Below are 284043 nucleotides of genomic sequence, written 5' to 3' on the forward strand. Positions count from 1 at the left end.
AGAAATGACATAGGCAGTCATAAACTAAAAGCTGTGTAAATTCCAGAAAATGTACCCTAGCTTGTAGACGCTATAACTTTTGCGCAAACCAATAAATATACGCTTATTGACATTTTTTTTACCAAAGACATGTGGCCAAATACATTTTGGCCTAAATGTATAACTAAAATTGAGTTTATTGGATTTTTTTTATAACAAAAAGTAGAAAACATCACTTTTTTTTCAAAATTTTCGATCTTTTTCCGTTTATAGCGCAAAAAATAAAAACCGCAGAGGTGATCAAATACCATCAAAAGAAAGCTCTATTTGTGGGAAGAAAAGGACACAAATTTCGTCTGGGTACAGCATTGCATGACCGCGCAATTAGCAGTTAAAGCGACGCAGTGCCAAATTGGAAAAAGTCCTCTGGTCCTTAGGCAGCATAATGGTCCGGGGCTGAAGTGGTTAATGAGGAAAAAAATTAACTTAAATGATTTTAGCAAATGGCTGCAATATAACAAAGAGTGAAAAATTTAAGGGGGTCTGAATACTTTCCGTCCCCACTGTAAGTTCATGACTACCTATCACACTTTTGAAGGCCCTGGAGCACCAGGACATTGTAAACGCCCAAAAACTGACCCTATTTTGGAAGGCAAACACCAGAACATATATTATATGAGGCATAATGAGTCTTTTGAACGTGTCATTTTTTTCCTCAAGTTTTTGAAAAATGTGGAAAGAAAATTAAAATGTATTTTTTTTGTTTTTACACAAAGTTGTTAATTTTTTAACATATTTCTAACACATAGCATGTACATACCAAGAATTACACCCCAAATTACATTCTGCTACTCTAGGAGAATAAATTACACATATAATTTTCTGACAACCAATCACATCTGTGAAGGCCCTGGACCACCAGGACACTGTAAAATGCCCACAAAATGACCCTAAGACCCCCTTCACACCAAGGGCATTTTGCAGGCGCTATAGCATTAAAAATAGCGCCTGCAATCCGCCCTCAAACAGCTGCTCCATCATCTCCAGTGTGAAAGCCCCAGGGCTTTCACACTGGAGCGGTGCGCTGGTAGGATGTCAGGAAAAGTCCTGCCAGCAGCTTCTTTGGAGCGTTGAAGGATGAGTGTTTTTACCACTCCTCCCCACTGAAATCAATGGGGCAGCGCTGGGCTATTGCGGCGCATTGCGGGCGGTTTTAACCCTTTCTCGGCTGCTAGCGGGGGGCTGAAATGCGCCGCAAATCCGATGGTAAAACGCAGCTAAAAATTAAAGGGGTTTAAAAGACAGTTACTTATGTACTCTGATGGCTGGAAACAGGTACTCATGTACTCTGGTGGGATGCAGATAGGTACTCGGGTACTCTGATGGGCTTGAGAAAGGTACTCCCCGCCAATCAGGAGGCAGGTCGTGAAACTTGCTTCCCGATTGGCCAAAGCATCAGGCGATCCTATTGGATGCCTAGTGCTTTAGCGGAAGAGGAGACAAGCTTGAGGAGCGGCACCGGAGCCGCCACTGCCCGCACTCCAGGAGAGGCGGAGAGGACACCCCACAGCCCTGCCACACGAGCAGGTAAGTGCCGGAGGGAGAGGGGGGTTGCTGTCAGCACCGCATCCCCCAGCAGGGGGGTTGCTGTCAGTGCTGCGCCTCCAGGGGAGTGTTGTTTGTTTGCCACCACCCCAAAAGAGGAACCCACCAGCCACCACTGAAACTGGTTAGAGCTACGGTAAAATATTTTTTCAGACCATTTGTTATCCGGACTTCACAAACTACAGTGGATACAAAAAGTCTACACACTCCTGTTAAAATGTCAGGTGTCTGTGATGTAAAAAAAAAAAAAAAGAGACAAAGATAAATAATTTCAGAACTTTTTCCCCCTTTAATGTGACCTATAAACTGTACAAATCAGTTTAACAACACACTGAAATCTTTTAGGTAGAGGGAAGTAAAACTAAAATAAAAGTATGCACACCCTTGAACTAATACTTTGTTGCAGCACCTATTGATTTTATTACAGCACTCAGTCTTTTTGGGTAGGAGTCTATCAGCATGGCACATCTTGACTTATATTTGCCCACTCTTCTTTTCAAAAACACTCACATCTCTGCAGCATGCCACCACCATGCTTCACTGTGGGTATGGTGTTCCTTTGCTGATGTGCAGTGCTGTTTTTGTACCAAACATATCTTTTGGCATTATGGTTTATCATACCACAACACATTTTCCCACATGCTTTTGGGAGACTTAAAAAAAATTTTGCTAAATTTAGCCGGGTTTGGATGTTTTTCTCCGTCTTGCCACTCTACCCCATAGCCCAGACATATGAAGATTACAGGAGATTGTTGTCACATGTACCACACAGCCAGTACTTGCAAGATATTCCTGCAGCTCCTTTAATGTTGCTGTAGGCCTCTTGGCAGCCTCCCTGACCAGTTTTCTTCTCGTCTTTTCATTAATTTTGGAGGTAGGTCCAGATCTTGGTAATGTCACTGTTGTGCCATATTTTCTCCACTTCATGATGACTGTCTTCACGGTGTTCCATGGTATATCTAATGCCTTGGAAATTCTTTTGTACCCTTCTCCTGACTGATACCTTTTAACAATGAGATCACTCTGATGCTGTGGAAGCTCTCTGCGGACCATGGCTTTTGCTGTACGATGCGACTAAGAAAATGTCAGGAAAGACCTACTAGAACAGCTCAACATTATTTGGGGTTAATCAGAGGCACTTTAAATGATAGCAGGTGTGTACTTGACTCCTATTTAACATGAGTTTAAATGTGATTGCTGAATTCTGAACGCAACCAGTTATAAGAGGGTGTGCATACTTATGCAACCACATTCATTTTTGTTTTTTATTTTTACTCCCCCCTCTAAAAGATTTGTGTGTTTTTCAATTGAATTGTACAGTATACAGGTCACATTAAAGGTGGAAAATGTTCTGAAATGATTTATCTTTGTCTCATTTTTTTACATCTCAGAAACCTGACATTTTAACAGGGGTGTGTAACTTTTTTATATCCACTGTATGTGAATTGCTGTGCTTGAACAAATATGGGAGACAGGAGACTTCATATTTGTCCTAGGTCAATGAGGCAGAATTAGGATGACACCACCATTGCCTGCAAGCTTGAGGGTAAAAAAATGTAAACGCAATGGTAGCTTCTATATTTTCTGGCAGGCTTCACTTCATTTAGTTACACCTTCCAACAGACATTTATTTTGCTGCAGAGGTAATGTATGAAATCTCTGAGAACCAGTAATAAAATAAACATCACTTACACCTATGCCATAGCCCAGGGCCTAGGTGGGCATTATAAGCAGCATAACTTCGGCCTCATTTCTGAGTCTTTTAAATGGGCATGATAATTTATTAGCTAGGATTGGCTGTAAAATTAGCCTGTTAAACAGATTACTGGAAAGTCCTAGGCTAGTTAACATTTACATTAACTCCCTGTAAGAATTGAGCATTGTGTGTCAGGTTCTCTACTACATCCGAGACTGAATAAACCATTAGAGGATGTTCTATTCTAGCCAAATGGAAAATACATTTACATTTGCATAAAAGCACTAATGTGTGTACTAAGCCACTTCAGTGTTTAAAGCAAGAGAAATGTTTCACCCCTCTCCAAATTCCATCCCCTGACAGCAGTGGAAAACATGTCTTATCAGAAGCAGGCATTATAATGCACGGGCCCACCCACTACCCTTATTAGTTCCCCTCTTTCCTGGCCTTATGTGCTCCTGTCAACTATACACAGTGAAATCATATAGTGAGCTCACTGAATTAGACTATTGAATCATAAGATACTGACAATGATGAGCCCGATACACAAAAGTAGTTTCAGTTTACTTGGAATCTCAGTTTAACCTATGAGCATCTTCACCATACCCTGTAACAGGTGCACTTCAAAATTTACAATGTCAAATGAGAAATCCCTATATATACCCCCTGATATTTACTTGTGGGGCTTAGAAGCTGTTCAGATCATTTGCTCGTAGACTTATGCCTAGTACACGCGATTAGAAAATCGGATGAAAAATACTGCTTTTGAAATGATCGTACAATAATCTGATCATTAGTACACCGTTTTCAAAAGCCGATCAGGACAGTTAATGCAAAATTATCTGAAGGGACACAAACATTTTTCTCATACTATACCAGAACATACAATTCTAATCAGTACAGTATTCATTCGAGGAAAAAAAAAAAAAAATCAGAAGACCAAGGCCACGCATGCTTAGAAACAACAGAATACATTACAATACAATATATAACTTCCGAAGTTGTATTCTTTTCTACTTAAGTAACCTCTTCATTTACGATAGGAGACTAGCGTGCAAAAATAAAAATGGATGATAATTCATCCGATATTCTCATGGTGTGTACAAGGCATAAGAAAAGCAGTTTCATCACTAGTGATACTTCTTGTGATGGGCTAGTCAATCTTCAAAACTGTCACAAGCCCAATCTATGTATTTCCCTTTGGTCTTTGCCACTGAAATGTTACCATAAATCTTGCAGTCAATTTTCACATTTTCCAGCTGTGGTGGAACCTATGCAGATTATAAGGTTTATATAAAACAAGCAAAATTAGTAAACCATAACAATCCAGTATCATCTGTCACAGTCCTGACTGCTCCAAGAAGTTCCATAGGTGGCCCTATAATCATAAGTGATGAAATCGGTCAATCATTTGAAGATGGCAGTGGTATGAAGGGAAGTGCAGATACACCACAGCAGGAGGGCATTGTGTAGGGCAAGTTTGCAACAAGCAGACATCAAGAGTGGTCTGATGACTGATATTACTTTAGTTCCATTCAAAATCATTTTTATTTCTCATTTCAGCTAGACTAGGAAATGGCTACAACACATTTTATTTTCTCTTTTGCTGTGTTTCATTGGGGAGATTTTTCCCAATTTCTTATCTCGAGACATAAAAAAAAGTGACACAAGATAGATCGTCTAAGACACTTGTCACAGAAATAGGTGTCCTACTTTATTACATTTTTAGCCTTTTCCCTTAAAGTAAAAACATGTAAAGGTAACACTGGATAACCTCCCCAACCCCCCTGGTCCCTACTGTACTTACCTCTGAAGTTCCGAGCTATCAGCTACTGCAGCAGCCCAGGAATTTGAAATATCTGCTCTTCTCCATTAGCCCTTCAGGGATGGACCAAATGGATTCTGATTGGTCAGAATCAATGTGATGCTGCTGACGCCGATCAGAATCAGTGTAGTCAGTTCCCTTAAGTGCTGCATGGTGACTCCCCAGATTGCTGGAGTGACTGGAAATGTGCTGACAGCAAGGCAACCCCAGAGATATGTACAACAGGGACTGGGGGGGTGGGGAGGTTGTCTAAAATTTTAGTTCACCTTTACGGAGAAAATGTAATGGTGAACACCAAAGTATATGTAGTCTTGGTTACAATTATCATCAGGACAAAGAGAATGATTCTCCCCATAGAGACACAGACAGCAATATAAACCCGATAGAGGTTCTAGTCATTCCACTATCAAAATAAGTAAAACAAATGTGAAATTTATACTTTTTTCTTGGAGTCGTTAAGGGACATAGGAATTCAGATAGGTTATACTGCTGCCTACAGGAGCATTGGACCTTGGCAAACAAAAAAAAATATGTAAGCCAGCCCAGGATAACACCTCCTCTACCTAGCATGGCTCAGACATTTTAGCTAGTGACCTGGGAGGATGGGCATCTTTGTTTAGCTCTGCTGTGAAAAATTCAACTGGTTTTTGCTAGCCTTTTGATTGATTTATGTGGCAGGGCAAGGCCATGACACTGGCTAATATGGGCCAGGTTTTCTAGAACAGGTACACTAATGGTGCAGGTGTGTGCTGCATTCATCTTAGAGCCAGAGTTAGAGCTCATGGCCCAACCCTTCCAAAGGGGTCAGTGTGTTAAAGTGGTTGTAAATCCACTTAGTAATTATCAGGCAATCCCGTCTTCCATAATGCTAGGTGTCCTGTACATTATATGAGCCTTATTTAAAAAATGCTGTTCTATACCTTATTTCCTAGTACCGCTGGGGGCACACGTGACCGTCCGGCTCTCCCCTTTCCCATTCTGACAGCTACAGTGGGAGGGGCTGAGAATCCCCGGCTGACGTCAGTTGGAAGGAGGGGAAGAGAGAAGGAGAGAGGCAGCCAGTCACGTGAGGTACAGAACATTATTTTTTTAATAAGGGACATATACAGGACACTTAGCATTATGGAAGACAGGGGATTGCCTGCTAATTACTAAATTATTTCAGCAGCAGGAGGGCGGGCCCTGACACAGAGCTCACAGGCAGGGAGAGGAGAGGGCAGAGAGGACAGAGGAGAGCTGCAGATAGCTGTGGATGACAGAGGCATGTAAACTGACCATGGTGTCAGAGCTCAGCAGCCATGATACACCGTGGTCAGTTTACAGCGGGGAGGGCAGAACCAGGAAGAATCAGCCAGGTATTTCAAGTGATACAGGGGGCCAAATTACACAGCACAAGCACTGTGTGTTATTTATACTTTAAAGCAGGTGTCAGCAACCTACAGCCCGCAGGAAGCACCCGGCCCGCCGCCGCTAAATGTCCGGCCAGTCAGTGCACATGATGAATTCACGTGCGCCCGGCCTTTGGACATTTTAACCCCGGACGGCTTTCTTGGGATAACAAACGATGTGGCTAAGAAGCCGCTCGGCTGTTATCCCAAGCAGCGGGAGGGGACGCCCCCCGCCTCCCACACATCCGCCAGCTGGCCGGAGACTAGAATGAAGCCGCAATTGGCTTCGATAGGGTCTCGGATCTAGTAACCCAGAAGCGATGTGATGACATCACTTCCGGTTATCTAAAGACTTAAAGATGCCAAATAAAAAAAAAATAACAGTATACAAAACAGCCAAACCCAGTGTTTTGAATGCTTTTAAGTGCAAAGGAGGGATTTGGGGTCTTATAGACGCCAGATCCCGCCATAAAAAATACCTGTCACTGCCTATTACTTTTTTTTAAAGAGACAGTGTAAAAAATAGATAGATTAAATAGTTAAAAAAAATTAAAGCACCCCATCCCTTCGTGCTCGCGCGCAGAAGTGAACGCATACATAAGTCACGAGCACAAAATGTAAACAGTATTCAAACCACACGTGTGGTATCGCCACAATCGTTAAAGTGAGAGCAATAATTCTAGCACAAGACCCCCTCTGTATCTCTAAACAGGTAACCTGTAGAAATTTTTAAATACCATAGTTTGTTGCTATTCCACGAGTGAGCAATAACATGGGGGGCTGTGTGAGGTGTAGGTAGGCTGTGCAATGTAAAGGGATCCAGAGGTGCAGGGCTGTGTAATGTAAAGGGCTCCAGGTTATCTTAATTTATTAGCAGATGAATGCAGCCCTCTATGCATTCACATGCATTGAATCCGGCCCTTAAGTGGAAAAATGTTGACGACCCCTGCTTTAAAGTAACGGGATCTTTTTTTTTTTTAGGGTAACAAACACTTTAAGGAAGCAGAGAGAGGTGCATGTCTGCACCATGCTGTCCAGGTCAGGACAGACCAGGGCCTGAACCTGAGAGAATCTAGGAGAACTGGAGTAGCTGGGAAGCTGCAGGAAAGCCCAGTTGACGGAGGTACAGTGTGGGTGCACGAGCACTGGAAAGTGTGTTTGATGGTCAGGACTGAGGTACGAGGCTTGAGCTGCAGGGCTGATAAAGAGCTGGGAGGCTGATTTTTTTGTTGCATTGATGACGTGAACCCCCTGAGTGGGAAGGCATTCATTTGTGAACTTTTTTTTTGTTTAAATAAAAGCAGGCAGAAAAAGCCCTGAAAGAAAGACACTTCTGTTTGGCACTACCAATGAGCTACAAAACCCCCAACTTGTCACATTATGATTAAAAAAATTAGGTAAATCCTAATGCTAAGCCCAACAGGCCTACTCAACAGAGTGATTCTTCAGAGACCATATAAGCGCTGAGGTAATGCTTTGGCTCTGGACATGGAAAACGATACTTAATTTTTATCAGTACTTACAATCTATAAAGCACCACAAGCAGAACCATGTGACTGAAGGTCACTTCCAGGTTACCCCCCACGTCCAGTCCACCAGGGTCTGGGCATGACACTCAGGCCATTCTCCTGAGACACCATCAAAAAACTAAAGCATGCTGGATAGTGGAGAGGTTATCTTGGGATGACCTGTAATCTGTTTGCCAGTGTCCTATCCTCCTATAGGTGGAAGTATAATCTAACAGTATCTGAATTTCTGTGTCCCTGAATGGACAAAAAACAAAACATGCATTCTGAGGCACTTTAATAATTCTATAGGCATTTATAGATCATCATTGAATTCGGAATATCTCTGACCAGTGATTTGAAGCCTAAAGGCATTTTGAATTAAAATTTTAAGTGCCATTAACATAAAAAGGGTCAGGAAAGGATAAAACATCCCTTTGTATGAATAAACCAACAAATGCAAACCCAGACAGTGCCATATTTTGCTAGCTAGCTATTGCACTGAACAACGCTCATTATTCATAATACACATGCATATTCTTTTTTTCTGATATAGCCTGTGTGTGTATTAAACCATGCCCTTCTCTTATCCATCTTCAGGCCATGAAATGCTGACATGTTAAACAGTGTAATGTAACAATGAACAGAACACAAGGGATGCAGTGTTTCGTAATTTATGTATATATTACATGTTTATTACAGATGCAACATATTTTGTAAAATTTACATTATGAAAAAAAATCAAATATATTTACATAAGTCTTTTGTAAGATAAACATGTTTTTGTTTTAATTTACAATAAAAAGTAAGAACATTCCATAAAAATTCTGGTGTAGTTTAGCTTTTCAGTGTTTACAAAGTCATCTAAACAAGAGGCAGCTAGGAGGATATCACTGTGTATGAAAGCAAGGGCCAGCTCGCTAAACATTACACTTGGCAGATACCAGCATCGACCTGTACAATCCCAGTTCATTCATTACTAATGAAAATTCCCATAGAAATCTGGATGGCTTCCATATTGTAACCTGTTCTTTAAACGAATAACATTTCTAAATATCAAGGATAAAAAGTGCTAAATGTTACAAATATGTATTACCAAATTGAGCCACAAATGCATTCAAGCAATTGATGAACTACCAGAATCAGCAATTACTGCCGGGGCTGGCCAAAACATATAGTTAATCAGCTGTTAGTGGACTACAGGACACCCAAAGCTGTTATATTACGGAAGGTGAAAGGGCTTAACTACATGCAAGGGTTTTTTTTTTTTTTTTTTTTTAATGCTTAACAAACATGTTTGATCTTTTGTTGTCATGTTACCAGTGATATTAATGTGTTAACAAAGAAAAACTGTCAGCAAAGTATTAAAATTCCATGTGTAGTTTTACAATAAGTCCTTTCAGACAAAAAAAATAGCTTCTGTTAGAACAGTCAAATAATGAATTTTGCATAACATATTCATTACATCTGTTGTTCATTTATGCCTGTTAACATGTTTGAAATAGTCATTCTACCTAATAATTGTTTTATTTTGCTGGTTGCTATGGATTACGGAATACAGCTGCCTATAGATAATAATGGAATGCTCACATGGACAAATCATTTCTTAATTTAAAATCACTGGTCCAAAGCTGAAAGTGGTTGTAAAGGTAAATGTTTTTTTCTTTTACCTCAATGCACTCTCTGCATTAGGGGAAAAAAAACTTTTAACAGTGACTCCCCTCCTGCATACTCACCTCAGCCTGACCTCGAACCAGCGCTGTGCACGTCAAGCAGGTCTTCTCCCCTGACGCTGTCAGTCAAAACCTGTAAGCAGAGAGAGGGGAGGCAGGGCCGAACAGCCCTTCTCAGGATCAAGCAGGCATGAGTATGCCCTTATTAAGTGGCTTCCTATGAGGGCACTCGGCAGAGGAGTAGCCAGGAGGGACAGCAGGGGACTCCAGAAGAGGAGGATTGGGGCTGCTCTATGCAAAACCACTGCACAGAGCGGGTATGACATGTTATTTATTTTAAATAAAAAAAAACTTAAGGCTTTACAATCACTTAAAGCACCTATCCAAGGAAGCCAGATTTATTCTTTTTTTTGGAGCTCTACTTTTGTTGAGCTAAAAGAGTAGTCTATCCTGGCCATTTATATACATTTTAAGGATATTTTCCCACTTTTGCACTACATATCCTTACATGCATCTGATTTTCAGATACTAATAGAATTAAGCCAGCCATACAAGGATTGAAATTTGTCCGGCTCATAAAGGACCAGATGGAATTTCGATCCATGTATGGGCTAGATGATTATACACAAGCCGATCTATTGATTTATGTACAACCAGCCTGTCATCTTTTTTTTGAACAATCGGTTACGCCGGCTGCAGCCAGCAACACTGATCATTGTATTCTGCCGGTGGGGAAAGCTCCCCACCGGCAGAATACAATAGCTCAGCAGGGGCGAGTTCAACTCGCTGGTTGAACAGAAAAAAAATTATTCATGTATGGCCTGCCTTAGTGCTTGTCACAAAATGATTGGTAAGTGGGAAAATCTGCTTGCTGCAAGCACACTTCTAGCTCCAGTGTTATATAAAGAGAAAACCTGCATCTCAGCATTACTGGAGAAACGCAGAAGAAATAGACATATCACTAGAGATAAAAGGCTCACTTCAACAAATACTAAGGATAGAATCGATGATACCTGAAATTTTATCTCAATTCATGTGCCTGAGCCAGTCACACACCAGAATACGATTTATGGGGCTTGTACACAGAATATACTCAAATGTTGCCACGGGTGCATGCAACAATTACATTTTTGGTCAATTTTAGGATAACAAAGCTGGCTGCACATTCGGTTAGGGATTGGCTGGCACAAAGTGTCTTGTGTAGAAATTCTACAAGTTATATACATTTTTAGAGTTTTTCTCCGTTTATGAAACCATACTGAATTCTAAGCTTCTCTGATTTCCCTCCAGCTTTGCAAATCATGTTATGGAGCTGTCAGTATCTGACTACCTTGGAAGTGTTTTAATCCTGGGTTCAGCACTAACCATACAATAAAATCCCAAATTCTCACCACTTCCCAATGTTCTCTGTGATAAGTCCATTCAGTCATTGCATTGCTGAAATGACTAAAGAAAACAGAAAACAGCATTTCAAGTGACTTTGATTACATCAGGTATAGGATAAGAAAACTAAAAAAGGACTTGCTGATGCTTCTGTCAATTCGTCTATGCATATGATGCATTTTAATAATGATCTTCAGTATGAATATGTTACCATCTACTAAACATTTGCGAAAAAAAAAGGCTATGCTCTCACTTAGCAGAAATGACAGCTGGGTATTTTAGCTTTCCTCTGTGAAACAGTACTGTACATAACAAGCTTAAATACACCAGCTCAGCAGCAATCGGGGCATTGAAATCTATACAACGTTGGTTACAAAGCATTCCATCTGTCTGCAGCAGAGCTGTAAAACATGTGGAGAAGAGGAGCTAGATTTGAATCTGAGTGACAAACTTTAAGGAGACAGAATATGTGCTTCCACTGGCTTCAATAGAAACGTCTTAAAGGAAAATTGTAGTGAAAAGTACGAGGACTGCCATGTCTGACCTCCTAGGATTTCTAGTTGTCTGCATGTCTCAATAGTGTCAATAGTCACTGGCTACTGGCCCTGAGCAAACACAGAAATCAGGAGAGAAGTCAGAACTCCTGGAATTGTTCCAGGTCACTGCCTCCAAGTACTGAAGCTCCAAAATCAATATGGCAGGCAGGCAACTAGCAGTTTTTTAAGGAGTGTTCAACAATGGCAGCCTCCATGATTTAGGTGCATTGGCTGTCTCATTTGGCTTTGTCTAGTCCTGATCTAAAGTTTCCACGTAGCAATCAGCAAAATTTGAACATTGTGCACTGGGTATAAAGCTTACCTCAACAGACCATCCAAGCATAAATGAACCAGTAAAACACCACTCGGCTTCTGCTAACAAGCCTTACAACGTAATTTCTAAACAGAAGGAATTATAAGCAACCAAACATATGGGTATGTTTTCTCTAGGTTTGCTTCAAATAGATACGGATTAGACTACTAAACAGGTTACAACAGAGATGGCCAGAAGTGTCAACCATTAGCTTTTCAAACTGTTAAAAAAAGTTAGAGGAAAGTGTTGCCCCAAAATAAATGTACAATAAATGTTTTTATTGCTTAATTTTATTGCAAAAAAAAAAAAAAAAGACTTTTCATACTGACTAAATATGAGATCAATAACTATTTCCAAGTAGTGGAAGGTTGATTTTTGCTATAAAGTACTTGCGCATCTGCAGAATTTACAAACTGTAGTGGTTTATGTCTCCGTAGAGTTAACTGGTTATATATAAAAGACAGTATACTGCGCAATTCTTTTTAATGTGATATTTGTTCTCTCTAGTTTGACGATCAGAAAATCATCATGTTAAGGAGATGAGCTACTTACAGGTATGTTTAATATCAGTTCAGCTAAAATCTTGAGAACATTTCTTTTTGGAAGAATTACAGTTAGTTTACAATAAGCTGAGCAAAGAAGAGTGATCTATGGAATACAGAAAACAGAATCTGGCAGGTAAAATGGCAAGGATTTGACTTGTGGATAGTGCTGCAGGAAAATACAAGGTAAATGATATATTTAGGTATATGGTTTATTATCAGACTAGCAGTTAGGCTTTCAGGCAATACTAGCAGTAAAGGACCATTTACTTCCCTGGAATTTACACTAGTGAGTGAAGAACATTTAGCCTAAGGGACAGAATAATGCTCAGGATTAAACTGCATTTTATTATTTACTTCCTACACAATGGAGTACAATATGTGCAGAAAAGAGGTTAATAAATTACATTACATAGGGTGCATCAAGTAGAATTCTAGAAACTCTTTTCATCATTTAAATGGCAGACGTAAACAGGGAGTACGCAGTATCTTTTTTTCTGACTTCTATATTTTGCATAGGATAGAATGACCAGGCAGCATGTTATCAGATACAAGAACGTTCCCTATACTGAGCACATATGACTGCGTGGCCTTTATTTCTCTATACAGTCTTTCAGTAGACTCATGCATGTGTTACATTACATAACTAGCCTGCTTAGCAAGGAATGAGTATAATGATTGACAGGTATGGAAAGTTTCTTAAACATTGACTTAAAAATGATACAAAAGCACAAACATAGCTGACCACAGTATTGTCAACTACCAAGCCTGTTCTCAAGTTTTACTGACACTACCTCTTTATGCTGAAAGGCAATTATTAATATAATGTTATAGTTTTCCAGTTGAATTGATATATGGACATAACTATATGTGTTATATTACAAGCAGTGTTATATAAAGCAGCACCTATTATCTGAACAATGTCTACATCTGAAACCTTTTCCTAATAAGGTTTAGGATTAACCCCAATTTGTTTAATATACATACATTGTTTATTAGGATTTACACTGTAGGCATTTCTTTTTCACTGTCATACTTAGGATATCTGTATACTAATTGGCTTAAACCTGGTGACTTCCAGTAAGCAGACACAATGATGGTTGTGGCCATGGACAGAAGATGCCCTGCTTATTCTCTCGCCAAGGGATGTAAAGAATTAACTACATTCTAGCAAACAGTATACACGGGCACTTATTACATATAAGACAGGGGGTTTTACCCGCAAAGCCCAAGTCAAGTCCATTTTTTGTTAGTTGCTATAGGTAACTGGACAGTTGTTAAAGACATCCATAAAAAACAAAAAATTTAATCGTGTGCATTTAAAAAAAAAGTGAATAAATCTTAAATGTAAGTGTTCTTATATATTAAATTAAAATGGAAGATTATCCTAAAATAACTCTATGAACATTTAACGGCCATATAACATGTACCTTGTACTATGTTTGACTTCTGTCCATTTTCAAGTTGGCCAGCAATCAGCATTGAAAACCCCCCCACCATTTACCGGTGACACCATGCAACTGGTGTTGCTGAGCCCCCTTAATGCTATTTCCATTTCTGAAAACCCCCCTAATGCTATCTACGTTTCTGAAAGCCTCCCATGCAAAAAAGAACAAGGTGTTCCCAATCAGGTATTGCAATTCCTATGCTATCTACATCTTGTGATAGCACAGCCTGACTGGGAAACGCTTCCGCCGTGCCCTGATGCTGTCACTGGTGTAGATTGCATAGGGGGGGGGGGGGGACACCTAAAAGTTGTATGGTTTTGCTGGTAAATAGCTGGCATCTTGCAATGCTGATTGCTGGACAACATGAGCACAGATAAAAAAAGCATAGCACAATGTTTTTCCTCTAAGGTACATGTGTTATATGGCTGTTTAAAGAGGCGGTCCAGCCCCACCCCCCACAAAAAATGTAAAAGTCAGCAGCTACAAATACTGTAAATACTGACTTTTATTATTAGAACACTTACCTGTCCTGAAATCCAGCGATGTCCGCATCCCAGTCGATGTTTCCATCAGCTCTCGGGTGCTGCTGCCGCCATTGCCTGTAAGAAAAACTGGCAGTGAAGCTTTGCGACTTCACAGCCGGTTCTCTATTGCACATGTGTGAAGCGCACTGTGCTTTGTGAATGGCCCGGCGGTGGGAGAAGGGGGAGCGAACTTCCGGGAGATCTTGCAACTGTCAAAACCAGGTACCCGTTCCCCCCGAAAAGGTGCCAAATGAGGCACGAACTCCGCTTTAATCACGTAGAGGAATTCTAGGGAGAACTTCCACTTTAATAAAAAAAAATAGCCTTGGGCAAGTGAAAAAAGGTTCAAAGGGAATATAGAAAGTCTAATACGCTTATATTTGTGCTCAGTCACTAACAATATTTGCTACATATATTAAATCAATCAGGCAGTGGACTTATGAAACGAACACGATTAGGATTACACTTTGGGCAGTACTTAAATAGTGATCACATATAAACATTTCATCAGGCTTATTCTCTCTACTCTTTCCTGAATTTCCGATTATGTTTGGTCAGTGTATTTGTGCTGCCCCCCTATTCCCTTCCCAGTGCAAAGTAACCTGAAAACTTCTAGTGAATAGCATCTGCCATAACAGGTGAGGTCTGTGCGTGGTGTTTCAGAAATTTGCATAAATCAGAATGAAGTAGCCCTTTATATATCAGTTACTAAATCAATTCTCAAGTAACAACGATGGTGACTGGAGCAGGCTGGGGAAAGGCACAGAAGTCAAGGCATATACAAAACTATTTTGCCTTTAAGAATAAATTCACTGACAGACTTAACAAAAATCCTTTTTTTTGTTTTTTGTAATTGCACTTGTGCTGAACTTATTCAAAAAAGTAATACAAAAGCAAAATAAAGACTTGGATATTGTTCCTTGTTCCGCTTGAACAATAAGAGGATAAATCAATGACAACTGTCTTGTAGAAAAGGACTTGCGTATATTGATGACACAGTGGACCTTTTGCCTCCACTATAAAGAAGCAGCCATTTTGTGAGCAGAGCCAATGCCATGTATTGCTGTAACTGAGGCATTCTGGGTACCATTTAATAAACTAACAGAGCCAAAAAAGGATGTTTACCCACTTACCCAACTCCCAGAATGAACAATAAAGTTAATAACTGTGCAGACTTAACATTGTTTTGTGAAGTAATTTTCAAGGAAACATTGTGTATAGTATTTTTTTTGCAGAAGAATCTATTCTATAATACAAATTGTGCAGAGCTAATAAAAATAAACACAAGTGAAAAAAAGAATAAGAAATAAGACCAATGAAGGAGTCCCAAATCAACAGTCCATATGTAGAAAGATGTAAACAGAGACTAATATCCGTGCTCTGTGTGCATAAAGAGCTGTAAGTGAGGAGAGAGTGATAGTTCTTCACACAAGATAGAATCCTGCTCCACACCCAGTGAGAATAAGTATATTCTGCTTACCAGTTGTCTGTGACCACTGAAAAGTGGTCTCACCAAGCACAGGGAATTGGGTCTCCCCAGGGACCTTAATGCTTGCGGGAATCCCCACTATTTATATGGAACTGAGAGACAAGAGAAATGTCTTTCAGAGCCCATACTGTTGGCTCTACCAAGTGATGCTGATACCGGCACTACTGACAGGAGATCAGTCCACCACTGCCAAAGGAAGCCTAGTCACCCCAAGATTGCACCATCCGCAGACACCGGATGGCTGGGAAGAGGCCCTATTCTAACCAATCAGCAGAAATTATCCAGCATATTGAAAGGTTTTGATCAATGCGAGAGATTCAGGATTATCTGAGCAGCTTTTTTTTTCTATTGTTAATCACATGTTATTAATAGCATTACAATACTGATCTCTTTAGCTTTGCTATTAGAAGTTTAGTGTTATCAGACTATTAAACTACTGACTGGTTATTAAGGGTTACTACTCCCCATCAAGAGACCTCTTTGATGATACATATTAACAGCATGACATCAGATAATGAAGTTTAGACCACATCAATAAAAGCAACCAGTTTCAATTTTCAAAAGAAAATCTGGTAGCTATGGGACTGTGCCACTTTCATACATGGTGTAAAACACTTGTCACATAGAGCATAATACTTGCTGATAAAACAGAAATAGAAAGATCAGTGTTACCAATTGTGTACTCGGGGAGTATTGAAATTTTGATCTGTGAACGGTACATGTGGGCACAGTCTTGTCCAAAAAGCTAACAATTTTACTGGTTACCTCACATGCACTCAGTCAAATAAATATTTATTGCGTTAGAACAAGAATGACAGGACACCAGGGTTAGTAAAGACATGGTTGTCCTTAGGGCCTGGGTAGCCTATTGTGTGGATAGCCTCAATTTGAGATATTTCTGAGATCATTCAAAATTCATTGACAGGTGTATTTATTCTTCTTTTGACCCGACTCAAGTGGGCTTTGCGTTCCCATAGACTGGTATGAGAATTCAAAATCTGCCCGATGTTAACAAATGCCCTTAAAGTCATCACTAAGCCAAAATTGAATGACTGTGCTGCATTGTCATTAAAATCAGATCCATTCACAAAATGGCCGACTCCATGATGTTAAGCAATAGGTCCACAAGAGGCGGTTAGACATTACCCTGAATTACTCAGATGAAGGCTTGTAAAAAAAATGGTATTGTTAAATATTAATGCCTTGGCTTTTTACAACTGTATAAAATCTTGTACAAATGTATACGATTGCTCATATATGTTTTGGATTTGTTACAAAAAGGTAACAGTTTAGACTTTTTGATAAAACAATGGCGGTTTGTATAGGAAATTTTTGTCTTTACACAAAAACAGAATTTTTTATACATTTTTTTTCTATAGCTGAATTTTTAACACGACTGCAGAAAACTTCAGTGCTACAACATAAATTGATGAGATAATCCACAAAATGACTCATAAAAAGTGCATTTGTATACTCTGTAGTTGGCAGCAATATAGAAATACCTTCTAAACAAGTCAAGAATTAAAATATATATATTTATATATATATCTATAATTAAAACAGCATGTGGAAGATTTCCGATAAATTAACAGGAAAGCGGCTTGCTTACATCCCACGATTAAAAATTAAATTAAGTTAAAAGCATCAACAGTCAGCCATGTATCTTCCTGGAAGAGAAAACATTGAGAGTGAATGTCAGCATATACCAAAATAAGAAACTTATTTAAGATTTATACATTATGGAAATTGTACTATTTGTACGACAATACAAAATATGCAAAATACGTGTGCAAAATGTGACAATGGATTAAAGTGTTTGTTCACCAATGGCAGTAGTCTGCCAAGCAAAATAAATGAGTTGGAAGCTTTGGTGCACAAAGAGAACGGTGATTTAATTGGTATTGCTGAATCTTGGCTTCATTCTTCACATGAATGGGCTATTAAAGGAGAAGTATAGCCAAAGCTTGTTTGGCTGTACTTCTCCTATGAATCACAGAAGTACAGTTCGTTTTGCACTCCTGTGACCCGTTTTCAGCAGAGAGCGGGCTGAAGTCCGAGCATGTAGGCCCTTTACAAAATAATCTAAAGTGGGTGACTGGGGACAAAAAGAAGGCAAATGTATTAAATACCTTCCACAGCTCTGTGTATACAAAGGAGCATGGGGGAGCTCATGTCCATAATGGGGATGGTATTGACACAGCCCAAATGATCCACATTGAGCTCATTTATTTTTAGTCTTTGAGGAGTTTGGTTGATGTACTGTTCGGATGCATACCTCTTGGTGACTTCTGAGGAAAGATATAACTAATGTCAGTGTACATTAGTTAAGCCTTGGTGACCACTCTGAGCAAGGGGTCATAGTGGTCTGGTAAACCCGCATCTTTATTGGTCTTGGTGATGGTGGATTCTGCTAACACTCTTCAGGAATAAGGAATAAGGAAGAATTTCCTCATCTTACACATTTAAAGAGGGCTCTATTTTTTAAATTTTTAGGACACTCTTTACTCTTGAGTACTTTTTTGTTTATTGAATTTCTATACTGGCACTGTATATAAGCTCGATTATGTATATGTTGGATTCATTGAATTTACTCACTGATTTAGCGCAACACAGGTAATTTATATTATAAGGTACAATGCCCAACTGCAGCATTTCTGGGGTCTACACGAGCCAGTTCTATTGGAGTACATGGAGCTGTAATACTGTACCTGTGCAAAACCTCTTTTTCACTAAAGAAAGGCGATAACCTGTGCCCACTAGTTCAATGTCCACACCAGATAGGGTGCTGCCGTCACTGACAAACTGCACTGCCAGAGTGCTTGGATTGCTAGGTCCCTCTGAGAGATCAAATTTTGCCCTGAGTGATCCAGATCCTAAAAAAAAATAAATGACAAAACCAAAGTCATATTTTCAGTCTTAAAAGGTTAGTCTCTTAAAAAAACCTGCATTTTCAACAAAGTTACTCATGTTACTATATATGCATTACAGGATAATGGACTCCAATCAGGAAATCATGCCCAGCATGCCTCAGTTTGTAGCAAGCAATAACAAGAGCATTATCACAAGCACAGAGGGATCGGACCTCTGAGGAAACTCCAGAAAAGGATTTTACAGTGAGTACAAAAATCCTATTTTCTTTCTGGTCTGTTGAGGAACACAGGAATATACTGTTGGGACATCTGAAAGCAGTCCGACTGAAAAGTAAGCAAACAGCAACATACTAAGAGACCCAACAAATTAAAACTGGGGAGTGCCAGCAGCTCAAAAACCACCTGAAGGACCAGCGCCCAAAACGGACCCTGGAACCTGCCCCATAGGTAAACCTGGGGGGGGGAGAGAATGACTCCCCATTGAAGCAGCATAGTGTATAGACCAACCAACATGACAAAGGACCTGGGACAAGAGCAGCCAGTCATGAAAGAAAGCACTAAGTCTCTATTTACCTGGGGGCGTGGCCTGGAGCGGCATGAAGTAGGACGCAGTTAGGCAGAGCTCCGCCGGTCACTTATCCGTCCTAACATCCTGAGACCGTCACACGGATCCACAAGCCCATACTACACAGCCGCCAACCCAGAGACCAGCCAGGACATGTCACCGCCGAAAAAGACGTCCACGGCGGCCTCAAAACTGGATCAATACCGCCGACAAGGCACAGACCCCTCCAGCCAAGATGGCGCCGCCGCGCTGGAAGAGGAGCCCTCGGCCGGAACAGACACAGCAAGGGTACTGGAGGCTATATCATCCTGCCAAGAAGCCATCACAGCTTGTCAAACCTCCCTTACAGCGCGGATTGAGGAAGTAAAGGTGGACATCTCACTGGTAAGACAAGACTTCCAGAAACTAAAAGGCAGAGTCACAGAAGCTGAGAATCGGCTAGGCACTGTGGAGGACTCCCTCCCCCCCTTGCAGAACACAACATCAGAACTGCAGCATCAAGTGAACCAGCTCCTCCAGAAGCAAGACGACATTGAGAATCGCCTTCGCAGGTGTAACCTCAGATTCGTCGGCCTCCCAGAGGGGGTGGAAGGGAAAGACCCCCCCACGTTTTTGGAAAATTTACTCTGCGACACATATGGAAAGGAATCATTCTCCCCAACATTTGTGGTCGAACGTGCACACCGCCTCTCAGGCAGACCACCACCATCCGGAGCCCCCCCACGCACGTTCATCGCAAAATTCCTGAACTACAGGGATAGAGACACTATTCTACGGCTCAGCAGAGTGAAGGGCAATATCCCCCTGGGAAACAAAATGATTGCCATATACCCGGATTTCTCTGCAGAAGTGCAGCGTAGGCGCCGCACATTCACCGAGGTCAAAAGGCGCCTGCGCATCAAGAACATCAAATACGCCATGCTTTTCCCGGCCCGGCTACGTGTAGAGGGCGAGGACAGGGCACACTTCTTCGAGGACCCGGAGGCTGCCATCGCCTGGCTGGAGCAGAGAGAGACTCACAGATAAGTACCACTTTACAATTTACTTGTCTGCCCTATGCAACATATATGTCCCCTCAAAATATTCCACCCTATAATACCCTGATCCTCCGGACGCAACACTATTTAAGTCCAGACATTTCCATATATATGCAAGCTGATCAGTCTGCCCCCCCAACATTCTCCACATGATCAGCACCTTGAAATGCTGCAAGACCGTTCATCTGATTTACCCCACCTGGATAAACCCCTCAATTATAATAATAGAACGAATAGACTTTATCAAACACCACAACCGCATAATACATTGGGGGACTCCGACAGGATACAATCCGCAAGATTTTTAACTGACCATAACAAACACCATTTTCCCTAATGGACTTCCTATAAGACCCTACCCCAGCAACAAGTTCACCCTAAAATCGCACAGCAAGGTCCACATCTATAACCGACGGAGCACGCTTGACTTAATAATGATCCTCACCAGTGAAGGTGAGTCGAGTCCTGAACTCTACAACGGTACGCAGCGTATTTTCGCCCTATGTACCACGGTTATCCACCTGAAATGGAACGCTCTGATCATGACAGCACTGCTCGAGACATTTCAGCTCCCTGAGCTCATTACTATCCTGGATACAGTGACTGTCTCTCAAGAAACCTTAACATACCACTTTTTTTCCACAGGTTGGACAAGGTTAATGCCATGTTGGCAGTTCGGGAACAAAGCCCGCACCAGGTTTGGGAGGTGCAGGGCAGGGAGGGGGGAAGGGAATGTTAGAGTTATGCAATTCTCATTGTGCTATCTAACGTCAAAAGCAAGTACCTGTCTATGTATGATTCCCAGGGTGCATCAGAAATTTGCCTATAATATTGTTACCTGTGTTGAGACACTGCAGAGTGGGGTGGCCTGAGTCCTGGAGCTCAATACATAACATAAATACTTAGATGACCAACCTAAAATTTGTCACGTGGAATATCCGCGGTATCAGAGAACCTATCAAGAGGTCAGCAGTATTCTCGATCATTAAAAAACTAAAAGCAGATGTAGTGGCTCTGGTCGAAACACACGCCGAGGGCCTAGCACATAAAGTACTCCAGAGACCATGGATTGGATGGGCGTTCCATTCAACACATACTACCCTATCTAGAGGAGTTTCACTCCTAATCGCCAAAAGCACACACTTCGAGCTCCAGGACTCAGTAATCGACCCATCGGGCAGATATGTCCTCATAAAGGCCAAAATCTATGGAGACCCAATCCTCCTTATGGCATTCTATGTTCCGCCACCATTTAATGCAGCCGTTATTGTTGAAGGGTTTAATTTCATGGCACTACACCCCAGCATCCCGGCAATATGGCTAGGAGATTTCAATAATGTCCTAGATCCCGCACTAGATAGACTTAATGCCTCATCTGCCGAACCTATGACATCACACCCCACAAGATTCGCCAGACTTCTATCAGATTTTGGCCTAATAGACACATGGAGATTCAGGAATCCTACAGATAAACGATTTTCCTGCTTTTCCACGTCGCATAGGGCTATGTCACGAATAGACCTCATATTAGTGTCCAAAACACTCCTCCCAAGACTGACGGACGCTGGCTTCTCTCCTAGGTCCCTCTCCGACCATTGTCCCTACTGGGCCACGCTCAAAGTTCCTCACAACCGCCCACCAGCGACATGGAGACTGAACCCTTTCTGGCTGACCATATTGCCGGAGGAGGACGATCTCTTAACAGAATGGGATAATTATTTTCAAATTAATGAAGGCTCCGCCCCAGTCCAACTAGTGTGGGAAACTTTTAAAAAACATGCCCGAATGATCCTTACCAGTAGAATTAACAAAATTAAAAGAACTTCAGAATCTGCGATAGCTAAAGCGGAGGCTGGTCTTCGAGACTCTGAAAAACTGTTTCTCGAGGCCCCCACCGCAGACAAAGCTGACAATCTTAAACTATGTACAAGGGTATTAACTCAGCTACATTATGAAAAATCCAAAAGAAAACTTTTTTTCCATAGGCAACGATCATTCGAGCACGGGGAACGGGCGGGGAAACTGTTGGCCTATTTGGTACATAGTGAAGATAGACCCCCCGTGGTAATTTCACTGCGCTCACCCACTGGGACCGTAGAGACAGAACCACACAAGGTAACAGACATCTTTAGAGAATTCTTCAGTAAACTCTATACTTCATTAGCCCCCACAGACACTTCCCTGATGGAAACATTCCTGGGGAAATTAACTATTCCCCAACTCTCCACAGAACAGGTTGAGGAACTAGAGGCTCCATTGACAACAGATGAGATATCCAGTGCCTTGGCGACACTCCCTGGCTCAAAGTCTCCAGGCTCAGACGGCCTTCCGGTGGAATTTTATTCCACCTATGCAGCAACACTGACCCCTAGATTGCTACAGCTATACGAAGCCATATTTAAGGATCTCAGTCTGCCAGCCTCCATGAGAGAGGCTACTATAGTCTTAATCCCCAAGCCAGGGAAGGATCCATTAGTCCCAGAGTCATACCGCCCCATATCTCTACTACAAGTAGATATTAAAATTCTCGCAAAAATATTAGCCATTCGCCTGAATAAAGTAATCCTCTCCCTAATCCATGGTGACCAGGCAGGATTTATGCCTGGCAGAAATACTTCCTTCAACCTCAGGAGACTATTCATAAATCTACAAGCCACCCATGAAAATGTAGGAGCTAGAATGATCGTCGCCTTGGACACGGCCAAGGCGTTCGACTCAGTAGAGTGGAACTACCTGTGGAGCTGCCTGGCCAGGTTCGGCTTCGGCCCCAACTACATAAAATGGGTGCAGCTCTTATACCAATCCCCATCAGCGAGGGTACTGGCGAACGGGTGGCCATCCGAGCAATTCCCATTGACCAGAGGCACGCGGCAGGGATGCCCTCTGTCGCCGCTGCTGTACGCTCTGGCGGCAGAGCCCCTTGCCATCGCCATTCGGGCACACCCGGGCATAAAGGGACTCCGCAGGGGGGACGTGATTGAAAAAATCAGTACCTATGCGGACGACACCCTGCTATACCTAGACGACTCTGAAAACTCTTTGCCCCTTACACTTGACCTAATAAAACAGTTCGGTACATTTTCAGGCCTTAGGATAAATTGGGACAAATCCCAAATATTACCCCTTGACAGTTTCCCACAACCTAAAGACAGAGCACTGCTACCCCTACAGAGAGTTGACACCATCAAGTATCTAGGTGTAAGGACTACAAGAAACCCAGCTGACTACGAAACACTCAATATAACACCGTTGTTTGCGATGCTTAAACACAAGACACAGATATGGGCTCGTCTCCCGCTGGGAGTAACAGGGCGAATAAATCTAGTTAAGATGGTCCTCTTACCCAAAGTATTATATATGACTTGGCATTCGCCAATATACCTAGTCCTTAGACATTTTAAGCTAATGGAAGTTATACTGAAACCATTTATCTGGGGAAACAACAGACATAAAATCGCCTGGCAAAAACTCAAAAACCCCACAGACCTAGCGGGAATGGCCCTACCTGACCTCAATGCCTACTATATAGCTGCACAGCTATCCCAAATCTTTCATATAGACAAGACAGATAGCGAAAGATTCATGCACTTCCTATGTCCCAGGTGGGCTCATCCAACACAAGACACACTGGCTGTAATAGCAGGAAAAACCACTAGAGAAGATAAAAATGCAAGAGGAAAAACACTGCTATATCATTACACTAAGATTTGGAACCTAGCCATGGACAAACTACAACTGTCAGCAATTAATGAATTCACCCCCCTATGGCATAATATAAACCTCCCAGAATTTAACATAATACCAGATAACGAGGTGTGGAGTTCTAGGGGGATCTTCTACATGTCACATATCATTCACAACGGCAGACTAAAAACCTTTGAAAGATTGCAAACAGAATTTGCATTACCAAACCAAATGCTTTTCAGGTACATACAACTACGCCATGCCTTCTATACACAATTCCCGCAGGGGGAAACAAATTTGACAAACAACCCATTAATGGAGGCACTGAAATGCCCTGACCCTAAAAAACTAATATCTCAATTCTATCAGATGCTGACACTGCCGCAGGCTACCAAAGCAGCCTACGCCCTAAAATCAAGGTGGGAGGGAGAAGTTGGCACAATAGCAGACGATGAGTGGAGCGATGCCTTAGATGCATGTAAACTAGTGTCCCCTAAGTTGTCAGACCGCCTAACCCAAACCTTCCTGCTACATAGAGCATACCTCACACCACTCAAGCTAGCAAAATTCAAGAGTAACCAAACAACAATATGCCCAATGTGCAATCAGGCCACAGGTACTTTTTTTCATCTACTATGGCAGTGCCCTCGAATCCAAGCATACTGGGCGCAGATAGTACGCTTCCTACATGATACTATGGGTTCCCCAGTAACACTACAACCCAAGCTCTGCATACTGGGAATCCTATCAGACCCAGAGATAAATAAACTCAAAAAAGTCTCTATTTACCTGAGCTCATAAAGGTCAGGAAACCAGAACACCGTACTTCGAGACATTGTCAGAACAGAAAATTACTTTACCAAGATGGGAATTACCAAGGTAGAACCCGTAGGCTCGGTTCACACATGGGCGGCACGACTTGCAGGTCGCCTCAGCGAGGCGACCTGCAAACGACTGCCGGGGCGACTTGCGAGACGACTTCTGCATAGAAGTCTATGCAAGTCGCCCCAAGTCGCCCCCAAAGTAATACAGGAACCTTTTTCTAAGTCGGAGCGACTTGCGTCGCTCCGATTAGAACGGTTCCATAGCACAGAACGGGAGGCGACTTGTCAGGCGACTAGGTCGCCTGACAAGTCGCCCCAGTGTGAACCGAGCCTTATTGGAAATATAACCTGCAAAGGATGTGAGAATAATTCCCAAGTCCAGAAGAGAACCCAGGATTCAATCCCAGAAAGTCAGCATGACTGAAAGAGCAAATACATGAAAAAATCCAGCAAAGGCAGGCAACAGAGTAAAATCAGAATCTAACCATAAACTGGTGAGATGAGTTATAAATCCTGGTGGAGCAAAAGATAAGCTAGACACACTCACCAGATACACAAAGGGCACCTCTGGGAAAAACCCTAAGAGGAACCCTGTTGAAAATATATTAAGCGCCTAACCTTAAATTCAAAGGTCTCAGGGCTAATAATATGTCAGCCTCCCCAGATCCCACAAAGCAGCACAAGTCAAATCCGGGCAGCAGAGTAAATCTAGAACTGGGAACAATGCCAAGAAAAGCCATTTTCACGAATCTACAGATCAGCCAAGGGAAGAATAGGACATGAATCTATAGATCAGCCAAGGGAAGAATAGGAATCTACAGATCAGTCAAAGGAAGAATAGCACAAGACAGACAGCTTAGGTAGACCCTAGTTGTACTCACACAGAAGTAGATGAAAGAAAACGCTGGAACTCAGCTGACATTCTTAAGGTTTCTTACCCCTAGGCAGGTATATTCATTGGCCCCTGGTAATATCCTTGAATACAATATCTATGTCCCAGCATCTTAACCACAGAGCTCTGTACATAAGGCTCCAGATTTCTGCTTCATGTGTTCTATTAGTCTATGCTGGCAGTGGAGGGATCTAATCCATGTCTGTCTGTCAAAGGAAGCTGGGATTTGATGAGGGATTCCAACTGCTGGTCAGTAGAATCATTTAAGGTGAGCATGCACTCTGCTGGCCCAGTTGTTTTCCTATTAATATAAGATAAGAGACTGGGCAAGGGCTGAGGTGATTCCAGTGGCCCTGGACCTGCCAAGTGCTTTATGGCTAACTAGTAGTAGAGGGTCTGGAAAGCACCAGAATCAGAGCTCAGTGCCCAAAGTCACTAACAGACTAGCCCCACAATGTTCAGTCCAGTAAGGCCCAGGTTTGTCACTCCAAAGATAGGCTAAGACAAGGCAATACAGATAGCTGGCATGTAGAAAGGAACTCAAGCAGCAATGGAGTGATGAATCTTGATTGAGATCAAATTTAAGATTTCAAACATTAAAAAAAGGCTAGCAAAAAACAGTTAGATTTTTCTCAGCAGAGCTAAAGAAAAGCTGTCCATCCTCTTAGGACACTAGCAAAAAGTCTCGTGGGCGGGGGGGGGGGGAGGTTATCCTGGTCTAGCAACCAGATTTTGTTTGTCCCTGTACAATCCTCCTGAAGCAGCAGTATAACCAGACAGCAGATGACTGCTGTGTCCTTCAATGGATGAGAATGAGAAAGAAAAAGGATTTTTTAAATTAATAATATAAATATATATATAATAATTAATTATAATTAAAAAATCTCCAGTAGGCTCCAGCACTACTCTCCTATCCTCCTGTGGGCAATCCCTTAGAGTCATCATGCACAATGCAGGGCTATTATCCCTGCATTGTAATTGGAGGAGGTAAACGTGCACACACATATACATGTTATCTGTGGCTCTAAATGAATAAAATGAGTACTCCAGTTTGTGAGCTCTGTTGATACAGCTACTGGTTGGTTCTACTGCCCCCAAGGGAGGAGAGAACATTACATTTGTCACAGGCTGATGCTGGCATGACCAAGCTAACTATTCTGTTTAATCAGTCTGTTCTTGCTATAATTATGCAGGTATTATTTCTGGTGAGAGTGTGATTCACCGATTCACTTGGTGGTTGGCAGATACTATACACTAGAAGATTGTGGTTCACAATTGAGGTAGCAGATATCACAAGATTGACTTGTTGTTTGCTCACTGGGAAGAACTTTGATATAAAGAATACATTATTTGCAACACTTTTATGGGGATGTATATTGTCATTTTTGCACTCATCTACACAACTGTTTTTGTCTTTTGATGCTTGTTGATTTTGTTGTATTGGATAGGATCACTTTTTATTGCGGAAATACCTGTTAATGTTTAACATTTTGCGGTGTGTATTTCAAACTTTTTTGCTGGCAGCCAATATATTAACTTACTAGCTCTGACTTTACATATTTTTTTTTCTAGATTTTGTTTTTTAATGCATGGGCAAGGCAGATTCACTTTGAACACCATGCACATATCTGTACTTGCCTCCATTTTCAGATTTTTCTGAAATTGCAGATATTTTCCACAGGGCTTTCATCTGTTCAGAATTCCTGGAAGAAAAATAAATATGAGATATTTCTTATTAAAAATAATACATAGGCTTTATTTTGTTTTGAAAGAAAGAGAGAACCACTGAGCCCTATGATGTAACAGGCTATGCTACAATGTGTATAAGGGAAGATTAGAGGCAGAGATAATGGAGTAGAAAAGACAGTAGAAGGACCCTAAAGCTCTTACTCAGCTACATTGCTCAAATTGTAGCATGCAACGTGAACAGAACTGATTGCACTGGTTTAAACTCCACCAGACAAGTTCATTATCATAGGGCAGGATGGAATTTGCATCAGCGTGAACTAAGCCTAATACTTCAAGAGCCAGCATGTGCACAAGAGAAAGATCCAAGACAAACATACTGTGTTTGTGATGTCATTAAGAATATATTGATACCCGCAGCAGATCACACAGGCATTTTGGGAAATGCGCACAGAATACACCTTTCCCACACAGTGTTCTAGTGTGAACCGGCCCCGATTATCGCTTCTTTAACTGCTTGCTAAAAAAATTTGTTTGGGTACAGTGTAGCATGACCGCGCAATTGTCATTCAAAGTGCGACAGTGCTGAAAGCTGAAAAATGGCTTGTGTTTAAACACAGCTAAACACATGTAAATGTACCTAATAGCAACACATCTAAAAGCAGTAAAAAGTGATAGGGGAGGCAAGGTGCATGAGGCTCCAACATTTAGGTGCGAGCAGAAGATGCCCTGATCAGCCCTGCTCCTGGAAGTCCATTAAACTCTTTGAGAGGCTGAAAACTGCTGTGGCTGGATGGTGAACTGAGTGGTACTAACCCAAGGATGAATGCCTATAGTGCAGACATCTTGCGTTCGAGGCATCCTGGGCACATACTGTCATAAAAGTTAGTACCGCTCGTTTCACCATCCAGCCGTAGCAGCTTTCAGCCCTCTCATTGAGTTTAAAAGGCTGCTGGGAGTTAGGCCCCTTTCACACTTATACGACTTGTCCCACGATTTTGTACTGCAAAATCGTATGACAAGTCATTCTCCATGATTTTCAATGAATACCATTCATATTGGCACGACTTTAAGTCGTGCCGACTTGAAAGTAGTCCCTGCACTACTTTGGTCCAACTTCTATGCGAGCTGTACTCCATAGACCTCAATGTTAAACCATGAAGTAGCATGCAAGTCGTGCCTGAATAATATAAACACGACTTCAGTACGACTTTGTAAGCACAAGCCTGGCCTCGCTATTTGGGAAAGGAAAACTTTTCTTTCCTTTCCCGATGAGCGACAGGCAGTGCTGACAGCTGCCTGGTATTAATCCAGAGGGGGAACACCGCGCCAAGTTTTAAATGAAAAAAACGGCGAGGGTTCCCCCCCGGGGGCATACCAGGCCCTTAGGTCTGGTATGGATTGTAAGGGGAACCCCCTACGCCGAAAAATCGGCGTGGGGGTCCCCCCAAAATCCATACCAGACCCTTATCCGAGCACGCAGCCCGGCCGGTCAGGAATGGGGGTGGGGACGAGCTAGCGCCCCCCCCCTCCTGGACCGTACCAGGCCGCATGCCCTCAACATGGGGGGTGGGTGCTTTGGGGCATGGGGGGCGCAGTGCGGCCCCCCCCACCCCAAAGCACCTTGTCCCCATGTTGATGAGGACAAGGGCCTCTTCCCGACAACCCTGGCCGTTGGTTGTCGGGGTCTGCGGGCGGGGGGCTTATCGGAATCTGGGAGACCCCTTTAATAAGGCGGCCCCCCAGATCCCGGCCCCCCACCCTATGTGAATGAGTATGGGGTACATGGTACCCCTACCCATTCACCTAGGGAAAAAAGCGTCAATAAAAAACACAGTACACAGGTTTTTAAAATAATTTATTAGGCAGCTCCGGGATCTTCTTCCGACTTCGGGGGTCCTCTTCCGACTTCGGGGGTCTCTCCGCCGTCTCCTCCCGTTGTCCGCATCTTCTGCCGGCTCCTCCGCTATCTTCTGCAGCTCAATTGCTAGCGGTGGTCCGGACTTCTGCCTTCTTCTTTTCTTCCAGAGATGTTGACACGACGCTCTCTCCAGCCAGAATGGTCTCTGTGCGCTCCGCAAGGGACTTATATAGGTGGTGACCCCGCCCCCTTATGCCGTCACAGTCCCTGGGCATGCTGGGTCCGTGACGTTTTAGGAGGCGTGGTCACCGGGTGATGACCACGCCCCCTTATGACGGCACAGTCCCAGCATGCCCCGGCACAGTGACCTCATAAGGGGGCGGGGCCACCGCCTATATAAGTCCCTTGCGGAGCACACAGAGACCATTCTGGCTGGAGAGAGCGTCGTGTCAACATCTCTGGAAGAAAAGAAGAAGGCAGAAGTCCGGACCACCGCTAGCAATTGAGCTGCAGAAGATAGCGGAGGAGCCGGCAGAAGATGCGGACACCGGGAGGAGACGGCGGAGAGACCCCCGAAGTCGGAAGAGGACCCCCGAAGTCGGAAGAAGATCCCGGAGCTGCCTAATAAATTTTTTTAAAAACCTGTGTACTGTGTTTTTTTATTGACGCTTTTTTCCCTAGGTGAATGGGTAGGGGTACCATGTACCCCATACTCATTCACATAGGGTGGGGGGCCGGGATCTGGGGGCCCCCTTATTAAAGGGGGCTCCCAGATTCCGATAAGCCCCCCGCCCGCAGACAACCAACGGCCAGGGTTGTCGGGAAGAGGCCCTTGTCCTCATCAACATGGGGACAAGGTGCTTTGGGGTGGGGGGGGCCGCACTGCGCCCCCCATGCCCCAAAGCACCCACCCCCCATGTTGAGGGCATGCGGCCTGGTACGGTCCAGGAGGGGGGGGCCGCTAGCTCGTCCCCACCCCCATTCCTGACCGGCCGGGCTGCGTGCTCGGATAAGGGTCTGGTATGGATTTTGGGGGGACCCCCACGCCGATTTTTCGGCGTAGGGGGTTTACCCTTACAATCCATACCAGACCTAAGGGCCTGGTATGCCCCGGGGGGGGGGAACCCACGCCGGTTTTTTCATTTAAAACTTGGCATGGAGTTCCCCCTTATGATTCATACCAACTACTGCATGTTTTCATTTGTTAATGCCAAAAACGTGGCAAAGTAGTACTGCTCCCAAATCGTGGTAAAATCGCGGCAAATCGCTGTAAAATCGCGGCAAAATCGCGGCCGCGAAATCGCGGTAAAATCGTGCGACTTTGAAGTCGTATAAGTGTGAAAGGGGCCTTAGTCTGGACAGTGCACGTGTACCTTCCATCGTCTAGATTCCAAAGCCTCATGTACTAAGCTAAATACCCATTATTGTGCATGGGACCCAGTTGTTTACATTTCCCAGATAGTTTCTCCTGGGTTTAGAGAAGCTAAATGCAGGAGTGGCAGTGTGAACGAGGCCTAAGCTGTTGGAAGAGAACTGAAACCTGACAAAGTCATTTTTACCTACAGGAAATCCTATAATAAGGATTACCTGTAGGTAAAATGAATATATCCTAAACGTGCACCGTATAGGAGATATTTAGCCTGCATGCAGTAAGTGACATCACTGGTGCATGCACTCTGAAGGTCCGACATACCTTGCCGGAACTTTGTGCCAGAACCAACGGCTCCCGCACAAACCTGCGGGAGTGACGTCATCGCAGCTCCAGCCAATTACATAGCCGGAGTGTGCAAACCCGGAAGATGGGGGAAAATGTCAGCCATCTCAGCGATGACAATACAGCGCTGGAGGGCTTTGTTCCAAGGTATTTCATAATGTGCTAGTATGTGATGCATACTACGTTATGCCATTGCCTTGCGGTTTGTTTTTTTGCAATATCCACGGTTTACAACCACTTTAAGAATCTTTGTTGTGATCTTTGTGAAAGAATAACTTCACAGAGCAAACAGCTAAAAAGGTCATTTGTTTGTTTTAAAGCCCCTTTATTGCTTTTTAAGAAGATTTACATATTTTAAAGTAAATAGTTGGGACGAAGGTGCACTTTAAGTATTCCAGATGTTGTTAAAAGCAGATATTTACTAAGCATGGTACATGACTGATGTCTAATTAAATTTAGGAATTGATTAAATGAACACATCTGAATTTAAGAACAGAAAAGGTCTATGAATAAATTAGTAAACAACTATAGAACCAGCTTACCATATTGCAGTTGGTAAAGACTGCATGTTTGTGACACCGCCATCCACTGGAACCACAACCTGTATATTCGATAATGCACTGGGCACTACCATGGACTCTGGGTTGTACTTATAATCTAGCCTGACATCTGTAGTGGTGGGGTTACACTTCCAGTAGGTGGCCAGGTTTAGAGGTGTGGACTGAATTCCATTTGACGATACCTAGAATGAGAACTCACATTAGATTTTTTTAGCCCAGGACAATTTAGGTGAAAGGCTTTGTATACAGAACTACGTTCAATGGTGCAAGAGAAACATCATAAAACTTAACGAACTAAAAAGGCAAATAAGCATGACTGATTTCCAGTTAAAAACTGAAAGATGAAATGTATAAATACTAGAGTAAAACCTTTGTAGTGTACACAGAAGTTGTTTTGCAATTCAGCAATGCCTGAGCAAAGGTCACACATTCTTGGACTGAAAAACTACGGCTGCAACTCTGATGTACTGGACTCGCTTGCACACTGATATTCTGCATGGAGCTGGCAGGGAGAGCTTCGGCTTTCAGCCACAATCCAGAAGATACTAATAATGGTTAGGACTTTTTCAATCAAGAAAAAGAGAAAACTATTTATGGTGTTGCTCAGCCTTACACCCCAATAATCACTGGGATGCATATGGACGATTTCCAAGGCAGACGGAGGGCTCTGAGCCAGTTTGTCATTTCTGGCTCCATACGGCTCTGGCTATGAAATCTGATTTCACAGCAATGCTTAGATGACATGCTGTGCGAGGAACATTTTGCTCATCAGGGAACAAAACTGAAAGTACAAGTTTACCGATAGATTAAGCAAATTGTTCTACTGTGTATACATTTCCAGGGATTTAAGATTTGGGTGGCCACTTTTATTCTAAAGCAGGGCTACATTATCCTGCATACAGTCACACTAATCTACATCTATGCCAATGTAACAGAGGTATGTTTCTTTAGCACAGCACTATTTAACTATTAAAAAAAAATGATTAACGATTCTTAAAGTGTTACTAAACCCAGGAGCCTGCATTCACTATATCTGGTCTCCCACAGTACACAGAACATGGAAATGCAATTCTTTTAGTAAATATATACTGCTAAATATCTTTTCTCATCAACAGTATATAGCAGTCTTGTGACTTCTATCAGTGTCTGGCTGAGCACTGGTTGAAGCTTGTAGGAGGAGTTTTCATTCTCCTGACTGTCCTATGAGGCTGCATAAGCCCTGACCCTCTGTCAAGACAGTGCTGATTGGCCCTATGCTGATCAAATGCACCCTCCCAAAAAAACTCTCTAGCAATACATAACAAACTGAGCAAGTGCAGACTGCCCCCAATGCTCTGTGCTATCAGGAGTAAGGATGAGCTCTGGCGTGTTTGCATGCTGCACGTGCAGAGCCCGCCAGGAAGTCGGCACGGCGCAGCGCTAATAACAAGCAGTGAGACATTTCCCAATGTGCGGAACGTACAAAGATTTTTCGTATGAATATTCTCGTCTGAAAATTGATCTGTGTGACCAGCATAAGGCTCGGTACACAGCTATGCAGTTTGCTTTTGATCTGTTTCTGTAGTGCTTTTTGCTGTGCGTTTTGATTCTTGCACATGTGATTTTGCTGCGATTTGTGTTTTTCATTTTTTTATGCTTTATTTTTTTTTTTTGCAAATTTGTTGTTGGGCAGATTAAAAAACACAAATTGCTGCAAAAATGCATTACATGCATCTCCATTTAAGTATATTGAACCAAAAAATTTTGCATTGAAAAAAGTCATTGACCCTTTCCAAATATGAAGCAGCTGAAATAAGCATAGATGTGAACGGGTCCAATAGGAAACCATGTTAAATGAACTGTAGTGTGTTTCTGCAAAGCGCACCAAAAAACACATAGATGTGAACTAGGCCTAAGACATTTAGTAACTTAATGGGGTTAAAAAAAAAATAAAATTAGCCCTTTATAGTACAAAAAGAGCAAATAATCTCTACTGTAAGGGGTTCATTTTTTTTACTGTGGAACAGTGAAAGTAATATTTACGGTAGCGATTATTTGCTCTTTTTGTACTATAAAGGGATAATTTTTGTTTTTTTTAACCCCATTATGTTACTGGCTGATTAATCTATTATGAAAATACTAGTAATCGATTAAATTCATATTCGATTAATTGATTACTTGTTTCGGCTCTACAGCATATACTGGCTGATTTTACTCTTGTGGGTTTAGCAACTTTAATTTGCTTCTTTTTCCTTTGGTAACAGACTGTAGACATTCTATTTCCTCTGTTATATGCCCACAATATACACATTAAAAGGATAAGTTCACCTTTTGTAACACGTTACAAGTTACACCCATATTTAGGGTGTAACATGTTACAAATGGACTGGCCCCCCGCACCTACCCGATCTGACAGCTAGCGGGGATCTCCCCCCACAAGTTGTCAAAACTTTAAAAAAACACATGGCCAAGTGGGGCTCCACCTGTCCGGCTGCGTCACACATTAACAATGTCCTGTGAATGGAAAATTGCCAAGGTGCGGCAGCCTTTGTGGCTGTTGGCTTGTAGTTTTCAATGAACTACCACAGTGCTGTGGAGATCCATGGTAGTTCATTCTCTCTTCTTGTCAGTGTATCTGCTTGCCTGTACAGGATGTACGGGCACACAGATACACTGACAGATCTGCAGGAGACCTACATGGCATCAGCGATTTTCTGATTACTGGTGCAATGCTTTACAGGCTCCAAAAAAAAAAAAAAAAAATATTAAATGCACACTTTTTTTACCTGCCAAAAAATGTGCATTTATTAATTCTTCTAAAAAGTGAACTCATCCTTTAAACATGAACACTTGAATGCTAGGTAGGCAAAACAAGGCCTGTATAGCATCACTCTGAGGGCCAGTTCACACCATATGCAGTTCCGTGTGCTTTTTTTCTGCACTAAAAATGCATGCACAGTGTTTTCCATGTATTCCAACGGCTCTAGTTCACACCATGCAGTCAGTTTCAGGTGCATAAACTGACCGGAAACTGACTGCGTGGTGTGAACTAGAGCCAATGGAATACATGGAAAACACTGTGCATGCATTTTATGTACAAAAAAGCACACAAAACTGAATGGAACTGCGTCTGGTGTGAACTAGCAGTAACAGAGGATAGGAGGAAGAGTGTTTTACAGTGTACTTTTTTCTTTACTAGCAATGTGTGCGGTGAGGTGCAGACTCCTAGTACACACAAAAAAAAAACAACAAGCAAAGACTGCACTACTGAATGTACAGTCAAAGCAGGCACAATGAATCTGTCTCAACAAAAAATGTAATGCTATTTCTTTTGGTGAAGTGGCTACCACGATACACATGAAATGTCCACCAGCTCAGCTATACCATTCTGACACATAGGCAGATCAGGGGAAGCACCACCTCTTCAAAATTACAAACATTCTATTTTGTATTTATTCAATGTTTTCAGCCTCAAAGAGATGTTGTCCTTTGAATGGCATGCAAAGGAGGTGCTTATTGCATTCCGGTTCAATAGACCAACACTTTACCCAAAGAGAAACTTCTAAAAACCTATTCACAAAGTAGAGCTGCACGATTAATCGTCAAGAATCGTTATCGCGATCTTGACTAAAGTGTTTCCCAATTCTTTCTATGCAAAGAATTCTCTCTCCTCTTCTGAAGCCAGAGCCATCAAAAGAAAGGAAGAGAAAAACTGGGCAGTCTGCCAAGAATCAATACATTCTTTATCAGTTGAACTTAAAGTGGATGTAAACCCAATGTCATCCTTTCTAAACTACTGCCATAGGGGTTATCTATAAGGATATACATGCCTCCTGCATGTATCTTTACCTGTCAAATGTCTCCCCTCTGTCTGTTATGAGACCCGAAAACTGCAGATTCTGTGGGTGGGTCTGTTGTCTGGAGCTCGGTGGGTGGAGTCGTGATGTCAGACTCCCCGCCCACCTCTACACTCCCCTTGTCAATATGCATTTTCTCCTGTGTATTTCTTACACTGAACTTCTGCTATGATCTCTAACATCCAGTGAAAAGACAGGAAAGTAACCACATGACTTCAGCATGCCAAATCATGCTGAGGTGTGGAACAGCCAATCCTTGCAGAGCTGCTGAAGAAAGGAGTGGGGGTGGGAATTAAAAAATAATGCATGTCTTAGGCTAATGCACAAGATATGTAATTCACCTGTCACTCACAGCAAGGGGGAGGATTTGACAAAGTTTTTCTCTGTTTGTCAAGATTTATCTCACTGAACAATAAAAGAGGATTGCTTAGAGCTAGATTAACTCTTTGTGGCAAGACTGGGCTCAAATGTTAGGAAATCTTATACTCTACAGTAAGATATCAAAAAAAAAAATAAAAAAAAATTATTTCGGGTTTACATCCACTTTAAGTATAAACACTGTAACAATTTGTCAATGGAATAGACTTTCTAAGTGAAAAAAGTTTAACCATTTAAACACTAAACTTTTTTATGATATTTGTTGGTTTGAAGTTAAAATCATTTTTTTTTGCTAGAAAATTACTTAGAACCCCTAAACATTATATATATATTTTTTAGTAGACACCGTAGAGAATAAAATGGTGGTTGTTGCAATATTTTATGTCACACTGTATTTTTGCAGCGGTCTTTCAAATGCAATTTTTTTTTGTTTAATTACTTTAATGAATTTAAAAAAAGAAAAACTAATCAGTAAAGTTAGACCATTTTTTTTTTTGTATAATATGAAAGATTTTACATCACGGGAATAACCCAGGTACGGGATAACCCAGGTACTTCATACCGCATTGCAATGATCACAAGTATTATGGAGGTATGCTGTCAGGTTTCCCATCCTTATTAGGAGGCATATCTTGGCGACCCAGTCCTTGAATTAAGGGACAGTGCCTAAGAATTATGGTGCCCATAGCAAAAAGTGTAGTTTTATGTGTGGACAGTTCCACCATATATTTAGCATGCTGCCCAATGAGGAATTGCGGTGCCAACAGGTGCAGGGAGTTGTTGGGAAAATGTTATGCATGTGTGTCTTTATACCATCAAATCAATATTTCACATTTCCTGATCTGCGATAGATCTACTTTAGGTTATGGGCAAGAGTACATGCGAACTGGGCAAGGGATTGTGAGCTCTGAGAGAATTTGGATGCCTTCTGATGAGAGGGAGCCCGGTGAATAGGACACCGGACAATGATCACTAAAGGAATGTGGGGCTCTTGCAGTCCAACTGGATTACCCATGATTTGGCCCCATGAATGAGGGGATCTTCAAGGACGATTGAATGGGGTGGGAACCAGGCGAGAGAATATGGGAGAAATTAAGAGATATTGTTTTCAAAAGGCAACGCACAATTTGTTGTCTTTCTGAAATCAACAGTCACATATATGAGAAAGAAGACATTGCTTACAGCAGTTTTAAATCCACCTGGCTCTACCTGTATTCGCCTTCATAGCAAGCTCCCGCTATGAGGGTAGACGTGCAGACTTTCATACTACGTCAGCTGCCAATATGTATGGATCTTTTTATTATTTTGATATGGGTTTTACTTAATTCTGCTTACGCATTTTTTTTTAAATCACAGATTCATTCTGAATTGCTCAAACTTATACCAGGTGTAGTTTAATGGCTTTTCATTCACAATTTGTATAATAATGTTCCTTAACATGATGCCCCTTGCTGAAGGAACATGAGTGTATGTTCCACTGTGGATACTAGGAGCTTGCAGCAGTGTGGGCTGCTTGTTCCCTGTGTGTCCCTGATCATGTGATCACCATAACAGCCAATGATAGAAATCATGTAAGCCTGTATACAAAGCAAACCAGCATGCTCAGCTCTCAGGGTGCTCAAATGGTTTCTTTACTAAACCATTTGTATAAGCACAGCACCCACTCATGGAGTTCTAACTTACAGCAGGCAGTGAGCTGAACCTATTCTTATCCAACAAGGCTGTCCATTTACAGCTTTCCTCTCCAAGCCAGAATGAAAAAGCCTTCTACACGTAAGCCTGCTGGACTATCAGTGGATTAAAATGAAGCTCTTATTCCATTCAGTAACATACATGAAAGTCTGTTACCAATATGTTTCTGCTCAACATAAGGGTCTGTGTAACTCACTTATCTCAGACTATAACTGCAACCATACATTTACACGAAAACCAGCATGTATATGATGCACATTGCTCAGCACTGTAATCAGTATGCTTATTTGTTCACGTTAGTCATGCACAGAAGGTAAATAAACCAACTCAACAAAAAATGTACACAAATTTCATGACTTCCTACAAATTGATTCCCTGCCACCTGGATCCCAAAGTAGCCATCTTTACTTCAGAAACACAAGTAAGCTCTCTTCATACTCATGCCACCAGCTATCAGTGTAAACATTTTACTGATCATGACAGTTGCCGCTACATTCCTCTAATCCAAAAAGTCAAGTATGAACTTCAGCTAACAAGTCACCCACATCCAGTAAATTAGATACAGACACCCTGTCTTCCAACAAAAGAAACACAGCCAGACTAAACCCTCGGTGTGCACATGTTACAAGCTTTACCTATGCCGTAAGACGTCACAGCGAGCAACACTCTGAAAATGACCGTGCACACAGTACAAAAACGTCAGCTCTAAGGTCCTGTCACACCAGCACTTAATTACGTCAGCAACAAATTCATTAAAGTGGTTGTAAACCCCATTCATGAAATCTGACCTGGGCATATATACCTGTAGTGCTTACATCTCTCTCTCTAAAGCTCTATATGCTGTGTCTTTCCGCTGCTTCATTTCTCTGTTATCAGCATAACTTCTGACAAGTTCTCTTACACACAAGATAACAGCAGCTGGAAATTTGTGTCGGGGACGGAGCTTAGAGAAGGATAAAGCAGAGAGCTTGTTTATTCAGACTGCAGTTCTGCAAGTTTCTTCATTCCTCTATGTGGAGGGGGGAGGTGTGCCTTTCCTCCAATCAGCTCTCACACAGTGTATGCCCAGACTCCCCACCCACTGCTGAAACAGGAAGAAAGATTTGTAACATGGTATGCACTTTCTAAAGAGTGTAGAAAGGGGAAGACAGCAGATAAACACGTACAACTTATGTAGGGAGATTTATTTCATCTCTGTTTATCAGCTGAGGTTATTCACTTCACTGGGTATAGGAGAGGGCCACTTTAAAGTGGAACTAAAGTCCTGCTGCAAAAAACTGTGAGCAGGCAGGCTCTTTATTGCAGAAAAGACATGCAATGTCTCCTCTTCTGCATTAAAAGAAACCTACCTGCTTGCTTTCAGTCTTCTTTAGAATGTACACTGAGCTGCACAGGCGCAGTTCAGTGCACATACCCCGTTTCCCCGAAAATAAGACCTAGCGTGAGTGTCGGTGCTGGCTCCTTGTAGGTCTTATTTTCAGGGTAGGGATTATATTGCAGCCATCACTGACAATCACGCTAGGTCTTATTTTCGGGGAAACAGGGTACCAGCACAGCACAGCGTGCCGGAATGACTGCACTCATGCGCATGAGTGATATCATCTCCCCCAGCGATCAATGAAGATAGCCAAAGACTGGCGCCCAGCAGAAGATGTCAACAAGGGATGCAGGAAGGAAAGGTAAGTTTAGCTGCTCAAGCCCACTCTACCTTCGCTTACGCTGTTGCTTTCTCACTAACAAAAAACAAAAACAAAACACAGATCTCTAACCTATTTTGGCATAAAAAGCATCTAATGATAGACCTGTTTTTGTCAGCACACAGCAAAGATTGGGAATTGTCACTCCACTGAAGAAGTCCACACCCAGGACGCAACCTGCATGGAGTTAGGAGCTGATTCCTTGACTCTATCCTGCGGCAATTCATTCCAAATCACATGGCGGGGAGCAGGTGGAGAGTAGACTTCATATACCCTGGCACGGCTCTTAGTGCCTTTTTTTTTCACTTCAGATTTTATGCAAAGGTTTTCAGAGAACAAAGATAATATGGCAGTTAGAATGATAGTTTTGAGTCTGACGGAGCATGCAACTCAGTGTCATAGGTAACAATTGTGAACTTATAACAACTATGCAGTGATGCATCAAGTACTAGGTATCACTATTATAAGGGTAAGGGGGGGGGGGTGCAGGGAAATACCCAGGAGTTTTAGTGGGGTGACAATTTATTTGAAGGCAGCAGAAAAAAAAAGAAAGAAAAAAAAACAAAATGAAAATGTAACTTGTACTTTCATAGAGTAACATCTTTACATCAGAGGATCTAATGAAATACTCTTAGGGGCTGTTGATATTTGCGGACTGATTGGTCCATGAGACCCAAAGTTCCAGCAGTTTAGGTACTGAAAGATGTGCTTTTGCATACGTGTTCCAGATGGAAGTTCTTAGTTCCTTTTATGTGAGTGTGACGGCATATGTTTTGTCAATAATAAAGCTTTTAGACAGAGAGCACTAGATGTTGTTTTCTGTTTTATATTGCTATGATCCTGTGAAAGCACCTGTGAAGGAGGGAGCCGGGTTGAGCTTGCTGGAGGAGTCTTATTTATACAGGATTGATTAGACCCCCAGGGGGAACAGCAAGTTTTAACGACCAGAGAACACTGGTGGTGGATTGCACAAGCACCTTTTTTTATTGTTTATGATATATTGCAGAGGTGGAAGAGGTTGATTCATGGCTGAGACCAAGAGACTGTTTTGTTATTGATTGATCCAAATGTTTCTTTTACACGTTTATGGATGTGTTTAAGAGATTGTTTTGATACAATTTTTTCTATACTGTAAAACCTTGGATTGCGAGCATAATTCGTTCCAGAAACATGCTTGTAATCCAAAGCACTTGTATATCAAAGCAAATTTCCCCATAAGAAATAATGGAAACTCAGATGATTCATTCCACAACCATTTATTCATAGGTCCTTCAGTTTATAGTCCATATAAAAAGATTATAGCCATGTGACCAGGTTGTGTAACCATAAAATGTCCATCCACAAATGGAAGCCTCCACAAGGGGTTAAGAAGCAAAATCCATAAAGATCTACAGAGTATAAAAGAGAGGAGAGGCGCCTCTAAGTGTAGCAATATGTTGCTAAATGTTGTACCTTCATTAAATGTAACCATATTGCTACACTTAGAGGTGCCTCTCTTCTCTTTTATACTCATACAAGTAGCATCATGTCACAACTATCAAGACATCGCTTGTATATCAAGTAAAAATTTTATTTAAAAAATGTTGCTCGTCTTGCAAAACGCTCTCAAACCAAGTTACTCTCAAACCAAGGTTTTACTGTATATGTTTTGGATTATTATATCAACTGAATGGAATATTACGTAATACGTGGATACTATGTTGCACTTGCACTTTTGAATCATTAGTATATTATATTGCATTTTGGATGTGTCATCTTAGGTAACCGGAGATCTCCTTGCACCATGCTTTCTTCATCCCCCCTATATACACCCGTCCTCACCTAACCTGCCTTGCACTATCCCTTCACCTTGTTCGCTTGGTGTTGTGGTGGGCTCTCTTTGTTCGTTCATTCCACCGGTCTCCCGGACACTATCTGTCTGTTTTTCCTATGTTCACTTCACTGTCACTTCACCTTGTCCCACACTTGATCTTCCACCTAGTGGTCATCCAACATTACTTGTTTTTTACCTATACGTATTTTATTTTATTTATCTACAGTTACCTTGGGTCAATGCTCTATCTTACACCACCTTGTTGGAAACCTAGGTGAACTTTTTCACTACCCATTGCTCTACGGCGTCCTGAGCTGCCTCGCCCTGCCGCCTCTTGGTTGCCTCCTCAGCTCCCGTGGGGTTGTTGTGTCCACCCCTGGTTATCTCCTACCATCATGAACTTTCCTATATATGCCCTACTACTATTATACCCTATATCTACAGGTAAGAGTGTTAGGACTAGCGGTTTTGCTTCCCCTCTTCCTGTTGTAATTAAATATTAATTAATTACTACTTTATACGTTACTTTAGATATTTCCAGATAGCTGCTCCTGATGAGTGGACAAACTTCCACGAAACGCGTCGAGCAATACAACTGAACATTCATAACTTCTTGACATGTCACAACGAATATGTATCTATCATGGGCATTTTAGTGTTTTAGCCATCAGTTGGATTTTAATACAATATGAATTACGTATACACATGTGGGGTGTAATTTTGATGATGCTGCAATCTACCTATGTTACAATGTATAACATGTTACTATGCTACTATTATATGTTCTACTGCCATGTTTTACATACTTTGTACCTTATCTATTGACTATATGCGAGTGTCATCTATTGCACCTTGTTTCTCATGTGGTATCAATAAATTTACATTTTTTTACATCTGATGACTCAGCCTGCCCTAGTGATGTGTTTCATATAAAGTCCCCATTGTCCCCCCTTTTTTCCCCTAGTCCCCTTATTTTTCTCAGATATAATTGGATGGAGACCTGTGTACCGGATGGTCATGGTCTCATATAAAGTCCTAACCTATACCTCTTGTTTCAATATTAATATGGGATGGAAACACACACTAAATACTATATATACCATTGCTGTGGTCTTGTGTCATATGCTTAGTTATTATATTTACTTGCTATCACTGGAACATCTTTGTTTTATCTTAATCATGTTATCTATTCATGTTGATACTCGGGGGGTGGATCCTTTCCATCCCCGGGAGCTGCGACGCGCACCGTTGCTATCCCCCTATCCCCCTGATCCACCAGTCATGGGATCGGGGGCGGGTGTCCGCTGTGCGTCGACGCCACGATCCGCACGTCGGCACGTTTGGCGTCAATTGACGTCACGTGCCGTCGTGACGCTGTTTCCATCTGGCGTGCATAATGATGGAGGCCGGAGGTTGCCTATATAGGCGCTAGTCTCCTTAGTGGGCTGCCTCCTCTCCTCCCTCCTAGCACGTCTTAGCGTGACGTTGGGGGTTCACCTCGTTGGCTGGCGGGCTGAGACTCTGTCATCTTAGGTAACCGGAGATCTCCTTGCACCATGCTTTCTTCATCCCCCCTATATACACCCGTCCTCACCTAACCTGCCTTGCACTATCCCTTCACCTTGTTCGCTTGGTGTTGTGGTGGGCTCTCTTTGTTCGTTCATTCCACCGGTCTCCCGGACACTATCTGTCTGTTTTTCCTATGTTCACTTCACTGTCACTTCACCTTGTCCCACACTTGATCTTCCACCTAGTGGTCATCCAACATTACTTGTTTTTTACCTATACGTATTTTATTTTATTTATCTACAGTTACCTTGGGTCAATGCTCTATCTTACACCACCTTGTTGGAAACCTAGGTGAACTTTTTCACTACCCATTGCTCTACGGCGTCCTGAGCTGCCTCGCCCTGCCGCCTCTTGGTTGCCTCCTCAGCTCCCATGGGGTTGTTGTGTCCACCCCTGGTTATCTCCTACCATCATGAACTTTCCTATATATGCCCTACTACTATTATACCCTATATCTACAGGTAAGAGTGTTAGGACTAGCGGTTTTGCTTCCCCTCTTCCTGTTGTAATTAAATATTAATTAATTACTACTTTATACGTTACTTTAGATATTTCCAGATAGCTGCTCCTGATGAGTGGACAAACTTCCACGAAACGCGTCGAGCAATACAACTGAACATTCATAACTTCTTGACATGTCACAACGAATATGTATCTATCATGGGCATTTTAGTGTTTTAGCCATCAGTTGGATTTTAATACAATATGAATTACGTATACACATGTGGGGTGTAATTTTGATGATGCTGCAATCTACCTATGTTACAATGTATAACATGTTACTATGCTACTATTATATGTTCTACTGCCATGTTTTACATACTTTGTACCTTATCTATTGACTATATGCGAGTGTCATCTATTGCACCTTGTTTCTCATGTGGTATCAATAAATTTACATTTTTTTACATCTGATGACTCAGCCTGCCCTAGTGATGTGTTTCATATAAAGTCCCCATTGTCCCCCCTTTTTTCCCCTAGTCCCCTTATTTTTCTCGATTATAATTAGTAGCACTAAGCACTTTTGATATAATTGCGCTGCACTACTTTTGATGTTTATATTGGTTAAAAGTGAGGTGAGAACATGTTTTTTTGGTGCTGGCAGCCATTACTGCGGATTCACTCCTGTGTTATTTTATATTTTTAGTAATATATATCTTTTTATGACTTTTTTCACAGTATTGTTTTACAATCATTTACAGTGCACAAGTTTTTGAATTATAGGTTAATAGGTTGCGCTGATTAATATATAGACACTATATTGTTAGAATATACCTCCACATAGAACAATTTTTGCAACAGAGAGGGGATTATACCACTGCTCATCAGAAAAAAAACGGTGACTACAACCAGAACACCATGCCCTTTTCATATATATGCATCCCTATTATTTTCACAAAGAATGGATAAGATATCAATGCAGCCTACCTGGTATTTTAAGATGTCCACATTATAATAAGAGGCAGATGGGTTCTGCTCAGAAGATTTCTTGAGGTAGGCAGTGACTGCTTGCATATTCATCCAGAAGTCTTTACAGTTGTTATCGCTCTGGGAAGGATCACTGTAATAGAAGTGAATTCAAATAAAAGACACACGGTACAATTTATAATGAATTCCAAACAAAAATATAAAAAAAAAATTGCATGTAAGATCACAAATCATTTGCAACAAATGTACACCCAAGTCTAAACTCCAACATTTAAAGTGTCATTAAACCCATAGCCAATGTCTGATATCCACGAATAGTTACTATATCAAGAAAAGCTACTGTATGCTGAACATAGTGAATAATTACTTCCAAATATAGTCTTTGGAGGTCAGGTGACATTTATTTCCATGCTCCACACCGCATTATACGATTGGTGTTGAGACGAAGCAGGAAGTCTCTTAAGTCTTCCTTCACGTCACTGCAGGAGGCTGTGTTTCTCCTGACCACCCAACGCTGCCCCAGTCCTGTGGTTTAACCGCTTTCCATTCCCCCTAAAGCAGTTTTACTGGTACAGGGTTGCTGCTGTGCGCCGGATCACTTATATATACGTGATCCCACACTTCCAGTAGGGGGCACTCATAGCAGAAGCCAATGGGTGGGTGCCAGGTATTACATGTCCTCCAGCACCTGACGATCATCAGGCAGAGAGGCAGAACTGCAATCTGCCTATATCAACAAGGCAGATCACCGTTCTGACAGAAGGGAAGGGATGGAGTCTGTGTTCCTGCAAAGCAGGGAATAAATTCCATCTCTTCCCTAGTGAAAGCAGCACATACAGTATAGTAAAATACAGTTAACCCTTTAAATGCCCCTGATGTAACCCCTTCCCAGGCAGTGTCATTAGTATAGTGACAGCACGTATTTTTAGCACTAATCACTGTATTAGTGTCACTGGTTCCCAAAAAGTGTTAAAAGTGTCAGAATGTCTGCCGCAATATCGTAGTCCCGCTATAAGTCGCTGATCGCCACCATTACCGGTTAAAATTAATAAATAAAAATATTCCATAGTTTGTAGATGCTATAACTTTTGCGCAAACCAACCAATATACGCTTATTGGGATGTTATTTATTTTTTTTACCAAAAATGTGTAGCAGAATACATATTGGCCTAAATTAATGAAGAAATTCGATTTTTGAAATTTTTTCAATTGGATATGTTTTATATCAGAAAGTAAAATTTATTTTTTTTCTCAAAATGGTCTGTCTTTTTTTGTTTATAGCGCAAAAAATAAAAAAAACACAGAGGTGATCAAATACCACCAAAAGAAAGCTCTATTTATTGAAAACGACACTGGAAAGGTACAGTGTCGCACGACTGCGCAATTGTCAGTTAAAGTAATGCAGTGCCGTATCGCAAAAAATGGCCTGGTCACAAAGGGGGGTAAATCTCCTGGAGGTCAAGTGGTTAAAGTGGAACTTCTCTCCCAATCAACATTGATTATTTTTAATCCTAATGCTGCTAGCATTAGTAAATAGATATCATATTTACTACAGTGGAACCTCGGATTACGAGCATAATCCGTTCCAGGAGTATGCTCGTAATCCAAAGTACTCGCATATCAAAGTGAGTTTTCCCATTGAAGTCAATGGAAACGAAAATAATTTGTTCCGCATTGACTTCAATGGGATGCAATACTGCATGCGGCCAGAGGTGGGGACGCCAGAGGTGGGGACGCCGGAGAGCCTCGGAAACGGCCGAAAAGGCCCGAGCACACTTCGGCTGATCTTGGCAAACCTCGGAAAGACTCCGCTCACAAGCCTTTCCAAGGTTTGCCAAACTGTCCTTGGGCCTTTCCGTGCATTTCCGAACGCCGACGATCAGCGCTGTTCGGCTTTGGCTTTGCCCTTAATCAAGATGGCCATGGCCAGAAATGCTAAGGGGTTGTTTTTCAAAGTGACTCCTCAACAAAAAGCATGGAGACATGGATGGATGGGGGAGTTTCTTTTGAATATTAAAAATTAATTAAATGGTGTTTTTGGTTTGTGGTGCTCAGATGCAGTGAAGATCTGCTTTAAAGAGGAAGTAAACCCCAATGGGTTTTACTCCCTTTTTTGCTCCCCACAAGGCCTGCAAATTACAAGCATAATGGGCTAGTATGCATCGCATACTAGCCCATTATATGACACTTACCTGCAAACGAAGCCCGTGCTGTCCCCTGTGCAGGCCGCGTCCATCTTCACCCCTCTTCCTTCCGGGGCCGCGGACTCCGGCTCTGTGACTGGCCGGAGCCGCATGACGTCACTCCCGCGCATGTGTGCGAGAGGCGTCAGTCACGGCACACGCTGGGGGAAGAAATGGCACGATGGTCCATTTCTTCACAGCGTGGTGCTCTACAAGTGAAATATCTCCTAAACGCTGCATGTTTAGGAGATATTTCCACTACCTATAGGTAAGCCTTATTCTAGGCTTACCTATAGATAAAAGTAACACAAAAGGGTTTACAAACACTTTAAAAGACCTGTCAGGACAAAAACACTGCAGAATTTAATGCCAATTTACTTTTAAAAGTGCATTTTCCAGGGCTTTTTTCCCTGTACTCTACCATTTAGCAAGTCACTGACCTGAAACAAGCATGCAGGTCAGGGGTTCTGATTTTACTGGCTACATGCTGGTTCCAGTTCAAGTACTACATTTACTCAAGCTTGTAAACAGAAGAGTGTCTGCTGCAGTAAGACCCAAACAGACAGTACAAAACAGTTCTGGTACTAAATCGATTAAAAAAATAATCACAGACGTACTGTGTGGAATGTAAGGGAGCTCTTAATACATACCTGTATAAAAGTTGAGTATTTGGTAGAATTTGCTCAAGCTTGCTGGTATTTTTTATCCTGAAGCAAAGCACTGCTGGAGAAGGGTTACTTGTGAACACTTTAATAATTCCACTCGGAAATGACACGGTCATATCCCCTGTAACCTTGACAATACATCTGTACAGAAAGAAAGGTATTATATGCAGGAAAATTATATATATATATTTTTTTTTTAATCATAATATTCAGTCTGAACAAAATATACCTTTAACATAGAATAATGAAACCCTGAAAATGACTTACTTTGCTGGGTCTGCTCCTTTGAAGTAAGCATTAACAGACTCTGACAGCGCTACAGCAACAGGTAGTGTGTCCTGGGATCCTAAGGTAACTGGACTGGGCCCACGCGATATACCTAAACAAGTGAAAAATAAGTTACCTGTGTCTGGATAGCGAAACCTCATACTACACAGCATCAGTTCACCAAAAAGTGATCAGTCTAGTTAGAGTAGATAACTGTGGGTTGAATTATCAACTGACCCCTAACCATACCCCCAAAGAAAGTGCTCCATTATTTCCATTAAAGTGGATCCCCCAAATTATGTAGCTTGTGCTGAGCCAGGAATATTTCACTATTAGAGTACTTACACTGTTACAGCCTACGGAATGCAGCTCACCACACTAAGGCTCCGTTCACACCTAGGCATTCCAAGATCACGGGTGCAATCATCGCAATTCTGCCCGCAAATCCCAAATCGCTGCAAAATGCTGGACACGCGCTTGCAATCCTGTTACTTTCAACGGCACCCCAATCATGGAGTGATTTTGCTGCAATTGCCGGCCCCACAAATTGCGGGATGCCTGTCGCCCAAAAGAAGTTCCGGGGTGCCATTGAAAGTAACAGGAGCACAAATGCGCCCACGTTTTGCGGCGACTCGGGAATCGCAAGCAGAATCTCGCAATCCAGAATGCCTAGGTGTGAACAGAGCCTAACTGATGTCCCATCCCTGTGCCAGGGCGAACAACAACAATGCTTATTTTTGCCTTTTTCAAATACATTCTCCTAAAATTATATTATTATTATATGGGATTTATATAGGGCCAAAAGTGTGCGCAGCACTTCGGAATATAAAGGGGGACAGTACAATTACAATACAATAGGAATAGGTGGTCCCTGCTCATGGAGCTTACAATCTAAAGGATGTCTACTAGTGCTTGCATTAGTGTGTGAATAGCATGAACCAAGGTGCATACAGTGTGTCCATGCAGAGCAAAGCGACATGTTCACTTTATTTTGCGCTCTTCTCCAGCCTTCCAAACGTCGGCACCCACTGACCAAAATGATTAATCACTGTGATATTATATTCACTTTTGAGTCTAGGGTATTGAGTTTTTTCAATGCTTTTTATATTAAAGAGGCAAAATAAGACCAGGGAAATGTAAAAGAAGCCTAAACCTCCACCAACTAGATCAAAAGTAGAATGCAATATGTTAAAGTGTTTTCAACCCAACTGACAAAACCTATTATTCTGTAGGCTTACTTTGATTATTATATGCTTAAATCATTTGGTTCCCAATGGCATGTATTCTGCTCTCCGTATTTAGGGTCCCTACATTCACTTTTGGGGTCTCTATGGAGCCCAAGTAAAGCCACGACGTGTGTGCTCCTCTCAGGGATTGCAGACAAATGTGAAGTTGTTTCTGTGCAGACATGCATAGGAAGCACAGAGAGTCTACAGTGAAGGAGGATGTCTGCTACACCCACCTGATTTTGAATGACAGCTAATATCATTCAGTTTCAAAACAGAACTTGAAAAAGATGGTGGTTAAAATAAAAAAAATAAAAAAGGAAATCTGTATTTTATTAAATGTATTTAATATGCAATATATTATATTTTACTGACTATTTTTTTTTTTTTTTTAGCCCCAACCAAAACACCATTGGAATGTGTGAAGCATGTTTCTGTGGAATTCTGGTGTGAACCAGTACTTAGAGCAGTAATGCTTCTTATGATATGTTTCCACATCGAAACAGCAGTTTGTTTTATTTTTTTAATAATTACATTTTTCAGTATATAATACCGTTTCCCCTATGTTTCTGTTTATGATATATTTTTAATTTTTTGTAAATCATAATTTTAATGTTAACACGCTATTGTAATAAATAATGATGCACACTTCTGGAACAGGAACTAGGAGCGTTTCCATGGTTACAACATGATGTAAGAAAAAGTCTTGACAGGTACATGACAAATGCACATAGCACTTACCAAAAGTGGGAGTATTCGCTGCACTAATTGAAGCAGACGAGGATATTGAAGAAGAGCTTTCTGCACGAGGCAATGAAGCAGAGGAAGGGGGGCTAGTGTTAGATGTCACGGGAGGGCTGAACGGTCGTGGCTTGAAAGGAAGCAGAAATAAAATGAATGAAATACTAAAAAATAACTTATCTGAGTTAATCAGTTAAACCTGATTAATAATAATAATTACTAATAATCCCAGAAAAATCTAGAAAACCACTTTTTAGCTTTCATTAAAAAATGTATTTGTTAGGGAAACTAAAAAAATAAAATAAAAATACTTTGGGATGATATAGGGGGAAAATAGCACAGGGTATACAAATGCAAACATCTATGCTTCAGTCACGTCATAACACATGGTCTAGGAGAAAAAACTAAATTTATGGAGTTTTTTGATGAACAAATTTGTTTGCAAGGTGACAATACAGGAGCCCCAATTTCTACAAAAACCCATAAACACACCAAAAATGCAAGATTAAAAACATACTATTATAGTACTGTAATTTGTGAATTTTTACTGTACTTACTGTAATATTTTGTAAAATAGTTAAGGCGGAGCTAAACCCACCGATTTCACAGTTTCTGAAAATGGGTTGATTCACACCAGGTGTGGTGGGACTGCATTGGGTAGCTAATCAAGCGCAGTCCCACCGCACTCTGAGTGCAAGACAAGACAAACTGCCTGGTCTCCGGTGTGGCTGGATCACATCACTGTGTTGCGGTGGTGTGCAGTAGAAGAAAAAAAAAAAAAAGTATTGCATGCAGTCACCGCACCCAATAGAACTTTATGAAATGTCACCGTATGACATTTCAATAAAGTTAATTTTAAAAAAAAAGGTCAACAGTGTGTCTCACCAGTATCAGCATTGGCCTTACCGCAAAGTACACCAGGCACACCATGCCCCTTCTTCGGGCAAGTGGCCCTGCGTGGCTCCGAAACGTTGCTGTATATGTGTACCGTGTGACAATGTGAATAAAGCTTTGGGCCCTTCTGGGGAATCCTTGGTGTGCTGATGACATTTCTCCATTCAGATTGTCTGTTTCCAGCCTGTCGGCATTACAGCACCCAGCATTATTACAGCCATTTCCATGAACTTGTGCATGGAGAATATTGCGAATGGACTTGCAATTACTAGTGTTCTAAAAGTAAGCTCTCTAACAAACTATCAAGCCATCAAATGATTGGGGTCATAGCTGATCACATGTGCAGGGCCATGGCAATGGCTAATCAAACAGAGGCTAAGATGACCCGTGGCCTGGGGGTTGGGGACCCCTGCTATAGAGGACAGACAGATGTCACCCTGACCAGAGGGTGAAACCTGATTTACTATTATCAGAAAATGAGGAATTACCATTATTTTTAACATGAATTAGAATCATTACTTTATTCACCTAGTCTAATGTACACATGAGCGGAAATTCCGCCAGCAAAAGTCAGATGAGAGCTTTTGGTCCGAAAATGTGACCGTGTGTATGCTCCATCGGACTTTTGCTGGCAGAATTCCAGCCAGCAAAAGATTGAGAGCATGTTCTCAATTTTTCGGTCTGAAAAATTTCCGATCTGAAATTACGATCGTCTATACCAATTCCAACGCGCAAAATTCCTACGCATGCTCGGAAACAATTTGACGCATGCTCGGAAGCATTGAACTTCATTTTCTCGGCTGGTCATAGTGTTTTACGTAACTGCGTTCTTGACGGTCGAAAGTTCAGCGAACTTTTGTGTGACTGTGTGTATGCAAGCCAAGCTTGAGCGGAATTCCGTCGGAAAAACCATCCAAGATTTTTCCGATGGAAATTCCGCTCGTGTGTACGCGGCATAAGACGACACATCATACTATATTATCAACTAATATTTCTGCCGTATTATTGTACCAGGCTTCTAACAATACTCACTACTTCATTTATTCCACTGAGTTTGGCTGAGGGAAGCTTTGGTCTTGATGGAGGCCGCGGAGGGGGTACAATTGTGCCTACCGAGAGTGGTGTGGACGGTCGTGCAGGTGGCGACACTGTTAGAAATAAACATGTTTTAGCAACGATTAATGAATGTCAAAAGTGCTATAGAATGTTTAGCTCCTAGTCTGGGAGGACCCCAAGGTACAGTATGTTTTTAAAAGCAAAGCAAATAAACTGTCCAATTAAAGCTTCAATCTTACATTAGATGGAAAATGCTTATTGTAATAAAATATATGCTTGCCAAGATGCTACATTGCTCTTTGACCAGAAAGTTACTACATGGGTTAGATTCTATGCTTTGCCCACAAGCAGGTTCCCTTAGCTGGTGCACTCCCCAGCTGGCACATACAACACCCCCCCCCCCCCCCCCCCCAAACAGCCAGTTGAGTGAACCTGTTGTTTTTGGCCTGCAAAGGGCAAGCACAAGTTCCTTTTACATTTTAGAATTCTCCATTTTAAAAAATTCAGGATTCTTGCATGAACAGTAATCAGGGTAGAGGGTAACCAATGATAGTCTTTTGATCTCTAATAATGCTATCCTAACATTACTTTAAGATGCCTGTCCTACCAGACAAAGGTCTCTTTTCACAAGTACGGACAAAGGAGCAAGAATGTACAATTACTCAAAGTCAGAGGTTTTCGGAGATGGTCTAAAATGATTTGTCTTATTAAATAAAAGACCAATAAATTATTAGTTGACACTTAACAACTTGGGTCCAATTAAAACTCTACATTCCTTTAACATGGAAAGGGTTTTGCAAATTACAGTCCTGAGGACAACATAAGTATTGCTTTTTATCTTTTGCGTTTGTCCCTACTCTTGCTTTATTAGCATATACACAAGGTACAAAGATTAATATGCCGAGGAACGTGCTTACAATCACAAAAGCTCAAAGTTAGGTCAGCAGGTGTCATTTTTGCTCCTAAAGGTTGCCTGGCTCTACATGCAAAAAAGCAAACTGTCAAAAAAAAAAAAATACTCATATAACTTGGTGTGAAAATTCTGTATCAAGCTTACTACAAAGCTACACCTACTGAAATATTAGCAAATGTTTCCAATCGAATGCAAAGTCCAACAGCATCCCACTCCCTGAACTCTGCCTGTCAATACAAAATAATTAACTATGGGCAACAGGAACAGGCCTGTTTATTTCTATAAATCAATGTGACACATATGATGGCTAGCTTTTTCAGATTTCAAGAATGTAGCATCTAGCTTTGAAACTGTAATATAGAGGGCCATAATTATTTTGTACTTTTTTCTGTTCTGCAAGTGTTTTGAATTGTTTAAGACTAAGTGCACCTTCATGATAATGTTAACAGTCACAATGATCACTGCATCTGGTTTGTTCAGTGTGTCTATACGCTATATGCCACCAGTCTGGTATCTCTGGTATCTTTACAAAAGGAAGGCACAGAGGGGATGAGACAGACAGAAGTCTTAGCGTTTATTGGTGTTCTATGAAAAGTGTCATAACAAGTATAACCAGATTGATATTAATGCTTCCCTGATGATCTCTAACAGGCAATCAAACTAAACGTCAAAACATGCACATCTAAAGAAGTCTGGGGAATTCAAAAGAGCAAATATGACACTTTTCTAGCAGCATGGCCCTTTAAAGATGCCTGCTCCAAATTAAAAAATAAAAATCTATGCCACCAGTTTCGGTAGCTTTAATGAACCAAACAGCAGACCCAGGTAGTTCTTAAGAGTGCCACTTTCAAAAAGTGGCGTCATGGCTACACTAAATTCAAAATGACCTACCTCTGGGTTGCAGATGACAAAATTGTTGGTAATCAAGACGAACTCTAGCTTCGGTGTTCAGAGACAGGCAGCGTGCCTGTTTCTGTACACCGTGCAGCAGACACTGTCTGATTCACAGCTGACTGTGGATGAAGTTTAGTTGGGAATCTGAGCGACTAGTTTCCCATCAGGTCTGCTTTTTCCCTGTGAGTGACAGCGGGCAGATTCTATAGCCAATAGCACACTGCCTATTGGATACAGAACTGCCCACTGCCTGTCAAAAGAAGAGTGGACCTAATGTCTCTGAATCCCCGTCAGGCTCCACCCATCCAACTAAAAAACTCCTTAGCCACTGCGCTATCTATGTGTGACAGCTGCAGCGGCAGGGAGTGAGTTCAGCTGCCTATAGGACAGTGTGTATGGAAGCTCCAGCCTCAGTACACCTTAGCACACAGTGCTTGCCTCAAATTCTCACACCCAATTCCAAACTTAACTAAATCCGTCACCCACACTAACTGTTGTACAGAGGCATTTTGGAACTCCAAAGAGTGCTGCATACACTCTTTAAGAATTCCCCTGCCTGTGCAGTATGTAGAGGGCTAACATGATTTGGTAGAGCCCTTTAATCTCAAAATACAGCAAAAAAAAGATTTCAGAGATAAATATCCCTAATTTACCAACATATAGCAACTAAAATGTTTCGAAGTGCACTTATTCTTTAGCCCTCTATGATTTATTGTATACCTTACCGTACAGCTCTATAAAAGAAAAACATAATAAGGCTACATAAGACAATTGTACACCTGGGAAAAGCTTACTATATATACACATCAGTGCAATGTATACAAGTGTTTAGTACCAATGTAACATAACTCTAAATGCTCATTATAACTTAAATTATACACTCCATGCACATAAACACATGCAATTTCAGCACAAAACGTCCATTTTCAAAATACAGAAGTTTGCATACACAAGTACATCCATATGTAAATCTATTAAACACACAATATGCTAATGTCATATGCAAACCAATTAAAAAAAAATAGCAAATCAAGCTGCTTGGAGACAAAACAGGGTAAGAAAACCAAAATCATATTAAAGAATAACAAGATGCAATGGACACAATAATGTGAAAGAAGGTATATGAGGTATTTGTCCACATAATGACTAGAAAAGTCGTCCACTATTTGGGGACTACACCGCACAACAAGGCAACACCAGGCATGCTTGTCATACCATTGTTTGTATGAACTGTAGGCAGGCTACAGTTGATAGAGGCAGACTTTGAAGACTTCTCAGTAGGATTTGAGTTTTCTTCAACAAATACATCATCAAGACAATAGTTGGCATTAGAGAAACCTACATAGTCTTCCAAAACATAGTTCCTCAAAGTTCTCTCCGATAAATAATACCGCATGTTGTCAACTTTCTCAAAAGCGCTATGGAATCTCTGAATCTTCTTGCGACCTCTAATGAATGTTCTGCTGTTACTCTCAAACAGAGCAATCTGTGGCCTTTGGGGATGTGTGTTTTCTACCTGAGCTTTCATTGTGCCAACATTATGGGCAAAATTGGTACCAAAATCAGATTGTGCTGCGTCCCCGGGATCAGACATAGGGAAGTCAAACGTGAACTTATTACTTGAGGTCAGAGATGTGGGAGAAAAAGCAAAACTCCCAAAAGGCTCCTTTAGTGCAGCTGAAGAAAACACGGGGAAGAAAAGACAAACATTGAATGTACACTGCTAATGCCGGTAAGATCACTAAAATGCTTATGCTGAAGTGCCTTGCGTCTCTAAAATGAGGTGAGCCCCTCTTACTAAAAATCGCTCTTTTGGGTGGACTGACTGTTTTAGTGGCCACCATATGGAAAAGGGGGAATATAAGGCAGGTAAGCTTTCATTACACATTTTGCTTCATTTTGTGTTTACAAGGAATAAGTAGTTAAAAAAAAAAAAAAAAAAAAAACACATAAAAGAGATTATAATGGTAATCTTTTTAAAATGAGTTAATGTCTTAAAAATGTGTTTCCTTCAATAGTATAGATATGAGATGGCTATATTTGCCCTGACTAAGTTGCTGCCACATAATAGTGAAGGTTTACTGCTGAAACAACCTGCAGGAACGTCTAAGTACTTATTTTTCCAGGAATGCTGTCATTGACAAAGGTTTTATGTAAAATGACTGAAATCATACACCCTAGTATTAAAAATGACTTGCCACAATAGGACAATGAACTTCAAGTTCAGGTTTCAACTGGTGGTAAAATTTCTCTGCACTTCTTGAAAAATATACATATCAATTCATTATTGGCACTTTATCCTCCAGTTTTTACACCAAGTCTCCTTCATGAGGGATGTATAAAGTATTACAACTGATCAAATGGACAGTGATAAGCATAACAATGCTGTACTGAGTTAAAAACAACATGCAGTAGTCATTGTCCTGCCCAACATCCACCACCACCACTAAATATCCTTAACCCCCGTCAAGGCAAGGGATAACGCAGAAGGGCGAGAGAGAAATCAGGAACCATTGAGGCCTGGACTAGCCAATCCCGTAAGGTTGGAAAATTGCAGTTTGAAGAGAAGTTCCCAATGGAGTTGTTTGAAGGGTCATGCCTCCTACCACCAGCTTATGCAGCTGTAGACACCACTTTACCCTTGGCCAGATATCAGTATACTCCCGAGACCCAGGCATCCTCTGGTACTTGGATACCTTTCAAACAACTGCATTGTGGACTTCTCTGCTATCTGCATAATTCCAGTCTTACGGGATTGGCCAGTCCAGGCTTCAGTGGTCGCTGATTTCTAAGCATCTTTATAACCCTTGGTGGATGTTGGGCAGGACAAAGACTACTGCATGTTGTTTTTAACTCAGTACTGCATTGTTATTCCTATCACTGTCCAATTGATCAGATGTGATACTTTATACACCCCTGACGAGGGAAACTTGGTTTCTCTGAAATGTGTCAGGTAAAGGGGACACATCGTACCATCCATGATACTCAGGACAGTTACATTATAAGCTATGTCGTATGCTGTACCTAAGCTTTTAAACTTTTGATTTTCTACCAATAAAATAGTTTTATCTTTTAACTATATGCATGTGTTGTTACCTTATAAAGTCCCACTAGGGGGAATGTAAATTTTTCCAGTTGGCGTATTAGGGATGTGGAACTAATCAGAATACACTCGCCGCTATAGATAGCCACTCTTACACAAAGTGGAGACAGGACAGTATAACATTCAACAACTCAGCTACAGCATTTTGCAAAAATTATACAGAGCAACCAAGGGTTTGCATCAATAGGCTTTACACTAAAGAACCAGGAAATTAACAACACACTTGTAAGAATAATTACTTTCATGAAAATGCATATATAAATGCAAATTGTATCTAGAGTGATAAAAGAACAAAACAAAAGACTGATCTTTACCTGTAGAACTGGATGAAGAGAGAGAAGAGGTTTCGACTGAGTTGCCAAACAATGGGTCCCAGGCCAGAAGATCACTGTTGACTCTACTGTAGAATTTGAAAACAGTAAAAGATTAGAAAGACTATGCATCAACTTTAATAGTGCTTAATACTCTAATCAACTTTAACAGTGCACATATGAAATAAAAATAACTTTTATATGCCAAAGGATTTGTATTTCTGGCCATCCAGTTCTGACATTTACATCTGCCATACAGCATAGCCCTGTCTGGTAAAAGCCAAACACTTGATTTTTCTCTTCTACAGTTAGGTAACACTTACAGGTCTCATTCCTCCCCCAGCCTGTGACTGAAAAGTTAAAATAGAAGTTAAAGAAGAAGCAGCAGCAGACTGATGAGTTCTTCGCTCTGTCCTCCTATCAGCATGCTCAGTGAGCACTGCAGCAAAACTGACTGATGCCTTATACTGCTTCTATCACTCCCAGTCTCAGATCGGCGCTACAGGAACTGAAGAGGCTGGTATCAGGTAAAATTCAGGTACCTACACTGCGCTGATTTAAACAAAACAAATTTAATGATGTATTTGTGAATACAAAGCAACATTAATTTGTGTATTTTCTATCTGCCTGGAGGTCAGCTTTAAATTAATGTTCATTATTGCCCTGCACATCCCTATTCTAATGGATTTCAACCTCCTATTCATCAGGACCCCCCCCCCCCGAGTGGAGCTCTGTGACCAAAGATCCTAGTGGTTGCAGGGCCCTATATATCTTGTGCAAATGTACTGTATTTCCATAATAAATGAAATACATATATTTTAAATGACTATACATGTCTGTTTTTCCTTTCCAAAGGCAGGAATTGAGAGTTTTAAATAAAAAACAAAAAACAAAGGACAGTGTACTCCCAACCCCCTGTAATGTTTTACACTCCAGACTTGGTCTATGTGCTCCTTTTACAAATCCAGGACTGGAAACTCACTTGGTCCAGCATCAGCCTCTCACTCACCAAGCTTGCTTTCTTCCAACAGCATGCTTACAGTGAAAGCACATACCAGAAGCAACAGAGGTTAATGACTAACTAGCATCTAAACCCCTAATCTGTCAGAACCTATAGTGGGTAACATCCCTATTCCAAATAAAAGATTAAATGACTTACTCTGTCGTTCCTGACATCTTTAGTTTGGTCATCTCGTCACCTAAAAATACAAACAAAAATAAAAATAAAAATGTTTAGTGTATTTAATATATATATATATATATATATATATATATATATATATATATATATACGGGGATTCATATGACAATACAAAAACTGCCACACAAAATATACTTACTTGAAGCATTCCGGATCATGTGTGCCTAGTGAAAAGACAAAGTTATTTCCAGGGTTTACAGAACACAATGATATGTATTAGGAGCAAAAGTAAATAAAAGAAATTCATTATAATGCAAAAGTGATTTCAGATTGTATTGGTCATGTGCATGCAGTGCCCTCAATGGTCAATGGCAGACTGTATTACAGCTAACCTATACATAAAAGCTAAAGGCTGTTATAGCAGGGTTTGATAAGCACAATTTATTTTAACATCATATGTTTTGTATCATATTATCCCCCACTGCTTCTGTTTATTAGAAGATGATGTTATCAGGGGGTCGGGTCTTGGAACAGATTTCTCCTAATCCTGGTCCACCATTTTCCAACTGCAAGCCACATATCCAATACTCCGCCTCCTCTGGCAACGCAATCCACTCGGTTTAACTTCTATCCCCTTCTTCCTTAAAGCAGCCCACCAATCTTATGCGCCCTTTGGAACGTCTGCTCCATCTGTAACAAGCTATCATCTGTACATGACATCTTCATCTCTCATTGCTTTAACATACTCGCCATAACCGAAACCTGGCTTCAAAATTTTGACTCAGCTTCTCCTGCTGCCCTCTCCCATGGTGGCCTCCATTGGACTCACTCCCCAAGACCCAACAGACAGAAAGGAGGTGGAGTTGGATTCCTTCTATCCCCACAAAGCACCTTCCAAGTCCGTTCTATCCCTCCCTCTCTTCTTTCAAGATGTACTGTATTTGTCTGTTTTCTCCCATTTCTCTGAGGATTGCAGCAATTTATCGGCCTCCTGGACCGGTATCATGCTTTCTTGATGACTTTGCTGCCTGGCTACCCTACTTTCTCTCCTCTGAAATACCCACTATCATTCTTGGTTACTTCAACATTCCTGTCAATGTTAACAGCCCAACTTCTCAACCTAACAATTACTTGTAGGAACCTTAGCCACTTTAACCCTTCTCTTCTCTATTCTGCTACTGACCGCCTATATGACATAATCTCTCCCCTAACCTGTCCTGGCCACCTCTGTCTACAACAGTTCACTCTCATCATCACTAGATGCACTTGTTTCTCTAACCACACGCAGAATCAGGCCCCAACCGTTACAACCCTGGCAAACTGACTACACTAGAAATCTCAAGAGACATTGCCATGCTCTTGAACGACTGTGGTGTAAAACCAAATGCCTGCAAGACTTCACCCTATATAAATCTGCCCTTCTAAAAAACAATTCCTGTCTCCATGCTGCCAAACAAGCCTACTTTGTCTCTCTTATTAATAGTTTGCCATCCAGTCACCGTTGGCTCTTCTCAACCATTAACTCTCTGCTTTGTCCCCCACCCCCTCTTCCCACTAACTCACTCACTGTTCAAGAGATTGCCAATCTCTTCAAAGACAAGATTGGTAAAATTTGTGAGGACACCTCCACTGTGTGTACATCTTCCTCACCCAACATACCTTGCCTAACAGCACATTCAACACTCTCCTCTTTTGAATTGGCTACTACTGAAGAGGTTTCAAAACTTTTCTCAGATGCCCACCTAACCAATTGTCCCTTGGATCCTGTTCCCTCACAACTACTACGGTCACCCTTTTCTTCTATCCTATGCTCCCTCACTCACATCTTCAATCTCTCCCTCTCTAGTGGCACCTCCCCCCCTCTGAAACATGCACAGATCACTCCAATACTTAAAAAGCCCTCACTGGACCCCACCAACCTGAACAACTTAAGACCCATCTCATTGCTCCCATTTACCTCTAAACTTCTAGATTGCTACAACCCTGTGAAAATAACCTTCTTGACCCCTTACAGTCATGCTTTTGCTCGCAGCATTCCACAGAAACTGCCTTACTAAAACTCGCTAACGATTTACTAACTGCTAAAACCAACAGCCAGGACTCCATACTCCTACTGCTTTACCTCTTTGATACTGTTGACCACCCGCTCCTTCTTAATAAACTACATTCCCTTGGCCTCCAAGATTCTGCTCTATCCTGGTTCTCTGCCTATCTATCCCAGCGCTCCTTTAGTGTTACCTACAACTCTGTCTCTCCTCCCTATTGCCCCTTTCTGTGGGAGTCCCCCAAGGCTCTGTTCTTGGACCCCTTCTCTTCTCTATCTATACATCCTTCCTTGGTCAATTGATAACCGCCCACGGCTTCCAATACCACTTATACGCCGATGACACCCAAATCTATCTGTCTACTCCTCACCTTACTCCTTCAGTCGCCTCTCACATTACTAACTTACTAACTGACATATCAGCATGGATGTCGCACCACTTCCTTAAACTAAATCTCTCTAAAACTGAGCTATTAATATTGCCCCCCGCCCGTGCCCCCCTCCATGACTTTTCCATCAAAATCAACAATGCAACCACCAGTCCCTCCCCTCACGCCAGGGTACTAGGTGTAATCCTAGACTCTGACTTGTCATTTCAGCCTCAAGTCCAATCGTTGTCAAACGTTTGTAGAATTCATCTCCGGAACATCTCTAAAATTTGCCTCTTTTTAACAAAGGAAACCACCAAGCTCCTCATTCACACCCTTATCTTTCGCCTTGACTATTGCAACTCCCTTCACATTGGCCTGCCTCTCCATAGGCTATCCCCTCTATAGTCTATCATGAATGCTGCTGCCAGACTTATCCACCTTACCAACCGCTCAGCGTCTGCCAAGCCTCTCCTCCAATCCCTGCACTGGCTCCCAATCACTCAGCAAATTAAATTCAAAATACTAACCACAACATACAAAGTCATTCACAACTCTGCCCCGAGCTACATCACCAATCTTGTCTCCAAATATCACCCAAACCGTCCTCTCCGCTCTTCTCAAGACCTCCTACTCTCACGTTCTCTCGTCTCCAGGATTTCTCCAGAGCCTCTCCCATCCTCTGGAACTCGCTACCTGAACCTGTCCGGTTATCCCCTACTCTTGCTACCTTCAGGCGATCCTTGAAAACTCATCTCTTCAGGGAAGCCTATCACGTCTCCAACAAATCTTTTACCACTTCCATCAGCTCATTCCCCACCTGCCCCACCCTACTAGATGGTAAGCTCTTCTGAGAAGGGCCCTCTTAAGCTCCTTGTATTTTATTGTATTAAAACTGTATTGTCTCCCTTTTATATTGTAAAACGCTAGGTAAACTGTTGGTGCTATACAAATCCTGTATAATAATAATTATAATAATAATAATAAACTTCATGTGAAATTCCTAGGTTTATCACAAGCTGGCCTTACATGGGTAGATTGCACTGCCTGACTACCTAACTTTTCAAACTGCAACAGAAAACCCACAACGTTGGTCCAGACCAACAGATCCAGATGCTTGGCCGTCTCCCAAGTATGTAGATGGCATGAAGAAGAATTAAATCAGTCCTACAATAACCACATACACTCCCGGCTATTCTTGAAGCGGGTGGACAAGTTTTGTTCCAGAGGATAATGGAATTGTGCATTCACCTCCGACTGATCTCTTAGGTCTATTAGCAGTGTAACTGAGATATTCATAAGAAATATTTATAGCTGTGCTGCAATGTCACACATTTCACATAATAAGCTGAACAATGAAATAAGGGACATCTTCTATAGTCACTAAGTGATGCAAATGAGGTATAATGTACTATAAATAGTGACAAAGGAAAACAAGCAGCTGGGAAAAGTACACAGAGTTTGCGAATAACTTCAATAAGACTCATTAACATCAAAAGAAGATACATAATGTGAGTGTTATAGGAGACTAATAAGACAATACAATGCAATTTACAGACACAATAAATCATAATACCATTGTCTTTCAAGAGACAGTCAATATTGTAAGGCCTTTTTGTGAACCATCAGTTTTGCGTGTATTGTGATACAACTCATGGCATAGCATACAATAATCAGTTACTTCTCCTACAGTCTTTGTATACACCATCACATATACATACTGTCACACATACACCCTTAATGGAAAAGTCAGCTGTTAAAAACGGTCTATTTATGACCAAATCAGTAACTATACTTTAAAAATGAAGTAATATTTCTAATCATGCAATGTACTCACCGGGCTTTGCCTCTGTATTTATAATAAAAACAGAAAAGAAAGGGGAAATTGTTAACAAAGCTCTAAAAATTCCACACTATTATAACAATATATCAAAAGATACAGAAATTAGACTTTATAAAAACTGGAGCAGCTGTGCATGGCAATCAGCTTCTATCATTTGCAAAGTTTACCTGAACAAAAGACAAAGACAGGAGCTGATTGGTTACCATGACCAGCAGCTTCATATTTTGTCAGATCCATTGTTGTCCGCCCACCCCCCCTCCACCCCTCTGCCCTGGGGTTTTTAGAACCAATTAGAAAACAAAATGAATCAATAAATGTTTTTTTAGTTTTCAACCTGTTAAAGTATTTTGGAATGCTTTTCAGATATTAATGTCGTTTATTGAACCCTGCCATATCACCAGACTGGTAACACTCCCATATTTTATAGAGCTTCCCTGACAATTAGGGCCTTTCACCCAATTGAACTGCATTATGCTGTGTATTAACATGCACTGTGTTAAGGCAACCCGGTCTTTTTTGTGAGCTGCCTACTGGAACAAAAATAGGATTTTTATTACAGCTTACTTGTAAAATCCTTTTCTTGGAGTACATCATGGGACACAGAGGCTTAAGTAATTACTTAATGGGTTATAGACCACCTTCAGGTGTTGACACTGGTAAACCCAATCAAAGGAAGTTTACCCCCTATATAACCCCTCCTACTTCCAGGACGACATCAGTTTTTGTAGCAAAGCAATATACTTAAATCCCAAAAAAGAGGGGAGGGACCTCTGTGTACAATGATGTACTCCAAGAAAAGGATTTTACAGGTAAGCTGTAATAAAAATCCTATTTTCTTTATCGTACATCATGGGACACAGGGCCTTAAGTAATTACTTAATGGGACGTCCCATAGCAATGCCACTTGAGGGGTGGGAGAAACAACCCGCAGGGTACACCCAGACTTGAGGATCTATACTGCTGCTTGCAGTACACTGCGCCCGAAGGCAATATCCTCATACCTCTTTACATCCACCTGATACAATTTTGTGAATGTATGCACTGAAGACCAAGTTGCGACCTTACAAATCTGAGCCATGGAGGCCTGATGACGCACTGCCCAATAAGCACTAACCGACCTGGTAGAATGCGCCTTAACTAGAAACGGGGGAATCTTACTCCTTAGATCAGAAGTTTGAATTATCACTTGCCGAATCCACTTAGCGACAGTGGATTTCGACGCTGCCTGTCCTTTTTTAGGACCCTCTGGCAGAATAAATAAGACATCAGACTTACGAATCTGAGCAGTTTTCTTTAAATAGATTTTCACTGCTCTCACCACATCAAGACAATGTAGAGACCTTTCTTCCCTGGAACATGGTTTTGGAAAAAATGATGGCAAGACAATGTCTTGGTTTAGGTGAAAACCTGAAATTACTTTTGGCAAAAACCCTGGACGAGGGCGTAACACCACTCTGTCCTTATGAAAAATCAAATATGGCTCTTTACAAGAAAGAGCAGCCAATTCTGAAACCCTCCTTGCTGAGGATATAGCAACCAAAAATACCAACTTCCTTATCAGAAATGGCTGTTTTTGTAATACAGACCCAAGTGTTCAAGGTAGGTATGACGGCCGGATTAAGCCACGTCACCCCTTGTATAAAGCCTCGGACTAAAGAATGAGTAGCAAGTGATCTTTGAAATAAGACCGATGAAGCTGAGACTTGGCCTTTAATAGTACTTAAGGCCAATTTCATTTCTACCCAATGGCAGAAAGGCAAGAATTCTGCCTATGATATATCTCCGAGGGTGCCAACCCTTGGATTCACACTAGGAAACATAAGCCTTCCAGACTCTATAATATATAGTTCTGGAAGCTGGCTTCCTAGCATTAATCAGGGTAGAGATAACTGACCCGGAAAGCCCACGTTTCTTTACAATCCCATAACCTGAAAGTCCAGGCCTTTAGAGCCAGACGTACTGCCCGAATCTCTAGGATATTGATGGGCAAAATTCTTTCGGTTCTTGCCAACTGTCCTTGGACAGTTGTCTTTTCTAGTACTGCTCCCCAGCCTGAAAGGCTGGCATCCGTCGTTACCACTTTCCAGATGACTGGTCTGAATGATTTTCCTTTCAGCAGATTCTGGGTTAATAACCACCAAGTGAGGCTTTGGGCCACTAAAGCTTAAATTGTTTTGTTCCAAGCAGACAGGATACTGTTTTGCAACAGTCTTGAATGGAACTGGGCATAGGGAACTGCTTCGAATGAAGCCATATTAATTCCTAGCAACTTCATGCAGAGGCGAATGGAGGGATTGCCAATAGACCTGACCCTCCACACCAGCTCTCTTATGGAGTTGATCTTTGCTTGAGGCAAGAACACCCTTTCCTGGGCTGTGTCTATGTACTCCAGCCTTTTTAGAGGTATTGAGGAAGATTTCTCTAGGTTGAGAATCCAACCCAAACTTTTCAGATAGTTAGTTGTAGTGTGTACGATTTGCTCCAAACGAATCACCTATTGATCTATAAGTAACAGATCATCTACTGTAGGTATGTTATGACTGTTATACCCTGTGCCCTTAACCTGGCTAGAGGTGGGGCCAGCACTTTGGTGAACACCCGGGGTGCTGTGGCTAGCCCGAAGGGCAGGGCTACAAACTGGAAATGCTGCTGTTCTAACTCGAACCGCAGAAACTTTTGATGAGCAGGAAATATAGGGACATGCAGATATGCATCTCTGATGTCGATTGACACCAGAAGTTCTCTTCCTAGAAGGATAGAGACTACTGACCTGATTGTATCCATGCGAAAGGAGCGGATCTTCAGGAATTGATTTAGCTTTCTTAGATCTAGAATGGGTCTGACATCTTCATTTGGTTTTGGTACCATGAAAAGATTTGAATAAAACCCCAGATTTTGCTCTTTTATGGGGATCTATATGATCACCCCTTGAGATATTAATCGGTCTAGTGCCTGAAACAGAGATTGTTTCTTCTCTGGATCTTTGGGAACGCTTGATCTCAGGAAACGAGACAGTGGAAAATCCCGAAATTCCAGCTTGTACCCCAGCATTACCGTGGAGATGACCCATCTGTCCTGAATTTCCTTTTTCCAGACTTCTGAAAATTGCAGAAGTCTTTCCCCCCACCTTGGTGAGGGGGTTGCCTCTTCATGATGAGGCTTTAGGATTCTGTTTTGCAGATTTCCTACCCCAGGGCTTCTTTTGAGCCTGGGTCATTACCCCTGAGGTTTTCCTCTAGAGTCTGGCGGTGGAGGCCCGTCGCCACTGCCTAGAGGCAGAAGCCCCTGGCGCAGGGGAGAGAGCCTGTTTAAATGAAGGGCGTTTATATTTTCTTTTGACTGGTAAAAGAGTACCTTTCCCACTAGAAACTGACCATTAGCTTGATATATTTATCCAAGTCTTCTCCAAACAGTCGCTCCCCATAAAAGGGGAACCCAGTTAGGAGGTTTTTACATGGTGTTTCAGCTGACCAAATTTTCAGCCACAGGATTCTACGCATATGTACAAGCAAACAATCTTTAATGGCATCTATGGCAAAACATAATGCATTAGGTAGTTCAGTCAAATCCCGAGCTTGTTGTGAAGGAAGCTCTCTAAGGGCCTGTTTAAATTGGTCCTTTAGGGATTGGCAGATGCCTATCGCAGCGACTGCGGGCTGATTGAGGGCACCTGCTATGGAAAAGGCAGATTTTAGCAGGGATTCCAACTTCTTATCTGTTGGATCCTTAAGCATCTGTGCATTGTCTACAGAACAAATTATTATTCACATTGGAAATCGCAGCGTCAATTGCTGGTACTTTCCATTTTTTTGAGAATTTCTCCTCCAGAGGATAGAGAATTGAAAACCTCTCAGGAGGGACAAAATGCTTATCCGGGTAATCCCATTCAGTAAAAATAAGCTGTTCTAGTAATGCATGTGCTTTAAACGCATGCAAAGGATGGGAAGGTTTTAAAGAACCCAAAAAAGAGGCCGAGTTTTCATGAGACTCTGTTAGAGGCAGCATGAAAGTGGAACGGACCATTTCTGTAAGAGATTGTATCAGCAATTTCTCAGATTGGGAAGCTGAAAAAGGTTCATCCACCGTTGTTTCCTCTGCGGAGGAATCATCGGTTTGCTTTTCTTCCTGATCGATTGAGGGTAACACCTCATCATGTGCCCACTGTTCCCCTTGCAAAGCTGAAGTGGGGGAAGGGGACCTAGTACGCTTCCTATCCATTTGAATGGAGGATGCGATTAAAGCCGCTAATCTTTCTTCCAGACCCTGGAGGGAGGAGAAAAGGGCATCTTCAGTCACGTATACAGGTGCTGAGATATGAGAGGTAGCTGCACCATCAATTTGTTCCAATGGCTCACCCTGAGTTGCCGTAATTGGCTATTCAGGCGAGGATGACAGCGTGGAAATACAGCTCAAGATCCCAATGCCTGGGGGTGAAACCTTTACTTTTTTGGCAGGCATAGTCCTAAGTACAAAAACAGAGGTGCTATACAAATTGCACTAAATCGCTGAAAATAATCACAACTTTTAAAGCTGCTATAAAGTTCAGCCTAGTGCTGGAAAAAGAGCATCCTTCCTGAATCAGGAATGCCAGTTTTGCAACCCATACGTGTCCCACAGCTCGTGTGTCCCTGTGTGCAAGCAGCTTGTTTCCTCCTCATCAGCAGAGGAGAGACTGTCACAGCTGTATATTTATCTGCTCTTAGCCTGCCGTGCGTCCTCGGGGACGTTCACGGCACCTGCGTTTAGGCTCCGCCCCCTCCAAAAAATTCCACCCCCTTTTATATTTAAAAAGTTTCCAGCGCCCTTGTGCAAAGTTTTTAGGGTCCCAGACCCAACACACAATGGGGGGGGGGGGGGGGAGATCCAGCACAGATACCCTGTTTCCCCGAAAATAAGACCTAGCGTGATTGTCAGTGATGGCTGTAATATAAGCCCTACCCCCCAAATAAGCCCTACCCTGTTTTCCCGAAAATAAGCCCTACCCTTAAATAAGACCTACAAGGACTTTAACTAGGGCTTATTTGGGGGGTAGGGCTTATATTGCAGCCATCACCGACAATCGCGTTTGGTCTTATTTTCGGGGAAACAGGGTATGTAAAAAATAGCCACAGTAAAACAAGTTTTAGCTGTATTTTTTTTTTTTTGAAAGCCTATGGCGTAACACACCCAAAAAACTTCACCCGGTGCCAAAAAAATGTGCACACACATAGAGAGTGAACACAAAAAAAGTGCAACGGGTACACAGACGTGCCAATTCCCTGATCCCCCGGGGCGTTAGGCTCCAGACGGGGATAAAGGTACTATACAATGGTCTGGTTGAAACCAGACAGACCCCCTTTCTCTGGAGGGCCTGCCGAAACAGAACCCACCCAAGTACTAGGTGGGGCTCCCCCGAAGGAAGACCCCATGAGAGAGGGCGAACTAAGCCAGAAGGCCATGTCCACCCCTTCCCAAGACTTTCAGGGCTGGCCCGAGGACCCGCATTCTTACTCTCCACACAGTGAGACAACCGTGTACAAACATAAATACAAAATGTGACAAACATAGGCATCAAAATAAATAAAATAAAGAGGGGAAGGGATAGTGAAAGTTTTAGCGGTATTAGTGGGACCGCCGCATCCCCCGCGGCGGGGGGGTTGGGATGTAATTTAAAGGGGGTACGGCGCTGCTGTCCCCCTAACCCTCTGGTCCCATTAGGGAGAGAAAGAGACATTTTTTGCAGATTTCTTTTTTTACCTTGCAAATCTCCGGTTCACATGCTGTGCAGCCAGACATGGACTGAGCTAATCAGTGAAGACAACAAAGTAAGGTGTGTGCATAGACTCCATCTAGTGGAGATTTTAAGGCATGACAACATTTTTTCCTTTAATGGAAGAAATACAAAGATGTTTTTAATACCCAAGTTTCTTCCCTTACCTTATCCTAGCCACAGGATTTTGCTGAATTAACACCCATCACAGCGGGCTGAGTTTAGCAAACCTTCAAGGACTGGGTCCCTAAAATGGGGTTCCAACTGCCTTGGGCCATGTACAAGCACCCCATCAGGAAGCTTTACGTAATGTAACAAGACCTAAGCCCTGTGTTCCTGGGGTCCAGCCCTACAAAGAGGCGTTACAGGCAAAACCTCGTGCTTCGGATACGAGGTCCCAGGTACCATCCATCTTAGGCCTCAGTGGCACTGTGGATGAATCTGGCTTCTTTTCATGGAGGAATTTAAATCCAGCATGAATCCCTTCTGGAGCTCCTCAGAGCACTTCTTCACTCGTGACCAACACCTTAGACACTGGCGAAAAAACTGATGTGCTCCTGGACGGAGGAGGGGTTATATAGGGAGTAAACTTCCTTTGATTGGGGTTACCAGTGTCAACACCTGAAGGTGGCCTATAACCCATTAAGTAATTACTTAAGGCCCTGTGTCCCATGATGTACGATAAAGAAAAGGTGTCGCTTTTTTGCAGTGCCTATTATTGCATTGCCACACACTGCGATGTTTGTCTGTTGGCAAGGTGTATTGGAGTGTCATGCAGAAAGAATGCCAATACATCACACTAAAAAGCATAGCTCATGTTACCACAGAGCAGTGGACTCCAAACTGAGGCCTGGGTGCCAGATGTGGCTCTTTGCTTGCCTTTATCTGGCCCTTGGGGCACTATTCCTTCCTCAGACATTAACAATGGGGCACTATTCCTTCCTCAGACAATAACAATGGGGCACTATTCCTCCCACTGAAACGAATAATGGGTCGCTATTCCTCCAATCTAGCCCAGTGATGGGACACTATTCCGACAGACAATAACAATTGGGCACTATTCCTCCCACTGAAACGAATAATGGGTCGCTATTCCTCCAATCTAGACCAGTGATGGAACACTATTCCTCCCACTGATACCAATGATGGGACATTGTTACCAACGCCAGGACATTTTCTACTCCCACTGGTCACTGTCTAAAAGACAGTAAACTGGCCCTTTGTTTAGAAAGTTTGGAGACCCCTCCCATAGAGCAATGGTGTGAATGGGAACCTAATCAGCACTGATGACGATGATGAAGGTCCATTGTTCAGCAGGCAAGTTACATAGGAAACTGCAAAGCTGAAAGATAAAATAGTGGCCCCTTTTCCAGGTAAATCAGTCTGAATATACTGTATGAATCTCAATTGTATGTTTAGCTGTCTGCAGAAAGTAGCACAAATCAGTTCTAATACAGTCCATTACCTTCTAATAGTAACTTTTAAGATATGTGTACTTACGTCAGACTGATACTGTAATATATTTACATTTTCCAAATATTTGTGGTGTTGTAAGTATAAGTTTTTTTTGGTCAAAAACCAAAATCTAAAACTGTGGCAACCTTAGGATCTAGTAGATTTTCACAAACCCCCTACTGAGGGATCGATTAAACTCCACCCATATGACAAAGCCCTAGCACAATCACTCAGAAGGATATCTGAAAGATACAGTGGAACCTCGGATTGCAAGTAACATCGTTTACAAACTATTTCATTTTTAAAATTCTGACTTGCTTTGCGAACGTTCTTGCAAGACGAGCAGGATTCAAGCCTCTGGAGTGTGCAGTACCGCATTTGGCCAGAGGGGCGGGGGGGCCCGGGGTGGGTGACGCTCGGAAACATTCAGAAACACTCCATTCCTGAGTGTCCGAGAGTCTTTCTAAGCGCTTGAGTGTCTACGATGCCCCCACACCTCTGGCCACATGCGGTATAGACAAGCAGTGGCTGTGGAACGGATTATCTGAGTTTCCATTATTTCCTATGAGGAAACTCCCTTTGATATACAAGTGCTTTTGATTACAAGCATTCTTCTGGAACGAATTATGCTCGTAATCCAAGGTATTACTGTACTTTAAATATATACTTCCTATTCTAAAGCTTCAAACTGCTATAATAGCATCTGCAACATCAGCAATTAAATATGCTTGGTTCTGTAACTTTTTTTTATTCATCTTGTGATTACAATCATGTTGATTACTAACAGCAAGTTGCATAAGTTGAACTTTATACATGATTTAGATCACAGGTCACACTAATACTCACAGAAGGTGCTGGTGAAAGGGATATATTTCCAATAGAAACCTTCAGTTCATCTAGGGAGGCCATAGTGTGATGGGAGCCATTATTTGGCTGCACAGGTTTGATCTCAACATGAAATTTTTTAGGCCCATCATCATCGGGTTCAGAATCACTTGAGGAGTAAAAATGATTTTCTTTGGTATGTGTGCATCAGTTAAGAAAAGCTCTGATTACTTGCAGTTATATTATAACAAAACCTAACTATCCAAGAGAAAAGAGCACTCTGCATTTAGAAAAATCAAATGCCTTTGGTTATCCACCAAGAACAAAGTGGAAAGATACAGAATTCAGCAGGCATTTAGTAATCAGAAAGAGTTGTGTATTCACAACAAAAGGTAATAAGAACACACCAAATGGTACAGTGGCCTTGTAAAGTAAATCAATGATTACTTTAATGTAAAAGGTTAACGTATATGTGAATCCTCACCTTGTAAAAAAACCCACTCAGCTTTAAATAGAAGTGAAAGGCAAAATATTTATGTATACACACACACATTATATATATATATATATATATATATATATATAACATTATAAAAAAGGGGGGGTGTATTAAGTGATCACGTACCCTCTGTTCTCAGCTGCATAAGGTGCTCAGAGAGCTAGAGACAGCAGCACACAGGTTTTCCCAGTGAATGGCTCTGCACGGGGATGAGTGTCAGCAACAGCTAAAAAACTGACCACGCTGTGCTCTCTCATGCCTAGTGTGGTCAGTTTTTAATAGGAAAGTGGAGGTACTGAAAGGAACCCCAGGTATTTCAAACAACGGAAGCAATACAAAGAGAATGGCATACATGGTACAGCAGGCATATATCAGGAATATGAAATGTTGGGTTTACATATTCTTTAACCACTTCAATACCGTTGGACATCCATGGATGTCCTTAAGTTGAAGTGGTTATACCGAGGATGATGGCATCATCCCAGTAGAGTTGCATGATTAATTGTTAAAGAATCGAGATCGCGATTCTACCCCCTTGCGATCTTAAAAAAAGCATTTTCTCGATTCAATGCAGAGTGTTCAAAACATGCAGCCTGCCAAGTTTCTCACAACACTGCTTAGGCGGAGATAAAGAGAAACATTGTAACATATAGTTCTTTTACATCAAAGGGATGAACTTCTGTCTGTAAATGAGGTCAGTTTAACCACTTAAAGACTAAACCTTTTTTGACACTTGTTGCTTACAACTTAAAATCTGCATTTTTTGTTAGAAAATTACTTAGAACCCCCAAACGGTATATGTATTATATATATATATATATATATATATATTTAGCAAAGGCCCTAGAGAATAAAATGGTGGTTGCTGCAATATTTTATGTCACACTGTATTTGCGCAGCGGCCTTTCAAGCACAATTTTTTGTGTGAAAAAAACACTTTAATGAATTCAAAAGAAACTAAATGGCAAAGTTAGCCCAATTTTTTGTATAATGCTAAAGATGATGTTATACCGCGAGAATCGTGATCTTTATTCTAAGCAAAAAAAATTGTGGTTCTCATTTTAGCCAGAAACGTGCAGCTCTACATCCCAGTATCAAAATTTTCAGGCAGCGATACCCTCTTTGGCAGAAGTGATTAGAGTGACTGAACAGCCACTCCATCACTTCTGTCCCAGCTCTGCTGTCCAAGGATTTCATCACTTCCGGTTTCCAGGTCACTGTGTACCTGGATGTTAGTGGCCAGGAAAGCAGCCAATCAGACCAATCTGTGTCTGATCGGCTGCATGAAAGGCTACAAGAGAGATTTGGGGTCTAACAGACCCAAGATCTCTCCATAAAGAAGACCTGTCATGGCCCATGCTGTCACAAGGGGTGTTGTTCATCCCTTGTGATAGCAATAAAATTAACACAAAAAGAAAATAAAGAGTGTAAAAAAGTTTTGGATAAAATAAATAATAAAAAAACAACAACAACAAAAAAAACCCACAAGATTTAAAGCGCCTCCGTTCCCACATAGCTATCCCACACACATATGTAAACGGTGATCGCACCACACTTGACAGGTATTGTCACCAACGTAAGTGTGAGAGCAATAATTCTAGCACCAGACCTCCTTTGTATATCTAAACTGGTGACCTGTAAAGGTATTTAAAGCGTCGCCTATGGATAATTTCGTGTACTGTAGTTTGGCGCCATTCCAAAAGTGGACCCAATTGTAAAGCAAGACATGTTAGGTATCTATTTAGTCGGCGCAACATCATCTTTTATACCTTACCAAAATTGGGTATTATATTGCGTTTGTGTGCAATAAAATTCATAAAAGTGTACTTTTTAAAAAGAAAATTGCGTTTAAAAAAACGGCTGCACAAATATCGTGTGACATAAAAATTGCAACACCCATAATTATATTCTCTATGGCCTCTGTTATATATACATATATATATGCTTGGGGGTTCAACGTCAATTTCTAGCAAAAAAAAAAAAAAAAAAGATTTTTACATGTGAGAGGTGTCAGAATTGGCCCGGTAAGCAAAATGAAGACTTATCCATCCACTCTTTAAAGTCTTGCACAATAATCCACTCCAAACCGAAACACAATGGAGCACCAGTTTGGAGCAGATTATTATGCAAAATTTTGAAAAATGAATAGGTAAACCATCAAACATTTATGCTTGAAAGCTCAACATTCAAAATAGTATTTGCTTTACATGGCTGATGTTTGCTGTTAGTCATTTCCTGTTTGCATATGGCTTGGTGTTGAAGCCAGGCTGCCAGCGATTGCACAGTTGTGTGCTCTTCGGAGCACTTATACGAAGAGGACAAATTTGTCAAAGTCTATTTGATCCATCACTGGAACCAATATCCTATCCTATGCAGAGCACAGAAGCCATTTTAGACTACTATACATATAAAAGACAACACATGCAAGAGATTTAGGACACATAGAAACCAACACCATTGATTGAAACTTATTAGCTTAAAATGCAAGAAATTTTGCCAGAAAAAGGATATAATTCTGGTTATCTTCTGGTTTTATACTATACCCTTCTTCATCAACTGTAGGAACATTCTGGAAAAGAGAGCAAATATTAAAAATGTATTTAAAGACTGCACTACAATGTAATAGTACAACTTTCTTTACAACACAGACAAAAAAAATCCTTGCATCCAAGGATAATGCAGCATGCTTGCTCTGGTTGTGTACATGCTTCACTCAAGAAGAGTGGCATATGTGGATGACTCTGTGCACCCTACCAATATCTTATCTGTACAGTTTTCCCGGGTAACTGTTAAGCCTAGTAAACATGGGCCGAATGCCGGACGACATCGGCTGGTTCAATAAAAAGCACCCAAAATTCAGCTCATTTGTATGGCAGCTGGTCCGACAGAAGCCGGCTGGAATTCTATCAGACGAGCATGCTGGAAAACCCGCAGCTGCCCAGCTCTCGATCAGCGGTTTCAGCCAATGCTAAGAGCACTAACCAGAGTGCTCTGATGGGGGGCTATCCCCCTGTCAGAACACAACAGCTCAGCAGGGGAGATCACTGTACTAACATTGGATTGTCAGTACAGCGGCTCCAACCCGAGCTGTCAGTACATCGGGTTAAACAAAACAAAAACTGATAATGTGTACTAGGCTTAAGACTGGTCATACACGAGTTTTTTTCAATTTAACCAGAGTGAAACCTTTCTGCAGTGTCTTTGTATTCTGACTGACCTCTCCGCTGTCTGAATACACTGATCAGTGCTGTAGCCAATTGCCTGCAGCACTGATCAAGCAGAAAAATAGGACTGTCGAGAAGAAGTCGACCATTAGACCAATCATGGATCGAAATTCAGCCAGTCTCTGCTGAACCAGATAAAATTCGATCCATGTATGGCCAGCTTTGGACATCTCCTTTAATTGCTAATGCTAAACAAACCAACACAGATTTTTAAGTAACCAGTCCTTTGATACGAAGAAACGCTGGTTCCTCCAGACCTACATCAACTGCCTAGTATTGTGGAAGAGTCCAGGAGCATTAGATAGATAATTCTTGATAGGTTCAACAGATATTCTTTAAACCTTTCAATGAGCAAGAGCAGAGGACATTGTAGTACTTTAAGTAAAATAATCACTTCCAACCAATACATTAAAAAAAGATGTCCCTTGGAGTACTGAAAGGGAAACTTCCCAATAGAAACATGGTGAATCCACTCATTATTTACTCTTCAAATGCAAGCTGCTTGCCTATCATGCTGAACCTCTAGATGTATTGATGGTCTCCTCTGGCTCCACCCCCTCCTGTATTGATGGCCATGGCAGAGAAAGTTAACCCCCCATCTCCCCACTTCCTGCACTGGTGGTCATGGCAGTGAAAGGTAATCCCCCTCCCCGCGCATTGATCTTCATGGCAGTGAACGTTAACCACTGCATTACAACCTCCCACCTCACTGTTGATCACTTACCTGATCACACGCTCCTGCACTGATCTCCCCCCCCTACTTATACTGTGGGCCCTGATAATGCCACCAACAGTACAGCCACTCGCACACACAGATTGCTCCAGTGCCCGGCACCCCGCTGCCTACATGCGGAGGGCCTGCGGTATGTGTGTTGGACACCAGGTGTTTAGATGAAGGTCTCTCAACTACCAGAGTAAGTTTCTGCTTTTCATAACAAGAAGGAAGTTTAAAGAGACCCTGTCTCTCCTGCAATTTAAAACATGCAGGTAAAAGCCCAGAAATATCAAGTATTTAAATTGTCTAATTGCAGTGCTGTTTTTTTTTTGTTCTATAAGCAATTTTTTAATCACCTGTGTGATTAGTGGGTCTAATGGGAGTGGTTTCATAATTATCAGTCAGCTTAGGCAGCTGCAGGGCACTAGTGAGGAAATCTGCTGGGTCTGCATCCCTTTAGACGGGTTCCTATTGGAAATATCTCACCAAAAATGACATTTTTGTTGCAGGGGATACCTGAAATCTGATTTGTATCTAAAGCTGGCCATACACCTATAGATTATCTGCAGATTTTCTATGGTTAGATGGAAAAAGTGGAAGATTCCTCCATCCACACAGTTTAGCGAACATGGAGAAATCTGTTGCACTTTTTCCATCTAACCATAGAAAATCTGCAGATAATCTATAGGTGTATGGCCAGCTTTAGGCAGACTTCTGGGAAAATTGGTGAGACAATCACACAAGCAGGAAATGAGGTTTCTGGGGAGTGGTTAGTACACATTCTGTGTACAGAACTCTTCCATGTAGCCATATTGCTTTGCATTTAAAGAAAATTACAGCGGCTGCAGATTGAAAAGGAAAGGTAATTTTTATTAATATTCAATTATAATATGACTTGCATCGCATTTGTACTATATTACTATATTATTTTTTCTTTATTTGCTATTTTTTTTCCACACGAAAGCAGAGTTATCCTTTAAAACGATTGTTTTCTACAAGCTCTTGCGGCCTGTGTTCATCCAGTGTGGAAAAAAACAGGTCACCTCTGATTGTTTGGGCAATGGATAAGGGTTACAATCAGTTTTAACCCTTTCGCTGCCAGGTCCGTCAAACAACCTGACAGTAGGGGGGTTTTACACACATTCCCAGTGGCTACAGCCACTGGGATTCTATATAAATCTGACAAGTAGACTCCTGTCAGGTGGAAGCATTTGGGCGGGTGCGCTGATACCCGATCTGCATTGCATTACATTCAGTCGAGCACAGGGGAGACATCCGGGGTCTGATAGACCCCGGATGTCTCATTAAAGAGAACCTGTCACCAAAAAATGATCACATAGGGAACTTTTTGTCCCCTATGTCAGTGGTTCTCAACCCAGTCCTCAAGTACCCCCAACAGGTCATGTTTTGGAAATTTCTCTTAGATAAAATAGCTGTCCAAAATACCAAGCCATTGGCTCAGTTTTAAAGCACCTGTGCAAGATAAAGGAAAACCTGCAAACATGGCCTGTTGGGGTACTTGTGGACAGGGTTGAGAACCACTGCCCTATGTGATTGGAAAAATATTAAACTTACACCCAAGCAGATAAAATACACCCCCCCCCAATATACTATATTATCAAAAGTATTGGGACACCTGCAGGCATATATATGCCTGCAGGTGTCCCAATACTTTTGATAATATAGTATATTGGGGGGGGGGGGGGGGTGTATTTTATCTGCTTGGGTGTAAGTTTAATATATATATATATATATATATATATATATATTTTATTTCAGGTACTTATATAGCGCCATCAATTTACGCAGCGCTTTACATATACATTGTACATTCACATCAGTCCCTACCCTCAAGGAGCTTACAATCTAAGGTCCCTAACTCACATTCATACATACTAGGGACAATTTTGACAGGATCCAATTAACCTACCAGCATGTCTTTAGAGTGTGGGAGGAAACCGGAGTACCCGGAGGAAACTCACGCAGGCACAGGGAGAACATGCAAACTCCAGGCAGGTAGTGTCGTGGTTGGGATTCGAACCAGCGACCCTTCTTACTGCTAGGCGAAAGTGCTATCCACTACACCACTGCATATATATACACATACATACATACATACATACATATATATATACACACACACACAAAAAACACTCACGAAAAAACTTTTAATGGCATCCCAGATGTGGACGAGAAGGCCTAGCTCACAGTCTCCGCTCTAATTCATCCCAACGGTGTTCTATCAGGTTTAGGTCAGGACAGTCAAGTTCCTCCACCCCAAACTCGCTCAACCTTGTCTTTATGGACCTTGCTTTATGGACCATGTTGGAACAGGACGGGGCCATCCCCAAACTGTTCCCACAAAGTTGGGAGCATGAAATTGTCCAAAATGTCTTGGTATGCTGACGCCTTAAGAGTTCCCTTCACTGGAACTATGGGGCCAAGCCCAATTCCTGAAAGGCAACCCCACACTATAATCCCTCTCCACTAAATGATTTGGACCAGTGCACAAAGCAAACCTCACTGGCCTGCACAGAGTCTGCGAGCCAGGACTTCTCATCCACATCAGTGCCTGACCTCACAAATGCGCTTCTGGAAGAATGGTCAAACATTCCCATAGACACACTCCTAAACCTTGTGGAAAGCCTTCCTAGAAGAGTTGAAGCTGTTATAGCTGCAAAGGGTAGGCCAACTCAATATTGAACCCTACGGACTAAGACTGGGATGCCCAATACTTTTGACAATATAGTGTATACACATGTACAAACGTAAACGCATGCACCAGGGGCGCCACCGCATTAAAACGCAGATTGTGATACATATTCCATGCACGCTGAAAAGAGAGCAATATTTGTAGCACCAGACCTCCTCTGTAACACGAAACTGATGACCTATCTTTTAAAATGTTGCCTATGGAAAATATAGGGTACTGAATTTTGTCACCATTTCACAGGCAAACGCAAATTTAAGGTTTGACACGTTGGGTATCTATTTACTTTGTGCAACCTCATCTTTTAGATATTACAAAAAATTGGGTATTTTATTGTGTTTACGTGCTCTAAAATTAACTTTAGCATTAACCATTGCGGTAATATCAGTTGACATAAAAAATTGGAAGTACCACTATTTTATTCTCTAGGGTGTCTGCTTTCAGAAAATATGTAATGTTTTATGTAATCTTCAGGCCTAAAAATTATTTTTTTTAAGCATGCGTAAAAAAAAAAAAAAAAAAAAAAAAAAAAAAAAAACGTCTTGGCAGCAAATGGGTTAATACCAATACATAGATGGACAAACTAATATGTGTTATTATACATTATAACAATCCTCAATGTACTAGCATGAGAAGGTGGCTTTAAGTGCATCTCTGTAAAACACTCAATACTTTCTAGTTTTTGCACGAAAGACAGACAAGTTTCCAGTTCAGTGTGCCTCATAAAATATTAACTCTGAGCACCACAACAAGCAAACCAGAAAGTAAACATTGTAAGTCAAACCCAATTAGGATCTGCTTCACCGATTTAACCTTGCAGCTATCGAGAACTCGCACTTCATTAATGCGACTGTTCTGAGTTAACGAACGCTCCCAGGAATTTTTCTTTTCACACAATATATTTTAAAGCAAAAGAGAGGGTGGCATAGTTTGAACATAAAGTATAGCACCCTCCATGGTTCTAGCCAGGATCATTTTAGAACAAAGAATTCAGGGCAATTGTAACAAGTTCAGGTAATCATTGCCAGCACCACCGTGTGCTCACTGATGTTATCACAAGCCCACTTAGTTGAGTATTATTTTATGATCCAATGAAATGCTTCTGTGTGGCAGTGCAACCTGACTCCATAGGGGAAGGTGAACAATGAGGGTCTGTAATATCACAATCTGAATATTAGAACATGGACAAAGAATAAATAGTCTGGCAAACAGTGGGAAGTCAGATTTCAATACACCACTCAGTCTAAGCTACTGAAAGCCATTTTCCGGACATTGCTGCTCTTGCATTATGATCCCATTTAAAAGCCTCAAGCTGGTGTGCAATGATAGTATCCCTGGTACAGCAATCTGCAGCAACCTGATTTGGTCTACAGTAGAAAAGCAAGCGTAAGAGGAGTATGCAATCCACTGCTCTTTTATGAAGCTGGTCGTCACTCAATCTGGAAGAGGAGTGGCTGAGTGACGCTGTACCGCAACTGTGCCAAAGCACAGGAAACAAACTGCCCTGGAAGAGGAGTGGCTGGATGAAGCTGTGCCGCAACTGTGCCAAGGCACAGGAAGCTGAAACTGCCCTGGAATGGAAGTGGCTGGATGAAGCTGTGCCGCAACTGTGCCAAAGCACAGGAAACAAACTGCCCTGGAAGAGGAGTGGCTGGAGGATGCTGTGCCGCAACTGTCAAAGCACAGGAAACAGAAACTGCCCTGGAAGAGTGGCTGGATGAAGCTGTGCCGCAACTGTGCCAAGGCACAGGAAGCTGAAACTGCCTTGGAATAGAAGTGGCTGGATGAAGCTGTGCCGCAACTGTGCCAAAGCACAGGAAGCTGAAACTGCCCTGGAAAAGAAGTGGCTGGAGGATGCTGTGCTGCAACTGTGCCAATGCACAGCAAGCTGAAACTGCCATGGAAGAGGAGTCGCTGGATGAAGCTGTGCTGCAACTGTGCCAATGCACAGAAAGCTGAAACTGCCCTGGAAAAGGAGTGGCTGGATGATGCTGCGCAGCAACTGTGCCAATGCACAGGAAGCTGAAACGGCCGTGAAAGCGGAGTGACTGGATGACGCTGTGCTGCAACTGTGTCAATGCACAGGAAGCTGAAACTGCCCTGGAAAAGGAGTGGCTGGATGAAGCTGTGCCGCAAATGTGCCAATGCACAGGAAGCTGAAACTGCCCTGGAATAGGAGTGGCCGGAGGATGCTGTGCCACAACTGTGCCTGTGCACAGAAAGCTCAAACTGCCCTGGAAGAGGAGTGGCTGGGTGACTCTGTGCCGCAACTGTGCCAAAGCATGGGAGGCTGAAACTGCCCTGAAAAAGGAGTGGCTCGATGAAGCTGTGCCAAAGCTGTGCCGCAACTGTGACAATGCACAGGAAGCTGAAGCTGCCCTGGAAAAGGAGTGACTGGATGAAGCTGTGCCGCAACTGTGTCAATGGACAGGAAGCTGAAAATGTGTCTCCCAACGTAGTCTCTGGCACCAGCTCAGTATGAGAAATAAATAAAAAACTGGGCCATGAATTGTCAGCTTAAACTGAAACTAAACATACTGTTTAATTTACATTGTCTCTTCTATTTCTGTATGTGGATGATGGCACTATAATATTAATAAATTAGCACTATTTTAATTAAAAAAAAAAAAAAAGTACTTTTTTTCTGATCGATACACAGCTATCATATGACCCAGCTCTTTCCCAGCCTGTCTGCAGGGAAACATAAGCAAAATGAGCTTCTAGTCCTCTGCTACTGGTCACATGTTCAAAATGAACAAAACAGCCTTGGGAATACAGAGTAAAAATAAATAAAATCAATAATATCAATAAAAGATTTTAAATTGTCACGCAAATATATATTTAAAATCAAATCTTTATTATTTTGTGGAAATAACATAGTGTGGGCAGATTTATGCGAGTCACAGGTGTCTGTGTCACACCCCTCCAGTCTGTGTCTTAGAATAAGAGGGAGGTGAAGCCTCCATTAATCTACATGTGATATCCCACCCCAAAATCAATAATATCAATAAAAGATTTTAAATTGTCACACAAATATATATTTAAAATCAAATCTTTATTATTTTGTGGAAATAACATAGTGTGGGCAGATTTATGCGAGTCACAGGTGTCTGTGTCACACCCCTCCAGTCTGTCTTAGAATAAGAGGGAGGTGAAGCCTCCATTAATCTACATGTGATATCCCACCCCACTGTGTTTAGCTGGTTAGTGGACTGCCATTTACCACTGTGTACACGCCCATATGTGAGACTTTATATACACATGGGCAATTCAGATGTGATAGGGAGCAAGTGCTAAGCATAGGAACTCACTGAAAATTGAGCATGTGCAGAGTTGCTACCACAGCTGCAAAACCCCTAACAGAATCAGGGACATGAACTGAAGATGGAAATAGAAAACCGCAGGATCAACCAGGTTTATTTGCAGAATACAGAAAACAAATCTCATAGTGATTGAGTGAGTATGAGCAGCATGTAATACACCATTTATTGATAGTTTTTTATGATGTAGGTTTAGTGACACTAAGGGCACTTTCACACTGAGCAGCGCCGGGCGTCGGTGGTAAAGCGCCGTTATTTTTAGTGGCGCTTTACCATCATTTTTGCGGCGCTTTACGCCCACTAGCAGCCGAAAGAGGGTTGAAAGCGGCGCTTTGCTGGCATTTCGGCGGCACTGCTTATTGACAGGGGCGCTTTAGAAGTGGTGCATACACTGCTCCTAAAGCGCCTCAAAGAAGCTGCTTGGAGGACTTTTTTGAGCATCCTGCCAGCGCACCGCTCCAGTGTGAAAGTCCTCGGGCTTTCACACTGGAGTGACAGGAGAGGCGCTTTACAGGCGCTATTTTTAGCGATATAGCACCTGTAAAGCGCCTCAGTGTGAAAGAGGTCTAAGTCTGTAAAATATTTGGACTCCTCATTTTCCATCCTAATATCTATGATCACCAAAAGAAAAAAAAGAATGAGAGTGGTTTATTAACCCTTCTTCACTACATTCAAAATTAGAAAGAAAAAAAATGTTGGGGGCTGACACATGGACTTGCACTGAAGGATGGGAGCAGTGAAGCCAGCCATTAGGCATTAACTACTAAGCTGAAAGCAGAGCCTGTATATGTAATGAGCAAATATTGACAGCACCAGACGTGCAGACACTGACATCCACAGAAATACACACACCAATTCTAAAACATTAACTCACTGATAAGATTATTTACATAAAACTGATTAATTTCACATAAAATAGGTAACACGTCATGTGTTCTTTTCCTTATTATCTACAAACAGAAATGTGCAATAAACTTGGCATGACCTAGCAAAGCAAGCAAATATATTGGTTTTAAAAAATACTTTATAGAACGCTATTGCTAAGCATGACTACATTTTCATAAAGGTCATTTCACACGTCCCTACAGTTGCATTCCCTCAAAGTAAATGAGCAAAGCGTACATATGTTTGTTCAATTCACATCACGTACAATATTATATGCATATACAGTTGTATCAGTACTGTTGTACTTTGGAGTCACCAAGCACAACTGTCAGCACATGGCTGTGACTTATATATGGGCGGTTTTTGATTTTTAAAGCAGAGATATGGCTGCAGCAAAGCTGCTGCTTTTTAAATGGATCCCACATCTCTAATATCATTTTTAGGCACAGCTGATTGTCTCCTGACATCTGAAACTAGCAGCTGCATTTGGTGTAGGTGCATCTACTGAAACATAGGTGTTTAACTGCATGGAAAAGCAGCACTTACTATTGAATCAGAATCTGCATTCTCTCTGGAAAAAAAAAAGAAGAAAAACATATTTAGATAAGACTCAAACACATATGTTATCACACGCTAGCCTTATTGATTTCATTTAGCTGGTAGGTGAACTCTTGTAGAACACACTATATAGGGTTAGAACTCAGTTTTGGTGGGTGCTGGAGAGATAAACTACCTCATAATTTTTTTTTATATTTTGCAGGAGCTTTATTGACAAGATATCTGCACTTAGGTTCCTGGATATGCATGCCAGCTGTAGACATTATGAGGAACCTCACTATGGCCCCTTTCACACAGGCTGTCCGATCAGGTCCACCTGTCCGTTTTTTTCACATGTATCTGATCAAAGCCTCCATTCATCCCTATGGGGCAGCGGTGACATGTCCACTGACACCCGCTGCTATCCGATCCTGTCCGTGAAATCCAGACGGATGGAAACCCTATTTTCCATCCCTCTAGTGGATCGGTTTAAATGAAAACAGACAGGCGGACCGGTTTCATCCAATCTCCCCATAGAGGAGAGCAGGGCTCTGACAGGTCCGTCTCTGCACAGTGAGCGGAGACGGAACTGTCACCTGCCTGTTCAGCACGGATCAGCGGAGCGATCTCCCGCTGAGCAAAACAGGGTCCGCCAGGTGGAAAGCCCAAGTGAAAGGACCCTATCCCTGCTGTTGAATGGAAAGTGAAGAATTTGCCAAAATGAGCCTCCGGACTCATGCAAGATATCCATGTTGCACTACCGACCCTGCACATCCTTTGCACATGACCTGGCTAAGCCCTCATATTCTGTTCCTATGGTCCAGAATCTTTTACATTCTTAAGAGGTTCCTCATGAACATTATGGATTACTACATCCCAAAGACTTGCTCATGAACCATGTTCCAATATACACCAATCAGCCATAATTTTATGACCACCGACCTAACATTGAGTAGGTCCCCCTTTCACCGCCAAATAGCCCTGACTAGTTGAGGAATGGATACCACTAGACCTCTGAAGGTATGCTGTGAATTCTGGTACCAAGCCATCAGTAGAAGATCCTTTAAGTTCTGAAAGTTGTGAGGTGGGGCCTCCACGGATTGGAGTTGGTTTTCCAGCACATCCCACAGATACTCGATGGATTGAGATCTGGAGAACTTTTTTTCCTCAAACCATTCTTGAACCAATTTGCAGTGTGGCAGGGTGTATTATCCTGCTGAAAGAGGTCACTGCCATCAGGGAATACAGTTTCCATGAAGGGGTTTACTTGGTCAGCAATAATGTTTAGGTAGGTGGTACATGTCAAAGTAACATCTACATAAATGACAGGATCCAAGGTTACCAAGTAGAACATTGCCCAAAGTATCACACTGCCTTCACCGGCTTGCCTTCTCCCACTGCTCTGTGGTCCAGTTCTGATTCTCACGTGCTCATTGTAGACGCTTTTGGCTGTGGGCACAGGTCAGCAAGAAAGAGCAACCTGACGGGTCTGTGGCTATGCAGCCCGATACATAAACTGTAATGCCATTTTTTCTGCCTTCAACACAACTTTTTGGACAACATGTTTACTTGCTAGCTATTATATCCCATTGACTTTCAAATGCAATTGTAACTAGATAATCAATGTTATTCACTTAACCTGCCAGTGATCACAAAATTATGGCTGATCTGTGGGTTAGTTTCTTAGGTTGTAAAGCTATCCTCTCCCCTTCATCATTCCTCCTTCTGAAGCTGCTCAATGAGACTTTGCCAAAATACAAACCAATTTGTCTAAAGCTTACCACAAACTTATTACAATCTCCTTTAGAACACAATGTAACTCAAGGCCATGCTTGATTGAATCTAAATTTATTGGAGATATTAGGTAGAACTTCAAATTTATCAAATCTATGTAATATAGAATTGATTGTACAAAGATGAAATAGCCAGATTGTAACGTGTATGGTAAGCCTAAGTCATTCATGCTGGGGAAACATCATAAGATTTGCAGCCTGTGGTTGGAATGTATGAATCATACAGCTTAAAAGCCAAGTTCACATAGAAGAAAAAAAAAGCAGGAAAAAAACATGCATCTATTATTTTTTCCACAGAAGCCTGCAAAACATTGCACCTGTAATTAGTGGATCATGGGTGCAATGTCAGGCTCCTGCAGACTGTTCCTCCTGCTTTCTGTCCGTGACTCTCCTCTGTACGGGGTTTCAATTAGAACACTGGAGGAAGTGTCAATGGACTCAGAGAGTGCGCCGACTACAGTCCATGCAGCCCATTGAGAGCTACAAGTGTGTCTGCTGCAGTGGAAACTGGAATTTGTAATTTATCTATTACTTCCAGAGCAAGCAGCTGTGTGGAGGAGGGGGGGGGGTTGGGGTAAGGACTCCTGCAAGCTAGGACAGGGGAGGGGGGGGGTCTTGGGGGTGAGAAGAAGAGGTGTTTACGAACAAGTTGCCTGTTATATACTAAATACGTGTGTAATTTGTTCCTAGGGGTGAACGTAGGCTTTAATTCAACTTTAATTTGAGGGACATCTTCCCAACTAGAGTGCCTCCTTACATGGGGAACTCTTCAAGCTTCATAGCACTATTGTTTATTTGTGGGTCTGTTGATCCCAAGTCAGTTGTTGTATGTGTTGAATGAGTACTGGAATAGAGTACAGAATTATGGCAGTAAGATTTCACTACTTTCGTGGTACCTTGCTTCATATCTACTGGCAATGCCAACCCTACTAAAGATTGGTACAGGATCTTCTTCAAAGATTGTTTGACTCAAACCTTCCCTTTTGTCCCAAGGTCTTTCTATTAGGGCTACTTCCTACTACTTTATCTAGACTTGCTAAGAAATGAACGCGTCATGTACTAACGGCATCCAGATGCTTTGTGGCTCTTCAATGGAAAAGGCAAACACCGCCAACCTCCATTGAGTTGTACAAAAACGTGGAGATAATGAAGTCACTTACTGCTCGCCTCACCGATACAGTTGAGCAACATAATGCAGTCTGGGTGCCTTGGCACTCGCGAGAAGACTCCTTATAACAGTTTAATGTGTCCCAATGTTGACAATGGCGGTATGCTCCAATCCACGGGAGTGACAACCTCAGGACCCCTCTTACTTTTGCTCTAATGGGCCTCAGTTGGACCTTTCTGGGATAGGGTCCATTGGCTGATATTTTCAAAGTTAGACAGTTCAATATATATTTTGGTTAAACTCTGTTATTGATATTTGCAGATGTCTTACTGTTATTATTCATGCATTCCCTTCAGACCTATACTTTTAATGGATTGCTGGTCTGTTGTGGACCGTATATGATGCCCTCTGTTGATTTTTCTTTTTCGTTATGTGAAAGCAAACTCTCAGACCCCTTTCACACTGAGGCAGTTTTCAGGCGTTTTAGTGCTAGAAATCGCACCTGTAAAGCACCTGAAACCTGCCTCCCATTCATTGCAATGGCTGCTTTCATACCCGGATGGTGTGCTTGCGGGACATTAGAAAAAGTCCTGCAAGCAAAATCTTTGGGGAGGTTTGGGAGTGCTGTATACAGCATAAACAGTATACAGCGAAAATACTTTTCTTCAGTGGGGGGGCATAACGCACAATCTGTGGCTCCAGTTACTAATAATCATAAGACTGAAACCCACCACTGGACCAGATCACACAGAGCTGGCTGTCTGATGGACAAGAACGCAGACACACTACCTGCTTTTATCACCCGCCAAAAGTAATGTGTTCATTCTTATCAGCTAATCACTGGTGAAGAGCTAGGGGCACTTATCCCACTGCTGGGCATTAATCCAATTGAGGTTTTGCACTTTGTTACTAAAAACATTGAATGTATAGCATCACTGAACTTTGTGAGATAAGCTTTATTACCACAAAGGTTCTGGGAGACACGGAAGCTCTTTCATAAATCAATATTCAAGATATGAAATTTGAAATGTGCCAGAAGTATAGTAAAAACCTATTTTCCTTGCAAATACTTAATAACGTATAACTACAACAATGGTCCTATTTTCTTGCAGAAATGCCCTCACAACACAATACTTACACAGATTCTGTATCTTTCTCCTTCTTGATTATTGTTGGAAGCCCAAATGGCTTTCTTTTCTTCGTCCTCAATCCTGGGAACATTTACAGATACAATTTCAGTTGTGGTGGATTGAGGAAATCAATGTGTTATAAAACCATCTGGTTCAATTCACAATCAAGACTCAGAATAACTCACCTTCTATTGCAATGGCTGTGTTGCATGCTTCAAACTCAATGAGACCTTAAGGAAAGTAATAAAAAAAAGTTTTAAAGAGAAACTCTTGCAAAGTAGAAAAGCATACAAGAACTGTTTAATGAACCCAAAGTTTTATGAAACATGATGCAACCACCCTTGCTGCATTGAGAGGCTGGCTAACATAAAGAAGGTGACAACACTATTCATAGTTTTCTGTTCTACAGTATTGGTACCTTTGTCTTGTTTACTGCTTTTCCTTCTGAATGTACCATCACAATTTCAACATCCACACTAAAGCTCAGTAAAAACCTGATTAATGACCAGCACTCTAATAATTCTGATAAAAGCCTGTTTTAAAGGAATATAAATAACAGTGTATCCAGGTGCTGCAATACTGAAAGTGGTCAATCTTACATTAATCCAGTCCAGAGAAATTGAATCCGTTACTGCTCGCCTCAAGTCACTCAATTCTTAATCTCAGCGTAACGGAGAACTGACCCCAGTTAATTAAAAGGAGATCAATGCCTTGCCTTAGCTTATAAGAAATCAGCACCATATTAACCCCCAAACGCTAGGCACAGATAACATTTTCTTACTATAAAAAAATGTCTATTTAGGTTCTGATTGCTGCCTATCTTCCACCGTCACCTTCTCTATTTTCTGTTCTCTGTATGTTATCCACATCCTCGCTCCAGCTACTTTATGTAAAACATAGCATGCCTTGTGAAGACTACATTTCCCAGGTTACATTCTGATTAGAACTGATGAACTAAGTTAGAAAGGTGTTATCTTTAAGGACTGTGCTTGCGGATGTATATGGTGACAACTGACAGCAAAGTTCCTAGTGTCTCTGTGGATGAGAGGCTGGAGAGAGTGCTCTTTCCCTGGGGGGGATTTCACTATGTACAGGTGACTACATTTATATGGAGGGTCGCATTATTTAATAAGAAGGGCTGAAACAACTAATCGATTATGAAATTATAATCGATTTTTCATAATCGATTAATCGGCCAGTAACATAATGGGGTTAAAAAAAACTAAAATGAGCACTTTATAGTACAAAAAGAGCAACAAATCGCTACTGTAAATATTACTTTCACAGTTCTACAGTAAAAAAAATGAACCCCTTACAGTAGCGATCTGCTTTTTTTTGTACTATAAAGGGCTAATTTTATTTTTTTAACCCCATTATGTTACTAAATGTCTTAGAACTGGTTCACGTCTATGTGTTTTTTGTAGAAATGCACTACAGTTCATTTACATGGTTTCCTATGGGACACGTTCACATCCATGCTTTTTTCAGCCGCTGTGTATTTGGAAAGGGTCGGGGACTTTTTTTTTTTTTTTTTTAAACACAAAACGGTGCTAGTTGGTTCAATATACTTCAATGGAGAAGCTGCAGAAAAGCATGTAATGTGTTTTTGCAGCAATTTGTGTTTTTAAATCTGCCCAACAACAAATTGGCCCAAAAAAATGCAAAAAAAGCAAATCGCAGCAAAATCACGTGCGCAACAAGCACTGCAGAAACAGATCAAAAGCAAACTGCATAGGTGTGTACTGAGCCTTATGCTGGCCACATGCATAAAATTGCAGACGAGAATATTCAGAAGAAAAATCTTTGTACATTCGCTGAATGAAAGAATGTTGTTTGAAATTTTCACCTGTTTTTAACATTCCACTTTTAAAATGAATGTAACTTCTGAACGAAAACCACATACACTGTCTGAAAATTCCTTTGACCGAGAAGTTTTCTATTTCCAAATTTTCCCATCACTGTGGTTGAAAATGAACATCAATTTGACCCCCACTAACGATTAGAAAATTGAACGAACGTTCTTAAAATGCCTTTATGTTTGAAGGAAGATATTGTTTTTTTTTAATAAAAAAAAAAAAAAATTGATCTCCGAGTCTGATGATATTTACCAGATTCACTCTTTAATAGTATATACAGTATATATCTCCTCTAATAGTATATCTCCTCTAATAGTATATACAGTATATCTCTCCTCTAATAGTATATACAGTATATCTCTTCTGTCTGTTATTCTCAGAGTGGATTAGATATTTTGCTCCCTAACCATATAGTTGGTTATTTATATTTACCACTGCATAGAGATATTTAAGAATAAATTGCCTTTTTTTTAAAAAAACTTTACATATTTAACTAAATTATACACTACACTTTTTTTTTTAAGGTTATTAACCGATTAATCGAAACAATCGGCCAACTAATCAATTATGAAAACAATCGTTAGTTGCAGCCCTATTAATAATGTATGATCATGACACGACAGTGTAAACCTAGCCTTAAACATTTTCCAATTCTGGAAGCAGAAGCTGGGAGGAACCAATAGAGGAAAAGTTAGCGTAAGGGGTGAATGTCCACTTTAACCCCTTCCCGCCGACCGTACGCAGATGTGCGTACTCGGTTTTCGGGGGTTATACCAGGATGATGCCTGCAGCTGCAGGCATCATCCCGGTACCGTTGTCTAGAGCCGGCGATTGGCTATCCGTGTATAACAATCGATGCGGCTAAAAGCCGCTCGGCTGTTATACCGGAGGAGCGGGAGGGGACATCCCCCCCCTCCCGCTGCTCTTACCGGGCCTCCCGGTCGATCCGGAGGCTCGGTGACCAATTCGATGCCTCCGGCGGCTGGGGGCGGGCTGGAACGAAGCTTTGGGCGGCTTCGTTCCAGCCTTCAAATTGTAAACGCAGAAGCGACGTCATGACATCACTTCCCGTTAGGGCTGCAACGATTAATCGATATTATCGATAATAATCGATAATGAAAATCGTTGTCAACGATTTTCATTATCGATTAGTTGATCCGCACCTTCCGTTCGTTTGTGTCCGACATGGCGCCGCTGTATGACGAGGCGCGTCCGCGCCGCATGCCCGACTGTATACAAGGCGCTGCCCTATGACGAGGCACGTCCGCGCCGCACGTCTGAGCCTCTCCTCTGACGTCAGCTCCCCACTGATCTCAGCCCCCCCGCTGCTGCCTCGAGGGAACAGAGAGGCGAGAAGCAGCGGTGAGGGGAGCTGAGCTGCATTGTACACACTGACTGGGAAGGTAGCCAACAGCAAAAAAAAAAAAAAAAAAAACAAACACACAGTACATTATATTTTTCCTGGATTGATGGTTAGGAACGTCATGTTCATAAATGCCTGTGTATGAGAAGTGATCTAACTGAACGTGGTCCGGACCACAGGCTACAATGCTGACAATTAAAAAATAATGTTCTTGGATTCATTGATAGTATGTTTTTTCTGTGAAGGACATTTATAAACTGAAACCTTTGGTGCCCATAGTAGCAAGCTAAAATCTAAAACAGTATGAGGATAATCTAGCTGGTTGATAGTATTTATTTATTACAGATATATATATATATATATATATATATATATATATATATATATATATATATATAAAATGTACAGTACGTTTGTGTCCGACTGTGTACAAGGCGCCGCCATATGACGAGGCACGTCCGCGTCGCACGTCCGACTGTGTACAAGGCGCCGCTGTATAAGGAGGCACGTCCGCGCCGCACGTCCGACTGTATACAAGGCGCTGCCCTATGACGAGGCACGTCCGCGCCGCGCGTCTGAGCCTCTCCTCTGACGTCAGCTCCCCACTGATCTCAGCCCCGCCCGCTGCTGCCTCGAGGGAACAGAGAGGCGAGAAGCAGCTGTGAGGGGAGCTGAGCTGGCGAGCTGCACTGTACACACTGACTGGGAAGGTAGCCAACAGTAAAAAAAACAAACACACAGTACACTATGATAAATTTTTATGACAAGTGCCCCATCCTAGTATTCCTGGGGGGGGGGGAATAGTAGTGCCCCATTGGGTTTCCTGGGATGGGGGAAATAGTGCCCCATTGGTGTTCCTGGAAGGGGGAGAAGAGTGCCCCATTGGTGTTCCTGGGAGGGGGAGGGGAATAGTGCCCCATCATTGGTGTTCCTGTGAGGAATAGTGCCCCATCATTGGTGTTCCCGGAGGAATAGTACCCCATCTTTGGTGTTCCCGGAGGAATAGTACCCCATCTTTGGTGTTCCCGGAGGAATAGTACCACATCATTGGTGTCCCCGGGAGGAATAGTGCCCCATCATTGGTGTTCCTGGAGGAATAGTGCCCCATCATTGGTGTTTCCGGGAGGAATAGTGCCCATTTATTGGCGTTCCCAGGAGGAATAGTGCCCATTTATTGGCGTTCCCGGGAGGAATAGCGCCCCATCATTGGTGTTCCCGGGAGGAATAGTGCCCAATCATTGGTGTTCCCGGGAGGAATAGTGCCCCATCATTGGTGTTCCTGGAAGGAATAGTGCCCAGTTATTGGTGTTCCCGGGAGGAATAGCGCCCCATCATTGGTGTTCCTGGGAGGAATAGCAGCAACCCATCATTGGTGTTCCCGGGAGGAATAATGCCCCATCATTGCCTTTCCCGGGAGGAAAAATGCCCCATTATTGGTGTTCCTGGGAGGAATAGCAGTGCATATAAATAATGAATAATCATTTATTTATATAAAAACTGTACAATACATAATATTAATTGCACTCCGTCTCCGCACTTTTTTTTTTAACTTCTAGCTGCAAAAAAACGCATTATAAAAATGGCAGAGGGTGCTGCTGACACAATGACCTCAGAAAAAGGTGTGCGACCCAAATCTTCTAAGGCATGGGAGCATTTTAATTTAAATGCTGCAAAGAAGGTGGTCACCTGCAAACTTTGCAAAACGGAACTTGCCTGGCACGGAAGCACAACAACAATGAACGAGCACATGAAACGGAAACACGTGGGGTTCACAGAGGATGGCGAAACATCAGGACGGTAAGTTAAACCCAAATGATATATAGAGTTAAACAGAAATAGTTTTTCCTGCATACTAATCATTCATATTATCTTTTTCATTGCAGAAAGAAACAGCGCACCAGGACAGAGTTTTTGCAGCAAAATCGTCCGTGCACTCCCCAACAATCAGCAATTATTACAGATTCTGTCGTGAAAATGCTAGTCACTGACATGCGGCCACTATCCATGGTTGAAGACCGAGGATTTAAAAGCATGATCAGTGTACTGAACCCTGGATATACTTTACCATCAAGAACCCATTTTACCAAACTAGTGGAGAGAAAGTACCAGGAGGCATTTCAGAATGTGAAGGATGCCATCAGCGCTAATGAAAGCAGAATTGCCATTACTGCAGACATATGGACAAGTATAGCGACCGAGGCTTTCCTTGGCATTACATGCCACTACATAGCGGAGGATTGGAAGATGATTTCTATCTGCCTCACTACCATGCCTCTGGAAGACAGACATACAGCAGCAAATATTGCAGAATGGTTGGAGGAAGTCACTGAAAAATTTGAAATTCCGGCTCAGAAAATAATTGCCATTGTGCATGACAATGGTGCAAATATTGTGGCTGCTGCGAAAATCCTGATGGACATGCATGGCTGGGCCAGTATCCGCTGCACTGGACACACCTTGCAACTGGTGATCAGTGCTGCGTTAAAGAATTCCGGAATTGAGAGAGCCGTTAGTGCTGCAAGAGGACTAGTTGAACATTTTAAAAAAAGTGAGCTAGCCAGCAGCAAATTGAAGGAGAAACAAAAGCAAATGGGTACATCTGACCACAAGCTTCTTCAAGATGTAAGCACAAGATGGAATAGCACTTACTATATGGTTGAACGACTCCTTGAACAAAGGTGGCCGGTAACTGCAACTCTGTCTGACCCATCAGTTACACAAAGGGGCAAACATTATCTGGACTTAAAACCAGACCAGTGGAGTATTCTTGAAGAACTTTCCACTGCTCGTAAGCCCTTTGAATGCTGCACTGTATTCATGAGTGGCCAAGAATATGTTACCCTATCATCCGTGCCTGCATTGGTAAAGAGGCTGTTGCGGTCCAATGAAGGAGCTTCATTTGAAACATCTCCGCTAAAGAGCTTCCAAGCCACTGCAACCAACTTCAAAGCAGATGGAAGGGGATCCTTGAAGACGTCCCAAACACCGTAATCCTTTCCTCTGCCCTGGACCCACGATTTAGAAGACAAAAATTTTTATCACCAGAACAGATCATAAATGTGCAGGCAAAAGTACAGACAGAGGCACTTGCTTTAAGAAGGGAGATGGTGATGCAGCAGCAAATGACCACCACATCGCCTGTAACTAGAGATGCTGAGCCTTCAACATCTGCAGCATCTCATTCTCTACTTGACATACTCCTTGAGTCTGGGGGCAGCAGTGAAGAGGAAGAGGGGCAACTTGAGGAGGATATTCACACACAAGTCCGAAATGAAGTGCAGGCTTATTTTGCTGAGAAGCCACTTCCGAAGGAGGGAAACCCTTTGAATTGGTGGAAGGGTAACCAAGATAAATATCCTACTTTGGCAAAACTTGCTAAATCCTTCTTGTGCATCCCAGGCACCTCCACTCCATCAGAGCGCCTCTTTTCTGCTGCAGGCAACATCGTTTGTAAAAAGAGAGCCAGCCTTAGCCCCGAGCATGTTAACATGTTAACTTTTTTACATTCAAACGCAAAGTTTCTTGAACAGTTATAGTTCACCTCTTTTCAGAATATTTGTTGTTTTTGTACTACTGCAAAGTCGTGCAATGTTAATGTTAAACGTTTGTTATTCTGCAGTTTGAGTATAACACTCAGTTTTTTTTATCATTACTTTTAAATAAACAAAAAAAAGGGCACATTACGTTTTTTTTTATGATTTTATCCGATTAATCGAAAAAATAATCGGCCGATTAATCGATTATGAAAATAATCGTTAGTTGCAGCCCTACTTCCCGTTTACTCGGCTGCCAGTGGCGCCGTTTTTAAAAAAGTACACAGTATTCAGAATCGCCGTTTTCGGCGATCTGAATACTTTGAAGTGTAAAGGAGGGATGGGGGGTCTTTTAGACCCCCGATCTCTCCATAAAGAGTACCTGTCATCACCTATTACTATCACAAGGACATTCCTTGTGACAGCAATAAAAGTCATCAAAATTTTTTTTTTTTTTAAACACAATTTATGAATTTTAAAATAAATAAAATAAATAAGAAAAAATTTTTTTTTTTAAATCGCCCCCGTCCCCGCGAGCTCGCGCAGCAAAGAAAACGCATACGGAAGTCGCGCACGCATATGTAAACGGTGTTCAAATCACACATGTGAGGTATCGCCGCGATCGTCAGAGTGAGAGCAATAATTCTAGCACTAGACCTCCTCTGTAACTCTAACCTGGTAACCGTAAAAAAAATTTAAAGCATCGCATATGGAAATTCTTAGGTACCGTAGTTTGTCGCCATTCCACGAGTGCGTGCAATTATAAAGCGTGACATGTTTGGTATCTATTTACTCGGCGTAACTTCATCTTTCACATTATACAAAAAAATTGGGGTAACTTTACTGTTTGGATTTTTTAAAATTCATGAAAATGTCCCTTTTCCAAAAATTTGCGTTTAAAACACCGCTGCACAAATACCGTGTGATATAAAATATTGCAACAGTCTCCATTTTATTCTCTAGATTCTCTGCTAAAAAAAATATACATAATGTTTGGGGGTTCTAAGTAATTTTCTAGCAAAAAATACGGATTTTAACTTGTAAACACCAAATTTCAAAAATAGGCTGGCTTAGTCATGTGTCAAAGGGTTAAAACAAGTATGCTAGAAAACAAATTTCATGCCAGATTTTTTTTTGACCATATATACACTTTAAAATGTTTCACCAATTAAACTGGAAAAGTTTCTCTGTGTTAGACCATTCTGCATCAATCATTTTCTAGCAGTGGTCATAAAGTAAGTAGACCGAATAAAAACATATGATATTAAATCCTTGGGTCCTAGGATAGAAAATCATGATGCTAAAAAGAGAGGTAGAGCTAACAAGTGTGGTCACACTCTGACTGGCAGTACACTGGCTCAGCAGTGGGAATCCAACCTGTGGGTGACGTTACACTAACAACCACCACGTCACTTCTGAAAGAATCGCCTACCGTTTCAAAGGAATGCTGCAGATCTACTGTGTGAGTGTTTTTTTTTTTTTTAAATCATCCTCCACTTGCACCTCCATACCACATTAAATCCTCATAAAAACAACTTTATTATGGCTTAAAAAAAAAAAAAAAAATACTTAGATCTCTTCCTTAAATCCAAATCCTGCCCCCCTGTTGGCATTCGTCCGTGGACACATACTGCCCTAAACCTTAGTACCACTTGGTGCACTGTCCAGCTGCAACAGCTTTAAGCCTCCCAATGTTTTACAGGCTGCCATCAGTGGGGCTGGAAGGTGTGCCTCTGGCTTCTGCCCGCATGAAAACGCTGGGGTCTCATGCACAGGGGATAAATGCACAGTCTGTATCAGGCCTAAAAATTAACTTGGGTTTCTGTAAGAGAGTTAGCACAAGAGCTAATCATCCTTAAGCACATTCCTATATTTAAAGGCTATGCGTCTCACTAGATGTGCATTATACCCAAGTTTAATGATTGGCAAGCCCATTTCAGAATTTTGGGCATTCTTCGTTTTTTTTTTTTTTTCTTTTTTTTTTTTAGTCTTCCACTTACCCCTATATAGCTGTCCAACTTTCTCTACTTCCACCTCCAATTTCTTTTTCATATCCCTTTTCTACAAACCGAGCTGTCATTCTCAGCTTCCTCCTTATAATCCTTTCATTTGCTACAATTTCATCTTGAATGCATATACTGTCTCTTAGATATGTTCATTAACCATTTAAATAAAGGGCAGCTGGTATGAAGGATTGCAATCTACTCACTTCCTATACGTCTTAGTCCTAATACGATTAATTTCTATAGTGATCCAAATTCAAGAAATTAACCCTCTGTTTGCTGATATGAGGTGAAAATTTCAAACTATAATCATTCCAGTTAATAGATATTAGAAACGGGTTTCTTTCTTCTTTAAAGCCACTCCATATTGCATACATTATTTTCAATGAACCTTTTCCATAACACAAGGTCTGCACCTGCCATCCTGCCAGATGAAAATGGAGACCTAACTGGCAAAATACAAGTTTGTAAAGTTGAGTGCAAACTTTGTTTCCATCGCGGGAACCAATTTTTTGTAGAAAGAAGACTTTGGTTGCAAAAAAATAGTTGTGTTTCAATATAAAAACAATCCACAACAAAATCAATACGGCTTTTTTTTTTTTTTTTTCAAAGCCCATGTTCTCCCAAGAGCTCATTCAAAGGCATCACATCCTTTTCACGTGGGATGACTGTACAGAACAAAATGACATCCAGCATCACCAGAAAACACCCAGATTCCTGTCCTAGGACACAAAGATTTAGAATTCTATTTTAATTACATTTTTATTGGATATACATACTTTGGATATTTGTACACTGGTAAGAAAGATTGAGGCAAAATGCACTGTTTAGCAAGCATGGAAGAAAGCTTACTCAGCAGAACTGGGGAAATATCAAGAGTAAGTAGAGCTGCACGATTAATTGTTAAAAAATTGTGATCGCGATTCAACCCCCCCTCATGATCTTAATACAGCATTACCACGATTCACGTTAAACAAATGCAGAGCCATTCTCTGCTCAGCTGTCAAAAGAAAAAGAAAAAACTCAGCCAGCAAATGTTTATAAACAGCGATAAAGAGAAACAATGTATCTCTGGTTCTTTTAGATCAAAGGAATGAACTTCTTTCTGTAAATGAGGTCAGTTTAACCACTTAAAGTGTTACTAAACCCACAACAGTAAAATCTGTCTGTATATGCAGAATAGCATGCTTGTTATACTAACTGTAGAACTTAAGGGGTTAATGCTCTGTATATCAGATAAACTATTTTCATATTACCGGGTTTAGTAACACTTTAAAGACTAAACCTTTTTTGACGCTTGTTGCTTACAATGTAAAATCGGTATTTTTTGCTAGAAAATTACTTAGAAGCCCCCAAACATTATATACCCTGTATTTTTTTTTTTTAGCAGAGACCCTTGAGAATAAAATGGAGCTTGTTGCAATATTTTATGTTACACTGTATTTGTGCAGCGGTCTTTCAAAAGTAATTTTTTTTTAGGAAAAAATATACTTCAATGAATTAAAAAAAAAAAACTAAACAGTAAAGTTAGCTCAATTTTTTTGTATAATGTGAAAGATGTTACGCCGAGAATCGTGATCTTTACTCTAAGCAAAAAAATTCTCATTTTATCCAGAATCGTGCAGCTATTTGAGTAATGGGTTTTCTTTTGAAACCTGTTGCTTAATTTGGTCTAGGGCAGGGGTCTCCAAACTGCGGCCACGGGCCAGATGTGGCCCTTTGCTTGTCTTTATCCAGCCCTTGGGGAACCAATTATGGGGCTCTATTCCTCCTACTGACACCAATTATGGGGCTCTATTCCTCAAACTGACATCAATTATGGGGCTCTATTCCTCCCACTGACACCAATTTATGGGGCTCTATTCCTCCCACTGACACCAATTTATGGGGCTCTATTCCTCCCACTGACACCAATTTATGGGGCTCTATTCCTCCCACTGACACCAATTATGCGGCTCTATTCCTCCCACTGACACCAATTATGCGGCTCTATTCCTCCCACTGACACCAATTATGCAGCACTATTCCTTCCACGGACACCAATTATGCAGCACTATTCCTCCCACGGACACCAATGATGTTATTTTTTTTTACTCCCACTAACCACCAAGCTTATGGCATTGTTTACTCCTACAGATGTCAGGGCATTTTCTACTCCCACTGGCCACAGTCCGGCCCCTGTCAGGTCTGAAGCGCAGTAAACTGGCCCCTTGTTTCAAACATTTGGAGAGAACTGGTCTAGGACAACAAAAGAAAGTTTATTTACTTACCAAATCCTCTGCTCCTCCCCATGGCTTATTCTCCCACAAGCTCCAGTAGTCTAGGGTCCTGACATCATCTAGACCAAGGAAGGGTCCATAGCCCTGCACTGGACATTATAATGCTGATGAATTGTCCACCGCCAGAGCAAGTGAAAGCGTCATCTGCCAGGGGAGTGCGGAGGATCAAGTAGTAAAATGGTTTCTCCTCTCACTTTGACAAAGCAAGCTATTACTCTTTCAGCGTATGCTTAGCTCTACTGCAAGAGAGAACGTTTTAGTTATCCGAAGTTGAGCTTTAAAAAAGCTTGTGCCAGAGCAAATAAGGTGTTTTTTTAGTCAGATGGAATCCTTAATCATGAATAATCATGGTATGCCTGAGTTCAACTATTGAAATAAGGATAATTTGTCCATATGTGGATGGATTAAAATGTACTTTTTGAACTAGATTATTTTTTAAGCTGAAGGCTCCTGAGCCACCAAAGAACCCAAAGGAACTCATGAACTGTAACCATATTCACCAATAAACATTTCATGCAAAATTACAATAGAAAATATTTAAATGCACTGACACACGTTGGCTAACATTGTCAGCGAATACATAATAAAAATGGATCTTTGTAGAACCAAGGCTATACCAATGGGAGTACTTTATGAAGTATTACACATGTTGTGTCTGCCCCCTACTGCACATTAGGTGCAAAACACCGAATGAAAGAAAAAGCCAATTAAGTGCCAGTCAACCCAAAGGTTAAAAACAGTGACAAAATGAAGGCATCAAGGTAAAAGTTTTTAATATTTTAAGATAACGCAGTCCCTAAATAAATCCTGAGGACTATATCTCCTACACACAATCAACTTCCTAACCAGTGAAGCTCATGAAAGGACACTGTAGGAAACTTTTACATCGCTACACATGAGAGATTCTTTATTGAAATTATATTATAGATAATACTGTATCTGTATACCAAACCATCTTTAATTTTAGAGTGACCATTCTAATCCTGGGTGATTTAAACACAACACATACACAGGTACAACCATGCGCTCTTATTATTGTGCATTTGGTCCAACCCGTTCATTTCAATGGGCTGCCCTACATGCAACAATAGCACAAAAGAAGTACAGGCCATTAACATGTTGTGAAAACAATCGTCTACAAAGAATTATTTTCTAACAAGTTGGAAAATCTTTCTGACCAACACCTCAAATTTAATTTTTCATCAACGATTCCATTTGCAGCATAACCATTGAATATTTATTCAATTATACCTCTGAATAGTCAAAGTTTCAATAATTCTTCCAAAAAAATTGCATACAACCAGCCTTAGTTAAGTGGCAAATAGCTAAATACACAATTGAATCATAAGACCGATTATACAGAATTACAAATCCTTTGGCTGGTAAATGGTATAATGTTAATTTCTGCTCTTTCCTGGACTTCTGCTTTAAAACATATTTATCATAATCAAACAAAATAGAAAGATACCCCCAACCCAATTGCAGGCACCCTCTGTTTCTGCCTTTTAACACTAGCCTACCCTCTTGCTCTGGTCCGCAAACATCCTATGTAATCATTAACTGAAAATGAAATTCTGAAAGTCAATAACTGCATAGTACTAAGTACTCCCTACATCCCATCTGACAGTGTTTAGACCTAACGGCTAAATACATTGAATTACGCATACTTAAAGCGGGGTTCCACCCAAATTTTGAACATTATCTCCATGCATTCTCTTCCTTGCCTAGATGCTGACATGCTGTGTAAAAAAATTTAAATCGCCGTAATTACCTTTTTTTTTTCTAATCTTCTTAGCACTTCCTGGTTTTCCTCCCATGGGAGTAGGCGTGTTTCTAGCCTCTCCCAGACCTCCCACAGTCCCCTGGGAGCTAGTCTCAGGCTTCCCAGCATACACTGTGCAACAGCGTCATCACAACATCTCGGTGAATGCTGGGAGCACAGCATTCACCGCATCCAGGAAATACATGCTTGTGGGCTTCAAATGCCCACAATGAAGATGGAAACCGCCTTCGGTGAATTTTATAAGTTATTCTTTACAACGAAATTGGACACAGGCGGACTTATTACACAGAACATGCGAGTAGATAATCATGAGAAGAAAAGTTTGTGAATGAACTCCAAAAAAAAAAAAAAACAATAGATAGGTGGACCCCCGCTTTAAAAGATTAGTATGGGGTAGTTTTTTTTTTTTTGTAGATTCATACTTACCTAGGTGGATGCAGCATCAGACCGATGCTGCATCTGTCCCCCGCCGCCTCTTCACTGAGAACCGAGCCGCCGAACTGTGCCGCCGATGGCTCGGTTCTCTCACCTCCCGGGGCGGAGAGCTGCTGACTGTCAATCAGCAGCTCTCCTGCTCTGCTCCTCCACGCATACTGGAGCGCTGAGCTGAGGAGGGGAGCGGCTGTCTCAGCCTCTCAGCGGCTTGCTAAGAGGCCGAGACGCCTTTAAGTCCAGGCAGCGGGCGGATCCAGACTTCCTAAGTCGGGATGACGCACTGCCTGGACTGATTCCAGTGACATCAGCGGAGAGCAGATTTCAGACCGCACTCTGCTAAAAACAGGTCACAGGAGTGCAAAACAAATTGCACTCCTGTGACCCATAGGCGAAGCCCAGCCTAAAAAGGTCAGGCTTCTCCTTTAATTGCTGCTGGTGCGCAAGCCCTGGTTCACACTTGCGGATTTGAAATCACTCTACTTCAGCGCAATTTCAAAGCCGCACATCACTTCCGATTCCACTGCGGATTGCGACTTCATTTAAAAGAAGTCTGTAGACTCTCTAGCCGTCGAGCCAGCACCCTGGGCAGCGTTTTGTCTCCTAGCTTGTATTGTCCATTTCGTCATACAAGGATTTGGTTGCGTGCTACTGGATCATAGCCCTGTAACACTAGCACCTGCTGCTTTTGTGATAAACATGCCAGGAACCACAAAACTGCTGTCTCTTTTGTGACTGGCAGAGAGTTTATCATAAAAGATTTTGTCAATTGCAGGAACAATGTAATTTAAAGTAAACCCTCCCATTGTTTTCAGCCAAGGAAGCTGCCATCTTGGCCTCTGTTTAATTTTCAGCTGCCATGGTGCTGCACATGTGATCAATTATTGACTCCAGCCATTGGATGGTTTGACAGTTTGGCTGAGAGCACATCCAATGTGACAGATACATTCCCGACACATGCCGAGAATGTAACGTTTTTTTGAAACTGTTACATCAATGGGTTTACTTCCACTTTAATAAAATGTACATCTTGTAGATTACAATATGTTGGCTGTACAACTAGACCTATGAGAATCAGAATCAGTGAGCATTTCCATGGGGCCTCCTATGTTAAGGACAAGGGTCTATCCGATATCTCCAGACATTTTAAATATGAACAGTATAGAGAGATGGGATCTTTTTCATTTTGTGGTCTGGAAAAAGTCAGAAAGCCACCAAGGGGTGGAGATTTCCACCGCAAACTGTTGGAAAGAGAGGTTTGGTGGATTTTCAGTCTTCAATCCAGAACACCATCTGGTTTAAACTCAAGATACTATGTAGACTTGTTTCTCAAATAGTTTATTTGGAGGAACCTTTTTGTTTTATATCATAGTAGGTAAGGTCGAATAAAGACAATAGTCCATCCAGTTCAACCTGTGTAGGTGTCAGTGTCTTTAATTGTTTCCCATATCCCTGTATATTGTGTTCCTTAAGATGCACATCTAAGCCCCTCTCTTAAAACTATCAATACTCCCCGCAGTCACCACCAATTGCAGAAGAGAGTTCCACATCCTTATTGCCCTGACAGTGTAAACCATATGAGATGGTGAGCTGCATTGATGGGAGAGATGGGCACAGAACAGGCTGCAGATGGAAACAGAAACAGGCTGCACTGAAGCTGCAGATGGACACTAATCAGGCTGCATTGTTTCTCACTGACCTTTATTTTGGTTCAAAGTGGTTTATTTAAAAAAAATTCCCTCTTAAATTGGGGTGTGTGTTATACGCCGATAAATATGGTGTATATTAGGGCTGCTGAAATTAATCGCAGCATCGATGCATCGCGATTCGGGTGTCCCCGATGCGGCATCGATGCATGCGACCCGAAAAATCGATGTCTTGCCCCGCCCCCTCCAGGGAGAGCGCTCCGTGCGTAAAGCTGTTATTAGTGTGTGTATATTCCGCTCATGTGACTCTCGGCCGCGCCTCTCTCCTCTCATGTCTCTCCTGATGTCAGCCCCGCCCACTGACTGGAGCTATCAGGTCAGAAGAGAGGCGGGCGGGGCTGACATCAGGAGAGACGTGAGAGGAGGGAGGCGCGACCGAGAGTCACATGAGCGGAATATACACACACTAATAACAGCTTTACGCACTCTCCCTGGAGAATTCCCTGCTGACCTCAGGAGAGATGTGGCTGGAATGGAGATCGGGGGAGATGGTGAGCAGGCAGATCACCCTGCTCATTACAGGCTGCCACCAGCACCGGCAGAGCAGCATGTAAGTACAGGGGGGGAGGGGGGGCGCTGTGACACAAGTCCATATCATAGAATTGTCTTTGATGTGCCTTCATCACACCACAACTCTGCATTACAGTTTGTGCCCATCTCCTGTGCCATGTCCGCCGCAGTCTGTGCCCATCTCCTGTACCATGTCCGCCGCAGTCTGTGCCCATCTCCTGTGCCATGTCCGCCGCAGTCTGTGCCCATCTCCTGTGCCATGTCCGCCGCAGTCTGTGCCCATCTCCTGTGCCATATCCGCCGCAGCCTGTACCCATCTCCTGTGCCATGTCCGCCGCAGTCTGTGCCCATCTCCTGTGCCATGTCCGCCGCAGTCTGTGCCCATCTCCTGTGCAATGTCCGCCGCAGTCTGTGCCCATCTCCTGTGCAATGTCCGCCGCAGTCTGTGCCCATCTCCTGTGCCATGTCCGCCGCAGTCTGTGCCCATCTCCTGTGCCATGTCCGCCGCAGTCTGTGCCCATCTCCTGTGCCATGTCCGCCGCAGTCTGTGCCCATCTCCTGTAGCATGTCCGCAGTCTCTGACCATCTCCTGTAGCATGTCCGCAGTCTCTGACCATCTCCTGTAGCATGTCCGCAGTCTCTGACCATCTCCTGTACCATGTCCGCCGTCTCTGACCATCTCCTGTACCATGTCCGCCGTCTCTGACCATCTCCTGTAGCATGTCTGCAGTCTCTGACCATCTCCTGTAGCATGTCTGCAGTCTCTGACCATCTCCTGTAGCATGTCTGCAGTCTCTGACCATCTCCTGTAGCATGTCTGCAGTCTCTGACCATCTCCTGTAGCATGTCTGCAGTCTCTGACCATCTCCTGTAGCATGTCTGCAGTCTCTGACCATCTCCTGTAGCATGTCTGCAGTCTCTGACCATCTCCTGTAGCATGTCTGCAGTCTCTGACCATCTCCTGTAGCATGTCTGCAGTCTCTGATCATCTCCTGTAGCATGTCTGCAGTCTCTGACCATCTCCTGTACCATGTCCGCCGTCTCTGACCATCTCCTGTAGCATGTCCGCAGTCTCTGACCATCTCCTGTACCATGTCTGCAGTCTCTGACCATCTCCTGTAGCATGTCTGCAGTCTCTGACCATCTCCTGTACCATGTCTGCAGTCTCTGACCATCTCCTGTAGCATGTCTGCAGTCTCTGCCCATCTCCTGTAGCATGTCTGCAGTCTCTGATCATCTCCTGTAGCATGTCTGCAGTCTCTGATCATCTCCTGTAGTATGTCTGCAGTCTCTGATCATCTCCTGTAGCATGTCTGCAGTCTCTGACCATCTCCTTTAGTATTTTGGAAGAGAGCCTGGAGCTCCTCTGCTGTCTCTCTTTTTTTCTTAAGAACAGATAGAATAAAAAAAATGGAGTTCTCCTGACTACTTGAATTTTTTTTTTGATGAAAACCATGAGCACTTGCGGACTTGCGCTGTAATTGTGATGCAACGCGGAATCAAATCGTGAGGCCAGTGAAGATGCGCACCCCTAGTGTATGTGTATATATGTGTATATATATATATATACATATATATATATACACATATATATATATATATACATACACATAAATATATATATATATATATATATATATATATACACATATACACACACACACACACACACATATATACATATATACACACACACACACTCAGTTGTGCTCATAGGTTTACATACCCTGGCAGAATTTATGATTTCTTGGTCATTTCAGAGAAAATTAATGAGAAAATTAATAACACAAAAACTTTTCTTTCACTCATGGTTAGTGTTTGGCTGAGGCCATTTATTATCAATCGACTGTGTTTACTCTTTTTAAATCATAATGACAACTGAAACTACCCAAAATGACCCTGATCAAAAGTTTACATACCCCAGTTCTTAATACCGTGTATTGCCTCCTTTAACATCAATGACAGCTTGAAGTCTTTTGTGGTACTTGTGGATAAGGCTCTTTATCTTCTCAGATGGTAAAGCTGCCCACTCCTTGGCAAAAAGACTAAGGTTTCTGTAAATTCTTGGGCTGTCTCGCATGAACTGCACGTTTGAGATCTTCCCAGAGTGGCTCAATGATATTGAGGTCAGGAGACTGAGATGGCCACTCCAGAACCTTCACTTTATAATGCTGTAGCCAATGACAGGTCGACTTGGCCTTGTGTTTTGGATCATTGTCATGTTGGAATATCCAATTATCCCATGCGTAGCTTACTGGCTGAACCGACAACCAGCCGGACCGGAAATTGCGTGAGTAAAAGAACGTGACCAGGTACCGTCTCGAAGTACGTTTCGTTGTTTACATCTTCAGGAAGATGAATGCAGTATGTTATAAAAAAATACTGGAGAAACATCTGCATTCATCTTCCTGAAGATGTAAACAGCAATTTCCGGTCCGGCTGGTTGTCGGTTCAAGCCGGTGGAACGCACGCCATCCATGGAGGTGGGACCGAGGCCATCCCACACAGCATTTTCCTGGCAAGCCAGCATCCCCAGTGCTGGGAAAGGCACTTTTAAATGTAAGAGGCCATTCAGCCATTATTTATACTGATTTTATCAATAAAAAACGGAATTATGCTATGGATGTTCTCTTGCTTTTCCTGTATATCCTGCCTTTACCACTGAGGAAGAAGGTCTTTATCATATCCATCCCATCCATATGAGCAGGCACTATCCTGCAGAAGGCCAGTTTGACTATCTTTCCCAGGAAATAAGCCAAATTGATCTGGTAAGCAGATCACTTATCTTTTTCACTATTGGTGAACCCAGCTTTCTTAAAGTTTGGTGGAGGACTCAAAATCTTTGCTGGAAGACACTGTTCTAATCGGAAGATAGAAGTTTTTTCACATTTATGTGGTGTTATGGACTTTTTTGTGCTTTTTATTCACTATCTATGTGTGTACTCTCATTTGGGAAATATTAACTATATATTTATAGATATCAGCTTCCTAATGGGTTGGGAAGACTGAAGTTTCTTTATATATTTTTTTTATATTTATGTGTTGCTGCGGCTTTTCCTGTTTTTTATTCGCATATTTATGTGTTTACACTTTTTGGGATTCACTAATCATATATATATATATATATAGATAGATAGATATATATATATATATATAGATATATGTTCCCTAATCGGTTGGTATATCAATTACTAACCAGTTGACAGATATTATCCAAGTATAGCGCCCCCTGTATTTAATTTTTCACTCATCACTAAGAGCACCATACTCTTTTGAAGGGAGCAGAAATGTTATTTTTGTACTAATTCTATATATAAATATTTTGCATTTTTTTCATTTCATTTCATTTACTGCATATATAGACTGATTTTACGGTTGTGGGTTTAGTAACACTTTAACTAAAATGCCTAATTTGTGAAATGTTGTACATGGTTTGTAGGGTAAACAGTGAGCAGAGAATTAGCAACCATAGTTAGTTGCCTCATATTTCACCACTGTACGGCTGGAAACATTAAAAAACACATATGGAAAGTAACTTGAGCGCTAGGCTGATATGAAGACTTATACCTTATCCCATGGGCTCCCAACAGACAGAAGACCTTTAGCCAAGAAAAATGGTTGTTGAGGGAACTGTAAAGCTGGCCATAGACTGATGGAAATTTGGCCAGTTCAGCATGGACCAGCCGAATTCCAATCAGTGTGTGACAGCCACCCCTTGGCATAAGTTGATTGTTTGATTGACTGCTGTCAAAGTTACATGTTTAAAATGTTTTCTCAGCCACCGATCAGTGTATTCTGACACAGGTAGGGTGCCACTCTCAGAATACAATGTCCCAGGGGGTGTTCCTCCATCCATCTCATTTGTGTGTATGGAGAAATCTATCAGTTTTTTGTTTTGTTTTTTTTGTTCAGCCCACTGGCCTAACAAACATAAAAACGAACAGCTTAGGACTGTAAAATGATGCTCACTTCACACCCCCCCCCCCCCGTCTCTACCCTCATTTGGATGAAGACCATGTGAAAAAGGGGGATCATCACCATTTCTATAGAAAATCTGAACTATCCCTCACTGGTTCTTAGCGTTGGCGTAATGACGGCAAATCTGTGTGTCAGCAAGCGCTTCTCTGAGCTCATTACTGCTGAGGCATTACCTTCCACCCACCCCAATTATGACACTTGGTTCTTAAATTGGTCCCACTGCTTAAAGGGTAACTCCACTTTTGTAGGTACAAAATAGGAAATAATTAAAAAAAACGTATATAACAGTGTAAATTTGCTGTCCTCAACACACAGCCATTAATGTCTAAACCGCTGGCAACAAAAGTGAGTATACCCCTAAGTGAAAATGTCCAAATTGGGTCCAATTAGCCATTTTCCCTCCCCAGTGTCATGTGACTCGTTAAGTGTTACAAGGTCTCAGTTGTGAATGGGGAGCAGGTGTGTTAAATTTGGTGTTATCGCTCTAACTCTCTCATACTGGTCACTGGAAGTTCAACATGGCACCTCATGGCAAAGAACTCTCTGAGAAGCTGAAAAAAAAAAAGAATTGTTGCTCTACATAAAGATAGCCTAGGCTAATAAGAAGTTTGCCAAGACTCTGAAACTGAGCTGCAGCATGGTAGCCAAGACCATACAGCATTTTAACAGGACAGGTTCCACTCAGAACAGGCCTCACCATGGTCAACCAAAAAAGTTGAGTGCACGTGCTCAGCGTGATATCCAGAGGTTGTCTTTGGGAAATAGACATATGAGTGCTGCCAGCATTGCTGCAGAGGTTGAAGGGGTGGGGGGGTCAGCCTGTCAGTGCTCAGACTATAAGCCGCACACTGCATCAAATTGGTCTGCATTACTGTCGACCCAGAAGGAAGCCTCTTCTAAAGATAATGCACAAGGAAGCCCGCAAACAGTTTGCTGAAGACAAGCAGACTAAGGACATGGATTACTGGTACCATGTCCTGTGGTCTGATGAGACCAAGATGAACTTATTCGGTTCAGATGGTGTCAAGCGTGTGTGGCAGGAACCAGGTGAGGAGTACAAAGACAAGTGTGTCTTGCCTACAGTCAAGAATGGTGGTGGGAGTATCATGGTCTGGGGCTGTATTAGTGCTGCCGGCACAGTTACAGTTCATTGAGGGAACCATGAACGACTACATGTACTGTGACATACTGATGCAGAGCATGATCCCCTCCCTTCAGAGACTGGACCACAGGGCAGTATTCCAACATGACAATGACCCCAAACACACCTCCAAGATGACCACTGCTTTGCTAAAGAAGCTGAGGGTAAAGGTGATGGACTGGCCAAGCATGTCTCCAGACCTAAACCCTATTGAGCATCTGTGGGGCGTTCTCAAAACGGAAGATGGAGGAGCGCAAGGTCCCTAACATCCACCAGCTCTGTGATGTCATCATGGAGGAGTGGAATAGGACTCCGGTGGCAACCTGTGAAGCTCTGAGGGTTAAGGCATTGCTGGAAAATAATTATGGCCACACAAAATATTGACAATTTAGGCCCAATATCGACATTTTTACTTAGGGGTGTACTCACCTTTGTTGCCAGCGGTTTAGACATTAATGGCTGTGTATTGAGTTATTTTGAGGGGACAGCAAATTTTACACTGCTATACAAGCTGTACACTCACTACTTTACATTCTAGCAAAGTGTCATTTCTTCAGTGTTGTCACATTAAAAGATATAATAAAATATTTACAAAAATGTGAGGGGTGTACTCACTTTTGTGAGATATTGTGTATATATATCTATAATATACACATCATATACAACTGCTATAAGTGTCATATTGTAATTGAATGTTATTTACATGACCATTCATTTTCAATCTGCTGCTCTGTAATTTTCTGTAAAACAGAATTCCGCCCCTCCCCCCGAAACATCATTTCCTGCTTGTGTGATTGGCTCACTGGTTTTCCCAGAAGTCTGCACTAAGATACAAGTGAGATTTTTGGCATCCCCTGCAACAAGAGTGAGATACTCCCAAAGGGAAAAAAAAAAATCACATCTAAAAAGGGATGCAGACCCTGCCACTTTCCTCCTTAGAGTCCTGCAGTTGCAGCAGCTGATTGATAATTATAAAATCACTCCCATTCACATTAATTTTGCACATGGACACAAAGAAACAAACAGCTATTTCTTCAGAACAACAAAACGTAGGAATCTGTAACAAAGTTTGTTAAAATCCTTGCAATGTACATTGATCACCAAGAGGGGAATGTTTTTTTCTCGACAAAAGTGGAGTTACTCTTTAAGAACACTAGTTCATCGATGGGTACTATTAATTTAATAATCTAACATGAGTTTGCATGTATGTATGAATGTGAGTTAGGGACCTTAGATTGTAAGCTCCTTGAGGGCAAGGACTGATGTAAAAATACAAAACATATATATATATATATATATATATATATATATATATATATATATATATATATATCATACGGACCCTCTGGCTTTGATCATTTTTGAATTATTGACCAGAAACAAGTATGCAAATCAGTAGTTCTGATTTCACTGTGAGTTCTCTGACTGCACGCTTGTTCGGAATCTCTGAAGTACTGAGACAGCCAGGTACCTAGCATTTCAATAAAAAGCTTGGCAATGGGTAGCCCAACAATTTCTTTCAAGTTCAGATTTCATAAAAAGTATTTTTATTTTTCATTAGTCCTCATAACCAAAGGATTTCTGTAAAATTCACACTAGCAGTCTAAACATTTGTGTAGTAGTTCTAATATGCCTGGATACATAAATAGCCATGTAACAGTCTAATGTTTGAGTGTTTTGTGACGCAATTATATCACACAACACAAAATGCAAGCTCTTTGGCCAAGAAACCAGTTACACTCTACCGTGCTGCAATATATAATCTGCATTAATCATCTTTTGTAGAAAACCATAGCAAACTGCTTCTGTCTCTTTTAAAATTGTATGACAGAATTAGAAAAACAAAAAGTTAATTTTCCAACAGGATTATCCCACAGAGGGATTTAGAGGTTCTTTTTGCATCTCTTGCATGAGCTTCCCATGCCACAGTGAGTGGCAAGGCTTTGCGTGCCTGGCATGGTGCCAGTTGACAGCCCAGCAGGATATCAGTGCACATCGTGACCTCCCTCCTGCGGCGTGTCACTTCGCAATCGTTTCCGCAGTAGAAAGTTTATTCAACCTCTCTCTGGAAATTCAGTGGACCGGCCATCATTCTGCTATTTAATCAGAGTGGGACATTTTATTTTTCTGACAGCACTAAAGCCACAGAGCAATTCCTAATGAACAGCTTGATACAAGTGGAATTTCAAATGTTTTAGCCTCAATTAATTCTGCTGTCAAAACAAATGGCTGCTCTTAGCTCGGTAATGTTAAAGCTAGGTCAGCAAAGGTCATGCCTGTGAGTACACAATCAAGCTATTTTTCAGCATTTTACCCAAACGGGTTGCAGCGAGTGCGAAGTCTACTGGTTCAAAAACATAATAAACAATAGTAACAATTTAGCAGCTGCTAATTGTACAACCAATGATGTATCTTGCACGACACGGAAACAAAGAATACTACTTACTACTAACATGTGCATGTGTAGACGGTCTGCAAACTTGGTTTAGGCTGTCTTTGCCAATAACCCACTTGTATGCGGAGTCTTTTAACTTGTTAAAGTGGAACTCAAATCAAATTTGTAAAATTTTTTATAGATCCCAAGATTTGTCAGATGTAACCACATATAATGCTAGATCTCCTGCAAAGCTGGTTACTAGCTGCTGAGAAGAAAACAGCCTTCTATGGCCTGACAGGCTTGATTAAGGGAATTGAGCTACAAAGACAATCACCAACAAGCTCCAACTTCATTTTTCTGTACTGCAGTTAAAGCAATACAGATTGATCAAAGACCACAGTGACAAGATAGCAACACACTGAAGAAGTTAGTCTTGTGCTCTCACCTCCCGTTGACCAGATCCTTCGGTCCTCTGCAATGTATCAGAGCCTCAAGGCTTACAGTGCTGCCCAGTCCCCAGTCCTTTTTCAGTCTGAATCATGCACAGTGGCACCATTTACATTAAAGTTGATGTCCATGTTTCATATTACTTTAAATAGTTTGTGTGGATCAAGCTGGCCCAAACGAACTGTTTGATTTCACAAAGTGCTGCGGTGTCTCTAAGCACTGTATGTACGGCATGTACATACAGTACATAGTGCTGGGTCCCAGCTGGGAGACACATCTGGAACAAAACAGTGTCTGGCTGAGGGGTGCTCAGTCATTCATAGGCAGTTTTAAATTTTCTGAATAAATACAAAGCTTCCTCTGATTGGCTCAGAGGAAGGGGCGGGCTGATGACGTCATGCTCTCAGACCACGCAAGTCAGAGGAAGCTTTGTATGTATTCACAGAATACAAAGCTGCCTATGAATGGCTGAGCACCGCTTAGCTGGATTCTGTTTTTTTCCAGGTGTGAGAAGGGAAGTCTGTGTCTCACAGCCAGAACCTAGCACTGCATGTAACTGAAGTTACATGCAGTATATACAGTGCTTAGAGACACCTAGCAAAGCAAATAGTTAGTCTATACAAGCTTGGTCCAAACAAACTATTTAAGGTGACATGAAACATGGACATCAGCTTTCAGCCAATCTCTAGTATATCTGATCCTCTTGGAGTCTTGAAAAATGATTCTTGCAAGTTTAATGGTGGGCTTTCTAGTTATGTTTGAACCAAAAGAGAAGATTGTACCCATGGGACTTTAAAGTGATTGTTATTTTTTTTCTAGAAAAAAAAAAACCAAGACTTTACAAACATGTTATACTTACCTGCCCTGTGCAGTGGATTTGCACAGAACAGCCCAGATCCTCCTCTTCTTGCGTCCCTCTTCGGTGCTCCTGGCCCCTCCCTCCTGTCGTGTGCCCCCACAGCAAGCAGCTTGCTATGGGGGCACCCGACCCGAGTCACAGCTTCCTGTGTCCATTCAGACATGGAGCTGCGGCCCATCCTCTCGCTCTCCTGATTGGCTGACTGACTTTTTTTGTTTTTTAAATTCTGTTTATTAGTTTTAAGACATATCATACAACATTTGGACGTGCCAGTAGGACACCGTCCAGGTTAGGTCAACATGACCTTATTCCTATCTAACAAAGACCTACTAACTAAAATACACCCCAATCCCCCCTCCGAACTCCCCCTTCCCTCCCCTCACGAACCCCAGCTCGACGGAAGAACAGGATCTTCAGTTTTCCATCACAAAAAAATCAATGAAATATGCTTGCGTACATGTTAATATACCAATAATCTCAGCAGATGTGCCCCTAGCTATATACCTTATATTGCATATATCCACCAGAAGACGTATCATGTCTACATAGTTACATAGTTACATAGTAGGTGAGGTTGAAAAAAGACACAAGTCCATCAAGTCCAACCTATGTGTGTGATTATGTGTCAGTATTACATTACATATCCCTGTATATTGCGGTCTAGTTATATCATCCTCGTTTAATACCCACATCCACTACCCCACCGTGTTGCTGGAATTAAACCACGATTACCACACCCTATCAAATTTTTTCATACAACCTCTGGCCTCATATGTTGCTTTGTAATAAGGTAGCATGGAGTTCACTTGGCCTTTCCAGGAGATACTCGGTGCCTCTGGCCTTTTGCATGCCAACAAAATAGCTTTTCTACCATAGAAGAGCAGTACATTTAGCATCGTGCGCATGGCCCGTGTGGGTACTACCTCGTCCACTAGTCAAGGCAGACAAACCCTGACTGTCAGTGGGATCGGCATTGATATTAATTCAGCAATACATGTCGTGATATTAATCCAAAATTTTTGAATATGGGAGCAATACCAGAAAATGTGGTCGTCATCTGCAGGTGAGTGAGAGCATTTCCAACACTCTGCCGAGGCTGTAGGGAAGATCTTATTTAGTCTATCTGGTGTATAATAGCTTCTATGCAAAAACTTGAACTGGATCAACCTGTCCCTTGCAGACACCAGATGTTTAAATGGTTGGGTCCATAAATCGTCCCAGTCCTCCCCCTGTACATCCGGGACCTCCACCTCCCATTTCTCCCTGCATTTGGTGATCGCCAGTGGGGTTACCTTGAAAAATTCTTTTTACGTGCTTGAGAGAGGCTTACTCAGATTCTCATCTGTCAACAACGTTTCAAGAAACGAGGGCAGGGACTCTACCCTCATCTCTCTAAACTGCACCTGAAAGGCATGTGGAACCTGTAAAAACCTAAACAGATATGAATTAGGAAGATCATGTCTCGACTGTAATTGGGAAAAGGTCAATAGCTCTCCATAAGATGTTATATCTTTTAATGTCTTGATTCCTCTAACAGCCCAGATCATAGGGTCTGGCAAGTTGTAGAATTGGGGTAGAGCCGGGTTCATCCAAATAGGCTGGCTGACTGACTTTGATCGACAGCAGCGGGAGCCAATGGCACCGCTGCTGTGACATCGCTGGACAGAGATGGGGCTCAGGTAAGTATTAGAGGGGCCGAGGGGGGATGCTGCACACAGAAGGATTTTGATCTTAATGCATAAGATAGAAAACCTTCTGACTTTACAACCCCTTTAAAGAGTTGTGCCAAAAAAGGGGGGTGTATCCATTGTCTGTTGCTTTCTAGTTATGAATCCTATTGGCACTTAGAAGACTTTCTATTTAGACAGGAGCAATGTTCACCAGCAGAGCTAAACATTTTTTGACATTTCCGTGATGACCATAATATGAGCAGCTTGACTGGGCATGGCAGAGGATGTGCAAAACAGTGAGGGGCTGCGGGGCTGAGGCACCAAGCAGCTCCAAATCAATGTTTTACAAAGCACAATACATTTGCCAGGCACTGTGCCCATGAGGGAATAAAAACAACCAGCATGTACACAATTTCAATTGACTCAACGTGACCCGTCACACAGCAATAAGTGGCAAGTGTCACCTCTACAAGCTGATAAACCATTGCTGACCCATAGTACTCACCAGGCCTTTCTTTTCCAGTGCCTTTAGACTCTGCAAACTGTTCTAGTAAGTTTTCTACTGTGATGTTTGCCATGTTGTTTATAAATTCTTCATGAACCTGAAAAGAAACAATGCATACTTTTTATTTCTGTGAATTCCAATATTATGTGCAGGCATTTTATGAATGTCAATTAAAAAAGAAATATTTGTATTCATCGCAGAAAATGGATACTGCAGTGGCACTAATACTAATTATATTATTATTTTTAACTTTGAAGTGACCCTTGCTATTCCATCTTGAGTCCTTAGTCCTTAGTCCTTTAGCTTTGACAAAAAAAAAAAAGGAAACCGATTTCTATACAGAGATGCATCAGATTTTGCACTTTTCAGTTTTAGTAAAACTTTTTTTTATGCCTCTTCTAATCTGCCACCTGTTCTGGGTCTATCGCCTAAAAATACCTGAAGCCACAATAGAACAATTAATACAGGCATAATCCTTATATCTTTTTTCCACAAAGTCTGTAAAACATTAAAGGTTTTAAGTGTGTCACTTTATAGTTTGTGAACAAAAAAATGACTTGGAGCAAAACCTTCCAGGAAAAAAACCCCCAAGCCATCACCACCCCGTACCCTGTACTAGCCATCTTCTGGTGTCTGTACCAAATGGACAAGCTAAGGAAAATTCCTCTCTAGACCCCTAAATACACTAGCTGAACCATTTCCCAGGGTGCATAGTTACCTCCTGTGACAGTCTTCCAGATTTTTTTAGTGTCTGGCCCTTAAAAGTCCAGTGCCAGGCTGCACATTAACATTCCACAGAGTAAAATGGCATGTATCTGTACTGCAGGACTGAAGTCCTATTTAAATCTAGGGGACATTAGTGTGCAGAAGGAGAAAAGTAAACACATGCTGGGAATAGTCTGCTTAGTGGATTTTAGGAGGCTGGGGGGTGGGAGAAGAGGTAGGTTCATCAAAACAAACGGTGTGCAATGTCTTCCAGTTCATCTTCTTTTAAAAACAGCAATAGCCTAAGTAGAAAAGCCTGCCCTCTACCAGCATGTTGTAGAGCAAAACCCTTGCTCTCTCAATGTAATCGGTATTCTCTCTGCAGAGGTTTGACACGCTCCCCATTGAGTCAGACTTATAGCTCTGCAATCAGAAAAGTTCATGCTCTTTGCTGATTGGAGAGCTCCATTTGTGAATTTGGGAATGTGTCAATTACATAGTAAAGCTGTTCATACACAGGCGGATTTAACTGTAATGGGGACATTTAAAAATGAACAATTCAAACATACCTGGCCAATCTGAATGTGAACCTCACTGATAGAATGAGAAAAGCAACCAATGATATCTTTAACCCGAATGAGATGTGCCTTTTCGATGTCTTGGAATTTCTGAAAATAAAAAACAAAACAAAACAAAATAGAAACAAGTAAAAAACATATATACATACATATTATTCTTGTTTTTATTTTGAACAGAGTAGGAGTTCTGAAGCCAGCAGAGCCCTAAGCACACTTAATGTGCAGTACCTTTTTTTTTTTGGCATGGCCATGCCACTTTTTCATAAATATACTACAAAGGATAAGTATGCTTCCAGAGTCTCTGTGACCAAAAAACAGTATTCTGTTGAACTATTATACAGGATTTATATAGCGCCAACAGTTTACGTAGCGCTTTACAACTTGAGGGTAGACAGTACAAATACAATACACTTTAATACAGTAGGAATCAGAGGGCCCTGCTCCTTAGAACTTACAATCTAAGAAGAAAGGTCAAGAGATACAAGAGGTAATAACTGTGGGCGATGTGCTGATTGAGAAGATAAATGTACAGTTGTTAGGTGGGGGCCAGATAGACTTCTCTTTAGAGATGAGTTTTCAGGGATCGTCTGAAAGTGGATAAAGTAGGAGAAAATCAGACAGATTGGGGTAGAGCATTCCAGAGGATGGGAGAGGCTCTGGAGAAGTCCTGAAGGCGAGCTTAGGATAAGGTGACAAGGGAGTTTGAGAGCAGGAGGTCTTGGGAGGAGCGAAGAGAACAATTAGGTTGGTATTTTGTGACTAGGTTAGAGATGTAGCTGGGGGCCAGGTTGTGGATGGCTTTGTAAGTTATAGTTAGTATCTTGAATTCGGTGGCTGAGTGGCAACCAATGGAGGGATTGGCAGAGGGGTATAGCAGACGCTGAGCGGTTTGTGAGGTGGATGAGTCTGGCAGCAGCGTTCATGATGGACTGAAATAGGGATAGCCTATTTAGAGGTAAGCCAATGAGGAGGGAGCTGCAGTAGTCGAGGCGGGAGATGACCAGGGAGTGGATTAGAAGCTTTGTGGTGACATTGGTTAGGAACAGGCGTATCTTTGAGATGTTGCAGAGGTTGAGGCGGCAAATTTTGGATAGCGATAGGATGTGGGGCTGAAAGGTTAGTTCAGAGTCCAGGATTACACCTAGGACCTTGGCGTGGGGGGGACAAGGTAATAGTTGAGTTTAATACTAAAAAGAGTTGCAATGTAACCAAGAAAAGGTGAAAAATAGCTTAATAATGCACAAAAATTAGAATAAAAGTACAGAAAAAAAAACATTATAATTTTTTTTTCTTGACTAAAGCAAGCCAATAAAATACCTGAAATCTCATAATGACCACATCCCAGGCACACAATGAGGACTAGGATGGTATGACATTTTCACAGCCAGAGAATTAGGATTAAAAACATTCCTAATATTCCTGCACAGTGGAATGACACCTAGTGGTTACACAAGATGTACCGACATGTTTATCAGATGAATAGCTTATCTCATGCAAAACTGTAGCAATGCTAAATGCAGGTTTTAAGCCAGGATGAAGGCTTCATTAAAAAAAAAAACAAAAAAACAAAAAAAAAGTCTTATCAAGATAATTAAGATCAAAAGATTGCAAAAAAAAAAAGAAAGTAAAAAGCTTTGCTTAGGAATAGAACATAAAAAAGTAAAAAAAAAAAAAAAAATTAGTAAAGTAGTAGTAAATCAGTTTTTCCACAGAAATACATCTCCAACAGGCTCACAGCTTTCAGCTTCTTATGTTACCTCTCCACTCGGCCTCTTATGACTGGCCCAATATTGTGACAGCTTCCTAGCAGGATCGCTCACTTGGGTTTGAAGGATATGAACAAGCTTGAGCTCATCCTTATGCCTCCTTGCGAGACAGCAAACTGCCATCATTGCCCCTGGCTAATAGGCTTAAGCTAACACAGGAAACAGTAAACCTACCAAAAGAAAGCAGTAATGCTAAAGTAGGAAGTGGAAGAGTGATCTTAAAGTCAACCTTGTATCTTTTCATTTCACTATGCTGTACTGTGTGCAGGTGTCCAGTCGGTATTTATGTTAATTTCAATGGTCCAAATGCTGTGTGTGCTCACTGCAAGCACCCAACTTAATTTCCTAACAAAATTACTGGCTTACACTGCACAGGCTTTAAGCTAGACATACAGGAAGTCCCCGAGTTACGAACGGGTTAGGGACTGCCTGTTCTAAAGTCGGATTTGTTCGCAAGTCGGAACCGTTTGCGCAGAACGGTAGAGACGTCGTTTTCCAATGTCGTTTTCGGCTGTTTTCCAGCATCGCTTTCCGATGTTTTCCGCTGTGCCCGCCGCCTCCCGTTCGTAAGTAGGAGTTGTTCGCAAGTTGGAGGTTCGTAACTCGGGGACCCCCTGTACACTAGTTGAATTTTGTTTGAAATTTTTTCTTTTAAGAATGTTCGTTTGATTTTCTAACCATTAGTGAGGTCAAATCTACATTCATTTTCAACAGCAGTGACAAAGAAATTTGAAAGAGCAAGATGGAAAACTTTTCTTGAACAAATTTCTAACAGTGTGTGGATTTTGTTCAGGAAAGTCCATTTATTCCAAAATCAAAGTTAAAAGCGAATTAAATTTTGAGGTACTTTCAAACTACATTCATCATGTCATTAATTATACTGAGAATTTTCATGTAATGTTATTTTGAAAAACCACTAGTGCATGGCCAGATTTAGACAATGGCATCTGGTGGCCAACTACAAATGAAGGGGGCAAGGCATTTTTAAGCTAAATTACAGTTAAAATACGTATCTAAAGTTTGTCACATTAATTGAAAATGCGGTCAGACTTGAAAAAAAGTCAGGATCCACTAAACCTGCAATACGCTATTACAGTAAATAAAGTCAGTGTACTCAAATTTTAATAACTGCAGTATGGTCTGGAAACACTAGATGGCATACAACACCCAAGATGTGTCAAGACATCCCTCATACATCCTGACTACCAAGAACCCTCATCCTTTTACCTTAACCGACAGAAATCAGCACAGCTCCCTACTTTCAAACATCAAGAAAGGGGACGCCCTTTAAAAGTGCAAAGTATGTAGGCAAAGAAGACAATGCTGCCACACCCCAGCTACACAGGATTGCAAAGAATGCATATGCATATATGATTGCTGAAACCCACTAGAACTTTTTTCACCACTATCCTTTTAACTGGCTTTTTTAAATTACCAAAATTAAATCATTTAGAGATTTGATGAAAAGCTTAAGCCGGCCATAAATGGATCAAATCACGGCAAATTCAGCAGGAACTGGATGAATTTTGATCCATGTGTTGGCACGCTGGTTGTACTGAAGTCAATCCATTGATCAATCTCAGTACAACCAGCCTGTTGGATATTTTTCAAGCGATCACTGCCAGGGGCTATAGCTGCCAGCAGTGACCATTGTGTTTTGCAGAACACAATTGCATTGCGGGAGGGATTGAGCAATTTTCTTTTCTGCAACCTGTGGTGGAAGGAAAGAAAATTGCATAATCTATGGCTTGCTTTAGTGTTGTGCAGGATTATGTAACCTTGGCTCCAGCTGCGGTGATATTACAAATCTCATCATACCTCTGCCTTGGAAACTCATGTCTCTTGGCTGTCAGACTTGCAATGCTTCATGAGAGTTGTAGTTCCACATCTTGAGTGCCGTGATGGCCTACCCCTGCTGTAACACAACACCCTTGGTAGTTAAAAAGTGCTTATTTATAGTGGTCTATAGAGCATACCAAAAAGAGGGACAACCGAGTTGGAAAGAGAGACAGAGGGATTTCATTACAAAAGAGGGACAGCTGGAAGCTATGCCTTATGGTCAACTAAACTGTATGCGTTGTTGTAGTTGTGTGCTATTTTTGCTTTCTGGTCAACTATGCGTTGTTGTGGTTGTGCTATTTTCTCATCAAAAAATGCAATTTGCACACACATTGATAAACAACTGTTTAAAGATAAGAATCTGTGTGAGACCTTACGACCTCCACGTATTGGTGCTGGCTGCAAATTTGTTTGCATTGTCCTTAAAGCGGAGTTCCACCCATATAAAATTCAGCAGCTACAAAAAGTGTAGCTGCTGAATTTTAATAATCAGACACTCACCTGTCCCACAGTCCAGCGATGCGGACGAACGAAGCCTCGCTCCTCTCCCCCTCCTCTCCGTGGTGCCGGCATTCTGACTGTGGGCGCATGGCTCCCTCTTCAAAGCCAGGCACGCACTGCACATGCACGAGCTGCTCTGTGATTGGCAGGGCAATCTTCTGGGACCTGTGATTGCAGGGAGGGAGGGGGGAGAGGTGAACTGGTGGGAGTGGGAGGGTATCCCCCCCCCCTCCCCCCAAAAAAATGCCATGCCAAATGTGGCATTTCAGGGGGTCACCTTCACTTAAAGTGGAAGTTCCATTTTTAGGTGGAACTCCGCTTTAATATTATTATTTTGGGTATTTACAGTAAGTCAGCACAACTATATATAAGAAACCCTGGAGCAGCGAAAATATGTGCCACCTACACACATTAACCAATCAGCTTGTTCAGATAAGCTTTGAAAATGAAAGATAGAAGCTGATTGGTTGCCATGCACAGCTTCTCTAGTGTAGAGCCTGCAAAGTCACGCTGCCTCTCTGCAGTATTTTATACTTATACCAATGACCTCCTCCCCGGCTCTGAGGCTGGTGAACATTTCATGCATATTATTCATTTATGTGCCCCTGTAAACTTGGATTATCTAATGCAAGGGTAGGCAACCTTTTAGAGGTTGGAAAAACATGGAAAAAGCATGCAGGGGGTAAAGGGGGGTAAGTACTAGGCAGTGCTCTTTATACAAAAAAAAAAAAAAAAAAAAAAAGAAAGAAAAGAAAATCAAGCTCCCAATAAAGAGAGCGTGTCCTCTGCCCCCCTTCACATCACCCTCCCACTGTAGTGTCCTTTTGCCCCCCTCCCCCCCACACTAGTGTTCTGTAACCCCCTCCCCCCACACTAGTGTCCTCTGCCCCCCTCACCACCACTGTAGTGTCCCTCCCCCAAAGCAGTGTCCTCTATCCCCCTTAAGTTACATCACCCCCCCCCCCCCCCATTGTAGTGTCCCTGACAAGCGGCACTGGTGGTCTCTGACATTTGGCACTGGTGGACACTGATAAGCTGCACTGGTCTGAATTTATATTAAATGCATTAAATTTATTAACCACTTCAATACAGGGTACTTATACACCTTCCTGCCTAGACCAATTTTCAGCTTTCAGCGCTGTCGCAGTTTGAATGACAATTGCGCAGTCATCCATCACTGTGCCCAAACTAAATTTTTATCATTTTGTTCCCACAAATAGAGCTTTCTTTTGGTGGTATTTGATCATCTCTGCAGTTTTTTTTTTTGCTAAACAAATAAAAAAAGACCGAAAATTTTGAAAAAAAATAAAAGTTTTGCTTTGGTTTCTGTTAAAAAAATTTTGTAAATAAGTACGTTTTCTCTTTCACTGATGGGCACTGATAAGGCGGCACTGAGAGGCACGGATAAAGCGGCCCCGATGAGGCGGCACCGATGAGCGGGCACTGACAATGGGCACTAATATGAAGCACTGATGGCCACTCATGGGTGGCACTGATAGGCGACACTGAAAGGCTGCAAAGATGGGTTCTTATGGGTGGCACTGATAGGCGGCACTGCTGGGCATTGATACGTGGCACTGATGGGCACTGAAATGAGGCACTGATAGGCATCCCTGGTGGCACTGGTAGGCATTGTGAGTGGGCACTGATTGGCAGCTGCCTGGGCACAGATTGGTATTTCCCTGGGGGTATAGGGGGGGGGCATACCTGGTGGTCTAGTGTGCATGGCCATCCTGGTGGTCCTGGGTGGCATGATGGTGGTCCTGGGCGGGATCGGAGGGGGGGGGCTGTGCTAACAATCAGCACAGACACACCCCCCCGTCAGGAGAGCAGCCGATCGGCTCTCCTCTACTTGCGTCTGTCAGATGCGAGTGAGGAAAAGCCTATCACCTGCTCTTCCCATTTACATTGTGATCAGCCGTGATTGGACATGGCTGATCACTTGGTAAAGAGTCTTCGTCAGAGACTCTTTACCTAGATTGGAGTTGCGGTGTGGCACACTGCCACACCGCAACAACGATCGCCGCAATGCGCGTCCCCCAGGGGCGCGCAGCGGCTTAATATCCTGAGGACGTCATATGACAACCAGTCAGAATATTGAAACCACTTTGCCGCCGTCATTCTGCTATATGGCGGGTGGCAAGTGGTTAATTTTATTAAAATGTATTTATTAAATGCATTCAATTTATATTATATTAATATGCATTTATATTAAAATGCTTTGCATTTATATGGATGTAACCTATCACACCATGTGTTATGTATGGCTTGCTGGCTGCATAATGAGGAGTGTGATTTATGTTGAAGTGGCAAATTCACATTTACATGTACAAGCCTAGTACACCGTCCCACATTCACTCATCCCACATTTTGACCCCAGATCTCATATTTAAGAGGACCTGTCATGCTTTTTTTCTATTACAGGGTGTGTTTACATTCCTTGTAATAGGAATAAAAGTGACTCATTTAAAAAAAAAAAAAAAAAAAAAAAAAAAAAAGTAAAAATAAATAAAATCAATAAGAAAAAAAAGAAATTTTAAAGTGCCCCGCCCCGACAAGCTCCCGCGCAGAAGCGAACGCATACGTGAGTAGCGCCCGCCTATGAAAACGGTAGTCAAACCACACATATGAGGTATCCCCGCAATCAGAGCGAGAGCAGTAATTCTAGCCCTAGACCTCCTCTGTAACTCAAAACATGCAACCTCCACCTATGGAGATTTTTAAAGGTAAAAGTTTGACGCCATTCCACGAGCGGTCGCAATTTTGAAGCGTGACATGTTGGGTATCAATTTACTCGGCGTAACATTATCTTTCACAACGTAAAAAAAATGGGCTAACTTTATTGTTGTCTTATTTTTTTATTCAAAAAAGTGAATTTTTTCCAAAAAAAAAAAAGTGCGCTTGTAAGACCGCTGCGCAAATCTGGTGTGACAAAAAGTACTGCAATGACCGCCATTTTATTCTCTAGGGCGTTACAAAAAAAAAATGTATAATGTTTGGGGGTTCTAAGTAATTTTCTAGCAAAAAAACATGTTTTCAACTTGTAAACACCGAGTCTGAAAAAGAGGCTTGGTCTTTAGGTCATTAACCCCTTAGGTTCCACAGTAAGTATAACAAGCATGCTTTACTGCATATACAGACTGACTTTACTGTTGTAGGCTTAGTAACACTTCTATTGAACAAGCTGAACTTAGAAGCGGATTGGCTACCATGCATAGCTGCACCAGATTGTGCACTCTTCAGTGTTAATAAATCAAACCCTTTGTGTCATAGTTTGATCTTCTTGCTAATTGATAATCAATCCCCATTCACAGTTGTGTGAAAAGTTTGGTATCAGCTCAAAGTCCCCACGTAATCTTGTAGTCAGATTGCCCTGTAATCAGCTACCCCTCCTTCAGTGGTATGTAATTCTGTCATAATTTATTATACTGCTCAGCTTGTTGAATGAAGTCTTAATACAATACAAATCAGATTACAGACATTAATGACAGATTTTGGAAACATTACAGACATTTGACCTTTTCTTTTTTTTTTTTTTTTTTAACGACAGTCTTTTTTTTTTTTTTAAGTAATTGTAAAAGATTTTAATTTTTTAATTTTTTGTCTATACTTACCTCTATTGCACAGAGTGGCCCTGAACCTGCTCTTCTCGGGTCCCCCCCACTGGGGCTCCTGGCTCCTCCCTCTCTGGCTAGTGTCCCCAAAAGGAAGCCGCACCCCATGGGAGGCTCTTTTGCATCCTTGCTCCTGACCTCGGCTGCTGCATCCGCTGACACAGACAGCGGGACCTGACCCAGCCCCCTTGTCACTGGCTTTGATTGACAGCAGTGGGAGCCAAAGGCTCCCGCTGCCTCAGCAAAGCCTGTGAGACCTGGAAGTGAGGGAAGAGACGAACTGCAGACGTGTTTTCAGCAGCCTGCTGTTGGCTGAAGTCATAGTCTGGAGAAGGATCGCTACCATATGGTTGGGATCAACCCAGTTGCCTGGACCGGCACCCGGCTCAGCCTCTGAGTGAGTCGTTGAGAGCCTGAGCCAGCTCAACCCCCCCCCCCCCCCCCCCAACAGCGCAATGCTCGAGTGGGGGTTGGGAGAGCAGAGAGACAGTGACTGACAGTCATCAGCTCTCTGCTCATGGGAACTGAGAGATCAGCAGCCTTTAATCGCTCAGTTCTCAGACTTAAGAGCAGGCGGGGGACAGATGCAGCATCGGACCGATCCACCTAGGAAAGTATGATTTCTAAAAAAAATTAAAAAAAATAAAAATAAAATAAACTTCTCTTTTAAGTTAGGAAAATGTTTAGGGTTTAGAACTATTTTGAATTAGTGTCTTTGGCAAAGTTATCTACAAAAACAACAATGGCATAGGGGCTTATTTATGAACACTGGAGCAAAGGAGTGTGTTGCCCATGGCAACTGTTGTTAATACTTTTTCCACTTCCACAATGTAAGAACAGGATGACAAATTTCCAGGAAATGGTTCTATTTCCCACTGATTATCAGAGGCCAGCCCTCAAGCGGTCATTGGCTTCCAATATGAGCTCAATACTAATGTTTTGTTTTACTATTGTACAAGTAAAATAAGCACTGTAAGGCTTCATGTACACTGCTGCTGGTAAACGGATGTTAAGGAGCAGTTGGGCGTTTTTTTCAGCTGCCCCTGAACCCTCCTCTATGTTATCTTATCAGTACATATACACAGGGTCCTTTATAGCAGTTTCTAGGCAGTTGAGTTTAAAAGCAGTTTTTGGAAAGCAAAAAAATGCGTTCAGGATGGATGTTCAGAGGGATTTGAAATGCCAAACGCCTGTAACAGCTTGTAAACGTGGTAACTCGCATTTAGCTGCGTTTCGTTTACAGATGTTTTTAATGTAAACGTGGCAAAAATGACGTTTTTAAATGTTTTAAATCTGTCGAGTTAAATTGTTCAGGGGAGGTTGTAAAACACCCCGTGTAACTTAAGCCTAAAGTGCACACAACTGTCTATATGCTTCTGCAAAGGTTCAGAGCGAATGTTGTAATAAAGGAAATCCTGCAATTTCATAAGGAATAAAAAACAAAACTCTGAAAGGTCTGTAATGTACAGTGGACACTGCTGGGAGCCAACTGCAGATAAATAAATAAATGCAAGCTTAGCAAACAGGAAAAGGTCTGCAGGAAACATGTGATGGGTGAGAGGAATTGTACAACATCAGCAGATATGACAAAAGGATCTCGGAAAGCACTGCCTAGATCATACCGAGACTGGACAGCACATGCTTATGTGTGCTTATAGGGAAAACAGAGGTATGCATCAGAATATAAGCTTACCTCAAACTAATACCTATCCTAATAAAATGGTGGAAAAGAAAATAATTTAATATCACAATCATTTCCTGTTTAAAAAAAAGTACATTATGGGGAAAAACAGCATTACCAAGAAGTCAAAACCGCATGTCAAAAATGAGAACTAGATCCTAGTTAAAGGGAGCTAAAATTCCAAACAAATCTCAACTTTTCCTGACAAAGTCAAGGCTGACTCCAACCTTTTGATGATAACTGGGGCACCTCGTAAAGCCTAAGTGCAGCCAAAATCCAAAACAGAAAAATCAAAGCAAGGTCCATAAAGACATGGATGAGCGAGTTTGGGGTGGAGGAACTTGACTTCACAAATGCGCTTCTGGAAGAATGGTCAAACATTCCCATAGACACACTCCTAAACCTTGTGGACAGCCTTCCCAGAAGAGTTGAAGCTGTTATAGCTGTAAAAGGGTGGGCCAACTCAATATTGAACCCTACGGACTAAGACTGGGGTGCCATTAAAATTCATGTGCGTGTAAAGGCAGGTGTCCCAATACTTCTAGTAATATAGTGTGTATATCAGAGTAGAGTTTAGACAAACTTATTACTTCACATTCTCTACAACTTCTACCAGACAGTAATGCTTTGCTAGCACTGGTATCTGAGTGATCTGACCTCTTCTGGCATTCTGCATATATCACACACGGAGGTGTGGAATGCTACTTAAACCCAGATTAAACAGCTAAATGAGAGCCAGCTAACAATTATTTATAACTACCTGTGCACATCAGTACATATACACATTGTAACCTTTCCTAAAAGTGCTACTATATGTTGGACAGGGTTTTTTTTTCCTTATACATGTAATCTGGTTAAATTTAACACTCAAATCAAATATAAACACCTGCTTAAACCCATGTAAGTATTCATTAAAATTGAAATATAGCTACACTTATTAGTACTGGAATTGGTCTTGAAATCAGCCTTCTGTGATCTACACAACAGGACTCACTGGATGAAGGGAAGGGCGGCATTTTGAGCATATTGCATATTTCTACCAGTGTCCCATCTTCAACACGCTTACAGAATAAACACTTCTAGGTGGCCTGCCAACCAAATTTAATTGTTTAAAGCAGAACAGGTTTCACTGCCAGGCCTTTTACTGCATATTTAAACTGGTGGCTAAACTATTTTTGCAAATTTTTGCTTTTTTCATTATCCTTTGTTAAAGCTCTCTGAATGCTAGTCAAAGCCTCTGTCATAAATAAAATAGTTAGCTTATAGTCCTGTTTACACCTTGCTTTTGCTTCGCTTAACCACTTCAGCCCCGGAAGACTTTACCCCCTTCCTGACCAGAGCACTTTTTGCGATTCGGCACTGCGTCGCTTTAACTGACAATTGCGCGGTCGTGCGATGTTGTACCCAAACAAAATTGACTGCGACATTATGGCGGACACATCGGACATTTTTGGGACCATTGTCTTTTATACAGCAATTAGTGCTATACAAATGCACTGATTCCTGTGTAAATGACACTGGCAGTGAAGGGGTTAACCACTAGGGGGCAGTGAAGGGGTTAAGTGTTTCCTAGGGAGTGATTCTAACTGTTGGGGGGCTGGGCTTGAACACACAGGACAGTGATCACTGCTCTTGATCACAGAGAGCAGTAGATCACTGTCCTGTCACTAGGTAGAACGGGGAATGCTTTGTTTACATAACAACCATAACCGTGACACGATTGCGGGCACTCAACGGACATAGAGTCCGCAGGACCCGCGGTCACGGAGACTGCAGCGGGCGCGCACACCACACCGCTTCTTAAAGGGGACGTACCCGTACGCCCTTTTGCCTACCAGTGCCATTCTGCTGACGTACGCTGGTCGGCAAGCGGTTAAAAAAAATTATACCCCATGTAGCTTTAGTGGTGCTTCAAAGCCTCCATAGAAGTCTATGGCAACGCTCGCATGAATGCCCCACCGAAGCCTCATCGAAGCACCAAGCAAAAGCAAGGTGTAAACTGAACTGTAAGCTAACCATTTTATTTAGTGACAAGAGCTTTGACTGGCGTTCAGAGAGCTTTAACAAAGCATGTCCGAAGCCATGTTTTGAAGCAAGTGCATTCTTCTAGCTTTATTTTAAAACTGTGAAAATAATAGTCTGCAGTTACATCAGAAAAAAAATAAAAATAAATAATACCAATATGCTAAAAATTTTACCTTTCTAGGCAGCAGTGTGCAAGAGGCATGAAAATGCTTGAAAAATGTGTGTGCATTGTTGTCCAGTGACATGCGTCAATATGGTTAAATTGCTTTATATTTTGTAGGGGAGAGAGGAGGAGGGAAAGATAGAGACAGACGGGGGGAGAGAGAGAAACGGAGGGGGGGGGGGGAGAGACGGGGGGGAGACAGAGGGGGAAGAGAGAGACGAAGAGGGGGGGAGAGAGGCGGAGAGAGACGGAGGGGGGAGAGAGGCGGAGAGAGACGGAGGGGGGAGAGAGAGAGACGGAGGGGGGAGAGAGAGAGACGGAGGGGGGAGAGAGAGAGACGGAGGGGGGAGAGAGAGAGACGGAGGGGGAGAGAGAGAGAGACAAGGGGGGAGAGAGAGAGACGGAGGGGGGGGAGAGAGAGAGACGGAGGGGGTTAGAGAGAGAGAAAGAGAGACAGGGGGGGGGAGAGAGAGAGACGGAGGGGGGGGAGAGAGAGAGACGGAGGGGGGAGAGAGAGAGACGGAGGGGGGGAGAGAGAGACGGAGGGGGGGAGAGAGAGAGAGACACGGGGGGAGAGAGAGACGGAGGGGGAGAGAGACGGAGGGGGGAGAGAGAGAGAGAGAGAGACGGAGGGGGGAGAGAGACAGAGGGGGAGAGAAAGAGATGGAGGGGGGAGAGAGAGAGAGACAGAGGGGGGAGAGAGAGAGACAGAGACGGAGGGGGGAGAGAGAGAGACGGAGGGGGGAGAGAGAGAGACGGAGGGGGGAGAGAGAGAGACGGAGGGGGGAGAGAGAGAGACGGAGGGGGGAGAGAGAGAGACGGAGGGGGGAGAGAGAGAGACGGAGGGGGGAGAGAGAGAGACGGAGGGGGAGAGAGAGAGACAAGGGGGGAGAGAGAGACGGAGGGGGGAGAGAGAGAGAGACGGAGGGGTGGGGAGAGAGAGAGAGAGAGAAAGAGAGACGGAGGGGGGAGAGTCACCGCAATATGTGTGAACAGTTCCTAAGGAATCTATTACCAGCTTATATGTCGAAGCATTGGGGTTGATGTCTGAGCAAGTTATGCTATTTGTTCTACTCTAAAAAGGAGTGCCCTAAAATGCTATAACATTCTGGATAATGTGTTCATTTTGATAGGAGAGTCTCCTGAACAACAAGCGCAGAGATGTAAAGCATCTCTCCAGGTATGCTAACTGAACCAAACACATTATAGATTTAGCACCCTAATAGAAGTCAAAATTTGTTTGAAATCAGCTGACTGCGTCCAGGCTCAGACATCCATCCATAACCACAGCTATCCGCTCTGTGTAATGCCTGGTACACACCAATTTTTTTTTTTTTCCAGCTCCAGTGGGAGCCGCTGTACTATGGGAAGTTGTCTCCCAACAATCGGCCCGTGTGTACAGGGCTTTAGTTATGCCCAAGATCCTATGATTTATTTCTATTAACCAGGAGGCCTGCAATCTTGGTGAAGGAATCTAGTAATTTAAGGAAATTATGTAAAGTTGTTAGGGATGATGTGATGTACATACAAACATGATAAGCCCAAAAAAAAAAAAGCGCATGTGTTCTTCTTGGCCCCAAACTACACCTTTGATGTCCAGACTGGTGCAAAAAGCTAGAATTTAAACCCCCAAATGTGCACTCGTATTTCTATAAACTGCTCCTCCAAATAAATATTCCTGGCAGGCCAACCTATACTACAAAAGGTGAGACAGAACTTCACACTACTAGAGGTTTATCTGACTGGGATAAAGCCTTTGCTTGCTGACACAACCTATACTTTAGATCTAGCAAGCGATTCTAAAGTTATGGCCATTTTGTAAAGCTGTCCTACTGACACACACTATACACCATACACAACCAGACATCAGCTGTAGGTATAATAATATCAAACATGAGCATATAAGCTCATATATGGGGTGAAAGCTCACTGATTCAACTAGTCTTGGATAAAACTCTGGCTACCCATAAAAGCAGAACTGATATAGAGATGAACAATGACCCCCATATCACATTTTAGTCTATTATGCCTGTATCATTCCACTAGTGGCCTATTACACCATTTCTAGATAATTGGAGGTCACCTGAACCCCATCAACGGCAGAGTGGGTTTGTCGCATTAACTCAATTGCTGAACTTGAGTAGATGATGTCTTTGGAGAAGGACAAATGCGACCGGTATCAAATCCTTGGCAGACTTTGCATCCTACCTCAAAGCATAACTCCACTTTTGTTAATAAAAACACATTCCCCCTGGGTGATCTATGTACAATGCAAGGATTATAACAACCTTTGTTGCAGATTCCTACCTTTTATTATTCTGAAGAAATCTGTGTGTGTTTGTCTGTGCCTCTGTACTGAGTGGGTCTAATGAGAGTGGTTTCATAATTAACTGTCAGGTGTGCAGCTGCAGGGCACTAATGAGGAAATCTGCTGGGCCTGCATCCCTTTAGACATGCTCCTATTGAAAGTATCTCTCCAAAAATGACATTTTTGTCGCAGGGGATACCTGAAATCTGACTTGTACCTTAGGCAGACTTCTGGGAAAATTGGTGAGCCAATCACACAAGCAGGTTTCTGGGGAGTGGTCTGTACACACTGTGTGTACAAAACAACTCCAGGTAGCCATATTGCAATGCATTCTCAGAAAATTACAGTGACTGCAGATTGAAAAGGAAAGCTAATTTTTAATAACATTTGAATTCAATACTTTTTTCTTATTTTCTATTTTTTTCCCCATGAAAGTGGAGTCACCCTTTAAGGTATATGGAATTGTAGGATACTACTTCTTACCTTGCGCCACATATCACCCTCCAAACCTCCTCTACCGCTCTAATTTATAGTATTTCAATTTACCACTTTTCTCCCCTCGCCTTATCTTCAGGGCTTTACATTCAAGCCATTATTAACATTTCAATCTAATTAACTTTGGAAGCTTACTCTAAATGAGCAGATAAAATTAACTACAGTAAAATCTTAGATACAGGACAGTAGCCAAGAACGCTTTCAGTTAATGAATAACATGCTAAATCTTTCCTGCTTAAACCAGACAAGTAATGACACTGAAATTAAAAAAAAAAAATAATGGCTGCAATATACCAACATTTTGGGGGGAACAAAATGTTCCAGTGTAATTTGATTTGAAAGGTAAAAACAAGAATTTCTGTGCCACTCTTAAAGCGGAAGTAAACCCTCCTATCGTTTTCAGCCAAGGAAGCTGCCATCTTGGCCTCTGTTAAAACTTCAACTGCCATGATGTTGCACATGTGATCAGTTATTACACCAGACATTGGATGGTTTGACAGTTTGGCTCAGAGCACAACCAATGTGACAGTTAGCATTTCCGGCACGTGTCGGGAATGTAACTGTTTTTTTTAAACTGATGGGTTTACTTCCGCTTTAAAGCGTACGTACAGTGGAACCTCGGTTTGCGAGTAACGTGGTTAACGAGCGTTTCGCAAAATGAGCACTGTATTTCTAAAAATCCTAACTTGGTTTGCAAGCGTTGTCTCGCAAAACAAGCAGGATTTAGGGCAAAAGCGGTGTGCAGTACCGCTTTTGGCCTGAGGTGGGGGGTGCCGGAGCCGAACGTCGGCGTTCGGAAATGCACAGAAAGGCACGAGGACAGTTCGGCTGACCTCGGAAAGGCTCGTAAACGGAGTCTTTCTGCGGTTTGCCGAAGTGTGCTCGGGCCTTTTCGGCCGTTTCCGAGGCTCTCCGGCGCCCCCCGCCTCTGGCCGCATGCGGTATTGCATCCCATTGAAGTCAATGCGGAACAAACTATTTTTGTTTCCATTGACTTCAATGGGAAAACTTGCTTTGATATGCGAGTACTTTGGATTACGAGCATACTCCTGGAACGGATTATGCTCGTAATCCAAGGTGCCACTGTAAACCCATAGATTTAACAGTTAAAAAACAGTTACATTTCCGACACGTGCCGGAAATGATAACTGTCACATTGGTTGTGCTCTCAACTAAACTGTCTAACCATCCAATGGCTGGTGTCATAACTGATCACATGTGCAGCATCATGGCAGTTGAAGATTAAACAGAGGCCAAGATGGCAGCTTCCTTGGCTGAAAATTATAGGAGGGTTTACTTCCACTTTAAAAGAACTTCGGGGATATATATTTGTGTGTGTATACCCACAGATGGTTAGATCCCAAGGGGGGGTGCCAACTGACAGGTCTACCTTTCATCATGGTACCCAAATAAACTACTACAACCTCTCCCTACAACTCAGGCAAACAGTGCCACAAATTGGCAGTAAGGTTTTAGGCAACAATTCAGACTGATCGCTTGACACTGTGGAAACATGCGATCAGGATCCCAGACATTCCAATCATCAGTGGCTGCTCAGTCTGTACAACTGAATGATATGCTGATAAGAGATGCAGCTCTCTGCTGCTCTAAGCATGTATCCGTACATTTAGCAGTTACCTTCTGTTAGAGACAGATGTCCGCATCCAAGGGAGGTCATCTGTCCCTAACCGTAGGTGATACATGCCTAAAGTGTTGGAGACCTGGGACTACTGTGAGCCTGTTGTTCAGTTGTACAGGCACAGTCGTTGCTAATTGGAACACCTGGGATCCCAAGTTTAAAGAGTATCTCCACTTTTGTTGAAAAAAAACAAACATTCCCCTCTGGGTGATCTGTGTACATTACAAGTATTTTAACATACTTTGTAGCAGATTCCTACCCTTTTGTAATTTTGAAGAAATAGCTGTTCATTTGTCTGTGTCCATGTGTTCAGTGAATCTGTACGGGAGTGGTTTTATAATTATCAGTCAGCTGCTGCACCTGCAGGGCTCTAATGAGGAAAGTGGCAGGGTCTGCATCCCTTTATATGTGATTTCCCTTTGGGAGTATCTCACCAAAAATTATATTTTTGTTGCAGGGGATGCCAAAATTCTGACTTGTATCTTAGTGTACACTTCTGGGAAAATTAGTGAGTCAACCACACAAGCAGGAAATTATGTTTCTGGGTGGTGTTCTGTACACCATTTGTGTATATAATGCCTCCAGGTAGCCATATTGCATTTTACAGAAGAGTTCACACCTTACAGATTTTTCTCTAAAGGTGAACTTGCCCTTTAAGGGTATTTCTGCCATGGAAGGAATAAATTCTACATTTTAGTTTTTGAGTACATAAAAACTCAAGGGGAAGACTGGGACTGCCTGTTAATGGAATGTAGGTGGATCCATGAACTACAAACCAAATGTAGCACCCAGACCTTAACAAAGCCATTAACATCAGTTATTTTTTGTATATATGGATAATATGTCAGTTGATCCTTTAAAAGATAAGTTCGCCTTTGGGAACATGTTCTACCCATTTTTTAGGGTGGAACACGTAATATGTTCCCAATGCTGCAGCCGCTGCCTGATCCCCCCCCCCCCCTCCTCCATACACAGACAGGTCTGCAGGAGATTTGCATGATGCAGTGATCTGCTGATCTGATCGTTGCAATAAAAAATAATAATAAATGCACATTTTTTAACCTGCAAAAAAATGTGCATTTTTTTAAAGTGGACTTATCCTTTAAATATCATTTTTTCCCCAAACAAGTACAAGGTATACCTTTTTGCGAGTCTGCTTCATAAAAGGAATTGTATGATCAGTTTTGGGACTGTTTATATGTGCGGATGATAGCTGCTATACACCATTTTGAGCATCCACTGGCACTCTACTTGATCAGACAGTTGTGGGTTTATGAAATACAGACCACAGGTCACATTTTGTTTAGGTACAGTAAGTTTGTATGGAATGTTTTTTTCTGGAGTGTTCCCCATTTAGAGGTATTTTGCCTTTATGAACATGAACAATAATGTGTACTGCACAGTTTGGACATTTCCAGAAGTGACACAGACTGCTGGTATAGACTTTTGACCAGTTTGTTCAATCTGTTATAGTGTGAACCCAACCAACCAATATATAGAACAAGTGCAAGATCTATGAAGGATTTTATTCGTAATACAAATAGCAATCATTGCGTTCTCTGTAAATATCTGTGGATTTCTATACTTCACCTATTACAGTAAGGGAAACTTCTCTCCACATATAAAAAACAAGGACATTAAGAGGAATTATTCAGCCTAAAACCAAACTTAGTAATGAGAATCTGTAAAAGCCAAACTTTTTTTGTGAATAATGTGACTGCCATCACGGAATCTCTCTAATGGGGTATTAAAAAAAGTTGAGTATAGTGTCATTGTGAGACTTTTTGCCATGTTGATGACAGTAGAACATTAGATTCATATAGTGATACACACCCTATGTACAATGTAAACTTTGACTTTGCTAGTGTTCAATCATCTGAAGAAAGCTGCATTGTAACCCATTGTCTGAGAATACAAGTCCTGTACTGTAAATTAAAAGAAGTGTCATTTGTGGCCCAAAGAAAACTGGCAGGCCTTTTAACTAGCACAAGAAATAAACAGGCACATTTTATTTATCTGTCACTTATCAGGCAACATCTCATTGCTGTAGAGTTCAATGATCCAGAAATCATGCTTTTAAAATTTGTGTTCCCACGGCTGAGTAATCAATGGAAAATCTGAGGTTTTGGAGCCTTTTATTTATACAATTTACAACATTTCAGAAGGCTGCATAAGAGCTGTAATAGAGTCAGAAGCTTATGACACTAATCTGCCTGAAAACCGAGGATAATCATTCAGGATTGCTGTGCCCAGGGCAAGGCTGGTATCACACCATATCATTAGCCTGGTCTATCACAGAATCAGAATATGACACAGTCTAAAAAAATATTTTAGTTTGTGACAAATTCTATTTATAACTACCTTCATTACCCCTATCTTTTTAGGTTATAAACTATTCCGAATTTATTATCTAACAATGGGGAAAATGGAAAGTGGTTAGGACTACCCAGTGTCTACCAAAAAATGAAATGTTAGTTTTGGGTGGACTAACCCCTAAAGTGTTACTAAACCCAGGACCTTGCATTCACTATATCTGCTCTCCCACAGTACATGGAAATACAATCATTTTAGAAAATATAAACTGGTAAATACCTTTTTCTCATAAAAAGTTATAGCAGTCTTGTGACTTCCATCAGTGTCTGGTTAAAGCTTGTACGAGGAGTTTTCATGCTGCACAGGCTGTCCTATGAGGATGCAGGACCCCTGACCCTCTGTATGGACAGAGCTCATTGGTCCTGTGCTGATCACATGCACTCTCCCGAGAAAAAAAAAAAAAAAAAAAAAAAACAACTATCTAGCAATACACACCAAACTGAGCATGTGCAGACTGACTCCACTAACTCTGTTCTATCTGGAGATGGTTTGGGGACAATGCAAGAAGGAGAGGATCTTGGCATACAGGATCAAACAGCCTTTTTATACAATGCAGAGGGATTAACCCCTTAGGTTCCACAGTGAGTATGACAAGCATGCTTTACTGCATATACACACTGATTTTACGGTTGTGGGTTTAGGAACACTTTAAGCCCCGTACACACGGGCCGAATGTCGGGAGACATCGGCCGGTTAAAAAAAAAAAACAGCCGACACTTGGCCTGTGTGTATGCCACCCTGCCTGTCTTCTATCGGATGAGCATGCTGGAAACCAGCAGCCAACCGATTCCTTATCAGCAATGGCAGAGAACCCTGATCGTAGTGCTCTGGCGGGGCCCAGAGCACAGGGTGGGTCCCCCCTCACAACAGCTCAGCGGGGGAGATCGCTATACTAACTATACTGAAATTTTTTTCGTTCAACCCAAAAACTCATAGTGTGTAACATGACAATGACACTCTTAGCCTCACCTTGCACAAAGATTTTGCAGCTCGCAGGAACAAAAACAAGTGCCAGCTGGGTTTGGTTTACTAAGCAACTAACCCTTCATATCCAACTGCCAACAGATATTTTATTGCAATATATACAAAGTTTACACTAATAATTATGAATCATAATAAAAATCTGTAATACCCACTGTCACCACAGACAGGAATATCCCGGGGTTTACCATATAGTAGCACTCTTCAAAGGGACAGGGATTCTTTAAGTACTCCATTGGTGCATTAGAAACAATTTTAACACTTTTCAATATAAATGGTAAAACGGTGCAAAAAATATTTGCATAAATAGTATTACTAAGGAAACACGAGACATTAATACAACAGAGAAATAAAAAATGTTTAAGAATGAAAATACTTATTCTGTGGTTCTGGTTCTGTGAGTTTGGCAAAGTTCAATCAATGAGCAAGGGGCATCTGTGGCTAAGTCTTGACTTGAAGTTCCTTATTTAACGGTAAAAGGAGGGCTAGACTACTGAACAGCCTCCCCTTTCTGGTCCCTGAGGAGGGTGTTGACAGAAATGATCTGACCAATGAGAAGGTCTGAGGAGTGGCCGATGGGATGCCACAGCCTTTACCATAATTAGCTGTCATGTCCTTAGACATAGTTTTTTAAATGTATTAATATTTCAGGAATACCCAGTGTCCTGATCTGGTAACTTTCTGATATCCCTCAGATAGGGCTGTCACCCTGGAGATGGAAGACAGCTATCCCTCCTTCTGCTTTTCGTTGACCAAGGCCCATTGCATGTGGATATTGATAATGTATCAGAACGTCATGCCTTCGCTATTGTCTGCTTTGCAGCTGTCAAGACATGGGTCATCAAGGCATGTTACAGCAGAGTGATCTCTGCTGGACGTAGGTTGACAAGAGCTTCTTGTGGAATTATGGGGATTAGCTTCTGTAATAATGCAAGATATCGTAAACTAGGGTCCAAAACATTTGTGCCGCTGGGCAGGACCACCAGATATGGAAATACGGCTCCATGTCAAGACAACCGCAAAAACAGGTTATAGGATTGGTCGAGTAGGCACAGGCTAACCTGGATGTACCAAGTGCCAGTGAAAGAGAACTTTGTAATTGGTTCCAACCGCTGATTCATTTCTGGACTTGGCGGAATCCCACATTTAAATCTAGTCTTGTGACTCTATTTGCATTCCCAGGTCCTTCTCCCAACAGAGTAGACGAGGAGAAAGTTTAGAAACGAAAGTCAAGTTTAAAAAGTGAAACAAGGCCCAGAGAGCATGGGTCTTTTAGACATTTGGATTAAAAAAAAGGTAAGGCCCAGTCTGTCGCCCCATATTTTTTATCATGGACGAAGTGTAATATTTCATTTAGCTATTTCAACAGTATGGATAAAGGGGGTTGGTGGGAGGTCTGTAGATCTGCAAATGATTTTTTGCCATTGCAATTTAATAGGGTTTGAAAACGGGTCTGTTTTAAGGAAATCCAATGGCTGAAAGCCTGTGGTGAATCAAAGCCAAGTGGGAATGGCGAGGGTGACATGCCTTCCAACAAGATCCTAGTGGATGCTTAATGGGTGAAATATTGTGAAAAAATGCTCATGCACTGCACCATAACATCATCTTGCAAGATCTGGGCTACGCTACATACCCAGGGTACTCTCCGGATAGATGGTGACAACAATCCCTACCATGCAGAAGTGGGAGAACTGAAGGCTATTAATGATGGAAGGAGGGGACATGATTTTTTCAAGCAAACTTTGCATTTTGCTACACATTCCCTTTAAGTTGAACATTCCATGTGCAATAAAACAGATCATGCCACTGTACAAGTGTATTCTATCAACTTACAATTGTTTTTGCAATACAATAAAAACATGGATGGAGATTCAAAAAAAAAAAAAAATGTAAAAATCTAATGCTAATGCAGAGAAAGAGCCGTCATTGCTGGCTTGTAAAGGTACATGCTTCGTGGTCATTATTCTTTACTTACTACTTGGTAAAGTAATGACCCAGAACAAAAGGTGTTTATTACATGTCAGGACACCTGAAATACATACTGTTTTTTATGGATCTGTGACTAACTAGGTAGGAAATTAAGGATGAGGATGACAGCTGCAGGGCATGCACTTTTAGGCCTGGTTCACACCTATGCAGCTTGCATTTGATGCATATTCCTGGTGCATTTTGCATTTTTCAATACACGTTTTTGATCCATTGAAGTCTATGGAACCAAAAACACAACCTGCTGCTCCCTGGCCCTTTCTATAAAATGCACAGATGTGAATGTGACCCATAGGAAACGAAATGCAAAAAGTTTCTGCAAAACTAAAAAAGGCACTAAAAAATGCATAAGTGTGAAGCAGTCCTTAAAACCAAATCTGCGATAGAAGCACTCATATACCTGACACTAACAAAATAAAGAATAGTTTATGAATATAGAAATATTTTCAGGGCAGTAATACTTCTTACTGTACCCCTAAAGTCTTTATCTGTCTGGCCACACTCCTGCCAGATCTTTACTGTGCCCACTGGAATCCGCATGGACACTACTGCAAAGTCTGCCAGCCAGGCAGCTGCTTCTGTGTATGCAATGCTCATATACTGACAGGGAAGATGCAGAAAGGAGAAAAAGCGGAGTAGATGACTTATTGTGTTGCTATTCCTTCACTACCCAATCAAGCATGAGGTGACACCTCTGTCCTAAATTACAACAGATAAAACAGTTTGCATAGGTGAATTTAGCTTTTTGCCTGGAGCTTAGTACGAATGTAAAGCCAATACATTAGAAATACCCATCTGCCAGAGCAAAGGGAAGCTGCCCCTGCTGTGAGAACACAGTAGCCAGCAATAATCGCATGTAAAAAAAATGACAGGCTGGCATACCCAAGTTGATCGATGGAGCAATGGTTCCTGCTGAACTGGCTGAGATTCAAACCATCTATTGCCAGCTTAAGTTAACCTGTTACTGTTTAAGAGACGCACAAACAGAACTGCAGACAAGATACAATGGGCATCTCTGTTAGCTCTTGTTTAGTCTGGTCTTCTCCATTAGCTCTCCACAGGAATGTCAACAGCTATGGAGCCTATTAGCTGCACTACAGAACAGCTCTATGTATTAGTGCATCAAAATATATATGTTGTATTGCACAATCATGCCATGTCTACATGTGAGCCTGGTATAAGTAGTAATGCTTTGTGAGTAGGGCTGCAACTAATGATTATTTTCATAATCGATTAGCTGGCCGATTAATCGGTTAATAACCTTAAAAAAAGTGTGGTGTATAATTTAGTTAATATGTAAAGTTTAAAAAAAGGCAATTTATTCCTAAATATCTTTATACGCAGGGGTAAATATAAATAACCAACTATAGGGTTAGGGAATAAAATATTTAATCCTCTCTGAGAATAACAGACAGAAGAGATATACTTCTACATACTATTAGAGGTTGAATCTGGACTCAGATCAAATTTTTTTATTTAAAGAAAAAAAAATTCTAGACTGTTTTGCAGAATTTCAAACAGAACTGTAATATTACATGCTTTTCTGCAGCTTCTCCATTGAAGTATATTGAACCAAAAAAGCACCGTTTTGCATTGAAAAAGGTCCTTGACCCTTTCCAAATACACAGCAGCTGAAAAAAGCATAGATGTGAACGTTAAATGAACTGTAGTGCATTTCTGCAAAAAGCACCAAAAAACACATGGATGGGAACCAGGCCTAAGACATTTAGTAACATAATGAAGTAAAAAAAAAAAAAAATGTGTTTTTTTACTGTGCAACAGTGAAAGTAATATTTACAGTAGAGATTATTTGCTCTTTTTGTACTATATAGGGCTAATTTTAGCTTTTTTAACCCCGTTATGTTACTGGCCGATTAATCGATTATGAAAATAGTAATTGATTAATTTCATAATCGATTAATCAATTAGTTGTTTCAGCCTTATTTGTGAGTATGGGGTAGGAAGTGATCCCGCACTGGGGCATTTGCATGAGCAAGCTTCAACACTTCCATTTCAGTAGTCCCGATCTACAGAAGTATACGGAGAATCATTTGCTGCCATGTGGACCTCACATGTCACAGAGTAGGGGGTGGTGACAATTTAGTTGGAGTCAGGCCAGACAAGAGCTCAATTCCAACTTAAAGCCTAACTCCACTTTAAATAGTTTGTTTGGGCCAAGCTGGCTCAGTTATTTCCTTTACCAACAGAGATATCACCTGTCAGCCCTGTATGCAGAGGTGGGTGGATGACTTCACAATCTCTTCCGCAACCAATAATGAGAAGCCTTTTATTTATTGATAAAATACAAGGCTTCCTGTGAATGGCGGAGCAGCACTCAGGCTGCCTTCATTTTGTTCAGGGAGCAGACGGGAAGTCCTCATACCGCTGCTGAAAAACAGCACTGTACAGTATGCTGTATGTAGCTAATGTACATATATTATATTCATGACTTTTTCTTTACATATGTAAAATATAGGCTTATATTGCATTTCAAAATGCAAAACAAAGTGTAAAAACCCTTCTCTGGACTCATTTTATCACAGGTGTTAGGGTTTTTGTATCTAATGTTGTACCTTGTTTCTTCCCATGCAGTTGATTATGTTGAGTATTTGCACTAATTGTTTTCTCACCTGTGCAGTCTCTGCCATCTTTTGCTCAAAGTCAGATTTTATAGCAGCGTATTTCTCAACACAGCCCTTGTAGCTTTCTGTAGCTTTTTTGGCTTTTAGCGATGCCTAGTAAAACAAAGATTTGAAAAGATAAATGTTACTTACAAAGAAGCCTAATTGCTAAAGTCAACACTGCCTACAGTAGACTAGATAAAAAAAAAAATCAAACAAGCATTAGAGACAGCAGTCCATAAGGTGCCTGCTCTTATCCTCCATATGTGCTCCTCCACTGTCCTGATCCAGCACCAGAACACCAAGAACAAAATAGTGCTTCAATGTAAGGTAGCCACCATACATTGGCTGCCATGAATAGTTGCACCAGATTTTGCACTCTCCAGTTTTAGTAAATCAACCCTGGTGCATTTTAGCAAGTTTTTAATGCTTTGTATTACAAACAGAAGATGCTTTTTAGTAGGTTATCCATGTGTTGCCTTTGGCAATAATGTAACACGTGTTTTTACCAAAATGCACCAAAGATGGAGGATTTTTCAGCAATGCAAGGCACTGTTGCCTAATGTAACACACTGGTGTGAACAGCTTCATAGATTATCATGGAAATTTGCTTAAATGCTTTGTTATCCTGCTTTGTAGCGCACATAATAAAATGCCCAGGTATGAACAATCTCTTAAAAATTACAACTGTTAACCATCTCCTAGCTTATAACCCTCTGCCAGAACCGTTTTGTATTTTTTGCACATTTAGGACATGAAGGTTAATTAAAACCTCAAAAACATTATATAATTCCTGAGAGTAGAGACGCTGGAGAGTAAAATGGTGGTGGTTTTTAAACTAAAATATTAGCTCTACTATTTATCAAACCCAAATTTTCAGCAAAGCAAACACAAAAGTTACGTTTATTGCACACAAACACAAATTATTGCCCAATTTTTGGTAAACTATAAAAAGGTGAAAATATGTTGAGTAAATCGATACCAAACATGCCAAGACGTAAAAATGCGTGCACCTGTGAAACTGCGACAAACTACAGTACCTGAAATTGTCCATAGGTGAAAATGTACAGGTCATCGGTTTAGCTGTGATCAATCATTAACTGTTAATTGTGGCTGCATACCTGATTGTGTGTTTATGCCTGTATGTGCGTGTAGTACATGGGGAAGAAGGGCTTTTTAAGAAAAAAATTGTGAGTTTTTAATTGATTTTAAGTTTTTTTTTATTTCCTTTATTGCTATTACATAGGAAACCTACATTGGTGGCAGCGTAATGTTTTGGAGATTTAATCCTTCCCTACTTACACACACCTAATATTTGTAGGGGTCCCATGTTTCTGCCAGGTACACATGAAGGAATTCTAAAGAATTGCTTCTTTCCCGTCCTCTTCCTTACCATGTCATCGCTGGGTAGGGCTGAACCTAAACATAAACCGATCCTCGGATTCCTCTTATATTGAATTGTAATACATAGTGGTTAGTAAGGTTGACTAAAGACACCAGTCCATCCAGTTCAACCTGAGTGAGTATGGGTGTGTGTCTACAATTGTCCCTATTCCTGTACATTGTGTCTCATTAAGATGCTCATCTATTATTATTATTTATTTAAGGTTCCCATATAGCGCTTGTCAAGTTACACAGCGCTCCACACATACATCGCACACTCACATCGGTCCCTACCCTCAAGGAGCCCACAATCCAAGGTCCACAACTCACATTCGTATACTGGGCCAACTTTTTGGACAGAAGCCAATTAACCTACCAGGATGTCTTTGGAGTGTGGGAGGAAACCAGAGTACCCGGAGGAAACCACGCAGGCACAGGGAGAACATGCAAACTCCGGGCAGGTAGTGTCGTGGTTGGGATTCTAATCGTACTGTCTGCCCTCACGCTGCAAAGTGCTGCGCAAACTGTTGTTGCTACATCAATCCTGTATAGTAATAATAAGTCTCGCAACCATGATGCAGCAGGAGCTTTCCCAAATCTTGCCCTCAATGGACCTGACTAGCAATCAGCACCTACGTCATTGGAATATTGCCTGTTCTCACAATTCAATGAACTGCTGGAGGAAAAAACCTTTGATCGATATTATGGGGGCGGGGGTTAGTGTTTTGTCTTTTTTTTAAATTGAAAATAATATGCAGTTTGAACAAAAGGTCTATTTTTTTCCTTGCACATACTTATGAAAGTTTGAGCCAGGATGGTGGTGGTATGATGGTGTTATATCACATGACCGTTCAAACGTAAATCTGGTATCTTTAAAATGATAAAACACATCATCAACCCATCCTGGCACCGCAATCTTTTTTTAAACCAAACAATCTGCATGAAGGCTTGTGACTAAAAATAATCACATCTTAATTGTCTTAACATGGGTGGGGGACATGAAAACAAGGCTGAGATTAGCTAGGTAAACACATACACTATATTGGTATAATGATATATTGGTGGGCTCAAGACTTTATAGGCACAATAATGAGGGTAATATATAGTTAAAATGTTATTTTATTTCGAAATTTTTACATAAAAAAAGGGGGAAAGGAAGATATAAAAACCAATCACAGTTTACAAATTATGCACTCCATACACATTTGGTTGGTTGATGAAAAAAGATACACAAAACTTATGAAACCAACAAGAGACATGCAGCTTATTGATCTATATAGTTACAGTACATTTTGTTGAACCAAGCGTTATGTGATGGTGGCAATCATCATCATTGACCATCACATAACGCTTGGTTCAACAAAATGTACTGTAACTATATAGATCAATAAGCTGCATGTCTCTTGTTGGTTTCATAAGTTTTGTGTATCTTTTTTCATCAACCAACCAAATGTGTATGGAGTGCATAATTTGTAAACTGTGATTGGTTTTTATATCTTCCTTTCCCCCTTTTTTTATGTAAAAATTTCGAAATAAAATAACATTTTAACTATATATTACCCTCATTATTGTGCCTATAAAGTCTTGAGCCCACCAATATATCTTTCTGCTCTTCTAAACTATTGTATATAAGACGTGGCACCTGTAACTTATCCCGTATCCGCATGACCACTATGCGATGATACGATTTTAATCTAATATATTGGTATAATGTTCAGCGCTAAACCATCTGATGAAAAGGAATAAAGTTAAATGAAAAGGCATGCATCTGCATGCTGATACATGAAGGTGAAACCATGTGAATGGTGAGTGGATTGAAAGTTCTGGGGGGGGGGGATGAACCCCAAAAATTACAGTCTCTAAATGGAGGCTGTAAAGGGAGCGAGGCACGTGGACGCTCCCACCCGCTCTAGCGCTCTGCAAGTGCTCCAACATTTTTCACGCAAGTTTTTAGTGTTGTTTTATACTTATATACTGAATAAATTCCTAAGCTGTTTAAAGGATTGGCTTGGCGCTTCTCTCTCCTCCTTTTGAGATTAGCTGAGGCAACTATTTTATGTGGCTTAACACCCTCGTGTGTGATGTTAAGAACATTTAAAATGACACTATCCTCAGTATATACATACAAAATATAATATATACTGTAAACAGTACAAATGTCATATCATCATTTCAACACGTCTGTTTGAATAAATATCTATATTTACTGGCAGACCTATAAGTAGAGTTAATGGGATGACAGAACATAATGCCTACTCCCTTTTCTAGTTCCACCCTTTCTTGTTCTCAGGATAGCAATTCTTCAGTTGTCCCTAAAAGACAAATCTTCATTTCATTTAGGTTGGCATTCAACTGGCATCTTAAAGTGGAATTCCAGTCTAGAGCTAAATAAGCTTAACCTGCTCCCACCCCCCTTCTAACTGATATTCTAACTATCCTATAGAAAGAAGATACGTATGCTTGTCTATTCTGAGGGCACTTTGGTCATGTCATCTCCCCAGCAGCCAGCTACAGTGGAGGGAAGAGACAGATAGAGCTTTCTTTTGGTGTCATTTTGCTAAAAAAAAAGGTTTTTCTTAGTTTCTGTTGTAAAATTTTGAAAATAAGTAATCTTCCTCCTTCATTGATGTGCTCTGAACACATAGGTGTGATCCAAGCCTGACACAGGCTGCTTGCACACAGCTCTATACTGCCCTGGATGCATAAACAAATGGCTCTTCATGCTTTAACCACTTGCCGACCGCCTAACGTATATATACGTCGGCAGAATGGCACGGGCAGGCAGAATCACGTACCTGTACGTGATCTGCCTCCCGCGGGCGGGGGGTCCGATCGGACCCCCCCCCGGTGCCATCGGCGGTCGGCATCTGACTGGGAGCGTCGGGAGGCGAGGGGGAGACCATCCGATCGTGGCCCCCCCCTCGCGATCGCTCCCAGCCAATGGGAATCCTCCTCTGCCTGTGTATAGTTTCACACAGGCAGAGGATGTGATGTCATCTCTCCTCGGTCTGGCAGTTTCCGTCCAGCGCCGAGGAGAGAAGACATGTAAGTGCACAACACACAAACACACACAGTAGAACATGCCAGGCATACCTTACACCCCCGATCCCCCCCCGATCGCCCCCCGACCCCCCCCCCCCAATCACCCCCCCCCCGTCACAAACTGACATTAGCAGTATTTTTTTTTTTTTTTTTCTGATTACTGCATAGTGTCAGTTTGTGACAGTTACAGTGTTAGGGCAGTGAGTGGTAGCCCCCTTTAGGTCTAGGATACCCCCCTAACCCCCCCTAATAAAGTTTTAACCCCTTGATCACCCCCTGTCACCAGTGTCACTAAGCGATCATTTTTCTGATCGCTGTATTAGTGTCGCTGGTGACGATAGTTAGAGACGTAAATATTTAGGTTCGCCGTCAGCGTTTTATAGCGTCAGGGACCCCCATATACTATCTAATAAAGGTTTTAACCCCTTGATTGCCCCCTAGTTAACCCTTTCACCACTGATCACCGTATAACTGTTACGAGTGACGCTGGTTAGTTTGTTTATTTTTTATAGTGTCAGGGCACCCGCCGTTTATTACCGAATAAAGGTTTAGCCCCCTGATCGCCCGGCGGTGATATGCGTCGCCCCAGGCAGCGTCAGATTAGCGCCAGTACCGCTAACACCCACGCACGCAGCATACGCCTCCCTTAGTGGTATAGTATCTGTACGGATCAATATCTGATCCAATCAGATCTATACTAGCGTCCCCAGCAGTTTAGGGTTCCCGAAAACGCAGTGTTAGCGGGATCAGCCCAGATACTCGCTAGCACCTGCGTTTTGCCCCTCTGCCCGGCCCACCCAAGTGCAGTATCAATCGATCACTGTCACTTACAAAACACTAAACGCATAACTGCAGCGTTCGCATAGTCAGGCCTGATCCCTGCGATCGCTAACAGTTTTTTTGGTAGCGTTTTGGTGAACTGGCAAGCACCAGCCCCAGGCAGCGTCAGATTAGCGCCAGTACCGCTAACACCCACGCACGCACCGTACACCTCCCTTAGTGGTATAGTATCTGATCGGATCAATATCTGATCCGATCAGATCTATACTAGCGTCCCCAGCAGTTTAGGGTTCCCACAAACGCAGTGTTAGCGGGATCAGCCCAGATACCTGCTAGCACCTGCGTTTTGCCCCTCCGCCCGGCCCAGCCCAGCCCACCCAAGTGCAGTATCGATCGATCACTGACACTTACAAAACACTAAACACATAACTGCAGCGTTCGCAGAGTCAGGCCTGATCACTGCGATCGCTAACAGTTTTTCTGGTAGCGTTTTGGTGAACTGGCAAGCACCAGCCCCAGGCAGCGTCAGGTTAGCGCCAGTACCGCTAACACCCACGCACGCAGCATACGCCTCCCTTAGTGGTATAGTATCTGAACGGATCAATATCTGATCTGATCAGATCTATACTAGCGTCCCCAGCAGTTTAGGGTTCCCACAAACGCAGTGTTAGCGGGATCAGCCCAGATACCTGCTAGCACCTGCGTTTTGCCCCTCCGCCCGGCCCAGCCCAGCCCACCCAAGTGCAGTATCGATCGATCACTGTCACTTACAAAACACTAAACGCATAACTGCAGCGTTCGCAGAGTCAGGCCTGATCCTTGCGATCGCTAACAGTTTTTTTGGTAGCGTTTTGGTGAACTGGCAAGCACCAGCGGCCTAGTACACCCCGGTCGTAGTCAAACCAGCACTGCAGTAACACTTGGTGACGTGGCGAGTCCCATAAGTGCAGTTCAAGCTGGTGAGGTGGCAAGCACAAGTAGTGTCCCGCTGCCACCAAGAAGACGAACACAGGCCCGTCGTGCCCATAATGCCCTTCCTGCTGCATTCGCCAATCCTAATTGGGAACCCACTGCTTCTGCGGCGCCCGTACTTCCCCCATTCACATCCCCAACCAAATGCAGTCGGCTGCATGAGAGGCATTTTCTTTATGTCCTCCCGAGTACCCCTACCCAACGAACCCCCCCCCAAAAAAGATGTCGTGTCTGCAGCAAGCGCGGATATAGACGTGACACCCGCTATTATTGTCCCTCCTGTCCTGACAATCCTGGTCTTTGCATTGGTGAATATTTTGAACGCTACCATGCACTAGTTGAGTATTAGCGTAGGGTACAGCATTGCACAGACTAGGCACACTTTCACAGGGTCTCCCAAGATGCCATCGCATTTTGAGAGACCCGAACCTGGAACCGGTTACAGTTATAAAAGTTAGTTACAAAAAAAAGTGTAAAAAAAAAAAAAAAACACATACAAAAATATAAAATAAAAAAAAAATAGTTGTCGTTTTATTGTTCTCTCTCTCTCTCTCTCTATTCTCTCTCTATTGTTCTGCTCTTTTTTACTGTATTCTATTCTGCAATGTTTTATTGTTATTATGTTTTATCATGTTTGCTTTTCAGGTATGCAATTTTTTATACCTTACCGTTTACTGTGCTTTATTGTTAACCATTTTTTTGTCTTCAGGTACGCCATTCACGACTTTGAGTGGTTATACCAGAATGATGCCTGCAGGTTTAGGTATCATCTTGGTATCATTCTTTTCAGCCAGCGGTCGGCTTTCATGTAAAAGCAATCCTAGCGGCTAATTAGCCTCTAGACTGCTTTTACAAGCAGTGGGAGGGAATGCCCCTCCCCCCCCAACGTCTTCCGTGTTTTTCTCTGGCTCTCCTGTCTCAACAGGGAACCTGAAAATGCAGCCGGTGATTCAGCCAGCTGACCATAGAGCTGATCAGAGACCAGAGTGGCTCCAAACATCTCTATGGCCTAAGAAACCGGAAGCTACGAGCATTTTATGACTTAGATTTCGCCGGATGTAAACAGCGCCATTGGGAAATTGGGAAAGCATTTTATCACACCGATCTTGGTGTGGTCAGATGCTTTGAGGGCAGAGGAGAAATCTAGGGTCTAATAGACCCCAATTTTTGCAAAAAAGAGTACCTGTCACTACCTATTGCTATGATAGGGGATATTTACATTCCCTGAGATAACAATAAAAATGATTAAAAAAAAAAAAAAATGAAAGGAACAGTTTAAAAATAAGATAAAAAAATAATAATAATAAAGAAAAAAAAAAAAAAAAAAAAAAAGCACCCCTGTCCCCCCTGCTCTCGCGCTAAGGCGAACGCAAGCGTCGGTCTGGCGTCAAATGTAAACAGCAATTGCACCATGCATGTGAGGTATCGCCGCGAAGGTCAGATCGAGGGCAGTAAGTTTAGCAGTAGACCTCCTCTGTAAATCTAAAGTGGTAACCTGTAAAGGCTTTTAAAGGCTTTTAAAAATGTATTTAGTTTGTCGCCACTGCACGTTTGTGCGCAATTTTAAAGCATGTCATGTTTGGTATCCATGTACTCGGCCTAAGATCATCTTTTTTATTTCATCAAACATTTGGGCAATATAGTGTGTTTTAGTGCATTAAAATGTAAAAAAGTGTGTTTTTTCCCCAAAAAATGCGTTTGAAAAATCGCTGCGCAAATACTGTGTGAAAAAAAAAAATGAAACACCCACCATTTTAATCTGTAGGGCATTTGCTTTAAAAAAAATATATAATGTTTGGGGGTTCAAAGTAATTTTCTTGCAAAAAAAAATTATTTTTTTATGTAAACAATAAGTGTCAGAAAGGGCTTTGTCTTCAAGTGGTTAGAAGTGTGGGTGATGTGTGACATAAGCTTCTAGATGTTGTGCATAAAATGCCAGGACAGTTCAAAACCCCCCCAAATGACCCCATTTTGGAAAGTAGACACCCCAAGCTATTTGCTGAGAGTCATGTTGAGTCCATGGAATAATTTATATTGTGACACAAGTTGCGGGAAAGAGACAATTTTTTATTTTTTTTATTTTTTTTTGCGCAAAGTTGTCACTAAATGATATATTGCTCAAACATGCCATGGGAATATGTGAAATTACACCCCAAAATACATTCTGCTGCTTCTCCTGAGTACGGGGATACCACATGTGTGGGACTTTTTGGGAGCCTAGCCGCGTACGGGACCCCGAAAACCAAGCACCGCCTTCAGGCTTTCTTAGGCCGTAAATTTTTGATTTCACTCTTCACTGCCTATCACAGTTTCGGAGGCCATGGAATGCCCAGGTGGCAAAAAAACCCCCCAAATGACCCCATTTTGGAAAGTAGACACCCCAAGCTATTTGATGAGAGGTATAGTGAGTATTTTGCAGACCTCACTTTTTGTCACAAAGTTTTGAAAATTGAAAAAAGAAAAAAAAAAATTTTTTTTCTCGTCTTTCTTTATTTTCAAAAACAAATGAGAGCTGCAAAATACTCACCATGCCTCTCAGCAAATAGCTTGGGGTGTCTACTTTCCAAAATGGGGTCATTTGGGGGGGGTTTGTGCCACCTGGGCATTCCATGGCCTCCGAAACTGTGATAGGCAGTGAGGAGTAAAATCAAAAATGTACGCCCTTAGAAATCCTGAAGGCAGTGATTGGTTTTCGGGGTCCCGTACGCGGCTAGGCTCCCAAAAAGTCCCACACATGTGGTATCCCCATACTCAGGAGAAGCAGCTAAATGTATTTTGGGGTGCAATTCCACATATGCCCATGGCCTGTGTGAGCAATATATCATTTAGTGACAACTTTGTGCAAAAAAAAAAAAAAAAAAAAAAAATTTGTCACTTTCCCGCAACTTGTGTCAAAATATAAAACATTCCATGGACTCAACATGCCTCAAAGCAAATAGCTTGGGGTGTCTACTTTCCAAAATGGGGTCATTTGGGGGGGTTTTATGTCATCTGGGCATTTTATGGCCTTCAAAACTGTGATAGGTAGTGAGGAGTAAAATCAAAAATGTACGCCCTTAGAAATCCTGAAGGCAGTGATTGGTTTTCGGGGCCCCGTACGCGGCTAGGCTCCCAAAAAGTCTCACACATGTGGTATCCCCATACTCAGGAGAAGCAGCTAAATGTATTTTGGGGTGCAATTCCACATATGCCCATGGCCTGTGTGAGCAATATATCATTTAGTGACAAATTTTTGTAATTTTTTTTTTTTTTTTTTTTTTTTTGTCATTGTTCAATCACTTGGGACAAAAAAAATGAATATTCAATGGGCTCAACATGCCTCTCAGCAAATTCCTTGGGGTGTCTACTTTCCAAAATGGGGTCATTTGTGGGGGTTTTGTACTGCCCTGCCATTTTAGCACCTCAAGAAACGACATAGGCAGTCATAAATTAAAGGCTGTGTAAATTCCAGAAAATGTACCCTAGTTTGTAGACGCTATAACTTTTGCGCAAACCAATAAATATACACTTATTGACATTTTTTTTACCAAAGACATGTGGCCGAATACATTTTGGCCTAGATGTATGACTAAAATTGAGTTTATTGGATTTTTTTTAGAACAAAAAGTAGAAAATATCATTTTTTTTCAAAATTTTCGGTCTTTTTCCGTGTATAGCGCAAAAAATAAAAACGGCAGAGGTGATCAAATACTATCAAAAGAAAGCTCTATTTGTGGGAAGAAAAGGACGCAAATTTCGTTTGGGTACAGCATTGCATGACCGCGCAATTAGCAGTTAAAGCGACGCAGTGCCGAATTGTAAAAAGTGCTCTGGTCAGGAAGGGGGTAAAACCTTCCGGGGCTGAAGTGGTTAAGGGGCTCTGCACTTATGTGAATGAGCCCCAAATAGGTTTGTCTTCTAGCCTTAGGATCCATTACCACCATTTTTGTAGAGATTTCATGTTCTGTTTGTGTCTGCATGAGTCTTTTCAAGGGCACACTGGCACTGCTAAACTCCTCCTAAAAAAGCTAGTTGCTATGACAATCTCTAGCTTTTATAATAATTTTGAATCTACTACTACTGAATCTATTTCTACAATTTTTTATTTATACCATTTTTTAAAATTTTTTTCACAAAGCTTGGCATGGAGAGAGGCGTCATTGGTGAGATATCAGTTGTCTAAAATTATGAGAAACAGAAAGGAATTAAAGAGGAACTGCAGTCCGCTCACAAATTTTGTAATAAAAACATCTTTGTCATTCTGAAGCTTCCCTCCAGCCACTCTGAATATTATTCTATATATACTGTGATTCTGTACTTGCTGTCTGGCTGCATCAATTTTAACTGTGGGCAGCTGAAGCTGCTGCCTGTTCACTTCCTGGATTTACACAGACACACGCCTCCAGCTCTGCAGCTCTCATTGGCCTTTTTATGACTCATCTCCCCTCCCTTCCTGGCAAACTCTCACGAGAGTGAGAGAGAGCTGTGCATGATATCATAAGTCTAGGCTAATGACCAGACAAGAAATAAGAAGTGGGCTGTATAAGGTTTTACCTGCAGAAAAAAAAATGTTTTACTATCCAAAGTTAAAACAACAAGGGCAGAAGATTTAATAGATGGAAAGATGAAAAAAAAATGACTGAAGGTCCGCTTTAAAGGGGTTGTAAAGGTAAAAGTTTTTTCACCTTAATGCATTCTATGCATTAAGGTGAAAAAACATCTGACAATACCCCCCCCCCCCAGTTTTACTTACCTGACCCCTCGAAAGTCCCGCGCTCGCTCCCGACATCCTCTTCGCCGCCCAGCCTGGCCGTTGATTGGCTAGAGTGGATGGATTGAAAGCAGCGCAGCCATTGGCTCGCGCTGCTATCAATCACATCCAATGACGTGGTGCGCCAGTGGGTGGGGCCGAGTGATACAGTGAGCGGCTATGGCCGCCGGCTGTATCACGGGAGCGTCCCCACAAGCATTCAACACCATGCGAGAGCGCTCGCATGAAAGTGTTGAGTCCTTGCGGGGGGGAGCTGGGACAGCTGCCGAGGGACCCCAGAAGACCAGGTTTGGGGCCACTCTGTGCAAAACAAGCTGCACAGTGGAGGTAAGTATAACATGTTTGTTATTTAAAAAAAAAATTGCTTTAGTGATCCTTTAAGGACTTGGGGGTTGATTTACTAAAGGCATATCCACTTTGCACTAAAAGTGCACTTGGAAGTGCAGTCGCTGTAGATCTGAGGGGAAGCTCTGAAATTACGTGAAGCTCTGCCGATTTTATCATCCAATCATGTGCAAGCAAAAATGCTGTTTTTTATTTTTTTATTCTCCTTGCATGTCCCCCTCAGATCTACAAGGACTGCACTTCCAAGTGCAAAGTGGCTTTGCCTTTAGTAAATAACCCCCATAGAGTCTTTCTCCTTAGCTGCAATCCAGAACAGTACACGCTGTACAGAGGCTCCTGTTCATTTAAAAAATAAAGCATAGTAAACAGAGTTTACTATGCTTCAGTTATGAAAGGACACAGTGATCGGTACTGTTCCCCCCACTGTGTTTATTTAGGAAAGGAAGGAGCTGGTAAATATAACATTTTTTTCAGGTTTCCTTTAATACAAAACTAGTTGTCACTTATAACACCCAGTTCACCGTGTTTCCCTGGAAAGGTACAATGTATTACATGTGCTTCAGCAGAAAACTCATCTACGTTACCTTTTCTATCTCTTTCTGAGCTGCCCCTTCCTTTTTCAGCCTCTCCTGGTCCACACACTTGATGTTGTACAGTTCCTTGGATTTTTGCAGGGCTTGAGTAATACTCTGAATGCTCTGTACAGCCTCCAATGTTCCAGATACTTCCTCCTTAGTCTGCCAAATGTAAACAAATAAAGAATCATCTATTGTAGTGTCCAACAGTCTTTAATAATCCTGGCATAGAAAAAGAGGCAATCTTTCCAAAGACAGCTACCTTTTTATGAGACTTCAGTTGTTCTTCCCCGTATTTTTGTAGCTCTTTAATAAGGTCCTGTAATTTCTTGACAAGTTCTAGGTGACAGCCAGCAAGCTTTTCTGTTGAAGTTTTAAAGACATCCCAGACAGGTCCAAAGGTCCTATGTAAAAATGACATGCTCATTCATTTGTCTTTCCTGAAATGTAAACGGAAATCTTAGAAACAAAATCTGTACTGTTCTCTCATTTCTCAAACATACCCAAGTTGTGTATAATTGCTAGCAGTCTTGGCAAGTTTTGTCATTGACCGGGAATAAGCTTCTTCAATTGTCCACCTGAAAAAGTAGTTGGAAGAACAAGTTGGTGTGTGTAAAGTAGGACTTGTCATTTTTCAACAAAACATAGGCTGCAAAAGAAGGATAGGGATTGTACAAGCAATGTTTCCTTTAACCAGATCAATCCTGGGCACTTTCACCCCCTTCCTGCCCAGGCCAAGTTTTAGCTTTTAGTGCTGTCGCACTTTGAATGACAATTGCGCGGTATTTTGAGACAGATAGAGCTTTCTTTTGGTGCTTTTTAATCATCCCTAGGTTTTTTTATTTTTTGCTAAACAAAAATTTTGAAAAAAAAAAAAGGTTTTTCTCAATTTCTGTTATAACATTTTGCAAATAGGTAATTTTTCTCCTTCTCTCATGGGCGTTGATGAGGCTGCACTGATGATCAGTGCCCTATCTGTAAAAATGTCCCGTCACACATGCCAGTTACCAGCTCTCCTCTCCTCACGCTGTGACAGTGAGTGAGGAAAGGAATGCCAATAACCGGCGAGTTTGTTTACATGTGATCAGCTGTGATTGAACACAGCTGCTCACATGGTAAAGGGGCGCTGTGATTGGCCTTTTACCCGATCTGTGATCAGCTGTGTGTGTGCGAAGGTGTGCTGTGCATTAGTAAACCAAACCCATGATTAGATATATGTCTAAGGACGCATTCACACTGCAGCTCGAAAAAAAGCTGCTTTAATAGGCATTTGAGCTTTTATTTCAGCTTGAAGAACCTTGTGCTTCTTTGTGCTCTTTTGAATGTTTTTATTGAGCTTTCTTGACTATAAGTGTCTTTTTCACAAATCCTCCCGATTTTTGCAAATTTTTCCTTATTTGTGCGTTTTCGAGCTTCTTTGAGCATTTTTGGGAACTTAGTAGAGCCGCACGGTTAATTGTTAAAGTGGAGTTCCGCCTGTAAAAAAAAAAAATTTTAAGTCAGCAGCAACAAATACTGCAGCTGCTGACACTTAAAATAAGGACACCTACTTGTTCCAGGGCGCCCGTGATGTCCTCACACCTCACCCGTCCCTTGGCTCCGTGTGGAGGCGCCGACAGTAAGGGAATCAGGAAATGAAGCCTTGCGGCTTTACAGCCTGTTTCCTACTGAGCATGCGCGACTCACGCTGCGCATTGTGAATGGTCCTTTCTGTCTTCTGGTACCTGTGCGTCTCCCAGAAGACAGCGGGGGGGGGGGGGGGGGGGATTCTACAGGGCTTTTTCGCCGGAAGTGGGAGCAAATACCAGGATTTGGCTGGTATCTGCTCCCCCCTCCCCCCTGAAAGGTGCTAAATGTGACATCAGAGGGGGGGGGGGGACCGGATCAGTGGAAGTTCTATTTCTGGGTGGAAATCCGCTTTAAAGAATCGCAATTCTACCTCCCTCACGATCTTAAAAAAGCATTTCCTCAATTCAGTGCAGAGAGTTCTCTGCACAAGCTGACAGCTGTCAAAAAAAAAAAAAAAAGAGAGAACAGGTAGACTGCCAAGTTTCTCACAACATCACTAAAGAGTAACATTGTAACATAGTTCTTTTAGATCAAAGGGACGAACTTCTGTCTGTAAATGAGGTCTGTATTTGCCCAGCGGTCTTTCAATTTTTGGGGGGAAAAAATACATTTTAATGAATTACAAAAAAATGTAACAGTAAAGTTAGGCCAATTTTTTTGTATGTTGTTACGCCACGAGAATTGTGATCTTTATTCAAAAAAAAAAAAAAAAAATCGGGATTCTCATTTCAGCAAGAATCGTGCAGCTCTGACACTTGGGTGTCTTTTCTGCTTGAAAGCTCCTCTCAAAAACGTGAGTTTGGTTGGGGTTTTTTCTGCCTGTAAGAGCATATGCCTGTAAACTCCTGAAAAGCCATAGTGTGTATGGACACATTGGCTAACATGGAGGGGGGTTTCCAGGCAGAAAAAAATAAGAGCTCCAAAAAGCTCAAAAGCATGTAGGAGCCGCTTCTTTGAGCAGCAGTGTGCGTGAGCCCTAAGAGTGGTAGTAAAATTATTTGATATAGGGGGGGCTCAAGTGAAAAGCCCCTGACATCACCAAAGGGTCATATATAAGGAGAGAAAACAGTACTGTCTCTGCAGGGACCACACAACATGTGCCAAAGAGCTGCAAGTTGGGCGCCAAGGATCTACAAAATACAGCTACATAACTGCACACACCATAAAGTCCCTGTGCATAACTTAAAGCACACCTATCAGACAATTATTTTATAAGTTATCACATTCCCTCCCAGATAGGAAACTGACAATACTGTGCTCTCATGCCTAGTGTGGTCAGTTTGAAAATAATAAAGCAGAGTGACTGGCAGAAACACCAGGGATTTCCCACAAAGGAAGCAATACAAAAAGAACAGGATACTTTTTCATACTAGTACATGATACAGCAGGCACAAATCAAAATGTTGGGTTTACATATTTTTTTTTCAAATCATGGTGGCCTGACAGGCAGCATTGTTCAAGTCAAAGGGGCCACACTGTAACTGTGAGCCAATCACTTGGCTCATAGTTGCAGCGCAATAGCTGAATTATAAACTATTGTTCGGCAAAAAAGGAAAAAAAGAACACAGATATCTATCCATGCAGTGGCAGGATTGCCTCCTGATTGTCTACCAGCGACTGACCGCACAGGGGATCGCTTTCCAAAGCATTGGCTAGTCTGAGCCATGCCAAAGGGATGTTCTATGATTCTCATTAATAGATCATCTTGTCGGGGATTAGCTATATCATATGCAGGGCTAGCCTTTTCCACAGATCTGAATGCAGCACCTTATAGATTTATGGCTCCTGGCATTAAGGACAATAAATCAAGTAGGGATGTGCTGTACATCCCATCCTGTTCTCTATACTGTACAATGTTTACATTGTACTCGGCTAGGCCTGTGATAAAGCAGAGGAGAGAAAAGGAGCAAAAAGTCAAAGCTAAGAGGTTATACTTGCAAAGATTATTGATAGAACAAAATATCTAATGTGTTTCAAAAGAACAGCCTTTTTTTTAACATGCCATTTCTAACATATATTGTAAACTCCATAAACCAAGCACATTGTCAATACCCCTCCCAGAAGCTTAATGTGTAATACAGAATGTTTACTATGAACATATTGATGCTAATCAGGAGCAAGCACATCTAAAGGGATGCCAGGAATGTGTTCTTTTATATAATGTTCAGTATCAGCAGTACAGTGACTGATGCCAGCCCTGTGGATCACGACCACATGACAAAGAGCATAAATGATTGCTGACATCGAAAGCCAATAGGTAACAACAGTACAGATCAGGAGGAGGGAACTGATGATGATGTTCAGCCAAGAAGGTCGGTTGAAGATGGCTGCCGCAGCTTAAAAGGACTATATATTTGAGATGCAACCTTGAAGGGAATTGAGAGTAATTGGCTTCAATACAGGAGAAGACTTGCTACAAGTGTGGGAAAGAAAATATAAGGCCGGAGTTGAGTTTTAAATCTTTTATAAATGGGTACTGTTTTGGCTGCAGAACATTTTCACAGCTTAAGAACAGCTATGGGTGGGTGTCCCTTCCCTGCTGTGTGCCAGCATGGAGGCTTTATATGAAGCATAAGAGCACTGCATTCCAAAGGGTTCGCTTTAAACTTCCCAGCAGTAAAAGGTTTTAAAGAACAGTATTAAATAAAAAAAAAATTTAAACTGTATCTATGGGCAATATATATATATATATATATATATATATATATATACACACACACACACACACCGTATTTATCGGTGTATAATATGCACATTCATTTTAAGAGGGAAGTTTCAGGAAAAAAACTTAAAATTTGAAATGAGGAACTTTGAAGCAAAATAAGGGTCAGTGCCCATCTGCAGCCTCACCATTGCCATCAATGCAGCCTGATCAATGCCCATCTGCAGCCTCGCCAATGCCATCAGTGCAGCAGCCTCACCATTGCCAACAATGCAGCCTGATCAACGCCCATCTGCAGCCTAGAGGGGGCGGGATGAGCGCCGACATATTACATACAGTGAGAATCTCCTATGATAGACAGAACAGTGATCCAAAGGCAGCCCAAGAGACAGGACTTCCTATTATAGAGGCCGCCAAGTAAACAGGAGATTCTCACTGTATGTAATCTGACGGCGCTCGTCCCGCCCCCCTCCCTGTCCCCTCCGAGGCAGCTAAAATTGAAGTATTGGCGTATAACACGCACACAATATTTGCACCTGATTTTCATGGTGAAAAAGTGAGTGTTATACGCCAATAAATACAGTATATATATATATATCATACTCCTTCTAACCACTTTAAGACCAGGCCTATTCTGACACTGGTCACATACACTATATTGCCAAAAGTATTGGGACACCTGCCTTTACACGCACATGAACTTTAATGGCAGTCTTAGTCCGTAGGGCTCAATATTGAGTTGGCTGAACCTTTGCAGCTATAACAGCTTCAACTCTTCTGAGAAGGCTGCCCACAAGGTTTAGGAGTGTGTCTATGGGAATGTTTGACCATTCTTCCAGAAGCACATTTTGAGGTCAGGCACTGATGTTGGACGAAAAGGGCTGTCTCACAGTCTCAGCTCTAATTCATCCCAAAGGTGTTCTATTAGGTTGAGGTCAGGGCTCTGTGCAGGCCAGTGAAGTTCCTACACCCCAAACTCACTCATCCACACTATGTTGCTAAAAGTATTGGACCACCCCTCCAAATCATTTGGTGGAGGGGGGATTATGGCGTGGGGTTAAAAATAAAACAAAAATAATGCAGCGCCAATTAATAAATGAATAAGTCCATACATTAGTGAGCAGATGATATTCAAAATGTGTCAACGAAATCCAAAAAGCAAATGTCCAAAAAGCAAAGTTCATAAAATGGTGTAGGAATAATCAATCTGAAGATGTGCATGATCAAATATCACCAACGTGATCCACCACCCAGTGGAAGATGGACCAGAGTTGCAGGACTCTATTACGTCAGATGCACTCAATATGGTGTGTGATCATCAGACAGACATCACATATCCTTCAGGAACAAACAGTGTTCAGTGCTTCCAATATGTCAGTTTCAGGCCCAGTGAATGCATCTGGTAATGCCTGACTTTGAAAGATTTGATTTTCTCCTAGATGAAGCTTCAGCAGCTAGGCCTCCTGGCCCATCCATGTACATATTCAAGATGAACACAACCTCAGGGTTATAGGTCATCCATAAATCTGGGATTAACCTTTGCACAGTCTGATATTTAACTGGAACTTCATATACATGCAAATCAACATCATCTCCTAACCCAATCTTCTCAAGTTCCTGTATGGCCACCCAACTAGCATTAACAGCATGCTCACCAAAAGGACCAAACCCCGCAAGAGTCTCAGCAGGCTTTCCTTCAATTGGCTGCGGACAGGAAGCTTCACACAAAGCAAAGGGAGGCTGACAAAAACCCATGGTGTGGAGTTGTTTTTTTAGGGTTAAGCTTGTCCCCTTACTTCCAGTGAACTCTTAAGGTGTCAGCATACCAAGACATTTTGGGCAATTTAATGCTCCCAACTTTGTGAGAACAGTTTGGGGATGGCCCTTTCCTGTTCCAACATGACTGCGCACCAGTGCACAAAGCAAGGGCCATAAAGACATGGATGAGTGAATTTGAGGTGGAGGAACTTGACTGGCCAGCAAAGGACCATGAGATAGGTAGTCCTTAGAAAGGAACAGTAAGGCTTCATGTACATGGGACGTTTTAAAACATCTCCTGAACGATTTAACTCGACAGATAGTAACCAACGTTTAAAAATGTCCGTTATGCCGCGTTTGCATTTAGAAGCATTTTTTGCATTGCTAATAGTCAAAAATGTATCTCCATTAAAAAGGCCTGTAAACGAAACGCGGCTAAATGTGAGTTACCGCGTTTACAAGCTGTTACAGGCATTTGGCATTTCAAATCCCTCTGAACATTTGTCCTGAACGCATTTTTTTGCTTTCCAAAAAATGCTTCTAAACTCAACTGCCTAGAAAGGACTATAAACGACGCTGTGTACATGTACTGATAAGCAGCTGAAAAAAAAAGCCCAAATGCTACTAAACGTCCGTTTACCAGCAGCAGTGTACATGAGGCCTAAAAAGCAGAGGAGGCATTGCAAAGCATGCAGGGAATCCAGGAATTTGTGGAAAATGATTGCCAACAGACAGGCAAAACTCACAACATGAAGAGCCAGTTCACACCACATGCAGTCCAGTGAGTTTTTTCTGAATCAAAAACGCATGGAAAGTAGGTTATATGGTTCCCAATAGCATAGTTCACACCAGTGCAGTCAGTTCCAGAAAAAAAAATAGAACATCCTCCAATTTTCCTGCACTGAATTGTACTGGAATGCAGTAAAACGCATCAAAAATGCACCAGAATGCACTGAAACTTATAAAAAATGCACCAGACCCCAGTATAGTAAAGTATAGTAAAAAAAAAACACAGGAAAAAAGAAGAAAAAAAGCATCCGGAAATGCATCAAAAATGCAACTGACGCGCCCAAAATGCATTAAAAACACGTATGCAAAAACACATCCAGGAACAGATCGGGAGTGCGTTTTTGTGGTGTGAACCAGCCCGAAAGGAGATTTTTCAAATAAGCTTATGTTGGATTGTCATATGTAACTTCTGCCTGTATTATTACAATACTGATATTATAAATATGGAAGTGTATGCTGTAGCTATAGATCTCCTTTAAACTAGCTGATACAGGCACCCAGAATATGGTCTGGTCTGTGCTCACTCTCCTATAAAACCAAAGAACAATAATACAGTATGTTGCAGCTTACCGGTCCTTTTTTTTTTTTTTTTTTTTTTTTTTAAAGAGTAAGGGAGGCTTATAACCCGTTTTTTTGTTTTTTCTTGCCATCTGTGTCACATTTGGGGGATTTCCCTTTACTTCCTCACATAACCAAAACAGGAAGTGAAAGGAAATGCCCCCAAAATGAGGGAATCCTGGGGTGTCATCATTGGAAAATTTTCACTCTATTATTATTCTGCTGTCAACCCAAAACTTGGGATTTTCTTTTACTTTCATTTTAGATTATATAAATAGGAAAAATAGAAGGGGGGGGGGGGGGTCTCCCTAATAGGGGCACACACACAGCAATAACACCTGACAGGTGTTCTAATCCCTCACCACTCTATCCAAAACTTAAAGTATAACTAAAGGCAAAATGTTTTTTTTGTTTTTTGATAGGGTAGAGATTGATTAGAACACTTGGCAGTTTTTATTGCTGCCTGTGCCCCCATAGTGGACATTTACCCTATATGTCCTGTTTACCATTAGCTTTGAAAGTGAAAGTAAAAGAAAATCCCAAATTTTGGGTTGTCCTCAGAAAAGTAATAGAGGGGAAATCTTCCAATGGGGACACTAGTTCTTGTGACCTGGGGGTCCCTAGAAATTCCCTTAATTTGCATGAATATAATTTCATTTCCTGTTTGTCTATGGGACAGGAAGTGAAGGAAAATCTCCGCAATGGGATACAGATGGCAAAAAAAAAAAAAAATCTGACCAGGGTTATAACTTACCCTTGCTTGATCCAAAATGAAAAAAAGTATTTCGTCTATAGTTCTAAATTAATAAAAGTTTTGTCTTGTTTTTTTTTGTTTTGAGAAGGTCACATGATCCTCTATACTTGGGTATGGCTGCATGGAAGGAAGAAGCAAGGGGGAATGCCGGAAGGAGCATAAGAATGACGACATGAGATGATGTCATCAGTCTGAGTCAGGCAGGAGGAAGCATCTCTGTGCAAAGATAATGCTAGGTCTACTTTAGGGTAAACACTGCAAAAACTCAAAATACATGGTCATGTATTACGCTCTACTTTCCCTTTTAAATGCATGTTACACAGTGGAGATTTCCAATGGGTTGGAAACATCTAGAAAAGTTTATTGTGCGAAGGCATTATAGTAAAAAATACACCTTTTGCCTTAAACTCCTCTGTACCTACAACCTCCTAGAATGAACTGCTAGCCTTAATAAAAAAAATGCCATGTAACCATGCCCAAGACATGTTTCGTCGAAAAGACTTCTTCAAATGGGATCCCATTTGAAGAAGTCTTTTTGACGAAACATGTCTTGGGCATGGTTACACAGTATTCCATTGCACTGACATTAGATGCCGCTGTCTGAGGAGGACTACACCGATCGGATGGCTGGGCCTTAGAAGGTTGGGTGAGAGATACACCAGTTTACACTTCAGGTCCGCTGTGATCGCGATGCACCGTTGGATCACTGATCCTGTTGCTTGCTGTGGATTTTTTTAAAGGCTTTTATGTTTCAGTGTGTTTGAAGTGATTTTAATAAATCTGTCAAAATGGTATCACGCTATGTGGAGCACTTTATTCATTTTTTCACATATGGAGCTGGCTTGATTGGATTCAGGGTTCATCACATGCAACCCAGGTGTGGTTCAATAGCTGTTTTGCCGAACACGAGAGTGAGAGGCTATACAATCTGGTGAGTGCGCTCTTCAGAGGGAGTGGTGTCACTATCACGGTGGTGTGGTGGAAGAGTAGAAGATTTTTCACACAAGGAGATTGAAAAACAACTGTTGAGCTTGATCATTCATTTCTTGTACTTTATTATTTATAGTGACACTTTTCACTGGGTGTTAAAGAAATGTTTTTTCATGATAAAAATTATTTTTTTCATGACACTATTATTATTATTTTTATGTATAAGTAGAGGGTCATAGGCATTATGCTGCTCTGACCCATTATTTTACACAATGTGTGAGAGGTATAGTTTTGGGATTCTGATCAATTTACGTATTTAAGTGGCAGCTTTTTTCACGGTACAATGTGTATGTGCACACATTTTGTATTCATTTACACATCTTTTATATAGCTTTGCACTTTTCTTTGGCGCAGTGGAGTAAGAGAGATTCAGGGGCGGTTTATTTGTATATCTCTTTCTACAAACCAAGTTCAATTTAATCATTAAACATTTGGAGCGCCCCCTATCCCCAAACTCTTTTTAGTTTGTCAATTAAAACGTTTTTTTTTCCAACACTGATGTACATAGGACTCAGGACTTACACATACAAAAAAAATCAAAAAAATTGAATATAACACAAAGGGGGGCTTCAAACAAAAGTCCTATGTTCGAGTGCAAACAATAGGTACGGCATCAATAAGGGTTAACTTTTACAGCTGGCAACAACTGCCAAAGTCAGTGTTTTTTGGCAACAATTTGGATGCAATAATTCAGGAATAAATAGGACACAGCTGGAATCACAAAGCCATGACTGTTTCCAGTGACAAAGAGCAATGACATGAGGCTGACACTACACTGCTCCACCAATTCATGGGACTCATGATAATATTAACATAAATGAAATCACAAATACTTAATACATAAAATTATCTTTCTGTTGCTTATTCTGGCTGCTTATGATCTCGTGTTTACTAGCAATATAACAATTAGTCATTATTTCTGAATAAGTGGCTGAGAATGCCAGCAAGCAATACAAGTTTAAAGTGGTTCACAAATCTTCCTGAATGCTGGATAACAAAAGCCATGAAAGATATATAGGATGTACACAGATAATAGGAATAAGGACATTTCAGACTTCACTGGCTACGTGCAATTTTCATGTTAGCGAATTGCTAGGTAGTAAGGCCAGGAAGCGGTAATGAGCAATGTCAGCACAAAATACAGTACATTCATATACAGAAACATACATGCAAATGTCTACTTCAGAACTAAACACATTTGATAATTAGACCTTACACTGTTCTGTTCATAAATACATCTCAAAAAAAAAAATATTAAAAACGCTTGTTCTCCTTTAAAGAACTTTATGAACCAAATTAAAGTAGTTGTAAAGGTTGAAGATTTTTTTTTTACCTTAAAGCGGAGTTCCACCCGTTTTTTTAATTTATAAAAATTCAGCAGCTACAAAAAGTGTAGCTGCTGACTTTTAATAAACAGACACTCTCCTGTCCCACGGTCCAGTGATGCGGCCGCCCGGAGCCTCGCTCCTCTCCGCGGCGCCGTCATAGCAACTGTGGGCACCCAGCCATGACGGTTTATGCTTTCACAGCCGGGAACGTACTGCACATGCGCGTTTCACGCTGCACTCTGCTATTGGCCAGGCAATCTTCTGGGACCTGTGACGTGTCCCAGGAGATTGCAGGGAGGGAGTGGCCGCCTAGGGGGAGAGGAGTCATCCCCTAGGTGGCCGAGAAGCGGAAGGAGGAAGTGGGACAGGAAGTCCCTCTAAAAATAAGGCACCCACTCCCCCCCCAAAAAAAAATACATGCCAAATGTGGCATGTAAGAGGAGTGCTTAAAATGGAAGTTCCAATTTTGGGTGGAACTCCGCTTTAATGCATTTTCTGATTAAGGTAAGAAACCTTCTAATGTCAGCTCTCCCTCAGCCCCCTAAATACAGTGGAACCTTGGATTACGATATAATCCGTTCCAGGAGAATGCTTGTAGTCCAAAGCACTCGCATATCAAAGCGAGTTTCCCCATAGAAGTCAATTGAAACAAAGATAGTTAGTTCCGCATTGACTTCTATTACATGCAATATGCATGTGGTCAGAGGTGGGAGGGGGGGGCGTCGGAGAGCCTCGGAAAAACACGGGGACAGCTCGGCTGAACTTGGAAAGCCTCAGAAACACTCAGGAACTGAGTATTTCCAAGTGATTCTGAGTATTTCCGAACGGCTCCAAACTGTTACAAGTGTCCCTGGTGCCCCCGAACTTCTGGACAAATGCGATACTGCACACCCCATTAGCTTGAATTTTGCGAGACAACACTCACAAACCGAGGCAGCATTTAAAAAAAAAAAAAAAAGTTGCTCATCTTTCAAAACGCTCGTTAACCGTGTTAATTGTAAACTAAGGTTCCACTGTACTTAGCGGAACCTGACCTTCATCCAGCACTGTGCCGAAGAGCAGCAACGCTGTTCTGTCTCTCCCCCTCCTCCCTGGACTCAGTGTGAGCAGCGGGAGCCACTGGCCCCTGATGCTGTCAATCAAATCCAGTGAGGAGGGAGCGAAGTCAAGCTATATTTTGTCAATGAACACACAGAGCCCAGCTCAGGATCGAGCAAAACCAGTGCACAGAGCGGAGCTCCACCCAAAAGGGGAAGCGCCAATTGTTTGCTTCCTCCCCCCCTCCGCTGCCACATTTGGCACCTTTCAGGGGGGAGCGGATACCTGTCAAAACCAGGTAGCCGCTCCCACTTCTGGTTAAGATCGCCTCACAACGATTGCGGCGATCTATGATATTATGGGCCCCTCCTCCTTCCCCCTGCTGCCTTCTGGGAGACGCGCAGGTCCCAGAAGACAGTGGAAACATTCAGAAAGCGCAGCGTGACTCGTGCACGCGCAGTAGGAAACAGGCTGTGAAGCCGCAAGGCTTCAGTTTCGGTTTCCCTTCGTGAAAATGTTGGCAACTGCACCCACAGCCGATGGATGAATCGGCTAGGGGTACCGACATCGCAGGATACCTGGACAGGTAAGTGTCCTTATATTAAAAGTCAGCAGTATTTGTAGCTGCTGACTTTTAATTTTTTTTTTTTTTTTTACAGGCTGGAACTCCGCAGTAGTTGTCAGAAAGACCAGTGAAAGATAAAAAAAAAATAACATTCATCATGGCTTGCTTAACAAAAAAAAAAAAAAAAAAAACACACCTGATAGTGATTTTGACCTACCTGTAAGTTCCTTATCTTGGAGTACAGTATACAGGATTTTAATTCATGCAGATGTAGGGCATTTTCCTTGTCATGATTCAGGGCAGGACAAAGGGAAAGAAGAACAAGGCTCTCATGAGGTGGAAAGAAGAGACCACCTAAGGAAGGTTTTGGTCTAAAACCACTTTGTCCTTTTATAAAACAAGAAAGAGATTTTTAAAAGCAAAGAACTGCCAACTCAGAAACATGCCTAACAAATGAAATGGCTACTAGGAGGGCAACCTTACAAGTGAGGTCTTCCAACAGAATATCTCTAAATGGTTTTAATGGAGGTCTTTGAGGTACAGAGAGCACCGGGTTCAGATTCCAAGGTGACACAGGTTGTCGAATTGGGGAATTATATGAGCACCTTCCTGGAGAAAAGTCTTGATGAAAGATTGCAAGGCAAGAGATTTCTGGAATAAAATGGATAAAGCAGAAACCTGTCCCCTGAAGGTACTAAGGGCTAGGCGCTGGTCAAGGCCAGACTAAAGAAAGACAAAAATACAAGTGAAAGTATTCCATGGAACTTCCCTTCCTGTCCTCGCAAAAGGCAAAGTAAACCTTCCATGATTATTTATGGTAAATCTTGCGGAGTTGGATTTCCTTGCTGAGTAAGGTGAGAATAACAGAGTCAGAAATATTTCTGTCTTTTAGGACTTGGGTTTCAAAAGCCATGCCATTAAAGCCAGCAACTGAGAAGCAGGATGGAATAAGTGGCCTTGTGCCAGTAAGTTTAGTCTGTTTGGAAGAGGGGTTTGCAACTTCGGTAGGAAGGTCCAGTGTTGTAGCGACAATTAGATGGCTCGCAATTCCAGGATGTTAATTGAAAGGTTTGACTCCTGTGGGGACCAGGTCCCTTAGACCAGTGGTCAACAACCCTGTCCTCAGGGCCCACTAACAGGCCAGGTTTTATATATTACCTTGGGGAGATGCAGACTAGAATACTACAATCACTGAACAGCATATGATATCACCTGTGATGTATTTCAGTTATCTTGCAAACCTGGGCTGTTAGTGGGCCCTGAGGACAGGGTTGATGACCACTGCCTTAGACAGTCAGGGAGTTGTAAGCTCTGCCCCTGACTAGATAAACAGATGTTTTCTGATTTTTCTCAGACTTACATTGAAGAATCTGTTCGTCTTAGAAGCAGACATCAGGTCTGAGGGGACACTTCTCAAACAAATGCCTTGGAAATGTTTGCACAAGCTGTCCTCTAAAACAATATAAACATGGACCCCGTTGTTGTATGTTGGGCAAAATTTCCATTGGCAATTAAATACTTGTATTGTTCTACAGTAATTATGTAACCAAAGTCAACAATTCAGGTAATCATCACATAGCATTTAGGCATCTAGACGTGTTGAATACGACTTGCTGAAGTTCAAACCGAGCATCAGAATGGGGAAGAAAGAGAAAATATCGGTAAGAGGCAGTTGTGTGGACAAAAATGCCTTGCTGATGTCCGAGGTCAGAGAAGAATGAGCAACAGCAACTCAAATAACCACTCATTACAACCAAGGTATGCAGAATACCATCTCTGAATGCACAACACACCAAACCTTGAAACAGAAGGGCTACAGCAACAGAAAACCACACCGGGTGCCACTCCTGTCAGCTAAGAACAGGAAACTAAGGCTACAATTCGCACAGGCTCACCAAAATTGGACAATAGAAGATTGGAAAAACATTTGCCTGGTCTGATGAATCTCGTTTTTAGCTGACATTCAGATGGTAGGGTCAGAATTTGGTGTAAACAACATGATAGCATGGATCCATCCAGCCTTATATCAACTGTTCAGGCTGGTGGTAGTGGTGTAATGGTGTGGGGGATATTTCCCTGGCACACTTTGGGCCCCTTAGTACTTATTAAGCATCGTTTAAACGCCACGGCTTACCTGAGTATTGTTACTGGCCATGTCCATCCTGTTATGACTACACTGTACCCATCTTCTGATGGCTACTTCCAGCAGGATAATGCACCTTGTCACAAAGTTCAAATCATCTCAAACTGGTTTCTTGAACATGACGATGAGTTCACTGTACTCCAATGGCCTCCACAGTCACCAGATCCGAATCCATTTAAGCAGCTTTGGTGTGTGGTGGAACGGGAGATTTGCATCATGGATGTGCAGCCGACAAATCTGCAGCAACTGCATGATGCTAACATGTCCATATGGATCAAAATCTCTGAGGAATGTTTCCAACACCTTGTAGAATCTATGCCACAAAGAATTAAGGCAGTTCTGAAGGCAAAAGGGGAGTCCAACTCAGTACTAGCAAGGTGTACCTAATAAAGTGGCCGGTGAGTGTATATGACCTATGGCATATATAATACAATAGTGCTGTCTAGAGCAGGGGTCTCCAAACTAAGGCCCTCCATTTGTTCAGGAACTACAATTCCCATCATTCTTAGTCATGTCTGTAAATGTCAGAGTTTTACAATGCCTCATGGGACGTGTAGTTCCGCAACAGCCGGAGGGCCGTAGTTTGGAGATCCCTGTCTAGAGGTTGAATTAGGAAATGTTTTGCCCATAGAAGACTATGGTAAAGGAAGTAGTGAGAAAGGCTCCCACAATCCCATGTGGGATTGTCTACCCAGACTTTCCAAATAAAAGGTCAGCAGGTTAAGCTGAGAGCAGGACACCAAAATGAAATAACACCAAGGAAGGTCTGTGCCAGTAGAAACTTCACTTGTTGACGCTATCACCCAATTTCCTACAATTGTTTGTAGAGTACAGTAGAGCCTGGGGTCCAACCAGGACCTATGGAGAGCGTGAAGCTGTTATAACAAAAGCCAAGTAAAGCTAAGTAACTTTTAGCATATTCCTATTGGTTACAGACCATAGTTCATGAAGTAGGTAGTATTTGCTGCATGTATATCTGCCAGTCTTGTATTGTATTCCTATAATTGTAATAGTTTGTATTAAAGATTTTTTTTTTTTTGTGAAAGCACAATAATACACTACAGAGGTTTCTAAGCTTCCATGCGTTATTGCATAGTGACCTGAAAAGACGCAAAGCAAAACAAATCCGTTGTCACCACCTCCCAGGGCATGTAAAGGAAAGACTTTCCCAATTCCAGGGCTGGATTGGAGATCCAGGGAGAACTTTGACTGGACATGGACATAAGCATTAGGAGATCCATGGATTGGAATTGCTTATCCTACGTCATGAGTATGTTGGTTTGAAGAGATCTAGATTGAAACTGGGCAAGAAAAAAAAAAAACTACCATGAAGCCCAGAACCCTCATGTAGGATTGAATTAGGGGGTGATGTTTTGACCTCATGTGGCACCTTAAAGAGGAGCTTCTGTCACGTGTGTGGAAAAAAAAAACACTAACTGCTAACTTTTAATAAACACCCACCTGTCCAATGATCCAGCGCTGTCCTTAAGGCCCCTTTCATACGTGCGGATCCGTGTTGATCTGAATCGTGAACATCCGCTTGCTCAGCGGGGATCGCTCTGTTGATCCCCGCTGAGCCGGCGGATGACAGTGTTCATCCAATCCGCTCTGCAGACGGTTAGAAAAATAGGATTTTCCTCCATCTGCAGAATCGGACAATAGCGGGGGCGGATGATATCAGGTGTCAGCGGATGTTCATCCGCTATCCCATAGGGATGCATGTCCGTATTTCATCCGAAAACGGATGGATGAAATATGGACATACGGTCCGCACGTGTGAAAGGGGCCTTACTGAGCTGGTTTCATCATTGGTCTTTGGTTCTCGTGCCAGCAACTTAACTGTGGGCAGTCAGCTGCAACTTCTTGCGGCTCTACGGCTGGCCACTACGCATGCACAAGCCGTGCTGCACTTCGTGAATGGTCCCGCAGTCTTCTGGTACCTGTGATGTGTCCCAGAAGGCTATGAGAAGGGAGAGGGGGAGGAGAACTGTCAAAACTAGGTACCCGCTCCCCCTTAACCACTTTCCGACCGCCTACCGCATATTTAATGTAGCAGGTCGGCTCTATTGCACGAAATGACGTATCTGTGCCACTGGGGGGCAAGTGCACGCCGTTGGAGGCACGACATACAATTTTTCAGGACAAGCTTTCGGGGTATGTCCCCTTCTTCAAGGTCCAAGCAGCAGTCTAGGATAGGAAAATGGGTATGTGTAGCCATCTTGGATGTCTACTAATGCCATAAATTCCCTTTGTCTTAAAGAAGCAATGACAGATATTGATAATTCCATCCAGAATTTTGGCACGTGCAGATATCTGTTTAGAGATTTTAAGCCCAGAATGGGTTTTTGAACAGAAGCCTTGAAACTGCTCTTCTAAAGGAACTGGTGTAACCATTCTCCTTGTGTCCGAAGAAGTTGCAAAGCAGTTATATATTCTACCTTCTGTCTGAAGCTGACAGATTGGAAGGCAAAAAACACGCAGAGATCATACTCTATTTTGTGCTTCATTGAAACAGCAGAATGGACTCAGAGGTCCAGCATGTATCAGATTCAAACTGGCAAAATTTCAACAGGATGCCCACCCCCCCCCCCCTTAAGAGTGGGGGCACCCCTCCATCGTTAGGAGGGGTTCTGCATGCTTGGTAGACTTGGGAATGCAGGGCTTGACAAAGGGTGTTAAGCCTTGGTTTGAAGAAGATGTGGATAGAGGAATTCCCCCAGCTGTGCTATTGTATTCTGACAGCAGAGACTCCTACGCTGTCAAAATACACTGATCAGTGCTGTGCCATTTGGTTGCAGCGCTGATCTAACAAAAATTTTCCAACAAGCCTGTTTGTGAGAAGTGGATCACCAAATCGACTTCTCGTGAATGGGAACGGCCATAGATGGATTAAATTCTCCCAGTTCCTGCTGAATTGGCTAAGCTTCAATCCATCTATGGCCAGCTTTAGGTTTCTTCAACACCTTTCCCTCAGTGACTTCCTTGATGAATTTATCAAAGGATTCCCCAAACAGGCAATCACCATCAAAAAGGCATGCATAGAAGGCCCTTTTTACAAGCAGGTTCAGCAGACAAAGTTTTTTGGCCAGGAAATCCTTTGTATTTTCAGAGCGATAAGGGACATTCAAGAGACTTGACTAATCACATTCTTTAGAGTGTCAACATAAAACAACAATGCTGATGGCATCAGCTGTAATTGTTCTAATGGAACATGATCCTCATGCTCTCCATTCATTTGTCCTTTCCAGTTAGCAATAATCTGGCAAATGGAAACAGCAGCAATAGTTGGCTGCAGGGCAGGATCTGCAAGGGCAAAGAAGGCCTTTATGAGGGCTTCCAGAATTCCTTAAAAGAGGGAACATCCTCAATAGGAACTGTGAGGTGTTTATTGAGAATATAAAAAGCAGAATTCACCAGGAAACAGTCTTTTTAAAAAAAAAAAAAAAAAGCTTTTCCACGGGATAAATCTCAGCAAAAGACTTAGGAGGAGTGACCAGGAAAGGCTGGTCCTCATCAATCAATTTGTGCATGCATTGGAAAAGTCTTTCTGTATTTGGCCAGGTTTTTTTTTTTTAGAGCCCATAGGGGCTTGTTTAGGCTGTGAAAAATCTGGTGCTGTAAGGAAAGACTAGAGCGCATCACATCAATTAGTGTGTCCACAGTAGAGGACATTTAGCTTTAAGCCATAGCTTGTACTTCATTCAATGCAAGGGAGAGAAAATCCTCTTCAGCCTCTACTACAAAATCAGGGTCCTCAATACTTTGAGCCATAATATCTGCAAGGAAAGGAGGTTCCACTTCTGAATCCTGACTACAAGTCAAAGGGAAGAGAGGACATGTAGCATTTCTGGCCTCTTTAAACCCAAGGTTTTAGAAGTGCAGAGAGTTCTCCAAAGAATTCAAATATGTCAGACAGGCCACATGCTGTATGTCTGGGAGATAGCTGCAATCAGATAATAGCTATAGCTCTGAGTGGTAGAGTTTCCTGTAGGCTGTCTGCAGAACATGTTATTTGGCCCTTTTTACCCTGGCTGACCGGCACCTATGGTCCGTCAATACAAAATGGATGGAGTTGTGTAGCCACTACAGCCGAGGTGCTGCCTTGGTTCCTGCAGCCGTGTCTGTGTAGAAGATGGCAGCAGGAGTGCAGTATTGCACTGTGCGCATTCTCAGTGGAAAAGATGGACAGGAAAAAATCTGGGAGCAATGACACAATTACTTCTTCCTGAGACTATTTCTGTGGAGGAGGGGAAACAACTGCCAAGTTTAAATTGCTTGCACCAAGAACGGTCAGAGACAAAATGGCAGGGGTTAACATAATAAAGATAATATTATCCAAATCCTGCCTGAAGAACCACATAATGTGTTACGCATTTCAGATTGTAAAAGCCAGAAATGAATGTAAATACACAGGGAAACCCCATCTCACCATAACCATGACACTGGATCTATTAGAGGTCCAGGCTTCACCAGTCACAGTGAGTATACATACTGTCCGGGAACCATAGAAATGGACCAGGGCTCTGGACCTTTATAGAACCCTGTGGCTAACTACAGATGTTGCACTAAGTTGAATGTCAAACACAGGATACAGTGCCAGAAGCAAACATTACAAGCTGACCCCACACAGTGGGGTTCTGGTGTGGTCCCCAAACTACACAGGATAATCAATCCAGAAACTGCTATGTAGCCAAGGGAAGTTAGCAGTTTGATCTTCATAGAAGCTATAGAGGAAAAATTGAATGGTTAGAAAAATAATTCTTGGGGGGCGTGGCTTAGCAATGGCTGAGTGAGGTCGCATTTTAAGAGAGCTCCTGACCACCCCGCTATATCCCGCTGAATTGACGGTGCTCCATGAGTGCTAGAGAGGCATGATAGCTAACAGACGTTACCGGACAAGATCGGCAGCTGGAGGTAACCGTCCCACTACCCCGAGCAGTAGCATTCAACGGTACTTCAGAGGCACACAGAGAGTCTCGCCGGGCGCCATCATAGCAGCCCCACGTGTACGCAGCCTAACGGGAGATGGTGCTCTGGCCTCATTGAGATCCATCCTCCCGTCTGACGATACGGACTTAGCCCCAGAGACTTCCACTATAGTTCCCATAGATATGGCTGGCACCTCTCCCAGATCGAGTGACATGCCAGATGATATCCGATCTATCCTGCAATCCCTCCCGACCAAAGCAGATATAGAAGGCCTCATCCTTCGCATTGAGGAGGCACACAGCAGAGATATTCAGGAAGAGCAGACCTGCATGCCCTTACGGACATGGTTGACTCCGGGGAAACTACTATATCTTCCCTGACTCACAGGATTGAGGCATTGGAACGCTCTCAAGAATCCCAAGATGCCACTGCTGTCGACTTACAGCTTCATTTAGAAGATTTAGAAGACCGTAGCTGACGCAACAACCTTCGGCTATGGGGCATACCCGGAGGCAACCGGTGTGGAGGATCTGTCGGCTACTGTGACAGCCATTTTTCAAGAAGTTATGGGCCCCTCGCCACCATCGGTAGAACTGGATCGCGTGCATAGAACCCTGGGACCTAAATCGCCTGACCCTGCCAGACCGAGGGACGTGCTGTGCAGGATACATCACTACAATCAAAAAGAGCTTATCTTGCGCAGGGCGTGGGAACATGGGGCTGTAGAATTTGACAGCGCCACAATTAAAGTCCTCCCGGATCTCTCTAGAGCCACGTTGCAGAGAAGGGCCATGTTAAGACCCCTTTTGGATCTGGCCAGAAGACAAGACTGCACTTATCGCTGGGGATACCCCCTGGCGGTCAGTTTCCGCAAAACGAATGCTTCCTTCACGTTACGTACACCCGCAGACTTACCAGCTCTCTTTGCTTTCCTGGGAGCAGAGCCCATACAAATACAGAACTGGCTAATCATCCTGCCCCGTACCTCAGGTCATCCGGGAGCTGCTGCTCAACAATACTCTCAACCTCCATGCCGTCAATGGTCCAGAAGAAGAGCGCAATCTCCCTCTGCTGAGGGAGCCCGGGAATCATGAGCACCACTTCTGTGAGCTGCCCCTCTGCAATCCCCGCGCACATCTGCTCTTGTTAATATTGTTTGCTGGACTCTTTCACCCCTTACCCTAGGCTGTCTGGACACACATGTTCTGCTGTTGCCACATCGGAGAAGGTTGCGTCCCCCCTTGGGGACATACATATCCCACCTTCCACCTCTGCTTTCACCGCTACGAACGTGCCCATTCTGTCAACAAGCGACCACCAAGGTACTTTTAATGTGAGCAGTGATCGCTTTGGCGAGGGCCTTAGAATATGTGGATTACACAGGAAACCAGAAGGTTGGCACTGGTAGGTGTGTTGGAAACTTTAATGTCATTGAAGTTTAAGATGTGTCCTAAACACTCTGTACCAGTGCCTGGACAAAGGGTCTTGCGACTCGCACCTATCTTGAAAAATTGGGCCCAGCGGACATCCTATAGTATTGAAGCGTCTCAGTATCTGTCATTGATGAAGTTTGGTGGGTCTGGGGATTATAGAGATTACTGCTATGTTTACCAGAGGAATCCCCCAGTCCCTTGAGAAGTATTAGGAAAAGGTATCTCCACTATATGTAACATGCCTCATTCCACCTTCCGCACCTCGCCCATATACTTGTTATATGCACTCTGTTATGCCACACTAGATGGGAATCGAAGCACAAATGAAGTGTATATAAGTGAGTATACGTGTCACTATTGGTGGCGGGGGATTCGAGGTTGGGACGGGGGTGCGGTTGTCTCTATGAGTTTTCTCCTCCCGCTAGCCCTGATATTTGTTCGGAGTGGGGGGGGGGGGGGGGGGGCTAGCGCTTCATGAGAGATACTTACACAAGAAAGAGGGATTCTACTTACGTGTCATCAAAGGAGGTGGGGGGGGGATTATTCATAGAACTGAACACATCTTTGTTTAATATGTGAACGGTCTTGGAACCGACAGTTTACACCCATCTCCCTCTACTGTCCCCATGGTTATAGGGCGGTAACTGCCCTCTCAACACTCCGATAGGGTCAATAGTGAGCAACTAGTTAGCAACTAGTAATTACCAGCTTATATTTAGTTCACATAGAAGGTGGTTAGAGTCCATGCTTTGGTTGATGTTATAAATTTTCTTTTATGTTTTGATTGTTCCTTTTTTTTTCCTTTTTTTTTAAGATGTGTAAGAGCACAGGTTAATTGTTTCTTATTAAGCCGGGCAAATTCCGGACTTACATTGCATTACTATAGCTTATTGTGTCTTAATCTCCCTCTTTTGAAATAGTCCAGTAAGCCTCCACTGGATCACCATCATCATATATATTTCTTTTTGTGATCTCATGTACTGCCGGTCAGAGGGAAGGTCAGTGAGCTCCTCACTGGTCATTCCTCTCCACATCCCCATCTAGGCCTGCGCTCGATAACCAGAGTTGTTCTGGTGAGCGTCTTAGTTGTTTACTTTAATAGTATTTGAATACAATACCCTCTTGGGGTGTTTCTACATCTAATACTGTTTCCTTTTCCTTTCTCCTTTTTTCTCCTTCTGCCATCACCTTCTTCTCCTCAGTCTATCTCTGCCTCTCAGTTTTTCTCTTCCTCCCCCCTTCTATTCTTCCCTCTCCTCCCCCCCCCCCTTTTTTTGTGTGAGTTTGGGAGCATGGAGGCGGTAAACGTGCTCTCGTTTAATGCGAGGGGACTAAATATTCCAGAAAAAAGGCGCATGTTATTCCAAGACTTACACCGACTGAAGACTGATCTGGCGTTCATCCAGGAGACACACTTTAAGGGAGACAAGTATCCCTTATTGCAAAACAAATTTTTCCCGAAGGTGTATCACTCCACTAATGTAAGTGGCAAATCTCGGGGTGTGTCCATCCTTATTTCTCGCTCCGTCCCGTGGACCTTTGGGGATATGAGGGCTGACCCAGAGGGGCGCTTTCTGTTCCTCAGAGGGACAATCGGAGGTGTAGAAGTGACTCTTGTTAACGTATATGTCCCGAACAGCGGTCAAGATCATTTTATCTCCCAAATGATCGATACCCTGCTAGGATTCGCTAAAGGCCAGATACTACTAGGTGGAGACTTCAATGTACCACTTATCCCCTCAGAAGACACATCAGCGGGACATTCCTCAATCACCCCTAGTATTAGGAAACGCATTGCACGTTCACTACATAAAGCACAGTTAATTGATGCCTGGAGACTTACCCATCCTACTGAAAGGGACTATACCTTTTATTCAACACCACACAAACAATACTCGAGAATCGACTACTTCCTGATCCCTCACTCCCAATTACATGCAATTAGAAAATCCTCCATTGGTTCTATCACATGGTCCGACCATGCTCCTGTTTTATTGACATACGCCCTGACTGACATTTTCACCTCCAAAACCAGAACCTGGAGACTAAACGAGAGTCTTCTACAGGACAAGGAGATACTTCAAGACGTAGTTAGGGAGCTGGATTTCTATTTCCAAACCAATGATACTCCTGATAGCAACCCCGGCATCGTTTGGGAAGCCCACAAGGCTGTGATTCGGGGAGTGCTTATCAAGCACGGTTCACGCATAAAGAAACAACGTACAGAACAGATGGCATCACTCTTAAAACAGCTGAGTCTTGCCAAAGCCAGACATAAACATGCCCAGACCCAATCTCTAGAGGCGGAAATTTTGATGCTCCGTAACAAAATTACCGAACTAATGCAATACAGAGCTAAAGCCGCAATTCAAATTTGTCGGCGGATTTCATATGAATCAGGAAACAAGTGTGGTAAACTTCTGGCCAGGTCATTAAGAGATCAAGTATTGGCTAATTATATACCACACATTAGGAATTCCAACGGTCAGAAGTCCACACTCCCCCGCAACATAGTAGGAGACTTTAAAGCGTTCTATGCGTCTCTTTACAATCTGCAAAATCCAGCTCCCCAGAACTCTCGGATTGAAGAATATCTTAATAGTTCAGGTATGCCTAAAATTTCTGTGGAGATGGGGGAGTTACTTGACGAACTGATTTCCACAGAAGAGATACAATTAGCAGTAGGGACTAAACTAGGGAAAGCCCCAGGACCGGACGGACTTACCACACAATACTTTAAAACATTGCTCCCTTCCCTTGTGAAATGTATGCATAAATTCTTCAATTCTCTAGGCTCCGGTATAAATTTTCCCCGGGACTCTCTGTCGGCACACATCGCAGTGATCCCCAAGGAAGGGAAAGACCCAACCCTGTGTGGAAGTTATAGACCAATTTCCCTCCTAAATACCGACCTAAAAATTTTCACAAAAATACTTTCTACTAGGATCCAACTTCACCTCCCTTCCTTTATCCACTTAGACCAAGTTGGTTTTGTCCCAACTAGGGAGGCTAGGGACAACACCATTAAAGTTCTGAACCTCCTACACGTGGTCAACAAAGATAAAATCCCTTGTATTTTCTTAAGCACGGACACGGAGAAGGCCTTTGACAGGGTGAATTGGCAATTTATGACAGCTGTTCTGGAATATGTGGGCCTGGGCAACAAAATGTTATGTTGGATTAAGTCGTTGTATGGGGACCCTACGGCACGTGTCCGGGTTGAGATTAAGAACATTCCTTTTGAGATTAAGAACAGTACACGCCAGGGATGCCCCCTATCCCCGCTCCTTTTCGCCCTGTCATTGGAACCATTTCTACGTACTGTGAGAGCCAACCCGGACATCACTGGGGTGGTTGTGGGAGAATCACATCAGAAGATTGCCGCGTACGCGGATGACATGTTGTTCTCCCTTACCAACCCATTGGTCTCTCTTCCAAATCTCTTAAAAGAATTTAAAAAGTATGGTGAGCTTTCAAACCTGAAGATTAATTTCAATAAGCCCGAGGCTATGAGTATAGGAATTCCCACACAACACCTCACAAACCTCCAATCCAGTTTCAAACTTCGATGGACAACCTCGGCCTTGAAATACCTTGGTACATATATCCCCTCCAAATTCTCACAGCTTTTCCCTCTGAACTTCCCCCCTTTGCTGACAAAAGTTAGAGCTCTTCTCGCCAAATGGCAAACAGGTCTCCGTTCGGGAGATGCAATATTCTCAAGATGTGCATCTTACCCAAGTTCCTTTACCTTCTCCAAGCACTCCCGATCCAGATTCCTTCTAGTTACTTTGATCAGGTCAGAGCAGTATTCTTTGACTTTATTTGGGCCCATAAAAGACCACGACTAAACAGACGACAGATTATGTTACCTAAGCAATACGGGGGACTAGCGGTACCAGACCTTCGTAAGTACCACCAAGCAACGCACCTAACAAGACTTATCGACTGGAACCGACATCAATCCATGAAACTTTGGACTCGTTTAGAACAGGCCCAGTGTGCGATCCCACTAGACAGGGCTCCTTGGTGCCATAATTCACTACCAAGAGTCGTGAAAAATCATCCCCTGATAGGTACCACTACACAACTGTGCTCGACACTCTTCACACGCGCTGTCCTGGTGCCGTTAAAGTCCCCTCTGCGCCTGGTACTAGGAAACCCAGAGTTTGCTCCGGGTCACACAGACCCGGTTTTCCGGGCAATGAGAACAGCCGGTTATTTCCAAACCTCCCACTTTATGGTTAATGGTAAATGGCCATCACTGACAGAACTCATGGATACGAACGGCCCTTTTCGTCTAGATTTTTGGAGAGCACAACAGCTCTGTCACTTCCTTAAAACACTACCCCTACCAAATAGCCCTGACCAGAATCTAACCACCCTAGAGACCTACTGCTCAGAAAAAGGCGCTATGCCTCGCGCGTTATCGACCATCTATCAATTGCTGATCACTCCTTTAGATGGTCACCGTCTCAGTTGTCTAGATAAATGGGAAAGGGATCTTCAGTGTACTTTTACAACACGACAAAGGCAGAACATTCTCCATTTTACTTTTAAATCTTCAATTTGTTCGAAGACACAAGAGACCAACTACAAAATAGTCACTAGGTGGTACAACACCCCGGCAAAGTTACAAAAGATATTCTCCGATGTCACGGACCTGTGCTGGAGATGTCAGAGAGAATGTGGAACGATTCTCCACATTTTCTGGTCTTGCCCTCTGTTGGAGGAGTTTTGGAAAACCATCCAACAGACGTTGCAGAAATTTACTGAATACCAGGTTCAGGATGACCCAGCTCTCTTTCTGCTGCACGCGTCTGACAAATCCCAGAAAGCATACAAACGATCATTAATACCCCATCTACTTGACGCAGCGAAGGCCTGCATCCCCTTGTACTGGAAGTCCACACAACCTCCCCCTATAAGTTTATGGATTAGGAAAGTAGAAGAAATCAAGAAAATGGAGGATCTAATCCTCTCGGCCCACCACCAAAATGAACGCTTTACCAAAAAATGGTCCATCTGGAATGTCTTCTTCTTTTCGGAGGAAGGCCAGACTCTCCTGGGGAAGGATGCTACTGACTAATGTTGGTCCACTGTTTTATATTGTATTAAACTGGATAGCTGTATAGGTTTACAGAAGTAATTTGACTTTGCCACATTATTCTTTGACTCACAAGAAGCGCGCATGCGGCCTCGGTGTACCATGTCCCCCCCTCTACCCCTCTTCCCTACTCCCTTCTCCAACCCCCTCTTCTATGTTCCTCTTTTTTTTTCTCACTATTCTTTCCTTTTCTTTTTCCTTTCTGGCCTCTGTTTCTCTTAGGGCTGTTGTGGTCGATCGGGGTAATTATTGGTGCCCCGTGACCTAAACGGTCCTATTCTCTCACTAAACCTGAAAATAGGAGCAGGACTCACGGAACCTCTCGTCAGCTGAAGTACGGCCTAGGATTAGGTTGCCCTTTTGTTCCAACTGGGGTCATGGCCGGAAACAGTCCTAATGTCTAAGATCACTGTATTCTCCATACTATTGTAAAAAAAAAATTTTCTCATAGTTAAGTCATGATGTTGGTCTACGTTCACCCTAATGTATGATATCTAGTTCATGTATGATTTTGAGATGTTGTATTTCGTGTGTCTTGTATCCATTCTTTAAATAAAAAATTTGAAAAAAAAAAAAAAAGAAAAATAATTCTTCAGAGAAGAAAAGGTCTAGCGCCGTAGGACGTCAGCGAAAAACTGGAGTTTCACAGAGTGAGTAAGGTTATATATGGTGTGCTCTGAAGGCAGCCCTAGCAAATTGTGTGCTAGTGTCCAGTCATCTGAAGTTAGCTGCATTTTTTTTTTTTATTTAGTGGTATGCAACATACACAATGAAATGGTAACTTCACAGAGCATATTATCAATACATCTTGGCAAAGTTCTGGTCCCCAAACATCACTCTGCCCTATCCAGGTATATCCAGGCTTTCAAGTAAGCTGCAGAGTAGCACTCATGGGCCGGATCAGGTTTTGCTCAGCAAAGGAGCTGAGCTGCTGCTGAGCAGAGCTCAGGTTCGTGTCCGCTCTGCATACGTATACAGCCCGCTCTGCTCTATGGGCAGCCAGACACAAATGGACTGGCTGTCTGTTTACACTCCACTGCCCTCTGATCCCTATGACTAAGCTCCAGGATGCAGAGTGAAATGCGTTAAAGGCGTGACCTAGTAGGAGCCCAGGCTGAGGTAGTCTCTCTCATTATCACACAACCTCGTGAATGTGCGGCACCAGGGATTCTCTTCTTCTGCCCTCTTATACGGCCAGATGAAGGGCAATGGATCCCCTTCCATTTTTTTTGCCAGATCAGATCCGGAGGTAGCCGGGTGTAAACGGATACAAGTCTGTTTTCATCTGGTGCTCCATAGAGAAGAATGGAGGGTCCGATCGTGTCCAGCTGTAAAACAGACTGCTGGACCCGATTGGACCTCTCGTGTGAAAGGGGCCCAAGTGATGCAGAGAAACCAAAATGATATACCACCTGATGTCTCCAAGGATGCCATGGAGGAAAGTGCAATTTACACCTAACTGTCCCATCTGTATGTAAATAAGCTCCACTGAGGTTTTTTTAAGCTAACACTGAACCTGCTTGCTTTACCTATGAGAATCAGGTGGGCGACATTGTGATAAATGATGTACCTGCTACAGCTTCCTTTTCAGAAACACCTGATCATACCTAGCCAGTAATCCACCACCATGGATGCATCAGTCATCAACTGAAAGGCAGGTGTTCTGCTTATTACAGTTATTCAGAGGTGGGAGATGACAGGACTTGTAAAGAAGGCAGCTGCAGACTGCTATAACACAAACAGACATTACAAGGCTGCCTTGGATGCTTTAAAGGCAGCTGGCACAGCACAAACAGTATAAATGCAATTTTTTAACACATACTTTACAAGTCACACAAAAATATACACTTTACAATGCACAAAAAAGAAGAGAAGACAGCACCTTTCCCGTATAAATTCTGAGAGCTCCTTTGTTGATATCTGGCCATGTTTCATATTGTGATATAGCACATCGAAGCCATTATTCTTCTCCCCCTACAAAAAAAAAAATGGTAAATTTTATTACAGTAAGGCATAAACAATCCTTAAGAGTAACAGATGGAATGCATGGCATAAAAAGTAAATAGAATTATTAAAGCCACAATGTGACCCAGAAAAATAAAATATCACCTTGCGAAAGAAGAGAAGTATTACCTGTTCTATCACCTGTGCCATCAATCTTATTTTCGCTTGCAGAGCTACTGCCTTAAGGATCTTCAGCATTTAACCCATGTCCATTAATGTCAGATGCTTATTTCCCCCACTGCATGATGTGGTTCCATCCACCACTTGTTACATCACTGCAGTACATGGGGGACAAAGGCACCCGACAGTCCCAGAAGTGCCGAATACTAAAGATGCCAGCATAATAAGAGAGCCAAGATCAGAAGCATGGGCAGTGGGACAGGTAAGATTTAAAGTGATTTTAAAGTCTTTTTTTTTCTTAAATAATAAACATGTTATACTTACCTGCTCTGTGCTTCTTGGGTTCCTCTTCCCTGCTCTTGGCCCCTCCAACAGCTTGCTATGAGGGCACCTGAGCCAAGCTACAGCTCCATGTGTCCATTCAGACAGCTAACAGGTAAGACAGGTAAGCATTAGGGGGGCTGAGGGAGGCTGCTGCACACAGAAGGCTTTTCATCTTAAAGTGATTGTAAAGTCTTGTTTTTTTTAAATAACAAACATGTTACACTTATCTGCTCTGTACAGTGAATTTGCACAGGGCAGCCTAAATCCTCCTCTTGTGGGGTCTCTCTTAAGAGCTCTTGGCCCCTTCCTCCTGTTGAGTGCCCCCACAGCAAGCAGCTTGCTATGGGGGCACCTGAGTCGAGCTCGTGTGTCCATTCAGACACTGAGCTACGGTTCACCCCCCTCTCTCTCTCTCCTGATTAGCTAACTGACTTTGATTGACGGCAGCAGGAGCCAATGGCACCACTGCTGTGTCTCAGCCAATCAAGAGGGAGAGTCCCGGATGGCCGACGGACTCGTGGACATTGCTAGATAGAGATGGGGCTCAGGTAAGTATTAGGGAGGCTGCTGCACACAGAAGACTTGGTATATTAACCACTTAAGGACCGCCGGCTTTTGTTATACCTCGGCTCTTTGAAGATGGATATCCTGGTTATGGCAGCAGTTAGCTATCATAACCCCGGTATCATCTTCTTCAGCGGGCGATCCGCTTTCAGATAAACGTGGTCCCTGCGACGGATTCACCGCAAGATCACCTTTAACGGCAGCGGGAGAGGGACCCCCTCCCGCCGCACTCCGGTGACCTCCGCCGCTTACCGCAGCCGCCGGCAGAAGTGATCAGATCCTGTGTCCTGTTAGGTATGGAGCTGAGTGAGGGGAAGATGGCCCCCCGCCGTCTCCATATAATTGCAGGGCGGAAGCAACGCCAAACCGTCACTTCTGCCCATAGCTCTTAAAGCAACATTTTTTTTTTCCCAAAATGCCTTTTAATTAATTTATTTTATTGCATTTTAGAGTAAATATGAGATCTGAGGTCTTTTTGACCCCAGATCTCATATTTAAGAGGTCCTGTCATGCTTTTTTTCTATTAAAGGTAAAATAAATATGAAAAAAAAAAAAAAAACACATTTTAACCGTGTCCCGTCCCGCCGAGCTCGTGTGCAGAAGTGATACGTGAGTAGCGCCTGCATATGAATACTGTGTTCAAACCACACATGTGTGGTATCGTCACGATCATTAGAGTGAGAGCAATAATTCTAGCCCTAGAGCTCCTCTATAACTCAAAACATGCAACCGGTAGAACATCGCATATGGAGATTTTTAAGTGTAAAAGTTTGTCGCCATTCCACGAGTGGGTGCAACTTTGAAGCGTGACATGTTGGGTATCAATTTACGCGGCGTAACATTATCTTTCACAATATAAAAAAAATTGGGCTAACTTTACTGTTGTCTTATTTTTTAAGTAAAAAAAGTGCATTTTTTCCAAAAAAAGTGCGCTCGTAAGACTGCTGCGCAAATACGGTTTGCCAAAAAAGTATTGCAATGACCGCCATTTTATTCTCTAGGGTATTAGAAAAAAATATATAACTTTGGGGGGTTCTAAGTAATTTTCTAGCAAAAAAAAATGATTTTAAAATTTAAGTTTGAAAAATAGGCCCGGTCTTAAAGTGGTTAATGCATAGAATGTGTTAAGATAAAAAACCTTCTGCCTTTACAACCATTTTAACCCCTTTAACATTAAAGTGTTTGTATCATGATGCAAGCCAGGAAATTAATTCACATAAAAGACAGGAGTATAAACTTACTAGTACATCCCGTCAATTTGGAGGCCAAGGCCAGTCCACCCTGCTGACTCAAACTGCATTTACGCTCCCGTTTACAAAAAAAGTGTGGCAAGAGCTAATTTTTTTCAGATACATGTTAAAAATGCACATTTTAGGTTTGCAGATCGCTTAATACACAGAAATATTATAAAACTATATAACTTGTGAAAGCAGACGGATGTTTGGTAGCTGAAAATTTTTATCTTGGAAAATATTGCACAACTGTTCAAGCTTTAGTTTCAGAAAAAAAAACAAACACCACTTTTGCAACAAAAAAAAAATCCCACATTTTTAAAAAATTGGCCCCTTACACACTGGGGCTGGGGCGGCATAACGGCGCTATTTTTAGCATCGATTTACCGTTGTTTTAGCAGCGGTATTCGCTCGCTAGCGGGGCGGTTTTACCCCCCTGCTAGCGGCCGAGAAAGGGTTAAAATCACCGCAAAGCGCTGCTGCTGCAGCGATATGCCGGAGGTATAGCCGCGCTGCCCCACTGATTTCAATGGGCAGAAGCGGTGAAGGAGCGGTGTATACACCACTCCTTCACCTCTCCAAAGATGCTGCTAATAGGACTTTTTTTAGCATCCTGCCAGCACACCGCTCCAGTGTAAAAGCCCTTGGGGCTTTCACATTGGAGACACAGCAGCGGCTCTATCAGGGCGCTTTGCGGGTGCTATTTTTAGTGCTGTAGGGCCTGCATAGCGCCCCAGTGTGAAAGGGGTCTTAATACCAAACACATCAACCAATAAAACTGTGTACATCAGCAAAACGATGAAAAAATACAATACCCAAAATTGGGTATTGGGCATTGATTTAACCAACTTTACAGGTTATCATTTTGAAGTTAACCATAAGTACTGGTCATAGAATTATTTTCTATCACTCCGCCACATGCGGGGATACCCATAAGGCTTTATTTTTTCTCACTTTTTTCTCAACTGTTACAATTGAGCTGATAACCTACTTGACAGCAAATATGAAGTGACAGATTCTTCTGGGTAGGCATCACAAGTCTGTTAAGACAGATAATGCCTCCTCTACATGCCAGTCAAGACATTCAAGCACAAACGGTGTTTGAACTCCTTACTTTAATGGCCAGGGACACCAGGTTCTGAAAGCTCTGAAGCCAACCAGATGACTTTTACCAGAAAGCCAAAAGCCTGCTGTAAAAACTAAAACAAGCACAAGGTTGCCAGGAACTTGTTTTAGCCCTTTTATTGCCATAACATTTAGGACATTTCATAAGCAGTCACAGAGTTAACAGGTATGCTCAACTGCAGTAGGGTGTGCATACGTAAATAGATCCCGTCAGCAGAACACGCAATTCAACAATGATCGAATAAGAATGTATGTGTGTTTAATGTATATTAGGCATGTTATTTACCTGTTAAAGCTTCCTTTGTGTAGACATCAAAAAGCCCTGATACTGCCACTTAGTGCCGCCATCTTGGATGTCATGTCAGTGTCAGACGCAGAGGTGTCACTCAATTAACACTCTACAGCAGGGATATGCAATTAGCGAACCTCCAGCTGTTGCAGAACTACAAGTCCCATGAGGCATAGCAACACTGACAGCCACAAGCATGACACCCAGAGGCAGAGCATGATGGGACTTGTAGTTTTGCAACAGCTGGAGGTCCGCTAATTGCATATCCCTGCTCTACAGTATTCCCCTTTGCTCCTGACCCCGGGAACTACAAAAGCAGTTGTGTAGGGAAATGAAAGTATAACTAAAGGCTTTAGCGATTTTCTTTCCTGTAACTCATGGTTGCAGGAAAAAATAAATAAATAAATCGCATAATCTATGGTCACCTTAAAATTTAAACTTCAGCCTTACCTTCACTCAATCTATAAAACATAAGCATATTCAACTTTAGCTATAATTATGATAAAACTTGTTTTTTTACCAACAACATAGTTTTTCTTCTAACAGAATGGCTAGACAGAATAACCATGTCACTGCAGGCAGCCTGTAGGTATTAGAAGGGTTTATCTAGTGCTCAGCATCTGTAATCAAACCGGCCACAGGATGAATAAGCAAACGTTCCCAAAGAACATATCTTTCTCCAGAAATGAGAAACATTCTCCCCAGTGATAAGAAATAAACCATTTTAAACTGAAAATGAGTGTGAAAACCCAGACTAAAGCATGACCAGTTATTAGAATACCAAGGCATGGTCATTTCGGCAGCAATACCTAAGCTGAAGGTTTCATCTGGTAAAACATAACCAAGCAGGAGGTTTCCTCAGTTCTCCAGTGTCCAACACTTAGAGCCCTTTCACACTGGGGCGGTTTGCAGGCGTTATTGCGCTAAAAATACCGCCTGCAAACCGACCCAAAACAGCCTCTACTGTTTGTTCAGTGTGAAAGCCCGAGGGCTTTCACACTGGAGCGGTGCGCTGGCAGGAGAAGAAAAAAAACTCCTGCAAGCCGCATCTTTGGAGCGGTGTATTCACCGTTCCTAAACCGCTCCTGCCCATTGAAATCAATGGGGCAGCGCGGCTATACCACGGCAATACCGCGGCTATAGCTGCGCTATGCGAGCGGTTTTAACCCTTTTTCGGCCGCCAGCGGGGGTTAAAACCGCACCGCTGGCGGCCGAATACCACTGCAAAAATAGCGCTGTTTTACCGCCGACGCCCCCACCGCCCCAGTGTGAAAGGGGCCTTAAGCCTCATGCACACGGACATTTTTACAGCTGCTTTTTTGAGCGTTTTTTGCAGCTTAAAAAGGCGTTTTTGAGCTGTAAATGGCATAGGCGTTTTTAAGCTGTACAAAAACTCCAGGACCAGTGGGTTCTGAGAGACGTTTTTCAGCTGTAAAAACGCTCTAATGCTGATAAACTCTCAAAAACGTCATTCACCAACGTTTTTTAAGGTTTTTGATCCATTGAAAAAAAAAAATTTTTTTTTTTAAAAAAACCCGCTAATAAACGGTAAAAAACGCTATTGCAAAAACGTCGAAAAAAGCTGAAAAAAGTTTTAAAAAATCACTGCAAAAATACTGGCGTTTTCATAACGTTATTTTTACATCCTGTGTGCATGAGGCCTAAGGCTGGGCTCACACTTGTGGGATCACAGATATCGCATGTGATTCGCACTGTATTGCTGTGCAGATCACGATATGCAAATACAGCCATACAAACTGTATGGCTGAAATCGCATCGCATTTGCACCAAAACGGTGCAGGACCCCTTTTTTGATCCGCACTGGAATCGGATCGCATGGGTGTGCACCTATGTGATCCAATTCCTGCACTATTTCACAGTTCGCACTGCGATCCAATCTGGAAGTGTCATTAAAAATTTACATTGACCCCCGCAGTGGTTCACAGATGCCAGTGTGAACTGTCGGTGCGATGTGGGAACCCGCACAGGAATGGCGTTGGTTCCCGCAACGCACAAATGTAAATATAATGTAAAGCTGGCCATAGATGAATCGAGATTCAGCCAGTTTAGCAGGTATTTTGATCCATGTGTGTGGGCATCCCTGTTCAACAAAAGTCAATTAACATATTGACTTCTATAAAATGAGAAACCTGGAAAACTTTTGTTGATGAAAAAACAAAACAACCCATTAATGGCCAGCCTAAAGTGGAACTAAACCTAGCAAAAAGTAACAGTTTCCCAAAACAAATACATTCAGGGTATGCCATGAATTATTACTGTCACAAGTACTTGTGTGCTCAACTGAACTGTCAATTCAACAAATGGCTGAACTCATAGCTGGTCACATGTGCAAAACCATTGCAACTGATGTTCAAAGAGAGGCTAAGATGGCAGCTTCCGTGGCCATAAAAGTTAGGAGGGTTTAGTTCCACTTTAAGTTGGGTACATATGGATGTCAAGAATATAAAATGGGTTCAGACAGGTCTACCCCAAATTATAGTAGATGCAAATGCAAATGGAGTTTGTTTTCTAAAGTACCAAGTATCATAAACAACTGGCTTTCCTCCCTTGCTACATTTCAGTGTTGTTGCTAATCTTCTGCATCCTCCTTGCAGCTACTTCCTGTTTAGATGGATGCACTCCGGTGATAGCTGCATAGCATTTCTCAGAGCAGTGGTTCTCAACCTGGGGGTTGAATGATGATTTGCCAAGGGTCACTGATTCCTGGGTTGTTCCTGAAGCCTGTACCAATCTTCCAGCCGCCCAGCAGGGCTGTTCTTGGAGCCCACGGCCACCCACTCAGCCTCTTCGCAGCCGCCCATTCAGTTCATGGCATGGCTGGGGGGCAGAGACTAGAGGTCAGCTGACTGGTGAGGAATGTGAGGTGGGAGGGGCTGGAGGAGACCCTATCAACTGATTTTGGCATAGGTGTCACTGCTACGAGACACCACACAGTTGTAGACACAGTGAGTAACGCTACCTGTGATTATTGTTGCCATTAAAGGTCCCCACTACAGTTCTCAGATCAGCAGATGACCTTGATCAAGAGCACCTAAGTTGGCTGATCAGAACTCCCCCCAGCACTGCCACTCATCCCGTTCCCCCCCACCAAGGAGTAAGAGAAGGAATAAAAATAGAAAGGGAGGAACAAAGGGAGAGGAAAAGAGGGGGAGGAACAAAGAAAAAGGGAGAGAAAGAATAAGAGAAATAACAAGAAAGATGGCTAGAGAGAGGGATGGGGAAAAAAAAAACAAGAAATTAGGATAGAGAGTGATAAAAGGGAAAGAAAGGAAAAGAAAAAGAAAGGAGTGGTACATCCTAAAATGTACCATAAGGGGTTTTAATACTGTACGAGTGGAAGGGACTCAGAGAGCACTAAATGTCCATGGGTTAGGGGCGCAAATTACTTGTCTTGCCTTGGGTGCTGACAACCCACGCTACGAAAATAATTTTACTGTTAGGGGTCCCCACAACTTGGGAAATTTTATCAAGGGGTCATGGCACTAGAGGGGTTGAGAACCACTGTCAGAGGGTTTCCTAGAGTGACAACAGTGGACCACACCTATATGATGTGTGTTGCAACAACCACTTTTAGCCATCCACATAACACAATGTGACAGGCTGACAACTCGGAGACAGAGACAAAACTTTGCCATCTTCTAACAGGAAGTGCCTCTACAAGGACCTTCATGGCAAAATCACCAGAAAAATATTAACCCCCTTCTTATCCATCCTGCAGTTTTACCCCTAACCTTGTAAAGCAAGATACCGTCATCTAAATCTGCTGTCTAGGTCCCTCCCCAATCACAGGGCAATGAAAGCCACAATCTTTTGCTTCTCATGCAGCACCACTTAAAGTAAGGACTATAATACAATCCTTTGAAAACACCATGCTATAAGCCTACGTGATATGGGAGAATAAAGAGAAATAAAGAATTTTGTCTTCAACCAAAGTCCACTGTGCAGCTGATTTAGAAGTGTGGATAAGCTTGTGTTAAAGACAATTCAAGCGTCAAAGTAAACCTTCTTGGTTCTTTATTCAGTCTGGTGCTACAAATTCCATCAGTTTCTTTGTATGAGAACCACTCACAAATAACAGAAAAGTCAAAGAAAACAGAACATAAAATCTAAAGCTTTGTTAACAATGGCAAGTTAATGGAGACGCTTCCTATAACAAGTTTCTGTTTATCATTTCTATTCTGACAGCTATTCATTCTGCATAGAATCTATACCTATACAGTATATAAAAAAATACCTTGGGATGCTCTCTGTTAGAAAGCGTTTGACACAGTTCCCCACACGGCTAATGTGTAAGACTCCTTTCACACTGCCTCCACTTAAAAGTCGCGTGATTTTGCGGCCGCAATTTTAGGGAATGCCTGTGTAAACTTGAGGTCTATGGACCTCAACTCGCATGAAAGTCGGACCAAAGTAGTACAAGGACTACTTTGAAGTCGCACATATATGAATGGTTACCATTGGAAATCATGGGAAACGACTTGTCATATGACTTTGCAGTCCCAAGTCGCAGGACAAGTGTGAAAGGGGCCTAAGGTAAAGTCTACAGGCTTGGAAAGATCAGTTTGTAAATGGATAAAAAACTGGCTAAAAGACAGAATTCAGAGAGTAGTGGTTAATGACTCTTACTCTGAATGGTCTAAGGTTATCAGTGGTGTACCCCAAGGTTCAGTGCTGGGACTCTTTTTAATATCCTTATAAATGATATTGGGTCTGGGAATAAAAGTACTATTTCTGTCTTTGCAGATGACACCAAGCTATAAAGCGGAATAACGTCCTTACATGATGTCTCCAATTTACAAGCCGACCTCAATGCTCTGTTTAAATGGGCAACTAAGTGGCAAATGAGGTTTCATGTTGATAAATGTAAAGTTATGCACTTGGGGGCTAAGAATATGCATGAATCATACATACTAGGGGGAGTACAACTGGGGGGATCCGTAGTGGAGAAGGATCTGGGGGTTTTGGCAGATCATAAGCTCAATAATAGCATGCAATGCCAAGCTGCAAAGTCCTTTCTTGTATTGAGAGGTACAGTCAGGTCCATAAATATTGGGACATCGACACAATTCTAATCTTTTTGGCTCTATACACCACCACAATGGATTTGAAATGAAACAAATAAGATGTGCTTTAACTGCAGCTTTAATTTGAGGGTATTTACATCCAAATCTGCTGAACGGTGTAGGAATTACAACAGTTTGTATATGTGCCTCCCACTTTTTAAGGGACCAAAAGTAATGGGACAATTGGCTGCTCAGCTGTTCCATGGCCAGGTGTGTGTTATTCCCCCATTATCCCATTTACAAGGAGCAAATAAAAGGTCCAGAGTTAATTTCAAGTGTGCTATTTGCATTTGGAATCTGTTGCTGTCAACTCTCAATATGAGATCCAAAGAGCTGTCACTATCAGTGAAGCAAGCCATCATTAGGCTGAAAAAACAAAACAAACCCATCAGAGAGATAGTAAAAACATTAGGTGTGGCCAAATCAACTGTTTGGAACATCCTTAAAAAGAAAGAACGCACCTGTGAGCTCAGCAACACCAAAAGACCCGGAAGACCACGGAAAACAACTGTGGTGGATGACCGAAGAATTCTTTCCCTGGTGAAGAAAACACCCTTCACAACAGTTGGCCAGATCAAGAACACTCTCCGGGAGGTAGGTGTATGTGTGTCAAAGTCAACAATCAAGAGAAGACTTCACCAGAGTGAATACAGAGGGTTCACCACAAGATGTAAACCATTGGTGAGTCTCAAAAACAGGAAGGCCAGATTAGAGTTTGCCAAACAACATCTAAAAAAGCCTTCACAGTTCTGGAACAACATCCTATGGACAGATGAGACCAAGATCAACTTGTACCAGTGATGGGAAGAGAAGACTATGGAGAAGGAAAGGAACTGCTCATGATCCAAAGCATACCACCTCATCAGTGAAGCATGGTGGTGGTAGTGTCATGGCGTGGACATGTATGGCTGCCAATGGAACTGGTTCTCTTGTATTTATTGATGATGTGACTGCTGACAAAAGCAGCAGGATGAATTCTGAAGTGTTTCGGGCAATATTATCTGCTCATATTCAGCAAAATGCTTCAGAACTCATTGGATGGCACTCCACGGTGCAGATGGACAATGACTCGAAGCATAATACGAAAGCAACCAAAGAGTTTTTTAAGGGAAAGAAGTGGAATGTTATGCAATGGCCAAGTCAATCACCTGACCTGAATCCGATTGAGCATGCATTTCACTTGCTGAAGACAAAACTGAAGGGAAAATGCCCCAAGAACAAGCAGGAACTGAAGACAGTTGCAGTAGAGGCCTGGCAGAGCATGACCAGGGATGTAACCCAGCATCTGATGATGTCTATGCATTCCAGACTTCAGGCTGTAATTGACTGCAAAGGATTTGGAACCAAGTATTAAAAAGTGAAAGTTTGATGGATGATTGTTAATCTGTCCCATTACTTTTGGTCCCTTAAAAAGTGGGAGGCACATATACAAACTGTTGTAATTCCTACACCGTTGACCTGATTTGGATGAAAATACCCTCATATTAAAGCTGAAAGTCTGCAGTTAAAGCACATCTTGTTCATTTCATTTCAAATCCATTATGGTGGTGTAAAGAGCCAAAAAGATTAGAATTGTGTCGATGTCCCAATATTTATGGACCTGACTGTATGGACTCCTGAGAGAGAGAGAGAGATATAATTTTGCCCCTGTACAAATCATTAGTAAGACCTCATCTGGAATATGCAGTTCAGTTTTGGGCACCAGTTCTCAAAAAGAATATCGGGGAACTGGAGAAAGTGCAGAGAAGGGCAATCAAACTGATAAGAGGTATGGAGAAAGCTCAGCTATGAGGAAAGATTAGAGGAACTGAATTTATTCACTCTTGAGAAGAAGAGATTAAGAGCCCTTGCACACTGGGGCGGTTTGCAGGCGCTATTGCGCTAATAATAGCGCCTGAAAACCGCCCCGAAAGTGCCGCTGCTTTCATTCCAGTGTGCAAGCCCCGAGGGCTTGCACACTGGAGCGATGCGCTGGCAGGACGGTAAAAAAAGTCCTGCTAGCAGCATCTTCGGAGCGGTGTGTATACCGCTCCTTTACCGCTCCTGCCCATTGAAATCAATGGAACGGCGCGGCTATACCGCCGGCAAAGCTCCTCTGCAGAGGCGCTTTGCGGTGGTATTTAACCCTTTCTCGGCCGCTAGCGGGGGGTAAAACCGCCCCGCTAGCGGCCGCATACCGACGGTAAAACGCCGCTAATAATAGCGGCGTTTTACCGCCGACGCCGCCCCCCGCCCTAGTGTGCAAGGGCTCTAATGGCCAGCTCAGTAGATTGCTTTAAAAAAGGCCTGGATTCTTTCCTAAATGTACATAATATTACAGGGTACTGACATTTATAGGTAAAGTTGATCCAGGGAAAATCCAATTGCCTCTCGGGGAATCAGGAAGGAATTTTTTATGCTTTGCTGGGTTTTTTGCATTCCTCTGGATCAACTGTGGGTGAAGGATTGTGTATATGGGATTGTCTGGTTTTATTTATTTATTTTTATTGGTTGAACTAGAAGGACTTTTTTTTTCAACCTGACTAACTATGTAACAGGTATAAGCCATCTCATAGATGTGTGTTTTAGAGTGGTTCTAAAGTCTAATGCCCCGTACACAAGATCGGACTTTTCGACAACAAAACCGTGGATTTTTGTTAGAAGGGTGTTGGCTCCAACTTATCTTGCATACACACGGTCACACAAATGTTGACCACCAATTACGAACGTAGTGACGTAAAAGACGTATGTGATATCTCCATTACAAACGCCAGTTTTACAAGACCAAGTGCTTCCGGCTCGTCCTTGATATCAAGAATGCGTGGACTTTTGTGCGACGGACTTGTGTACACAAGATCGGAAATTTCGACAACAAACATTTGTTGGCGGAAAATATGAGAACCTGCTAGTCAACATTTGTTGGTGGAAAGTCCGACAACAAATGTCCGATGGAGCATACACACAGTCGGACTTACCGCCAACAAGCTCACATCCAACATTTCCTGCTGGAAAATCCAATCGTGTGTACGTGACATTAGGCCTCGTGCACACAGGATGTTTAAAAAATGCCAGCGCTGAGCCACAAGTGTCATTTCTATCTACTGCTATCATCATGAATCACTTCTGACAAGTTTTCCTGACACCAAGAGAAACATGGTGACAGGGGAGGGACCTCCAACTGACTGACAGTCTCAGCTCTGTTTCTGTGAGCTGTGTGAAAAGGGGTGTGTCCCTTCCCTCCAATCAGCTGATGGATTATGCAGGGTCTCTCTTCTCCCTCAGCTAATGTGACCCGTACTGACAGAAAGGGGCAGGAGAGGGGCAAACAAGGATGCTGTGCAGGGGCCTGATGTCCTCTTTAACCACTTGCCGACCGCCTGCCATCGTTATACGTTGGCTGTTTGAAGAGGAATATCAGTGTTAAGGCAGCAGCTAGATGCCATAACCCCGGCGGTTTCCTCTTCTTCAGCGGGCGGTCGGCTTAAAGATAAAAGTGGTCTCTGAGGCTGATTCGCCGCAAGATCACTTTTATCGGTGGCGGGAGGGGATCCGCCCCCTCCTGCAGCGCTCCGGTGCCCTCCGCCGCTTACCGGAAGCGTTGGTAGCAGCGGAGGCGATTGGATCCTTCTTGGTCTGTGGTATGGAGCTGACTGAGAGGAAGATGGCCCCCGCTCGGCTCCAAATCGTCACTTCTGCCCATAGCTCCTAAAGGGACATTTTCTTTAAATATTTTTTTTTTTTTATTATTGCATTTTAGTGTAAATATGAGATCTGACCTCAGATTTCATATTTAAGAGGTCCTGTCATACTTTTTTTCTATTACGAGGGATGTTTACATTCCTTGTAATAGGAATAAAAGTTACTTTTTTTTTTTTTTTAAAAAGAACAGTGTAAAAATAAAAAGTAAAATAAATAAGAAAATAAAAATAATAACGCGCCCCCTCCTGCCGAGCTTGTGTGCAGAAGCGAACGCATACTTGAGCAGCGCCCGCATATGAAAACCGTGTTCAAACCACACGTGAGGTATCGCCGCGATCGTTAGAGCAAGAGCAATAATTCTAGCCCTAGACCACCTCTGAAACTCAAAACATGCAACCTGTAGAATTTTTTTAAACATTGTCTATTGAGATTTTTAAGGGTAAAAGTTTGTCTCCATTCCACGAGGGCGCAATTTTGAAGCGTGATATGTTGGGTATCAATTTACTCGGCGTAACATTATCTTTCAGAATACAAAAAAAAAATTGGCTAACTTTACTGTTGTCTTATTTTTTAATTCCAAATTGTCATTTTTTTTAAAAGTGCGCTTGTAAGACCGCTGCGCAAACACAGTGTGACAGAAAGTATTGCAACGACCACCATTTTATTCTCTAGGGTGTTAGAAAAAAATATATATAATGTTTGGGGTTCTAAGTAATTTTCTAGCAAAAAAACCTGATTTTAACTTGTAAACACCAAATCTCAAAACACAATGAAAAGCTGTGGCTTTGTGTCTGTGGCTTTTCCGATCTCCAGTGGTGGAAGCTCTGCAGGAGGACATGGCTGACAACCGATGTGAAGCGAATGGGGAGTTACGTCACCCATAGTCTTACTATAGGGCTTCCGTTGTCGGCTGTGTCCTCTGCACCCACCTACACAGCGAAGCCGAAGCCGACAGCTCAGTTTGGGATCGGGTCGGATCGGCTTCAAAGAAGGTATGTATACTGATTTCTTCTTTACAGGGTTAGATAGGTTAGTGTTAGATCGTGGATGTCTATAGATGTCGAGATTTTAGCGTTAGGGTGCACTTATCCTTTAATGTCTTGCTTTGTTTGTTTAAAAATAACAAACATGGTACATAGCTCCAAACTGTTCCTGATTTCGAGCAATGTCCCACTGCCCCCCTCATTTTGGTCTGATCTATATAGTTGTATATAAAATGCACTTTTTATCTTTCAAAAAGATGCTAAACCTTTCATCCAATTTCTAAATTGCTGTATTTGTACATTTTATACATATAAAGGAATAGTAGTGGTACATACTTTTGATAGTAGGTGTCCCTCATTCCCATCTCAAAATTTTGGGAGGTATGCATGGTGTACTTACCTGCTCTGTGTAGTGGTTTTGCACAGAGCAGCCCATGTCCTCCCCTGGCACTCCTGGTCCCTCCCTCCTACTGAGTGGCCCCACAGCAAGCAGCTTGCTATGGGGGCAGCCGAGCCGCTGCTCTGTGTCCCCATTCAGACATGGAGAAATGGCCCAGCCCCCCCTCCCCCCATTGGCTCACTGACTTTGCCAAAGGCGCCCACTGCTGTGACTCAGCCAATCAGGAAGGAGAGTCCTGGACAGCCAAGGCTCTCCTGCAACATTGCGGGATCGAGATGGGCCTCAGGTAAGTACTAGGGGGGCTGAGTGGGATTGCTGCACACAGAAGTTTTTTTTTTTATCTTAATGCATAATGCATTAAGATAAAAACATTCTGCCTTTAGAACCACTTTAACGAATTATTCCAAGGCACCCTGGTTAAAAAAGGCTGCCTTACGTTATGCAAAGTGTAAAAAAAAACAAAAAACCATTAAAAACATTTTGGCTTTACATACACTTTAAGCTACATTTTGCTCTGCATGTTTAACTATGATAAATGAAAGCACATGAAAATGAATACAAAATGTGGAAAAATCACTGTAAATGCCTCAAAATCCCAACTTCCTCCTCATCACTCCTCTGGTATGCAGACGACTCTGGCGGAGTACTCAGAGTAAAACTAATTAATGTCAGATTATGGAGCAGGAAGACGGGCTTAAGCAAACACAACATAATCCAGTTCTTTTATGTGCTAAGGACCTGTAACCTTGTACACTCAGTCCTATACAGCCAGCAACTCTAATGTCAAGGATAAACCCCAAGGCTCTACCCAGTCAATACATTTCTAAAGCAGGGATCTCCAAACTGCAGCCCTCCAGCTGTTGCGCAACTACACGTCCCATGAGGCATTGTAAAACTCTGACATTCACAGACATGACTAGGTATGATGGGAATTGTAGTTCCCGAACTGGAGAGCCATAGTAAGGAGACCTTTGTTCTGAAGCCTAGTATACATGGGCCAAATGTTGGGCGGCATCGGCCAGTTCAATAGAAACCGGCCAACATTCGGCCCGTGTGTACTGCAGCCGGGCCGGCTTCTGTTGACGTGGCATGACCGAAAAAGATCTGCCAACCGGCTCTTGATCAGCGTTTAAAATGCTGACCAGAGTGTTCCAGCAGGGGGGGGGGGAAGGGGGTACCGTCCCCTTGTCAGAACACAATATAAAAATTAGTTAGTACAGTTATAGTTAGTACAGCAGCTCTTCTTGAGCTGTCAGGTTTTTTTATCGTTCAACTCTGCTGGGTTAAACGAAAAAAAAAAAAAAAAAAAATTGTAGTGTGTTCTAGGCTTAGAGGAGGCCATACAGGATTAATTGTTTTTTTTTTGTTCATCCAGCAGGTTAACCACTTAAGGATCGAGCCTTTTTCTGAGATTTGATGTTTACAAGTTTAAAACAGGTTTTTTTGCTCGAAAATTACTTCAAACCCCCAAACATTATATATAGACATTATATATAAAGACAAGCAAATTTTTTTTTATAAATTTGGACTTGATATACAAGCGATGTCTTAATATACAAGTAGCGTCACGTCACAACAGAGTATAAAAGAGAAGAGAGGCGCCTCTAAATGTAGCAATATGGTTACATTTAATAAAAGTACAACATTTAGCAACTCATGTGGTTGATGATTAAAACAGGCACAATCGCATGTAATTCAGACAGGAATCGCACCGCATTCCTGTTCAAATCGCATTTGATTCTTTGCAGTGCAATTTGCACCATTATTTTTGTATTGACACAAATCGCACCGCAAAGTATTGGTACCCTCTATTGGCAAATACTTGACAGAAAGTATCGGTACTTGTATTCTCTGATAAAAAAAAAAAAAAAAAAAAAGGTATTGGTGCAACCCTAGTATTTAGGTTACAATGGTCTTCACCATGGGATGCTTTTCAGTTTTGCATAAAAAAAAAAAAAAAAAAAGTCCTGGCCTATTGCAAATGCTGGACACTTGCCCCATTAATTCCAATAGCTAGGGCTGTACTTTGCACAGGGCAGATATGAGTATGGCCCAAGGCAGAGAAGAGCAGCACATGGGTGCAGTAGGTACAGGACATTGTTGGGGTTATTTTTTGCAAAGGCAATGCAACAATGGGCAAATCCACACAGCGAGTGAGTTTTTTGGAAGGGGACCTCAATTGAAAGTAGTTTTACAAAAAGTGAAGTTCTCCTTTACCTGGTTAATAATGACATGCAGCAAAGCAACACTCACATTGCTAGGCTTTCTCCTAGCTGCTTGCATACCTGTCCAATGAAGTCCGCTAATGCTCTCACTTGAACCGGCAAAGGTGATGTAAAATACATGACAGAATTCTCACTTCGGCTGTCATGGAAACCCGTACAATTCCTTACATATATTCAGAATCTACAGAGTACAGAAGATATCACGGCACAACCTGCTAAACCTTCACAGCACATTTGTACTATTCCTGTGTTTTAGAAGGAGCCACGCTGCACAGTAACAGCTAGGAAAGGGCTAAAACACCATAATAAACGTGGATTTCAGGAAATCAGACTGAATAAAGTGCACAGCGCTGTGTGGGCCCAGACTAAAGATCTTTTTTTTGGGGGGGGGGGGGGGGGCGGGCTGGAGTTTTTAAAAGTAGAAATAAAACAGGAAAATGCAAGGTCTGCTTTAATAGTTGACAAAATTTAAAAGATGCTAAAAAAAGAACCATTAGAATTAAAATAAAAAAAATACCTGGATCCCACCGTTAGAGAGGTCTTTATAAATACCAGGAGAAGCAAGAGAAATCAACAAAAGAAAGCATGTGTGTTTTATAGTGACTATAAATGTAATAAAGGAAAAAATGATACATCTGTATTAAAGGGATCTGCATCATCGGCTTCTGAAGACCGTCTGCATAAACCAATATAGCATGGGAAGTTTTACAACTGGATTACAGGATTTCAACGTTTTGATCTATTTAAGGATGATCTTATTATGAGCTCATGGATCACAAGCTAACAATACAAATAGAGAGAAAAGAAAAATGGGATTTTATTGGGTTCTCACTCATTTAAGTGCCTAGCTCATTTAATCTTAAAGTGGTTGTATACTCTTTTTTTTAACTTTTACCTACAGGTAAGCCTATAATAAGGCTTACCTGTAGGTGAAAAAAAAATATCTCCTAAACCTGTACGGTTTAGGAGATATTCCCCTTGCTATGAGCCGCTGACTGCAGCGGCGCATGCGCACAGGGGATTCTCGGCTAAAGGCCCGGCAACTGCCGGACCTTGCCGGGAAAGAAACCTCCCGCGCTCATGCGCGGGAGTGATGACATCGCGGCTCCAGCCACTCACAGCGCTGGAGCCACAATACCCGGAAGACACGCCGAGGCAACATGTCAGCTACCTCAGCGTGGACCTGGTAAGATACCAACGTCTCGTTCTTAGGTAAGTATTTCATAATGAGCTAGTATGCGGTGCATACTAGCTCATTATGGCTTTTGCTTTACAGGGGTAAAAAAAAAAAAAAATTGCAGCGGGTATACAACCTCTTTAAAGTGGTTGTAAAGCTTTAGGGTTTTTCACCTTGGATCGCCCTGGATCACATTGATGCCATTTGACATGTAAAATCGCATGCCAAATCAGCGGCAATTGCAGCGTCCAAATCCGTGCAACGCCACACCGATTCACAAAAGTAGTTTCTGTATTACTTTTGGCGATTTCAGGATGGGTGCGATTTCCATTGACATCTGTGCAGAAACCCACACAGATGTCTCTGAAATCACCCCCGAAGTCGGGACTGTCATGCGGAAATGAAATCATGCGAGTTCAGTCGAGCTCCCACGATTTTATTCCCGCAGTCAGTGTGAACCAAGGCTTAATTCATTTTATGCATTAAGGTGAAAAACCACCAGTGCTGCAGCTTCCACCCAGACCCCCCCCCCCCCCTTTTCTTACCTGAGCCCAATCCGATCCTGTGATGTGCACAAGCACAGCGGCTCCAGCCGCGGTCTCTCTCCTCATTGGACAGATTGATAGCAGCAGGAGCCATTGGCTCCCGCTGGTGCCAATCAAATCCTGGGGGGGGGGGGGGGGGGGGTGAGGCCAAGTCCTTTTGTCTATGTCAATGGATGCAGCAGCAGGACTCGGGAGCGAGCCCGCACGGGTGCCCCCATGGAAAGTGGCTTTCTGTGGGGGCACACGATGAAGAGGAGGAGCCAGGAGCACTGCCGGGGGACCCCAGAAGAGGAGGATCGGGCCTGCTCTGTGCAAAACCACTACACAGAGCAGGTAAGTATAGACATGTTTGTTTTTTTTTTTTAAATGTAAACTTTACTTTAATCAATCACGGAATAAGGACGATGAGTCTTCAGTACAAAATGTGGACGTGAATATAGCAGCCAACCAGATTTCATATATCCTATATGATATAACCGCAGCCGCATTTTATTTTAAAATATTTGTTTCACTAAATTGCTTTCCGTCTAGATATTAATAGACCCACTTTATATGTATATCTATGTACCAACTATATATCATACATATGGGCAAGATATATATTATATATTTTCAGTATACCAAAATCTTCATAACATCATGTATTTGCTAGGTGGTTATGACTAAGGCCTCATAGGCTGAAACACGCCAACTGTTCCACATTTGCGTTTGGTCACTGTGGCTTGTCAATAAATATTACACTTTTTAAGAGCAATCACCGGAGTGCGGATCATCTTTTCCTCATTTGCTACAAGCGCCAATGTTTCATTTTCTGTGTGTCTTTGTTCTTTTTTGTTATCGGTTTATAATTATCAATTTTTCTTTCGTTTTTAAAATTATTCCCCATCAGCTTATCAATTTGTTATTTTAATTAATTAATTTTTCTCCAATTTGTATTTATCAACTGTCAGTATTATGTCTGATCCTCTCCACCATTTGCCACTGTTATTATAGTATTGTATCCCCGTCCCCCGCTTCACTACAAAACTTTGTCCTTTTACCCGGTCTAACATGCTTGACAAAGGAGTGCGACTACCGTATCACTCGTAGCACGCACGCTTGGAAACACGTCGCACTATAGTGACATCATTATCCTGTGCCACGCCGCTTGAGATCCAAGCCTTGTTTTGGCTCCCACACTTCACGGCCATCCTCCATCTTTGCGGTGACCAGACGAGAGGTCTGAAGCTACAACAGTGTTACTCTGCAAGGATCTGATGACTCACTGCCCTCAACGTCCCTGGGATTTGATCAGCTGCTTCCTGCCAGCAAAAAGGATTCTCTGCTACCTGTAGTTCCTCTTGCTCATCCCAGTGATGCACCCAATGTCATTTACTTCCATGTCAGTGGATATTGTTCATTAAAATAAAGTGTTTTTGATATATTCTCAGAGGCCCCCCTCTCCTGGTTTCTATCATAGATTTGCAAAACAATGGGATAAAGGAATATTCCTGAACTTTGTTTTATCTCATGGTTACTGGGAAATTGCGTGAATGCATCAATGCAGTGCATGTTATCTCAGCTTGCAGAGCTTGGATTCACTGAATGAGTTTACCAAAAATGAAAATATTGCAGAATATACAGCCTCATGCTACATAACTAAGCTCCATTTCATGCTGAATAAACTAAATTATTAATGTATTGTAAATGGAAATCGGTCTTTAGATTTTTACTCCAAAGCATTTTATTAAAATAAATTTGATAAAAATCAAAAAAAATCTAAATTTAAATAAAAAAAAAAAAAGATTTTTTTTTTAAAGTATCATTGATTTTTTTTATCCACTCTGGACCCCACCCCCTTCTTTCTGAAAGTTCGGACAAGCTGTAAAAGTTGTATGGAGGATTTGTTTCAACTCAGAGTGTCACCTGAGGCCAGTCACTTCACTGGTTATATGTAAGGGTTAACAACCACTTTACGCTTTCAAAGTGAAAGCTAGAAGCCAACAGTTTGCCACCCACAACTACTACAGTCTTAGTAAATCTACCCCCCCCCCCCCCCCCCGAAAGAGACATGGTAACTTGGCCAAAGCTCTTGATTTGGTTGCAGAAAAGCACAACCAAATGTATGCAGGAAACTTTTACTATCTCAATATTGTAATAAGTAAGAAAGGTATATTTCCATAACTGGATTTTTATTAATTTAAGTGAGAACTAGATACATATTTTTATTCCTTTATATCGGTGACGGTAGGGCAGTATTTATACACCAGAGTCTACGACACAAGGATAAGATTGTACACTACTAAATACCAATGACAATTACTGTTTACATATTTATTTCTTCCCGTCAGGCCGTCTCTGCACAGAACTGTAAGGGGTGGAGTAGCACAGATGAGTCACAAGACTCTCTAAATAAGACCATATCCAACATTATCCTGCTTGCTGATTATCCTGTTTCAGAAAAAGGTCAGTGATGTGTGCGCAAGGTGGCAGCTCTCAATTACCATGAGTTAGGCTGGGTGTACACACGTAGTCCCTTTTTGTTTTGTTCAGCCAGCGGATTGAACGAAAAAGATAAAAACGACAGATCTCCGCATCCACACAAAGGAACCGCTGTCTGTATCCTAGCAACTTAAGATGCGATTAAAAAACCCAAATCTATTGCACTAGGGTTAGTACAAAGATCCTACATACAGCAGCTAGCACAGTATTGTTGGAAACAATAAAACAGTATGTGTGGTAATGGTGCAGCAACAAAGCATGCTAGGCAATGATGGCCGCCTGTGTCCTGGCAACTAACAGGCTGCAGTAAAGCTGAACTCCAGCTACCTGTGGAAAAATAAAAGTCAGGAGCTACAAAAACTGTAGCTGCTGACTTAAAAAAAAAAAAAAAAAAAAAAAAAAAACAGCCACTCACATGTCCCACGTTCCAGCGATGTGCTCACCCCTGTCAGTCTCACCCACCGTCTTTGCTCCCCCCGCATCTTCATTATTAATCAGGACACTAATTATCAGTGTAGATGTTCCTTTTAACACAAGCCGGTGTATTGGCTCTCTTCTCCCTTCCTCTCGCTGTCAGCGTGAGGAAAGAAAAGCCAATAACCAGCTTGTGTTTACATCAGTGACCAGCTGTCATTGGACACAGCTGATCACGTGGTAAATGGCCGCTGTGATGGGTCCTTCACCTTGATCTGTGATCAAAGGGCTCAGGGGGCCCAAGGGCAGTGTGATCACGGTAGGAGGTCCATGGACGCCCTCCTGGCAAAGTAAGCCCAATCTGTAGCTCTCTTTAGGCTATAACATGGGCGGGAAGAGGTTAAAGGGACCTGCTGCTGTAAGAATAGACTGATGATCGGCTGCAGCAGCCAATTAAGAAAAGTGTTTCAGCATGTCCCTCTGACAGAAGTTAATCAAACGATTGACTTCTATTGAGCATGGACAGACATGCAATGATATAATTCAGCCAGTCCTTGCTGAACCAGTCAAATTTTGATCAGTGTATAGCCAGCTTTAGTCCTGCTGTGCAAGAATTTATAGCAGACTCATATCAAGAGAGATAAAAGTATTTTTGCTATGGAAAAAAAAAAAAGTATTTTTGCTATGGAAAAAAAAAAAAAAAAAAAAAAAAAAAAGTATTTTTGCTAGTACAAAAATACATTCGGTGATTTTTTTTTATGAATAACTAAATGAAACGGTTAATACAATGTGGAGTTCAGTTTCAATAAACCCCTCTCCTCAATGTCAGCTATACATCTGAATCTGCTGAAAGCTACACTCAGTAAAGCTTGGAACAAAGCAATCACAAATATAATGCATCCTAATGACATTGGGCAGAAGGCAAAGTCTGTATTCCATAAAAGAAGAATCGATTTTCCAGTGGAAATGACACATGGCAAAATGTGATACACCAGTTTCTTATTTTAGAATTACACCCTAGTGTAAGACCAGACATATATCATCGCATTTGTAGGAGCAAGAATGATCATTAATAGATTGCATATGAGGTGCAGAGAAATGAAAAGGTCTCCATTAATGACAGCAATTATTAGGATTTTGCATTTAGTCTGAGGCTCGGTTCACACTACCGTGACTTGGGATCCGACTTGTCAGACCTCAAGTCTCCCCAAGTCGCTTGACATCAGAAATTCCATTATAGTTAATGAGAGCCGTCTTAATGTACACTACTGAAGTCGCTCCGACTTCAGAAAAGGTTCCTGTACTACTTCAAGGCGACTTGTACCCATAGATTTCAATGGAAGTCGCCTCCAAGTCGGATCTCCCATCTATATTGAAGCGACTTTACAGGAAAAGAAAATAGTTTACCCAGGCAAACCCCTCCCTCCCAGAGAGCTGATTATTCTGTGATTGACCACAGCCAAAGTCGCCTGTCCTGGAGGCGACTGTAAGTTGCTTTGTAAGTTGCTCAAAGTCGCGTTGAAGTCCCCTTCCAAAGTTGCGCTGTAAGTCGGGTTGCCCCTGTGTGAACCGAGCCTTAGAGCCTGCTTCAGAAAAATAAACTGATAAATTGTGTTTCGCTGGTATGGGCAACTACCTCTGTTTCCTATTTACACAAGTCCATTCTTATGTCTATGCTTTCTACATGGATGCTTACTAGAAACATCCTTTAAAGGGTAAACTCCACTTTCGAGGGGAAAAAAAAAAAAAAAAATTATATATGCAGATATATATATATATATATATATATATATATATATATATATATATATATATATATATATATATATATATATATATATATTATACAATTGTGACACAAGTTATATTGTAACTGAATGTTATAAAAAAAAAATTGTCTTTCCTTTTCAATCTGCAGCACTGAAATTTTCTTTAAAATGCAATGCAATATGGCTACTTGGAGGCATTATGTGCAGAAACATCACTTCCTGCTTGTGTGACGGCTCACTGATTTTCCTAGAAGTCTGCACTAAGAAGTGAGATGTTTGGCATCCCCTGCAGCAAACATTTCATTTTTGGTAGAATACTCCCAATATATTGGAAATCACATCTAAAGGAATGCAGACACTGCCAGATTCCTCAAAAGAGCCCTGAAGGTGCAGCAGCTGAATAATAATTATAAAACCATTCCCATACAGAGTCACTTAGCACATGGACAAACCGCTATTTCTTCATAATAACAAAAGGTAAAAATCTGCAACAAAGTTTGGTAAAATCCTTGCAATGTACATAGATCACCCAGGGGGGAATATATTTTCTCAACAAAAGTGGAGTTACTCTTTAACCTCTTCAGCCCCGGAAGGATTTACCTCCTTAATGACCAGGCCATTTTTTGCGATGCAGCACGGCGCCGCTTTAACTGACAATTCCGCAGCCGTGCGACACTGTACCCAAACAAAATTGATGTCCTTTTTTTTTCCCACAGAGCGAGCTTTCTTTTGGTGGTATTTGATCACCTCTGCGGTATACATATCCCAAAAAAATATATAAAAACACAGATTTATTCTGCTATAATACATATCCAAAAAATATATATATAAAAACACAAAATTTATTCATCAGTTTAGGCCAATATGTATTCTGCTACATATTATTGGTTAAAAAAAATAAATCGCAATAAGCGTATATTCATTGGTTTGCGCAAAAGTTATAGTGTCTACAAAATAGGGGAAAGATTTTGGGACTTTTTATTTTTTTCCTAGTAATGGTGGGGGATCAGCAATTTTTAGCAGGACTGCAACATTGTGGCAGACAAATCTGACCCCAAGTGACACTTTTTGGTGACCAGTGACACCAATACAGTGATCAGTGATATAAAAATGCACTGATCACTCTATAAATGGCATTGGCAGGGAAAGGGTTAACACTAGCGGCGATCAAGGGGTTAAAGGAGTGGCAAAGGCAGAAGTTTTTTTTATCTTAATGCATTCTATGCATTGAAATAAAAACCCTTCTGTGTGTAGCAGCCCCCCAGCACCCCCCTAATTACCTACCTGAGCCCCTTCACTCTCCAGCGATGTCCACAAACCCCTCAGCCATCCAGGACACTCCTCCTGATTGGCTGAGACAGAGCAGCGGCACCAATGGCTCCTGTGGCTGTCAAAGTCAGTCAGCCAATCAGGAGAGAGAGGGGGCAGGACTTTACAATCACTTTAAGTGTGTCCTAGGGAGGTGTTTCTAACTGTGGGGGGAGTGGACCGACTGGGAGTAGAGAGTTCGCTATTCCTGATCACTAGGAACAGTTGATTTCTCTCTCTCCTCCCCTGTCAGAACGGGGATCCGCCTTGTTTACATAGGCAGATCCCCGTTCTGCCTCTCTTCACCGTGACCTTGGGTGGCTGGCGGACATAGGGTTGGGCGAACTCCTGCGGCGCGTGACAGGCGTGCCTGCAGTACCACATGCACAGACTGCCATACAGGTACATCGGTTTGCGCAGCCGAGCCACAGTATATATGTGGAAGGCGGTCAGCAAGTGGTTAAATCCTAGTACACACGAGCAAAATGTCAGGCGACATCAGCTGGTTCAATAAAAACTAGTCAACACTCAGCTCATGTGTATGGTAGCCGGTCCAACAGAAGCCAGCCGTTTGGTAAGCTTCTGTCAGACAAGCATGCTGAAAAACCAGCAGCCGACCGGCTCCCGATCAGCACTGTTAGCCTATGGCTGACAGCACTCACTGGAGTGTTCTGGCGGGGAAGGGGGGGGCTTGTCAGAACACTATAGCTCAGCAGGAGAGATCACTGTACTAACAATGGATTGTTAGTACAGCGGCTCCGACCTGAACTGTCAGATTTTTCTGTTTAACCTGCTGGGTTAAACGGTAAAAAACCCGATGGTGTGTACTAGGCTTAATACTAGATTTACATCTAACCGCCGAGGTCCAGTGCACACACATTTATTTGCATCTTTCCATGCTCTGTGTTAGGTAGCCAATTAAAAAAATAAATGGGCAGGCACACACCTCAGCAGCCTAGAGATGTGTGTGGGGTGCAGCACACCTCGGCTGGTTAGATGCATTGGGGTACCAACCAGAATGAATGGCACTGCATCACAGCTAGCGTGTTGTACCTAGCGTTGTTGTAACACGCACGTTTCTACAAGGCAACAATGTGTACAGAGCCTTAGCAAACTTGTACTTTGCCCAAGCTTTCCTGCAACACATACTCCTTTCTCCTTCTCCCGCCAACTACTCAATTCAGCTCTGAACGTGCTCCCAGTCTCTGTAGTCGGAGCTTACTAAGGGCTGAGGACTGTCTCCCCATCTCCATATGACAACACTGGTCTAATCACCAAGCACCACTTCTGTCACATAAGAGGAAGCAAAAAACAGTCACAAGTTTCGCCACACCCAAGTAATTGGAATTTTCTTTGTTCCCAGCAGCTGAATGATGCAGTGTAGGAAACGATGAAAAGCATGTGCTGCTGGGAGTGGGGCATTAAAGTGGAAGTAAACCCTCCTATTGTTTTCAGCCAAGGAAGCTGCCATCTTGGCCTCTGTCTCATCGTCAACTGCCACAATGCTGCACATGTGATCAGTTTTGCCACCAACCATTGGATGGTTTGACAGTTTGGTTGAGATCACCACCAATGTGACAGTCCCTGGCATGTGCTGGAAATGTAACAGTTTCTTGAAATTGTAAAATCTATGGGTTTACAGCCGCTTTAAAAGTGAGCCTGTTACCTTCCCTGCATTGGTTGTAGGGCTGAAACAACTAATCGATTAATCGACAACTAATCAATTATGAAATTAATCGATTACTATTTTCAAAATCGATTAATCGGCCAGTAACATAATGAGGTTTAAAAAAACCTAAAATGAGCCCTTTATAGTACAAAAAGCAAATAATCGCTACTGTAAATATTACTTTTACAGTTCTACAGTAAAAAAATGAACCCCTTACAGTAGCGATTATTTGCTCTTTTTGTACAATAAAGGGCTCATTTTAGTTTTTTTAACCCCATTATGTTACTAAACGTCTTAGACCTGGTTCACAGCTATGTGTTTTATATACAGTATCGCTCGTCTAATAGTATATACAGCATCGCTCGTCTAATAGTATATACAGCATCTCTCGTCTAATAGTATATACAGCATCTCTCGTCTAATAGTATATACAGCATCTCTCGTCTAATAGTATATACAGCATCTCTCGTCTAATAGTATATACAGCATCTCTCGTCTAATAGTATATACAGCATCTCTCGTCTAATAGTATATACAGCATCTCTCGTCTAATAGTATATACAGCATCTCTCGTCTAATAGTATATACAGCATCTCTCGTCTAATAGTATATACAGCATCTCTCTTCTTATAGTATATACAGTATATCTCTTCTAATAGTATATACAGTATATCTCTTCTAATAGTATATACAGTATATCTCTTCTAATAGTATATACAGTATATCTCTTCTAATAGTATATACAGTATATCTCTTCTAATAGTTTATACAGTATACTTCTTCTGTCTGTTATTCTCAGAGTGGATTAGATATTTTGGTCCCTAACCATATAGTTGGTTATTTATGTTTACCACTGCATAGAGATATTTAAGAATAAACTGTCTTTTTTTAAAACTTTACATATTAACTAAATTATACATCAAAATTTTTTTTAAGGTTATTAATCGAAACAATAATCGGCCAAATAATCGATTATGAAAATAATCGTTAGTTGCAGCCCTAATTGGTTGACCTCTTTTTTCAGCAAATTATCCGCTTACAGAACTGGGAGGAATCATGTGACTACAGCAGGCCCACTCAGCACTCAGGAAGTGACTGGAACACATTTCTACATTCAAACAGCAGCACATGGGTCTCTGAAGATTGCCAAAGCATTGCAATGCATATACCTGACCAGCAGGGGCGTAACTAGAAATAGCAGGGCCCCATAGCAAAATGTTGTATGGGGCCCCCCTGCAAACAGCCCCCCCACAGCTGCCCTAGTGTCAATGCAGCATGACCTGTGCCACATATAGCGTGACCTGTGCCCCATGCAGCGTGACCTGTGCCCCATGCAGCGTGACCTGTGCCCCATGCAGCGTGACCTGTGCCCCATGCAGCCTGGTCTGTCTGTGCCCCATACAGCCTCACCTGTGCAGAGGAAGAGGCAAGCCACCCGGATCAGCAGAGAGCGGGATTGCCCGCTGTAATAGCTTTCATTTGAATTTCCCGTCTTCCCAGGGCTCATCGTCACATAGCCCCACATCTTAGCCTGACGCCTTTGATGATGTCACACGTCCCGCATTTGATTGGCGTTCTGTCTATCAAAGGCGCCGGGCCAAGAAGTGGAGCTATGTGACGTGAGCCCCGGGAACACTGGAAGTTCTAATGAAAGCTATTACATCGGGCAATTCAGCTCTCTGCTGATCCGGGTGGCTTGCCTCTTCCTCTGCACAGGTAAGGCTGTATGGGGCACAGGCAGACCAGGCTGTATTGGGCACAGGCAACGCTGTATTGGGCACAGGTCACGCTGCATTGGGCACAGGTGACAGCTTGCCTCTTCCTCTCCTCTCTCTTCCCCTGGCTGGGAGACTGTGCCGGTGGTGCTCTCATCCTCACTGGGCCCCACTTGGCTGTGGGCCCCATAGCACCCGCATGGGTCGCTATGGTGGTAGTTACGTCCCTGCTGACCAGGACAGATATTTTCTTTCCTCCTCAAAAATAGAGATACACTTCGAAATATACCTAGACAAAGTAAAAGTCTGGGAAAAGTCAGAAGTTTTATATTTCTACTTGTTCTGGGTCACTGACCCAACAGGTAAAGAAGCCACCAGATTAACAGAACAGCCAAGCAACTAGTATTTATGGAAGAAAATTAGCGCTGGCAGTCGCCATATCTCTCATGACAGGTTTCCTTCAAAGGCATTCAATAGGCCAGACTGCAGACACACGGCTACATTCCTTTACATCTCATCAAATGAAGTGCAATTTCTTTTGTTCGGGTCTGTTAGTGAGGGAAATGTCTGCCACTGTCACACATCCTGTAACCTTATCCCACCAGTTCACTAGAGAAAGTCAATAAGAGTGAGGGGCTCTGCCAGGACAAATTGTTTAACAGTGACATAAGCCCAACGAGAATCACAACACATAACGTAAAGCCATTACCAACCTCCTATGCAAAATAGTTTGTTTTTTTTAATCAAAAGAGGTTCGTTGTGTATAAAATCACTGAAAAAAACATACAAGACAAACCGCGCATCTCCAGTATAGACCATATTCAGATTTGATAACGGCATAGTATTCGTAATGCAAGCATTGACACTGCACAATACACAACCCAAGAATCCAAAACAAAGAGAACACCACTCAGCTAATAAAAATAACTTTTCTGTTAAAACGTTATGGCGTGTGAGGGCAGTATACAATAAAAAGGAGCCATGTACCTTCCCGAGTATTCAGCGTGCAATATATAAAGGCCACAGCGAAATGGGTTAAGAGTCTGTTGGCCACCAAATCTAATGGGCTGAGACCAGGAGCATCCAACCATGGAGCCCATATCTTCTCAAACTTGTCGGGGCAACCCCTATGCTGCTAAATACATTTCCCTAAGTGAAGGGTGTCACCTATATAGGATATCCATTCTTTACAGTTTGGTATATTGTTAGACTTCCACTATAAAAGAAGTATGGGAATGGCTTTTTTTTTTTTTTTTCATGCTTACCTAGCTGGATGCAGCATCAATCTGATGCAGCATGTGTCCCCTGCTGGCTCTAACACTGAGAACAGCGATCAAATACTGCCAATCGCTCGTTTCTCAGCAGGTGACTGTCAGTCAGTGTTGTCTGCTCTTCCCCCCATGCTCACTGGAGCGCTGGGCTGTGGAGGGGATGGGAGCGGCTTGCTGAGAGGCTGAGCTGGGTGCCAGTCCAGGCATGTGGGCGAATCCCAACCAGATGGTTGTGTGATCTTTCCTCAGCCTGGACCGGCTTCTGTGACATCAGCGGAAACTGGGCTTCAGCCCGCTGTCTGCTGAAATTGGGTCACTGGAGTGCAGAACGAACTGCACTCCTGTGATCCACATGAGAAGTACAGCTAAACGAACATTGGCCATACTTCTCTTTTAAGAATTACCCTACGTGCTTGAAGCAATTCTCTTGGCAACAGCCTCCTTGGAGAACTTTTGCAATTGTAAACTGTCCAAGATGCCCAAGACGTACTGCTTTGGGTAGGTTGCAACTGACACCTGAAACACAGCGTTGAGTATACTAATAATCTCTGCCCAGCATAGGTGACGTTTCGGGCATTACCACAGTAGGTGAACTAGATCATCATGGTCTCTACGGCATTTTACGCAGAGGGGGCATGGTAAAATACCTATTTTAATCAGTTTATTAGAGGTATAATACACTCTCAGAGGAATATAAAGTTGCATTTGTTTCTGACCTTTGGCCTCCTCCCACTCCCACAGCACCAATATCCTTGGCCCAAAGGGTTTCAACGTTCAATGGGTATGCATCCAGAAAATGAAGTAAAAACGGGAATGTAGCATTGGGAAATTAAACTCTTGGTGGAAGTTTTATTTCTTAAAGACTACATTAATCTCACACAAATCCATGAAGTACCTGGAGCAAAAGCCTGTGTTTTTCAATATCACCATCTTTTGGGTAGAAGGCCAAAAAAAAGTGAGACTAGTAAATAAAATGAGCTTCTATTCTGTAATTTTTTTTTTTTTTTTTAGAAGTTGTACCAAATAGATGAGAATGTCTCAGGCTACATTCGCACATTTATGTGGTCTAGTTTTAGTGCAGACAAGTTTTACAAGCATTTTCTATGGGTTACCATTCATCCCTATGGAAACTTGCATTAAAGATGGAGCACGCAGGCTTTTAACACAGAGGTGTAAAAAAGGCCCCTTTCACACCTCTGTTCCGATCAGGTCTGCCTGTCAATTTTTCAGGCTGACATGATCGTAAAGTCCATTCACCCCTATGTAGAGGACTTGTGTCCATTTTCATGTAAATGGACAGCGGAGTCTGTTTACTCCCAGCTGCCCAAGAGTAGAGCAGTTTCTGCAAAGCTGACATAGATGTGTCACTCACCCGTTCTCCTCGCATCAGCAGGGGATGTATGAGCCGATCCCCTGCTCATCGGAACAGAATCTGCCCTGTGGGAAAGGGGCTTTAGGCCTCATAGTGCTGACTGATGTAAACAGCAATATGTGCTTTTTTTTCTGTCAAACAATGTTTTATATTTAAGTGATTGTAGTTTTTATATGGAAAAAAGAGCCTTTACAAACATATTATACTTACCTGCTCTGTTGTAGTGAATTTGCACAGAGCAGCCCCAATTCTCCTTTTCTCTGGTGCTTCTGACCCCTGCTTACTGTTCAGTGCCCCCACAGCAAGCAGCTTGCTATGGGGGCACCTGAGCTGAGTCACAGCTCCTTCTGTCCATTCAGACACAGAGCCCCGACCCCTCTCTCTCCTGACTGGCTGCCGCTGCTGTCACAGTCAGCTAGCCAATGGCACCGCTGCTGTGTCTCAGCCAATCAGGGGGAAGAATCGTGAATAGATGAGACACTGGTGGACCTCACTGGACAGAGAGGGACCTCAGGCAAGTATTAGGGGGGCTGCTGCACACAGAACTTTTTTTTATCTTAATGCATAGAATGCATTAAGATAAAACACATTCTGCATTTACAACCACTTTAAGGATAGAGGATAATTTCACAATCAAACATAAGTAAAAATAGGAAGTGTAACAATTTGAATACAACAGGATACAATTACATAAAGAGGTGACAAAAGGACTACGCGGAGGCCACCAGCTAATAGCACAAGTTCCTGAGGAAGTCACTAAGATGGTTCAGGAGAATGTGGAAATTGGACCAGAGGATCATTGGACAGTGTTCTAGTAATGAACTATAAAGTCAGAGCAAAGCTTTGCATAATCATTTGTTTGGTTAAAATTAGAAAAAGTATCAAACGACTTGCCTATGAGTGCTGTACTCAAGTGTGAATGGGGGCTATGTGTAAAGCACGCCATAGAGATTAGTCACTTCTGGAGGTGGGGGAGCCGAGCTACTAAGAGAAAGTGAAAATAAAAACAAGAAAACTTCAGCTGCAAGTCCGAGTATGAAATACACCACAGTGGCTGCAGCTACGGAAGTCAGAGAGGTGGTGACTGGCATTTTTTTGGAATGTGAACACCACCATCACAAATAATTTGTTTTCTATGTGCCCCAATCACTCCACAATGCTGGTGAAAAGTGTGGTGCAGTGCAGAAAGATGCAGATATGCTGCATTTTTCCGCAGCAAACTCGATGGCACCATACTTCACAGTACTGCAGTGCAGTGTAGCTTTGTACATTCTCAATAAAGTAAAAAAAAAAAAAAAAAAAAAAAAAAAAAACACAACGTATCGCAATGCCCGGAAAAATGGGCACCAACACTGACCATTTTAGTATGCAACAAGGGTGAAAAGAAAATGTAAATACTTGAATGAGCATAGCCTGACCATAATTCTATTTCAAAACCAAGTCATAGATATTAAGGACTGCCTATGCCAATATACAATATTTTCTTTTGCAGCTTATACTTTTAATAGTCATTGAGTACAGAAAGGCTATTTCTTACTCCTGTCTGTAATAAAGTAAGGAAATATGTTCAAACCACTGGAGATTCTCTTTAACATCAGCATATGGGAAGAACCAAACAGATTTAGCAGACTGCATACAGCATAGGCCTTTCATTATAATATCTGTCACTCCAAAACCTTGAAGTAGCTACAAAAATGTAGACTTTTTCTACGTCTGTATTTGCATAGGCGCACAACCCATGGGCCCCTTCCCCACCCACCACCACCCAAATACACAATAATAAGCAGTACACGTTAAGTGATGTGTCCTGACCTGTAGTTGGCAAGGCTGTGCTGGTACAGGTATTAGCTACACAGACGTGGATTTATCTCCCATCAGAAATTTCTGATCCTGCCTCCACCTAACAACTGTACTTTTATTTCCTCCATCAGCTCATCCCCCACAGCTATTACCTTTTGTATCACTTGACCCTCCCTTTTAGATTGTTAGCTCTAACGATCAGGGCCCTCTGATTCCTCCTGTATTGAATTGTATGCTAACTGTGCTGTCTGCCTTCATGTAAAACACTGCGCAAACTGTTTGCACTATATAAATCCTGTATAATAAATCTTTTAACCCACCGCATATACTTACTCTCCACCTGTGCCAACACATAGGTGCCTTGTGTGAATTTTTATGATCCAACTGACACTGGCTCCAAGCTATCACATAACAGCAACAGCACGAGTCCCCATTCTGTAATGTTATCTGCAGATCTTAGTACTAAACATGAGGAACAGGTAAATCCCCTGGGGAGGTGTTTCTACTCTGGCCTTCAAAAGCAATTGCAGGATTGTACACCTTGTATGTCAGACTCTGCTTGGCTTTTGTTTTGTTTTGTTTTTTTAAAAAAAAACATCGGAAAAATGTTTATTGTATTAAACAAATAACATTACAGTCCAAAAAAAAATAAGACAGTGCAAAAAAGTTTTTCATCCACTTACATAACCAAAGGCAGTAGGTATATAAACAATGTCAAATATACAGTTAGGTCCATATGCAGTTGTTCTCATAAGTTTACATACCCTGACAGAATTTATGATTTCTTGGCCATTCTTGGAATATGAATAACAACACAATAACTTTTCTTTCACTCGTGATTGGGTGAAGCCATTTATTATCAATCAACTGTGTTTACTCTTTAAATCATAATGGCAAAAAATACTACCCAAATGACCCTGATCGAAAGTTTACATACCCTGGTGATTTTGGCCTGATAACATGCATTGACACAAAGGGGTTTGAATGGTTATTAAAGGTAACCATCCTCAGCTGTGATCTGTTTGCTTGTAATTAGTGTGTGTGTATAAAAGGTCAATGAGTTTGACTCCTGACAGTCCCTTGCATCTTTTATCCAGTACTGCACTGACGTTTCTGGATTCTGAGTCATGGGCAAAGCAAAAGAATTGTCAAAAGGATCTGCAAGAAAAGGTAGTTGAACTGTATAAAACAGGAAAGGGATATAAAAATATATCCAAGGAATTGAGAAGGCCAATCAGCAGTGTTCAAACTCTAATCAAGAAGTGGAAAATGAGGGGTTCTGTTGAAACCAAACCACGGTCAGGTAGATCAACTAACATTTCAGCCACAACTGTCAGAAAAATTGTTCGGGATGCAAAGAAAAACTTACAAATAACTTCAGGTGAAATACAGGACTCTCTGAAAACATGTGGTGTGTCTGTTTCAAGATGCACAATAAGGAGGCACTTGAGGAAAGATGGGCTGCATGGTCGAGTTGCCAGAAGAAAGCCATTACTACACAAATGCCACAAAGTATCCTGCTTACAATACGCCAAATAGCACAGAGACAAGCCTCAAACCTTCTGGCACAAAGTCATTTGAAGTGACGAGACCAAAATTGAGCTTTTTGGCCACAACCATAAACAATACATTTGGAGAGGAGTCAACAAGGCCTATCTTGAAAGGTACACCATTCCTACTGTGAAACACGGAGGTGGATCGCTGATGTTTTGGGGATGTGTGAGCTACAAAAGGCACAGGAAATGTGGTCAACATTGATGGCAAGACGAATGTAGTATGTTATCACAAAATACTGGAGGAACATTTGCATTCATCAGCCAGGAAGCTGCACACAGGACCTACTTGGACAGTCTAATATGACAATGATCCAAAACACAAGGCCAAGTCGACCTCTCATTGGCTACAGCAGAATAAAGTGAAGGTTCTGGAGTAGCCATCTCAGTCTCCTGACCTCAATATCATTGAGCCACTCTGGAGAGATCTCAAACATGCAGTTCATGCAAGCCAGCCCAAGAATTTACAGGTAATGGAGACTTTCTGCCAAGAGCAATGGGCAGCTCTCCCATCTGAGAAGATAAAGAGCCTCATCCACAAGAACCACAAAATACTTCAAGCTGTCATTAATGTTAAAGGGGGCAATACAAGGTATTAAGAACTGGGGTATGTAAGCTTTTAATCAGGGTCATTTGGGTAGTTTCTGTTGCCATTATGATTTAAAAAGAGTAAACACAGTTGATTGATAATAAATGGCTTTAGCAAAACACTAACCACGAGTGAAAGAAAAGTTTTTGTGTTATTCATATTTTCTAAAAAATGGCCAAGAAATCAAATTCTGCCAGGGTATGTAAACTTATGAGCACAACTGTATATTTGGACATGGGCACAATTTTAATTTTTTTCAGGTATTTACCAAAACATATTCAAGCTATAGTTCTATAATGGGCTGAAAGTGCACACACTCAGGTTTAATTTGAGGGTATGTACATCCAAATCGGAGGAATCGTTTAGGAATTACAGCTCTTAGGAATAGTCATCCCCTTTTTCAAGGGACCAAAAGTAATTGGACAATTGAATCAAAAGCTGTTTCGTGGCCAGGTGTGGACTACACCTTCGTTATTTCTTCATCAATTAAGCAATAAAAGGTCTGGAGTTGATTACAAGTGTGGTATTTGCATTTGGACTCTATTGCTGTAAACCTACATCATGCGTTCAAAGGAGCTGTCCATGCAAGTGAAACCGGCTGTAAGGCTTCAAAAATGAAACAAATCCATCAGAGATAGCAGCAAGATTAGGAGTGGCCAAGTCAACAGTTTGGTACATTCTGAGGAAAGAACAATGCACTGGTGAGCTCAGCAACATAAAAAGGCCTGGACGTCCATGGAAGACAAAGTGGTGGATGATCACAGGATGCTCTCTATGGTAAAGAAAAACCCATTCACAACATCTAGGACATGGACACTCTCCAGGAGGTGGGCCTTAAATTGCCAAAGTCTACAATCAAGAAAAGACTTCACGAGTGCAAATACAGAGGGTTCACCACAAGGTACAAACCATTTATAAGCGTCAAGAATATAAAAGCCAGATTAGACTTTGCCAAACCAAAAAAATCTAAAAAAGCCAGACCAGTTCTGAAAAAGCATTCTTTGGACGGATGAAACTAAGATTAATCTGTACCAGAATGACGGGAACAAAAAAGCGTGGAGCAGGCTTGGAACAGCTCATGATACAAAGCACACAACGTCATCTATAAAACATGGTGGGGGCAGGGTGATGGCTTGGGTATGCATGGCTTCCAGTGGCACTCAGTCATTGATGTTTATTGATGATGTGACAGAAGACAGAAGCAGCCGGATGAATTCTGTAGTGTTTAGAGATATACAGATTCAGACAAATGCAGCAAAGTTGATTGGACGGCGCTTCACAGTACAGATGGACAATGATCCAAAACACTGCAAAAGCAACCCAGCAGCTTTTGAAGGAAAAGAAGTGTAATATTCTGCAATGGCCAAGTCAATCACCTGATCTCAACCCAATTGAGCATACATTTCACTTTCTGAAGGCAAAACTAAAAGGCAGAAAGGCCCACAAACAAAGAACAACTGAAGACAGCTACAGTTAGAGCCTGGCAAAGCACCAGAAAGGAGGAAACCCAGTCTCTGGTAATGTCCATGAGTTCCAGACTTCAGGCAGTCATTGCCAGTAAAGGATTCACAACACAATATTAAAAATGAATGGCAGAAAAAAAATGTTTTACTATCCAAAGTAAAAAAGGGAAGAAGATTTAATAGATGGGGAAAAAAATGACTGAAGGTCCGCTTTAAGCTGAAAACATTTATAGATAAATCTATAAAAAAAAAAAAAAAGTATATTTACATATCAACTGAGCTCCTGTCTTCAGATAGTAAAACAAAACTGTGGTTACATTCAGGAGATCTAACCAGATTTGCTACTAAGTACAGCGCAGTGTGCCCATTCCAGGATTGGTGGAAATGTGAAATGCGGTGTTAATTTTGGCAGTAAATTTCGATTTAGTTTTAGTCTTAGGACTAAAATGGCATTTTAGTTTTACTCCCATTTTAGTCTTCTGAAAGTCATAGTCTTTGACTAAAATGCCGTTTTAGTCCCATTTTATTCATCATATTTTATATTCGACTAAAATCTTCAGTACATTTTAGTCTAATAAAATCATTGTATTTTAGTCGACTAAAATCTTCAGTACATTTTAGTCTAATAAAATCATTTTTGTCAACTAAAATCAAATGGGTTTAGTTAAATTGTAATGCGTTATTTAAGCTTTTTTAGAATTTACAAACTCATACTCCTGGAGTAAAAAAATTGAATATCATATTATTTATGGTATTAAGGTTTGAACAAACTCACAGATACAGATTTAGCCGCTCTGAACGATCTGAGGACTCCTGTAATGCTGAAAAGTGCTCTGGACGGTGGTCTGAGGACGCCTGTAATGCTGCACACTGCTACATATTGGTGCTACATTGGCTTTTCTCCAAGCGGAGGGGGGGTGAGTGGGGCTTCAATCCCCCGCATCGCTGGACCCTGGGACAGGTAAGTGTCCGATTAAAAGTCAGCAGCTGCAGTATTTGTAGCTGCTGACTTAATTTTTTTTCTTTTTCGTGTTTTGTATTAGCCATCCTTATTGCACCCTTACATTTCTTGTTGCATTTTTTATAAAGTCTGAATGCTGATGATGATCCCTCAACCTTGTATTTTTCGAAGGCCTTCTCCTTTGCTTTAATATGCATTTTTACATTGGAGTTAAGCCATCCAGGACTTTTGTTCGCTCTTTTAAAGTTATTAACTAATGGGATGCATTGGCTAATGCCCTAATTTAAAATGCTCTTAAAGCAAACCCATCTCTCCTCCATGTTCTCTGTTCCTAAGATTTTATCCCAATTCATGCCTTCTAGCAAGGTTCGTAGTTTAGGGAAGTTTGCTCTTTTGAAATTCAGTGTCTTTGTATTCCCCTTAGGTTTCCTATTTGTGCGATTTATACTGAAGCCAACTGACCTGTGATCGCTGTTTCCTAAACTGCCCCATATTTCCAAATCTGTGATCAGGTCTGTATTGTTGGTAATCAGTAGATCCTGTAACGCTTTATTTCTAGTTGGTGCATCAACCATGTGACCCATGAAATTGTCCTGCAGGAAATTTAGGAACTGGAGAGCCTTAAACGAATGCGTTGTTCCCTTCGCCCAGTCTATGTCTAGATAATTAAAATCCCCCATTATAACACTTCCCATCCTTGCTGCTAATCCATATCGTGATAGGAGGTCCATCTCCCCCTCCTCCCTCAGGTTAGGGGGCCTATAGCATAATCCCAGTATTATTTTCCCCTTAGCTTCATCCTTTTGGCGCTCTACTCATAAGGATTCTACCTCCTCCCTAGCTCCCTTAGTGATGTCATCTCTCACATTCACTTAGGGCAGAAACAACTAATTGATTAATCAACAACTAATCGATTATGAAATTTATTGATTACTATTTTCATAATCGATTAAACGCAAAAACTATGCTTTTTTCAATAAAGAAGCTGCAGAAAAGCATATAATGCGGTTTTGCAGCAATTTGTGTTTTTTTTTTAATCTGCCCAACAACAAATTGGACAAAAAAAAGGCATAAAAAAATGCAAAAACGCAAATCACAGGTGCCAAAAATCAAAACGCACAGCAAAAAGCACTGCAGAAACAGATCAAAAGCAAACTGCATAGGTGTGTACCGAGCCATATGCTGGTCACACAGATCAATTTTCAGATGAGAATATTCATACGAAAAATCTTTGTACATTCGCTGAATGAAAGAATGTTATTTGAAATTTTCACTTGATTTTAACATTCTGTTTTAAAACGAATGTAATTTCTGAACGAAAAACACATACACTGTCTGAAAATTCCCTTTGACCAAGAAGTTTTCTATTACCCACTTAAAGACCAGCCTCGTTTTGGATTTTAGGTGTTTACATGTTTAAAACAGGTTTTTTTGCTAGAAAATTACTTAGAACCCCCAAACATTATATATTGTTTTTTTTCGAACACACTAGAGAATAAAATGGTGGTCATTGCAATACTTTTTTTTGCACCGTATTTGCGCAGCGGTCTTATAAGCGCACTTTTTTTGGAAAAAAATCACTTTTTTGAATAAAAAAATAAGACAACAGTAAAGTTAGCCCAATTTTTTTTTATATTGTGAAAGATAATGTTACGCCAAGTAAATTGATACCCAACATGTCACGCTTCAAAATTGCGCCCGCTCGTGGAATAGCGTCAAACTTTTACCCTTAAAAATCTCCATAGGCGACGTTTAAAAAAATTCTACAGGTTGCATGTTTGGAGTTACAGAGGAGGTCTAGGGCTAGAATTATTGCTCTCGCTCTACCGGTCGCGGCGATACCTCACATGTGTGGTTTGACCACCGTTTTCATATGCGGGCGCTACTCACGTATGCGTTCGCTTCTGTGCGCGAGCTCGTCGGGACAGGGCGCTTTAAATTTTTTTTTATTATTATTTATTTTACTTTATTTTATTTATTTTTTCACTGTTTTAAAAAAAAAAAAAAAATTGGATCACTTTTATTCCTATTACAAGGAATGTAAACATCCCTTGTAATAGAAAAAAGCATGACAGGTCCTCTTAAATATGAAATCTGGGGTCAAAAAGTCCTCAGATCTCATATTTAGACTAAAATGCAAAAAAAAAAAAAAAAAGTCGTTTAAAAAAATGACACAAAAAAAATTGTGCCTTTAAGAGAAGTGGGCGGAGCCGTCGTAATGACGTCGCTCCGGCCGTCACATGGTATAGAGACGGGTGGGGGCCATCTTGGCCTCACTCATCTCTGTACCTCAGCGGTGACAGGTCCCGATCTCCTCCGCCGTTACCGACGGCTCCGGTAAGCGACGGAGGGTGCGGGAGAGCGGCGGGAGGGGGGGTGGCACCTCTCCCGCCGCCGATAACGGTGATCTCGCGGCGAACCCGCCGCTGAGACCACCATTATCGTGTACAGAACCGCTCGCTGTAAAGATGGATACCTCGGTTGTGGCAGCAGCTGCTGCCGTTACCGAGATATCCATCTTTAAAAAAATGACGTATATATACAGTGAGCGGTCGTGAAGTGGTTAAACAAGCATCGATTGAACGCCACTAACGATTAAAAAAAATCGAACAAACGTTCTTAAAATTCATTTTTTTTTTTTTTTTGAAGGAAGACATTGTTTTTGTATGGCCAGCACATAATATATTGCAGTTCTGTTTGAAAATCTGCAAAATCTGCAAAACAGTCTTTAACTTTTTTTTTCTTTTAAATAAAAAAATTTGATCTCCGAGTCTGATATTTACTAGATTCAACCTCTAACAGTATATACAGTATATCTCTTCTGTCCGTTATTCTCAAAGTGGATTAGAGATTTTACTCCCTAACCATACAGTTGGTTATTTATATTTACCACTCCATATAGAGCTATTTAAGAAAAAAATGCCTATTTTTTAAGCTTTGCATATTAACTAAATTATACACCACACTTAAGGTTATTAACTGATTAATCGAAACAATAATCGGCCAACTAATCGATTATGAAAATAATCGTTAGTTGCAGCCCTACATTCACTTGTACATTATTCTTGATATATAGGCATACCCCTCCCCCTTTTTTACCCTTTCCATCCCTGCGATAAAGGGTATACCCTTGAATGGTTGCCAGCCAATCATGAGAGCTGTTGAACCAGGTCTCTGAAATTCCCACAAAATCTCTAGTTGACCCATCTTGTCCGCCAGGCTCCTGGTATTGATGAACATGCCACGTAGTTTAGAGCGGTCGTATACTAACCTCTTATTGGGTGTTCCGAGATTGCAACTTGGACTTGATACTATACTTACCTTGGGTTTATGCACTTTAGTCAACTTACCACTAATGCCCTCAATACTACCCTCTGGAATATGCTCCGCGCTGACTATCTCTACCTCTGGGCCCTACCCCCGTCTCCTAGTTTAAAAACCCCTCTAACTTTTTGGCCATCTTTACTCCCAGCTAATCTGCACTCTCTTCATTTAGGTGCAGTCAATCCCTTCTATAGTACCGGTTATCGACTGAGAAGTTGGCCCAGTCCTCCAGGAACTCAAACCCCTCCTTACTACACCAGCTCCTCAGCAACTTGTATACTTCCCTAATCTCCCTCTGCCTTTCTGGTGTGGCTCCATGTACCGGTAGTATTCCTGAAAATACTACCTTGGAGGTCCTTTTCCTCAATTTAGCTCCCAAGTCCCTAAAATCGTTCTTTAGCACACTCCATCTGCCTCTGACTTTGTCATTGGTACCAACGTGCATCATGACAGTCGAGTCTTGCCCAGCCTCCCAGTAATCTGTCCACCAGATGCGTGATGTGCCGAACCCGATAAACTGTTTAAAATTGTCATTCAAATACATATTTGAAATCAAATCTATTATTTTTTGGCAATAACAGAGTGTGGGCGGATTCTGTCAGTCATAAGCTTTGTCACGCCCTCTTAGAATAACAGGGAGGTGAAGCCTCCATCAATTAAGGTGTAATATCCCACCCTCATTGTGTTTAGCTGGTTAGTGGGCATTGAGGAGGAGGAGGGAGGGAGGGGGCTGTCATTACCACTGTGTATACGCCCACATGTGAGACTCTATAATCACACGGGCTGCTCAGATGTGATAGGGAGGAAATGCTCAGGGTAGAAATACACTGAAAACTGAGCATGTGCACTAGCTGCCAACACGGCTCTGTAAAATCCCAAACTGCATTGGGGACAAGGACAGGAGGGGGAGACAGAGAACAGCAGGATCAACCAGGTTTTTGCAGAATACAAATCCTGTATTGACTGAGTGCAGAGCTCGACAAATCACTGGCGCCATGGCGACTATAAATTTCGTCCTGGTGCCTAGGCTTTTATCAGTCATCTGTATCCACTTGCATTGGGACCAGTGACATTTATACAGCGATCAGTGCTATAAAAATGCACTGATTATTGTATGACACTGGCAGGGAAGGGGTTAACACTAGTGGTGATCCCTGGGAGGTGTTTCTAAACTGTGGGGGGAATGTACTGACTGGAGAAGGAGAGAGATCGCTGTTCCTAATCACTAGGAAAAGACAATCTCGCTCTACTCCCCTGTCAGAACAGGGATCTGTTTGTTTACATTGTCCATTCTGGCTCTCTATGGAGCGATCGCGGGTGGCCAGTGGACATCACGACTGCCGGTCAGTGCATCGGCTCCGGCGCCGCACCCACTGTATCTATTGCATGAACCAACGTACAGTTATGGAGATTCGCACAATAGAGCCAACTTGCTGCAGTATAATGGCAGCGGCTGGTTGGCAAGTGGTTATTTCTATTCATCCAGTTCTGAAATTTACATGGTTGGTGACCCCAATTTTCTCTACTGCAGGTCAAGGATAAGGGGAATTTAAAAAAAAGGCATATATCCTTTTTGCCACCTTTCCTCACCTTATCTAACCCTGCCCTAGGCACTCTTTAGCAACTTCTAGTAAAGCAGAAATGAACCAAGTGAGTGCCCAAAATCTGAAAACTTGCATGCTACTATTGAGCAGTTTTTGGCCAGCCTTACCGACCAACAAACAGACCTAGTGTATGTATTCTCATGATGCACAACACTCTTCAATGCTTTGCCGGGTAATGCCTAGTACAAACGATGAGAAAAATACCGCTTTCAGGGCGATCGTCTGATAATCTGATCGTTAGTACACAGCTTTGGAGAGCCGTTCACGACAGTTCATGCAAAAATATCTGAAGGGACAAACATGACATTTTTTCTCGTAGGACAACAGAATGAACGTTTTTTGCAGGGTTGCACTGAAACCGTTTTTTATCGGTGAATACGAGTACTGATACTTGTGCTCAAACAATCGCACTGCAAGGAAATTGCATTCAGTGTGATTCTTGTCCGAATCGCATTGCGGTTTCCCACACCGCTCCTGTGTGAACCCAGGCTGAAGTCACTATGACAAGCGATTCGGACAGGAATGGCAAGGCATTGCTGTTTAAACTACCTGCCATTCTTTGCAGTGTCATTTGAGCCCATTCATTTTGTATGGGCCCAAATCGCACCGCAAAGGTATAGGAGCATTTGCATGAGTACTCTTGCAAATGCCTGGTATAGGCACCTATTTCAGTATCAAAGATCACGCATGCTCAGAAATGAAAGAATACCTTACAAAAAATTACATTACTTCCACAGTTGTAGTCTGTCGTAGAAGAAGTTTCGGAACTTTAGTAACTTATTGGTTTTCGATATGAGACTAGCATGCAAAAAAAAAAAAAAAAACACAGATGATCATTCATCCAATATTCATATCATGTGTACGAGGTAGAGATGCACCGGATATTCGTTGCATGAAACATATTGGCAGAAAATGGAGCGTTCAGCATTTTACTGTGCTTATGGTGTGTTTTTCATAGGTCATGTGACTCAAAAAAAACTCATCAATAACATAATATGGGTGCGTTATTGATGCGTTTTCAGTGCATTTCTGGTGCAGTTTTTTTAACTGACCAAAAATGCAGCAAGTTTTTAAATACCACACGGGAAGACATACATAGAATTTAAACAGATGCAATTTTTCTTGAGCTTTTCAAGGTGCTGATAATGGCTGACAATAAATTCATATTCATTTAAGTTCATGATATTATTTAAAAAGTTGATTATATTACAATTATATATAAAAACATATATTTTTTAAAAGCTGTCATTTTAGTTTTCCGCCAAGCGCATCCGGAATTTTTGGTTTCAGCACCAAAATTTCTAGTTGGTGCACCTCTAGTACGAGGCTTAAAGTGGTTGTAAACGCAGAAAGTTTATCTTTATGCATTCTATGCATGAAGATAAAAAGCATTCTGTGTGCAGCAGCTGCCCTCAGCCCCCCTAATACTTACCTAAGGTCCCTCTCTGTCCAGTGATGTCCACGAGTGTCTCAGCTTTCCGAGATTCTCCTTCCCGATTGGCTGAGACACAGCAGCGGCACACCATTGACCCCCACTGCTGTCAAAGTCAGCTAGCCAATCAGGGGAAAGAGGGGCGGGGCCGGGGTTCCATGTCTGAATGGACGCAGGGAGCTGCGACTCTGCTCAGTTGCCCCCACAGCAAGCTGTTTACTGTGGGGGCACTGAACAGGAGGGAGGGGCCAGGAGCACAGAAGAGGGATCAGAGAAGAGGAGGATCCGGACTGCTCTGTGCAAATCCACTGCAACAGAGCAGGTAAGTATAACATGTTTGTTATTTTTATAGGGAAAAAAAAACAAGCCTTTACAATCACTTTAATGCATTAACAAGTATGTCACTGCAACACATTCATTAATACACCTACTGACTTATTCAACAAGGTAGTGTAAAAAATCTACAAATAAAAGCAAAGTGTGTTTACACAGATTTACGTTTACTCACATAAGCTCAGTGAAAGATGAATTCTTATTGGCTGCTATGCTTTAATGCACTTTGCCTTATTGCGTAAGCCTATAATGGTGTTACCTTACACTGCTGAGCAAGGACAGAGTCAATCTGAGTCTCTATGAAGGACAGCTGAATATCACAGGTATCGTCTATGTAGCATTATCCCCCAACACTGTAGCCCCTCTCTCACTATCCTTTTACACACAGGTGACTGAATATGTTGTGTGTATGAGATCCAAGCCTATCACAAGGCAGCAGATATGCATGGAGTGCAAACACATTCCATCCACCACCAGACGTGAGAGCACAACACACCCATTACATACAGAATTACTCATCAACCCAACAGGCTAAACAATTCATAAATGTGTCCAGACATTAAAGGATATAAAAGGTAAAAATAGCACCTACATGAACTGGTTCGCTGTAATTATTCCCAAGTAATATAGAGATATGGATCACTATACAAAGCAAACGTGGCAACTCGGGACCAACCCAGTGTAGAGGACCTACAAGGCTCTGCATCCTCATAACATCCACATGTCCTGTATTACCTTATGGCCTTGTCTACACTTGTAAATAGGGATGCTTGGGGTCACCCATGACAGACTCAGGGGGTTCCCTGTAATTAGATGCAGGTGGGAAGCCCCATTGAAAGTAATGGGACCCTTGGATGTTGTGGACAGACTGATGTAGGGAATACAAAGATCACAGCAACAACGCCAGAAATTTAGCAATAAAACCTGGAAGCTGATTGGTTTCTCTGCAGAATTGGAACTAATTTTGCCCTCTCTAGCTTCAGTAAATAAACCCCTCTGTGACACCAATCAATGTTGGGATTATTATAGAAGCCACTGACACCAATGTGGGGGTTAATATTGCAGTTAATGACACCAATTGCTGAGGGCTATAACTGTGACCACTGCAATCAATGCATGAGATTATTGCAGCCACTGACACCAATGTTCAGGGTTATTTATGAGGCCACTGACACCAATGCTGAGTTTTACTAATGAGGCCAACACCACCAATGCTTGTGGTATTACTGCGTCCACTGACACCAATGCCGGGGGTTATTATTGCGCCCACTGACACCAATGCCGGGGGTCATTATTGCGCCCACTGACACCAATGCCGGGGGTCATTATTGCGCCCACTGACACCAATGCCGGGGGTCATTATTGCGCCCACTGACACCAATGTCGGGGGTCATTATTGCGCCCACTGACACCAATGTCGGGGGTCATTATTGCGCCAACTGGCACCAATACTTGGGGTTATTATTGCGTCCACTGACACCAATGCCGGGGGTCATTATTGCGCCCACTGACACCAATGCCGGGGGTCATTATTGCGCCCACTAACACCAATGCCGGGGGTCATTATTGCGCCCACTGACACCAATGCCGGGGGTCATTATTGCGCCCACTGACACCAATGCCGGGGGTCATTATTGCGCCCACTGACACCAGTGCCAGGGGTCATTATTGCACCCACTGGCACCAATGTCAGGGATCATTATTGCGCCAACTGGCACCAATGCTTGGGGTTATTATTGCGCCCACTGACACCAATGCCGGGGGTTACTATTGCATCCACTGACACCAATGCCGGGGGTCATTATTGCGCCCACTGACACCAATGCCGGGGGTCATTATTGCGCCCACTGACACCAATACCGGGGGTCATTATTGCGCCCACTGACACCAATGCCAGGGGTCATTATTGCACCTACTGGCACCAATGTCAGGGATCATTATTGCGCCAACTGGCACCAATGCTTGGGGTTATTATTGCGCCCACTGACACCAATGCCGAGGGTCATCATTGCGCCCACTGACACCAATGCCGGGGGTCATCATTGCGCCCACTGACACCAATGCCGGGGGTCATCATTGCGCCCACTGACACCAATGCCGGGGGTCATCATTGCGCCCACTGACACCAATGCCGGGGGTCATCATTGCGCCCACTGACACCAATGCCGGGGGTCATCATTGCGCCCACTGACACCAATGCCGGGGGTCATCATTGCGCCCACTGACACCAATCCCGGGGGTCATTATTGCGCCCACTGACACCAATGCCGGGGGTCATTATTGCACCCACTGGCACCAATGTCAGGGATCATTATTGCACCAACTGGCACCAATGCTTTGGGTTATTACTGCGCCCACTGACACCAATGCCGGGGGTTACTATTGCGTCCACTGACACCAATGCCGGGGGTCATTATTGCGCCCACTGACACCAATGCCGGGGGTCATTATTGCGCATACTGGCACCAATTTCGAGGGTCATTTATTGCGCCAACTGGCACCAATGCTTGGAGTTATTATTGCGCCCACTGACACCAATGCCGGGGGTCATTACTGCGCCTGATACCAATACCGGGGGTCATTATTGCGCCCACTAACACCAATGTCGGGGGTCATTATTGCACCCACTGGCACCAATTTCGAGGGTCATTATTGCGCCAACTGGCACCAATGCTTAGAGTTATTATTGCGCCCACAGACACCAATGCCAGGGGTCATTATTGTGCCAACTGAAATCAATGTTTAGAGGTATTATTGCACCCCCTGGCACCAATGCCGGGGATCATTATTGCGTCCCCCCACTCCAACACCACACCTAGGTGGTGTCAGTACGGGGCCCTTCCAGGTGGTGTCAGTATGCCCCCCCCCCCCAAGGTGGTGTCAGTATGGGGCCCTTCCAGGTGGTGTCAGTACGGCCCCCCCAGGTGGTGTCAGTATGGGGCCACCTAGCTGGTGTCAGTACGCCCCCCCCCCAGGTGGTGTCAGTATGGGGCCCTTCCAGGTGGTGTCAGTACGCACCCCCCCCAAGGTGGTGTCAGTACGGCCCCCCCAAGGTGGTGTCAGTACGGGGCCCTTCCAGGTGGTGTCAGTACGGGGCCCTTCCAGGTGGTGACAGTACGGGGCCCTTCCAGGTGGTGACAGTACGGGGCCCTTCCAGGTGGTGACAGTACGGGGCCCTTCCAGGTGGTGACAGAACGGGGTCCCCCTAGGTGGTGACAGTACGGGGTCCCCCTAGGTGGTGACAGTACGGGGTCCCCCTAGGTGGTGTCAGTATGGGGCCCTTCCAGGTGGTGACAGTACGGGGCCCTTCCAGGTGGTGACAGTACGGGGCCCTTCCAGGTGGTGACAGTACGGGGCCCTTCCAGGTGGTGACAGTACGGGGCCCCCCTAGGTGGTGTCAGTATGGGGCCCCCCCAGGTGCTGTCAATATGGGGCCCTTCCAGGTGGTGACAGTACGGGGTCTCCCCTAGGTGGTGACAGTACGGGGGCCCCCCTAGGTGGTGACAGTACGGGGGCCCCCCTAGGTGGTGACAGTACGGGGGCCCCCCTAGGTGGTGTCAGTACGGGGCCCTTCCAGGTGGTGACAATACAGGGCCCCCCAGGTGGTGTCAGTATTGGGCCCCCTAGCTGGTGTCAGTACAGCCCTCCCCAAGGTGGTGTCAGTATGGGCCCCCCCCCCAAGGTGGTGTCAGTACGGGGCCCTTCCAGGTGGTGTCAGTACGCCCCCCCCAAGGTGGTGCCAGTACGGGGCCCTTCCAGGTGGTGTCAATGAGGGGCCCTTCCAGGTGGTGTCAGTACGGGGCCCTTCCAGGTGGTCACAGTACGGGGCCTCCCCTAGGTGGTGTCAGTACGGGGCCCCCCCAGGTGGTGACAGTACGGGGCCCTTCCAGGTGGTGTCAGTACGGGGCCATTCCAGGTGGTGTCAGTACGGGGCCATTCCAGGTGGTGTCAGTACGGGGCCATTCCAGGTGGTGTCAGTACGGGGCCATTCCAGGTGGTGTCAGTACGGGGCCCTTCCAGGTGGTGTCAGTACGGGGCCCTTCCAGGTGGTGACAGTATGGGGCCCCCTAGCTGGTGTCAGTATGCCCCCCCCCAGGTGGTGTCAGTATGGGGCCCTTCCAGGTGGTGTCAGTACGGCCCCCCCAAGGTGGTGTCAGTACGGGGCCCCCCTAGGTCGTGTCAGTACGGGGCCCCCCTAGGTCGTGTCAGTACGGGGCCCTTCCAGGTGGTGACAGTACGGGGCCCTTCCAGGTGGTGACAGTACGGGGCCCCCCTAGGTAGTATCAGTACAGGGCCCCCCTAGGTGCTGTCAGTACGGGGCCCTTCCAGGTGGTGACAGTACGGGGCCCTTCCAGGTGGTGACAGTACGGGGCCCCCCTAGGTAGTATCAGTACAGGGCCCCCCTAGGTGTTGACAGTATGGGGCCCTTCCAGGTGGTGTCAGTACGGGGCCCCCCCAGGTGGTGTCAGTACGGGGCCCCCCCAGGTGGTGTCAGTACGGGGCCCCCCCAGGTGGTGTCAGTACGGGGCCCCTCCAGGTGGTGTCAGTACGGGCCCCCCCCAGGTGGTGTCAGTACGGGCCCCCCCCAGGTGGTGTCAGTACGGGGCCCCCCCAGGTGGTGTCAGTACGGGGCCCCCCCAGGTGGTGTCAGTACGGGGCCCTTCCAGGTGGTGTCAGTACGGGGCCCTTCCAGGTGGTGTCAGTACGAGGCCCCCCCAGGTGGTGTCAGTACGGGGCCCCCCCAGGTGGTGTCAGTACGGGGCCCCCCCAGGTGGTGTCAGTACGGGGCCCCCCCAGGTGGTGTCAGTACGGGGCCCCCCCAGGTGGTGTCAGTACGGGGCCCCCCCAGGTGGTGTCAGTACGGGGCCCTTCCAGGTGGTGTCAGTACGGGGCCCTTCCAGGTGGTGTCAGTACGGGGCCCTTCCAGGTGGTGTCAGTATGGGGCCCCTGTGATGTACACAATAGGGTGTCATGTTGGGCCCCCAGATGTTGATGTACTAGAGATCCCAGCATGCCCCCGGCCTGTGATGAAAAGGTTCCAGCAGCTGTAGGGCCCCCGGTCCCAGGTACAGCCCCCTCCTCTAGCACTCCAGGGAAGGGAGGCCGGGCAGGAAGAGAAGACAAATCAGAGCTCAGCTCACCCAGAAATTCTCCACGAAGTAGGCCATCACCATTCTGCTGGCGGACTCAGAGGCCGGACACAGCCCCCCTCTGTCTTCTCCAATGCGGCCCGCTGTCCGCCGGCTCCCCGGCCCGATCCGCTCTCCCTTCTCTGCTTCTCCCCAAACCTACGGAACCAGACGGAATCCCTCCTCCCCCTCCTGGGACTGGGAGCACGCATGCGCGCCACGGCCAAGGGAGGGACACCGACCCACAGCGGCCCCTGCTGGCCGAATCAGGCAGTGCCGCTCAGTGCTGCCTCAAACTGTGATAAACACAAGACAGAAATGACAAGTATGAGCAGCGTGCTTCTCTGCACCTCCCTGCCGGGGGCCTGTGTCTGCATGGAGGGTGTGCGGCCCTCAGCACATTACTATGCCTGCAATGGCCTTTGAGCAACTTTAGGTGCACTTTAAAGTGTAACTGACTGCAAAACTTTTTTTTTCATTTTGGATAGAGTAAGGGAGGGTTACAACCCCTCAGTTTTGTTGCCATCTGTGCCCCATTTGGGGAGATTTCTCTTCACTTCCTGTCCCATAGCCAAAACAGGAAGTGAGAAAACTTCAAATGAAATTGATTGTAAACCCATATATACACGCATTGAAGTGACTGGCCTCAGTTGATAAACAGAGCTGAAACAAGTCTCCTACATAAGTTGAACCTGTTTATTTATAGTCTTCGCTACATCCAAAGTCCAGAATTTATAATGCCTGTGGAGGGCCGGAGCTACCACTAGGGGAACTAGGCAAGCTTCTGGGACGCTTCTGAGGGCCTATCCAGAAGCAAGAGAGCAGCGTAGGGTTGGGATTGCGGCTTGCTGTCCAACCAGAAGTGATGGTTCTCCCGGCCGGAGGACGCGTCGTGGTCGGAGGTAGAGGGGAAGCTGCCACTAAGGAACCATCCACATTATTACCAGGGACCACTGTGAGCAGCTGAACCAAGTACCTGAGCAGTATTCTCACCAACCGGGGACAAGTAATTGGGAAACTTCATCAGAGGTCAAGCCAGGGACCCAGCCATTGGAGGTGACACTTACAGAGCATTATTGTGTGTCAAGCCAGGGACCGAGCAGGCCAGTGGTGTGAAACTTGAAGAGTTTCTGTGAGTGCCAAGCTAGGTACCCAGCAGGGACACGGGGGTGACGCTTGAGGAAGATACTCATTGAGAAGATTGGAAAAGCTCGGGGATCCAGTGGCAGTGGATCGGCAGGGCTAAGTGATAGACTGGGAGCTCGTTGAGTGAAGATTTAAAAAGAAGATTGTGGAGGAAGTGAAAGAAATCATTACAACCTTTTTCAGAAACTGTTCAAGATTGCTGCCATAGGAGACAGCGTGTCTACACATGCAGATGTGGTGTCCGGCTGTCTATATATAGAAGTCTCGGAGTCTGCTAATTAACATTGCAACCACTAAAGGGTGTCCTGGCCTTAACCCTCTCTCCCACAGTTCTGTTTAAGAGAAAATAAATCTCTTTGCATTCAAGAAGTGTCTGGCGCCTATTAATCTGCCTTGCATTACACCCACCATGCCTCGTGACCCACTCTACACAGAAGGATGTTGGCTGTCCCTGACTCTGGAGGTCGCCATTAGGCCTGGAGAGGCTCCGGACTTAGCTACATGTATATGATCCTAGACAGCAGTCTCGTGCCACTGTGCCTCTAAGGTGCAAACAAAGCTTCTAGGACACAGGGGAACGCAAGTCCATAGAGTTCACTAACGTCTCTGTCATTTGCCTCTGGAGCTACGACAACCACATGAGGTGGTGGCTCTGCTCCTGTCCTGGGGGGCAGGTAGGATGGTGGGCATTGAGGGTCTCCAGGGGGACTGCCGGTCTCTTCCTCTTCCTCCTCCTCTGAACCCATGTAAGGAGGGCGCCCCCTCTCAGGCAAAGCAGCAGTGGGGACTGGTGAAAATGTTGCAGGTGAAGCGACATGGGCCATAGATCCTTCTGGCGCCTTCACTGTGGCAGTACCTTTAGGGGCGTCCCACAAAGCCCCAGGCCACTTCTTAAGCTCCTGACAAGGGGCTGAAGGCCCACACACCGCAACCGACTGTGGCAGCAGTTTGGCAGACGGCTGTACCTCCGATGGTCCTAGAGAACCACTTCCCTCTGCTGGGTGTACTGCTGTAAGTGGCGGTGCCTCAATTGCCTCCATGGATGGTACCTCCAAGGCAGGCTCAACCTCATGGTCCATGGGGGAGCTCTGGGGGGTGCTATCCTCCTCCACCATGCCTGGAGAGCCCAGGTGTTGCTGTGCAGATGACTTGGCCACAGTGGTGACCTTAGTAGCAATGGTCCATAGTGCATTGTGTCTTGGCAGGGTACCAGGTAGTCACACAGAGCCTCCCTGACTGGGAGCACCTCAAAGAGGAAGGCCTGGCACTCCCCACAACAGGCCCAGGATGTGAGAGCCAGTGTCAGGGCTCCGCACTCAGGATATACAGAGACTAAGGTTTCTGTGACTGCAGCGCGGCACACCACCAAACCCCTTCTGGGCATGACAAGTTTGCTAGCTGGTTTTCAAATTTTCCACGGACAAAATGTGTGTTGTCGGATTTTCCGAGCGTGTGTACAAAAGTCCGTCTGACAAAAGTCCAAAGTACAAACACGCATGCTTGGAAGCCAGGACGAGCCAGAAGCGGTCGGTCTTGTAAAACTAGCATTCGTAATAGAGATATCACATTAGTGACGGGGAAAATGAAATCTCTCAATGCAGCGCACATTCTCTTCTTCTTTATAATAGGATAATAATAAAGCTGCTTTGCTGGTGATATTGACGGAGTTCTGCCAAACGTATTTCAATTTTTTCTTTCTAGTGATCTCCAGAATATTTTTTTTTTTTTTTTTTGAGTCAAGTTACCACAACACCATTATTATCTCATAGTTTTTAAGCTCAAAGATACAACTATGTTGGTGTCCCTTGTTAATTTGACATTGTATTTTTGAAATGTACCTGCCTACTCACAAACTGTCCTTTTTTTTTTTTTTTTTTTTTTTTTTTTAAGTAAAACACATAGCCAAGTATTTTTCTAACACAATATTTTTTATTTAATAGGGAGCACAAGGTCATATAAAAATCAAGAGGAAGGCAACGATGGAGAAACAGTTGGAATTGGTGAAGCGTTTGTACCCCAGAGCAGACATCAATTATGTGAATTTCAAAATTGGTAACCTGAGGAGTCCATTTAAAAAGGGAGCACAATACGGTCCTGGACTCCGAGAGATTGGGAGCAGCAGCAGATGACATATATGTCCCGAGGCTGTGGTCTTACAACAGCCTGCTTTTTTTGCCAGACCAGACTGAACCCAGGCCATTGCTCTCAACACTTCCTTCCACACAAATAAACTAAGTTAAAGAGAAAATGCATTCTCTGCACAAAAAAAGAACTCATCAAATCATAATTTTCAAAATAAACAAAAAGAAAATTATAAATTGTAGGGTTGAATATCACCAGCCCAGCGGGCTTGTTGGGGCTGCATTTGCCATGGTCTGCCATGCTGCTCTGGTGGGTGGGGTGGCTGTGGAGGTGGTGGAGGATTGTGCTCTAATTCGCATATGTGGGTTTTAGGGGGAATTTGGCCCTTCCTCCCCTTGTTGAGGAACTGCAGGATCATCTCCTCGCACAAACTGCGTTGGTCCTCCTCCATAGCCTTCAATTTATTGGCGGTTATGCATCCAAATGCCTCCTTTGCATCTGGTAGCATGCTAATGGCACTTGTTGCATGCCTGAGGAAGGCAGCTGTGGCGTCATCCAAATTTCTTGGTTTCCTGGCCCTTTTAGTTGGAGGGCGTAGGGGAGGAATCTGGGACTCAGTCTGGCTGCTGGGCACAGGCTCCTCCTGACTGAGACTTTCCGGTGTATGGAAATGAGACATATTTTTAGGTTTTTGGTCATCAATCACACACAATTTTGAGCTCATGACTGTTACAAATTGAATGTTAAATAAAAAAGACTATCATTCTGACCCCAGCATTTTTCATTCTTTTTCCAATCATTTGTGGCCACTACTGTCTATTGATATGTAAATCACTTTGTTAAGGCAGAAATTTGGGGTCAACATCTAGTTAACATCATTAAATTTTTGTCTACAAATTTGTTCAACAATGCTATACCTGGGTCAAGCTGGGCTCCTCCACATTTCTTCCTGTGTAGAAAGACCAGGGTGGACCTCAGGAGCTGTGGCCTCAGCAGATGTGGAAGGAAGTGTTGAGAGTGATGGGCGTGGTTCTGTTTGGTATGACAAAAAATGCAGGCTGTGGGGACATACAGTGGGGACGGAAAGTATTCAGACCCCCTTAAATTTTTCACTCTGTTATTTTGCAGACATTTGCTAAAATCATTTAGATTTATTAAAAAAGAAAAACTGAAATATCACATGGTCCTAAATATTCAGACCCTTTGCTGTGACACTCATATATTTAACTCAGGTGCTGTCCATTTCTTCTGATCATCCTTGAGATGGTTCTACACCTTCATTTAAGTGCAGCTGTGGCTTTGATTATACTGATTGGACTTGATTAGGAAAGCCACACACCTGTCTATATAAGACCTTACAGCTCACAGTGCATGTCAGAGCAAATGAGAATCATGAGGTCAAAAGGAACTGCCTTAAGAGCTCAGAGACAGAATTGTGGCAAGGCACAGATCTGGCCAAGGTTACAAAAAAATTTCTGCTGCACTTAAGGTTCCTAAGAGCACAGTGGCCTCCATAATCCTTAAATGGAAGACGTTTGGGACAACCAGAACCCTTCCTAGAGCTGGCTGTCTGGCCAAACTGAGATATCGGGTTAGAAGAGCCTTGGAGAGAGAGGTAAAGAAGATCACTGTCCAGAGATGCAGTCGGGAGATGGGAGAAATTTGTAGAAAGTCAACCATCACTGCAGCCCTCCACCAGTCGGGGCTTTATGGCAGAGTGGCCCGACGGAAGCCTCTCCTCAGTGCAAGACACATGAAAGCCCGCACGGAGTTTGTTAAAAAAAAAAAAAAAACACCTGAAGGACTCCAAGTTGGTGAGAAATAAGATTCTCTGGTCTGATGAGACCAAGATAGAACTTTTTAGCCTTAATTCTAAGCGGTATGTGTGGAGAAAGCCAGGCACTGCTCATCACCTGTCCAATACAGTCCCAACAGTGAAGCAGGGTGGTGGCAGCATCATGCTGTGGGGGTGTTTTTCAGCTGCAGGGACAGGACGACTGGTTGCAATTGAGGGAAAGATGAATGCGGCCAAGTACAGGGATATCCTGGACGAAAACCTTCTCCAGAGTGCTCAGGACCTCAGACTGGGCCGAAGGTTTACCTTCCAAGACAATGACCCTAAGCACACTGCTAAAATAACGAAGGAGTGGCTTCACAACAACTCTGTGACTGTTCTTGAATGACCCAGCCAGAGCCCTGACTTAAACCCAATTGAGCATCTCTGGAGAGACCTAAAAATGGCTGTCCACCAATGTTTACCATCCAACTTGACAGAACTGGAGAGGATCTGCAAGGAGGAATGGCAGAGGATCCCCAAATCCAGGTATGAAAAACTTGTTGCATCTTTCCCAAAAAGACTCATGGCTGTATTAGATCAAAAGGGTGCTTAGAGTAAATACTGAGCAAAGCGTCTGAATACTTAGGACCATGTGATATTTCAGTTTTTCTTTTTTAATAAATTTGCAAAAATGTCAACAATTCTGTGTTTTTCTGTCAATATGGGGGTGCGGTGTGTAAATTAATTGAGGAAAAAAAAAGAACTTAAATTATTTTAGCAAATGGCTGCAATATAACAAAGTGAAAAATTTAAGGGGGTCTGAATACTTTCCGTCCCCACTGTATATGTCATCTGCTGCTCCCTATTATATGTACTATGCAGGCTACCAACTTTGGCCTTCAAATAATTGATGTCTGCCATAGGATACAGAGGCTTCACCAATTCCAACAGTTTCTCCATTGCTGCCTTCCTCTTGATTTTTATGGAGTAATCCCTACTTTTGACTTGCCATAGACACGGCAGTTCCCGGTACTGCTGAATAAAATCTGGCAAAAAATCTGGCACTGTGAATTTATCCACCATTGTGCCTGCAAGACACAACACAAGACAAACCCTAATGTCAGGATAAACTCAAATAATCTGTTCCCAATATAGGCCTCAATCTATAAGCAATATAGGCCACTAACAACTGATGCCCCAATTTACAATTGTACCTTCGTTTTAACTTTTGTTTTGGCGATGTCGATCATCCGTCCTCCACTCCCAGATGGTTCCTACGGCCGTTACAACGACCGCACGTTAAGGCTTTATATACACAGCGCATTCGTGAAACTCCGCTCTCAGTGCGTCATGACACTGGGGCGTGACCATCTCTCTTCTGCATGCGAAAAAAACATGGCGGAACATGCAGGAGTGTGACAGCATGGCACATTCCAAGAATTCCAGGCATCCCCGCGGTAGTGTATCTTATAGGAGGCACAAAGCCACCCCCATAATCAAAGCTGAGATGGTGGAGATGGTGCGTATTCTTGAGAAGCACGACTGATTGTAAGCTGCGCAACTATGAAAGGCCCAACAGACGAAAAGACCTCATTTTGGACAAGGTCCTCGCCGTTTTGGAGGTCGAATTTTCAGTCAAACGAACGAAGGATCAAATCCGAAAGCGATGGTCAGATGGTTTAAAGCACCTCAAGCATAAGCACATGGAGTCCATCCATCACATCATCAAAAAGTAAGCAATATTTCTATCTAAACAATATGTATATGTGTATATTAGCTGTCTGTATATGTGCTTTTAAAATTCTAGATAATGTTTTTTCTAATCTTTGTCTGAATTTGTTTTAACATGAAGTTAAATATAAAGCAGATATGAATATTTAAATATTTTTTTTGCCATTTTTTGTGTAAAAAAAAATCTTTTTAAATCTTCTTTCAACAGGGAAGCACAAAAAAGGAGGCTACAGACAAACCACTAGAGGGGACAAAGGGAGCCTACTGTCACCCTGGCCCGAACAGGGGAGACTTCAAGGCCATCTTCCCCCCAAAAGCGTAAGTGACAACTTCAAACACACTCATTTACCCACTGATAGGGGTGATTCTAGGTAGGCCTGGGCTTAGGGCGAAACTTAAAGGGGTAAATAACACTTTCTCATTGATGGCTGGCTCATCAGTACCCATTATGCAGCCTTGCCAGTGTAGACATGGGTAGAGGACAGGCCCCGGGATCACAGTTACACAGAGTCACGCCTGCTAGATTGAGCCTCATATATCCCCTATCCCATAGGAGACAAGAGGGGTGGGGGGCAACTGCATGAGTGTTTCAAAGCTGGCACTTGTCCAGTGTTTCCCCTCTGTAAAAATGACATCACCTTCCTTTTTCGATGCATTTTTAAGGGGAAAAAGAACCACAGCACAGCATGGTGTAGTCCACTAGTCATGAGCAAACATTGTCCCCAGTGCAAGGTTGGTCAACGAATGCAGCAAAATGGATGCTAGAAACATATGCGACTTGGGGGGGGGGGGGGGATTAATGAATGTTGTATTTCTTTTTAGAGGAAAGTGAGTACGTTCAGGTGAACCAGGTTGTTAGTTTGGAGGCGTGGAATACGACACCTGGACCCAGCACAGACCTTCCTATTGTGGACGTAACATCCCCTGTTGCAAGTCAAACCTTAGGGCCAAAGAGACCCAGAAGTGGAAGAAAATATTTGTGAGCCTCTTGTTTGTGCAAGTATTTTTGGAATCTGTGTTCAAATGTGTATACATGTCAAATGTTTAGATGTCCAAAAGAAACATCCACTCCACACATTAGCAAAGTATGTAGTGCCTTAACATTAGCATGGAGAAGGAAGAGGTGGAAGGATCTGGCAGTGTTGCTAGGTACCCGAGTTTTGTAGACCCAGGCACCAAGGCCAAGATTACAGAGTAGTTGCAGTGTGTACATTCCTAGTAGTGTAGGTGTCTGAAGGGCAAGAAGGTTGCAAGCAACAGTAGACTGGGTAGGTATTTCCCCAATTTGACTAGTAACTTCCAATCCGTGATTATATAGGTGTCTATACCCAGCATGTATAGTCCAAAAATAACAGGTGAAAAGACAGCGTGACTTCTGTGCTCAGATTTTATGAGCACCAGATTCTATGAGCACAGAAGTCACGTTGTCTTTTAACCTGTTATTTTTGGACTATACATGCTGGGTATAGACACCTCTATAATCTCGGATTGGATTATATAAAACACAAAACACGAATGATTTATATGGTTTATATATAATATTTTCACATAGTCACATGGATTTTTGGGTTTAAGTTGTAATATTTGTCCAACATTTACCTTTACCAGGACGAGAGAGTATTGGACATTTTATATATAATTATATATTCTTTGGACACTTTGGCACTCACCCAGACTGGTTCATAATTAGGGTGTATGCACTGTGAAATGATATTTTACGTGTATTGGTGAAGTGTTTGGTATAGTTTATTATTTGTTTATATTATTTATATTACCTTTATGCAGATATTTTTCACACATATAGTAACCAGTCTATTCGTATTGAGGTGTGGACTTAAATTGGGTCCAGATTTACTGGGTTTCACATTTTGATTATTTATCCCATATTTTTTACAGATAGTCTACTGACTGGAATGGTACCAGCTGATTGGAGAAAAGCCAATGTAGCACCAATATTTAAAAAGGGCCCAAAATACATCCCTGGGAATTACAGACCAGTTAGCCTAACATCAATAGTATGTAAACTCTTGGAGGGGATGATAAGGGACTATATACAAGATTTTAGTAATAAGAACGGTATCATTAGCAGTAATCAGCATGGATTCATGAAGAATCGTTCTTGCCAAACCAATCTATTAACCTTCTATGAGGAGGTGAGTTGCCATCTAGATAAAGGAAGGCCCGTAGACGTGGTGTATCTGGATTTTGCAAAAGCATTTGACACAGTTCCCCATAAACGTTTACTGTACAAGATAAGGTCCATTGGCATGGACCATAGGGTGAGTACATGGATTGAAAACTGGCTACAAGGGCGAGTTCAGAGGGTGGTGATAAATGGGGAGTACTTGGAATGGTCAGGGGTGGGTAGTGGGGTTCCCCAGGGTTCTGTGCTGGGACCAATCCTATTTAATTTGTTCATAAACGATCTAGAGGATGGGATAAACAGTTCAATCTCTGTATTTGCAGACGATACTAAACTAAGCAGGGCAATAACTTCTCCGCAGGACGTGGAAACCTTGCAAAAAGACCTGAACAAATTAATGGGGTGGGCGACTACATGGCAAATGAGGTTCAATGTAGAAAAATGTAAAATAATGCATTTGGGTGGCAAAAATATGAATGCAATCTATACACTGGGGGGAGAACCTCTGGGGGAATCTAGGATGGAAAAGGACCTGGGGGTCCTAGTAGATGATTGGCTCAGCAATGGCATGCAATGCCAAGCTGCTGCTAACAAAGCAAACAGAATATTGGCATGCATTAAAAGGGGGATCAACTCCAGAGATAAAACGATAATTCTCCCGCTCTACAAGACTCTGGTCCGGCCGCACCTAGAGTATGCGGTCCAGTTCTGGGCACCAGTCCTCAGGAAGGATGTACTGGAAATGGAGCGAGTACAAAGAAGGGCAACAAAGCTAATAAAGGGTCTGGAGGATCTTAGTTATGAGGAAAGGTTGCAAGCACTGAACTTATTCTCTCTGGAGAAGAGACGCTTGAGAGGGGATATGATTTCAATTTACAAATACCGGACTGGTGACCCCACAATAGGGTTAAAACTTTTCGCAGAAGAGAGTTTAACAAGACTCGTGGCCACTCATTAAAATTAGAAGAAAAGAGGTTTAACCTTAAACTACGTAGAGGGTTCTTTACTGTAAGAGCGGCAAGGATGTGGAATTCCCTTCCACAGGCGGTGGTCTCAGCGGGGAGCATTGATAGCTTCAAGAAACTATTAGATAAGCACCTGAATGACCGCAACATACAGGGATATACAATGTAATACTGACACATAATCACACACATAGGTTGGACTTGATGGACTTGTCTTTTTTCAACCTCACCTACTATGTAACTATGTAACTATCTATGTAATTTATATACTGTGTCATTTTAGATAGCGCCACACACCCATTCCTCTCTATAAAATGCTGTTTTTATTTACCTTGAATGTTCCCCTCGGATCTACAGCGACTTTACTTCCAAGTGCACTTTCAGTGCACTTGCAGTGCAAAGTGGATTTTCCTTTAGTAAATAACCCCCATTGTGTGTGTGTGTGTGTGTGTGTGGCAGACCCACAGCACAACATAATAGTTAGCTGAAGAAGAGATTGTCACCTCATGGAGCAAATAAGGTACCTAGGAGACAGATAAGAAACACAAACAGTAATTCAAATAAATGAAAGCCACTGCCCCTCTACCCACAAAGTAGTCCATATACTGTTGGCAGACATCTTGGGCAGTTTGGGAGGGCAACCCAGCATGGCCACTTTCCAGAGCTGTCAGCACAGCAGGATCAGCTGGCCTGACGCAGAAAAGTCAACCTCATTTGGAAGTGAGGCAAGGTAGCTGCTTGCATTCCTCCTTAAGTAATTGTGCAGGATGCGACAGCACAAGACAACATGATTCAGCTTGTATTCAGCCAGGTTAATTGCTGTTAGAAAAAGCCTGAACCGACTTGATAGTATTTCAAATGCATTTTCAAAAAGCCTTCGGGCACGAAACAGCCTATAGTTGTAGATCCTTTGCTCTGGGGTGAGGTTCCTCATGGGAAAGGGCCTCAGAGCAAAGGCCTCATCTTCAACAAATACAAAATTGAGGCCCTCGACATTCTTCTCAGGAGGTAGAAAATGTAAGGTGCCATTCTGTAGCCGACGGTATTATTCAGCCTGGGCAATCACTTCTCTGTCCGAGTTGCGGCTGTTCTTCCCAACATCAAAGTACAGGAATTCATAATTTGCTGACACTACCGCTAGCATCACTATACTGCAAAATCCCTTATAATTATAATAAGAGCACGTGGTGGGACAATACGCACATGCTTCCCATCAATCGCCCCACCACAGTTAGGAAAATCCCACTGATGGTGGAATTGGGAAGCAACAGCCTGCCATTCCTGTGGGATGGAATCAAATTGTGGAGTCAAACAAGAAAAAGGAATTACTACTTTTCCACATACTATTGCAAGCAGATTAGACACAAACATTCTTGGCCAACATAAGTATAACACTTATTTAAATGTACAGTACCATATTTATCGGCGTATAACACGCACCCCAAGTTTAGGAGGGAATTTTAAAGGAAAAAAAACTTACATTTAAATGCCCATCAATGCAGCCTTATCAGTGTCCATCTGCAGCCTTGTCAGTGTCATCTGCAGCCTTTCAGTGTCATTTGCAGCCTTGCCCAGTGACACTGCAGACTTGTCAGTGTCACTACAGTTTTTAAATATGGCACCGCCGAGAGACACAGAGCCGGTCCTGTGTCTCTCAGCTGCTCTCGGCTCCTTTTGTAGTCCTTTGGGCGGAGCCGAGCGCTGCCGATATACATAGCCCAATGAACTCGGCTAGCTCCGCTCACAGTCACGCCCAGTCCCCGTGTTATGTCCATCATAGGGCGGGACTGGCCATGACCGTGAGCGGAGCTAGCCAAACCTAGCCGAGTACACTCAGCTATGTATGTATGTCGGTGGCACTCGCTCCTCCGCTCACAGTCAGCGGGGGATCGGCGTATAACACGCACCCGCAATTTTCCCCTGATTTTAAGGGGAAAAAAGTGCGTGTTATACGCCGATAAATACGGTATTTAAAGACAAAAGTATAAGATCAACTTATCAGATTCCTCACACCCTCTGGTGGCCCATTCTAAAAATGTTATGGTTGGGGGGGGGGGGGGGGGGATGGGTAGATGTTTTGGACAGGTAACCCGCTCCACTTCCATGAGAGCTGAATGCATAAATAATGTGTGATACTTTGGCAAGCCCCTCCTTACTTACACTATTGGCAGCCCACTGGACAGGTAAGAAGTGTCATAATCCAAAAATATGGATACACACTCTCCAAATTGAAGCACATTTTTACATTCATAAATTACCTATCAAGATAATAGGAGACAAAAACTTTCAACAGTACCATTTGAAGGTATTTAGGCAGGCCCTTGCACTACATGCTTTGGTGAAATCATCCTCCAGAAATATGACCACAAAAGAGGTATGGTGTGTGTATGGGTTTGGCAAAGTCAGCGGATAGAGTATTGGTATCGGTTGACTTAGCATTTTTTGGGGGGGGGGGGGGGGGGCTCTTGCACGCTGCCTGAATTTGAGGACAATAACATTTGGACCCATTTTAGGGGCTGTTTAGGGTAAGCACAAAAATTAAAATGACAAAATACATTGTTAAGTTACTAGGCTAGGCGTGTATGTGCCCAGGATAGCATGCTGGGGAGGTTAGTAAAGGCAAATATGCATGAAGTTCAAAAAAGGAGCATTAAAAGCTTACAGCATGCATGAGGACAAAGAGGACATTCACAGCATATTACAATAATGGTAATTATTGAATGAAGAAATTAATACATTAGCAAACATTAAATACATAGAATGTGATTTTAAAGGCTAAAACTTACCCGAATATACAGTGGGGACGCAAAGTATTCAGACCCCCTTAAATTTTTCACTCTGTTATATTGCAGCCATTTGCTAAAATCATTTAAGTTTATTTTTTTTCCTCATTAATGTACACACAGCACCCCATATTGACAGAAAAACACAGAATTGTTGACATTTTTGCAGATTTATTTAAAAAGAAAAATCACATGGTCCTAAGTATTCAGACCCTTTGCTCAGTATTTAGTAGAAGCTTCTTTTGATCTAATACAGCCATGAGTCTTTTTGGGAAAGATGCAACAAGTTTTTCACACCTGGATTTGGGGATCCTCTGCCATTCCTCCTTGCAGATCCTCTCCAGTTCTGTCAGGTTGGATGGTAAACATTGGTGGACAGCCATTTTTAGGTCTCTCCAGAGATGCTCAATTGGGTTTAAAGTAGAGTTCCACCCTGAAGTGGAACTTCCGCTCATCGGATTCCCCTCCCCCCCGGTGCCTCAATTGGCACCTTTCAGGGGGGAGGGGGGTGCAGATACCTGTATAATACAGGTATCTGCACCCACTTCCGGGCATAGCTAGCCACAGCTAGCCGCAAATGCCCGCCCCCCCCCCCCCGTTGTGTTCTGGGAAACACACAGTTCCCACAACACAACGGGGACCAGTGTAGACGCGCATCGCGACTCGCGCATGCGCAGTAGGGAACCGGGCAGTGAAGCCGCAATGCTTCACTTCCTGATTCCCTGACCGAGGATGGAGGCGGGGGCAGCTGAGAGACATGCGATCGATCGGCTTCGGCTGTCGACATCGCTGGACCCCGGGACAGGTAAGTGTCCATTTATTAAAAGTCAGCAGCTGCAGTATTTGTAGCTGCTGGCTTTTAATATTTTTGTTTAAGGTGGTCAGGGCTCTGGCTGGGCCATTCAAGAACAGTCACCGAGTTGTTGTGAAGCCACTCCTTCGTTATTTTAGCTGTCTGCTTAGGGTCATTGTCTTGTTGGAAGGTAAACCTTCGGGCCCAGTCTGAGGTCCTGAGCACTCTGGAGAAGGTTTTCATCCAAGATATCCCTGTACTTGGCCACATTCATCTTTTCCTCGATTGCAACCAGTCGTTCTGTCCCTGCAGCTGAAAAACACCCCCACAGCATGATGCTGCCACCACCATGCTTTACTGTTGGGACTGTATTGGACAGGTGATGAGCAGTGCCTGGTTTTCTACACATATACCACTTAGAATTAAGGCCAAAAAGCTCTATCTTGGTCTCATCAGACCAGAGAATCTTATTTCTCACCATCTTGTGAGTTCTTCAGGTGTTTTTTTAGCAAACTCCATGCAGGCTTTCATGTGTCTTGTACTGAGGAGAGGCTTCCGTTGGGCCACTCTGCCATAAAGCCCTGACTGGTGGAGGGCTGCAGTGATGGTTGACTTTTTACAACTTTCTCCCATCTCCCGACTGCATCTCTGGAGCTCAGCCAGTGTGATCTTTGGGTTCTTCTTTACCTCTCTCACCAAGGCTCTTCTCCCCCGATATCTCAGTTTGGCCAGACGGCCAGCTCTAGGAAGGGTTCTGGTTGTCCCAAATGTCTTCCATTTAAGGATTATGGAGGCCACTGTGCTCTTAGGAACCTTAAGTGCAGCAGGAATCTTTTGTAGCCTTGGCCAGATCTGTGCCTTGCCACAATTCTGTCTGAGCTCTTCAGGCAGCTCCTTTGATCTCATGATTCTCATTTGCTCTGACATGCACTGTGAGCTGTAAGGTCTTATATAGACAGGTGTGTGGCTTTCCTAACCAAGTATAACCAGTATAATCACACACACAGCTGGACTCAAATGAAGGTGTAGAACCATCTCAAGGATGATCAGAAGAAATGGACAGCACCTGAGTTAAATACATGAGTGTCAAAGCAAATGGTCTGAATACTTAGGACCGTGTAATATTTCAGTTTCTTTTTTAATAAATCTGCAATGTCAACAATTCTGTTTTTCTCTTAATATGGGGTGCTGTGTGCACATTAATTAGGAAAAAAATGAACTTAAATGATTTTAGTAAATGGCTGCAATATAACAGAGTGAAAAATTTAAGGGGGTCTGAATACTTTCCGTCCCCACTGTAGTCCTTCTGCAGGACTTGGATGATGGCAGAACAGGTCTCCGGAATAATGATTCCCAGAGCCTGCGGGGAGATCCGAGTTGTGAACTTCAGATCCTGGAGACTTCTCCCTGTCGCCAAGTACCGCAAGGTGGCGATGAGTCTTTGCTCGGGAGTAATGGCTTGCCGCACGCATGTGCCCTGCTTACTAATATAGGGGGTAAGCAAAGCCAATAGACGGTGAAAGCAGGGGTCCGTCATCCGGAGGTAATTCCTGAAATCATTAGGATTATTCTCCTGGAGCTCTACGTAACAAAGGCATATGAGAGACTTGGTCACAATTAAGCAACCAATTCTTGGTCCAAGAACTCCTCCTCCTCCTGTTCCTGGACTGGACTTGGGTCAAAGCAATAACTCCAAGTCCAATAATAGCACAATCTCTCAGACGAGAGCACCACATGGCTAGTAGACGAATGGCCGTTCAAAAACGAACTGACAAGAACGCACTGAAAATCAGAAAGGAACTGACAAGCACGACCTGAAAATCATAAACGACCTGACCAGCATGCACTGAAAATCAGAAGCAAACAGAAAAGAACGCACTGAAAATCAGAAACGACCTGACAAGCATGCGCTGAAAAACAGAAACGAACTGACAAGTACGAGGCTGAAAAGCGGGAATCAACACTCACCAAACTTCTACTAAGACGAGATTAGCAGAAGGAGCCCAAAGGGTGGCGCATGACTAGTGAACTTCCTTTTTATCGGCTCGTAGTACGTCACTACATTCGTAATTGTTGGCCAACATTTGTGTGGCCGTGTGTATGCAAGACAAGTTTGGGCCAACGCCCTTCGGACAAAATTCCACGGTTTTGTTGGCGAACAATCCGATTGTGTGTATTAGGCTTAAGTAAAGGGAGGGATGTGTGCCCCTGAAGGTAGACACTTTGCATTTGGCTCCATTCATTTGTCCCTGTACCATCTAAATGCTTGGATGTGCATTCACCAACACTGTGCACTTACCTACATGGAATGTCAGCTTCCAAAGCAGTCCATCAGATATGTTGTATACCATACACATAGTAGCCAACATTTTCAAAAATTTTTTAGGAACACTTTTTTTTTTTCTGTGTCCAGGAAGCCATTGTAGGTAGCGCATGTACTTTAATTAGTGGGTGGGGCAATCATTTAAAATTGTTGTGGTTCTACAAGAAGCATATTATTAATTGCAATTATTTTTTTTATGTATTAGATAAGAGTTTGGTGATTATTTAAATTCATGAATGATAGGTTGCTTTCATTTTTTTAATCACTGTCACGTCACCAAGAATCGTGGCAGATATCAGGGTTATGGCAAGATGTTCAAAGACTGGCAGATAGCTCCCTATTCATCATTCCCTGGGACATTTTGCTCCAGTGAGTTCTTTATTTCCTGTGCTCTGTGCCTCTGCTACACTGAATTCTTAGGCAGTGATACCAGAGTTGCCCAGTTTACCTGTGGACTACAGAGCGCTCATTCTCTTTGTTATGAAGATGAAAAGAGAGAGATGTGTTCTGTAGTTCTCACACACCTCTTGTCCTAAGGACAGAATGCAATATGTTTAGCACTGCAGTGATTACTGTACAATGTAGAGTGTCCCAGTGATAAGTATATAATATAGTAAGCAGGCTGGTGATCAGCATACAATGTAGAGAGCATCTCAGTAATCAGTATATAATGTAGAAGAGAATATGGCAGGGATTGACATACAATGTAGAGTGCATCCCAGTAAACCAGTACACAATACAGAGAGGACCCTGGTCATCAATGTAGAGAGAACCCCTATGATCACCGGTATAAGGAAAGGGATAATCGGCACTCAGGGTGACATCCAAAAGATAATATTTCTTTATTGAAAAAACATACGTTGCAAAAACAGTATACGCATTTCAGACGTTAGTTATGACTCATGGCCATGACTAAGGGCTAATGTCTGAAAAACATAGGATATTTTTACAGCATTGTATATGTTTTTTCAATAAAGGAATACTATTTTTTGGATATCATTCTGAGTGCCGACCATCCCTTTCCTTATTCTGGTACGTTGGAGATGTGGGCAGCCTCGAGGTCTGAGCACCGGGCGGAGCTGTTATGTGGGAAGGTTGTAGCGCCTACACACCTCTTTTTCCTATGATCACCGGTGTCCTCTTTGTATAATGTACTGATTACTAGGATGCTCTTTATATTGTATGCCAATCACTGTGGTATTCTCTACATCGTTCAAGGATCCCTGGGATGCTCTCTACATTTGTATCATGCTCATCAATGTGCTCTTTACATAGTATGCTGACTACTGGGGTAACACTCTACATTGTATTGTGATCATTTAGGTACTCTTTAAAAATTATGATTTAAATAAAGTTATGTAAAGAGCAATTGTCATCTCTGTCCCGCAGCGGCTCCTCCTCTGACCCGCTGTTGACTCACCGACAGCCCCATTTACTTTAATGGGAGGGCTGGTGATGTGGCAGAGACACAACAAGGTGAGGGACGTGGCGGGCAGCAGGTGAGTGGATTCCTGCTAACAAGCACTGCCATGATAGATCCAAAATGACAGATGCTCATTAATCGTAAGGACTTATTCTTGCTGGTAGCTAGAATCTTTAATATTTGCAAACAAAATTAAGGTTTCCTATTTAAAATAATAAGCTGTCAGGTTAGTAATTGTTGTTTTATGTCATGGTTACTGTGACATTGTGTGAATGCATCAATGCAGTGTATGTTATCTCAGCTTGCAGAGCTTGGATTCATTGAATGAGTTTACCAAAAATGTAAATATTGCAGAATATACAGCCTCATGCTATATAACCAAGCTCCATTTCATGTATCCTAAATAAAAAACTATCTTTAGATAGATTTTTACTCCAAAGGCATTTTTATTAAAATAAATTTGATAAAAATCAAAAAAAAAAAAATCATTGAATTTTATCCACCCTGCTCGTCATTGTATACTGATCACTGAGTGCTTTCTATATGATATACTGATTACCATGGTGCTCTCTACATTTTTTACTAATCGTAGGCACTGCTCTCTACGTTGTATGCTGATCACTGGGATACTCTGCCTTTTTACCCGATCACCGGAGTGTACTCTATACAGATCGCTGTGATGCTTTCTAGGAGGAGTGAGTTCACTTATCTCCTCCTCCGGTGTGTTGCTTTCACAGACTCTACAGCCTTACACATGACTAAGGCAGGCCGTCTACCCAAAGGCCGCCAAATCAAACAAGCCCTGCAGGCTCCACCCCTCAAAAGATGCTCTGTAAGTCTAGAAAAAGTGCCTGATCATCCGCTGCTGGGAATGAAAAAAACGAGATTCCCGTGTCACTGAACACAGCTCTGTGTTGTTTACATTCACAGAGCTGTGTTTGGTGAAGCTCAGAGCCGATCACCGGACAATCACTGGCTGGGATTCGATGATAAGCATGTGCTGTGAAGAATCACTACACAACCGGGCAGGCATGAGCTCCCTACCTGTAAATGCAGAATCACTAATCCTTGCTTTGTGCACTGTTTCAAATCATTTGGTGGAGGGGGGTTATAATGTGGGGTTGGACCCTTAGTTCCAGTGAAGGGAACTTTTAAGATGTCAGCATAACAAGACATTTTGGACAATTTCATGCTCCCAATTTTGTGGGAACAGTTTGGGGATGGCCCCTTCCTGGTCCAACATGACTGCAAGACTTAACGCTTGGAGTCCACAGTGTATGCAAGGCACCATGGCATATCCATGTCTCATTCCAAGTGAATGGATGAAGGAAAGATTACACCCTATGTCAATTTTTACTGCTGCCTGTGTCCCAAGCTGGTGAGAATTGATCTTTTTTGTCTTGGTGATCATTATAACAGAGACAGAAGAACAACTTTTACAACTGTCACCAAAAAGGGGGAAATCTACTCAGCAGGAGGACAGGGGCTTTAACCACTTCCCACCCAACCGTCAATTTGGCGTGATAGCTGTAACCAATGACAGCAGATCACATGACAATTGTAAACAATGGATGGCTTTCTTTAATGCCATCCATTGCCTACATTTGTGTTGCTAACTGTGATTGGTCACAGTGATCACACGGTAGACAGGGCCAATCACAGCCCATAAGCAATCATTAAAAAAAAAAAAATTTAACACACCAGCCAGTGTCTTTGATCACCACCCACACCAGTTATATGATGATGCTGTACTGCACTGGTGACAGTATGTAAATTAAAAAAAAAAAAAAAGGAACAAATTTGTTTTTAATTTCTTAGATTTCCCAAAAATTCTGACAAAAAATTACAACTTCAAAAAACTTGCCATGCTTCTTACTAAATACCTTGGACTGTCCAATTTCCAAAAAGGGGTCACTTGGGGGCATTTGTACTGTCCTGACATTTTCAGGCCTCAGGAAATGATAGGCCGTCAGTACATCAGGATTGATTAATATTCAACTTTTACACAGATGAAATAAAATACACTGATTTGGGTTATTTTCACCAAAGAAACATAACCGGATACAGTTTGACCTAAACTTATGAAGAACGATCAATTTGCAAAATTGTATAACAAAAACTAAGAAAAACACGTGTTTTTTTTTCAAAATTTTCGGTCTTTTTTCGTTAAACAAAAAATAAAACATCCAGTGCTGATAACCACCAAAAGAAAGCCCTGTGTGTTAAAAAAAAAAAAAAGAGATACATTTTCCATGGGTACAATGTTGCATGACCGCGCAATTGTTATACAAAGTGTTACAGCGCCAAAAGCTGAAAATTGGCCTGAGCAGGAAGGGGGTAAAAATGCCCAGTAGTGAAGTGGTTAAACCTTACCTACAATATCCAAAACTAAAAAGAAAAAAAAAAAAAAAACACACGTTTTGGCTATGGTACATGAGAGCTTGCCACACAAGATGCAATATGATTTTTACAATCCCTACACCATCCCCTATAGATGACTACACATGTATCAACATGATCATTCAACTGATCATCCAAAGTGACCAATAGTGACTCTAATCAAATGATTCTTCACAAAATCCGATAATATGATCAAATCTATGAATTATTGAAAAGCTGCAAACTGTGTCACCGTTATATTGATTGCTTTTGCTTAAAAACTAAAGAAATTATTTTGATCAGTCTTGACAAAAATTTCAATAGTAAAAAAAATCATATGATCATTAACCACTTCAGCCCCGGAAGATTCTACCCCCTTCCTGACCAGAGCACTTTTTGCGATTCGGCACTGTGACGCTTTAACTGACAATTGCACGGTCGTGCGACGTTGTACCCAAACAAAATTGACTTTTTTTCCCACAAATAGAGCTTTATTTTGGTGGTATTTGATCACCTCTACGGTTTTATTTTTGCACTATAAACAAAAAAAGAGCGACAATTTAGAAAAAACACATTTTTTACTTTTTGCTATAATAAATATCCCCCAAAAATATATAAAAAAAAATTTATTTTTTCCTCAGTTTAGGTCGATATGTATTCTTCTACATATTTTTGGTTAAAAAAAAAAAAAAAAATCGCAATAAGTGTATATTGATTGGTTTGCGCAAAAGTTATAGCGTCCACAAAATAGGAAATAGATTTATAGCATTTTTTTTTTTACTAGTAATGGTGGCAATCTGCGATTTTTATTGTGACTGCGACAAAATGCATAATCAAATGCATTGATTACTGTAAAAACGTCACTGGCAGTGAAGGGGTTAACCACTAGGGGGCAGAGAAAGTGTGTCCTAGTTTGTGTTCTAACTGAAGGGGGGAGGGGACTGTACAGGGAAGATAACAGATAGCTGTTCATACTCTGTATGAACAGACGATCTGTCTGTTCTCCCCTCAGAGAACCGAAAACTGTGTGTTTACACACACAGATCCCGTTTCCCCATGTCTCAGCGGTGATCGTGGGAGCCCGGCGGTGATCGAGACCGCCGGGCACTTGCATCGGCTCGGGGGGGCACATGCCGCCTAGTGGCCACAGGGCGAAGCGACGTTACAGAACATTGTTTCACCCAGCCATGCCATTCTGCCGCAGTACAACTGTGGCGGCTGGTCGGCATGTAGTTAAAGTAGAACTAAAGGCAACATTTATTTTTTAGTTTTGAGTAGAGAGTGATTAGAATACCTGTTAGGCAGTGGTGTATTTAGGTTTTGTGCTGCCCTAGGCAAGACTACAAATGGACAACGCCCCCCCACCCCATCTAAATTTGGCCCACCCCAGCCGCTCTAAAATTGCGCACGCCCGTGCAAAGATGACAAACAACGTACATTTTACTATCCATAGACGAAGTATGGGAGGACGTGAGCACTTTATTTTTTTACTTATTAATTTTTTTAATTTTTACACACTTTAATTTTTTTTTTATCACTTTTATTGCTGTCACAAAGAATGTAAACATCCTTGTGACAGCAACAGGTACTCCTTATGGAGAGATCTGGGGTCTATGAGACCCCAAATCCCTCCTCTGCACTTAAAATACCAATATCTGTGTTTCTGAATGCTTTAGATTTTCAAAAACTGACGCCGTCATGTCATGTCATCGCTTCCGGTTTACGGTAAAGAACATCCGAGCAAAGCCGCGCGATGGCTGGTTGCACAGGTTTCTAATTGAGCATTTTATATTTGATTGGCACATGACTTACAAAAGTAATAGTAGCTTGTGCTATATAGAAGAAAACTCAGTTTATGTGCATTTACATTTCTGAAAATGTACTGGATGTCTTTAAATCAGAAAAAATATATAGGTGGTAAAACTAAAATAAATAATTGCCCCGGTTACTAATGCATATGTGGTTTCTGTTACACACAAAAGTAAATGGCATGTAATATTACTGATGACTGTCAGATGGATTCCAAACACTGAACATTTTCAGTAGGAAATTGAAGGACTGTTATGGCTCTGCTGCCAATAATATGGACAAATGTTTCATTTTAAAGTCAGAAGAATTTGACCCTGAAAACAATGCTCACCATCTTTTCTGATGTAATAAATCTATTAGGGATAAACTATACTTTCCCATTAGATATTGCCCCAATAAGGGTCTCCAATTGCATTTTAATCATACCTGGCTGGCCTGGGGGTTCCCCTCGTCTTCCTCTCTCCTAACGACACAGAGCCAGGCCGTAAGGAAGTTGTGATGTGTAAGGATGCTGCAGGGAGGGTGGGCGGAGCATTAGGCTCCGCCTCAGCCAGTCGCATTAAGCATGGCTGGTCTGGCCAGCCACCGGCCCCATTATGTGAGCGCCAGTCCCTGCCCCCCCCCCCAGCCAAATATGCCCCATAACTGTCGCCAGTCTCTGCCCAGTCCGCCCCATAACAACACTAGTGCTACAGCAAGCTGCGGACTGTTTTTGTGCTGAGGCAGGGACAAGGAGGGGGAGTGTCTTTGTGATGGGGCTTTTTCTTTTTGCCGCCCCCCGCAAAGTGCCGCCCTAGGCCTGTGCCTTGTCAGCCTAGGCCAATACACAGCGCTGCTGTTAGATTTGTATTGATATCTGTGCTCCCGTTAGGATGATTCACCCTCTCTATTTTTTCTGTATTACTGATATTACTGGGAGTGAATGTGAAAGAAAATCCCAAAATTTTAGGTTGCCCCCAGAACAGGAATAGAGGGGGAAATCTTTTAATGTGAGTTCTGGTGACAACCAGGGATTCCCTCACTGTGGATGTATTTCTTCACACTTCCTGTTTTGTATATGGGCCATGAAGCAAATGAAAATCTTCCTAATAGGACATTCCTGTGTAATATAAATAAAAACCTTCCCTTACACTATCAAAAATAAAACACAAAAGTTTTGCCTTTAGTTCTACTTTAAAGCAGAGTTCCACCCACTTTTACAACTTGGTCTTAAAGGAAAGACCACCCCTCCTTTTTGGTTAACTATTTTTATTTATTTTTTTTTCTTTCTCTCTTACCTTAGTACATAGTGTACTTCCATCCCAGCTCAGCCTCAGCCCAGTGAGTCATTTCCTCCTTCTCCCCCATTGCCTTCTGGGACCTGTGCATATGTCCCAGAAGACGAAGGGGCCATTTAGAAAGCGACTCGCGCATGCGCAATAGGAAACTGGCTGTGAAGCCTGAAGGCTCCACTCCAGTTTCCCTTTGTTACAATGGTGGCGCCTGCACCCGATACGGGTCGGCCTCGGGGGGCCGACATCACATGCTCCCTGGACAGGTAAATGTCCTTATTAAAAGTCAGCAGCTACAGTGTTTGTAGCTGCTGACTTAAAAAAAAAAAAAAAAATTGCAGCTGGAACACCGCTTTAAAGGCCTCATTCAAACTGGCAATGTTAAATCTACATTTATATGCATTTAGAATGCATTCCTAAACTCAAATAAATGCATGTAATGATTTTTCAATAGCGTCATTCAAACATTGCCTATACCTGCAGTTAGGTGCAGTCAGTTTAGCTGCCTTTAGAGAAACACTAAATTCAGATAAACACATGTAAATGCAGCTAAACATACTTTGAAGCAGACACATCTAAGGCCTTCATTCACATTGCGTCTGAGCAACTGCTGCGTCCCAGTTGAAATAAATTGATACTGCCTGCACAGGAATGCAGAACACCTGTGCAACCCGGTACGTGCTAACAGGGCCCTCGCATGGGTGTACGCTTAAGTAGGCCCCTATGAACGGCACTTGAATGCAAGAAAAAGTGATCTGGGAGGCATAAAAGTGGAATACATTTTCCAAATAACTTCCCCTTTGGTTAGAAAATCTATATGCAGTAGTACCAGTGTGAATTTATACAAATCTTTTTTTTATTCCACAGAAAGGGGAATAAAAGTTCTCTTATAGTAAAAAAAACATGTTTACTTTAAGCTTTACTATTCTGGAATGTTACCTAAAGGTTGAATTAATGCAGGGGTGTCCAAACTTTTTTTCAAAGAGGGCCAGATTTGATTTAGTGAACGTGCATGAGGGCTTACCATTTTGCCTGACATTCTTTGAACCATTAAAATTCGGTCTAAGTCTGTTCATCCGAGCACTAATACACTGCCCAACAAGAATTATCTTGCCTTTGTGGCTGTGTGTGGTGAAGAGATGAGCTTGGGCGTATTATTTGGAGAATATATATATATATATATATATATATATATATATATATATATATATATATATATATATATATATATATATATATATATATATATATATATATAATCTCTTTTGTGGCCCCCAGCGAATCCCCGAGCGCCACTCAGGATTAAGAATGAGCTTGGGTGTGCTATTTGGATATACCGTATTTATCGGTGTATAACACGCACCTTCACTTTAGGAGGGAAGTTTCAGGAAAAAAACTTTAAATTTTAAATAAAGAACTGTGAAGCAAAATAAGAGTTGGTGCCCATCAATCCAGCCTAATCAGTGCCCATCTGCAGCCTCACTATTGCCATGAATGCAGCCTCACCAGTGACATCAGTGCAGCCTGATCGATGCCCATCTGCAGCCTCGGAGGGGACAGGGAGGGAGGCAGGACTAGCGCCAACAGATTACATACAGGAGAATCTCCTGTTTACTCTGCGACCTCTTTCATACAAAGTCCCGCCTCCTATGATAGAACAGTCGTCCAATGCCAGCCCAGGAGATGGGATTTCCTATTACAGAGGCCGCCGAACAGGAGATTCTCCTGTATGTAATCTGTCGGCGCTCGTCCCACCCCCTCCCTGTCCCCTCCGAGGCACATATAAATACGGGTATATATCTTGTGTGGCCCCCACGGCGCTCAGGGATTCGTTGGGGGCCACAAAAGATAAATAGCCAAATTACCAGTTGGGCCGTTTAATACCAGAACGTGGGCCAGACTTTGGACATACCTGCCTTAATGTGATATTTTAAACAGCATTTGGGGTAAATTGATGTGGGTGGGCTAATTTCAAAACCATAGCATTGGGGAAAAAAAAAAGCAATTTTTCTAATTTGTTACTCTCAATGAAAAAACAATACGTATAAGTATCCAAATTTGCTAGTAAATTAAAGCCCTATGATGACAAAATTATTATTAATACAATAAAGTATTGTAAGCATCTGCTGCCCTCTAATTTGAGCTGCTAATATGCTAGTGTTATGTAGAATTATGTAACAGCACTTCCTATATCTGGTGGGATAGCTTAACCCCTTCCCGTCGACTGTACGCAGATATGCGTACTCGGCTTTCCGGGGTTATACCGGGATGATGCCCGCAGCTGCAGGCATCATCCCAGTACCGTTGTTTTGAGCGGGCGATCGGCTACCCGTATATAACAACCGATGCGGCTAAAAATCGGCTGTTATACCGGAGGAGCGGGAGGGGACATCCCCCCCCTCCCGCCGCTCTTACCGGGCCTCCCGTGCGATCGGGAGGCCCGGTGTCCAATCGGCTGTCTCCGGCGGCTGTGGGCGGGCTGGAACGAAGCCGTGGGCGGCTTCCTTCCAGCCTTCTCAATGTAAACGCGGAAGCAACGTCATGACGTCACTTCCCGTTTACTCAGCTGCCAATGGCGCTGAATTTAAAAAAATATACAGTATTCAGAATCGCCGTTTTCGGTGATCTGAATACTTTGAAGTGCAGAGGAGGGATCGGAGGTCTTTTAGACCCCGATCCCTCCATAAAGAGTACCTGTCACCACTTATTACTGTCACAAGGGATGTTTACATACATTCGTTTACATTGTGACAGCAATAAAAGTAAAAAAAAAAAATTTTTTTTTTAAAAACACAATTTATAAATCTAAAAATAAATTTAAAAAAAATTTTTTTTTTTTTTAAAGCGCCCCCGTCCCCGCGAGCTCGCACAGCGAAGAAAACGCATACGGAAGTCGCGCCCGCATATGTAAACGGTGTTCAAATCACACATGTGAGGTATCGCCGCGATCGTCAGAGCGAGAGCAATAATTCTAGCCCTAGACCTCCTCTGTAACTCTAACCTGGTAACCGTAAAAAAAATTTAAAACACCGCCTATGGAAATTCATAGCTACCATAGTTTGTCGCCATTCCACGAGTGCGTGCAATTATAAAGCGTGACATGTTTGGTATCTATTTACTCGGCGTAACATCATCTTTCACATTATACAAAAAAATTGGGGTAACGTTACTGTTTGGATTTTTTAAAATTCATGGAAGTGTCCCTTTTCAAAAATTTGCGTTTAAAACACCGCTGCACAAATACCGTGTGATATAAAATATTGCAACAATCTCCATTTTATTCTCTAGATTCTCTGCTAAAATATATATATATATATATATATATATATATATATATATATATATATATATAATGTTTGGGGGTTCTAAGTAATTTTCTAGCAAAAAATATGGATTTTAACTTGTAAACACCAAATTTCAAAAATAGGCTTAGTCATGAAAGGGTTAAAAAAACCACAGAAGGAGGAAGTAGAGAGAGAGGAGCTGACCCCACGTGCCCACATACAGGAGTTTCATTACTGCAGTAATTGGATTTTTTGTACTTACTGTACTTGTAAAATCAATTTCTTGGAGTACATCACAAGACATGGAGCAGGCTATAATCATAACTACTTGGGTTATGTGCCACCTATGGTGAATGGACACTGGCAGATCAAACAGACAGGAAGTCCTCTGCTATATAACTCATCCCACTCCAGGAGCGTCTCAGTTTATAGCAAGCAATGAACCCCCAGAAAGAGGGAAGGGACACTCTGTTTCCCACGATGTACTCCAAGAAATGCATTTTACAGGCAAGTACAAAAATGAATCCAAGTTTCTTTTTCATACATCATGAGACACAGAGCAGGCTATAATCACGACTACGTGGGATGTCCCAAACCAACACCCTTGAGGGGAGGGACACAGTTGTCCAAATCAGGCCCAAGGAAAACTACTCCGTGGCTTGCAACGCACTGCAGCCAAATGATGCATCCTTGGTGGCCCTTATGTCCATCTGGTAAAACCTTGTAAAGTTATGTACCAAAGAGTAGGTTGAAGCCTTGGAAACCTGAGCCACTGAAGCCTGATAATGGATAGCTCAAGAGGCACCCTAGTACAGTGCGCTTTTCCACGAAAAGGCAGAGACTTACCCTCAGGTTATAAGTTTGGGCAATAAACCGATATATCCACTGTGAAATGGTCGATTTTGAAGCCGTCTGACCCTTTTTCCGCCCTTTCGGAAGAATGAACAACAAATCCAACTGCCTCACTGCTGCAACCGTCTTCAGATAAACCTTGATAGCCCGAACATCATTCAATGAGTGCAGGCCTTTCTCTCCTGGTGACTGAGGACTGGGAAAAAAAAAATGAAGGTAGAACCATGCTCTGATTCAAAGGAAAACTCAAACTTTTTTTACCTTTGGCAAAAAAAAAAAAAAAAAAATGGGTGAGAATGCAGCACCAGTTTGTCATGGTGGAGGACCAAAAACGGCTCCCTACAGGAAAGAGCCGCTAATTTCGAAACTCTTCTGGCCAAAGCAATCACTACCAGAAAAAACACCTTTCAAGTCAAAAGGACTAATGGAATCTCCTGAATTGGTTCAAAAGGGGTTTTCTGCAAAACAAACAAGACCAAATTCAAGTCCCATGGACAAAGAGGAGACCTTACAGTCAAACTAATACGAATTACCCTCTGCACAAAAGTGTTCATCAACGAATGAGAGAAAATACACCACCAAACCCGATATCTGACCCTTAAATGGTTCTAATTTAATTTCCACCCCTGCTTGAAGGAAAGCCAAAATGCATCTAATCGAATAATTACAGAAATGCAGCTTTCTGGTCATGCACTAGGACACATTAGACCTCCAAGTCCTATAATAAATCTTCCTAGAGGAAGGCTTTTTGGCCTTCAATGACATGGATATATATGGCCCTACCCAAAAAACTCTTTGACCTTTCAGCTCCTGGGTCTCAACAGCCAGGCCATCAAACCCAGCGACTGTAAAGCAGGATGTAATATCGGACCTTAAAACATGAGATCTGGCCAGAACAGTGGTGCCCAAGGATCGCCAACTGCCAAGTTCACTATGTCGCCATACCCGAATCTCCTGGAGCAAGCCAGAGTCACCAAAATCACCAATATCTTTTCTTCCCAAATCCTCCATAAGAGACACAGAAGCATCTTAACTGGTGGACATGCATAAATTAGAGAGAACCAGTTCCACTGTCACTAGGTCCTCTACCCCAATTGCATGTGAATCCCTCGTTCTGGATACAAACCTGTGCAGCTTTGCATAGAACATGGATGCTAAAAGATCCACATCCGAGGTGCCCAACATTGACAAGTTGCACTGAACACCTCAGGAAGGAGAGAACACTCCCCTGGAATCAACTGCTGACAACTGGGAAAGTCTGCCTGCCAGTTCTCCACACCTGGGATATGTACTGCCAACAAGGCTGGAACATGACGTTCTGCTCAAACAAGAATGTGATCCACCATTGTCTGATTGGACTTTGACTGGGAGACCCCGTAGCTGTCTTGTCCAGTATATCAGCACGAGACTAACTGCTGAAGTTCCAGAATATTGATGGGAAAACTCCTTTCCTGGAGAGACCACACCCCCTGTATGGACAAGAAGCCCATGACAGCTTCCCAGCCCGTCAGTCTGGCATCAGTAGTCAGCACCTTACAAACTACTGGATGAAATTACTTTCCTCTCCCCAGATTCTGAGGGATCATCCACCAATTTAACCACTTCAATATTGGGCACTTTCACCCTTCCTGCGCAGGCCAATTTTCAGCTTTCAGTGCTGTCGCACTTTGACAATTGTGGGGTCATGCAACACTGTACCCAAAATGACATTTTTATCATTCGTTTGAGACAGATAGAGCTTTCTTTTGGTGGTATTTAATCACCACTAGGTTTTTTATTTTTTGCTAAACGAAAAAAGGAGGAAAATGTAAAAAAAAAAAAAAAAAAAGCGCGTTTACCTGTTTCAGTTCTAAAATTTGGCAAATAAATGATTTTTCTTCTTCACTGATGTGCGCTGATGAGGCTGCACTGATGGGCACTGATAATCTGCGCTGATGGGCACTGTTGAGAAGGCACTGACAATCGGTTGTCACAGCACAGGAAAGGAATGCCGATAATTGCAAGTTTGTTTACATGTGGTCAGCTGTGATGGACCCAGGTGATCATATGGTAAAAGGCCGCTGTGATTGGCATTTTACCTTTACCCTTACCCCAAGGGGGAGCACAGGTGGTGTATTCTGGGAGGACGTCCATGGACACATTCTCAGAACAAGAAAGCCATGCTGTAGCCTTATTTCGGCTTTGGCCCGGTAATAAAGTGGTTAAAGCCCGAAATGTACTAGGGGTCTTCAGCTGTTCAAACGACTGAACTCTCCTGTTCCGTTTGGAATAGAATTGAGCATATGGAACCACCCCAGACATGGCCACCATCTTCCCTAGAAGTCTCATGCAAAGACGAATAGATGGGAATCTGAGACTCCTTGGTTTTGCTACCTGATTTCTCATAGATAGGCTCTTTCCCGGAGGCAAAAACACCTTTGCCTGGACTGTGTCCAGGATCAGGCCTAGATACTCCAGGGCTCTGTGCTGGCTCTAACTCTGACTTCTTCAGATTGAGAATTCAGCCCAGACTCTCCAGCATACAAATCGCGAGAGCTACATTTTGCCTCAAACGAAAAGCCGACTGCTCCCTGAGCAACAGGTCGTCCAAATATCCCAGGATGCAAACATTCTGAATTCTCAACAGGCCCAGCACTTACATAAAATACCTAAAGGGCTGTGGCCAGACCAAAGAGCAAGACCCCAAACTGAAAGTGCTTGTCATTAGGGATGAGCCGAACACCCCCCCCCCCCGGTTCGGTTCGCACCAGAACTTGCGAACTGGCAAAAAATTTATGTGAACACTGTTTACAAAAATTGGGACTAAGTCTATGGGACACAAACATGAAAAATCAAAAGTGATCATTTTAAAGGTTTATATGCATGTTATTGCCATAAAAAGTGTTTGGGGACACAAACTCCCCGGGGTGAGCGCTTCTGATGCAGGGAGGAGCCACGAGAGCCGGAGGGACCCCAGAAGATGGTGTTCGAGGGCACCCTGTGGAAAACGAGCTGGTATGGATATTAAGAGGAACCCTGCACCAATTTTTTTTTTAAAAATGGCGTGGGGTCCCCCCCAAAATCCATACCAGGCTCTTCAGATCTGGGGGTTCAGGAGAGGACTCACCCCATTTTTTTTCACAGATTTTTAATTATATTGCCGGTATCCGGCAATACATTACAGCTGCAAGCAGTTTTAAATATTTTTTCCTTTACAAATATCATTTTGCTGCTCTCAGTCATAAAACTATGTACAACAAATTAGTAAAGGGTAACAATCAGCACAAACACATACAAAGAATCAGAAATTGCAAGCTGAACACTACAGGTAATCACATATGCCTGAGAGGTAACAAAAATATAACAGGATAAGTGCAGCTCAAAAATATATGAATATGTTAATCGTAAAGAAAATTGAATATGTTCCCCAAAAGTCTATCAAAAAAGAGCCATATGAATTTCAAACGACAGGAATCAGTCATGCATACAATAACCAATTGCGCTTACCAGAGATAATGGACCTCTGCAAAGCAGGGGTCAAACTCACATGTATCCCCACAGAGATGATGGTATTCCTGGTGGTGTCACTGTGGTATGGAAACCCAGATATCCAGAGGAATGAGACAACCTTCCAACAGGGAAAAACCAAGGATGCAGACCGCCAGATAGGAGATGTAAGAAAAGCCACTCCACGAACTGCTCAGTGCAATTGTTTTGTACAGAACAGCCTGGATCCTCCTCTTCTGGGGTCCCTCACCGATGCTTCTGGCTCCTGCCTTTAGAGTGCCCCAATCGCAAGCTGTAGACGTCAGTTAGCTCGGCGGACTGACTGACGTCTACAGCTTGCGATTGGGGCACTCTAAAGGCATGAGGAGCCAGAAGCTTCGGTGAGGGACCCCAGAAGAGGAGGATCCTGCCAATGGTGAGTACTCTGTACAGCTTACTAAGGCAGACCTGGATGACAGCTTAGCGGCTATGAACACTAAAATAGCAGAGAAGTTTCAGTCCGAACTTTTCAAATCTAGTAACACTCTACAACAGGAGTTAGCAGCTCTGGGGGGCAGAACGGATCTCCTTGAGACCAAACATGACGAGCTGAAACTCGCATATACAGACCTCCGCAGAGATCATGAGGCTCTCACTGAATCGGTAACACAGCTACAATCTCATTTAGAGGACTTAGACAACAGAAACCGACGGAACAATTTGAGGATCAGAGAGGTCCCTGAGCTGGTCACAGAGTTAACCCCAGCCATCCAAAAACTGTTCCAGTCCTTGCTGCCTGCCTCCCCAGTGTCTGATTTCACTTGCGATCGTATTCACAGGGCCCTGCGCCCCAAACCACCAGACGATAAGCCTCCCAGAGACATCATACTGTGCTTTAAGGATAATCTGATTAAAGAGGAGATCCTCAGGGCTTCCCGCTACACCCCCAATATAGTGCTGGATGGCACGAGGATTCAAATATTTCCGGACATATCCCCTGCCACACTTGAAAAATGCAGAAAGCTAAAAGGAGATCACCGTCCCTCTCCAAGAGGCCAGGATCCAGTACAAATGGGGTTTCCCTTTTAAACTCCAAGTCCCATACCAAGGGTCAACATATACAGTCATCACCATTCAGGAGGGGAAGGAGCTCCTGGTCAAATTAGGTAGGAAAGGTAATGCCGCTCACCAAGCTCCATGGACCATAAAGGAAAACCTCCACTGTCAATGAAAATCAGGTGCAGACTGTGCAGAAGTCTATGGTAGCAAGGAAATCCCGGACTGCTGCACTCTGAAAACGGTCATCTTTATTTCAAAAAGTATGAAATCCAAAAGTTATAGGATGATAGGAAAATAGCAATAGCTAACGCGTTTCACATACAGAGATGCTTACTCATAGTTTTCCTCTCTCCAAGAGGCCAGAAGCCGGTAGAGATGGGGTTTCCCTTTTAAACTCCAAATCCCATACCAAGGGACAACATATACAGTCATCACCATTCAGGAGGGGAAGGTGCTCCTGGTCAAATTAGGTCTTATGGCTAAAGAGGATCTTCCTAGGATGCCCTCCACCCCACGCCCTTCAGCCATCTGGTCGACCCCATCGCCAGAGAGAGACCGCAGGAGACAGAGGCAAGACTTCAGGGACCGGTTGAATTAGCCGTTGGATGCTCACCGCTTATCCCAGATACACCATTTTTTTTTCTTTTTGCATTTTGTTTATGCTTGATGTCAACGGTTAAAAGGATTTTATGTGTCGGCAAAGGAGTGCGCCAGGCATTTGCAGGGGTAGCGCTAAAGCTCCAGCTCGACTCTTCTCGGTTTTGTACACTTCATCCCCCTGCAATTGTCCTTTATCCTCGTTTTATTTGTTATTCCAAAGATACTCCTGTAAGCACCCATTAGCAACCTGTAAGCTTCTGCTGTGCCGGCGTACAGCGGCGCCTGCTTGGTTGTCCCCCCACTCTTGCAGTAATCTACAGGAAGAAGGAAGAGGAACTGGGGACAGTCATTTGTTTTCTCTCCTTAAATATTTTTGACTATCATTTTTTATTCTTTTCTTTCCTCTGATCGCCAGGAGTGTTGGGCACGTGTGCCCCATTGCTCAGGAAGGTTCATTCCTGGTGAATTGCTACATTACCCTACAGTCGGGATGGTTTTTTCCACCCTGACCCCAATGTTTATTTTTGCACCTATTAGGTTTTTTGTTCTTGTTCTTTTTGGTTGCGGGACATTGCTATTTACTTGCTTTGCTGAAACTGATATTAGTAATATAGCCCTTATGGCTCGATGTTGTCACTATCCCTCTATGGGCTCTTTTGAGTCGTTTCAGTTTCCAGGGTACCTCACTGCTGCAGGCTGGGGATTCATGATGGCCAGTACCTCGGGACCCTCCCCAAACAATAAACGCAATTTCGACCAATTTTACTTAGAATGGGTGTCAGAGTAATTTCCCACAATGTTAGGGGGTTTAAATCCCCTCATAAAAGGAAAAAGGCCTTTACATTGTACAAGCACCTAAAAGCCAACATTATCCTTCTGCAGGAGACCCATTTCGCAGAGGCCAACCACCCCACCTATTTTGACAAGTCATATGGTCTAGGTCATTATACGTTTGGGTCCAGGTCCCGAGGGGTGGCGATCTTTGTTAAAAAAAATATAATGTTTGATATTGAAAGCATATACAAAGACCCGGCAAGCAGATTTATAATTCTTAAGGGCTCTATACATGGAAAGAAAATAACGGTAGCAAATGTTTATGCCCCCGATTCCCAAGCTTCCTTCTTTAGTGCTTTTTTTCAGACACTGGACAAATACTCCTCCCCGCACATGGTGCTTGGAGGAGATTTTTAACCTGGTGGCCCACTCTGCCTTAGACAGAAGCAGAGGTGGAAGTTACTAATGCTTTCCCAAAAACTTTAAAAACATTACTTCACTCCCACAACTTAGGTGATGCCTGGAGGGCACACAACGTGGGCGCTAGAGAGTATACATTTTACTCTAACCCCGATAGCTACTCTAGACTAGATAATCTTTTTTGCTCTCCTATACTTTTAGTAAATTCTACTGATGCAGCCATACACCCCTGCCCCTGGTCTGACCATCAGGTGGTCTCTCTTGGAATTTCTCACATAGGTCTTAAACCTTCCACTGCAGGTTGGAGACTTAATGAGTCCCTTCTCACAGACCCAATTCTGACTTCCCAAATCTCTAAATCTATGGAAGAATATTTTACCACTAACAATATAGACGAGACCTCCCCCTCCATCTTATGGGCCGCCCATAAAGTGGTAATTCAAGGCCACCTTATTCAATTAGCAGCCAATAGAAGAAAGGAGAAATCAGCAGATAACACTAGACTTACAGCTGATCTCGATAAACTGTACCATCTGCACTCTCAAAGTCACTCCCCGGGGTTACTCCACCAAATAAACTCCAAGAGATTAGAATTAGATAAAATCCTGTCTGATCAAACTGAAAGGTCCCTTAAGTGGTCAAAAGCTAAATTCCTATTGCACAGCAATTTAGCCTCGGCTATGTTCGCAAGGAAGCTCAGTCTTTTCAGCCCCCCCACACTTACAAACTTAGAACACCTAACGGCAACCTGATTTCCCACACAGAAGATGTCCTACAGGCTTTTTCAAAATGTTATTCTGATCTACATAGAAGCTTATCTCCAGGAAATGGCACAATCTAACTGATTTAATGGGCTGGTATCGTCTTCTAGGCAGGGGGCGCCACACCTAACTATATCACTTTATCACACTTTAGTCTACCCTTTTCTACTACCCCCTGTATCCAGTCTTTGCCTCTCTTTCTGCCCCCCCCCCCTTTCCCTACCCACCCCCCCTTTCTATCCTGGTCACATTCTTTCCCACCCCTGGGGATACCAGTTCCCGTATTAAGCTTCCCCATTCATGGGCTACCTGATCAGATACTGAGAAGATCCTAAACTTTATTACTTTTCCACATGTCTCATGTCTGGGCTACTTAGTTCTTCGGATCCCCATACTCCCCAATTATCTATAAAAATATCTTATATCACTGAGTGATACAGCTTGACATACATTAATGTTAGCTCCAGGTCAAACGACTAAGCTCTCAGAGCACACACAAGGTTCCATACACTGTCAGTATTGTTATACCGGGGTACCACCCCCATAAGCCTTGAATATGGTGCTAACTAAGGAAACTTGAATCGCTGACCTTGTTTTTTTGTAACCTTGTTTGCATTTTTTCTTCCTGTTTGACTTTGACATTGTACGTATACTGGATGTGCTATCTGTTGTACACACTTAGTATGAAAAATAAAGAATTAAAAAAAAAAAAAAAAATGTTATTCTGACTTACTCTCCCCGCCCACTTCACCCATAGATCCTGCCCTCAAGTCTTGGCTAGACGACTTGCCTCTCTCCCTGCTCTCTCTCAAGAACAAATAGAGGAAATGAATGCCCTATGTTCTGACTCCGAACTCATTATTATTATTAAATCCTTAAAACCCTCAAAAACCCCTGGCCCAAACAGATACTCAGCCCCTTATTATAAAAAATGTCAAGACATTTTAATCCTACATCTAAAATCTCTTTTCAATTATGTCCTTAAGGGCAACGTCTTCCCAGATGATATGCTCTTGGCCAATATGTCCTTGATCCCTAAACCTAAGATCACTCCCTACCCCAAAATTACAGACCAATCTCGGTCATTAATACTGACCTAAAGATCTTTGGCCGCTTACTAGCTGACAGACTTTCTAAAATTATCACCTCCCTAATTTCCCTTGACCAAACAGGTTTTATCCCGACAAGACAAATCACTGACAACAGACTGGCTTCCAACATTATACAAGACGCAGACTTACACTCGAATAAAGTATTACTCCTAAGCCTTGACATTCATAAGGCATTCAATAGTGTGCTATGGCCTTATCTTGAATGGACGCTTGAAAAATTTGGCTTTGTAGGGGCCTTCGTTCACGGGTTCAGAGCACTGTATCACCACCCACGTACACGAATCAGACTACCTGGTTGCAACTCTGATTACTTTACGCTAGGTAGAGGAACCAGACAAGGCTGCCCCTATCGCCGCTCTTATTTGCCCTTGCAATTGAGCCCCTTGCTCGCTGCATTAGCAATGACCCCAACATCAGAGGGTATAGAAAGGGCGACCTGGAATTCAAGCCAAGTCTGTATGCGGATGATGTTCTAATGTTCCTATCTGACCCAGTAGTATCCCTGCCCAACCTCACCGTTACTTTACGCACATTTCAAAAAATCTCGGGTCTAGGAGTTAACCTCTCAAAATGTGTTGCCTTAACTATAAATTTTCCATCTGACATCTCATCGATACAATCTCACTTTGGGTTTTCAATGGAGGATCAAACCTTATCTTACCTAGGCATAAAATTAGCCCCTATGTTCCTTAAGATGTATAAAGCTAATTACCCTCTGGCATTTGCTCGCATCAGACAACTTCTACATACATGGAATTCGTACCATATTACATTTCTGGGAAGAATCCAAGTGGTGAAAATGTCTATTCTCCCCAAGCTTTTATTTTTCTTTAGAGCCCTCCCTCGTTATGTCTCCCAACAGATGATTGAAACAATTCAAATGGATGTGAATAATTTTGTTTGGCACAATAAAAAGCGCCGTTTAGGTAGAAAAATGATTTATAGACCTCGAGATAGAGGGGGTTTGAGCTTACCGAACCTTTGGCTATATTTTCTTGCTGCCAGATTACTGCAGTTAGCTCAATGGCACACTCCCTCAAATAGTATCCACTGGATCTGCTTTGAGCGGGCCTCAATAACACCTTATCTTCTACAGGGTCTACTGTGGGCCTCATCGGTTCGCCCAAAGGAGATTTCAACACTAAATGTTGTTGTGGGACAATCACTACACCTATGGGCCTTGTATAAGAAGAGATTCGCTCTGCTCCCATCCAATCCCAGATTAGCTACCTATCTTTGGGGCCCTTTATTTAAACCTGCTTTCCCATCTCCTGGGGCATTCGCTTTATGGATCTCAAAAGACCTGGTCACCCTAGATTCCCTTAAAAAAGAAGGAGTGTTGTGCTCCTTTTCAACTTTACAAACTTCCCACTCCCTACCCAGGACTGAATTCCACAAATATCTACAAATTAGACATTTCTTCAACTCCCATTATCCCCAAAGGGAGCCCGCTGACAACATTGCATTTGAAAATGTGTGGCCCCCCATCTAGAGATAAGGGAACAATATCATTTCTTTATAGCTACCTTGGCGGTCTTGGGCTCTCGGAGAAATCCGCAGCTATGCTTGGCTGGGAGGCGGAGACCGGACAGGTGGCTTCACCAGAGGAATGGGGAAACAGGATCACCAATTTGCATAAATGCACAAGATCGATGGCGTTTAAGGAAACGGTGGTGAAACTACATACTAGATGGTACTACACACTTTCCAAACTTCATAGATTTTTCCCAACTGTCTCTGAAAACTGCTTTAGAGGGTGCCCTGACAAGGGGACTCATTTACATATATTCTGGAGCTGCAAGGTACTATCCAATATTTGGCAGAAGGTATCCTCCAAAGTGACAGATCACAGGGGTGTCGACGACTTTGACATACACCAAATGGGCCTGCTCTTTGCAGATATCCCAGGCTCCTCCCCTCCCAGAACAAAAGCTTGCCCATTCGCTATGTTCAGCAGTCCACTGTACTATCGCTTTATTTTGGCGAAACCTGGTGTACAGTTGGGAGCAGGTTCTAAGACGTATGGCCGCCATACAACTGATGGAAAAAGTATATCACACCATTATGGACACGATGCCAATTTAGGAGTCTAAGTGGAAGTCGTGGTCCCTGTAGCTCACCCTGTTACAGGGGGTTGGCAGCAGATATTCCTGCATGAATAAATAACTAAATAAGTTTTAGCCCTCAGACGAGTTTCCCGTAACCAGATGTTCGTTGTTACTTTTATTTTATTTGTATTTGATTTATGGTTTTTCACAAGGTTTAGTATTATGTTTTTGGCAGTGGAGTTAGGCTACGGTTAAGAGGACCACAAACTCCCTAACGCAGCAAGGGGTTCTTATCACGGACAGGTCTCCTAAGTTGTTCCAATATAGTTGTCAGTTCAAACTTAAGTGAAACTTGATAGCCTTTTTTTTTGGTTCCTATCTCATAGGAACATACGCATAACTTTTTATAAATGTGTTCACACCCTATGTATGGTTCACCCAGTATTCTATGTCCTCTGTAACTAATGCTTACTGTTACTGCTTTTTATTCTCCAATAAAATTGTTTGTATTAAAAAAAAAAAGGGGGAAACCCAGCTAGCATTTTTTTTTACAAGGTATTTTTGCGGAACAGCTCTTTAACCCAAGAACCCTCCTCATGTATAAAGACACTAGAGCAAAATGAGAAATCTGTTGGATAGAGTCCTTCAGGGTATCTATCACAAAACACAGAGCCCATGGCAGCTCTACTAACTCTAACCAAAGTCAGGGGCTGCCTGTGCTGGGTTTTTCTTCACCAACCTTTTAATGCAGTCCTTGAGGCTTTGGCAAACGCCAATGGCTGCTACTGCAGGTTGCATAACAGAACCTACCAATACAAAGGAGGACTTCAACAATTTCTCAAGCCTTTTGTGAGCCGGGTCCTTAAAAGACCTGGACATTGCCCAAGTGCCCAGTGGGCATGTGATTAAATTGTGCTGGTTTACCTTGTCTGTTATAGTTTGTATACGTTATACCCTAAAGAAAGAATGCCTCGAAACGTGTTGAGTGTATACCCGGTGAAAAGGTGGACTATACAATCACAATAGACATCATAATATCTCCTAACAGGGAATATTGGGTATCTTTATGACATGCTGTATTGTTCAGGTATATATGATATACCAGCTGTTATGATTTCATATTTCTTTTAAACCCATATTGTAAATAAAAAGTTTATTATGTTTTATCTCATGATTTTGCTACCGCCTCTAAAGTCCCACGGTAAAATATAGAGTTCGCTTATTGCAATAGTGTTCATATGCAGATCCTGTCTTTTTAGTTAACCCCATCTCTTCTGGTCTGAGATTCTACAGCTAGTTTTAGTTCAGGGATCAATAACCAGCATAGGCTAAAGCCAGGTTAAGCATCCGACGGCCACTTCTGATAGTTAGAATTTGTTTGCATGACAGATTAGACGTTACTAAAGAGACTAAAGCGCAGAGCAGATAAGCTGACTCTGCATTCCAGTGCCACACCACAGTTCCTGCTGGTGAGAAGTTGCATTCCAGGCTGTTAGGACAACAGTTGGAGGATCCCCCCCCCCCCCAATCACCGCTGATCTTGTCTCCAGGTCTCCAACACAGATGGATGCCACGTCGAAATCATCCTCAGGGGCCACTGCAACTGAACTTTGCTGCAACATTTATCTGGAGGTATCTAATAACTTTTTAAAAACAGGTAAATATGCACAATTCCACCAGCATCGAGCCCTTTGCTGAAAAAATTTTTGTACATTGGATGTATGTATGTACTAATATTAATCTCTTCATATATATATATATATATATATATATATATATATATATATATATATATATATATATAAATATATATAAGCTTGTAGTATCTTCATACTGGTGTGCATCTACATACTTATAGTTTTTGTTATTTGCTGGTCACAGTTTCTCTGCTCCCAATTACTTTTATTAAAATACTGGTGATTTTCCTAGGAAGGAAAATCCAGGCCCTGTCCAGGATGGAGACAATGCCAACTTTATTATCAAACCAACTCTTCCACGTAGCAGAGTGTTTTGCTTGCATTTATGGTTCTTCAATAGGCCGTTGCAGCTATTAATCAAACCAGCTGCCTGTGGATGGTATGGGATGTGGTACAACCAGTACACTTTAGGACAATCATAAGCAACAAGTTTCTGGAGCAGTTGAAGCGTTGCGGCTTGATCTGCACATTTGCAAAGATGAACAAGCAAAAGTCTTGAATAGGTGTCCACTTCAGTACAACAATATCTGTCCATTGTTTCTCCCGGGTAGGGGACAGATGAAGTCAATCTGCTAGATCTCTGCAGGCCTCTCTCCCCTCTTAATCGAACCAGTGGAGTACTTTTGCAATGGCCATTGTCGCACTTCACACACACACACACACACTGTACAGTTCCATATTACAGTCTTTATCATGTCCATGGATATAGGCAATCCTCTCTGCTGTGCCCATTCATATGTTGCTTTCTGCCCCAAATGTCCAGATTGCTTGTGTGCCCAGTTGGCCAAATTCATCAAGATAGGATCAATTGGCACAACTGCTTTCACTTTGGCAATTTCATCTGCCACTCTGTTATAGTTCTCAAAGTCTGGGACCAGAGGCACATGTGCGTCAACATGCCCCACCTTTATGGTGCAGGAGTGAATTTCCTTCCAGATGTAGTCCCAGACTTCCTTGCCTCCCCACACCACCTTTCCATGAATCATCCATTCATTGGACTTCCGCGTGGGCATCCAAGTTGTCAGTCCTTTAAAGACCGCCCAGCTGTCAGTGTAGATAGTGACATGGGAAGAAGGATCCTCATCACTACAGTTTTTTACTCTGCATACTGACTGAATCCTCCTAATTACGGTCTCCTGCAGAACTGTGTCTGTACTTGGGTTGTAGGATGCTGCTGTCCATTGGCACCCAGATGAGGTAACTATGGCAGAACCATCAGTAAACCACGCTGACATTCATGCCTTCCGAGAGAGACTCTCAAAGGGTGGAGCCTCTTGAATGGGGGAGGACTACAGCACAAGAATTTTCTTCTGGCTGGGTGCTGGTAAAAGTAACAAGCCCTGCCAACTGTTTTGAAATGTCTCTGACATCCCCAGCTGCAATACCCACTTTTTCTTGAAGGTACCACTTCCATTTCATCAGTGGCTGGTTCTGGGCTACAGCTGCCCTAGTGGTCAGACAATTATCTCTCACCCATCCTGCAATTGGCAATGTAGTATGTATGGTGACTGTGTCCTTTCCTGTAATGGTCTCTACATGTTGAAGTGCTGTGTAGGCCCCAAACAGGTACTTCTCTAGGGGCGTGTAACTCTTCTGTGCCCCTGTCAGTTTTTTGGACCAAAATCCAATGGGTATTGCTCTCAGTCCTTTCTTTTCATTTGGTTGCCACAGACTCCAAGATATGGTACCATCCTGCTCCACTACATCCAGCTGAAATGGTATTCCTTGTCTCACGGATCCCAATCCCTGATGCTGCAAAATGGCTTCTTTAGCAGCAAGGAATGCGGTCCGCTGCTCTGAACCCCATGAGAACTATCTTTTTCCTGGTAACATTGTATAAAGGCCTCAATCAGTCCAAGATGTGTAATGAATGATCTCCAGAATCCCACAACTCCAATGAACTTCTGTGCCTCATTTTTGGTAGTAGGGGGTGACAGCGCCTGGATAGTTTGCACAACTGTCTCTGGACTTTTCCTCTGTGGCCCAGTCCACATAATTCCTAGGACTTTCACCTCTGTGGCAGGTCCTTGGACTTTGTCTCTGTTGCTAACCCCCCCTCTGTGCTCCAAGTGCTGTATCAGCAGATGCAGTGCTCCAGTTACTTTTGTCCCAGAGATCATGATGTCATCAATGTAGTGAAACACAGCGACTTTCAAATTCAGGGTACTTAAATCTTGGGCAATCAGTCCATGACAAATTGTTAGAGAATGAAGATAACCTCGCAGAAGGACAGTGAAAGTGTAAAGACAGCCGTCCCACACCATAGCAAACTGGTCCTGACACTCTGGGTCTATCAAAATTGAAAACCATTAGCCAGGTCTATCACAATATATCAGGGCATTCTGCCTCTTTTGCAATTTTCTCAACAATTGAGATCATATCCGGTACAGCTGACTTCAATGGAGGTGCCACTTTTAGACCTCTGTAATCCACAGTCATTCTATATGTCCCATCAGGTTTTTTTACCTGGAACACCGGAGACGACAAAGGACTTGCACAGTAGGTCTAAGGATCCCTACTCTCAACAGTTCTTGAATAGTCTCCTCAATTTCTTTGTGTCCTCCAGGAAGTCTGTACTGCTTGAGACAGACTGGCTTCTCTGGTGGAGGGATGTAGACAGGGGTTTATTTTGCGCAACCTCTGACCACAGCCTTCACCACCCTAACCAGATACGCTTTATCAGGATACCCGAATGTGAATGTACCCCTTTCAGTCTGAATTGACTGACCTTGAAGAACATTCATCCCAACAATATTTTCGGGTAACGCAGATACCAAAACATTTGTTATAAATCATGATCCCTTGCCAATAGCCAATTTCACCCGTAACTGCTTGTGTGGTTTGCCCTTCCAAACCTACATAAATCATTTCTCCTTTGTGATGGGAAGAATTTCCTTGCAAAAGTGCAACTTCAGCTCCGGTATCAACTAAAGCTAATACATGTGTAGGAGAAGAGGACTTCCCCCACCATACAGTGACAGGTGCATATGGGCGTCGGTCTGCTGCTGTCACTGCCCTCACTGCTACTATAACAGGAGACTCACCTTCCCTTCATAAAAGGACAAGGAATCTTCCAATCCCCTTTTCTGAGTCTAACTCCTCTCCAGGATAAAGGAATTTGGGTTTGGGTTCATGTTCAGTTTTGGGAACTGCTTTGGGGCTAACAGGAGGGATTTGTTCTGTTTTCTCCAAGTCTAGGCTGATGTTATCTTCACTAGGGAGTAGTGTTTCTAACCCCGACAGTTTTCCTCACTAAATGTTTCCACCTCTTTAGCATTTCTGCAGCAGAAATCCCATCTATCTCATCTTTAGGTACTCCTGCCTTAAATAGGTTCACCCACATTTCTTTCCTAGAAATAACTAGCCTGGTTTTCTCTTCACCTCCCGTCTTCTCTGTAAAAGTTATTTTCTGCTTGTATTCTAATCTTGCCGTTTAACCCCAGGGCTCCCAGCAAGGACAATAAAGGAGCCCTAAGATTAAATGGCGCAGACTTCAGTCGTAAAGGGTTCCATATCTGGACCCATCCATTCTGGAAATATATTTAATCCGGTTATACAAACCATCTCATGTAACCTGGAAATATCTTCTATTGTTCTTCAGGAGTAGGTATTTTCCAGGTCGGTAGGACTAGCATATACTAGGACTATTCCATCTCTCACAAGGTTTAACAGTGAAAAATTCACACTAAACTCTGGCTTTTCGCATTGCCTAACGCAATTGTGGATCATGGGTTAACACTCTTATAGCCACTGCTTCCTTACCTGACAAAACACCACTGTCCACCCCTAAATCCCACAAGCGTAGGAGACAACTCAATAGTGGCTTCCCGGGCCTTTGTTTGTATCGTTTTGCCAGCTTGTGGAGTTCAGTTTGTGTAAACTCCCATACTTCTTCAAATTCTACATCTCTGAGTTTGCAATAATGCACTTCCCCATCTGCCATATCCTCTCCATTATGTTGCTTTTTTCTATGCTAATGAGAGGGTTGGCACACTTTCTCTCCCATTGGGTGATCATCAGAAACATCAAAATCTCCTCATCCTCTATCATTTGAGGAGAGCACATCCTCACAATCCCAGTTTTGGGATGCGACAATGGCACGTACCCTGGTTTTACCCACAGGTTTACGGCCCTTACTTTTCCTTAAGGCATTCATTGATTTGGTCATGAGGGCTGCACACCGCTCATGCGAATCATCAGCTGGACTAGCAGTTGAACGAACACACTCTGAAGCAACTGCTAGCTGGTCTTTTAATACCTTAACTTCTGCCTCTGCCTTCTCCTTTCTATGCGACTCAGTATAAATAGCATAAAGTAAGTACCAACTCATTGTGGACACTGTCCTCTTCTCTACTTAAATCCAATCCCTTAAGGCTAAAATCTACAAAATGGTCTGAGATTTTATCACCCCAAGTCATATTCAAGGGAGAAGCATACTTTACAAATTCTTTAGCAAGAGGCTCCCACTCATTGTCTCTGGCTCAGATAGGTAAGCTGCACATTACTCAGCATTTTTACCTAGCACAAGCTACACAACACACCACATAAAAACAGGTCTGCTTCAGTTGAACTCTAGTGCAAGATCACGGCATGAGCCCCCAATGTTTTGCTTGCGCCTATCTAGCAAGGTTACTTTGTGGTATAAGCAAGGAAACTCAGACATCTGCAGTGTGTAAATGTGCTTTTTTTGTCAAGGAATATTCAAGTAGGCTAGTGCTAGAAGGGAACCCAAGGTGTCGTGTAGAAGTGTTACGGTTTGTGTCCAAAGGCCTTGTATTTTGGGGCAGGCCCAAATTAGATGAAAAAAAAAAAAAAAGTGTCCACCTCCCTAACACAAATCAGGTACAAGGTGGACTGGCCACGATTGTATCTAACTACTCTGAGGGGGGTGAGATATGCCCAATGGAGTATGTAAATTTGGGATAGTCTGTCTGAAAGCTTAGGAGTTTTGCAGGACTCCAGTGCCTCCTCCCATTCCTCATCCTCCATTGGTCCTACTTCCCTCTCCCAGCGGAGTTTTTGGTCTCAGGTAAGAGTTTTAGGTCTTACGCTAGTTTGGTAGATACAGGAGTAGGTAAATGTGCTTTTTCTGAACAAAAATGCTGTACATACAAAACTATTACAATATTAGGAATACAGTACAAGATTGACTGATATCCATAACAAGCAAAATAGCTAGCAAATAAACAGCCTATGGTCTGTAACAGTAGAAATACACAAGTTACTTAGCTCCAGTTACTGCGTTCGTGATCTCCAGAAGCCTTGTTGTCAATGGAGATCATGAACACAGTAACTGGCGCCAAGTAACTTAAGTGTATTTCTACTGTTACAGACCATAGGCGGTTTATTTGCTAGGCATTTTGTGTGTTATAGATATCTGTCAGTCTTGTACTATATTCCTAATATTGTAATAGTTTTGTATCTACAGCATTTTTGTTTAGTAAGAGCACATTTACACACTGCAGATGTCTGAGTTTCCTTGCTTATACCGCAAAGTAGCCTTGATAGATGCAAAACACAAAAGGTTCTGGATTCTTGTTACTTACAGGTTTAGTGAACTTACCTATTTTGGGGGAGGGGGGGAGTGGAGTGATTGTTCATTTCCCACCAAAAAAGGGCTGCAATATGAAACCTAAAAAATATAACGCTTGAAACAGTGACAGGGTCCTGCCATTTCTGAGCTACAGTAAATGCTATATGGTGCCGAATAACTGACATGGCAGCTTTCAGCCACTGACAGCCATTATGTGCTTCTTTGTTTCTGGGCCCTGCCATGTTATCACCAAGTAAGGCATACTTGTATGGTACCCTTGAGCATGGAGGAGATAGCTGGACATACTGCTGGAGGTTGTTTTTATGCCAGAAAAGTGTTTGGGAAACCTGTCACTGTATTTATGCTTTACTTGAGAAATTTGTTTAGCAATTTTTTTTTTAATTGGCTGTCAAGTGCATGCTGAAATTTCTTGGAGTTCAAAGTCAGTTATACCTTTTGCTCAAAAACCTTGAGGGGTCTACTTTTCTCAGTTGTGTCATTCTGACTGGTCTGAGCTCCAAGATGTTGATTGGGAGCTTAGTTTGCCCCGTGACCATTTTCCTTAGACTGTCAGGGATTAGAACACTCATTCGCAGCCTGAGAGACTTGCGTCTGTTGTGATAATTTTCCACTGATAGGAAAGGGATTTCCCCACTATTAGGTGGTCCACCAAGATAGGCAATTCCTTGACTGAACAGGAGCATGGGTAAACCAAGAGATGGAGCCTGTTTTTTCCAGGTTGACAACATTTTTAGAGTTCTTGAATGGAATTGGGCAACTGGTACTGCTTCAAAAAAGGAGGCTACCATTAGACTTCGAGCCCACATGGGGAATCTCATCGTAGAATGTCACTTAGATTTCACTTCGAACATGTGCTTCTGGATAAAGAACTTTCTTTTCTGGGAGAAAGACTTTTGCCTGGGATGCATACAGGACCAAACTCCAATGTTCTAGGCGAGAGGTTGGAGAGCAGATTTGTTCTAATTGATTACCCAGCTGAAGGCTGGGAAAATCTGAATTATCTTGTGGACATTTTCCGATACAAGGGTTCTTCAGAATAAGGTAGTCTATACAATCAGACTTGGAAGTCCTGAGTTGGGAGAAGGGTAAGCAGAGGTGCTAGGAATATTGAACACTCTGGGAGTAGGATAGGCCTAATGGCAGTGTGACAAACTTATCGCTACAAAGTGCAGAAAGAGATGAGATGGGTAGTTGGGAACATGCAGATAGGCACTTTGGATGTCCATGTATGCTCCTTTTCTCAAAAAGGCAATTACTGACTTTGAGGCTTCCATGTAAAATTTTGTAATTTGAAGGGATCTGTTGAGGGATTTTAAGTCCAGAATAGGACAAATACTCAGATGGGCTTTGGTACCATAAACAGCTATCAGTAAAATCTTTTGAACCAGTCTTGCGTTGGTACTGGCATGATACCCTGGGTTAACAGATGATTAAGGGCATTCTTCAAATCTGACTGTCCTTGGGCAGTTTTTGGTTGATTTGAAAGAAGAAAGCAAGCAGAGAGGGGGTAGCATTCCGAACTCAGGCATGGGACATATAAACCAAAGACGCAGTCCCTCCCCCTCTTAAGTGAGGGTGCCCCTTAAATGTGAAGAGGGCTTTGGGGGGCCAAACCTTGTGCCAAAAGGATGGGCTGAAGCCTGGTTAGAGTATACAGGTGTTATGTGTTTAGAAAAGCTAGGGGCTCCTGAGGAGGGGGGTTTTGGGACATTCCACTGTGGAAGTAAAATCTAACCACCTGTGATCTCTGATGAATTAGTAAAATGCCTCAGACATCTTCCTTGGAAAATACGTGTGAGGCAGCTTCAGCTATCCAAGCTTTTAGCCATTAGATCTGCCCATGTAAATGGAGATTCGAGCCATTCTGGAAATATGTCATGACATGTTTAAGGACAACCACAAAAAGCAGAGCAGAAAGCAATTGCTCTATAAAAGCATGATCCTGAAATACAGGGTCATGATGGTTTTTCTGTCCTGGTCCAGTTAGCTGCAGTTTGACATACAGTGCATCCGGAGAGTATTCACAGCACTTTACCTTTTCCATATGTTACAGTCTTATTCCAAAATTGATTCAAATCATTACTTTCCTCAAAATTCTACAAATACCCCATAATGACAACATGAAAGAAGTTTGTTTGAAATCTTTGCAAATTTATTAAAAAAAAAAAAAATCTCACGTGTACATAAGTATTCATAGCCTTTGCTCAATACTTTGCTGAAGCACCTTTGGCACCAATTACAGCCTCAAGTCTTGAGTATGCTGCTACAAGCTTGGCACACCTGTTTTTGGGCAGTTTCTCTCATTTGTCTTTGAAGGACCTCTCAAGCTCCATCAGGATGGATGGGGAGCATCGGTGCACAGCCATTTTCAGATCTCTCCAGAGATGTTTAATCGAATTCAAGTCTGGGCTCTGGCTGGGCCACTCAAGGACATTCACAGTTGTCCCATAGCTACTCCTTTGTTATCTTGGCTGTGTGTTTAGGGTCGTTGTCCTGTTGGAAGATGAACCTTTGCCCCAGTCAAGTCCACAGCGCTCTGGAGCATCAAGGATGTCTGTACATTGCTGCATTCATCTTTCCCTCAATCCTGACTATTCTCCCAGTTCCTGCTGCTGAAAAACATCCCCACAACATGATGCTGCTACCACCATGCGTCAATGTAGGGATGGTATTGGCCAGGTACCTGGTTTCCTTCAGACATGACACTTGCCATTCAGGTCAAAGTTCAATCTTTGTTTCATCAGACCAGAGAATTTCTCTCCTTCTGGTGCCTTTTGGCAATCTCTAGGTAGGCTGTCATATGCCTTACTAAGGAGTGGCTTCCATCTGGCCACTCTACCATAGAGGCCCGATTGGTGGAGTGCTGCAAAGATGGTTGTTCCTCTGGAAAGTTCTCCTCTCTCCACAGAAAAACACAGGAGATCTGTCAGAGTGACAATCAAAGTTCTTGGTTACCTCCGTGACCAAGGCCCTTTTTCTCCGATCGCTCAGTTTGGCCGGGCGGCCCACTCTAGAAAGTCCTGGTGGTTCCAAACTTCTTCCATTTACGGATGATAGAGGCCATTGTGCTCATTGGGACCTTCAATGCTGCAGAAATTATTCTGTAACCTTCCCCAGATCTGTGCCTCGATACAATCATGTCTCGGAACAGACAATTCCTTGGATTTCATGGCTTGGTTTGTGCTTTTACACGTACTGTGGGACCTTATATAGACAGGTGTGTGTCTTTCCAAATCATGCCCAATCAACTGAATTTACCACAGGGGACTCCAATCAAGTTGTAGAAACATCTTACGGATGATCAGTGGAAACAGGATTCACCTGAGCTCAATTTATGTGTCATGACAAAGGCTGTGAATATGTACGTGATTTTTTTTTTTAAATAAATTTGCAAAAACTTCAAACAAATTTCTTTCACAGTGTCATTATGGGGTATTGTTTGTAGAATTTTGAGGAAAATAATGAATTTAATCTATTTTGGAATAAGGCTGTAACAAAACAAAATGTGGAAAAATGTGAAGCGCTGTAAATATTTTTTGCATGCACTAATGAAATTGCAAGGAGAACTGGTTGCAGGCCTGGGCCTGCAAGAGTAAAGAGCCTTAAAGCATAACTCCACTTTTGTTGAGGAAAAAAAAATCCCATCTGGGTGATCTATGTACATTGCAAGGATTATAAAAACCTTTGTTGCAGATTCCTACCTTTTGTTATTCTGAAGAAATCCAAGTGTTGTCTGTGCCTCTGTACTGAGTGGGTCTAATTGGAGTGGTTTCATAATTAACTGTCAGGTGTGCAGCTGTTGAACTAATGAGGGAAACTGTGGGGCCTGTATTCCTTTAGATGTGCTTCTATTGAAAGGATCTCTCCAAAAATGACATTTTGTTGCAGGGGATGCCTGAAATCTGACTTGTATCTTAGGCAGATTTCTTGGAAAATTGGTGAGCCAATCACACAAGCAGGAAATTATGTTTCTGGGGAGTTGACAGTACACACTCTGTGTACAGAAATCCTCCAGGTAGACATTTTGCAATGCATTCTAAGAAAATTACAGTGGCTGCAGATTGAAAAGGAAAGGTCATTTTTAATAATTCAATCATATTAGTGTCGAAATGATGTGTGGTGCATTTTTTCTTTGCAATTTTTTTTATTCACGAAAGTGTAGTTACCCTTTAAGAAGCATCTCATATTATATGTCTGCAGAATCTTTGAAAGAAGGAACATCTTAAAAACAGGATTTTTGTACTCACCGTAAAATCCTTTTCTCTGAAGTTCATTGACGGACACAGCTCCATTAATCTTGACCGTAGGGTTATTACGCCACCTTCAGGAGAGGACTAGGCAGAACATGTATTACATGTGAAAAACAACAGAACTGTACAGCTCCGCCCAGGGGGCAGTCCCTCTGGCAATCACCCCTCAGCCTGCTTCCTGCATCTCAGTACGTCAACAAGCAGTATAACGTAAACTAATAGGAGGGGTGGGTGCTGTGTCCGTCAATGAACTTCAGAGAAAAAGATTTTACGGTGAGTACAAAAATCCTATTTTCTCTTTCGTTCATTGACGGACACAGCTCCATTAATCTTGATCGTAGGGATGTCCCCAAGCAGTGTCATAACGAGGGGTGAGAAAAGCAAACATAACTTCACCCACAACCAGAGGTGCTCCCCAACGGAGGAGTCACCACCTGAACCAACCGCAGCAGAACTTGTGGTCAACATATGCATCAGAATGCATTGACAATCAAAATGTAACTTTCTCTAACAAAAGGAAAGGGTGTAAACTGCAACGATTACACGGCCGCCTGCATCCGAAGATACGTTTACATCAAATTTGTAGAACTTTGTAAAAGTGTGAACGGACATTCAAGTCGCCACCTTACACACCTGGGAGACTGACGCTTGATGTCGGAAAGCCCAAGAGGTCCCAATTGCCCTGGTGGAATGGGCCGTAACAGGAAAGGGGGGGCACCTGCCCCTTCAAGGCGTAAGCCTGTACCACGATCTGTCTGATCCACCTGGAAATGGTGGTCGACGAGACTGCCAGCCCTTTTCTCAGACCAGCCACTGAAATGAACAGAGAATCTGACTTCCGGAAGGGAGCCGTGGCAGACAGATATACCCTTAGAGCCTGGACCACGTCCAGGGAATGGAGGGCCATCTCCTTAGGATGTGTCGGCTTAGGACACAGAGATGGTAACACAATGTCTTCATTGACGTGGAAGGCCGAAACCACCTTCGGCAGAAAGGAAGGTTGCAGACACAACACCACCTTATCCCTGTGGATAACCAGATAGGGCGACTTGCAAGACATGGCCGCCAGCTCAGAAATCCTCCTGGCAGATGTAATACCCACTAAAAAGATCACTTTGAGAAAGCGTCAAAGGAATTTCCCTGATGTTTTCAAACGGTGGTTTCTGAAGCGCCGATAGCACCAGGTTCAGATCCCACAGGGGTAGGGGTGGACGTACCGGAGGGACTACATGCCAGACCCCTTGCACAAAAGTGCTCACCAATGAGTGAGACGCCAAGGGTCGTTGGAAAAAAACAGCCAAGGCTGACATCTGTCCCTTGACGGTGCTCAAGGCTAACTTTTGGTCCACTCCTCGCTGTAAGAACAGCAGGATCATAGCCACGGAATAGGTGCGTGGGCGCCACCCCATCTCCTCCCACATAGAGATATAAGCCTTCCACGTACGATGGTATATCTTTCAGGGAAAAGATTTTCGTGCCCTCAGCATAGTGGAAATTACCGAGTCCGACAAACCTCGGTTCCTAAGCACCTGGCTTTCAACAGCGTACCAGGTCGGCGTACTAAGGACGCCGAGGCCAATCTAGGGCAAACGGTATTACTGGAATCCCCTCGGCCTCCACTCTGTGGAGCAGAAGGGGTAACAGTCTGAGCGGAGGGAAGGCGTAAATTAGACGGTACTGCTCCCATGGAGCCAACAACGCGTCTGAAGCGTTGGCCCAAGGATCTCTTGTCCTGGACACGAACCTCCGCACCGTTCGATTGAGCCGAGAGGCCAGAAGGTCCACATCTGGTGTGCCCCACCGCAGGCATAGAAGCCTGAACACCTCCGGATGCAGAGCCCATTCTCCTGGGTCCAGCATCTGACGACTTAGATAGTCCACCTGCCAGTTTTCTACCCCCGGGATGTATAGGGCCGGTACATGTCACTCTGCCCACCGAAGTATGTGAGCGACCTCCCGTGCTGCAGCCGAGCTTCTTGTTCCTCCTTGATGGTTGACATATGCCGCCGCCGTGGCGTTGTCTGACTGAATTCTGGACGTCCTTGAAGTCTCATCGACCATGTGTGTTGTAATATGTTCACCGATTTATGTGGGACATTATATTATTATATGTATGTACACAGTCAATATTAACCAGGCCAGAATTCAGTTGACAATGGTTGATTTGTCCGAGCCAACTGAATTTTAACATAGCAAGGGGACAGCTGAAGACCCTTTGATGTGTTAATCTTATGCAAGTCTATTTGAACATCTCAAAGGGTGTTCAGGTAGTATCTGTTAATCTAATTACACTTATCTAAGGGGACTTGATGTTGATATGCGGGAGTGCAAATTGGGGCGGTTTATGACTGCAGCTGTTCATGGCTGGGAGTTGTCTGTCTGAAAGACTGAAGCAAATAAAAGTCCTAAATTGAAATCAGCCATTCAGTGTCTAGTGAATATAACACGGCATTCAGTCTATAGTTTAAGTTAGGCTTGTCTGTGTATGAAGACACAGACCTAAGAACATAGGACTCTGAATGATATACTCTGCTGGATATTTTTGTCATCTGTGGACTTTGTTCTGTGTTGGAAGTCAATAAAGTGCATCTCTCTGGAAGAATTGGGTTGCTGCGGAAGAGTACTTACTAATTAATTTATTTATCATACCCACTATACTACATATATAATATATCACTACAATGTGGAGAGGCATAGCCTGATCGCTCGAAGCACCAGCACATTGATCGGTAACTGGGATTCCTCCCTCGACCAGAGGCCCTGGGTCGATTGTACTCACAATACTCCACCCCAGCCAGTCAGGCTGGCGTCCGTTGTGATCACCGTCCAATGAAGGGTTAGAAACGATTTCCCAGACCAAAGGGCCGGAGATCTCAGCCACCAAAGAGAGTCCCTGACTAACTGGCTCACCCGAATCTGCCGATCCAGGGATAACGGAGATTTGTCCAATTTGGACAATATCTCCTGCAAGACTCTGGTCTGAAATTGGGCGCATGGAATCGACTCGAAGGAGGCAACCATAAGGCCCTGAACTCGCATGCAGAAACGCAGCGATGACCACCTGCGGTTCCTCAACAGCTTCAGTGCGGTCCTGAGAGTCTGCAGTTTGTCTGAAGGGAGAAACACTCTTGCTTCTATGGAGTCCAGCAATAAGCCTGGTTGTCGCAACAACGCCAAAATTGGAGCCAATACCTTGGTAAAGACTTGGGCTGCTGAAGCCAGATCAAAGGGGAGAGCCACAAACTGGTAGTGGTCTTCCTCTACTGCAAATCACAGAAACCTCTGATGCCTGAGGCATACGGGTATGTGCAGGTACGCGTCATGGATATCCAGAGACACCAGGGTGTCCCCCCGATGGAGTGCAGCGACTACGGAGCGAACTGATTCCATTCTGAACCTCTGTACTTTCACAAAGCAATTGAGGGCTTTCAGGTCCAGGATTGGACGTACCCCTTCCTTTTTGGGGACTACAAACAGATGAAGACACGTGACAGTGTAGGGAGTGGCCGGAGCGAGACGTACAAAGGAGGAATAGTGAGAGTGCGCTGAGAGCGCCACATCAGTAATATCTGTCCTATCTGCTTTTAACCTTGTGTTTAAATGTAAGTCTACCCGTATTCATTTTAATAAACATCCCTATATTAACATACTACACTACTGGAGCCCCTTCTCTCCTCTCCTCTTTTCCCCCTATCATTGGGCTGGCGATACCGGAGCTATTTTAGGAACCTCAGCAGGGGATCCTGGCGGAGAGACTCACAGTCTACCGCGCTGACATACTGCAGTGGTCCACGGACTCGAACTCACAGATGCTTTAATTTACCAGCCTTGGAGGTGAGAGATCTGGGAGACCATATGTACATGAAATTTTAAAGGGCAACACCACTATTACCCTTTGGAAGCGCACTGCATCCCCATCTAGGATTTCCTATCAGTTCAACCATATATGAGGACCTAGCCTTTCCATTCCTCACATCTTTGGACTATTCACTATTTATTGCACTCTATTATTATTGGCACATTTTTACCAGCAATTCTGGGAACACGCACCAGTTATTTAAATTTATTTTATATGCATTAGCTATGTATTTATGGATATACTATTTGGTTATATATTTATTGGTTATGCAGTTAGGCACTTTTATGCAATATAATAGTTTTGCGTCACAACTTTTTCAACAACACCATACCTAGAGGAAATTTTTCCCAGGCTACTAGGATCACTGCGCGAAATCACACTTTTGTTTTTTTATTTTTTAAGAAGGCTCTCCTCAAAGGGGTAACGCATCACCATTATTTTTGGGACTGAAAAGGTCAGTTGCGGGCTTCCCCAATCCTTGCATATGAACTTATCAAAGTAAGTCAGATACGGAAACACCTTAGGTGTATGGGCTGGCTTACGGGACCCAAAAGGGACAGCCACCTCGGCAGAGGATCCTGCCGCATCCTGTATTTTCAGGGTATCACGTACAGCAGTGATAAGTGCTCCAACTAGCGCTTTTTCCTGCGCGGACCCGGAAACGGAATCATCCTCACTGTCCAATCGGTCCTGGCCAGCGTCCTCCGACACATCAGAACAGGGGCTGCTAGTCTCTGCGAGGCCAGAGTCTGAATCAGAGCTCTCCCAGGAGGACAGGGGGGCAAGGGCCGTTTCTTACCGCCCTTGCGCCACCTCCACCCTGGCAACGAACGTTTCAAGGACCGCCGACAAAGCGTCCAAAGGCACTGCACTACATGCAAGCGAGCCGGTTACAATGGCAGGGAGGTCTGACGTCATGCTGACCCACCCTGTCTGCCACCCTTGGGGACTTAGGACAAGGTGCTCAATCCCACCTTCCTAGCTGCTACAGACTGAGGGGCCCCCACCGCAGGACTCACCACCCTGTGCTGCTGCTGATGGCTGTATTCTGTGCTGGCTCACAAATGTCCAGGAACAAAAAACCGTGCTGTTCTGAGGCACAGGAACCAGCGCTGTGGGGGAAAACCGCGCCAAGGTTACAAAAAAATGGCCGCCGGGTGCCCTGTACAGAAGAGAAAAAACAAGGAAAATGGCCACCGAACTCCGAGAAAATGGCCGCCGACCATGCTTCTCACAGAGGCTAACCGAAAATAGCCGACGATCACTGCTGTAGACAGAAAATGCACAGATAATGGCAGCAGTCAGCGCTGTGGCGGCAGCACATGCAGAGCCCACAGACATCCAGAGACAGATGACAGTACAGGGACACAGAAAGCGCAGCCCCCAATCAAGGATCAGAGCCCCCCAGAGGACCGCTGGCTGGCTCAGGTACACAAAGCGCACTACAGCCCAGTCATGCAGCATCCCCCACGGGGGTGAGCAAAAGCAGGGACAGGGAGAGAAGGAGAAGAGGGACCCCCTAATCGACCTCCCAGGGAACGCCCAGCTGCTCTGTCCTGCCGAGACAGTAAGTTGTACTAACGATATGGACGAGCTGGAGGCATCCCATCACAGACCCACACCCGAGCAGTACGGGGTGGCTGCGGGCCACGGCACACTGACAGAGACATCTGTAGTCCGGTCATATGTGTGCCCTGGAGCATTGCGCTCACCGGCCGCATGTCGTGGCCGACCCAGCGCATAGCTAGGGCATGCACACACTCGATGGCCAGGCTGGGGAGACTACAAGGATCTATATTATGCAGCCTGTCACCCAGCCAGCTGTTGATAGATCACAGGATCTTAAAATCTTGCGCAAAAGGCAAAAATCCTGAAAAAAATCCCCAGGACCAATGGTCCTTCACTAGGCAGAAAAAACTGAGCTGCAGGAAGCAGGCTGAGGGGTTATTGCCAGAGGGACCACCCCCTGGGCGGAGCTGCACAGTTCTGTTTTTCACACGTAATACATGTTCTGCATAGTCTTCTCCTGAAGGTGGCGTAATAACCCTACAGTCAAGATTAATGGAGCTGTTTCCATCAATGAACGAAAGAGAAAAAGGTACAGTGAGATCCGTACGACAGACAGCAGGATCAACTGCACTTCTTTGCAAACTCTTTTCCACTAAAGTTTACCAATGATTTTAGGGTGAGTGAAAACACTTTCTAGCGTGATCCAGCTGTCAGACTGCACATCATAAACAGTAAATTTTGCTGGTCTCTTTGTACCCAAAGGGGCATGGCGAGACAGGAGAGTCAGGTTGCACAATGGCAAGGCTTTGGTGGATGGGGCAATGAGCTTTTCAGCCTTTGGCAGAGCAAATGTTCACCTGTGATTTTGCCTTTAATGCCTTTTTGTATGATTTCCGCCATAGCTAAAAGTGAAGGTATTTTCCTGTGGAGTACGCACTAGTAGAGTACAGGGTATAGGTTAAGCAAATCCATAAGGAGTATGCAGTAACCTAGGCGTAGAAAATCCTCGTGGAGAAATGGCAGAAGGAAGCACCTAAGTATAAAGGCTTTATGCGGAAGTAGTGGTATAATGTAGTCAGGTCCATAAATATTGGGAGACCGACAATTCTAATCTTTTTGGCTCTATGCACCACCACAATGGATTTGAAATGAAACGAACAAGATGTGCTTTAACTGCAGACTTTCAGCTTTAATTTGAGGGTATTTACATCCAAATCAGGTGAACGGTGTAAGAATTACAACAGTTTGTATATGTGCCTCCCACTTTTTAAGGGACCAAGAGTAATGGGACAATTGGCTGCTCAGCTGTTCCATGGCCAGGTGTGTGTTATTCCCTCATTATCCCATTTACAAGGAGCAGATAACAGGTCCAGAGTTCATTTCAAGTGTGCTATTTGCATTTGGAATCTGTTGCTGTCAACAGGAGATCCAAAGAGCTGTCACTATCAGTGAAAAAAGCCATCATTAGGCTGAAAAAACAAAACAACCCCATCAGAGAGATAGCAAAAACATTAGGTGTGGCCAAATCAACTGTTTGGAACATCCTTAAAAAGAAAGAACGCACCGGTGAGCTCAGCAACACCAAAAGACCCTGAAGACCACAGAAAACAACTGGTGGATGACCGAAGAATTCTTTCCCTGGCCAATGAAGTACCAATATTTAAAAAGCCAATGTAGCACCAATATTTAAAAAGGGCCCAAAATACATCCCTGTGAATTACAGACCAGTTAGCCTAACATCAATAGTATGTAAACTCTTGGAGGGGATGATAAGGAACTATATACAAGATTTTAGTAATGAGAAAGGTATCATTAGCAGTGATCAGCATGGATTCATGAAGAATCGTTCTTGCCAAACCAATCTACTAACCTTCTATGAGGAGGTGAGTTGCCAGCTAGATAAAGGAAGGCCCGTAGACGTGGTGTATCTGGAATTTGCAAAAGCATTTGACACAGTTCCCCATAAACGTTTACTGTACAAAATAAGGTCTGTTGGCATGGACCATAGGGTGAGTACATGGATTGAAAACTGGCTACAAGGGCGAGTTCAGAGGGTGGTGATAAATGGGGAGTACTCAGAATGGTCAGGGGTGGGTAGTGGGGTCCCCCAGGGTTCTGTTCTGGGACCAATCCTATTTAAATTTGTTCATAAACAACCTGGAGGATGGGATAAACAGTTTAATGTCTGTATTTGCAGATGATACTAAGCTAAGCAGGGCAATAACTTCTCCGCAGGATGTGGAAACCTTGCAAAAAGATCTGAACAAATGAATGGGGTGGGCAACTACATGGCAAATGAGGTTCAATGTAGAAAAATGTAAAATAATGCATTTGGGTGGCAAAAATAGGAATGCAATCTACACACTGGGGGGAGAACCTCTGGGGGAATCTAGGATGGAAAAGGACCTGGAGGTCCTAGTAGATGATAGGCTCAGCAAAGGCATGCAAAGCCAAGCTGCTGCTAACAAAGCAAACAGAATATTGGCATGCATTAAAATGGGGATCAACTCCAGAGATAAAACGATAAGTCTCCCGCTCTACAAGACTCTGGTCCGGCCGCACCTGGAGTATGCTGTCCAGTTCTTGGCACCAGTCCTCAGGAAGGATGTACTGGAAATGGAGCAAGTACAAAGAAGGGCAACAAAGCTAATAAAGGGTCTGGAGGATCTTCGTTATGAGGAAAGGTTGCTAGCACTGAACTTATTCTCTCTGGAGAAGAGACGCTTGAGAGGGGATATGATTTCAATATACAAATACCATACTGGTGACCCCATAATAGGAATAAAACTTTTTCGCAGAAGAGTTTAACAAGACTCATGGCCACTCATTAAAATTAGAAGAAAAGAGGTTTAACCTTACACTACGTAGAGGGTTCTTTATTGTAAGAACAGCAAGGATGTGGAATTCCCTTCCACAGGCGGTGGTCTCAGCGGGGAGCATCGATAGCTTCAAAAAACTATTAGATAAGCACCTGAATGACCGCAACATACAGGGATATACAATGTAATACTGACACAATCACACATAGGTTGGACTTGATGGACTTGTCTTTTTTCAACCTCACCTACTATGTAACTATGGTGAAGAAAACACCCTTCACAACAGTTGACCAGATCAAGAACACTCTCCAGGAGGTAGGTGTATGTGTGTCAAAGTCAACAATCAAGAGAAGACTTCACCAGAGTGAATACAGAGGGTTCACCACAAGATGTAAACCACTGGTGAGCCTCAAAAACAGGAAGGCCAGATTAGAGTTTGCCAAACATCTAAAAAAAGCCTTCACAGTCCTGGAACAACATCCTATGGACAGATGAGACCAAGATCAAATTGTACCAGAGTGTTGGGAAGAGAAGAGTATGGAGAAGGAAAGGAACTGCTCATGATCCAAAGCATACCACCTCATCAGTGAAGCATGATGGTGGTAGTGTCATGGCGTGGGCATGTATGGCTGCCAAAGGAACTGGTTCTCTTGTATTTATTGATGATGTGACTGCTGACAAAAGCAGCAGGATGAAATCTAATGTTTTGGGCATTATTATCTGCTCATATTCAGCAAAATGCTTCAGAACTCATTGGACGGCGCTTCACAGTGCAGATGGACAATGACCCGAAGCATACTGCGTAAGAAACCAACGTTTTTAAGGGAAAGAAGTGGAATGTTATGCAATGGCGAAGTCAATCACCTGACCTGAATCCGATTGAGCATGCTTTTCATTTGCTGAAAACAAAACTGAAGGGAAAATGCTACAAGAACAAGCAGGAACTGAAGACAGTTGCAGTAGAGGTCTGGCAGAGCATCACTAGGGATGAAACCCAGCGTCTGGTGATGTCTATGCGTTCCAGACTTCAGGCTGTAATTGACTGCAAAGGATTTGCAACCAAGTATTAAAAAGTGAAAGTTTGATGGATTGTTAATCTGTCCCATTACTTTTGGTCCCTTAAAAAGTGGGAGGCACATATACAAACCGTTGTAATTCCTACACCGTTCACCTGATTTGGATGTAAATACCCTCAAATTAAAGCTGAAAGTCTGCAGTCAGTTAAAACACATCTTGTTTGTTTCATTTCAAATCCATTGTGGTGGTGTATAGAGCCAAAAAGATTAGAATTGTGTCGATGTCCCAATATTTATGGACCTGACAGTATGTGTGATGGAACATTGTCACCCCTGAGACTTCAAAAATTAGTGGTGCAGTTTTAGGGCGAAGTTTTAAAAAAATGTACACCGAGGTGAATGCATTCCAAATGTAGTCCCTTTTTTTTTCTTCTTTATTATGGTAGTAGAGGGTGACCGTGCCCTAGACACTGAACAATAGTCCAGATTTCGCCAGTCACGGGAGGACAAACCCTGAAGTGGTCTTCAGGGACTGGGCTCCTTAGCAATGGTTAACAGCTATAGCATATTCTGTCTTTTGTGTGGTCTTAATCTGATATATGGAATAAAGGATAAAGCATCTCTGCAGTGTGGTGTGAGGCCAATTTCCTCTATATTCCTTAGTGATGGCCCTGGTTCTGCATCTTACACTGTGGCTAAATCAATTTGTTGGACCAAGTGCCAAGGTGAGCAGCCATGTATTATTATACAGGATTTATATAGGATTTATATAGCGTCAACAGTTTATGCAGTGCTTTACAATAAAAAGGGGACAGTCCAATTACAATACAGTTCATTACAGAAGGAATAGGAGGGCCCTGCTCATGGGAGCTTACAATCTAAAGAGAGGGGGAGGTGGTACAAAAGGAAGTTTCAGAGGATGTGAGGCTCTGCAGAAGCCCTGGAGGCGAGCATGGAATTTGATAACAAGGGAGCTAGAGAGCAGGAGGTCCTGGGAGGAGCAGAGAGGACTATTTGGGCGATATCTGCAGATGAGGTTGGTGATGTAGCTGGGGGCAATTTTGCGGATGGCCTTGTATGTTGTGGTTAGTATTTTGAATTTTATACAATGGGGTAGGGGAAGCCAGTGAAGAGATTGGCAGAAGTCACAGATCAGTTAGTAACGTGTATTAGCCTTACAACCCAGCAACCTGGGGTGCGTTGCAGGACCAATGGTTGTGCCATTGATGGCAATGATAAAGTTATTGGGAGAGGAACGGGGAGGAGGAAATATTATAAGATCAGTTTTAGACAGATGGAGTTTGAGGAAGTGGTGTGACATCCATACTGATGGGCGAGTTGAGTCGAGACACAGATTTGGGTGTAGTCAGCATAGAGGTGTTATTGAAAGCTATAGGAGGTTAACTGGCCCAGGCAAGAGGTATAGAGAGAATAGGAGGAGAGGCCCAAGGCCAGAGCCTTGGGGTACCCCAACAGGATGAGGAGCGGAGATGTTGTATGCGACACTAAAAGTGCGCTAAAATAGGTAGGAGAACCAGGAAACAGCAGTCATGGAGGCCGAGGGAGTGGAGTTTGAGTAGAAGTGGGTGATCAACTGTGTTAAA

At 42.8% G+C, this 284043-nt stretch overlaps 1 protein-coding gene across 1 annotated transcript; it reads right to left on the minus strand.

Annotated features, from left to right (window-relative positions):
* Window positions 1-8663: 8663 nt before the first annotated feature.
* Window positions 8664-224965, minus strand: FCHO2 (FCH and mu domain containing endocytic adaptor 2). Its single transcript, XM_073624347.1, has 26 exons — window positions 224748-224965; window positions 176681-176772; window positions 149679-149753; window positions 149438-149579; window positions 149185-149337; window positions 137338-137442; window positions 113328-113426; window positions 112054-112150; window positions 85797-85841; window positions 85620-85692; window positions 81590-81614; window positions 72698-72758; window positions 69712-69887; window positions 61656-61667; window positions 57606-57630; window positions 57425-57464; window positions 56269-56354; window positions 51021-51136; window positions 49095-49224; window positions 47128-47239; window positions 46846-47001; window positions 44013-44145; window positions 31582-31781; window positions 27417-27481; window positions 18615-18779; window positions 8664-17573 (listed from the first exon to the last, which is right to left on the minus strand). Exons 1-26 carry the CDS (start codon window positions 224778-224780, stop codon window positions 17551-17553), a joined length of 2439 nt encoding a protein of 812 aa, XP_073480448.1. The 5' UTR covers window positions 224781-224965; the 3' UTR covers window positions 8664-17550.
* Window positions 224966-284043: the final 59078 nt, after the last annotated feature.

This window comes from Aquarana catesbeiana, linkage group LG01 (genome assembly GCF_042186555.1).
Source record: "Aquarana catesbeiana isolate 2022-GZ linkage group LG01, ASM4218655v1, whole genome shotgun sequence".
Taxonomy (NCBI): Eukaryota; Metazoa; Chordata; class Amphibia; order Anura; family Ranidae; genus Aquarana; species Aquarana catesbeiana.

What these genes read in the sequence shown, in the direction of transcription:
- FCHO2 (XM_073624347.1), bottom strand. Translation starts at nt 224,780, where the DNA reads ATGGTGATGGCCTACTTCGTGGAGAATTTCTGG. An exon ending in TTCACATTCAGATTGGCCAG is followed by an intron (nt 112,151 to 113,327) that starts GTATGTTTGAAT and finishes GTTTCTTTTCAG; the next exon opens with GTTCATGAAGAATTTATAAA. An exon ending in AATACTCAACTTTTATACAG is followed by an intron (nt 44,146 to 46,845) that starts GTATGTATTAAG and finishes CTTCTATTACAG; the next exon opens with TGATCCTTCCCAGAGCGATA.